The sequence below is a fragment of the Dermacentor albipictus genome, chromosome 7 (assembly GCF_038994185.2).
Source record: "Dermacentor albipictus isolate Rhodes 1998 colony chromosome 7, USDA_Dalb.pri_finalv2, whole genome shotgun sequence".
Classification (NCBI taxonomy): domain Eukaryota; kingdom Metazoa; phylum Arthropoda; class Arachnida; order Ixodida; family Ixodidae; genus Dermacentor; species Dermacentor albipictus.
This window is the reverse complement of record NC_091827.1, coordinates 108313059-108601416: the sequence shown is the minus strand read 5'-3', so window position 1 is coordinate 108601416 and position 288358 is coordinate 108313059. Positions and strand designations below refer to the sequence as shown.

The following is a 288358-nucleotide window of genomic DNA, read 5'->3' as shown; positions in this document are numbered from 1 at the left end:
AAGTTAAGCGTATCAAACTTCAGAACTGGTTTCAAGCCTTCTTCGCTGTTTTGTTTGGCATACGCCCATAATTTCTTTCGCTTATCACGGACAGTACGGGAAAAGTCTTCAGGGATAGCGACGTTCGATCCGTTGAGCTTGAGTGCTTTTGCAAGCACTGCTTGGCGGTCCTTCAAAAAATTGAAGCGAACAATGATGGGCCGCTTTTTTCCTTCGAAGAATTTACCCAGCCTGTGTGCACGTTCAATAGCTAACGAAGGCAATTCAAGCTTCGCAGTGCACTGACTTATGACGAGTTCCTCGGACTGAGCTGCCATCTCGTTGCCATTAGAATCCGCCAACCATAAAAAAGCGAATTATTGCGCCTCTCACAATTTTCCCAGCCATCCAATTTTTAAACATGTCTGCGAAAGCATCATGATCTTGTCGCTGCTGATCTTCAACGTTAGCCAAGGTTATTTCAATTGTGTCGATCATTGCTTGCTTAGGTTCCAACAAGAGAAGCCAAGCTTTCACGTCAGTAACATCTGCGGTGAGCTGCGATAACTTGAAAAGTATTGCACTACGACCATTCAACAGTTCTTGGATTTATTCAGCAGTTGGTGGACCTGGGTTACACTCAATATGTTCGCCACAAAGCAGCAAAATAAGTAGAGAAAATGCCGGGCTACGAAAAAGTGAAAAATGCCGCTTGACATGCACACGATTCGACAACCCAGAACCGCGTTGCCGACAGGAAAAAGTAAGATAAAGCCTTTGGGGTGGAACCAGCAAAATGTAGCGCGACGCTTTGAAAGGGTAAAAAGAGCCAACCTGCGTGAGCCATAGAAAACTTTTAAGGGTCACCGACATCTCGCCGGTCCCATAGCCCATCGTCACAGTGCTGCTCCGGCGGTTTTGTAGCTGACACTTGACAGCATCAACGCCCACATGGCAATGTTGGTAACTTGGAAACGCAAAATGTTCAAATTCGTCACCGGCTGGAGTGCTGAAGTGCAGTGTTCTTCAAAAATTTTGAGTTGAGTTTGAGTTTGAGTTTTGAGTTTTTCATTAAATGCAACACATCAAAAGAATCCATAAGCACAGGAAATATAGGTTGGTAGCCCTTTCTACAATACGCAGATGACACTTGGGAAACAGCTGACACTTCTGAAAAAAACATTGGGAACGTATTGTTTAATATGGATCAACATTGAGAAAGAGGAATAGGGCACCGTCATTATTGTTTAATAAGATTGTACTGTATTTAGAACCGCAAGATATGTTCCATAACTTTTTAGGATTTTCTATAATTCATGATGCGAAAGCTTTATGAAAAAAAAAACCTGTGCTTCACATGCTGCATACTTAAATGCTAAAAATGCGAGAAGGTGCTTACTCCACAACTCTGAGTTCTTCGATCGCTTAGCTTTGCGAAATGAGCACTTTTTTTAATGAGAAGGCATCTTAAGGAAGTATTGGACCACGCCGAACGATTTCGGCAAGGAATAATACGCAATGACACAAATTTATTGTTAAGGTACTTCACTTTATTTTTCAACAAAGACGAATTACACTCAATGGTTTCTTCAGAAAAAAAAATAATCATGCAGTAATCAATGAAATGTGATTATTGCTCGTTATTCGCAATGAAATCAGCTTTAGAATATTCACGTATATCTTTCCGTTTCTTTGGAACTCGCTTGATGTTGCCCTCTAGCATAACTTTTATGAAAGAAATGGTCACTCAGGTGAGGCAGCATGTCGAGAGATGTAACAGCATCGTGGAATTTAGTGAGGACAAGGTAAAGTATGTTGGAACTTGTAGACGTCTTTCAGGTTGGGTCAGTTATTAGCTGTGCAAAGTTAAAGTCATAACATAGATTCGTAACATCCTCTTCTAAACCAGAAGTAACAGACGGTATTGGCTAGATGACATACCACACTATTTTAGGGAGATTGAAATCACCCAATAAAATATCGATGAGTGAGGATACCTAAGTACAATGCTATTCAATACGTCATAAAGCTCAGAACAAAAAGATGTAGGTGCGGTTGGTGAGCGGTATCGGGCAGAAAAAAACATGTCACGGTGACTGATTCGAATACATGTGCACACTAATTTGACAGTACTAATGATAGCAATGTGGAAGAAGTGGATGTTATACGACAGAGCGATTAGGACGCCACCTCCTGCTTTATCACTGCCGCCACATCTGTAGGAATTCACACTCAATTATTGCAGCCTTGAATATTTGCAGTTTTGCTGTAAAACACCTGTAAATGGGAAATTGTTTATATACTGGCGCAACGTAACTCCTAAATATACAAAATGGCCATCCGAGTAAGCAGAACTTCTCGTCATTCTTTTGCCCGCGAAAGTTATTTATAAACTTATAGGGCTTAACAAAAGAATTTCCGTTAGTTATATTACAGGCATCATCAACGAATATGATACCAATTTGTGATGGTGAAGAAATCCTAGAAAGTATTGTGAATTGAAAAGATGTACTACGCCATGAAGCGGAGAGTGGGGAGATTATTAGCCTATTTCATGGCTTCTCAGATTTCGGACGCCGAGGTGTAGCATGCTCGAATAATCGAATGCGAGCTCTCCCATATCTGAGGTACGCAGGGCATGTGCTGCCGTTCGAGTAGGAGTCCTTGCATGAAAATCCGTGGCTGTCCCAATCCAACCGGTATGCTTCGCCGTTTAAGTGCACATTTATGGGCGGAGTTACAGCCTCATGCAACCGACGGACTGGGGTGATAATAATTTCATCATGTCAAGAATAAATTCGCTCACTTGAGGAATGAAAAATAGACAAGACTCTGAGCTGCGTACAATGGTGTTTAAATGAAGACCAATCTTGGGCACTGCTTATGCAAATATTGTTTCAGTGATATGACTGGGGTTCCTACACCGTAAATTTTCTTATCGTGATATCAACACTAGGAATCCTGTAGGAGAATTCCCACCGTCGCCGTCGGTGTCTTCTGGAGGTTCCGTATTAATTCGCGGTGGGGTGTGATCATATCGAGCCGCACACGACGTGCGAGGTGCACTGTGTGAGGAGGAACCTAGAAAGACGGTGGTTTGATGGGTGCCGTCTCCCACTCGCCTTATTGCGGCTGCGAGGGCAGGTGGCTCCTCAATGCCAGTCTCAATGCGTGTGGTCCGGCTGAAGGCATGGGTTCCTTCGCCCATTAGCTTAGAACTAGCCTTGCTTAGTAACTCAGGGGCTCAATTGCAATCCATGCTCACTGACCTGGACAGACAAAGCAGAAGGGTGGGTCTAAAAATTAATCTGCAGAAAAATAAAGTAATCTTTAACACTATCGGAAGAGAACAGCAGTTTACAATAGGTAGCGAGGCACTCTAAGTGCTAAGTGCGTCTACTCATGATAGATAGTGGCCGCGGATCCGGATCATGGGAATGGAACAATCAGAAGAATAAGTGTGGGCTGGGGTGCATCTGGCAGGCATTCTCAGACCATGAACAGCAGGTTCACATTATCCCTCAAGAGAAAAGTGTATAATAGCTGTGTCTTAGCAGTACTCACGTACGGGGCAGAAACCTAGAGGCGTACGAAAAGCGTTGGACTTCAATTGAGCAAGACCCAACGAGCTATGGGAAGAAGAATGGTGGGTGTAACGTTAAGGGAGACAAGAAGAGAGCAGATTGGGTGTGGGGACAAACATGAGCTAATGACATCTTAGTGGAAATCAAGAAAAGGAAATGGGAATTGGAAGGGCATGTAATAAGGAGCGAAGATAACCGGTGGCCATTAACGCTTCCGGACTGGATTCCAAGAGAATGGAAGCGTAACAGGGGACGGCAGAAAGTTAGGCGGACAGAAAAGATTAAGAAGTTTGCAGGGACAACGTGGCCACAATTAGCACATGACCGGGGTAGTTGGAGAAGTATGGGAAAGGCCTTTGCCCTGCAGTGGGCGTAGCCAGTCTGATGCTGATGATTATGAATATTCGGTGGGTGCAAAAGCTGGCAGAGCCGACAGGTCACGTAATCGCTAGTTTCAGAGATGCATTGGAGTTAGAGGTAGCCCGAAGCGTTTGCTCACCTCTTCCTCCTCGTTGCCACGTCAGCGTCCGGACAGCGAATTTTCGCGGTGAGAGAGTGATGTCTGTACAAGTTTGCCTGCTCGCGCGCGACAACATTCTTGTTAATGTAACTATTAGGCGAATATGTTGTGCTATAAATATGGTTGAGAAAACTAGGAACATTACTTCTTGTAGTTGCGAAATACTTTGCTATCTGTGTCAATGCTTCGTTTTGGGGGTGACACTGCAAGATTTTTTGTTTGTGTGTGTGAGAAAACGATAAAAATGGAAGAATTGTGGTCATTTAAGTAGCATACCTTTCCTGTTTTTTGATGTTTTTGTCTTTTTTGTCATGCCACCGTCATATGACGCCGTCGATGAGCTGTTGTGATAACCTTGTTACCATATCACCTTCGACATGTTTGTATCAACATCTGTACTGTGGTCACATCATTGTTATCGCGCCAATGCCATCGTCATCATCACACTGCGTTTACCAGAACACCTCGACAATAATTTGTGCAGCCATCACCGAACACTTATGTCGGAAGTATGCTTCGGCTGTACGTCCCTTTCATGTTTGCAGTCGACATAAGTTATTCACAAAAAATTCGCCTGGATCTACTGAATGTCATACCATTCGATTGGCTATCTTCCAGGCGAAATCTTTGTTGGTGAGAAAACTTGAAATTGCCCACTGAGCGTTAAAGCCGGCGTCTGTAGCAGTGAAACGACACCTAAATTTTCATTGGCTGCGACGTCACGTCACGTGTGGGCCTAGACGTCGAACGGCGGGAATAAAAGGAACATCTGCTAGGGTTCAGGCACGCCAGGAGTTGCGTGAGGGTAGAGGATACAGCCATGACGCCATGTCACCAGAGCTTTCGGAAGTCTGTCTTATACGTGCATTCCATCGTCCGCATAAGCTTACGACTTGTCAATTGCTTACGACTGTTTCTGTATGTTTAAATTGCTTGTCTGTTGAGACACCGAAGAAATCCCAGGTGCTACAGTTGAAGAAATGTTTGAGAGCCTTCAGACTCGGCAAGTAAGCATATTAGCTGAGCTAACTGGTATTCGGCAGCGTCTTGCATGAAATAAACAAGCCGTCACCACTCTTTATACACGATAATATGCAATCAGTAAGGTACTGCTAGAAATTAGCAAAAAAAAACACCAAAATTCAAACACAAGCAAACGAAACTCGGGCTTACGATCAAGTGGTTTTGGAACAAAACGAGAAACTAACTGACCTCGAAGACCGCAGTCGCCGATAAAACTTAGTTGTTTTCGGTGTCAAAGAGCAAGACAAGAAGATGATCACAAAACGTTACAAAACGCAGTCATTGATCACACACAAAAAAACTGCAGCAATCATGCAAATCTCTCGCGCGTATTCATCGTCTTGGAAGACAGCGAGGAAAAAGAATAGTTATCGTATATTTCCAGGACGTTTTTCTCAACGTGCGTAAGCTTGAGGGTAGTGGTATATCTATCCGGAGTGATTAAAAAGGAACTCTGAGAAAACGAAAACTTCTTTGGGAAACTGCCAAACGGGATGTCGACAATGGAAAACGTGCTTTTCTTATCAATGACAAACTGAGATTTGGTGGCTGCGTTTACGCTTGGGATGACAGTATATCTCAACGAGTTGTCGCGAAGGCGCGAAATTAATACTTCTAGTAATGCATAACAGAACACGTGAGCCATGTCTCATACCTTGCGAGTGCTAAATTTTAATGCCAGAAGCATAATAAATAAAATATAACAGCTGGAATGCATCCTCCTCAGATATGACCCCCATATTGCAATTATCACGAAAACTTGGCAGCATGATGGTATTAGCAACGAAATACTAGTATCATCATGACATGACATTTTCCGTCGGGACCCTGGATCCAGGGGAGGAGGTATTGCGAATATCCTAAAAAGCACGTTTTCCGCATAAATACTTCCTCAGATCGAAAACCGTGCGAGTCTGTTTTTGAAAGTTAATTGTTGAGGACATGTAGTTGTGGTATGCGCGGTTTACAGGCCACCATCATCCCCTCCCGAGTGCTTGTCCTCACAACGTGACTACATGACTGTGCTGAAACACCGGAAAATTATCATGGTGGGCGATTTCAAACTACCCGCAGTTAATTGGCTGCACAGGCCCGAGATGCAGCTGGCCGATAGCCCTGTTCGCGACCTAGTGTTTGTATGTGACATGGAGCAAGTTGTGCTTGAAAGCACACGTCACAATGCTAATACTGGTTCAATTTCGGATGTTGTATTTCTTAGACATAATATGACTGAGCTCGACGTCCGAGTTGAGGAGGGCATATCTGACCCTAAGCTTGTGCTAGTCAGTAGTAGGCTTGATATTTGTGAACAGAAGCGCGTTAAACCCTGCAAAACTCTTAAAGACTTTATTATTGCCAATGATCAATCTATCCTTGATGAACTGTGGAAGCTGGTTGAGAACTTCCCAAAAATTGATGTTACTTCTCTGTGACATGCGTTTGTGACCTGCGTTAACTACTGTATTGATGTATTCATGCCGACTAAACGTATTAAAGCACAACGAAGAAACCCATGGATTGACGGAAAATTTTACATATAAAACGCAGGTTACAACGTGCCAAAGAGCACCGGAACAAAAACGCTGAAGTTATTCGCCACCTGCAAGTCCAGCTTTCAGACGCATTGTCTTTTGCCCAACAAAAATATTTGTCGCATACTTTGCCGAATTACATAAAAACTAGTCGCGATAAATTTTTGCGATATCTTGGCAGTAGAAACACACATTTGCAAGAAATAAGGCAACGCGAGATTGTGATCACCTATTTTCCGGAAATATCTAACATAATGAACGAATATTTCCAATCTGTTTTCACCAACGCTGAAAGAGTCATCGAGGCTTCGTCTTCTCTGTGCCAAGTGTCAGACTTCATATCTTTTGAAGGCGTGTTTTCCTTATTGCTTAATGTTAAAGAAAAATCTTCTGGGGGGCAGGATGGCATGCCAAATTCTTTTCTTCGCCGTTACCCGGAGCTTGTTGCACACATCTAAAAGGGAAGCTGAAGAGTTTGACGAATTCAATAAGACGCTTATATACGGATGCGGGAACTCTATAAGCCATGCAGGTAAGTTTTCTTTTTGCTTGGGGGGGGGTTATTTTTTGCATTGGAGCGACGTAATCGTCGGTTGAAATTGCGCTGTCGCTCCGCCCCCCGTCAAATACCACGCGTTGCTGCTGAAAATGACGATGCGAGCGGAGACCGGAAACTGCGAAAAAGTGACGTCCACACTGGTGTTTCCTTCCTTCGCAGTCCCCGCGACCGTGCCTGAACGGGCTGGTTTCTGCGTGCGTTCCATCATGAGCTGCTTCGCTCGACCCTGCATCTCTTTGTTTGTGTCCATGTAGAGTGGTAGTTAACGTGCGTACCATCAAATGAAGTTTTGGGCCGACAATGCCGGCGTTCTGTGCAGCCTACGGTTGCAGGAAAACCAGCGGCCGTGACGATGTTGTCTTCCGTTACTTCCCGCAAAAAAAGAAGCTTTGAGCTAAGTGGGAGGCTGCTGTGAAGAAAAAAAAATTCAAGGGCTCAAGAACAACAGTGATGTGCTCTAACCACTTCCGTGACGATGACTACTACCCTAGTTTATCAATAATGCTTGATTTGGGTTCTCCTTCGTTTTAGCACGCTGAACAGAAGGTGTATTTTTATCTCCCACCCTTGACGCCGGTTTCGTCGCCAAGCGCCGCGAATTTTCTATTCGCACGTGTGTTGTGAAACAGCCGGCATGCAGTTACCATAACGCAGTGCAAGTGTAAAGTTTGCATGTGTTGGAAAGCCGGCTCACGCCAGGACGCTGCGCTCCCCCATCTCTCGTGCGCATAAGAAACCGACCAGCTCACGTAGCCGACGGAATTCGCCAGTTACGAGTAGCGTGGGCATGGCGCGCTGATGAAGGTTCTACACTACATGAGCTACAAGAACCAGTAAACTTTTCCCGCGTGTAAACCGCTTGTGTAGATTGCCGACAGCTTTGGGGCAGCGCACAGATGCCGAAGATCGCATCACCGCTTACGTTTTACGAGGAGGCATGCAGGAACATAACACTACAGTTGTTTGCCCGGAAACGAACTCACTGGATCGCTGAGTGCAGCTTAGAAAAAAGCATACTCTCCAAAGAACATTTCCAACACGAGGAGATGCTAACACTTCGCCTTCGTTCTCGTCGAAAGCACTGCTTGCACCAGCATTATTTTGCATCTTGGATTCGCCGGTTCTTCCAAATCGGCTCATCCATGTGGGGAGTAAAGTATAAACCGTATGATTTCTTTACTAAATATAAACCCCATGCAAGCGATCTTGCACGTGACAGCGTCAAGCGAGCCGATGGACATGGCTGTCGCGTTCACTCGTCGCCTACAAAGCGAACTGCACGCGAGCGACGGTTTTGAGCGACGACTTCCCTGTATGAGGGCACCAATATACGCGCCGAAACTAGCATGACGCGTGCTTTATTAATTTTAGTTGATGTATTTTACTGTAACAAGGAACACAAACTATTTCAGAAGGTCTTGCACTAGGTTCTTATTCTTGCACATATAAAATTCAATAGTTTGCTCATTCCGTGAGACAATCAGTCGTATTTGAGTGATGTACATCCAGTTCCGGTTTCGCGCAATTGGGTTCATTTTTGCTCATAGCACTTCCAGACGACGAGTTCTAGATTTCAAGAAACGAGCGATCGAGCGCCAACAACGAGCTATCTGTTCAATCGATGGCCCGTTTCGTCTCTCGAAGCCGTCGCCCATCGCACGCAAAATCGCCTTCATGGGGCTTGGACTTAACGCCAAACTCCTCAGAGAAACGCAAGCTCTCGAAATTTTCCATTACCGTCTGAGCAAAACAGCACCAAACTACCTTGCACCGTGCTTCATGTGTAGCGGCAGCAGTGGGTCCTGACGAACACCATTGTTGACATCACGAGGTGCCCGACCAATCTCAGGCAGAAGCGAAGCGCGTCAGCTGTCCCGAGTCTGCTCCTGGACTTTTTGTCGAAACAAAATCTGTTTGCGCTTTCTCTCGCTCAATTTCGATGCGATATTCGAATGCGGAGGGTCGAAAACCATGACGTACAGCTCTTCACTCAGTTTTTTGTGAAAACCTTCCAGCTTCCTTTAACAGCTGTCTTTTCTTTATCTATGAGCACAGCAACATTACCTGATGACTGGCGTGTGGCTCGTGTCATTGTAGTCTACAAGAAGGGTGATCGCCTAAGCACTGAAAACTATCGTCCCATTTTGTTGACATCCACGTGCTGTAAAACAGTAGAACACATAATCGCTCAATACATAACTAATTTTCTTCACAGTAACAACTTGCTCTGTCCATATCAGCATGGCTTTCGGAAGAAACACCCACCGTGGTTGCTCAGTGGCTATGGTGTTAGGCTGCTGCGTATGAGGTCGCGGGATCGAATCCCGGCCTCGGCGGCCGCATTTCGATGGGGGCGAAATGCGAAAACACCCGTGTACTTAGATTTAGGTGCACGTTAATGAACCCCAGGTGGTCGAAATTTCCGGAGTCCCCCACTACGGCGTGCCTCATAATCAGAAAGTGGTTTTGGCACGTAAAACCCCATAATTTAATTTTTTTTAATTTTTTCGGAAGAAACTCTTGACATGTACGCAACCTTTAAAAACTGCTTACAAAATTTGATTGATTCTTCCGGAGAAGTTGATGTTATCTTCCTTGATTTCAGTAAAGTGTTTGATCGCGTCCCTCATAGGAAATTTATTGGGAAACTTACTAAGCTCGGCCTTCCTACATTTTTCATAAACTGGATAAGAGCCTACCTTTCAAACCATAGTTAGTTCGTAGACTTGAAGGTCTATGATTCTACTGCATAACCAGTTCCATCCGGAATACCTCAAGGAAGTGTACTCGGCCCGATTCTTTTCCTAATCTATGGTAATGATATAACTAGCACCATTCATCCCCACATTAAAATCAGATTGTTCGCAGATGATTGTCTTGTCTTTAAAGAGATTACTTGCCGTGACGATCAAGTTAAGCACTAGCTTAGCCAGACCTAATGAATGGTGCATCACCTGGTCTATGATCCTAAATATTGTCAAAACTGTCTTACTTCGGGCCACGAACAAAAAGCAACCTAGGGCATTTACATATTGCATCAATAGCACATAAATAAAGAAAGTCTCCGAATATAGATACCTAGGCATAACGATTACAAAGATTATATCGTGGTCGAAACACGTTGCGAATGTTTGTGCATCCGCCTCTGGAAAGCTTGGATTTCTGCGTCGTAAACTGGAAACAGCACCTTCAAATTTAACACTTCTAGCATAGAGAACTTATATATTGCCAAAACTAGAATAAGCCTGAATAGTAGGGAACCACTATTACACAAAGGATAAGCATAAGCTTGAAATGGTTCAGAGGCGAACAGTACAGTTCATTTTCAACAAGTTTAGGTCCACTGATTCGTCGTCACACTAAAGACCGAAAACCATATCCCTACCTTAGAAACACGAAGAACTGTGGCACCACTAAAATTCTTTTTCACGATGTATTACAAGTCGCTTGAATTTAATGGACGAACATACATTAAACCTTACCTGTCACGCACATCTCGACATCGTCATGTTCGCAACTTGCTCCCTTTCTGCGCACGCACTAACCTGTTTAAAAAGTCATTCCTTCCTCGTAATGTTGTTCAGTGGAATGATCTACCCTCAGAATTTTGCTCTGCTAATAATTTTGGGCTGGCACTACTCATGTATTTTGCACAGTAATATGAAATGTTGTTTGTGTCCTTCTTTCTTTTAATGTTATTTTTATTATCGCCTATGCAAGTGCATTTTGTTCTGGGTGAAGGCCAGCAGAGACCACAACTTGTTATTTTGATATGTTATTACCTATCTGAGTGCATTTTTCTGATGGTGTGAATGTCATCCTTTACAATACAAAAGGCCAACTTGTTCTTTCTTTCTTTCTTTTTCTCTCTACCCCTTTTTGTTCCATATGAGTAGCAGAAGAGCACATATTATTCTTGTCCTAAATGAGTGTTTCCAGAGATACGGCCACCTCTTTGGTCTGTATAGACTGCAGTATGTACAAATAAATAAATAAAAGCTGTCCCCGGCGTTCTATCTTTGCCTTGGTAATCACTATCAAGAAAGTAATGCATAAAAAGAGGAGAAAATTCACCAGAACAAAATCATAGCCATTCGAATATTGTGAAGGTGGTTGGTCAGCGAAGGTATAGATATGTTGCGCCTAATTTAGGGCGATTTGTCAACCACCATTCCCATGATGTGCGCTGATCACGCACATGGCTCTTCAAAGTGATACATGACCCAAAGCGAAGTGTCAATGCAGAGTAAAAAAACTTTTCTTCATTTATTACTTTGAAACGACTGCTGTGACTGCATTGTGGTCGCTATGATACACACTGATGCTTACGATTTTTGCTTGGGAAATGTTTGTTGTAGAAATGTTTGTAGTTGTAGAATAGTTTTTGTAGATTCATGACCTGCGTACGGTAGCTGGCTGACTGAGATCGTTAAGCTAACTGAGGCCAAACTCTTCCACGAAGAGTGTGAACCAGTGTTTTGTTTCCGGTTCTGAGATGTCTACGTTAACGACTCCCACAACGACCACCGGGGAGGGATTGACGGCAACGTACGTTGAGCAATGCAGACGTGCGTGCAACTCGTAGTTATTCATACGGTTTGGTGCCTTTTTTTACTTCTGCGTTTCATATTCCTATAAGCCATTCCCGTACATAGGAAAAGACGCGAGCAACGAGACCAAGACAAGGATCGAAAAATCACTCGTGTGGTTGTTCCGACATATCACCTTCGCTGTGTATATATTAGATAAATACATTTTTCCTTCGTTTTGCATAGTCTTACTCCCGTCACATATTTAGTCGAAGTGCGCGGTACCAACTCGATGCAACTTGATAGAGGAGGAACGTTTCCACTGTTCTCGCCGTAACAGTGGAAATGTCAACGGCTGTCGTTGACCAGCCAAGAGACCCATGCACGTTTTGGCGGACTGATGATGTCATCATTGAAGAGTGGTTGGCAATCCATGAGCGTGCAAGTAAGAACACCTGATGGGATGATACGGTCTTGCTAGCCAACGTCCTATTTTATCTTCAAGGGAAAGCAAGGGTGTGGTTCCAAAATCACGTTCCAAATGCAAGTAGTTCCGGCAGGCTGTTTGCGATTCCGAGCGTATTGTTAGCGATTGTCCAATCTGATAGCTCTCCGGTGCCACTAGAGCAACGGCCACTTCTTCAGCTGCGACTACCATGCAGTCTTGTGTAGCGAAATGCTGGTTCTCTGACCTAGGACCTAGTCGACCGTCGTTCATACTGCATTCTCGGTTCCCCTTTGTCTCGTGTATATGGCGGCGTCCACATACACCATTGTCTTCTGGGCAGCTTAAGCTTTCTGGAGGCATTCGACCCCTGCCTCCCTGCCACTTTAATGGAGGTTGAGGTCGATGTTCCTTGCGATTCGTGCTATTTTTACCATGATGCGGAACCATTAGCTCAAGAAGCTGCAGTTGTGCGCAGATCAGAATGCGCACAGAAGACTTAAGAGATATTAGTTATAAAATGAGTGAAATCCCTTTTTCGAGCTCAGTCCTTGAACGTTCGGGACAAAGGATGACGTTAGTGCTGTTCTGTTCAGTGTTATGACATCGTGCAAAATAATATTTCCTTCAATTGAACACACGCTAAGCCAATTTGTTGCGCGTTAATTTAACGAGAAGTATGTGAAATTGGTTATAGTGTGCACATTTCCATAAATTCGCAGAACTAGATTAAGGGCAGTATATGATTAGGTTTGTAAAGAATAGGTGTTTTGGAATCTGCAACAATTTTATGTTTAGTTAAATATGAATCACCTTAAACCGTGTGGGTGAAGCCGCACACTGACCAGAACAAAGCGGAAAGTCTCCCCGCTTTGCCCTGGTCACTGGGGTGCTTCACCCACCCGGTGTGATAATTAGTCGTCAGATCGCCCAACTTTCCTCGTTAGTAATACGTTACAATTTGGAATTTCAAATTGCCCCACAGATAGATTGGCTGCTTCCGCAGCCAATCTCCCTCCTCACCTATCTTCTGCTGCTCTGTTCCACTTCCTCTTCGTAGGGTAGGTAACCGGACGTTTTTTTATGATAACCTTAGCCTTCTTACTTTTTCCATACTTCTGTTCTACCCCAAGTCAGTTCGTGTCTCAGACTCCCACGAACAAGTTTGAAAATCTGTCGGGTAAGACATTAGATTATGGGGTTATACGGACGAAAACTACAATATCATTAGGAGGCACACCATAGTGGGGCAGTTGAAAATAATTTTAGCGCTTCGGCTTCTTTAACGTGCCACTATATCTATGTAGGGAACCTTCTTGCATTTTTGTCTCCATCGAAATTTCGCTGCTGTGGATGGAATTGAAGGCGCCACCTCGCGTTCAACAGTGCCACATTGTATCCCTTAAGGTACCGCGGTGGATTTGAGCATTTGAGTTCAGTTTAAACAAAACAGTACTCCATCAGCCCATCACTTTACATACTTCCATTCGTACCAATAGGTAACTCTCATCACACTTAAAGCTGCTGATATTACGAGCAGTGGTAGCTGAGTGGCTATGACGTTGCGCGGTGGAGCCGGAGGTCGCGGAATGAGTAAACTCCGCTATCTACGCATTGAATGCATTGTACAGAACCCCCAAGTAGTGCGTGTTAATCTAGACGATGATAAATATAGTGTTTTGTGGTGCAAGGGATTAATCCGGATTCCCGCGCTATGACGTCCCTCGTCATCAGGTTGTGGTATTGGGATGTAGAACTACTGAACTTGTTTATATTTACCAATCTATTCATAGCAAATATATTGGAAGCAGCGGCTCTGTATGCATTCTTTCCAGCCGCATTTTAAACCAATGTATACTCCCGTTATAATTACTATTTTATGCTATTATTATTAGTATTATTATTATTACTACTACTACAATTAGAACTTGATCTAACGAAACGTGAGCTTATGAAGCTCCTGATCTAACGAAGCAATTATCATTCCCCGTAAGGTTAGCCATAGGGTTCAATGTTGTCATGAACCCGAAACAGCGAAACTAGCTGGTTTGCACTGCATCTAACGAGGTCCTTCTGAAATAAATGAGTAAAAAGCCGTAATTTCATTCTAATTTTGACACACATGCGTTTTCTTGAAGCGTTCGCTCTAAAGCTATCGCGTTAAAACAACTGGGTGTCTTACGGAAGGCCCTAGCTTTGTATTGACGAGGCTGCAAGCAGCGCCCATGCTCGAAACAGCGGACTCGCCCACCGCCTCGGTAGGTTGATTTCGTTACTTCACGGTTTGCGCGACAGATGGATCGACTACCGGCAAATGCAATGCCACGGTTGCTTTCCCGCGTCGCGTCGTTAGGATAATACATTTGGAAATGCCGAAAAATTCCTTTCTTGGTTTCGAGAACTACCCCATTTAAGGAAATAATTCGGGCCTCGTCATCACTTCGTTCAATCATGTTTCAACTTTAGGCCTTCTGATTGTTTTCAAACCCCTTTATGGTATCCTCACTTGTATTATTTTCAGTGTGCCACGCAAGATCACCAGACAACATAGACGTTCCCATATTCCTGGCAGTCATCACCACCAATCAACCAACCTCACCCCCCCTCTCTTCGGCAGAGTAGATTCGTTAGATCACATATTTTCATGTCGTGAACAGTTATCATAGCTCGCTGTCATTGCTTTTTTTCTGAGCTTTGCGTTGTTGTGTTGTATCAGTGCAGATATTTCGGCTTGTTGCAGTAACAGTTTGCAGTTTTTTTGTGTAGCGTAAATAGCACAAAGACCTCTATTTTGTCTTCTACGTCCTTCGGCTATGTGCACTACATGAAAAAGAAACTGCAAAATGTGGTGTCCTAGTTTGGGTCATTTTCCAACTGCTCTTCCCCTCCTTTTTATTTTATATTGATCGTTCGCATTGCCGTGCGAGCAGTCTGCATTTTAAGCTAGTTCTTTTTAATTCGACCGCGCTAAACACCATGTGTCGCAAAAGATCCGGCGTCGATGTCGGCACCCCACGCGGCGGCGGGGACGTTGTCCGTATGAAAAAAATAATCCAGAACTACCCATACCGATTCACGCAGGCCCTCCGTGTGGCAAACAGGTATTGCTAAAATAATTGAATTTCTGGAAATAAAATGGGTAAGAAATTTTTTAAAGTACAACTTGCACACATCCTCCAGACATGATAGCATCAGAATGTAATTTGAATGCACGAGAAAGCATAATTATGTTATGCGAAAACTCAAATAAAAATACCTTTTATAGCTGCCGTTTGAAGTAGAAGCGACGCGCCGAAGAAAGTTCGGCTGCGTCCAATGCGTTCGGCACCAACGCTTCCAAGAATAGATTACTGTTACATGAGCTGCATTGGCCGGGAAGTGTGAGAATCAGGGAGGCATCTTTGAATTCTGTCGCGTTGAAATAGTAAAGGTGAAACTTAAACGTCCTCTATATTTTGATCAATGTCTTTTTACTTAAATTTGCCTGCACCTTTTCTTTTGTTTTTAAAGTAGCCGTACGCCGGTAATCAGACCTTAGGGTTGATCCTGGGTGCGATAAATAAACGAATGATTTGTTTATTCGTTCATACACATATTTTGCGGATTTGTGAAATCAAATATTGATAAAATTAAGAGATCGATAAAGATTTGTGCATCGGAACATCATGCAGGATATCTCGCGATCCCAATCGAAAAAGATAATGTTTCGTGAACCTGAATCTTTATTCATATAGTAAGTGCACGTTAAAGTATGCTGACCAGCACTGAGGAATTATCTGGCCTATTAGCGGGAAATTAGTGATCGTGAGCGTACAGCCTGACATCACTACTTTCTCGCTTCTAGTGAGCCTGTAAGATGGATATTAGCTGAGATTCATAGGCATGTTCTGAAATTGAAGGAACTACTAGCCCTTGAATAAAAACTCATCCTTGTGATTTCTGTACACTATAAATCAAAAGGTCATTGAACAGTCAGCTAGACCAAGCCATAGGTTTCTCCATTTTTACTACGCCTCTTTTAGAAACACGGTTTCAGTATCATAGGCAGTTGTCTAATAAGCAGTTCTTGAACGACAAACAATATAATAGACTTGCTAAACGTTGACGGTACAAAGAGTGAGTGCTGAGTGACCATGCACGTGGAGGAGAAATGGAGCAGCAGCACTTTGTTTTATTTGCTTCTCCTTCTTTCTGTAATTCTTTTTTGCCGCGATTCTAAAAGAAAAAAAAAGATATATTTACCCATAATGGACTTTATTGAGGGTGTTTCTTATAAAGTAAAGGACCATTCTCAGAATAAATCATGAAATACACTGCCGTAAACTATGGGAGGAGGCTTTGCGAGGCTCAATACACGAGGTATTTACTTAATTTTACTTTTTATCAGCGTATCACAGTACGTACAACGTGAGGACAATTAAAGCCGAAAAAAGCAATTGAGCAGGACGTAAATGTACAGAGCATGCTAGCCTCGATACCGTCAGCCTTTATATACACCTCGGCATCTTAAATAGGGCACTGGCACTTTTTAATATGTACACGGCAATATGATCAATCTTTACATCACAGAAAACAACAAAGATTAACGTAAGCTCTAGGACAGCCATCACTAACAATATAGCATGGTTACCGGAAATTTCAATTTTTGCGATTGCGCAGGACGCTAAACTGGTATGGTGTAGAGTGCCGCATGAATGGAGCATATTTAGATGAACCAGGGTTTGGAATACATTCCCTCGCACCTCAGCACGTACATGCCACTCCAAATAGAATACGCAAGTAATGAAATACTGTACATTACCCTCTTTGAAAAAAACTGGCTGTGGCTTAGCTAAGGTTAAGCCCAGGATGCGAAGCATACTAGCCTTTATTTTAACGCGACAGCTTTAAGGAGCTCGTGTCGCAGAAAAGCCGGTGTCGTCGGCGTCGGCTCAGGCCTGCGGCGCTTGCTCAGGCGCACATTTCGTTGTCGCGCCGAACGCTGCGTTGCTCGACGCTCACCGCGTCCGATGCGGGGCGCGTAGTCGCTGCGCCCTAGCAAAGAGAGAGTAAACGTTTATTGTAACAGAGACTGTTTGGTTATGGTGAGTGGAGCCCCTCCTCCAGGGCCCCACTGGTTACAGCGGCTCGCCGGGCCTGGTAAAGGGTCGCCAGTTGGCTTCCCAATTCCACTTCCGCGAGTCGCGGCTCCCACGACCAGTTATGTAGAGTGTTGTCTAACAGCGGCGAGCTGGCAGCCGCCGGACGTGACGCGCACTGGAATGTTATGTGTTCCAATGTCGGTGTTCCTTCGCACCACGGGCATGTGTTGCTGTATTTGTCTGGGTACATTTTGTGTAGCCTGTATAAATGTGGGAAAGTGTTTGTTTGCAGGCGGCGCCAGTCCCGTGCTTGCCTCCTGTCTAGGTCTGGGTGAGGAAGGGCTTTGGTTCGCCTACTTAGCCGTTGTAACTCGAGGATTTCTCTTGGCGCACCGGGTGTCGAGGTGTTCTCCCGGGCTGTGTGGCCCGCGGCTCAGCCTGTCATGCATCGAGCCAAGCGGTCCGCCCGTTCGTTCCCCGCTATCCCTGTGTGCGCCGGGCACCAGGTCACGCAATGATCCATGGTGAGGTTCGTTCCTAGGATGCGGAAGACGCATCCCGGTAAAACCCCCCCAAGGAAGAGGCGGCAGGCGTCCTGCGAGTCTGTCAGCACGTAGGCCGATTGGCCCTTAGCTTCCGCGGCGCGTATAGCAAGGGCTATGGCCACAGCTTCGGCCGTTGCAACCGATTTCGTCTGTATAGATGCTGCTACGGTTCTTCGTCTTTGGCTAGTCACGACTGCTGCAAATGTATTGAGGGTGCCTGTATTCTTGTGATACGAACTCGCGTCTGCAAAGTAAGTATCCGGGTCGCTTCGCCGCCTTAGTAAGGTGGCTGCCCGCGCGCGTCTCCGTGCCGCATGATGGACTGGGTGCATGTGACGGGGGATCGGCGCCACGTGGATCCGCTCTCGCATTTCAGATGGCAGTAGGATTGTTTCCTCGCCACAATATTGTGGTGTCAGTGGATAGTTAAGTCTTTGTAAAACCAAGCGCCCCTGAGGTGTCGTGTTTAGCTGTTCACGCTGCGCCATTAGAGTGGCCGCTGCATATTCCTCGAAAGTGTTCATCATTCCTAATTCGTTCAGTCGGATCGTGCTTGTGCTTTCAGGCAGGCCGAGTGCTGCTTTACAGGCAATTCTTATGAGCTTATCCGCATGTTCGATGTCGTGCCGCCGCGTGGTTTGGAAAGGCAGGGCGTACGTTAGACGACTAATGACGAAGGCGTTAACTAGTTGCATGGTGTCTGCTTCGGTCATGTCTTCTCGGCTGCGTGCAACTCTGCTAATAAGCCCAGTTACGCTCCGAACAGTGCGTCTGAGATTGGAGAGCGCTATGCTAACGCTGCCTGTTTCTTGAATGCACATTCCCAGTACGCGCAGGTGGGATGCCCTCTTGATGGGCTCTCCCTCTAAGGTGAGCTGCAGATCCGAAGCCCTGGTCGCTTGGGTATGTCTAGGTCTAATATGAATATACTCCGATTTCGCTGGAGCGCACCTCATGCCTGCTCGCCTCATATAGTTTTCAATGGTGCTGATGGCCTGTTGAAGCGTGTCTTGTCGGTTTCCGTAGGACCCTTTGCAGGCCCAGAGTGTAATGTCGTCTGCATATATGGCGCAGCCAAGGTCCCGGTTCTTCTGTAAGTCCAGGGCCATTCTACGTAAGCCGACGTTCAAAAGAAGTGGTGACAATATGGATCCTTGAGGAGTGCCCTTATCTGGTAGGCGATACAGAGCAGAACGTGCTGAACCCAGTCCTATTTTCGCGGAGCGGCTGCTCAGGAAGTCTTGAACGTAATGAAATACTCTTTCTCCACACCCGACATCTCGTAGTCCGTCTAGTATTGTAGTGTGTGAGATGTTATCAAATGCCTTATGGACGTCGAGTGCTAGCAGGATTCTGTCCATGCTGCCTGGAGGAGGATCGAGCACCTCATCTCTTAATAGAAGAAAGACGTCCTGTGCACAGATTCGCCTGCGGAAACCGAACATGGATTCAGGGAAGAGTGAGTTTCGTTCGATGTGGGCTTCGAGTCGGGTTAGAATTACTCGTTCAAAGAGCTTGCCCATGCAAGACGTGAGCGATATGGGCCTGAGATGGTTGAGCTCGCGCGGCTTGTCCGGTTTTGGTATAAGCACGATGTCTGCCTGCTTCCATTCTCGCGGTAGTCTTCCATCCGGGCGCCAGACCTGTTCATTGAAGAAGTCGACTAAGTGCTGTAGGGCTATGTCACTAAGGTTGCGCAGCATTGCGTTGGTGATTTGGTCGGGCCCAGGAGCCGTGTTCTTCTTGAAGGTTTGTGCTGCTGCGTAGAGCTCCGAGAAGGTGATGGGTGCGTCCAAGCTCGAGTTATCCTGTCCTTGGTATTCTCTCATAACGCTTGAAGATGTCTGGGCAGCGCCGGTGTAGGTGCGTTTTAGGTGCTCCAGTAGTTCTTGTTCTGAGCCCTTGTATTCTCCTAACAGCAGCCGCATGACGTTAGACGTCTCGGTGCGCGTGCTAGTTGGGTCTAACATGCGCCGAAGAATGGCCCAGGTCTTCTTGGTGCTGAGGGTGCCTCTGAGAGAGTCGCAGAAGCTGCGCCAATTTTGATTATTCAGCTCCTTCGCATAGGTGTTAGCTTCGTTTGCCAGCAGGGCTATTCGGCGCCTAAGTTTGCGATTACGCCGCTGCCGCTTCCAGCATTTGGTGAGGCTTCTGTGGGCCTCCCAGAGGTGGGCGAGATGGCTGTCTACTGCTGGTGCTTCCGTCGTGGCCTTGATCTCTCTTGTGGTGGCAGCATGGGCCTCCTTGAGGAAAGCTGTCCCACCTGCGGCCGTGGCTGGAAATGAGGAAGCAGCCTGGTGTCGTTCTCTGTACCTTTTCCAATCAGTGAGCCTGGCCACCCCTAGGGGCTGTCGAACTTTAGCTGTGTTAACATTGACACACAATAGATAGTGATCACCACCTAGCGTTTCGTCCAGGTTACACCAGGTGACCCCCGTCTCGTTGTTGACAAACGTAAGGTCTGGCGTGGTGTCCCGGGCAACGCTGTTTCCTATACTTGTAGGAGTGCCTGGCTGCGTAATCAGTACAAGTTCGTGGGACTGAGTTTCTCGGAGTAGATTGAAGCCCTTGGCGGTGTCGCGTTGATAACCCCATGCGGAGTGCCAAGCGTTAAAGTCTCCGAGAAAGATTAGTCGGTCTTTCGTTGAGAGCAAGGTAGATACGTGACTTAAAATTAATGAAAAATCGGCCCTCTTATCCCTAGGTGGGCTATATACGTTGGTTATCAGGCACTTTAGACGACCCTTCTTAACTGGCCAAATGGTGAGTATTTGGTGGTGGATTTCTACGCCAGGTGCTATGGCGACAGTGATTGTGAAGTCCTTGCGGGCCAATGCTGCCACTTCAGGGTAGTTCGAATCGCTGTAAAAACGGTACCCCCAATAGGTATCCGCATTTTCCCCACTTCCTGAAGACAAATGATGTCAGGTTGGACGAGCGCCGCCTTGATATATTGTGTAAGTGCAGCATGTTTGTTATGTAGTGATCGGCAGTTCCACTGCCAAATTATGAGATTCTCTTGGCGAGTAGGTGTGGAGTTAGCCAGAGTATGGGCTCTTGAAATGTTCTGTGTCTGTGGTTACGGTGACCTTTGGATCTCGGTTCTCCGGGCTAAGGCTGCTACGATGTTTTCGCGTTTTTTTGGCTCCTTTGAGCGAGTCGTCGACATGCCGCTTAAGATTGTGAAGCTCTGCAAAAAATAATTGCATTTGTGCGCACATATTGTCTAGTTTCCCTTCCAGATGAGTGATGGGTGTAGGCATCTGTGCTATAGGCTGCGTTTGTGATAGTGGTTTGGTCTGTGTTGGGTTCGTCTGTGTGTTGGACAGTTGTGCGGGTGCGTTTGTCTTATGGGTTCCTCCGTGCGTCATCATGCTTGCGATTTGTCGTTTAAGTGTTTCAAGTTTATTTTTCATGCTATCCAAACTTGTCTTAAGTTGTCTGTTTTCGGCAACGATTTTCTTGTATTCCTCGTTTTGTGTGATAGGTTTGGTTGTGGAGGACGCGACCGCTGCCCAGCTTACCTGTGGATTTGTCAGAACGCAGGCCACCTTCGGTGCTTCTCCGGATGATCGTTGCGTCTGTCTTGCTTCTCCTCCCTGGACGCGCTCTCATGCTCGAGAGCGGGATCTGCTCCGGTGAGGTGACGCTGATCTGGACCGAGCGTTCAGTCGGTGTGGAGATGGCGATCTCGTCCTTCCCTGTCGGTCGCGTTGGTCGCTCCTATGGCCGTTTGTGTAGTCCGATTCCTTATCCTCTGAGGCGAACCAGCGAGGTTTTTTCTGCCCTTCATTGCACTTGTCAGTGCTCTTTCTGACTTGAGGTTTTTTCGGTTGCTTGAGGCGTCGTTGGCAGCTGCGGTCCCCGGTGACGTGGGCACCCTCACACGAGGCACACTTTGGCTCACACGGGTGTCCGTCCACTGGGTTTCTGAGTCCACAAATTCGGCACACTCGCAGGTCGGGCTGTGGACAGACGTCTGTCCGATGGCCTTTACCATGGCATGTTTTGCACACCTGAACAGTAGCACGGTAAGGATGACACAGGAGTTCGCATCCGTTGTAGTACACCACCCGAGGTAGTGACGGGCCACAGAAAGTAAGGGCGGCACTCTTTGTTTCTCCGATCATTCTTGCTTGGATAAGTTCGACGCCTTGAGTCCGTATACGTATGCTTGCTATGATGGTCTCCGGTGGCGTTCGGGGTGGAAGTCCGTGTATAACTCCTCGGATAGCTTCCTCTCTGGTGGCAGCGTATACGTTAACGTCATGCGAACGTCCGTTGATAGTGAGGGAGTGGACTTGGCGTGCCTGCTCCGCGACCTCCTGACTCGATGTCGAAAGTATGGCGATATTGGAGCCGGGCTTTATACGGAGCAAAAATTGCTCACCTCTTATTTGGTAGTCGCAGGCCATGACGATCGCTTCGGCGAGGGCCGGCGTGCTGATAGTCTACAAAGGCCGTCCCTGGTGTGCTCGGATAACTATCTTGAAGTCATCCTTAGGAAGAGGAGGAAGTTTGGGTATGCCTCTTCGTCGTTTCCTTAGTTTCGCCGGGTTAGTACTGCCCGTTGAGTCCGTTTGTCGCTTGCGCTCTCGAGCTTGCTGCTTCTTTTGCCGTAGTGTCAGGACTGTCTGCCAGTCGTCGTCCGTCCGCTGGCGTTCCCCGGCGTTGTGGCGAGCGAAGCCTGTTAGGCCGTCTTCTGTTCTGTCTACATTTGTTACATCCATGTTCTCTGCTGATGTTGTCTCACCTTGCATTCTCGTCGTCGTCTGAAGTTCGCTAAGCGTTCCGGTAGCCATGCCCAGGCAGAACGGTTGCTGCCGTTCGCGTTCCTCACGCGTCGGAGCAGCACCGGCTGCTGCGCTGAGATGGCGTCGGGGTTATCGACGCTGCCCCGTAGTCCGGCTTCGTAGGATCGCTGGGCTTCACGAGCGTCACCGAGGGCCAAGTGGGTAGCACACCCGTGTCCCTTGTATCCTCACGAATCGACTGGTATCTCGGTACCGTGGGTGGAAGCACTAGTCTACCAAAAAACACATCGAAGCGCAGAGCGCGATACAAGCAGTACTGCGCTGCTCGGCGCCCCTTTGCGGCACCCGCGCCCTAGCAAAGCCACCTAGAAACAGTCTGTAGCACGCCGCAACCTTCGCTTCTCATTCCAACGAGCAGCTCTGTCTCCAGGAGGCATCTCACCTCGTGAGTGTCTAGCAGAGGCAAGCGCAGCTGGTTATATACCACCGCGACGCCGCGAGCGACGGCGCGAGTTGGAGCCCCGTTTCTCCTCTGTCGTGACGTCACGGTGTCACGTGGTATTGAAGGCGACAACGCCGCGCCTGAGGAGCTGGGTTGAGCTCTCGTAATATGCTTCGCATAAAAGGGCTCCCGAGGCTTCACTCAATGCCGTGTCAGCGAACATTCTATATATCGTCAATTGACTACCAGACATTCATGTACCAATGAAGGTAAATAAATATTGAAATGTATTTGAGACAAAGAATCGCATATGTGCGCGTAACTCCAACCGGGGATGATAGCGTGGCTAATAATAACAAAAATGCAATGTGAAAATTCTTGATGCCCCTTCTTTCAGGTGCGCAGAGGATGTCGTGGTTGGTGAATTCTTTCTACCGAAGGGCACGGTTGTTCTCCCGAATATTTGGGCGGTTCACAACGACCCAACTCTTTGGAAAGAACCTACAAAATTTTACCCGGGACGCTACCTGAATGAAGATGGGACATTGTTTTCGCATAAGCCCGAACATTTGATACCCTTTTGCATCGGTAGGTGATTTTATATTACAGTGTGATCACAGTGTGATGAGGACAAGAGAGATTGTAAAGATCAGGCGTTGATGAATGTCACATGTAAGGCAAGTTTTTCATTGCATAGTGACTTCGAAAACTCACAAAGAAAGCGTTTTCGGCATTGACTTCAATGGTAAGCACATAAATAACTAGGAATACATTTGACACTGAGTAAGCTGTTCAACTAGTCTCAATTGATAAATAGAATTGAGCCATGCAGAAAACGCTTCTCTTTCTGTTAGAGGTGTCTAACAAAGGAAGAAAATGAGCTGGATAAACTTTCAGACTTCAATTCTCCAATTCAAACCTTTCTTAAATCAGGAGATATTGAACATGTATGCTTGTGGTTACCCAATTGTTCATTGATAAACGAAGAGCCTATTGCTCCCCATACGAAGAAATAATCCAACCTGGCTTGTTGTCGAAAACGCTCAGCGTGGTATAATGCACAATTGAAGATATACACAGGTAACAACTATTTCTGCATTTGGTAGACCTGGGAAAGCATTGCAACTTAGCTCATGACTCCAAGTAAGGGATTTTCTGAGCGATACCCAACGCTGTTCCTCAGGCTTGAAAGTTCGCGAAAACACTGAAGAATACAGGTAACCGATGCACATGTCGTGAGTTCGGAAGGAAGACCTGTAGTAAGATTGCGTAAACACAATGTGCTTACATTGCGCACAAGAAAATGAAGACAAAGCATATGTGCATCAAATATGATCAATAGTTGCACACTATGAAGAAAAGAAAAAAAAACAATGTGCATTAGAAAAAATACTAAAAAAGATGCACTTTGGTCATTGTTATGCACGAAAGTCATCAACTGTGGCCGCTTGCAGGTGCCGCAGTGTATGACCTCTTTTTTAACACGAACGTATGCGACTGGGGGTCGTGCAGCCTCACTCCATATTGGAGACGATGGCTCAATGCGGCCACACACAAACCGGGATCGATACGGATGTCTATAGGTGTTCCCTGAGTGCGGAAGCAAATTGCACGTCGGAAGTCGAGCTTGAAACTTTATGCTAAACAAATGGGAACAAAGAAATATACACAATTACGAGCGCTTTTTTGTCCCTGTTTGTTTAGCGCAAAGTTTCAGAATGAATAATTTCGAACTAGGCCGGCTCAGACTGACGATTCCCTGGATGACGCGGGACATAGTGCACATAAAGAGAAAGGTTAAACGTATGAGACGACAGGTGACATAGTAGGACCCTACCAAGCAAAATTAAATGTGGCTGTCAGTGCTGCTCAACTTCGCTATTTCCAGTTAGCCCTGCCTAGTTTTGGGGCTATCTCAGTAAAAAACGTAAACCAGTTGACCATATGATGCATGAGGGTAATCCTGTCGTCGCTGAAGAAGATATCCCTGATCACTTCAATGCTCGTTTTAACAGTGTCTTTTCGAACTCGCCCGTTTATCCTCGTGTGAATGGTGTAGCACAGAGTGATGATTTTAGTTTTATATCTTTGTCTGGCGTCCTTTTTATGCTTCTGAATATAAAAACTAAATCGTTTCCAGGGCCTACCAAACGCGTTTCTTCACAGGTACGCCGAAATGCTATCTCGCTTTTTTGAAATCATCTTTCGTGCATCCCTTTCATCGGTGGTGGTTCCTAACGACTGGCTTTCTGCTCTTATTGTTCCCATACTAAAAATAGAGGATCCATCACTAGTGGCAAACTACCGCCCCATATCACTAACCTCATCTTGTTGCAAACATTTAGAATGAGGACGATGTAAAAGTATTACGCCCGTAGATAAAAAAATATTGTGGAGAGTCGTATGCAGGGATAAGCTCGGTAGATATATAGATATGTTTAGGGCTTCAGTGCCGCTTGTCCGACAGTGACAAGTATCAGTTGTGGTCTTTTCGTTCTTCACACATGGGGCCTACAACTCCGCCTTTCTATGATTAAAGCCTGCTACTGCTACCTATTCTGGAGTATTGACCAATAATAATCCCATTTGCACTGGCTTCTACCTAGTTTCGCGTAGACAAGTCGAGATAGAAACCAGCCAGCAGGCAGCACATAAAGGGCAGAAGACGTGAAGTGGAATAAAATGGCAAATAAACGGTTACTTAGGAGTACTTATTTCAAGGCAGCTTTCGCAAGATCTATGTTCGAACAAAATATAGACAATTTGGTACTCTTAGCGAAACACTAGCGTCAACAGAGAACTAATTCCTGTGTCTCCTGTTGAACCCCAGGTAAGTGTTCGAAGCCCTGTCAGTAAATGTCTTTTATGTAAATGGCTGGTACTTCTGCGCCTCCGTCAGCTGCCGCGCACTACCTGATTTCCTAGTCCCATCGGCGAAACCTGTTGTTACTGGTTTTCTAATGTCCTTGTCATGATCTTATATGGGCCTTGTATTTGGTTCGTTGTCTGTGGTTGGGTAACATCGATGATATACTTTTAACACTCTCTATAAGACAACCGCCATAAACTCAGTAGTAGCGTATAGATGTTTATTCTTATTGCAGGCCGCCGAGCTTGCCCAGGAGACATGTTCGCCACGATGGAGATCTTCCTCTTGGTGACGTTCCTGCTTCAGAAGTATCACATTGTTCCTGAGAAGCCAATTGACTGTGACTTGGACTCCCCTGACATCGAGCTTTCGCACGTCAGTCACATCAAACTGCGCTTTTTACCAAGACACACGTCGACATCCTAAAGGAGCCGTGCCGTGTTTATATGCATTTTTATCCTTAAACTCTAAGGGCTCGTTTCGGAAAGTAGCAAATTCATTTCGACACCTCTCTGAAGTATTTTCCTGCCTGTGCTTGCCGTAAAAGCGTTGCGCTAACTTGTAGTGGCTTGTTTGCTGTTTCAACTTCAAGGGAATCCGATTGCCCACAGCTCAAGGTTCCTAACCGAGGGCAATATAACGTAAAGCTATTCCAAACTTTGCTGCAGTCTGTCTATTCCAATTCTGCAGTCTGTCCTCCATGATTGGTAAAAAAAATTCCCGGCCGCCCCAGCGTCGCCTCTCGCACGCGACGTTACGAAAACCGCGAAAATGCCCCATCCAATATGATGTGCGCACACTGATTATGCATGATTAGACCAAACGAAAGAAAAATAGTTATTTTTGATTCCACGCCTTTTCCATCATTATACTCTGCCATTGATCAAACGTTTTCGGGCTACGCCAACTTCACCTGTCTGTCACGCGACATTCCAAAACCGCGATATATCACCACGTCACGAAGACGTGACGCATTAATATGCCGAACAAAACTGAATTATTTTTCTAAATAGCCGGGCAGTGTCCCTTTAAGAAAGGAATAGAAGATGGCTGCCCGCCGTTTGCTCTGGCTCTAGCTGCTCGCAGCGGTCAGGGAGCATTGGTTTATTGGCATATAATATTTTTCCATGGTAGTATAACGTTATTGAGACCTGTCGGCACGTCGAGGGTAGCGATATGGGCTTCTTGGTCGGTCATCATGTCATCCAGATATCTTGCGGTACGTATATGACATCAAGTTGCAAAATGTTATTTGCTGGGGAGCCGTTCTGGCGGCATTTTTAACGTGCCGTTGCACGCCACCGCGATTTTCTATCAGCCACCGCAAGTAGGGTAAAGGGAAGTGTGTATATCTCGGACGCCGGCACAACCTTACCTATCCTGTTCTGTATACTTTCCCCGCGCTGTCTCGGTCCTATAAAACCTCTCTCCACTTGAGCGGGCTGCTCGCCTCTTTTCAGCCAATGCTATAAGAAAATCTCCTCAATACAAGGAATACTTTTGGCACTGAAAGTAAAAAAAAGACCTCTATAAACAAGGAGCGCATTTGATTGGTCTTTTCAAACAGCCCTGTGGGTTACAGCCCGATGCTTGAGTCAGTGGTTATGTAAATTTGATCTCAGTAGATTGGAATAAAACTTATTGGAATAGCTGTACGTTACAAGGCCCCAACACAAAATCTAAAGCTTATGTGGACGGCCATGGATTACGCAGACCCTCGGGCGTCCAACGTTTGCGTACCTTTGCAGTGGTTGACATACTATCCTTCTTGCTCACTGGCCCTGTTGATATATTACGCACCGCGGCCGTCCGTCATATCCGCGGCATGTGCTCAGTTCTATAACGTGGCGACCACAGTGCTCAAGCGCACTCGGTATGATAATGAAATACCTAAATGAACTGATAAGAAGTAGCTCTCTAATGGCTACTTCCAATCTTCCTATACCAAGCAGCTGCCAAAAATGCGAAGCATGCTAGAAATACATATACAAATAAAGGCACAGTAGCTAAATTGCGGCCACATCTTTAACCGATGACACTACGCTCATGTGCAAACAAGTATGAAGACACATGCCATTCTTTTTGTTTTCAACAGTGTATGCAGGGCTCAGATTGCAGATTTGAATACACTAGATTCGAGAGACGAAAGGTGATATTTCTATAGCAAATCTCCAGACGGAACTTTTCAGGGTAAATTTTTGCTATATGCAGACAAGTGGATGCCAATGAGAAAAAACATGCCTACGGAATTCACCGATCTTTTCTTCATTTGTGGTTTCCTGTGCCCATATTGCGTACAATACTTCAAACGCACACTTTGTAGGTCCTTGACCAGCTATTTCAGGAAGCAACAAAAACACCAGTGTACACTGCATTAGTTGCATGTTAAAGAATTCCAGGGCGTGGAAATTGTATAATTGATTTGTTTGGTTTGAATGCATGAAATCAGTCACAGAGAACACGAAGAGGGCTCGCCGCAACTGCCACCTGGAGGGTCGCAACGCCGGCTGGCTCGAGAAGAGGTACTTAGAAAAAGAATGGCAAATGAAGAGTGGGAGATATATTAAAAGGGAGGGAAACTAAAAAAAAAATGGAAGAGAAGGAGATCTAACAACACCAAATTAGAACATGCATTTGTATGACAGACTTATGAGGCGGCATTCAAGATCCACTAAGTGGTGCACAAATTAATAAAAATTGAGGAAGAATACTGCGCTTTGTCAGGAGACAAGACTGGTCGCCTTGAATTTCTTAGGTGGGTTCTGCGTGCTGGATCACGTTTGGACTCACGACCATTGGGAAATATGTAGCCCACTGTAGCACACGATAAACCAAGTCACCGGAACTTTCCGTAAAGTGCGGACTACTGCGTACTCCATGAAGGACCGGCAAAAAAGTTCGGGAGCTGTAACACTCTTGTAATGCAAAAAGGCGAACACCTGCTTCAAATTTGGTAATGCATGCAGTTATCCAATCAGGGTTAGACTTCTCTGTAAGACATGCATGACGGATATACAAATTGATGAATTGACTGATATGCTTTAGTTATTATGACTTCGCTTGGGTACCACTTTAGAGGACGACCATATTATTGAAAGTGGCACAGGAGTCCATAAGTACCAAATGCAGAAAGTGCAAAGAGGAACAGCACACTGTAGCCGGATAGTTTTATGAATACCGTCGATGTCAAAGATGCTAACTTTCCTTGCTTAAAGTCAAAATGGCTAAAAAAACTTGATATCGTTCATGTAGTACCCTGAGGCAACTGACAACTAAAATTGATTCTTGAAAGTTTGACAATTAAAATGTGCTGCACTTTATTGAGCTTTTCTGCGCTCGAAATACAATACTGCCATGCTACTACGATGTTGCTAGGCTTGTATGTAAGTTATGCTTTACGAGTTCACGTGTAATTGGAATGCACTCCTCCCCTTAGAATTGCGGCTCTGAGGAGCCTCTACTTGAAAGAAAATACTGCTTACAGCGACATGTGTTTTCTGTTTCAATGAGTGTTATAGTGAGAATTCTCTGGAGTTCTCTAAGCGGGTTACATTAACACGCCCAACGTGACAGATGCGAAGAAATGCTCAGTCTTCCTAGAGACATACGCAAAGGAACTGACTTCTCTAACGCTTTCAGGTCCACTGCCGTGCATGTGTAGCGGCAACAGAAGAATTAAAAAATAAAATACGGCTTTTCAGAACAAAACATCGTCTAGCGTCACGGTGGAGGTGCTGCAACTTTCTGGAATTTCTAGAAAAAAAGCTAACTCTGCTGTGGGCTCATCCAAACTGATTTTCCTCTTGCGTTTTTGGTGGCTATCACGGCAGTATCTTAGGGATATTGCCACTTCACCTAGTTTTATATCAAAAAAGTTTTGTTAGTTTCATTACGCTTAAAACGTTAGGCTACCTTATCTTGCATACAGGAAGAAACCATTTATAAAATCATCATAATTATCATCATCTTCAACACCAGCAGCCTGGTTACGCCCACTGCAGGGCAAAGGCCTCTCCCATACTTCTCCAACTACACCGGTCGTGCACTAATCGTGGCTATATTGTCTCTGCAAACTTCTTAATCTCCTCCGCCAACCTAACTTTCTGCCGCCCCCTGCTACAATACCCTTCTCTTGGAATCCACTCCGTAACCCTTAATGACCATCGGTTATCTTCGCTCCTCATTACATGTCCTGCCCATGCCCTATTTCTTTTTCTTGATTTCAACTAAGATGTCATTCACTCGCGTTTGTTCCCTCACCCAATCTGCTCTTTTCTGATCCCTTAACGTTACACCTATCATTCTTTTTTCCATAGCTCGTTGCGTCGTCCTCAATTTGAGTAGAACCCTTTTCGTAAGCCTCCAGGTTTCTGCCCCGTAGGTGATTGTGGTAAGACAGAGCTATTACATACTTTTCTGTTTAGGAATATTGGCAACCTGCTGTTCATGATCTGAGAATGCCTGCCAAACGCACCCCAGCCCATTTGTATTCTTCTGATTATTTCCGTCTCATGATCCGGATCCGCCGTCACTACCTGCCCTAAGTAGATGTATTTATCTATACTACGCACATGCAATTATCTGTATTTTTACTAATAAATAAATAAATTGTGAAATTGAATTGTGAAATTTCCTTACGACTTCCAGTGTCTCACTGCCTATTGTAAATTGGTGTTCTCTTCCGAGACTCCTAAACATTACCTTGTTTTCTGCAGATTATTTTTAGACCCACTCTTCTGCTTTGCCTCTCCAGGTCAGTGAGCATGCATTGCAATTGGACCCCTGAGTTACTAAGCAAGGCAATATCATCAGCGAATCGCAAGTTACTAAGGTATTCTCCATTAACTTTTATCCCCAATTCTTCCCAATCCAGGTCTCTGAATACCTCTTGTAAACACGATGTGAATAGCATTGGAGAGATCCTATCTCCCTGCGTGACGCCTTTGTTTATTGGGATTTTGTTGCTTGCTTTATGGAGGACTACAGTGGCTGTGGAGGCGCTCTAGATATCCTTCAATATTTTTACTTATGGCTCGTCTACACCGTGATTCCGTTATGCCTCCATGACTGCTGAGGTTTCGACTGAATCAAACGCTTTCTCGTAATCAATAAAAGGTATATATAAGGGTTGGTTACATTCCGTACATTTCTCTATCACCTGATTAATAGTGTGAATGGGGTCTATAGTTGTGTAGCCATTACAGAATCCTGCCTGGTTCTTTGGTTGACGGAAGTCTAAGCTGCTCCTGATTCTATTTGCGATTACCTTAGTAAATAGTTTGTAGGCAACGGAGCTGATCGGTCTATAATTTTTCAAGTCTTTGGCGTCCCCTTTCTTATGGATTAGGATTTTGTTAGCGTTCTTCCAAGATTCCGGTACGCTCGATGTAATCAGGCATTGCGTATACAGGGTGGCCAGTTTCTCTAGAACAATCTGTCCACCAGCCTTCGACAAATCAGCTGTTACCTGATCCTCCCCAGCTGCCTTCCCCTTTTGCATATCTCCCATTACATGTCCCACGCATGCCCATTCCTTTTTTTATATGTATAAAATGGAGAACACTAAAAAGGTTTAATCGCTTTAATGCTGCCTAGAAATACCTATTTACCTACGTTGTCTCGAAAAGTCGTGCCAAAGAACGTAAATCTGCAATAAACATATTAGATGTGTGCGCATATTCATTTATTACACTCTGTCGGATAATGGCAGAAATGAATGAAACATTGAATAGTTTTCCAATAATGAACATCTGATATCACAAGTAATATCAAAGGAAAATCACATCCTAGTATTTTTAAACTTAGCAAGTTTCTGTCATTGCATACTACTTTACAAAGAACTCTATATTAAAAGCACTAATGAAGCAGCAAACAAGAAATTTCTTCACATGCACAGAACTCTTCGGTAAGCGTGAATGCTGCACAGCCTCTGAAGTAAAGTTGCCTAAGTGATGTATGTTCATCTACTACACAATTTCCCAAGCTTATGCCTCTAGTATGCCCTTGGATGTGAAATTTACCGTACATTTACTGCAGATTTATGTTTTATTGCTAATTTACAAGATTCAAACACTACTAGCATTTACGAATAGTGACTATTCGATTGGAAGACCGAATCAAATAAGATGCTGTTCAATTCCTTATTCGAAAGTTTCGAGTACTTACATGCCCCTAAAAAAATAGAAACCCCTAAATTGGGGAGACATATTCTCCTAAAATTTAACGCTCAAGGGGTTAAAGAAGAGCAACACGAAAATCCATTATTCTTTTCGCTAAATATAGGTCCCTAGGCTACTTAGCAATGGTTTATAATGAACCTGTTAAAAACAAGTCTTCTGTTGAAGTAAGAAAGCAGGAGAGACTTTCGGACAATTTAAGAATTGGAGTAATAGACATGTACGATGGTCTGTGAGAAGCTTTAGACAGTAGTCGCCAAGCGCCCATTCAGTGATGCTCAATTTATTTATGCATGTGGGGGAAGGTCACATAAATGTTTTTTTTCATATCTGAGAAAGAAAAGTGATAAAGGGCGTGTTAATAAATAGGTTAGGCGCTTGGAATAAATAAGCATTCACTAAACGTAGTATTGTTGACGATGATGTTCGTAACTATGTCCCTATTTTTGCTTTGATTGAAAAAACCAAACGAAAATGCCACACAACTCATGTTTGCGTACGCTAATGGTAAGTTGCTAATTTAAAACAGAAAATGTGAATGCAAAAATGCATCAAGAAAGAATTGACGGTACTTGCCAATAACAGCGCTGGCCCTCATAGGGCCACGAAGTACTTTTTGCCCCTTCTTGTTTTTTCTTTCAAAAGAGGGTGGCTCATGAGTTGCTCCTCTGTGAACATACGGTGAAGCAAGGCCCTTCAAACTTTCCTAGTCCACCGTGGCGGGCCATGGTAAGCTGCGCTACGATAAATTCCTCAGTGCGCACTCCTCCAACCTATTTGAACCGGACCGTTTAGGAACATGTTAACAAGGCAGTTTTAGGCCTTTTAAGCAGATTTAGAGAACAGTCGTACTGCAAGTAAGTCACAGCAATAGTGCCTGTTGGATGTCTACAATGCTAATCTTACTTGATTCGTTTCATAGCTTGTTATGCTGTTTGGAATCCACGTGCTTCAGAAAAACCAGGCTTTATCCAGAAAATACAAGGCAAAATAACATGTGAAATAATGTATCCAAAGCATCCACTATTACTTAACGAGATTAACCTTCTTAGGATACTTCGATTACTTTAAGGTGTCTGTCTTTAACCATTTTGCCACCCATTTGCGTCACTGTGTAGTCCATGGTTTATGCGCAGATTGTCGGGCTACTCTAGCGAGGGAACCGGGTTTATAACTAACCATCAGACCAGCTCGGTTGACTGCGTATGTGCCACTATTCCATGAACCTTTTTCCGCCATTTTGGGCAACTGGCAACTGTACTGTACTGTATACTGTTTGTATTGTTGCCCGCTTGATGTGTAACTGGCGTATTACTGTACTGTACTGTATACTGTATTCCTGTATCTTGCTCATAAATTCACTCCTGTAACAGCACCAGTGGGACTAATAGTATGTTAAATAAAACTGCTTCTTGTGTTGGGAAGCAGCACTAGGAGCTGGAAAAGGATTTTTACTTTCGATGTTAATAAGATTACCACTAACCAACATGTTCGTTTGCTATGCTGCAAAAGTAATCTCTGCTATTGTACTCTGCTGTACGAAGCGTACATAAGCCAAAGACAGTGTGCGCCAATGAACACATCATCAATTAAATGATTTCACTGGCAAAGCACTGGCTGCAGAAGATCACCGAGCAGACTCAAAAGTTTGTGGTCAAGCACAACTTTGACAATCACATATCCATTGCCGCCATCAACTTGTAGTCAGCCGATGTCCAAGTGATGGATCACGCGGGAGACTTCATTTCCCCGGCGCGCGTCATCGTGCCCTGACACACTATCACTGTACTGTCTAACTAGTTCCACCATCATAAGTATGCTCGTCACGATGAACATTAACTAAAATTATAAGTAAACACTTATATCTACCGTGTTCGTTAAAATATATCGAGAATACTTTGAGCATAGCTGTTTGCAGAGATAATTAATGCTACAGCTTAAAGAAGCACCAAATAAAACTAATATAATAAAATTCCGTGTTTTCATTTGCCAAAACTACAATCTTATTTAGAGCCGTGCCATACACAGGTAGCAGGAAACAGATACTCCTGTATCTGTTTCGTAACATTTTCGTAGCATTTATCCAAGACGATAAAAACGGGTTAAAGAAGACACGAATGAGAGAACTTCGGCGGGAAAACGTAGTATATCTCTGCTAATGACCGGTTTAATTACTTTCTTGAGACGATCTAGAACAGGTCTGCAAGACATATTCGAAAAGCTGGTCTAGAAATAGGATTGGGAAATACACAAGTAATCCCTTTGCCAAAACTATTCGAAACCAATTTCTAAACGTTTTTAGGACCTTATCAAAAAGCTGGTCTAGAAGCGGTCTTGAAAGGTTTACGATCATCTGAAGCTAATTTTCACGGGTGACGGGCGCGATCAGACATCGTTGTTCAAAACACGCGTTTAGTTTCGCCTCACGCGACTGGCCTATGCCGCGCAGACGTCGTCAGCCGCACGCGTTGGCACCGCCTAGGCCAATCGCGTGAGGTGAAACTGATCGGGTGTTTCGAACAAAGATCTCCAATCGCACCCCAGATGAGTAGAAGCGTCGGTGTTGACTGTAAGAGCCATGGCGCAGTGCCAAGCACCGTTCCCCGCATGGCCGGCGCATCCTCTACCGAGTCGCACGAAAATGAGCCTGTTAGGAATAATAAATCCTTATACCGCCTTTAGTAAGCTACGATGCTTACAATCGCAATGGGAATGACATCCTGCAAAGAACAAATGGCCACGTCTTGGCAGGTGGCCAGACCAAGCCCTTCATGCCAAGAGTGCATGAAATGAGAACATTGTGACAAATCAAAAACACGTTATTAAAATGTAATGCTTATGCAAGGTTCGAACAAACTGTGTGAGAAATGCAAATAGAAGTAAAAGTACATCAACAATGACAAAAGTCGCAGAAAGGATTCGTAATGAACTCGAAAGTGAACATTCACTAGCACATAAACAAAATTCCAAGTACACATACAAAAATGAGCAGAGAAACGTCTAAAGTGTCTAATTTAACATAGTAAAGTGCACGTGCTATTAGATGGACTAGAGTTATGCAGAAGTGACATCGGAGCGAATGGAAGAAGTAGACTGAAAAATGCAAGAGTATGAATCGGATGGTAACTGCCTCCAAGCAATGTTACCAATCAGCTAGAAGCTTGAAAAGAGCACAAAAAGAAATACCACCGCATACCATCATAATACAATCCTGTGACAGAAATAAAAAAATGGGAACAATGCAAAATTGGAAATATTGCCTTTAGGATATATCAAAGAAGGTGATGGCGAGAAAAAATAACCATACAACAAAAAAGCAATAAAGTGAAATTAGTACAGAATACTTAAACGGTGGATTCAGTGCAACAAGTGAACACTACTGTAGCACAGCGAACGATGAGACAGTAATGCTGCATCTTGGCACTGCAGAACGTGAGAAATGAATACGCAAGCCTCATATTAGAAACTTACATAAACATGTAAATAAACTGGAATGCACTGGAAGCTGCATTTGTGCAACAAAGGAAGCAATGTTCATAGTAAATAGTAAGTGTTTTATCTAAAAAGCCCTTTACAAGAGGCAAAGTTGTACCCCTCTGGCAAAACCAAAGTTGCAACGAATAATTTGCAAACCAGCAAATACATTAATTAGCGCACTGACATGTCACACTTTGCGCACATCTCCAGTCTCCTAAAGTAAACGAAAGCACTCTGAATGAGAAAAGCATTTAACACATGTAGCCCAGACCAAATTCTTTGCCAGTTCACTCACACTTTCACATCCAAGAACATTTGCCACAAAGTCGAGGCCCAGTTCCACTGATGTTTACCAATTCACCCCCACTTTCACGTCCAAAAATATTTGGCACACAGTCCAGGCAGAGCTTCATAGATAAACAGCTTGAGAGCACCCTACTGATTATTGTGCAGTCTCGCTGCTGGAAATGGAACTTCCGCACATGCTGGTAGTGGTTTCAAAGTAGACACACTTGCTGCCCTGGACAGGTATGCTCAGATATCTGCACTGGTGCTTCATTTTGTCAATGTAGACACATTGACGCACTACGCTGGTAATTGAAATGTTTTGAATGCACAAGTATTGGCTTCATCAGAAAGACTTGCCCACATACCACTACTGGCATATATATGCACTTGCTCTTCACTCAGTAGCATTGAAATTAAAGTGTTCCCTATGTGGGAGCCATGTGTAAAAGCGGTGTCACACGACCACTCTCAATCGTGATCAAGCCCGATCCGGATCGAAATTATCAATGCGACGGGCTCACTCTCGTAGCTTGCGCAGAGGAGCCAATCACGACGGAGAAATTCGATTTGTAACGGACTGGATAGCGGCTAAAAGAGCCCCGTGTGAAACCGGTATCAAATAACGCACAGACGTACGCTAAGAAAATGTGTTGCGCAAGCACAAAGAACTGCGACATGCCCTGTTGTGCGAAGCGCGTGAACAGAACACACACACACACACACACATATATTATATATATATATATATATATATATATATATATATATATATATATATATATAAACTGCGAGAGCGCTGCGCGAACCTCCATGCGCACACATGGCACCCGCACGAACTCGGCAGGCCGCCGTAAAGCGCGAAGGGCGCACAGCGTACATTCCATACATGTCCCAAACTGCAAACAATCGTACTACCTAAAGCATACAAGTTATTTTATACCAAGGGCATACTCGACTCACGTATGCAGTATCCACAAGCGAGTTATGCAGCGTACATGCTGTATCCATTCGCCAAATAGTAAAATTGATAACAAGAACAAAGCTACAAGGGACTCAATACATAACTACCATTTGAGGCGTCAAATAAAATCGAATTTGGCCGTTTCATATATTGGACACAATATACGGACACATGTGGTACCCGGTAATACCATGAAATACCCATCACGTGGGTAAAGGGGGCGAAAACACAATCGAGAACCTGAAGCGCAAACGATAAAAGCACGGTATGGTGCACGCAAAATTCTGTCAGTGCGCTGTAGCGCGAGGGAAGAAAATAGGGCGAGCACTTGACCTCAACTTTTGGGATACCGCACTAGTACTGAATAATTAAAAAAAAAGCCTGTTTGAAGCAGTTCCCTTGTCTGCAACACTCTTGCTAAACGGGAGGCTAAAATACCACGATGACGGCTCTATTGCGGAGATCGGCAAGGCAGAAATTTCGCCGCCTTTCTGTTGCTTTCTTGTTAGGATCACGCATAGCGGCCGATCCCGACGCTAGGGACACACAGGCACGATTTCGTTCCTCTAACTTTCATCCTTAACGCCTTAATTACAGCGTCAGTGAAAAGGCGCCTCACATAACATGACAATGAACATGAAGAGCTGATAAGTGCCCTCCACTCCGCGCCCTCCAATTGAAAACACTACTGATTTCCAAATTAAACCACACAAACAGATCGCACAACCCAAACTAATCATAGAACGTCGTTTTCTTGACGGCGAAACCCTGCAACACTTACATAACAAAGGGCAGCGGCAGCACATTTAGAACAGCCGCTATCATACCACAGCACAATGCAAGAGCGATAACGCTATTATGCCCTGCTCAAACAGATCGCACAACCCAAACTAATCACAGAATGTCGTTTTCTTGACAGCAAAGCACTGCAACACTCACATGACAAAGGGCAGCGGCAGCACATTCAGAACAGTCGCAAACAGACCATAGTGCCATGCGAGTGCCATGCGTCCATCCGAGACCAAGAGCCCCACTTTGCCTGATGACCGATGCTTCCGATACTGCAGTAGGAGCGGTGCTTCGCCAGTTCGTGGATAATGTCTAGCAGCCCCTTGCCTTTTTTTCTCGAAAGCAATCATGCCAGAGACCCACCACAGAATATTTGGAAAACAACTCCTCGGAATGTACATGGTTGTACGTCACATCAGACACTTTGTGGAGGGATGAGAGTTCACCAAATGGACAGACCACAAACCTTTGACCTTGGCCGTCCGGCCAAATCCTACCAAATTTTAACCAAGGTAAACAAGCCACCTTGCCTTAACTCATAACAAGAGTTTGGAAGTGCTTTTGGTTTGAAACGTAGCATTGACACCAGCAGAATATTTGTTGCAGGAGACCCTGAATACGTAACAATACTAAAGCTTACTTCTTGGACGGGACAATCTCCGTCATTGGTTTCGCCACGTAAGCGCAAATTGAAAAACCTTGTGTGCTTCGTACAGGCGCTGAGAATACGATTTTTGTGCGTAGCACTAGCAGTGTGCCGTGCCTGGTCACAGCAGAGTGCCGTGTGCCAGAGTGTCATACTACCGCTAGGCACTTTGTTGCTTCCCTCAGCAAAGAACTGCCTATTGCAGGAGAGTGCTCCCAAAAACGACAAACATAATTTGAAGATCGGATACAGGAGAGATGCACAAACGACAAAGGCATAAGCACTGAGTGTATGACCGCACGCCGCAGCCTGCGTAATAATGAAAGCAGAATGCGTGGTGACATTCGTTTTTGGTTTTATAATGTAGTGCTTTGGGGGGAGGGTAAAAATGAAGCAATATTTTTACAGAAGGAACACGAGGAGAAATCGTTCGTGTTGCTGCCTAGCTCTCCAAAATGAAGGATTATTCTGGTGATGTTTTAAGAGCAATTACTTAACTAATAGTCTTCTTGTGGATGCAAATATTCTATTTAAGCCAGTTAAATCACTCATACAAACATACGTTGACAAAAGAGCTACTCAGAAATTTTGCCACGAACTCATCTTTATGAAGCCTTGTAGTGAGGCCTTAGTAATATGTTTAAAAGCACACTATCAAAAAGCAACCAATCGACGCCGGTTTGACAATCCGTTCTTCTGTATGTTCGCTGCGCTTTTTAATCGGAGAAACATTTTTACCTACTTCAGATGTTCTATCCTATGTATCTAGTCTATTACACCTACCCAGTCGCCCAAGTTGTCGCCAGCATGGACTGGGCCATGCTCAGGGCCGTAATGCCCTCATTATCGTTGCAATCTCGTAATTGTAGCTTTGTCAACTTCATCTTTATGCATCCTAGGCATAACTCACACTACCCAATTCGGACGAAAAGTACGCGTCCCTGCGAACATTCGCACTTAGGTAGTTATCGCGCCCCTGCCTAAGAACATGCACCCTGAACACAATCAGGAGCGAAGTACTGACGAGCTCAACGTCTACGAAAGCGCTGCGACCAAGCCGCAGACGTAGCCTTCGCTGACACAGCAGAATGAATACCCCAGCAGAATACCGGTCGCGGCGAGCACCACCTCGCCGCGTCCGCATCTTTACTCACCACTCAACCCGAAGGAGAAGAAACAGCCAGCGTTTTAGCCTATTGATTGATTGATTGATTGATTGATTGATTGATTGATTGATTGATTAAAACTTTATTATTCCACCGAGCTGGGGTGCCCGTCTCTTAATCTACACGTAGGTAGGGGGGGGGGAGGAAGCAGTCCCCGCGCGTTGAGGGCGGTGAGTCTTCACGGCCTCAACGGCCAGGCGGATTGCTCGACGCTGGTCGTCTTCAGCCGGGCTCTGGATCATGGCCTCCCATGCTTCTCTACTGTCAATGTTGTCCTTGGCCCCTGGGGAGCCAGCACACTCCCATATTATATGGGCTAACGTACCTTTTTGCTTACAAATTTTGCAGAGGGCGTCGTTGTAGTATCTCGACTGTGTTAAGTAGATCCAATGTGGTGATGTATAATTGTTTGCCTGGAGGCGTCACCAAATGCGAGCGTCCTCCAGAGAGAGAGGCCGATGCGGAGGCGGAAAGATTCTTCTTTCGGCTTTGTAGTGATCGACAATTTCCCAGTACGTGATCATGCTATCTTTTATCCCTGGAACTGGCCGCTATAATGTTGCCCGGTGGTAGAGGGCTCGGGCGAGCTCATGAGCGGCTTCGTTGCTTGGGACTTCTTCATGGGCTGGTACCCAAATAAAAGTTATGTCTCTCCTGGGAGGGTTTTTGAGTAAAATGTGGAGGGCTTCTTCCGAGATTTTCCCTTTGATAAAATTTCGGATAGCTAATTTGTTATCGCCTAGTATTACTCCCGCTTTTGTACCCGCACAAGCGAGCGCTACTGCAACCTCCTCGGCTGTACAGGCGTCCCTCGTGCACATGGAGCACGCTATCTTAACGCACCTGTCGCCATCAACCACCGTCGATACCGCAGCCCGGTCTCTGCCGCAAGCGGCGTCCACGTACGCTACGTTATGCGCCAGGGTGTTTTAAGTTTATTTACTAGAGCCTTAGCATTGTAAGCTCTCCTCTCTTTGTTGTAGATAGGTATGTTTATGTAGGGGGGTGATTCGGAAGCGTTTACGCACGTCCAACGGAATGTCTTTCTTGTCAGTCGGGGCACCCCTGTCGCATTGCATTCCTACCCATTCCATGATTTTTCTCCCTGTTTTAGACTGGCCTATTCTTTCCAACTGATACACTCGTACTGCCTCAGTGAGTTCAACTAGCGTGTTGTGAACCCCCATTTTGAGGAGGAGGTCTGTCGAGGTCAAGTCAGGGAGCCCTAGGACTCTCTTAACGCTCTTCCTAATGATCGCATCTATTTTATCCTTTTCTTCTCATTTAAACATAAGATACAGTGTGGCATACGCTATACGGCTGGTATTGAAGGCTTGCATGAGTCTGAGGAGGCTGTTCAGTTTGAGGCCCCTGCCTTTGAGTGAAATTCTCCTGAAATCCCCGTGACCTGCGCCGCGTATCCTTCTAGCTTTTTGATTGTCGTAAGGTTGCATCCATTTCTCTGAATATACATGCACAGAATTCTTATTTCCTCCACCTTGGGAACCTCATTTCCGTGTACAAAAACAGGGATGGGTCTGCTGCTTCCAGCGTGTCCCCTTTGATGTTTTGGCTCAATGATTAACAGCTCCGATTTCTGAGGCGAGCACGCCAAGCCTCTGCTGGCTGCATACTCTTCCACCATATTCGCCGCTATCTGTAGCTTAAGATCGATGGCTGCGTCACTCCCACTGTTAACGCAGGTGTTGATATCATCCGCGTACACGCTAAATTTAATTGATTTAATCTTATTGAGTTCCACCGGGAGACCCCTCATCGCTATGTTGAATAGGAAGGGTGAGAGCACCGACCCTTGCGGGGTTCCCTCGCTCCCAAGTGTGATGAGAGGGGATTTTGCATCCAGAAAATTTATATTCGCCTCCCTCTGTGACAGAAAGTCTTTGACGTATGCATATAGCCTGTGTCCCACACCTACCTCTTCGAGGCCTGCCAAGATAGCCTTATGGCTAACGTTGTCAAATGCCTTGGTGAGGTCGAGACCTAGGATCACCCTGGTGTCAGTTGAGTCGTATCGGTCTGGGATATCATGCTTAAGTCTGAGCATGACATCTTGTGTACTGAGCCCTGGCCTGAATCCAACCATTTCATGCGGCCAGAGATCATTCTCCTCCATGTACCTGGTCAGTCTCGTGTGAACATGCTGCATCAATTTCCCTACGCACGAGGTGAGGGAGATTGGTCGCATGTTGTTCAAGCCCGGTACTTTGCCTGGCTTGGGAATAAAGACTAAGTCCGCCTGTTTCCATGTTTTTGGGAGTTCTCCTTTCTCCCACACCTGGTTCATAAATTTGGATAAGGCAATGATGGACTCATCGTCTAGATCCCTGAGAGCTGTGTTTGTTATCCCGTCCGGTCGGGGGGCCGATATCTTTCTGAGGGTATTAATCTCTGCTCTAACTTCTGTCGTGGTGTTGGGGGCATCGAGATCTGGATTCGGAGGTCCCTCGTAGTCCCTAAACACCTCGCTCTCTGCTTTTCCTCGATATGTCCTTTAGGGTCGATTAGATGTCTGAGAAGGCTCCATGCTTTGGGGAGACTCATATTGGCTTCCATCTCATCGCACTTGCTGTACCAACTCTGCTCGTTGAGGTTAATCGCAAACGTTTCTATTTCTTTGTTGAGTCTGGCTAGTTCGCGCCGGATATTCCTGTTCCATCTTTGTGCTTTGAGTCTTTTCTCCAGGTTACTCTTTCTGCTCCACATGTTCAGCAGTTTGCTGTCTAGTGCTGGGGGTGCGTCCTCATCCTCTATATTTTTAGTCGCTTCCCCTATATGTGTTTTAAGGAGGTGTATCCACTCGCCGATGTTGTAGATATCGTCCGGCAGTGAGGCCTGCTTTCTTATCTCTCGTAATTTATCCCACTCCGTCAATTTCGGTTGTTTAATGAGGCGTGTTTTGACGCCTTTTCCTAGCGTGAGCGAAATAATAAAGTCGTCGCTGCCTAGATTTTGTCCTATGCTTTTCCATGTTACTGTTCCCGCCATATGGCTTATCGTGAGGTTGGGTGCTGTGTCCCTTGTTATACTGTTGCCTGTGCGCATATGGAAGCATGGGCCAGTATGTAGAGTAAGCCCTAGCGTTTGTATATCTTCCCATATTGGTCTACCTTTGGGGTCCCTGTATGTATAGCCTCATCCTCGTGAGCCGCGTTGAAGTCTCCTATAATGATGAGAGGTCTCCCATCTGCGGCTTTGAGTGCTCTGCGGAATAAAGTAATCAATTAATTTTCTTTTGCTTGGCTGTGCTGTACACATTCAGCAGGAATATGCTATCTCTATTTTTCTTCCCTGTGATAATCTAAACGAGAGCAGCCTCTGCCTCACTGGGGGAGACATCATGGACAATGGTTGCAATGTTTCGCTTTGCGAAGGTGGCGACTCGGCATTTATCCCCCTTGCCGCTGTCCAAGTTTTGGTAACCCGATAATCTAGCAGGGGCCTTTCCCGTTTCCTGCACGACTATGGCTATGGGTGCTTCCTGCTGCAGCTCGATGTATTGTTGCAGCAATGCTCTTTTCCTCTGGTACCCCCTACAATTCCCCTGCCAGAATGTGGAGGCATTTTTCTTAACCGAATTTTTATCCATTTCTATTAAGAATTGCTTCTATGACGCCGATTTTCGCGCACAGCCTAGCTATTGTCGTGCCTAAGATATCCATCGACGTGCTTAGGGCGTCTATCTTGCAAGATTGTTGGTTCACTTGCGCCTCTAATAGTGCAATTGCTCCTCCATTCTGTAGCTGTCCTGCTTTCACGGTTTTGTTCTCCTTGTCCATTTTCATTAGCCACTTTCCAATTTTTTTTGCCAGCTCGCCAGCGGGTGAGTCTCCCCCGCCTTACGTTTGGAAGGGGGTTGTCTCGTAAAATCAACATCCATATCCTCTTCCTCCTGACCAGATGCAGGTGGCACAGGAGCAGGAGGAGTGATGTGGGTGTTGCATTTTTTGGGAGCCTCTGCAGGTACCTTCTCTGTTTTTATCGCACTCAGATAATTTGGGTTTCGCTCATCAATCGTTCTAACCTCATATTTGCTTTCTTCTGCTTCTCTCTTTCTTTCTTAAGTATGCTAATCTCATCTTTTTCAGCATGGGAGTCCTTGCTACCAAAGCTTACCAAGTGGGTATTTTCTTGTTTTTTCTTTTTTCCCCACGGGTCCTTGGGTTCCCTGAGCGGCAAGCCGGGTCCCTGGCCCTGGTTAGCAGGTCCCCGGCCCTGGTCAGCAGGCCACTTGGCTGGAGTCTGCTGGCGGCCTCCACCAGACCACGAATCGGACCTCCTTCCGGGTCTCGAGCTAGATCTTGCTCTCGACTGCTGCCCCGCCTAGTCTCTGGTAGCATCCCTTGCACGGCCTCGGTGCTCCTCTATAGGTGCCGAGGTGGTGGCCTGGGGCTTGCCTTGATTCGGGGCTTGCACCTGGAGCTTCTCTTGTTCTATCTTCTTCTCCCGTAATTTTTTCTTGATGATGTACGGCATGCGATATATCTCCCGGCACTTGTTGTCGCCTTGCAGGTGGGCTTCTTGAATAGGAAGCATCGAGGCTCGCCAGCTGTGATTTGGGTCGGGGTTTTCGGCTCCGCACCCCCGACATCTGACGTCGTTGGGGTTCGGGCAAACTTCCGCCCGATGTCCATGTTTTCCGCAGGTGACTTGCATCGCACTTTCCAGTCTTCAAATGGGATCAATACAGATTTGGATTTCGCCCCAAGTCTTCTGACTCTAATGATCGATGTTTTTTTTTATTTCTTCTAAGGGCATCGAGGATTTCCTCATGAGTTGCATCCAGCGGGACGTCGGGGATCACTCCTTTCCCTCCACTTTCCGGCATGACAATATACGCTTTCGTCTCGACCATCGACCCACCGATGCGGAGGGCCGTGATCACAACTTACTTGCTTGCCCGTGCCGCATCTAGCGTAGTTATCATGATCGACTGCTGCGTCAGGTTTGGTGATGCTACGTCTTCGTCTGCAGCCTCCGGGTCGACTCCGGCTGCCTGGGCCAGGTAGACGTTCATGCGCAATCTTCCAACTTCTTCCAGGATGCGAGTGATGCCTTCTTTCGGGCAAATAATTATTTTCTCAGCACCTTCCGGAACCTCCGCGTGCTGCTTCTCGACCGATCTTGCAGCCAGCTTCTTCCCCAGCCAGGGGTTCGGCCTCGTACCGCTCCCCATCGGCTCGCACACGGCGGATAGATAGATAGATAGGTAGATAGTACTTTTATTCATATCAATTCTCATACACCAAAATCAGGCCTACCAAAGCCTCACCAAGGGCTTGAGTGGCTTGAGGGCTTGAGTGGCATGCGTCGCTTTGCTCGGGCGTGAAACGGCCTTTTCTCCGAACAAACCACGTTCCCCTGCTTGAGAGCTCATCCGGGGGAGTGGCATAGTCCACGGTCTCCATTTCCAGGCTCCTGTTAGCTGGCGAGCGCCGCACGGCCTCGCCTAGGCTTCGGTTCGGCCCCTCCGCACGTGGAGCTCGGTTAGGCCTAGCGCTCAGCTGGCGCAGTTCAAATTTCAAATGTTCGTAAAAGTCGAAAAAGGGGCCTACCGCCAGAAATTTGGTATCCCCATGTTTCCTGTAGGTTCTGTCAATCGCTTGTATGAAGAATTTCCAGGAAAAGTTCGATAGTCCGCCAAAGCAGAGGAAAATAGCAGAGCCGGCACGAAGCACGTCGGCACTTCGTGGTCGCTGTAGCCTACGCATCTACCAATGCCCACTGCGTCATCAGTGGTTCCAAAACGGCCATTCGCAACTACACAAGAGGACTGATAGGACATTAAGCCCAGAAAATACTTCCTGGAAGTCCTCTCTCAATGCAGCGCCGCTACATTGAGATCATCTGCATCGCCGAGATCATCAGAGCCGCTCGTCACTCGGGTCTGGCTGGAAATGAAGCCACCCGCGATGTCGCTGTGGGCTCTGGCACACAGGGAGCATTATCCTTCTACTGCGTCTTCTGATCCTGACGAGCCCTCTAATCTGGTCGCGCGCGGGACCGAATGGTCACGTTCAGAGAAATCCTCCTCCATTACTGCAGAGAGCGGTTACGCTGCCTCCCTCCCCATTACACAAAACACTGAATAAATATGAATCCACCATTTGGTGACTACTTCAGACGGGAACTCTGCCAAACCCCGGGCTATAAAACTGCATTTACCTCGATGCTGCAAAGCATACGAGGCCCACGCTGACCTCGACCCCATTATCTTGGCATGCTCCAAAGCCTCACTCACCAACACCCGCCGCACTAACACTACATGCATTATAACTACGGTCGAGCACTGGGAGACTTTGCTGCTCAACTTGGAACCAGAAGAGCAGCTCTGAGCCGCACGGATGGCCGAAGACACCACTAGAAAGCAACGACTGGCCGCCGTCTGAAGAAGGGGGAGGGATGGGGGTTAGTATCTGTGTCCCCGTCACTCCTACTTCCAGCCATACTTCTTTCGTTCTTCCATCAACGTCAATCCTTCTTTCTCATGTTATCATAATTATACTCTCCTCATTCTATCGCGATTTTGCTGACATTGAAATGCCTTCATCGTCGCGGCGTCGCCTTCAGACAATCGCTATCACGCGTCCGTTATCGTACTCTCGTCGCCATACTGTCCTCGTCAGGCCTTCTCCTTTATTCAAACTTCGTCATTCGGTTGTCTTCATACCTTTATCGTTAGACATTCCTCGTCATGCACTCATAGCCATCCAATTTTTCTTATATCAGCATCGTCACGCTGTGGTCATTATACCAACATTTAAAGGTCTAGTAGCCTCACTGCCATGATGCTGTTGTCGTGAGAGCTAATGTCTCGTTCCACTGACGTCATTCCATATTTTTCATTCTATAAGTCGTTGGTGCACGAACATCATAATGTTGTTATCATGCCGTCATCATCAAGCATTGCTATGATAAGCGACTTTCACAGCAGCCTGGGAGGCAAGAACATTATGCCGCATATAACCAAGGCAACTGAAAGCTCTAGATGACAAGTACAGATTTTAAACGAATTCGACATCAGAAATATGGTGTGCCACTGCATTGCCCGAATGGCAGTCGCACTGCCATTGAAAGTGTTCTTCGGAAGAGTACTACAGGAAATTTTAACTCATGAGAAATGTACGAACCACAGCACGCGAGCTTGTGCTTTACAAGAGGTCTGACCGTTTTTTTTCTGGTATTACAAGCGCTTGTTCGCATAGACATACCATGTGTATTCGGGACATTTCTGTGTGCACCCAAGGGAGGAAAACCTGTCGTGCATTACGTCCTTGTCTGTTTTTGTGCTGTTTTACTGGGCTCAATATATTCTCTCGCAACGAAATGATTAGGATACCAATGAGACAAGTCTGCAACACTTCCTTTCAGCGTGAAGTAGTTGGGTACACATCGTCTCAACGCAGAGCTACCCTTCCCTAAGCATACCTACGTCAAGGCTGCGTTGATATCATTCATAGTGCATTGCCGCCGTTAAAAACATGCAACGTGCGGGAAAGGTGATGTAGTGCGCCATTTTTGTCTTAAATGACACGAGAATAATAAAAAGGAAACCGCTTTGACTCACTATAGGGCGGCAAGTGCTGAATACCTCATACCTTTATGTACGTCAGCTTTCGCTTGAGTGCTAAGGTAGTCAGATACCACATTTACGCATAAAAATAATAGTTTGTATAACATTACAAGCAACAACATTAATAATAATAATAATAATAATAATAATAATAATAATAATAATAATAATAATAATAATAATGTTTATTGCCAGACAATATACAAAACAACACAAGCAGGCCGGTCTAAGCCTTAGTTGGCTTGTAGGACCGCGTCAACAAATATGATAGACAAGGCAAAAAGATGTATGGAAAGTGATGAGACATGAAGAAAAAGAAATAAGTAAAACGAAAGGCAAAAAAATTGAAAAGAACAAGATAACATTTGGTTATCAACATATAACAAAAGTTGAAGAAGCAATTATTGCAATGCAAAACTAAATGTACAAGAGGTTAATTTTACTGTAGCTGCTTTAAGAAGTGTTTGAACGTGCTTTTTGATGTCGCGTTGAAAAGTTCATCTGGCAATTTGTTAAATATGTCAGGCACATAAGCACAGCGTCTGGCCGCGCCATACCTTGTGGCTGAACGTGGAACTACATAACGGACATGTTTTCTAAGCTTCCTTGTGGCGGCACTTTTTTGTTTGAATAGCGGTATTTCAGAAATGGTAAAAGACAACTGTTTCTATAAGTAATGAATGGAAGTTCGGTAGACCAAGTTCACGGAAGGTATTTGCAGTTGTTACTAATGGGGAATTGTATGCCACATTTTAAAGAATGTTTTTTATAATCCGGTCTACCCTGCATCTCCAACGATCCGAACAAAAGCCAAAGACTGTAATGCCATACATCAACACACTGGAACCAAGTGCATGTGGTATAATCTTTTTTACAGACAAGGGTGCAATACTTTTGATATTAAGCAACGGCCATGGTACTGACCTTAGCTTATAACGAATAAGTGATAAGTGATGTTGCCAAGACAAATTACTATCGAAATAGATTCCGAGATGTTTCACACAATCCACCTATGGAATAGGCGCACATTTACAATGAACACAGTCTGACTCATGCAAGTAGAAAGGCATGTTAATAACAGTAGTCTTAAGTGGGGAGCGAAAACAAACAAGTTTTGTTTTTTGGGCATTTACAACAATTCCATTATTAGAGAGCCTAAGCATTGCCTTGTAAACATCATTTTGCAACATTTCAGTGGACATTTTATAGGAAAGGTGTTTCGCTAATAATACAATAGAGTCTGCATACTGGAATACTGAACATTTCGAAATTGCCAAAGGGAAGTCGTTAACGAAGATATTAAACAACAATGGCGACAAAATGAACCCCTGAGGAACTCCAGCTTTTACCGACAGCTTAGAACTACATACGCGCTTATAATCGGTAGAGACCACCTGAAATCTACTGCTCAAGTAATTTTTGAGAGCTTTGTATAAAGGCCCACGAAATCCCCCAAAATGCAGTTTACTTAACAAGATTTGATGATTCAGGGAGTCAAACGGTATCACTGCATCTATAAATAGCGCACATGTGAAAAGATTCTGATCAAATGCTAAGAACAGTTCATCTGAAAATTTCTGAAGCAGTGCCACAGTACCGCGCCCTGCAACAAAGCCAAACTGTCGATTGGTCAGGATAGAAAATCTGTTAAGAAAAAAAGACATGGTCTAGAAAAGAAATTTTACTAAGACCTGTGCAATAATCGGCAATATAGAAATTGGCCGATAGTTTTCAATAATATCTTTCTTCCCTGACTTGTGTAGTAGTACAATCACTTCAGTTTTTAAGCATTCTGGAATTTCGTCGCCTTTCAAAAAACCATTCAGTATATGCAGGATAATATCTGACAGCGCATTGAAATTCCTTCTGATGGTGTGTAAAGGAATTCCATCATATCCAGTGGACTTGTTAGGACGGAAACTGAAAATAATTTCTTCCAGATCACCCTTCAAAATTCTCGGAAGAAAAGCCGACGCAGATACGGAATGCCCTAACGGCGTAGTGCTTGTACATGGAGAGACGGCCATTTGGGACGCTTTAACAAAGTGCCTGTTGAAAGGATCAGCCACTTTTGTGGGAGGTTGTTGAAAAGCACCGAAAATAGACCGGTTATTGGAACTCACTCGTCTGACATAATTTACCAAAGACCAAGTTTCGCTTACATTATTTGAAGAGTGTTGGAATTTACAAAAGAGGTAATGGCGTTTGGTGGCACGCAGAAGAGCAACAACTCTATTTCTTGCCGGCTTGTATTCTAACCGCACCCGCCATGGTTGCTCAGTGGCTATGGTGTTAGGCTGCTGAGCATGAGGTCGCGGGATCGAATCCCGGCCATGGCGGTCGCATTTAGATGGGGGCGAAATGCGAAAACCCCCGTGTACTTAGATTTAGGTGCGCGTTAAAGAAGCCCAGGTAGTCGAAATTTCCGGAGTCCTCCACTACGGCGTGTCTCATAAACAGAAAGTGGTTTCGGCACGCAAAACCCCAGAATTTAGTTTTTAAATTCTAATCGCAGTCTTTGGTTTCTGGAATTTCTTTTGCAGCGTTTCCACAAGTTGTCTCAATACGAAATGGAAGCAAGAATTTCCGTGTTAATCCAGCGCTGACTCTTTCTTATCGGCTTAGCTATCAGCCGTGTGCAACGTAATTAAAAATGTTTCATTTGCATACCGAACCTTTCATATACTTTGCCCGAAGAATCTTCTTTGGTTAACGATGCCCAGTCAAACGAAACGATAAGGTTATGTAGCTTGGATTGATTAACAGTAGGAACAAGGCATTTACGCTGCCCAGATCCAGTTTGCACCGATGACGTTCCAGACGCGTCTGGTAAATCAAGATGGCATGCTACAAAATAATGGTCCGCCATCCGTTGTAGAATAGTACATGACCTAAATGAACAGCTGGGAGCTCTGACCGCTATGTGATCTAAACACGATTGCACTAGGCTATTATTAACGAATTCCGCTCTAGTAGGAGCTGCAATTGTACATTCCAGACCATAAGCGGACAACGTAGATAAATAATCACAAACAGTCACTTTTACAGGGCATAAAATATTGATAATCAAGTCTCCGATCAAGCAAAATTGGTCCGCTGAGCTCCACTGCCGCAGAGCTTCTTCAAGCTCAACAAGAAACCGTGAAAGCTGCATGAGGGTGGTCGATAAATCGATAAGATATGGACAGAATATGACCTCTTACAAACTTCGACCATCTAAGATTTGGCATGACACGTACAAAAGAAGCATCAACAGAAGAAACTTCACAGTAATATTAATAATAAGGATAGTTATATATTATTATTATTATTATTATTATTATTATTATTATTATTATTATTATTAAATAGTAGGTACATTTTGCACACCTGTTCATAAAATATTTGCGCTATTGATTCGCATTTTAACGTCGGCATTTATTTTATTAGTTATAAAAATGGTAAATTCGGGTGAAAATCAGCTTAAACCGTTCTTCACATATTTCTTCTGTTATTTTATTTGCAGATACTGCTGTGTCAGGTTTGAGACGCAACAGGAGTGTTTACGTAAAAGAGACAAGAAAACACGCAATTATACACTTGCTTCACAAATTGTGCATGTTGAAGTTGTCGCATAGAACTGCAAGTGAATTCCAAGTGTCAACTGCGCACGGAAAAAAAGTATATTTAGGGCAATGAAGAAAAGACCGGACCTCACACTGTTAAAAGAACCGGACAGGCGGTTAGAATGACCAGTGAAATAAATAGGGGCTACAATACAAATTGATTTATGCACAATATTGTGTAACATTATAAGCCCATCGCACGTTCGTCCATGTTCTAAGCAATTCAGTAATAAGACATGGTAATGCTATGAAGGAGGAAAAGCTGATGTCGTTTGAGTTTATGTGTGTGATGTCGAAAGATGAGGTGACCACACAAATGACGCGTATTCGAGGAGTGGCCTGACTAGCGATTTAGAGGCTCTTAGCTCGCATTCTTTCGTCGAGCCCTTTAAAGTTCTTGTTAAGTAACCTATTTTTCTTAACGATCTTGCGCAAACATGGTGAATATGTTCGTGCCACTTTAAATTTGAAGAGAATACAGCAGCAAGGTACTTAAATTCATGAACACTTTCCAGTGTCCATACCGCAGGGGCCTACTAAGCTGCAAGAGTTGTTGCTTAGGCTTATTAGAGAATGCCATTATCCCCGTTTTCTTAAAGTTATTCTCCATTTACCAAGTTCTGCTCCAGTCGCATATAGATCGAGGTGCTAAGATTGGGTATTATTGGGTTAGATCGAGAAACGAAGGGCCACAATTATGAATCATATGACACAGTAGGATGGGCATGGGCGATCGTTATTTGCGTGGTGAGCAATTCTAAAATTTTGTAATTCCTTGTGGCAGCTCAATTGAAGGTTCTGCAAAATTGCACAAGAGCAATATACGTGATGGAGCGGAAAAGAACTACCGTAATTATTTGCTCACATCGGGTAAGAGTTCCTTGGCATGTGCAGTTTCCCTTCGCTGCTCAAAGCAGCCCTCTTGGTTTCGCCCCATAAGAATATTCTTAGTCATTACCCGCCTCCCCCTTAACGTTTCTGAACGGGTCACTGCGGCTTGTTTAACAATGTACCGTTTCAGATGCAACAAATGCCTTATACAGGTGGCCACTGTTTATTATTTTAACGGCACAAAAAACACCAATTTAGCTCTATGAGCTTTAGACATCTATGACATCTCCGATAAATTCAATGCACCGAAGTGCAAACTTAAATTTCAAAATTGTCTATGTGCCCTATGAAGGAACGCATATCTAATAAGGGTCTTATAGAGTTACAATATTTCACGATATAACCATAAACATGGCGGGCCATCATCACATGAGCTGGACAAGAAGCGCTTCACCCTGCTTAAGCATAAGTGGAACGATGGCTCCTGATTACGGTGGTTAGTCTGCTACACATGAGCTCGATGTGAAGCCATGTTAAGAGAACAGCGAAAGTGATTTTATCATACTTGTCTTACAGTGTCAGTACGGTCTGCTGAGTATCGAGAAGTGCATAATGAAAGATGCACACATAACGAAATTGGCTGAACTATTTACTGTAATTACATACATGGCTAAGTGGACCATGCTTCTTACCAGCAAGAACTAATATCCAGTGACGTTCTGTACATCAGCACGAGTAATAAGTGGACCCAAGACAAGCCTGAGGAGTTTGTACATTTTGAGTACTTGTTTCCGGCATTATTCACTATAAGAAAATATACACGATAGACTAGTCGGTAAGAACTACATTTATGTAAGACATAAAATTTCTTTCAGATGGGGATTTCTCTTTAACACAGAAACTTGACATGGCTAGCCGATTCGTTAGTTCATCCGTTTGTCGCCTGTACGCCGAAAACTCCGAAGCAACGCCATGCGCATGTGCGAAAAAAAAAGAGGCGCCCGATTGGCTGCGCCAGAATTGACGTCTTTGCCCTCTGTCGTAGCCCAGCATTCATGGAGCAGTTTCAACCCGGCTCCGAAATGTGTCGGCCACGCGTTATGTGTTCTCCTGAGGAGCAGGCAGCTTTCAATCAACTAAGCGAGCGGAACCGAGATCGAGCTCTTCTACGCCGTGCTGATGCTGCAGCCCGAGCACAACAGGCTCGTGCAGCCGAGCGCAAGCAGCGACTGCGTACCGATGATCCGACAGCCTGCCATGCGGTCGTTTATTGAACTGTCTTTAACCCAGTGATAAACAATGGGGGCTGCACCTTTCAGCTTCGCTGGCTAACCATCTCTAAGAAGTATTCGGGCGGTGATTTTTGTCCTAAAAAAAGGATGTCTATTCGCGGTTTAGTTACCCAGCATCTGTGGCTGCTACGTCGCACGGAATAGGCACCTCGGCAGAGTTTTGACCACCACAATTATTTTTCACGTACAGGGACCACCACTGCGTCGAGCGCCAGCGAGAAGGTAGTGGACCCATCGGCACTAGCGAAAAGAGGTGGCCCTGGTGAGCTTCTACCCGCTGCAGTGACCCACTTATGTTAAACTTTGAAAAAACTGTTGCCTTATTTATATTTCAGTTTCTGAGGGGACACCAGGAAAAACTAAGCTGTTGTTAGGGTATTGTCACAAGTACTTTCCTCAGGTTAGCCCTTTCATGAACTTTAAGAACAAGAAGATGCTTTTTAAACAGGTTTCCCAGGATCTGTCTGATTTGCTTGGATGCAACAAAACGCCACAGCAATGTGAAAATCGCAGGAAACTGGCAAGGGGGAAGAAGAAAAAGGCATGTGATAATAAAAGATTAGGTGCTCCGCACTTTCCCTGTCCGATTTGGCGATGAAATGAGAGAAATTGAAAGTATTGATGACAGGCTGGAGCCTGAAGTCCAAAGGGGAGGCCCTTTTGGAGTGACCTACAAGGCAACTTCATCAAGCTTCATCAACCTCACCTGAAAGCTCCAGTGCTCTGGCAAATGGTTCAGGCAGTGGGGAATGCACGAAAGTTCCAGCAGAGGTCAAGAAAAGGGATGTGCGCGCTTGTACTGGCCATATGCCGCAGATGCAATACTTTTTGACCAAACGCGGACTGTTATTGCAAAGCGAGTGGCACGCTGTGAAGAGCCGGAAAGCGAAAGAGACAAATTTTAGCTCATCTGCAAGACCCTGTGGTTCAAGCCATAAAGTGCACTTTTGGTGAAGATGTTTTTCAAGACTGTTTATTTCATAACTACAGAAATCTTCCATTAGATGGCCAAAAAGAGGTTCTGCTTAAGTGTTGGTTCTAGCTTACATTTCATCTTTGAGCACTGTGCTTGTATTATGACAGATTTCGTGGCTGCCTCCATTTTAGCCCAATCTTGGGCTTAGATTTTTGTCGTTTACCTTGTGCAAGTGTCCTTAAGAGGCTGTCTTCTCTAGTTGTCCTACTGCGGACTGCGGCCGCTGTAGGGTTCTGATCATTGTTAGCCTGAGAGCTCCGACGCATGTACAGACCTGGACTATCAGTTGAGTCACCGTTGTCGTTGCAAACATAGTCCTAATCCATAAGAAAGGGGGCGCCAAAGACTTGAAAAATTATAGACCGATCAGCTTACTCTCTGTTGCCTACAAAGCATTTACTAAGGTAATCGCAAATAGAATCAGGAACACCTTAGACTTCTGTCAACCAAAGGACCAGGCAGGATTCCGTAAAGGCTACTCAACAATAGATCATATTCACACTATCAATCAGGTGATAGAGAAATGTGCGGAATATAACCAACCGTTATATATAGCTTTCATTGATTATGAGAAAGCATTTGATTCTGTCGAAACCTCAGCAGTCATGGAGGCATTACGGAATCAGGGTGTAGACGAGCCATATGTAAAAATACTGAAAGATATCTATAGCGGCTCCACAGCCGCCGTAGTGGTCCATAAGGAAAGCAACAAAATCCTAATAAAGAAAGGCGTCACGCACGGAGATACGATCTCTCCAATGCTATTCACAGTGTGTTTACAGGAGGTATTCAGAGACCTGGATTTGGAAGAATTGGGGATAAGAGTTAATGGAGAATGCCTTAGTAACTTGCGATTCGCTGATGATATAGCCTTGCTTAGTAACTGAGGGGACCAATTGCAATGCATCTCACTGACCTGGAAAGAAAAATCATAGGGGTGGGTCTAAAAATTAATCTGCATAAAACTAAAGTAATGTTTAACAGTCTCGAAAGAGAACACCCGCTCACGATAGGTAGAGAGGAACTATAAGGGATAAAAGAATACGTGTACTTAGTGCAGGTTGTGACCGCGGATTCGGATCATGAGATTGAAATAATCAGAAGAATGAGAATGAGCTGGTGTGCGTTAGGCAGTTATTCTCAGATTCTGAACAACAGGTTGCCATTATCCATCAAGAGAAAAGTGCATAACGGCTGTGTCTTGCGAATACTCACGTACGGCGCAGAAACCTGCAGGCTTACGAAGACGGTTTTTCTTAAATTGAGGATGATGCAACGAGCTGTGGAAAAAAGAATGATGGGTATAACGTTAAGGAATAAGAAGAGAGCACATTGGGTGAGGGAAGAAACGCGAGGTAACGACATGTTAGTTGAAATCAAGAAAAAGAAATGGGCATGGGCAGGACATGCAATGTAGAGGAAAGATAACCGATGGTCATTAAGGGTTACGGACCGGATTCCAAGGGAAGGGAAGCGTAGCAGGGGGCGGCAAAAAGTTAGGTGGGCGGATGAGATGAAGAAGTTTGCAGGGGCAACATGGCTAGAATTATTCCATGACTGGGGTAGTTGGAGAAGTATGGGAGAGGCCTTTGTCCTGCAGTGGGCGTAATCAGGCTGCTGCTGATGATGACATGCTAGCATTATATCAAACTTATGATCGAAGCTGACGACGAAAGATGCAGGGTATCCCCACCTATGTCAGCAAGATTGAAATCTCCCATCAGCAATATTCTCGAATTTCGCAAATGTTGTTTCACGAATTCTTCAATGGCAGATACACTTTCAAGACCTGATGACGCGCTTAGATAAGCACATCCAATGAACACAGTCCCCGAATCACATGCGAGTTTACGAAAGACTGCTTCAGCTTCTAAAGTGTGTGTTAGAATGCTGAGGGAAAAACTATTTTTTATTAGCCCAGCAACGCCACCACCTCGCGTCAGACGATCCTTGCGGAACACGGAACAACTTGGTGGTTTCATCTCATGATCATATACGTCGGGTGTGAGCCATGTTTCAGTGATAGCCGCAACATCCGGTTCATATTCAAGGAATACATTTTCAAGAGCTTCAATTTTGTTTGGAACACTCCCAGCATTTATATTTATTACACTTAATTAGTTGATTACGGGTTTCGGCGAGTGGAAGGCGGACTTTTGGTGCACTCTTGTTTTTATGGAGGAGCACTGTCATTTTTTGCATCGTTCGAAATGAACGCTTGGCCTAATGTACACCTTGGCAAAAGCTATGGAAACCTCGTGTATATATATATATATATATATATATATATATATATATATATATATATATATATATATATATAGAGAGAGAGAGAGAGAGAGAGAGAGAGAGCGGCGGCATCTTGATGCTTTTCTCCAGACTTGTCGACAACATCAAAATCGTATTCTTGTAAGCGGACCACCCAGCGGCCAAGGCGTCCAGACACTTTTTTGGTTGACGACAACCAGAATAAGGCGTGGTGGTCGGTTATTTCCACTATGTGGCGTTCATAAAGATATGGTCGAAATTCCGGTTAGGTAGAAGGCGACGTGAGCATGTTTTGCAGATTTGTTCCAGTGGTTGAAGTAACTCACGCGCTCGTACAGCTCGAACCAGTCTTCAACGTCGTCCCCGGGAAGTCCAGCAATCACCAGGGGATCCTTCTGGGGGGTGGTGACCATCGAAAAAGGAGTTTGCGCAGGAGCAGGCAGGGTGGATGGCGTGCTATTGGTCTGCTGGTCTTGGGACATCGTCGAGTGCAGTTGTCAGAGGCGGCGACTCGAGCGGAGCTCCAGAGATGTGACGTAGGTGAAGCCGGAACGAGAGCGGGAGAGAGAGGACGAAGAAACCGGACAGCACACTCCACTGCTTGTGAGTCAAGGTTAAGACAGCGAATGTCCTGTTTATTCTCCCGAGCACGAGCCCCACCATCTGACTCCAAAACGGTGATGATGAGCATGTACAGGTGAGAATAGGAAGCATATGAATAATGCTTACAATATATATATATATATATATATATATATATATATATATATATATATATATATATATATATATCCAATATTTGTACAGTTCAATTGTTTAATCCCCACTTATTCTTTATATGTTGGTGAAAACGAAACTTCGAAATGTAGACAGTTGGGCGAGTCGGTTATCAATAATTTCGTAAACTAGTGTTTGCCTTGTGCAGTGCTTCTGCGTTTATGTAGTGTTTTTGTTTTGTGTGGCATGCAATAAACAGCTAATCACATCGTAGTACACGTACAGTAATTGCAATGGCACAACAGCAATGCCTTGAATTTTAGAGCGCAGCTCTTAGGTGTGCGTTCCCGTGTTGAGGGCTGGCGCGCATCGGTGTTGTAGCTCAGCGTAACAGAGGGAACGAGCACAGGGAGTGACAAAGGGTGAACGAGGAGCGTAGTGGTAGAATGAAAGACGGAGAGAGGCAAGATTGCGAGAGTAGGAAAATGGCGGAGCAGGGCTCAGCGCTAACACTAGGAGGAAAGTGCAGGAAGCCACCTTAAAGCACTAGGCACACACTTGCGCCCATCCGCGGACCTATGTAGGAAACTAACCTAGGTAGGACATTAGGCAGTATAAAAGCATAAGCTTAGCGCCACAGCCCACCGCCCCGTTCCAAAGTGGTCCCCCATAACATCAATCCATTCATCCGTCCGTCTATCCGCGGCAACATCGATGGCATAGAGTTTCATATACCTATAACTAGAGGGAAACCTGGCGCTGCGATCAGGGTATCAAGGAACTATCATAGGGATGATGGGAAGTACCGGCTACGGATTCGTATTCTCTCTACTGGTGAACTAGTGTACAGGCACTTTTTTCGCAGTTTTGGGTTCACTCCAAGCGCAATTGTTGTAATCCGCAGTGGGACTGTGCAATGCGAAGCTCTCTACCTTTGTTTCGTTGCTCGAAGTGGCGATAGCGTGCTGGGCCTGCGGCTGGGACGATGTTTGTGTCGCGTTGTGGTGTCAAAGCATTGACGAGAAAGAGACGGCATCGTAAACGTTCAAGGAACATGTCTGGACGTTTTTCCCTTGGCTTGTTAAGCGTGTTAGGGGGCGCTGTAGCATTACGTGCTTTATGAAACTTCCAAAGAGCAAAAAACTTATACAAGACATAGATAGTTGAACTTCTAGTGGCTTGACAATGAAATTGACAATAACTTTGTATGATTTACCATTGCTTTGTAACCACTCCCCTCTACAATAGATCTGCGGTTGAGGGTATTTGGAAAAAAAAATAAATAAATTCGATTGAGGTCTTCGTTACGCATTCCTCGTTTATGTGCTCATTGAAGTGTGCGCTTCAGAACATATGAAAACACAGATACTTTTGGTAGGGAAGGTTGCTGCTTCCTGGCTGTAGTCTCTTGCAAAATGGGTAAGTGCAAAGCCACACCATAACAGTTGCTGGCGCACGCTTCAGAAGCGCTACGTCAATATAAAATGTAAGGAAGCATACTCGTAGGAGGCCACAAGTGTATTAGCTAGCACTGCAGTAGATGTGATAAAAGTACTTGAAAACGTTCAGCAATCCTGACAGCCGATGCAGCCTTTCAATGTAGCGGGAGAGTTCGCAAGTGCCTGTTGCCTGCGAGAAAATTCTCGCGCTCACAGCGAGCAGGCATCCTAGCCTCTGGACGACACTTGCGGCATTCCTCTCAAAGGCGCCACACTTTCTTCCAGTTCAAAATTTTTATTTCCATAAATACTTGATGACTATATTTGTATGAGTACATGTACAGTTGTTATTTTGTTATTTCTGTTCTAAACATAAATAAATATTTAATCTCTGGCACCAAATCGGGAACGAATTTGCAGAAGGATACGTACCCTGGTGTAACCTGGTGGTAAACCGTGCTTCAATCTCAAAGTTTTTGTAATGTGTTGCGCATTATACAAGATACTGCAGAAAGAAAATTACATTTTAGGCGATAATGTTAGAGTATAGCTTCGCTTACTGCACCGCAAGCAAGAAAATTTCAGCGTTCAGCCAATCCAGGGAACGAAGGTGTTAGGTTCACCCAAACGTCAGGCCCGTTAATGTCTCATTCTTTCCTTGTTTTTCGAGTCCAGGATGTCACATCCGTCGCTGGTTTCGGTGGCTGAATGGCAAGCTCAAAGAGGAGTTACGCTCAAACAAGTGCGTAAAGATGTGGATGGTTTATTTTTTGGAGGGGTTTGTGCTACCGTAAAGCGTAAGCTATCGTAAGTACTTCACTTTTCCATTCGATGTGCTTTTGCTATGCAAACGTACGCTTTCGGCAGCGTGATACTTCATTACCACGTTCTTCGCCTGCTTATTTTCCTTGTGACGTCTCCCGTGGAGCGCCCCAGCAGCCAGCCAGTGCTACAGTGTACTAGTGCCGAGAATGCATATTAGACGAAGCTGTTTATGTAAGGTTCCTTCAGACTTCCTAAGAGCCTTTCTGAATCACTTACACGTAACATTACCTGGTTACGGTGCTGCTACATAGGAGAATTTGTAAATGGAAGATGGCCCAAGTGCGGCACGTATGCGCGCTTGCTTAGCCAACGTAAGAGTATTTATCTTTCATCTCCCAATGGAAACGCACAATCGTGTCGCATGGTTTATATTTGCTGTCCGCCGACTAAGGGTGGTAGTGAATGAAGTCGCTAAATGAGTGCTTTGCGGCCTCATTGCACGCGCGGGAAGCAGCCTTCGTTTTACAGCCAAAGTAATAACGCTGTCCGGTCGCTAGCGATTCACTGATAACCTTTTTCCGCAGCGTGACGCTCAAGTGCCCTGTGCAGGTCTAGGGATTGTTTTGTGTGCAGTCGGTATGTGATTTTCTATAAAAAGAAAGCTTCATTACAAAGTGCATGATCAGGTGGCGTGGTCGTCCGTTCTTCTCGAGCGAGACAATGAATGATACAAGCATGGACTTACACATGTTACTGCCAAGGAAACTTTAATACGGGTCCATTTAATACGCGTGATTTAATCATGGATGAAAGACTGGGATGTCCTCTTTATGTCCTTGCTTCAAAGTAGGATAGACCAAAAGTTGGCCAACCAATGTTACTAGTGTGATAAGGTCTTGTAAGAAAGAGTGTCGTGTATTGCTTCGCAACGAGTGACTTTAGGAGTGTGGCATTGTCTCCCATCACACGTATACTCCCGCGGCTTAACTCCCGCGGATGTCCATATTGTGCTCAACAATGTTAGCTGAAGGAACCCCCTGAGTGCTTACATGTTCATATTAGAGCGACTTGTGAATTTTGGTCCTAATGTAAGCGTTAAAGGGCTTTAGCACTCATTTTAATCATAGCGTGAGATATTGATCCTATAGTGTATGTCTTTGGCTAACACGAAAAGCTGGGTCTCGCAAATTTTACATATCGACATCAAGAACCTGTGGCATGACGAGTTTACGCAAAACAACAGTGCAGGTCCAATCGTATACGTTCGTTGTCCTTGCCTTGTTACGCTTTGAGTCATTAACATTACTGCCAGACCTTTTCGACCTGGTCAGAACATTAAAGGACTATGGTAACTAATGAATAAACATGGTAGCACGTATGCCTTTGTGCTACCATCAGTTAGAGACACGGGCCCGGGTTCTTGAACAGGAAGAAACTTGAATTTGGCTTGTTCGCCATCAGGTGCATACTTAATATCTGCTGAAGAATCTTCTCCGAAGCCCCGTGTGCAGACTGCTATGATAGTCTTGTCGTGCAGTGTTACTCAGTGATGTGCACAGCTGTGACCAGAATCGCTGAGGCACTTTGGCATGGTGAAGACATGGTGGCTGGTGAACAAAATAAGGTGCGCCCGATTCGTGCACAGTTTACACCGTTCACCCCAATCATGGTCTGCTACAGCATAGCCCTCAGTTGTTTGTCGCAAACGCATGCCACTACACCAAAGTTTTCAATTGTGGCATGGTGCAGGTGATGTGCCACTGCGCTGCAGAGAACCACTCCACCTGCTGGCTAGCTGGTGCTGCTGAGGTTCGCCGCACCATGCCGTTGACGCTCACAAGGATGATGTTTCCGGACACAGTGGGCACTTCCAGTGGGCGTTGAAACCTCTTTGACAATGTTTCAGCGTGCCGCCAGAAAAGTGTCCAGCACATTGAAATTTGTTGAGGGCATTATTACTTTAAAACCTCGTTATAAAGTAGTTGGCGGGAAACGTGAATCACGCATGCACAAAGCAATGTACTAAATAACCGGCAATCACAGATGAGGAGGAATAGACTTACTGGCCAAAATACATCGTAATTGTCACTCGAACACACATGCAGAGAAGTTTTATTTTCAGGCCAACAGCAAAAAACTTGTGATTTTCACTTGCCGCCGTAGCGGCTTTGTAGTGATGATGACATCCCAAAACTCAGCAAGCCAGCAAGCCAGATTCTCCACCAGTCCTCCCTTTTCTGCCAATGCCCTAATGATGGTCAACACACTAGCCATGTCGGATACGGACAGGCCATCATCCAAGTCGTCATCCATGACGACGACGTGGAAGGGGTAGAAGCAATGGCAGCAGGGAAAACGTCATAGCTACCGTGTTTTGACGTCACTATCTGTGGCAATTGCAGCACGGGAAAGGTGCACGCGCCACAATTTCGCTATCTATTGTCTGCAAGCACAGCATTCCGCCAATGTCACACTTGTACTCACCGAAATATGAAGTAAATACTACACATTATTCGTTCTGCATGCGTTAAGCAACTATGGCTTAAGTGCTCAACTAATACATCCGATTGAATGGCGACAGGGCAGGAGATTCACCACAACAAATTTAAATTTGAATTACTTATTACGCGGGTGCGTATTAACGAGGCTTCACTCTAGAATGGTATTATTATTATTATTATTATTATTATTATTATTATTATTATTATTATTATTATTATGTTATCTTTAAGTCTCCTGACCGATTTGCTTGACTATCCATAATCCAGACCGAGCAGGCAATGTTGTTTATGGTGCAACTTTGTGGAAGTGTTATAGAACTTCACACAGAGCATAAGAAGCTCGCTTTAATTCGAAAAAAACAGTGATATGCACGAGGCCACTGAGTGATCCAGCCAAGTAAATGACAGGGCCTACACCTCATCGCTTGAGCAAAAGTGCGTGCAACGTGCCGTATCAGCATCCATGGCATTGTTTATCTGCTGCACCAGCACCACTGCACCTTTTCAGCACCGGGTTTTTGTACCGCACGAGTACCTATTGCATCAATAGCGATGTCTACATTAATAGCTTTCTCAATCACCTTTCTGCAGTAAGCACAGGGTACCATTGTTTGAATGACTGCTTTTTTGAACCTTTCAATGTTGTCAAAAGTGATTAGAAAGAGCATTTCACTTCGACTTAGGTTGATCTTCATTTACCATATTTTCCTTGTGATTGTTGTTGTGCGTGTTTCATTTTGTGGGTGTTCGATTCGCCAGCACCATTTAAGATAGTTCGCATGGTGCTGAACCCTGTCATTCATTTTATCGCAGCTACAAAAGGCCACAAAAGCGCTGCTGCGATATTTGAAAGCGACCGGATTGAGTGAGCGCCTGTGATTTGGACTGAGTGACCGACTGATATCTCCAGTGGACTTTCTCCTCTTCTCATCTTTCCGTCCCCCTTTCCCTTTCCCCAGCGTAGGGTAGCCAACCGGGCTCAGTCCTGGTTACCCTCCCTGCCTTTCTTTTATCATTTTCTCTCTCTCTCTCTGTCATTCATTTCAGTGCTTCATTGATAATGCCTTGTAAACCTTGCCATTCATTTAAAAGGTGCTTGGTTGGCTAACAATTTTTCAGCAGCTTGTCTCGGTGCAGCACGTTTCATGCATTACCACCTTGGGGCAGAAAGACAGGTGGTAATCAGCATTGAAGCAGACGATGCAGCAGACAGACACCATCGCACCATCGAAAATCCACGTATACACATGTGCTGCATCTACACTACGCTTCGTGTACGGTGCTTTTGCATGCATGTACACTAGCATGTTCTGTATTTGCCATTAGCCTGCGAACTGGCTGGCTGCAATGAACATATTGAGCCTAATCCTGTTTGAGCTATGAATAGATGCCTTCATAAAGAGTTGGAGAAAGTGCACAATAGAATGTTACACATCCCCTGTAATAATTATGTTGTGATAAAATGTAGACGCTGAGCTAAATGTTTTCGACAAGCTCATGAAAGGGCTGCAGAATAGGTATGAGGGTTAGGTGACCTTATATTTTTCTCTCGTCTTAGTGAATTTAAACGCATCATTTCAGCCACACTTAGTTAAATCTGTGGGCTCGCACTTCCCATGCTTTACGGCACAGGTTTCCTTGGTGTTTCCAATATTGCTAGACAACACTAAAGCACTTATTTGTGCACGTGTTTGCTCCAAGGCTGCAGTTGCTAACTAAAATAGCACCCACACGAGATTCTGTAACTCTAGATCTAACTGCGAAAACACATGTAGTACTGCTAGCCTGGCATTGAGTCCACATACCGTGAGCACAACTTCAAATTTCGTACGCAGCAGATAACTGGTAACTGTTGGAGTAACAGAATGGATGCCAATTGAAATTCACCAAAGGACTTAGGCAGGAACATTAGGTGTTGTAATGAGATAAGTAAATAACAATCGCATTTCATCGACTGACTCAAAGCCGGCAGAGGTACTGCATTTGACATGATTGAAACGACCTGCAGCATGGCATGCTAGGTGTGGGGGACTTTACGATGTCGAACTCTCTGCATTGTACATGTATGCGCATCCATATAAAGACCGGGATATATGTTGCTCCCACCAACAGTTTTCATTCAAGAGAGCCGAGTTTGTTGTCCAGCACATTGTATGCTGGCAAAGTCATTCATGAGTCAACTTCTTCGGATCGTCCCATGGGTCTGAGTGAGCCCACCTGAGTAGTATTCTAATCAGTTCAAGTGAGCAACTAGGTCTAGCTTTGGTAAGTCTGAGTGAGTTCCGATAATTTTGCCAACATATATATGGCCCATGTACTTTTGAAATTCAGGTACTACACTTGCCCATAGGTTTAAAATTCAGCTTCTCGCCAACGGACTACGGCTGAAATACTCATAGAGCTCGAGAAGGCGGATACACTTTAATGATGCACCGTACCGCGCGGGATAGCGCAGCACGTGTGCAGCGAGCCCATAGATGGGTTCGTGTTTGAGAAATTAGGGGATTTTGGAACAATACACGGATCTTTTCCATAATACCTTTCTCTATAGTGTATTGCTGCGATAGCAATTATTTGTACACCCCAGGCATATTTTCGCCGTCGCCTTGAAGTCCGGTGAAAAGTGCAATAAAAATTATGGTGGCCCAATGCCTCCCATGTGGTGCGCGGTTAATTGCGAATGAAAGGGTGCGAGGGTGAGCCGAGAAGGATGGCAGCTTTATGCGCGCTGTCCACCTCCCGTGATCAAGCGCATGCTAGGGTAGCAGATCGCACGTCGCTTGACCGGCCGTGCTCGCGCATCGTCGTCCGCGCGGGGCTGAGGGCACACACAGCCCAAGCGGGCCATCTTTTTTGGAAGTAGTTTGCGGGCGGTGTAAAGGCGGCGAGCCAACGTAGCTGGTGATTTCGTTAGCGTTGGAAGCTGCGTTATCTAAGTTTCGGACGAAACAGCGAGTTTTTAAGGGGGCTCAAAATTTTGGGGCGCGTGCACGGCACTCACAGAAAAATGCAGCATTCCTTTGTAACAAAATTTGTTCTAACGAAATAGAGTGCTGAATGTTACGTCTTCGTAAGGTCAAGGATCAACAAAAAGCACAAAGAAAATATAGCAAATCAGACGGAGGCTTATGCGACTCGTAACTCTACACTGAAAACATTTGCAAAAACTCAAGAAATACTTTAGCCGTTTTTGTAAATCTGTACCTGCCGATATTCCCCTAGTTTAATATCATTAACGAGCTAACTTCTTTACTTACGCAGCACACGTAGCATTGCGAAATTTGCTTTTAGACAGCATTGAGTTATATTTAGGTATGTAGGGCCATCTGGGCTAAACTTATCGGCGATAAGGTAGCCTCGCCGCCTAGGGGATTATCTGACTGAGCTATGTCGAATGGTCGGTTGCCGTAGTGGCATGTTCGAATCCCTCTATAAGATTTTTATTACGATGGCGAGTTTCAAATTCACCTCCAGTGCACAACATCTTCAGGCATGGAGTGACGCCTGTCACCGGCAAAACATGCCGAGGGCGATTGGGGCTGTACTAATCCAGGTACACCAAATTAGGAAGGTATACTAAGCTTCAACAAGACACTCCCTCACCAGAACAGGAATTGGCCTCCCTGTTGGAGTATTCGGCCATATCCTAACAAATGGACCACTCAATTACCCAATGGCCCTCAGCCCCCAGCAACTGCAGAGCACCTGACCAAGGCGGCGGTCAGAGCTGTAACGCAGCAGGGAGCGCTGAGAATCTCTGCGTCCGGACAGGCCGCCAATGGAAACTGACCCTTGCACTTGAATCCTCTCGAGTGAGGCTAGCTTAGCAGGACTCTTTCAGGAACTATCAGATATGGTTTGGGATATAATCGGCCATAGTGAAATTAGAACTGGTTAGCCTTACACATTGCACAATAATGGACATCTCTGCTATAGATGTCTCCCGGATCAAAAGCAATACGGCATAGGATTCCTAATCCATAAGGACATAGCGGGCAACATTGACGAATTCCACAGCATTAATGAGAGGCTAGTTGTAGTCGTAATCAAACTAAAGAGGTATATATTAAGGTAGTACAAGCCTGCGCTCTAACATCCAGTCACGATGATGAGGAAGTAGATAAGTTTTATGAAGAAGTTAAATTAGCGCTAAGAAAAGCACAAACTCAGTATACTATAGTATTGGGCGACTTCGATGCAAATGTGGGGGAAAAGCAGGCTGCTGAACAAGCAATTGGCAACTACAGCGTCGATTCTAGGAACGCTAGAGGGGAAATGCTGGTAGAATTCGCAGAAAGGAATGAACACCTTTTTCAGGAAGCGTAGCAAGAGAAAGTCGACTTGGAAAAGGCCTAATAGCGAAACAAGAAAGGAAATTGACTTTATATTTTCTGCTGATCCCAGCATAGTGCAGGATGTAGAAGTGATGTGAAGTGCAGTGATCATAGGTTAGTGAAGGCTAGGATTCATCTCATTTTAGAGAGATAAATAGCAAAACTGGTCAAGAAGAAACAGGTTAACCTAGAGGCAGTAAGGGTAAAAGCAGACAAATTCAGGCTGCTACTTGCAAATAAATATGCAGCCTTAGAACAGAGAGATGATAATAACATAGAGCTAATGAATGAAATCGTAGCTAGGCTGGCTTCAGAAGCAGCAATTGAAGTGGGAGGCAAGGCACCAAGGCAACGAGTAAGCAAACTCTCCCAAGTAACAGATAACCTAAAAAAGAAACGTCAAGGAATGAAAGTGTCCAACTCAATAAATCAGATTTGTGGTACCGTCAAAACTGATCAGCAAGGCGAAAATATTGGAAACTATATTCGAATATGATAATTTGATTGATATGATATGATAATGAATGATTATAGTTTTGAATGATATTTGAAACTATAACGTGAGAAAGACAGGAGAAGCCGTAAAAAATCAATGCCGCCTGAAATCAGTGAAAAAGAAACTTGGCATAGGGCAAACCAAGATATATGCACTGAAAGATAAGCAGCGCATTATCATCAGCAATCTCGAATATATAGTAAAAGAAGCGGAATAATTCTATACTGACCTCCATTAGAAACAGTAAAACCAAGAATGGCGCCGAAGCGTGCACTTAGTGCCAAGAAACAAACGATTGCATAGAGCGTTCAGCGAGCATGAACAAAAACACAAGCGGTACAGGTAAAATTTCACATATGTCACGACTGTCGTATGCCGTGAATTTCACCGTCAAATAGCATCAACATCAACGAAAACATCAGAGAAAACATCACTGACATCAATTCCCACATGCACGGAATCTGCGACGTTCTAAACCGTAGATTAGGTACATTGGAAACTAAATGACACTGCTGAGTTTAGTGGCATCATCCCATCGGATATTGGCGCTTAACGTATCGTAAGACGATAGTCAGTCCTCCATATCGCATTAATCGGTTCCTCTGGAGACCACTAGAACAGATGACGAAATGACCACTGGAACAGATGAAGAGCAGATGACGAATGGAGGGGGTGTAGACGGCCGAGATGTGGACGGCGGGGGTGTTGTTGCGTCTTCAGGCATACAGGGCCGCAGCGTACGGGTACGTAGTTAAAGGCTGTTGATGTTTATTGCCCGGAACAGGCGGCTTAAGCAGTTACGTTGGGCAGTGCTCTCAACCGTAACTTCAGCTTAGTCGTCTTGCGTTAAGTGGTCATGATGCTGCTGTTGGTGGTATTCGTCACAAGGCTGTTAGAGCTGGAAAAAAAAACTTACCTATTAGGTGATATACTATTGCACGCAGACGTAGTTCCTTTCCATCATCAACAAACATTCTGGACCTCTATTTTTGTTACTTCACCGGAAACGCGAAGCGCTATGCGAGAAAGAGCCGCTGTCTTCCTCTTTCTGAGGCACCATAATGAATGTGCTAAAGTTTACTGCAAACGTAGAAAAGAACTTTTGTGGGGTCCGTCTGGGTCAGGTTAGGTGTTTCCAGTGAAGTCATGAAATGAACTTACGGAAGTCAATATTCAAACTTAGGTGCAAAGGACATAGCTCCCTTAATCAGCCGGAACTTGCCTTATTGGTGGTACAAATATTAGTTGTTGCAGTGATTAATCAGAATGACAAATGAAAAAAAATGATCGACAATTGCCATCATCTTCAACTCATTATCGTTCACAAAACCATTCCCTCTTTCTACAGCGAACGGAGCCTCAACACGGTTCACCAAGCATTACTCTGTTATCGTAGTCCCCCGCAAGTGAAGAACAAGAAATGAGAAATTATATATCACTTGTTTATTTTTGTCCAGCGAAGAAAGCGTTACTGATATAAATTGGTCTCATCAAGAGCAGAAGAGCCGCTTTATTTGCCGCAGATGGTGCTACAATAATCACCTTAACATGTCTAATAAAACCGGAAAGATTTGGCCTTCGAGAACCTAGTCAAAACATGCTGTCTATAAGAGCCAGCGGTATACAGCAGTGTTTCGCTATAGCATTGTCCACTTTATAATTAATGTTTTTAGCAACAGGGAACTTCTCGAGGCAGGAACCGCAGTTTCATATCCTTCAGGCATTGCCAAGGGAGCTCCGCTGAGTCCCGATTGTACTCTAATGGGTGTTCAGGCACAATGCGGTACTTTTGGACAAGAACTGACAGCATCAGGAAGATCTCCATTGTGGCGAACGTATCTCCTGGGCACGCTCGACGCCCTGCGTAGAACATGATGTATTGTTATTGAAGAGACCAAAATTACCTAAATTGAGAATACCAAAATAATTAGAGCTGTACTACTAAATTTCCTTCACAAAATATCAGTACATGACAATCTCAGGCTCAAAAGACGCTTAGTAAAGCGATATCAATGCGCAAACAAGAGGAGTAACGATGTCGCCTTGAAATTTCGGGGCTAACATGCCCTGATATGGCTACGTTGACAACACCTGCTCGGCTCTAGTTTGTGTTGTCAGAAGAAATAAACAAAACTATAATCTTAAATAGGTAACGATAGACTCAAGAATTTGTAAGAACACTTATACCGCCACCAGAGCTCTGATACAAAAAGAAAGACCTTTTATGTGTCAACTCATTTTGACGTAGTGGTGCCGCGGTCCTAGAGCGAATTCCAGAAAAAAAAATGCTTTTACATTTATTTCATCTCTTGTTTTTAAGCCATAGAGACGTGTTAGGATAAATCTACCGGAAATATTTCTCAAACAATAAGTCATCAGTCTCAAGTGATTGATTATTCTTCTACTGTGCCTTTTTAAAACGCCCAAGCGTGGTTGCGAAATTTCCTCGCACCGTGAAAACCAGCTTTGCTACGTTGCAAGAATCAGCTAAGGAATCTTTTGTAGGACTTGACGCAACATAAAGCTGACCATTGATTCTACTGAACATGATATATCGTCAAATTTGGTATGGCAAATAACTGCCCTGCAGTTCAGAAAAAATATTCTTGCCGAGATAACCTTACGTGAATACCTAATGACAAGAGCAAAAGCGATAAGGGTAAGGAAAAGGGCAAAACACCAATTTTCATATTAAAAAGGTAGCTTTCTATCACTTCCGCAACCTTTTCCCATTGGCGTTTTTATGTTTCTTGCTTTGTCCACTCTGATACTGCCACATCTCCCTCGACGACAATAGCTTCTGGACCAGCCTTCGGCATAAATCGAAGCCTCCTCATGAGTAAGCAACAACAGCTCGAGGGTCTTCTCCTAAGATACAAAGACTGCTTTTCGACGTCACAGAGGATTCGCCAAACACATGTTGCGAAGCATTGGATAATATCCGAAGAATCTGCTCGGCCACCCCGCGGGAGCTCCTACAGAGTGTCGACGGTAGAACGAGAAGCTATAAGGCAACAAGTCGAAAAAATGCTGCGCGACAACATCGCCCAGCCACCGAAAAGTCCGTGGGCGTCGACTGTTGTCTTAGTGAAGAAATAGTACGGAACTCAGCGCTTCCGCGTCGGTCATCGCCACTTGAACAAAAGAACAAAGAAGGACGTATATCTACTCTCATAGATAGACGACGCATTTGACCGACTTTGCAATGCTAAGTACTTTTCGTCAATGGATCTCAATGCTGGTTACTGGCCGAATAAAGTCGGCGAAAGGGATTGAGAGAAGGCCACGTTTATCACGCCAGATGTCCTCTTCGGTTTCAAGGTGATGTCATTCGAATTTTGCTATGCACCTGCAAAGCTCCAGCCCGTGATGGGCAGAGTCTTGGCAGGACTGAAGTGACAGACTTATCTCGTCGACTTGGATGACGTTGTAGCCTTTAACATGGATTTAGGAGATGACCTGAGGCTGCTTCATTTAGTACTACCGGCGACAAATTCATCTAGATTCACCATGAAGCCAAAAATTGTTGTTTTGCTTACGAAAAACTTCTGTTTCCAGACTACGTCACCAGCAAATCTGGAGTCCGTCCCCATCCGCAGAAGACATCCGCCATTGCTAACTTCCCGCGGCCCATCGACAAAAAGGCTATACGCAGATTACTTGGTTGATGTGCCTGTTACAGGTGTTTTGCCAAGCACTTCTCAAGCATTGTGGAACCCTTAACTCCTCTCACGAGAGCCGACATCGACCTTAAATGAGAAGCACCGCAAGATGAGGCAGTTAAAGAGCTGAAATGACTGCTGCAATCACCGTTGGTGATCTCACAATTCGGTGAAGACGCTGGGACGGAAATACATAATGACGCAAGTGAAATGGTTTGCGGTGCCGTGCTAGTTCAAACGAAGGACAGAGTTGACAGCGTGAACGCTCAATTACACTGGTGACTTGAGGAGGTCACGTGAACATTTGCGACTGGCGACAAAAAGGTGACTGAAAGTGAACGATGCTGACACCGGCAAGCCCGGGCAAGCGCGACCTGCAATCGCAATCTCGGTGATTGTCGTTCCCAGCGAGAACTTTACGGATCTACACAGTTCACGCGCACTTGCTGCTTTCGCTTTCAGGCAACAGCCATAGGTTTTATTCAAGCGAAGAGGCAGACGTCGTCACTGTGCTGATGTGCTGCGCTGTGCGTGGTGTCAGCTGTGGCAGCGCGTAAGCTTCCGAAGAAAAGGCGACGCGAGTGTGAGCACTCATGCTGCAATTCGCGATGAGTGGCCGGCCACGCAAGTCACCTACTGCTCGAACTTCTCGCACGTGATGATATCTAGAGTAAGTTGTAATTTCTAGTTTGTGTTGCGTGGGAATCAGAGTACATTTTTTTCCCTCCGGTTTGATAGTGTTCAGTTTCCTACGAATGCTACCGCGTACATTCGGCACGGAGCTGGAACTTCTGCACCGCTACGTCATGAGCAAGACACAAATTACGTTCCAGTAGTCGTACATGGTGGCGTGGACTTTGCGAATACACTCTTGTAGTCTGTCATGGTGGCGTGGGCATTGGCGGGACAGAAGTGGACGCCGGTAAAAAACACATGCCAACATAACTATCGGCGCGTTGCTTAATGGCTTATGAGTTTGGCGACCACGACCGCGCGACTGTCAAATCGAGTAGCGAGCGACTGGCTGAGAGTAGTAGCCTTCAGAGAAAATCCACCACTTGAGACTGATCGCTTTGCGACCACCTTAGTCGTACGACCGCTCTCAGTCGCCGGTCTTAACGAGTTTAATAGCTTACGCTGGCTGGTTACTATCAAAAGCAGAAGCGAATTATTATTCGATCGAGAAAGAGTTTCTTGCGATTATTTAGGACACGGCGAAATTTCGGCTTTCATTATAAGGCAGGCCCTTCAAAGTGGCAAGCGGGCCCCACGCCATGTGCGGACTCGCAAACTTGAAGGATCCTTCAGGTGACCATGTACGATGAAGCCCGAGACTCAAGTAATTAGACATTACTGTGCGCAGTGCGGGAGAAAGCATCCTGCCACCCACTGCCTGTCGCGAGCGTTTTGACCCGCCACCAGAAGGCGAACGAGACGGTGACGCTTTTTCATAGGAACAATAACTTTAGACGACTTCGCCGAGCAGCAACGAGGAGACGCGCAGTTACGAAGCCTTGTGGAATAATTGGAAAGCCAGACCGGCATCGTCCCTAGGGCATTTTAACGTCGACTGCATTTGTTTCGCTTGCGGAACGACGTCCTCAAACCAGAACTTCTCCCCAGTCCACGCAAACTACCTTATCGTTGTGCGAGCAGCAGTCCGGCTACAAGTCTCGCACGCCCTGCACGATGATCAGACACCCGGGTGCCCTTACTTTTTTCTTACGTTTGCAGGAATACAAGTACTACTGGCCGCGCCTGACCGCCGATGTCGACTGCTATATCAAGACGTGCTCTGATTGCCAGCGACGAAAGACACCACTGACGAGGGCAGCGGGTTTACTACAGCAGGTTCAGTCTCCTCGCCGGCGGTTTCAGCAAATCGGGATGGATTTGTTGAAACCCTTTACGATGGCAACATATGGACACGTGTGGATTGTCGTGGCCGCCGACTACTCTGCCCGCTACGCCGAAACGTAGCCCCTGCCCAAAGATAGTGCAGCTGAAAAAGCCAAATTTTTCGTCCACATCATCCTGCTACGACGTGGTGCCCCATAATTGCTCATCACTGACCGAGCAACGGCTTTTGCAGTGCAGCTCACGCAAGCGATTCTGCAATACAGCCACACAATCCACATAAGGACAACTGCCCACACTCCGCAGGCGAATAGTTTTACGGAGAGGTTAAACAAGACTTTTGCCCGTATATTCGCAATGTAGGCGATGTAGAGCAGAAGACCTAGGATGCCATCCATTCGTACGTAACCTTGGCTTTAACACTGCCGTACAAGAAACAACGCAAATCACGCTATTCAAGCTGCTTTACGGAAGGAACACGCCGACGACTCTCAACGCCATGCTGCGGTACGTCACTCTCGCAGAGAGCGTCGACGTCACCGTCTATCTCCAGCACGCCAAAGAATCGCCACAGCTCACCTGCCTGCACATCAATTATCAGCAGAGGACCTACAGGTGGCACTACTATCGCAGACGACGACACCTAGAGTAACAGACCGGCGACCGTGTTTGCACTTGGACCCCAATAAATCAACTAGGTGTCAGTGAGAACATTCTGCGACGCTACTTCGGACCGAACAAGATCATTCGACGATTGGCAGACTGGACTATGAGGTTACGCCATACGGCATTTCGGTATCACAGCGACGCCGCTCACGACCTGAAATTGTCCATGTAGTGCGGCTGAAGCCACTGTAGAAGCGCTGACGAACATTGAAACTGTTTCTTTGTTTTTTTTTGTCTAGGCGTGCTTTTCCTTTTTGCTCTCCTGTTATGTTTCTTGCATCGGAACAATGCTATTTAAGGGGGCATTGGTACTTGTTTATTGAGTGACCGGGTTTCAGCGTCTAAGATATGTTATCGCTCAGCGGAGCATGCGCCGGCATGTATCGGAAATTTCTCGAATGGTATGGACGGTTGTACCGCTCACTGTTGTCACTGAACCTTATGTCACCTGATTGCTTATATTCGCGATGCGAATTTTGTAGAACTTTCGGGCAGACAGGCGGACACCAGCGATTATTCTGAAACTTTGGATGACTCATGTATAAAAGCCGAAGCGCTTGGGCCGCAGAAGAGATTTAGACGATCTCCTATTGTGTTCGCCGCTATCTTTGTCCTTTGAGTGTAGCCTGTTTTCGTTCTGCTTTACTGCTGCTTCAAGGCAGCTGAAGCCAAAATATCACTTGGTGCTGGCTGCAAGATTCAAGTGGACTAGTGATGTGAACCTTTTTATAGAAGAAACGTCTGCTGATATTTATTGAAACATAATTTTTAGATATTTACTTTCAGGCACCAGACCTTCCTCTTTGCTGCGAAAGAATCTGCAAAAGGAACCTGTGCAACGAAAATTTGAGCGACACCAAAATGCCTCGTAAACGCTAAAACTTCGACTAGTGGGAGATGTTAGCATCTGTAATGGGAGCTTCTGCCTCATTCGCTCTGCGCTTGACATAAGCGAAAAATTGTATGGGTGTATCGATTTCGTGTACTTGGCAGCTGCGAGAAGTTGGCGCTTTCTCTGAACAAAGCTTCTTTATTTACAAGCTGGGGTCCTTGATCATTTAGCCTACGGAGTGACTAAAGCTAGCGCTGGGCAGCGCTTTCCAATTGTATGTCTCGTAGAAAACTGTGGAAACACTATGGATTCGAATGTTTGTCGGCGCGGTGTCTTCAGCCCCAACTACTAGAGGGTGCTCACTGGTCCTTTCTTGGTGGAAATTTATCATTCCGTGGAGATCTATTTACGAACTGGGATTGTCTTTTAAAATATAGTTCTTATGCTACATCTACTTTATGTACAGGAGAACGTGCCTGAAAAACATCAATCGAAAACTTTTTTTTCCCGAAAAAGCTTTGGTTCTCCTATGGCTGAAAGTTTAATCGCATGCACGGTGCAGATTGTTAGCAGAGACACTTCTTTGCATGCTTTGAATGACCCCTCAGAAGTGCATGCTCCGGTGATATACTGCACTACCTGCATGCGATGGTGCGGGCCAATGGTGAGAAACTTCCCTCTAATTCAAAGAACATCCACAGCCGTCAGCTGTATAGCCAACGCCGCGTAATGACTAATCCTGACGTGGTAACTACCAACGGGACAACTTTGGGTCATGGTCGAGCTTTTAGAAAACGTAAATTTCGGGCCTATTCTAAAGGCTTTTCCCTCGAACATTGCACATCGTATTGTCCAATGTTGGTATGTTAAATATAACTCGGTACTGTTAATCGCAACTATATATTATTTAGTGATGTTGAAGTTTAATCTATTTAGCATTTCGATTCGTGTGACAAGGCTACTGCTTGGTCACAGTAACTTTGGTCACAGTAAGGTTACTGCCTTCCCTTTACCGAGGCAGGATTTCCATAATCTGTTTTAGAATATTTGCAAGGACAGCAGTATATCTGTAAATTATGCAGTCGAAGGCTAGAGGATTAACGCATATTGCAAAGAAAACGTTCACTTCTGAATACCAGCGTCGCAGGTGACTTAAGATACGCTCTAGAATACCAAAATATGTGCTCTGAAAACACAAAAGCGCCCGACTACCATGGCATTTAATGCCTGTTTTGTGTGTTCGCTTCCTTACGATAAACTTCCTTCTGTGGGCTGCACTCGTTTACTTTGCAAAATATCAAGAATATCTTACCAATCGAAAATGGAATAAAATATTCCGGCTTGTTTAGGATTCCAGTCCCATCTTCAGCCAGGAAACGCTGCGGATCAAAATTGTTTGGATTCTTCCACAATGTGGGGTCGCGGTGCGCTGCCGAAATGTTAGGAAGAACAACTGTTCCCTTAGGGATGAAGAAGTCACCAATCACCACGTCTTCTGTGGCTCTGCGAGGAAAGAGAAGACTTGTCAGGCAGCCATTAACGTTAAAAACGAAGCTGCTAACGCCATACAGTTTCATACAATGATGTCCAGAGGGCACTCTGGCGCTGCGATTGTTCAGCCACCATGGGAATGTGGAGAAATACAGGGTTTTGTCTCACCTTCGTACCGGTAGGCTGAAACTTTCTCATAATTTTGTTCATTACACTTTATATGTCTTCAGTGTCCTAAATTTCAAATTAATTTATGTTTTCCCAAGTACAGAATACCCTGCGAACACGGACAATTGTCGCAACTCAACCTGTGGAGGCACCGAAATGGAAGCGCGCTAAGCGTCGCGACACGCTGGCTCGTCAGCAAGAAAATCATAAGGACGTTTAATTAATTAATGCCTCCGCGGCAAAGTGGTTTCAGTATCGCGCTTCTGTGTTACATGTCCTGTGTTCGATTACTGCTGTCAGACAATTTTACTGTTTATTTTATTATTGGTAACACGATGCTTTGTGGAAAATGACTGATTTACAAAGCCGCGGAACTATTTGAAGCGAGAAGGATGAAGGTTATGCAAATCCATTTACGTCCCATAATTCCCAAGTTCGCTGAACCGCCCGTATTGCAACTCCCGTAGAGACTAGTGTCATGACTTCCTCTTGTATTTGTAAACGAGATCGCTAGCAAGCCTTATATATTTTTTTAACGTTCGGAATGTTCGGGTAATGGGCAGGCAAATTTGACGTGTGTGTCAATAAGCGGTTCATTAAAGACTGCTGCACCCCTATTGTAGGAAAATTTAGAGGTACGATATGAAACGGTATATATTCTACGCTCTGGTTGAAGGAATGAAAAGAGGAGAAATTTTGTATTAGTTATTTTGTACTTTGCACACTTTATGGTGGACTGGTACAGAAAGGTTGTTATGAAAGATGTTATGAGCGAGAGTCGAATCAATGACCTGTGGTGTTAATTAGGGCGATCATAATTACATCACGCAAGCCCACGACCCAACAAAGACATATGTGCGAACTGGCTTCTCTAAGTTCGATTCCATTTAACATCCTCAATATCTAGATTCTAACCCATTAGTTCTGTGGTAATTAGGACGAGGTGAATTAAGGGCAGGTAAATAAAGATACAGTTTAATTAGGACACTCGAACCCAGTGCATTTTGTGGGAGTCAAAACCTCGACCTTCGGCGGGAGTCCAACCCACTAGGAGATTTGGGCAAGCCATCGATATCTCCAAGTTGGATTGGGAGCACTGTGAGGTGTCAGGGACAGGGGACGCGTTCCAAGTCGGCTTCCAAGTCACGTTCCAAGTCTAATCGATGTCCGGTCGCCAAAAATGCGTACTTCAACGTCCGAAACCAGTTCGATTACGTTCATGGTGTTACCAAGAACCGGTTAAAACCATTGTTATCCATGTTGGCCAAATTTCGGCAGTTCTATGGGTTCCACGGCAGTTCTATGGCGTTCGGCCACGAGAACGTCGTAAACTCGGCAGCCGCAGACGCTGCACCAGACGTGGCCTCCATGGCAGCCGCATGGGGCTGTGACGCACACAGCATGCGAGAAATGGAGCCTTCGACCGCGGAGACCGCAGTTTTTTGAAGAACCTATGGAGTGTACCATCCATAAAATTTTGAACAGTTGGAGCGAACAAGCCAAAGGGAAGTCACCACCTCGCATAATAGAGGGGCAGCATCCATATCGGAGAAGCCATGTACGCTGCCGCAGGCATTCCGCGGGCGTCGCAGGCGCTCGCTATCCGACCAGCCTGTGATCAGAATGTAATTATTATTTCATCAAGAACACCCAAGTCATTAGTCAGGTCCTTAAAATCGGACAGCTCAAACTCGGAGGGCAGACAACGAGCAGGTCAAGCCTACTTGAAGTCATCAGACAACACAATCCGTGATGTTATTCAAGTGGGTCCTACAGCTGGTGAAGTGGCTATTAGTCAGGCTAATTATTCGCCGATGGCTTCAGTAGTAGGAGTCCAAAGATTAGGAGTGACCGACATAGCACTGATTGCGTTCGAAGGCAGCAAGGTGCCTTTCAGCAGTTATTACTGGGAAGAAGTTGTGCCGGTTTGCCTCTACAGCAAGACGAGAGAGGACGCCGGCCTGTCGTTGCTGCGGCACGATCGGACATCGCGTTGATGTCTGCCCTTATCCATCGGCCTGTCGATGCGAGGCTTGCGCCGAGATAAACCGAGAAGAGGGCCACAAGTGTTAACCCTGGTGCCTCATTTGCGGAGGCCATCGTGCCACGTGGTGCATCTAGTGCACCCAAAAGCACAGGAGAGGCAGTGATGGAACTGGAGCCAGGGGTAAGCCTGTGAGTGGAAAAGCCCATCAGCAACATCACTCTAGGAACGCTGGAAGGAGTGAAGCTCACGACCTGCATGCTCGTAAGCGGGGGGAGGCCGCTTCGCCTCCACCACACGTGACAGCCTTCTGCGGGGAACCTAAGGTAAATGGTCTTCCACCAAACAAGCACGATGGGCGCCATTCAGAATGCAGATCAGGAAAAAAACGAGCAGTAACAAGGTGAGCTGGGCCGATGTAGCTGCCTCCTCTTCCCCCAGGTTGTCTAATGAGAAATTTAGAGCTGAGAACGAAGGCTCAAACAATAAATGCAAGAAATTAGATAGAAGATGGCAGCGTACGATCCAGGGTACCATTCAGTGCTTTAGAGTACTCTAAAGTACTGAATGTACTCTAGTATTCTAGAGTACATTCTCTAGAGTACTACTCTAGAGTACAGTACTATAGAGCACTTCAAGTACCCTCAGCGCAGGTGATCGAGGAGTGCAACCCTCCTCAGCCGCAGTCAGGAAGTGTGACTAACTGATCCTCTAGCATATCGGAAATCGGCTGAGGAGTGTCGGGCAATGGCGTCGGTGTTAACGGCTGCACCTTCGATAGGGCAGTGTACGGCGGGCTCAAGCGCGGACGCAATTACAATGAAATTCAATACATGGATGGAAAGCATGAAAAATGAATGCGGGAGGAAATCACAGAAATGGAATCTCATATGCTACCAAGCCTAGAGGCTAGCGTTAAAAGAACTGAAGAGATGCCAAGCAAAAAATTTAGCAGAAATTAAAAGGAATGGCAGAGCGGACATAAAATGTTCGAGCCACACCTCTCAAAACTCTATGGTTACGAGTTTAGGATTGACCGTAATTCACGAGAATTCACGGAATGATCATACAATAAGCCAACCAGATTGACAGGAAAAATGGGTACTAGGCAGATTGCATCTGATGACACAGTGCACTTCAGTAAACCGCATCAAGGACTGACCTCTTCGAGTTTCCAACATGGCTCGTCAACCTAACTTGACAATATCACTGTGGAACTGCACGGTCTTTAAACGTAAGCGGAAATTCCTGCAACAGTATGTGGACTCTAGAAGAGAAGCCGGATGTAATCGCGTTACAGGACGTTAATGTGGCAGCTGAATTCAGGTCTTACAGTAAGCATCAAACTAATACTTTGACCGGTATACTTGTACACAAGACTCTATGGCTCATTTTAATTTATTTATGTTTTTATGTTATGCAATACTGCCAGCCGCCTTTTGGTAGCCAAGGCAGGAGTGTGTATATGACGTTTAGATATTATTGGTTCATCAAGAAATCACAGTAACAACTACAAAAGAGAACCATATAGGCAAACAGTAAGGTTACTGTGTAGCAAATCAGGAACAAACAATAAAAGACACAAACGCGTTGCATTCAAGTTCGAATATAAAGCATCAAAAAATGCTAGTAAATAAACGAGGACACAGAGCTTATTAGCTAGAAGGGATTGTTGAGCAAAATGCATTGGGTGCTGATAAGGTGGCCACATCGTAAGGTAACTTGTTCCAGTCGGCTATCGTTCTTGGAAAGGACAGCTTGTATGTGTTGGTTCTGCACGGAGGCATTATGATTGTTTAATCATGTCTTTGCCAAGTCTGTCGTGTTCTGTTGTATTGCATGTAAGTATGGAATTCTATTGTGGCATGATTAACAATGATTGCAAATAGCATATTTGATCGACTATATAGCTCGGACTCAATGCTGAAATACAAGATGTGTTTATGCGTATTCTCCCTAACACTCGTTCTAGTTAGGAGCGTACGTATTTATTACATGAAGCCGTCCAAAACACAGGACAGCATTCTTTGACAAAATCTTTCGGAAAGCGGCACCGGCTGCAATATCTGTGCCATCCACTATATTAGGGATATTAATGCGCACACATTTGTCTGCTGTTACAACAACGAGAACGTAAAAGGCAAAAATATGGCCATCGAAATGTTGGATATGGCTTTTACTATTCTGATGGACCCGCAGCCGTCTACGGGAAAAGGCAATAGTGTTTCAAGGAACACATGCCCCGACTTACCACTAGTCAGAAATGTTAAAAATTGCGAGTGGCAAAATACGCACAACGCCTGAGGCATTGATCACTATATACTCTGAATTCGCCTAGACCACAAAAGGCATTGTAAACACAGGTGACAAGCCTGGCTTGTGGATTGGTCACTTCTTCGAGAGTCCAGAATCCTCAACTAAACTCGCCTATCGAAGAATATCGGAAATCAGCTGAGTCGCTACTGCCTGCCAGAAAAAGAGTCACGAGAATGCTGCACACCTCATAGGGTGTCCCGGCAGTCGACAACCACCTACTTCACCTCTGGCAGGGCAGAACAGGCGTTACCACAAGATGGAAGAAGCAAAAACGCAATCTAAAGTTTAAAATCAAGATCGCTGAAATCACACGTCGAGCAGCGGACGCATGGACCTTGGCCAAGAACAACTGGCAACCAAATGCTGAGGTGGGCTTGGCGTCGACTCCCCGTGGAGCCTCCTGCAATGCCTTATCTAGCCCAGCTAGATGACCAAAAAGCAGCATTGGAACCTCAAGAGAGCCCTCCACGGCTATGAGGATACGGATGAGCTGCTGGTGGCAGCCTTGACGACCAAATACCTCTATACGACCAAAGATGACCAGCATGTGTTGCAGTATCAAGGCAAGGATAGGCAAGAATATCCAGAACTCGACAGAGACGTCGAAGTAAAAGAAATACAGGCGGTGTTATTAACCATGAGAATAGGTACGGCATCAGGACATGACAAAATTACGGCCGCCTTGCTCGACAACAAAAACAAAACAATGCTACGTCACCTAACGAATTAAACCAATGTGTGCTGGAGCGCTTCGAAATTGGCCGTGGTATTGAAATCTGCGCACGTCACCTTTATCCCTAAGCCACGCTAAGAGGCGAGTAATAATAACCTCCATCCAATTTCGCTCATTTCATGTGCAGCATAGCTTATGAAAAAATCACTGCATGCGATATTTTCAGCTTTTTTTTTGAGGAAAATGATCACATGCCCCACCCAAGGTTTGGGTTGGAGAGCGCCTATCCACGCAAGACCCGCTACTACAGCTCAAGATGGAAGGTACTGACACAACCAGCAAACCCAATAGCAGAGCCATCTTAGCCCTAGATCTCAAGCGCCGTTCGATAAAGTGAATCACTCAAAGATCCTGGTCAACTTGAGGAATTTCAGCAACACTTCATTTGGGCCTAGTTGGTACATACTTCTGAACTAAACGTAACAGGGCAAACATATAAGACGAGCCACAAAAAGAAAGACACGACACACACTGGCGCTGACTAACAACTTCTTTTTTCCTTCCATCGTCGATGCATTTATATACCTAGGCCACATAATCGCGCAGGCGCACAGAAAGCATTACTGACGTCAGCCATCTTATCATATACGCAAACGTATGAAATCAAATTCTGATTTGTGCAGGGACAACGATGTGTCACTAATGCAATTATTTCCTTGACTTTTTATGTGATAGGCCTCTAAGGCAAGCCGCGCATGTTCATTCTTGCTTTTTCCAAGGATAATTGTCCGATCAACTTGACTTTTGTAAAAAACTCGAATTGATGCCGCTTGCAAAAAGCATAGAGAAAAGTAGAGGCAGGTGCCTATCGGTATTTTTTAAGGCTAAGACCCACAAGGCAGATTCACCATTTAGGACCATTATTAGTGAATCTGGTTGTTGGCAGAAGAATGTGAGCCAATTCCTGCAAAAAAACTTAAAGATTCTAACAGTGAAAGACCCTTTCCGAACAAAGAATTCGAATGACGTGGTGCAGTTCTTGCTTGGGAATAAGGATGTAGGTTATGGTTTTTCTGTTGATGTTGAAGATTTATTTTATTCAGTTCCACAGCGTCAACTCCTGTCTTCGGTACATGAATGTATTGAGTATAGTGGTACGATCTCGTTCCAGAATCATGTCGGACTTTCAGTGGGAAATTTTTTAAGTCTTTTAGAATATTACCTTAGAGCTACTTTTATTGTTTTTAATGACCAACCGTATTTACAACGGAATGGTATTTGTATTGGATCATGTGTTGCTCCCGTCCTTGTGGATATTTTTTTGTCTAGTGTGGATCATTCTTTAGACCATGCTTTTATTGAGCGGAAAGTTTTAAAAGTTTTTAGATATGTCGATGATTTTTTGGTATTTTTATCGCTTGACTCGTCCTACCAGGATACGATCAATAATGTTTTAGAAGATTTTAAGATACATGGACAAGGTCTTACGTTTACCCACGAGAGTCCACAAAACAGTGTATTGCAGTTCTTGGAACTGAAGCTTGAATTCTGTGAAGGCCATGTGTGTTGGGACTATCTACCCCGTGCGAAAAAGGAACTGTTGTCCTTCAGGTCTGCGCACTCGAAGATTGTGAAAAGAGGTATTGCGTCGTCATGTATAGAATTGGCACTTAAGAGGTCGTGTGTACACAAGATGCAAGAAAGTTTTGACAATCAGATCAGCCGACTTCACACTATCAATCAGGTGATAGAGAAATGTGCAGAATATAAGCAACCCTTATATATAGCTTTCATTGATTACGAGAAAGCGTTTGATTCTGTCGAAACCTCAGCAGTCATGGAGGCATTACGGAATCAGGGTGTAGACGAGCCGTATGTAAAAATACTGAAATCTATCTATAGCGGCTCCACAGCCACCGTAGTCCACCATAAAGCGAGCAAATAAATCCCAATAAAGAAAGGCGTGAAGCAGGGAGATACGATCTCTCCAATGCAATTCACAGCGTGTTTACAGGAGGTATTCAGAGACCTGGATTGGGAAGAAATGGGGATAAAGTTTAATGGAGAATACCTTAGTAACTTGCGATTCACTGATGATATTGCCTTGCTTAATAACTCAGGGGACCAATTGCAATGCATGCTCAATTAGCTGGAGAGGCAAAGCAGAAGAGTGGGTCTAAACATTAATATGCAGAAACCTAAAGTAATGTTTAGCAGTCTCGGAAGAGAACAGCAATTTACAATAGGCAGCGAGGCACTGGAAGTCGTAAGGGAATACACCTACTTAGGGCAGGTAGTGACGGCGGATCCGGATCATGAGACGGAAAAAATCAGAAGAATAAGAATGGGATGGGGTGCGTTTGGCAGGCATTCTCAGATCATGAGCAGCAGGTTGCCATTATCCCTCAAGAGAAAAGTATATAATAGCTGTGTCTTACCAGTACTCACCTACGGAGCAGAAACCTGGAGGCTTACAAAAAGAGTTCTACTCAAATTGAAGACGGCGCAACGAGATATGGAAAAGAGAATGATGGGGGTAACGTTAAGGGATAAGAAAAGAGCAGATTGGGTGAGGGAACAGACGCGAGTTAATGACATCTTAGTTGAAATCAAGAAAAAGAAATGGGCATGGGCAGGGCATGTAATGAGGAGGGTGGATAACCGATGGTCATTAAGGGTTACGGACTGGATCCCAAGGGAAGGGAAGCGTAGCAGGGGGCGGCAGAAAGTTAGGTGGGCGGATGAGATTAGGAAGTTTGCAGGGACGGCATGGCCACAATTAGTACATCGAGAGTACGGGAGAGGCCTTTGCCCGGCAGTGGGCGTAATCAGGCTGATGATGATGATGACATATCATGCGCAGACAAGAAGACGAAGCATGGTCAAAATTTCGGTGCACATCGCCGCGACCCCTGTACTGGCGACAGGGCGTATCCTAGTACTACTGGTTAACAACAATGGTGTCAACGCAGCAATGATTACTCGATTCCGTTCATCATGCGAAGAAGTGATGCAAATTGTCACTCGTGCTGCCAATAAGACCAGAGGGATGATAGAGAACGACACTCTTCCGTTGATCCGAGCCTTTATACTCAGCCGAATCGTGTACTTGGCTGCGTACATTCAGTTGAGCAGGCGCGATTTAAACAAACTCTTTGTCATGCAAATAACAGCAATAAGAAGGCTCTCGCACTGGCGGTCAAATATATACAGAGAACATAGTAGAACTGATTAGATAATTGAGGCCCATCGCGATGCGAATAATGCGCGACGCGAATAATGTAGAACTTTGTGGAAGGCACGGCGGGTCCCAGCGAATACTCTGGAACATTTGAGGACTGATGCATAAAAGCCGACGCTCTTGACGCGCTGATCAGATTTTCAACGATCGCCGACTGTGTTCGCCGCTGTCGCTGTTCTTTGAGTGTAGCCTGTTTATGAGGGCACAAGTTCGCTCAACGAAACGCGTTTCGTCTTTCTCAGCTTGGCTGCTTTCTTCACAGTCACTACCACTTGACAATATACATAAGGGCCAAACGTGCCAAGCACCAAGACCAGGGACAAGCACTCCTTTTCCGTAGCACTGCAATTGCCCTCCGCCTTGGTCCGGGCGCGGTTTGCATAAGCCACTACGCGTTCTGTCTGATCAGAATGACGCTGTGCGAGAACAGGACCGAGGCATAGGCCAATTGAGTCAGTATTTACTTCAGTAGGATCTTGATGGTCAAAATGGCTTATAGGTGGCGTCGTGAGAAGACGGCGCGATGTGGTGAACGCATGGTCGCAGGCAGGGGACTAATATGAGAGTTCTTTGACGCCCCGAAACAGTTGCGAGAGGGGTGATAGTATCGATTCAAAATTTCGAACGAACGGCTGTAAATAAAAGCATAAGCTAATAAAACTGCGAAATTCCTTCGCTGTAGTGGGCTTATGAAACGCAGAGATGGCCTGCACTCTTCCGGATCCCTACAAATTGCAGGCCATTGACTGATTGATTGATTGATTGAGTAACTTTTATTTTACAGTCCTCCAGAACGCGTATTAGCACGTCGTGAGAGCGGCCCGCGACGTGCTAATACGCGTTCTGCAGGACAAAAGTTATTCGATCAATCTATCAATCAATGGCCTGCAATTTTTAGGGATCCGGAAGAGTGCCATCTTTGGACACAACATGGCGGAGGGTTGTCAACTTACTTGCGGCAAAGCGACATTTCTTGAGATTATGCTGCAGACCAGCGTTGCTTAAGGAACTCAGCATGTGGTGAAGGCGGCGCAGGTATTTTGCGAGATCAGGGGCGAGCACCACGATGCCGTCAAAGTAACATAAACATCTGTTCCATATAAGGCCGCGCAAAACGTTTTCTACCACCCTTCGAACATAGCAAGGGCGTTGTAAAGGCTGAAAGGCATGACGGTGAACTCATATAGCCCACCTGGTCTAGCAAAAGCAGTTCAAAACATACTGAAACATGCGTTTTGCGTGTTTCGTGTGGCCGATGCACGCGGGCTTCCCGACGAAGACGACGAACGTTCCCTGGCTTTCGAGCTCTCGGCTGAACTGGCCAGCGCTGGAGTTACCCTTTGTAAGTATGCTTTGTAAATATTCTCCAGTCTTAATCCTTTGTTCGCGTAACATTTTGGTGGAGGGTGCCGTTCCCCTTCCTGGCCACGGAGCTACGCAATGTCTCCTGGTGACGACACCTCGTCTCCTTCTACTCCTGCGACCACGACAACAACGTACGTTACGCCTACGAATCCCCACGATCCTGGCATATTCTGCGGCCAACATAATGTCGACGTTGAGGACTGGCTCAACATGTATGAGCGTGTTAGCCAAAACAACCATTAGGACCCTACCATTATGCTAGCCAATGTCCTATTCTCCTTGGGCGGAACTCCTCAAGACTGGTTCTAGACACACGAGGACGAGATCTCTAGCTCGGATACGTTCAAGGAGAAGCTCCTAGACCTTTTTGGAATCCATACGGTCAGCAGCTGGCTGCTAGAAAAGAGGTCGCTACCCGTGTTCAGTCTTCTACAGAATTGCATGTCTTGTACGCACAATAGGTGCTCGCTCCTTGCCGGAAAGTCGACGAGAAAATGGCCGAGGTTGTCAAAGTCAGCCACGTACTCAAAGGGATCGCGGGCGACGCGTGCAACTTGTTGGTCTTGAAGAATGTATCCACCATTGACGTCATTGTCAGGGAATGCTGCCGCTTTGAGCTCGCCAAAAGCAGCCGCATCATTCCACAGTTCTCCCGGCTCCCTAACAAGGCTGCGACGTCCTCTTGCGTTGATCTTACCGCTTCACCACCCTCAAATGACCGCGTCACAAGTATTGTTCACCACAAAGTCGAGGCTACAAGTCCTCCGCCATTCCATTCACACCCACTTCAACCCACTATTGACCAACCAGCGCCAGCGATCTCTCTCATTCAGGCAGTTGTAAGGCAAGAATTTGCAAACCTATCTTTTCCTGCTGCCTGCTCCGTCTCCCGACCTGACGCCTGACCGATGCCGACAGCTCCGCCGCACGACAACCTGTATTGCCCTCCCATATACCGCAACCCTACCGAGTGGAGAACCCCAGACGACCATCCCATTTGATTGATTGATTTGCTTCGTCACAGTACAGTGTAACAGAAGGCGGAGGCAAAAGCCTTTCAAATGACGGCTTGACAGATCATCCGCCCCCTTTGTGAACTATGGCAGCAGCGTTTGTTGCCTCCGCATTGGCCACGTCGCTCGCCACTGCCGCACCTCCTTGATGTTGATGTATTCGAGCTCCTTTTCCCCGTCCCCTCGCCCGTAAGCCAACCCGCGCCGTTACTCGCCCCGCCGTATGCCTCCCACTCCTGACGTATCCGTCGATGTCAGTCGTCCTGCTCACTCGTCATCAGCTCAGCGTCGTCCATCGCCGTCGCCCCAGCCACGCCTCAATTCGTCGCCGACCAATTATGGACCCTCCCGGACGGAAAACTAGACCATGCAGCTCCTGGAGGTAGTGATGCATTATCTTAGTCTTGTCGAAATCCTACATTCACGCCCCTAACAAACCACAACCTACTTGATGTTCACGTCGACGGTGTTCCTTTGACGGTGGTAATGTATACTAGTGGCCCGGTGTCCTGAATGAGTTGTAATCTCCGTTGTCGACTAACGAATATTCTCATGCCTCCTACTACTCGAGCCGTATGCGTCACCGATGACAGCACTGTTGACGTCATTGGAATGTCTCATCATCATCATCATCAGCCTGGTTACGTCCACTGCAGGGCAAAGGCCTCTCCCATATTTCTCCAACAACCCCGGTCATGTACTAATTGTGGCCATGCCGTCCCTGCAAACTTCTTAATCTCATCTGCCCACCTAACTTTCTGCCGTCCCCTGCTACGCTTCCCTTCCCTTGGAATCCAGTCCGTAACCCTTAATGACCATCGGTTATCTTCCCTCCTCACTACATGTCCTGCCCATGCCCATTTCTTTTTCTTGATTTCAACTAAGATGTCATTAACTCGCGTTTGTTCCCTCACCCAATCTGCTCTTTTCTTATCCCTTAACGTTACACCTATCATTCTTCTTTCCATAGCTCGTTGCGTCGTCCTCAATTTGAGTAGAACCCTTTTCGTAAGCCTCCAGGTTTCTGCCCCGTAGGTGAGTACTGGTAAGACACAGCTATTATACACTTTTCTCTAGAGGGATAATGGCAACCTGCTGTTCATGATCTGAGAATGCCTGCCAAACGCACCCCAGCCCATTCTTATTCTTCTGATTATTTCTGTCTCATGATCCGGATCCGCAGTCACTACCTGCCCTAAGTAGATGTATTCCCTTACGACTTCCAGTGCCTCGCTGCCTATTGTAAACTGCTGTTCTCTTCCGAGACTGTTAAACATTACTTTAGTTTTCTGCAGATTAATTTTTAGACCCACTCTTCTGCTTTGCCTCTCCAGGTCAGTGAGCATGCATTGCAGTTGGTACCCTGAGTTACTAAGCAAGGCAATATCATCAGCGAATCGCAAGTTACTAAGGTATTCTCCATTAACTTTTATCCCCATTTCTTCCCAATCCAGGTCTCTGAATACCTCCTGTAAACACGCTGTGAATAGCATTGGAGAGATCGTATCTCCCTGCCTGACGCCTTTCTTTATTGGGATTTTGTTGCTTTCTTTATGGAGGACTATGGTGGCTGTGGAGCCGCTATAGATATTTTTCAGTATTTTTACATATGGCTCGTCTACACCCTGATTCCGTAATGCCTCCATGACTGCTGAGGTTTCGACAGAATCAAATGCTTTCTCATAATCAATGAAAGCTATATATAACGGTTGGTTATATTCCGCACATTTCTCTATCACCTGATTGATAGTGTGAATATGATCTATTGTTGAGTAGCCTTTACGGAATCCTGCCTGGTCCTTTGGTTGACAGAAGTCTAAGGTGTTCCTGATTCTATTTGCGATTACCTTAGTAGATAGTTTGTAGGCAACGGACAGTAAGCTGATTGGTCTATAATTCTTCAAGTCTTTGGCATCCCCTTTCTTATGAATTAGGATTATGTTAGCATTTTTCCAAGATTCCGGTACGCTCGACGTTATGAGGCATTGCGTATACAGGGTGGCCAGTTTCTCTAGAACAATCTGCCCACCATCCTTCAACAAATCTGCTGTTACCTGATCCTCCCCAGCTGCCTTCCCCCTTTGCATATCTCCCAAGGCTTTCTTAACTTCTTCCGGCGTTACCTGTGGGATTTCGAATTCCTCTAGACTATTTTCTCTTCCATTATCGTCGTGGGTGGCACTGGTACTGTACAAATCTCTATAGAACTCCTCAGCCACTTGTACTATCTCATCCATATTAGTAATGATATTGCCGGCTTTGTCTCTTAACGCATACATCTGATTCTTGCCAATTCCTAGTTTCTTCTTCACTGCTTTTAGGCTTCCTCCGTTCCTGAGAGCATGTTCAATTCTATCCATATTATACTTCCTTATGTCAGCTGTCTTACGCTTGTTGATTAACTTCGAAAGTTCTCCCAGTTCTATTCTAGCTGTAGGGTTAGAGGCTTTCATACGTTGGCGTTTCTTGGTCAGATCTTTCGTCTCCTGCGATAGTTTACTGGTATCCTGCCTAACGGAGTTACCACCGACTTCCATTGCACACTCCTTAATGATGTCCACAAGATTGTCGTTCATTGCTTCAACACTAAGGTCCTCTTCCTGAGTTAAAGCCGCATACCTGTTCTCTAGCTTGATCTGGAATTGCTCTATTTTCCCCCTAACCGCTAACTCATTGATCGGCTTCTTATGTACCAGTTTCTTCCGTTCCCTTCTCAGGTCTAGGCTAATTGGAATGTCTACTTGGAATTGGAATGTCTAATTGGAATAATTGGAATTGGAATTGGAATGTCTACTTCCCGTATAAGTATCGCCGGCCGCTAAGATTCTGTTCTTCTTACAGTGCTGACGAATTGTCCCCATGACCTAATCCTCGGACTCGACTTTCTTACGGCGCAATCAGCCTTGATCGACTGCTCTGCCGGTAACCTTTGCGTCGAATTCCTCTACTCGCGCATATTCGTGGCGCACTGCCGAACAAGTTTAGCACGGCCACCTTCGTCCGCCAGCCGCCTGCCGCCTTGATTTTCGTCGATTTGCTATCATCATTTCCCGTGCGCGATGGTGATTACGTCGTCACACCTGTTGCTGATGTCCTTTTGATGCGCACTATCACTGTGGTCCACTCGGTCATCACGGTCGCCAAGAACAGGACATGACTCCCTGTCGTTAATTTTGGCCTGACAAAGGAAGTTCTATCCAAAGGCATATCGGTTGCACGTGTCGTGCTGTCGGAGATGACCACGTCACGATGCTTTCCGTAGACGTCTGCTCAGATTCTTCACGATATCCACAGGATGCTATTTGCTCTGACGCAACATTTCGTCCCATGATCGCTGCTGACCTACTGCCTGAACAAGCCGCAGCTCTGCGTCGCCTTACGGTTTCCTACCACGACATATTTGACCTTAGCAATTGCCAATTGCGCCTGACATCAATTGTTAAGCATCACATAAATACTGTTGATACCAATCCTATTCATCATCGGGGATATCGAGTTTCTGCTTGAGAGCGTAAGTTCATTCCAGAGGAAGTGAACAAGGTGCTTGCCAAAGGCATTGGTGAACCTTCGTCTAGCCCTTGGGCGTCGCCCGTGGTGCTTGTTAAAACAAAAATGGCGCATAGCGTTTGTGCGTAGAGTATCGTCATCTAAACCGCATTACCAAGAAAGTTAACTACCCCTTCCCTCGCATTGACGACGCCCTCGATTGCCTCCATGGTGCCAAATAGTTTTCATCAACAGACCTGCGGTCTGGTTATTGGCAGATTTCTGTCGACAAAAACGACCACGAGAAGGCAACATTCGCCACTCCTGATGGTATATATCAATTCAAAGTTATGCCATTAGGTCTATCCAACGCCCCAGCAATGTTCGAAAGTGTGATCAAGTCCTTGCTTCGAGGTTTCAAATTGTCCACATGCCTATGCTACCTTGATGACGTTCTCGTATTTTCGCCTATATTTGAGACACACCTTGAGCGCTTATGAGCTGTTCTTCAAGTCTTGGGCGAGGCTGGGATCCAACTAATTTCCTCGAAGAAGAAGAACCTTTAATAAAGAATAGCCCGGCAGTTCTTGCTGTGGTGGCCTCAGGTGACGGCTTGAAGTCCTTGGACTCGAGCGGCATCTTCGGCTTGCCTAATTTCCTCGAAGTGTAACTTCGGTCGTCGGCAGATAACAGTGCTCGGGCACCTCGTCGTCACTTCCGGTATTCAACCAGACGCGTACAAGATTTGTGCTGTCACGTCTTTTCCTGCACCTCAGTCTGTAAAAGACATGCGAAGTTTTGTAGGACTCTGCTCCTACTTTCAACGATTCGTTAAAGACTGCACAGTAATTGCCTGACGTCTTACGGATCTTCTGAAGAAGGACGTGTCGTTTATGTGGGACCCCGCACAAACTGCCGCGTTTACGAACCTCAGCAACATTCTCACCACGCAACCTAAACTGGTCCACTTTGACCCGTCCTCTCCTATAGAGCTGCGTACCGATGCCAGTGGTCTCGGTATCGGAGCCGTTTTAGTGCAGGCCCAACAGCGGCAAGATCGTGTTATCGCAAAAGCTAGCCGCCTCCTCACAGCAGCGGAGCACTACTATACGATTACAGATCGTGAAAGCCTGGCTCTCGTCTGGGTGGTTTCAAAATTCCGCCCGTACTTGTAAGGCATGCACTTCTCTGTATTCACGGACCACCACTCGCTCTGCTGGCTCTCGTACTTGTAAGGCATGCACTTCTCTGTAATCACGGGCCACCACGCGCTCTGCTGGCTTTACTCACTCAAGGATCCTACCGGCCGGCTTAGTCACTGGGCTCTGCGGCTGCAAGAATACTCCTATGCAGTAGGGTACAGGTCGGGCCAATTAGACCAAGACGCAGACTGTTGATACACTATCCAGTGGGAAAACCAACCCCGATACCAACGTTTGCGTTTCCTCCCTTTCTCAGCTGCTGCACGTTACCGAAGTGCAACACCATGATGCCACTTTGCGCGCCATCCTTGACGGCTTGGAATCTCCGCCTTCTGACTCGTCCCTTCCCCTGTTTGTTTTCCGGGATGGTGTATTATACCCTCACAATGCACGCTCCGACGGTCCTGCCCTACTTCTCGTCATTCCTAAGCAACTCCGGTCAGCTGTACTCCAAGAACTTCGCGATTTATCAACGGCAGGTCACCTTAGCGTCTCCCGCACCTACAACCGGATCCGTCGGCGCTTATTTTGGCGGAGCCTTGCCAGCTTCGTCCAAAAGTACGTTGCGGCGTGCGAAAAACACCAGCGCCGAAATGCTCCATGGATGCTCCGTGCCGGGTGCCTTCAACCAATCGACATTCCTTCGGAGCCATTATTTCGCGTTGGCTTGGACTTGCATGGCCCTTTCCCGCTATCCACATCTGGCAATAAGTGGGTCGCTGCAGCCACAGATTACACCACTCGCTACGCCATCACCAGAACGCTTCCAACAAGCCGCGCCACAGATGTCACCGATTTTTTTACGGGACGTGATTCTCCAACATGGCGCTCCACACTAACAGCTCACAGACCGTGGCCGGATATTTCTTTCTCAAGTCATCGCCGACATCCTGCAGTCCTGCTCCACCAAGCACTAGCTCACTACATCGTACCATCCACAGATTAATGGTCTCACAGAGCGTCCGAATCGCACCCTAACAGACATGATTGCAAAGTATGTCTCGTCTGACCATATTGATTGGGACCTTGCCCGGCATTATGTAAATTTTTTATATAGTTCTTCGCGTCATGACACTGCCGACTGTTCCCCGTTCTTTCTGCTCCTCGGCCGAGAACCCACGTTGCCACTGGACGCATCCCTTCTATCGGCCTCAGCAGAGACCAGCGACGATGCAGTTGACGCCAGGACCAGGGCAGCCAAAGCACGCCAAAATGCCCGCGTTCGCCTCCCGATCTCTGAAGATAAGCAACGGTGCTTGTACTGTCGCCAACACAGAGCCATCCACTTTTTGTCTGGATCTCTGGTACTCCTGTGGTCCTCGACTCATCACGTTGGCCTGTCAGAAAAAATGATGTCTTGGTACACAGGCCCATATCGAGTGTTGCGGGCCATGACTCCAGTTACCTACGAATGGACCTGATATGTCCCAAATTCCACTGACGTTGTGCATGTCGCACGCCTCAAGCTATGTTACCCTCCTGTTATCACCGATATTTAGATGTGCCGGGACGGTGCTTTTGCCACCTGGATTCTTGACAGATGCATTTTGCATGTTTCTTGTGACCGATGCACGCGGGCTCCCCGACGAAGACGACAAACGCTCCCTGGCTATCGAGCTGTCGGCTAAACTGGCCAGCGCTGCAGCTACCCTCTGTAAATATACTTCGTAAGTAGCCTCCAGTCTTGATCCTTTGTTCGCGTAACAATATTTAAGCGTGGTCTTTCTGTAAGCACCGAAAATCTACGCAGAATCTAAGCCGATGCACGCGGGCACCTCGACGAAGACTGTGAACGCTCCCTGGCTCTTGAGCTGTTGACTGAACTGGCCAGCGCTGCAGCTACCCTTTGTAAATATACTTTGTAAATAGCCTGCAGGCTTCATCGTTTGTTCGCGTAACAATATTTAGGCGTGATCATTTTGGGAGTTTCGAAAATCTACACAGAAGCGTATGGTACCGTCCTTTTTTGTGACATGTACCACTGGACAAGCCGATGGCCTCTGGCAAGGTTTAATCGCGTTTAGGTGAGCATGTCGCCGACCTGGTCGGCAAGGACGCGGCGTTCCACAACGAATACGCTATACGGAGTACGGAGTTGGCGCAGCGGTGAGTGGGAGCCAGTGTTCATGAAGAGGTCGACTGTTGATGCGCGGCCTCAAAATGCTCGTGCGCCGTGAAGAGAAGCTCGGGAGGGCTGTAGAATGCTAAGAAGCGGATATCGCTGCGAGGTTTGAGATGCTCAGTGAGGAATGGACGGAACACATCTGTAAATGTTGGATCAGGAGCAGAGAGCTCACTTAGGTCTGGTACGGCCGTATGGGATGCCTTGTTGGAGACGGATACAATCTTCATAGAATCGATTGTCTCGACGTGGCCAATGCATTCGTGACGAAGCAATGTGAGCGAGGATGAAAGCGTGGTATAGACGCGCATTGTGCTGAAACCGGAAGTGACGTAAAGAGTAGCAGAAGGCAGAGAAAGGGCATTTCGGGCAATAAAGAGGTCAGATGGCGTGAGGACCGTTCAATCATCATCAAGCTATTCGTACAGCTTTTAGCCCAGGTGACCATCCAGATACTTGCTGGAAAATAAAATATGATTTGATTTGACAGATAGGACCACATGAGACTGATAGAAGCGCTGACGAGCACGGAAGTATATTGGTATGGAGATGACAGTACTCATAGAGCCCCGCGGTGGAAGAAGAATAGACTGGACTAGCGCTTTCTGGCATATAGGTTCGACGATGGTAGCCGCAACATCAACGCAGGCACCTGTTTAATAAGTACTAGTAGCAGTATTAGACTTTTTTTCAGCCCAAAACTACAGGCCGAGCATATAGACCGCCTGGGTGGCCATTAGACGCTGTTCTTCTTAACCTTCAGCGCCAAGGCAGTCGAGCCAGGTGGTGATGAAAAGGAAAAGGGCACGATAGCAGTTGAGCATCCGGAAAGTATAATAGGCTACGAGATAGGTCTGCATAAGTAGAGCGGCAGATTGGACAGGAGGGGTTGGACTGGTAGTTATGGGGAAAGAGGGGGGAAGGCGTAACCAGTGCAATTATTTCGATGTGCCGCAGAAGGCGAGCCTCCGGTACAGTGAGTGTTGGATGAGGGGTAGGCCAGAGGCGTTTTTCGAGATGGAGCTGAAGGTGACCTTCCTTGATGGTGCGGCGCAGGGAGAGTCCCACACAATCCTCCGAGGACCCCGACCGAGGCATCAACGGTACCGCGTTTAAAGCGTCATGGGCAAGCTGATGGACCAGCTCGTTGCCGTCAATCCATGAATGCCCAGGGACCCAGTGGAGGGAAACGGTGGAAGGTTGCATTGCGGAGACCTCTCGTTTGACCTCCTGTTGGAGTGAATGGGCTAGGGTGTGGTTATGTATGTGTTGGATGGCTCTTAGGAATCGGCGTATATCGTGTACTCTGGGAGTGAGGAAAGGAACGGCAATCATTTCAGGGCATGTACAATGCCAAGGACGTCGACAGAGAGTGCATCCGCAGGGTGTAGGTACGGATCGCTGGGGTGAATTTGAGTTGCTGGAAGGTGGGGATGGTAGATAGCCTGGCCACAGGAACCTCGAGGAACTATGAAAGAGGCATCTGCACAGGCTTCTCGCTGGGTACTAAAGAGGGGGAAGGATGCTGCGTGGCCGCGTGACGATGGCGGCATGCATAGCAAGGGATATATTTGGCGGAGAGGGACGATGCGAAGATTGGAAGCCGGGGTGGATTTTGGAGAGATATAGGTGGAAACGGGAATGGGAGGAATGCACGCGTGGGCCAGTAACCATTGACCCTGACGAGTAAGAGAAAGCCGGGCGAACTGGGAGTCACGGTGGAGAGAGAGAAGAGAATGGAAAGGATGGAAGAGGCCTGTGGCAAAGAGCTTAGAGCAGTAGAGCAGTAGAGGTGGTGATACGGAGGTTTAGAGCTGCCTCGTAGAGACCCACAAGAGCGTTTTCAATGCTGTTGAGTCTGGTTGAAGGAAACGTAAGGTACAAAGTATAGGAACTTGTTGAGGGCGAGCGCATGGGCAAGTGGGTACGCATGAGCCTCGTGGAGGCCCGAGTGCCGATTAACCACGCGCCGCAGGAGGTGAGTTACCGAGTGACAAGTCCTGACAGCGTGGTGGAGGGCTTGTACATGCTTGTCTGCATGCAACGGGAAGCCAAGAACTTTGCATTGGGGAACAGCAGGAATGGGAGAGCCGGAAATATTGTGGGAGATTAGGGCGTTGTGCGAGCGCTGGTATGAGGAGTAGTTAGGAAGGAGAAGCTCGGATTTCTCCGGAGCAGTGGCGAAAAGGGAGTTGAGATTGATGCCACGCTGCAGGGTGTCCTGTACATGACCGGGAGACTGAGACGACCACATGAGCGTGATGTCGTCGGCATAAAAGTTGTGGTTGAGATTAGGAAATTGGGCTAGTTGGGAGGCGAGAGGGGTCATTGCAAGATTAAAAAGGGTAGGAGAGAGAACAGCACCTTGAGGAGTGCCACGGGTGCGCGGATGGTGGTCGGAAAGATGTGTGTCCTCTCGAAAACGAGCCATTTGGTTCGAGAGGAAGGAGTGGAGATAAGAGTGCATGTGGTTGCCGCAGTGCAGGGAGGAGAGTTGAGATAGGATGTGGTCATGGCACACGCCATCGAAGGCTTTGTGGACATCAACAGTCATAAGAGCGCGGATATGGCTGGGTGTTGACGAGAGAAATGTGTGCTAAAGGATCAGCATCATGTAATGTGCATAAGCGCGATGTCCAAAGCCGATAAGAAAATGGGCGAAGAACTCTCTCGCCTCAAGAAAATCAGAGATGTGAGTCAAAGACATTCGTTCAAGGGTCTTGCCAACACACGATGTCAAGAAGATAGGGTTGGCTGCTAATGATACTCGCTGGGCTCCCAGTGAGGAAGCCATCACATACACCGCACTCCGCAACCTTTCCGATCACGCCAAGGAATTCCTCCTCCACACTTTCACACTGCCCTGGACAGTGGCTGCTTATGGAGCTCTTCGACATCCTCCCTTATTTCTATGCTTCCGTAGGCGGGCAAAAATCCCTCCCTATTTTCCCTTCGCCCTATCTTTGTTTAATAAATTGGGATTCTTTGTGGGCCTTCTGTTCCTACAAGTTGGTAACCACGGACGTGACACCACATCACAACTGTATACGTCTACCAAGTTTCTTCTCGACGCCATGGAACCAGCCCCTGAACAACAACGTCTCGAAAAAAACAGGACACCCTTCCGTCGTCACACTGAAACCTCTCGCTTTCAGGTCCTCGGATTGTGAACTCTGGCTCGTCCACATCGAGGCACAGTTTCGTCCTGAGCGAGTCACATCTCAGCGGCCAAGTACAACAACGTCGAGGGTGCGCTTAACCCGACCACTTTAGCTCAGATCCACGACATTTTGCTAGCTCCTATGCCCGACGATCAGTGCGATACCCTAAACAGGAGTTGCTATGTCGTACCACCGACTCTGAGTCCCCCACGGATTCAACCGGTCCTTTCATCGGAGGAACTTGGTAACAGAAAAGCGACTGAGCTGCTTCGCCGTACGACACAACTCCTGGCAACCAGTCCATCAATACCAGACTTGAAAATAGTTCGCGCGCTCTTATCAGTGTCTACCGAACCAGGTAGGCATGATTTTATGGGCCTCACCTACTACGACATCTGTCGAGGTCTTAGCGGCGATGGCAGAATAGATTATGGATTCTTTCGATCCTGCGATATCCACTTTTGACCATAGTAATGCACCCGTTGTGACACAGCCCCAGCAACAGCAGCACATTGATGAACCCCACAGTTCAAGCACGCAGCTTGCTGCGCAAGTACAGGAGTTAACATACCAGGCGGCTGCCTTAGGCTTTCGGGCAAATAACTATTAGCAGTGGCGTCGCTCAGAAGATGAAAACATGTCGAGCCGTCCGTCTCACTTTATTTGTCGGTATCACGCCAGATATGGCACATGGCACTCGCGTACGTCTGTGCCGTCGCCTTGCAACTTTCCGGGAAATGGTCGGGCCAGTCACTGATGATGGCTAGTGCTACTGGCTTTATATCAAGCCATCTCCTATGTCACCGAACTTGTCACGAAAGTTCGCTGTCTTGTAAATAATGGCACGGAAATGTGTCATTCTCCCTAATTTTCATGACCGCAGAAGACATCGCCAGAACACTTCTTTCCTCACTGCCGTCAACGGTTGCAACATTGAAACGTACAGCCAGAAATCTGTCACGCTTGACCTCTCTCTGCAACGCCCTCTTATATGGCTATTCACCTTCGCTGATGTGCGTGGGCCAATCATCGGCGCTGTTTTTCTGTAAACGTTTATCCTTTTTGTCGACCTTCGCAGCTGCTGCCGACTTGACTCCTCAGCAAACCTGTCCACAGAAGGTATCATCATGTCTGCACCACCTTTGCGTCTCCTACAAGCACACACCCAGGTACCGAAACCAAGCTGCACCATTCTTCTGGAATTTTCAGAGCTGTTCGAGCCACCCTCACCAGATTGTCCAATAGCGCAGAACGTCATCCACCACATAGTGATAAAAGGACCACCAGTATACACCCGACATCGCCGCTTAGCACCAGATCATCTGAAAATTGCAAGGCAACAATTCGAGCACATGATAGATTTGGGCTTCTGTTGTCATTCCGCTAGCCCTTAGTCATCTGCTTTGCCCATGGTGCCCTAGAAGACCAGTGATTTGTGACCGTGTGGTGATTGCGGGGCCTTAAAAAAAGTCACGATTCTTGATAGGTACCATATACCTCAAATCATGATTTCACCTCATCGCTTCCTGGGCGTCGCATATTTAGCAAGGTACATCTCGCAAAAGCCTACAATCACATTCCTGTAGAGCCTTCCGACATTCCTAAAACCAAAATCCTTACCCCTTCAAGCATGTTTGAATACGTGCGCATGCCATTGGGCCTCCGTAATGGCGCTGAAACATTTCGGTGGTTTGTGGATCAAGTACAACATGGCCTGAACGGTTGCTACGTCTATTGAGGCGACATTATTGTATTTAGTGGTTCTGATGTGGAACACGAATCTGGCCTACGCAAGGTGTTTCAATGCCTCCGTCAATATGGGCTGGTTGTAAACATCTCGAAGAGCGAGTTTGCAGTTGCTTCTCTCGATTTCCTGGGCCATCGAGTAGACGACCGTGGCATCCAACCCGTCTTATCCCGTGTTCAAGCCATTAAAGCTTTTCCACGACCATCTTCCACCAAGCAATTACGGGCATTCCTGGGTCTCATCACCTACTATCGCCGTTTCGTTCCTCGTTGTGCTTCGATTTTACAGCCTCTGCACATTCTAATCTCTGGTACAATACAAGCTCGAATTCCTATAGCGTGCACTAATGCTGCTGAATCTGATTTTATCTCTGCCAAGAACGTTCTTGCTACCAGTACTCTACTGGCATACCCACAACCTTGCACTGCAATGTCCGTCATGGTACATGCCTCTTACAGTACAAGGCCGAGCCGACCGGCGGCGGAGGTGAAGCAGGCGTTAAGCACTCCCCATACGAGGGCCGATCCCGAAGATAATGCAGTGCCGAGCCGGCCAGCGGCGGAGGTGAAGCAGGCGTTAAGCTCTCCTTATAAGTGAGCTGATCCCGAAGATACTGTAATGCCGGGCCGGCCGGTGGCGGAGGTGAAGCAGGCGTTAAGCACTCCCCATACGAGGGTCGATCCCGAAGATAATGCAGTGCCGGACCGACCCGCGGCAGAGGCGCCGTTCGCTATGAAGGGTCCTACATAGCATGGCTGGTCATCCTTCTCCACAGACTGGAAGGGCGTTGAGCTTTTTCACACTTCTGAACGGACACGAAGAGACAATTTCCACCGACCGCTTGAAGCCAGCTCATCTAAGCTCTGGCAGTGCCATCTCCACAACTTAAACCCCTCAACGGCAGTGCCTTCATCGATAGAGTGGGGGGGGGGGGGGAGCCATGTAGTGGACAGTACACACAGAGCCCCGCGTAGGAAGAAGAAGAAACGGGAATAGTGCTATCAGGCATGTAGGCTTGACGATGGAAGCCATGAGATTAACGTAGTCATCTGTTCAATAAATGTCAAAATGACACCTTGCGGACTTTCTGTTCCTACAGTGTCTTTCTTGACGAAAAGTTTAGCAGGAGAATGAGTATCGATGAAGGTGAGGTCACCGAGGAAGGATGAATCGATTCTCAGCGCGAGCATCATTGATTACAGCGTTGTGGAAAGCGAAAAAAATTCCATCCTAGAATAATTGTGTTGGAGAACTATCACAGCACTACAAATTCTATATTGTAGATAACGTCTTGAATCAGTACACGGACTGTAGAGGCTGTTGTTGGTTCTACGGGGAGAGCACTTGCAGTCCGAAATGACAATCCAGAAAGAAGCATCGTTACCTTACGAAGTCATCGGCAAAATCTCGCATCCATAACAAAAACAGCTGCGCCGGCATCAACAAGAGCAACTGTAGCGACACTTGAGCGCTCACTCACTCGTAGGGCACAAGCCAATCTTGAACGTCGTTGTCGTACGTCCCGCTGAAAATGGTAGGATCTCGCTGGCGAATAGAATCAGCACAGAGAACAGGTGGAGACGGGAGTGTGTGCTGGTCGGTGTCTGGCAGGGCGGAAAATAGCGTCCCAGTGGAGACTTCCAGGATGGTAGACGTGAAAGGAACACAGCACGTCGACATGAAGTTTATTACACGACGGGCTGATGATGGCGCTTCACCGAGCAGTGTCTAAGCTCGAGCATCTGCGGCACGCCATGCTGTTGGCAATCCAGCTGCCTACGTTAAGGCACTCTGCTTCACTACAATATAATGTAAATAAATACAAACAAATACCAATACATGAATAAACAACTACCAATACAGGACAAACTGAATTATGGGGTTTTACGTGCAAGAACTACCACCTGATTATTAGGCAATACAAAGTTGAACCCCGTCGGGTTCTTTAACTTATGTTTAACCTATGTTGAGCCTAAGCACACGGGTGTTTTCGCACCTGTAGAGCACAAGGCAGCTTTTACGGTTGGTTATCAGCGAGTGGCAAAAAAAAAATATACCCACCATGGTGGAATTTAGGGCCGCAACTAGGGTGGCCCCGTAAGAAATACGCGCGTTTGCTAAACATTTCCCCACATTATTATTATTATTATTATTATTATATAAATAATATAATAATAATAATAATAATAATAATAATAATATAATATAATATTATTATTATATTATAAAAAGGCAGTTAGAAAAATCCCTCATATTTATTATTACACGGCATGTATAGTCTAGGGTCTATAGTTATTGTGCTTAAACACAAATATGCGCAACAGAAACCTGTATACTTTGCTTTACACAAAAGCATGTCTATTCTCTGCTGAGTGGCTGCGATGCACCTGATGGTAAAGATGTCTTTCTTTATTTTGGTTATGCGTCATCATGTAAATTTATTTTGCTTTGTTTTTAAAGATTGCAATTTCAAAGCGTAACGCTGCTTTATTCCGTGTCTTGCCGAAATCTTATTTTATTAGAAATGTCACTAAGAACTACTACCACACATACAGGTACAAGCGATGTTATTAACAGCTTTGGATTCGACGAGATCATCGCTGTTAGAGTGCTCAAACTTCGCTGCGCGACGACACACCTCAAGTCGTCTTGGCGTACTTTTCCGATATTTCACAATTTTGTCGACATCATGATGAAACATGAATACTCGAGCATAACACCGAACAGAATATGAGGCACATTTTTGACGTTTAGGAAAAGTCGACCACGATCCCAAATGAACTTGTTTATGACGGAGCTCAAAGCTTGAATAAATTTCGCACAAAAAAAACCCGGCTTTTCAGAACTGAACAAACGGTGAAGGGCCGACAGTAGATGTGGGAAAGTTAAATTGATCTCTCATAAAAAAAAACATCCTCGCTTTTTTTTTTGAAATATCCATGAAAGACTTGACCCGCAACCCTCCTGCAATTATTTGCAAACATTCCGAAGTATAAATGTGTGCAGCTTCCTTCGGGATACCCGAAAAATGTGTTCGTGTTATTTTAATAGACAGGTGAATATACAATGCGATTGATAGTTTTTTAGTCATGTTGATCTTTCTCGTGTATATGCGCCATTTTAGTGCTGTTTAAGCGTTTAGTAGCATATTGGGGTTGCACCACAATTTCTCGGTATCGCAACCCAATATTCTGGTTGTCTCTGAAAAAAAAAAAAAAAACATAGAGTTTTTGCCAAAGGGTGAAGTTTTTGCGGGAATAGCAACGATGCCAGTCTTAACACTCCTGATGGATTTGCAAACTCGCGAGCGTACCTAATGTTAATGCGGCACAGCATGCACTGCAGTTGCTGCGGCGGAGAAGAATAACAGTGCTGCATAGTGAGGATATCCACCATTGGCTTCGGAGGCATCCCACTTGTTTGTTGCATGAGATGAAACTGACGGGAAATCATGGACGTTAATTAACATGCAGTGAATTATTCAAAATATTTTGCTTCAGGTAACCGCCACTTTTTGTAGACTAGTGCGGAAACAGCAGCTCATGTTCGATGGGCCATAAACCGCGCTAGTTGTCTTCGGCAGAGTTCACTCACTCTCTTGGCACACCGGTAACCGCTGTAGTCACCCATCGCAGGAGTTCCCAGACGCAGGCGAGAGTGAATGGCATTTGCTTCCTGTCTTCCCAGGTGGGCTGCCGATGGGGGCCTACGGCATCGTCTATTTCCCGCTGGACACGAGCTTGGATTGTGGCCACATTTTGTGAAAATTGAAACAATCCCCAGCAAATTGTTCCAGCTGTGCTAAAGGTTCCCGCTGTCAGGAAGGCGGTGATGTTGCCCACCAGGCTTTCATCTGTACAAAAGCACAGTGGCATCAGAAACATCATCATATCATGTTCTAAATATTTCCGCGATGACTCTAGATACTATCTCACTGCCTGAATGCGTGTGATATTGTTCTATTTTCTCTAGCAGTGTTAAATAAACATTTTAATTGCGCATGCATGTGTACAGTGTTTCACCTGTTTTGCACTTGCGCATTGCACACGCTGTCAAAAATTATGAGCATTGAAGAAGTTTGGCTTAATGATAGCCTGCATATCTCTCTTTGAGTCGCAATTATCATTTCGTGCATTCCACAAAGCCACACGTACACCCAGTCAAGAACATTTTCTAATTACGGATTTTTGAACATATTGCCTTTTTTAAGCACCGCGAGAGGAGTCGAATAGGCTGCGCCCTTCTTGGGCAAAAGAAACATTGATGGTTATTGAGTTCCACTCGACACCATAAGATACCGCTTGCCGTTGTCAACGGCTAATTTATATTGAACTACCCAGCTTAGTAACGTATTGCTGTGTATGTGTTCATTTTATTATCGAGGGCCTACTTTGCGATTTCACAGTCCTGTTAGTATAGTGTTTATATGTTAATTTTATGCAGTAGTGTTCTTACCGCTATTGCCTTTCTATTGGTCCAACATATCTCCCTCATGTGGAATAACAGTATGTATAACTGAATAGGATAATTTTCAAAATATCACTTAGGTACGAGCAGCTGATGGCTTTCTTAACATTTGGACGCTTTTTTTCTATTTTGGCGACACCTTCTACAATCCCTTTGCTTATTTCACATGATGATAATCTAAAATATTGACTTGCACTTACAAAAGGCAAATATTGATGCAGCTAGAGCTGATCTTCTCTGGCTCATGTGCCATTAGCTATTCCATTCTAAAAGCTTAAACAGCGCAGTGAACCGGCCCAATAAGCAAGGACATCGAACGACCCGGCGCTGTAGTTCAATTAACGTTGGTTTCATAGAGAGCAAGGAATATAAATGCAGAAGTAAATTTTATATCAAGGCCACAACCTCGTCCTTCGTATTGTTCATCTGCTTGTCCATTGTTTAGCCCTGTTTAGGTTGCGAACTTTACCAACTATACGGCATCAATATGACAGTTCATTTCAATAAGAAAGCAGAAGAATTACCGGTAAACAGGCGTTTGGATTCCTTTTTGTCATCCTCAATCTTTTGAAGGTAACCAGGAATAAAGTCTCTGCTTTCGTTTTCACAGTTGGTCTCTTTGTACTCACGCACTTGTTTCCTTGAAGTAAGAAAAAAATATTATCACACTCGATTCAGCGCTAAGTTGCTCTTGAGTTGTTCAAATACCTTTCGAATTCTCATTTGAAAAAAATTCTCGGCATAATTCTTTTTAAAATTCCTCATAGTATTCCTTTTCTTGTTCTTTTGATTGGAGGTGGTGATTACCTTGGCTTGTCGTGTTATTCGAGCATAGAGAAATATACAATATACATCGAATACATTTCCTGAATCCAAAAACGCTATTTGGTAACTGGACATTGAACAAATGCAAGACTTAGCATTCATTCAGTGAACATCATTTTCCACTGGTGTCGCACAGAAAGGTCTTAATTTTTAACTTTTTATTCAAACTTTATTTTCAATTTATAAAGTCCTTCACCTCCCTCGCAGTTGGAATTAATGAAAAAGTCACACTTAATTATGTGGATGTTCAAACTAACAGTCTGGAGGGCTAGTTGGTACTGCATAACTCTCCGTTAGCAGTGATAGCACTATGTCTTCATCTCCTACGATCGTCCTGCGTGCTGTTTTGCACTTTAATTTATTGTATTGATTGCTCCCCTCAGGTAATCGCCCCCACAAGAATAGTACATTGTACTTCCTCGTAATATGAAGCAATACACATTTTGTCCCCGGACGAGCTTTCAGATAAGATTTTTAGCATAATAAATTACTCTTCATCCATTCATTTAGCTGAGAGGCCTTTTATACTACTTTAGCTTCGCTTGTAACCAACATGCATACAGGTCAACAGTATTTTGGCATAAGCAAGGAAGATATTCTGTGGCGCGAGAATAAAACCAATGACAGAAGGAGATACTCTAACGTCAGAGTTTGCCATCGAAATAAAAAAAAAACAGCTTTAGTGGCGTATATGGCCATGGCAAAGTTGGTACCATTGTTCCCGAAAAAAGTTATAGTTACGTTTCAATTTCCGAATGCGGCTCGCGCCCAACGCACGGGTGAATTTTCTATCTGCGCAGTGCGCGTATAATGCTTTTCAAATGCTTTGATTGTGTAAGTGGGGCGGTTTTCTCAAGGCTAATATTTTATTTTCTGTGTTCTATGGGCGCTTTCCGCAAGTTTAATACGTCTTGTTAAGCTTCTGCCCCGCGATTTGTGACGTCATCGGGATCGGGGGCACATGCTCGGCCTAGCGTAGCTTAGTTCGCTGCTGAGTCCTCACTCGGCGCTCGGGCTCTCGATCACGAGACCAACCCGGCACGTCACCTGCGCACACCATGGAGATAAAGAAAGGCCAGCAGAGACCTCCATGTGATTCGGCTAACTCAGCAATCCAACCTCTGGCACCATCCCTGCCCCTCTCTGGGGCCCTGTGCGCGGTGCCTTTTCGATAATAATAGACACGCATGATTGCCAGATCATTCGAAATGCTTTGGTACATGGTAACGTTTAGCGCCTCCATGGCTGTAACGCCAGGCATGGAGGTACATAGGAAGTGGTCGTTGCCTTGAAACATGGAGAAAGACTGGGGTTTCTGACCCATGACGACAGAATCTTCAACGCGTAACATCATTTACCAGAGCCGTTAGTTTGGTTGCCAGCGTTTTTGTCTAGAAACCCATGTAGATTGTCCGAGTGTGCTCTATTGCTTCGTCATCTGTTGTGCACGCTAAACTGCGCTACGGATCTTATGCTCCTTTTTTTCACGTTATCTTTCACCTAGGAAGAGGCGACATGTTTGCGGGATATTTTATTGCGCAGCTCTGAGGCGCTCGTTTCTGTGGCGCGCGTCATCGGCGGCGTACCTGATCAAACGAGCACAGCGAAAGATGAAAGCGAACATGGAGCGCAGCGGGGGACGAAAGACGCGTGTAGGAATGCGGACAGGAAGGCGCAGCGGAACCATGAAACGGAAAGGGGAGGTGGGAGTAGCATAGTAGTAGTATAGTAATCTCCGTATTAGCGAGGCGGAAGCGCCACACTTCGCTACGCTTGCAACGTGGCGAACGAAACAGATTTTCCGTGGGGGTCAATATATCGCGAAATGAAAGGAATTATAGGGCGCCGCTAAAATTTCGCAATAGAGAGTATCGTAATCGACGGTGAATTGCTGCGTCAAGTTTTCGCTTAGCTGAAAGTTCCGCTACGCATGCTTCGCTGTGAGATAAATAAATAGCATAGGCCTTCGTTCTTGACGCCGAGGTTGTCGTCTTTCTGTCACACTTACGTGCACTGTTTTCTAAAATTGTGTGGTGCGACGTTGTTATGCTGTTGAGACGCACCTGCCGAGTTCTCGACGGTCTGCTGAAAGGCCGAACACTTCAAGGAGAGCCACAGCGTCGGCTGGGACCGCCTATCATAACGATGAGCCGACATGGCCTTAAATATGTTCGCTGTCTCCGGGAGGCCCCGGCTCGCTGGTCAACGCTTGCGCTCAAGAAAGGGCAATATTTCTTCCCCCCGAAAAACCTATCGCTGCGGACCCTGGACGAGAAACATGACCTTGAGATGCTTGCGGGGACAAAAGGCGTCCTTCTTAACCAGAAGACCTTACAAAACGCGACGAATGGCCATTGGAAAGGTAACTTTGTTGGCTGCACAAGTTTGCGGTTTGAATGTTCCCTCGTTTCCCTGAAACCACGTTGAAATGCGACCAGTCATCCTTGAGGTGGCCCTCGCGGATTTTTCGGCACACTGCCGGTTACCCGGCGCCTTCTTTCGCTACAGCCTAGAGGCATGTCTGCTGCTTAAGCGGTGAGCTGCATCAACGTAATGTGTGCGGGTTCGGTGCATTACTTGACTGACATAGCAGGAACTCGACTGCTTCAAACGCATGAATTCCTTCTCTAAACTCGGCGTAATTTTTCACGCCTGCTATGTGCCCATATTCTGAAACACACGCAATAGGCAAGCAAAACCAGCTGACTAAATCTACCGCTGCCTTAGCATGGGGCGGCCAATTTCTCCTCTAAATCTTTTAAGACTAGGCTTCAAGGTTGTCACGGGACGCTCTCTTCTAGTCTTTGCCTTTCTCCATGGCCGGCGTAGAACCCGTAGCAACTGACAAAGGAGGTTAACCAAGCATGCATCCACCTGACCTTCTTTTCCGGGGCACTTCGCCTACTTTCTATTTCCAGCCATCGCTCAGCGCTACCTAGACTTTCCTCGTGGTGGCGTTACTTTGGCATGCACTTAGCGCTCTCCTCCGTACTTTGAGCGGCGCCCTATTCTCCTCTCCACTTCCAGGCACCTTCATCCCCCGACGCTCGCTTCATCCACAGAGACACAATAACTCTCGGTGATTTCACTGACAGCCCACGTACGCTTGGGGGTAAAATGCTGTCAGTACCTAACGTGCTGAACCACGCTTGCTATTATTCGACGATATATATGGTTTCAAATAGTAGTGAACATACGCAGGAATTGCTTTGAGCTGGCCAATACACTTGATAGTTTTTACCGCTCCTTGATGTTTTTGCAGCATTCTAGAGTATAACGGGTATCCACATCAAACCTCCTTGATTTCAAAATTAAATAAAGAACTGCAATACATAAAAACGAGTCGTTTGTGGTATCATGTAAAGATGTTCAAAATTTTTCCTGGTTATTTTTTCAGACCTCCTGTGTACTTTCACGCACTGAATAAATGCCAAAAATGGCAACACCTCCAGAGGCAGTCAAATTCACTTGGACAGTCGCCCATTGCTCTCCAAGTAAACTTTTAACGTGAACTGCTTCGAAAACCGCAACATATTTTAGAGGATAAGAATGATGCCACAAACTGCTGATGTCATTGTATCACATTTTTCTTTTTCATTTTGAAATCTGGGAACTTTCATCTGGTCATGCTCTATTTGTACTAGATGCAAGAGTTCTTGCACGTGCAATTCTATCATCCTCACTTGGCAATGGTCTCCAGTTTCGTCAGGCAGTTTGAAATCCTGCCCTGTCTGGTAAAAGGAAGCATGGAAACCAGCCGGCGCACCGCTGGCTTTTGAAACTCGTAAACGCTCCCAGAATTCAGAAGTGGATTCAGCTGCACCATCGTTCCGTGCAGTTCCTTCATGGTGGGGTGATCATGCGAGAAGCGGGCACCGTAAAAGAAAGATGTAATGTTCTTCAAGCTGCTTGTAAACACGTAACCACGAACGTCCATCGATTTCCCTCCGACTTTGTCAATGACCTCCACAACACGGTTGAACTCCTCCTGTATCCGTGCGACGCAGTCAGCAGGAGGGGAAGTTCAGGCATGCGAAGTTGATAAAATATTGTCATGTGCTATCACATACCACAGGGACAATTTATATCACCACTCTTGCACTATAGGGCAAGAGAAAGCAATAAATGCACTGACTCCACTATTATGGTTCTAGTTTCAAAAGGTTGCCGAATTCCGTTCAGGTTAATATATTATTCGCGCGAACGCTTGCGCAAACTATCACACGTGCATCTTTAGCCTCTTCCACTGTGTGCGCGTGTTTACTTTTTATTAACAAAATTGGCACTAAGAACTGTGTAAATATAATTTTAAAAATATATCTACTACTCTACTAATGTAGTATTCATATTGCTTCTATAGGACACAGAAAAATATTCTTGAGGTCTAGCAGGTTATCGTGTGTACACGCTTACAGTGTGATCAACTTCGGCAGCTATAAAAGACGGCGCAACGAAACATAAGGGCAGACACAATATTTTCAGTTCAATTTTTCGTACACGCAAACTATAGCAAAATGTGTGTTTCCGTAAATAGACTAGTTTATGATAGAATCTAGATAAGTAGTGTTCGTGAAAAAAATGGCCGTCTGAATAGGAGTAGCCGCATGACGAAAACTTAGCGAAAAGAGACCTTTTTTACGCAAAACTCAACAAAGCGCCGCTTTCGTCATTTGCAGGACGAGTAGCATGACCTAAAATGCTCGACTCATACGAATAATTTCCGTTCATAATTAGGTGGTGCTTGCGGTGCGATTAATATTTGCAGGTGGGACTTGCTGGCAATTTGGTCACAGCGGCCTACCGACAAATGTAGGCGGTCGTCTGCTGAGGAGCTGTTAACGCCGCTACTGAGAAAATTATACAATCGCCATCTCCGCGTTTCTGTTTCAAGATTGCTCAAGAGGTATATTCTACTCATTTGTAAGGAATTTACCTTGCGTAAAATGTCGTCAAAGTTATCGTTTTAAAGATATGGAAGACGTCTAAGGTTCGCTACTAAGAGGAGAATACGATTGCATTCAAAGGTTTCTGACTGCATCTCACGCTTCACGGCAACTGCGCCCATCTAACCGTGATGTTTCCCGCCAAACGCTGGTGGAGAACGCTATGCGTGAAGGCGAGCTTTCGGGTAGACACACGGCCTCTTGCGTGGGTGGTAAAGCCCCTCAATTTTTCAAAAGTAGCGCCATTCTTAGATCTTTCCGCTACCCCGCTCACCCTGGCGCGTCCTCCTCCACGCTTCTTGTCGCCCCAGCCTCCTACGCTCCCCCATTGGCCAATCTGTGTCACATGGAAGCAGGCGCCACGCTTTTGTGTATTTTTTTCTTTCCAGCGCGCGCCGACCTCCATTGTTGGGCCTGGCGACCAAAGTACGGCAGGCGGACTGACGGAGTGCGTTAGCGCAATAGAATGTGCAGGGCCGAGAACTTAATTGCGATGCCATGCTGCTACGTCTTCGGTTGCCGCAATAGACACAGCGAGGGCAAAAAGCTTTTTGCTTTGTCGTCCGGCGGGCGCTACGCAAAAAGAAGTGTGGATTCGCAGGATCGGGCGGGCTGACTTCGAGGAAGTGGCAAAGAACGCACGGCTTTGTGAAGTAAGGGCCACGGCAACTCACAACCTCTTATTTTGAGCCTAGTTCACGCCTTCCGCTTCGAAAAAAGTGTGTGTTCATGCTCTGCGTGGTTTTTAGCGCGTTGTATGACTTTTTTTTCGAATGTGCTTTATTTGTTTCATGTAGTTTCGTCTTGCGGTGAAATGCACGCATCTGCAGTTGGCCTGTGGCATAAAAGCGACTTTATTCAGGGTGTGATTTGAGCTCCACCAGAAGTTAGCACATTCTCGACGCTTTTGCAAGGCTCACTATGACTTACGATGCAATCTTTTAGCTTCGAATGTACGCCCGCATGTATTGATTTGGTTTGCGGTGATTAACGTTTTTAACGTTCCGAAATGACTAAAGCTAGGATGGAGGTCGTAGTGGATGGCTCCGGACAACTTTATCTAGCTCGCCTGGGGATGTTTAACGTGCCCTTTGATCTTAGAGTCGTACGTGGGCCGGTAAATTCCTCGTTTGCGTTTCATAATACTCGCGCGCTAGCGCTGCTTCAGAAGTTGGCGCCTCGGCGCAATTGTATTCCTTCAATAAATTTTATTTACTAGTTGTAACATCTTGTCATTATTTCGTATTATTATTGACGGCGCCTCCAGGGCACCAAAGCGGCAACGGGAACACCAAAGCTAGAACCAGGGCTGGATGGGGCTCGCCGAAGCCTGTGCATGCCAAGGGGGTATAAGATCGCGGACAGCCAATTTTGTATGCGAACACTCCCTGCGACGCCTGCATTGGTGTAATGTTACGTGCTCTTCAGAGGCCTCCGTTAGCCATTACATGTGCCCTCCTGGAGCAATACTTGCAAAAAAAAAAACAATATATCGTCACGATTACCAAAGCATCCCGCAATGAAAAAAAACGGCCCTGTTGCCAGGCATTGCTGACCGCACACAGCCGGAATCTCTCACGCGCTGACCGAACAAAAGTGTCCTGAACGTACGCCTTGAATAATGGTCATTTTCTCTATTTCTTCCGCAATTCCGACACGAAATTCTAAAGACCAGTTACCGACTGCCGAAGAAAGATCTCGATTGAAAAAAACTGCTCCGCAGGGCTCGAACGAACTTTTCTGCAGATTTCCTCCCGTAGCGTCGTCTGCTACGGCAGGCCCACCAATGGGGGCGCCACCATCGAGGCCACGCCGAGCGGAGGAGGAGGGAAGTGAATGGCGCTACTTTGGGAGATTGAGCGGCTTTAGTGGGCGGTAGAGTTACTGTATATGCTACCGCAGGTAGCAGAGTTGCGCGTCTGTTTTATCACGCCGCTAGCGCCCCTATTGGCAGAGCGTCATCACGTGGTAGTCAAGCAACCGTGCATTGCGGAGAAGCAGATGCCCGGGCCAATTTTCGTATTTCCCGACGCCGCCGCTGCAGCGAACTGGATTGACACAAGTTATCGCCAGTCAAATTCAAAGCGAATCCGGTCGATCTTGGCGTTCGCTCTTCGCGTGCGCGCTAGCTGCGGAGAAACAACAAAACGGGCGCAGCGCGTCTCACAGTTGGTTCATCGCAGTGTCCGCACAGTCCCATCGGAATGATATAATGACCGGGTGCTCTGCTCCCGTCTGCACGAATCGCTCTGAAAGCGGAAAAGCTTTTTTTCGATCCCATTCAAACCCATGCACCACACTGCTTTCACAGAACTGTCAAAAAAAGCCAGCTCACATTTTCAGGATAATGCACTGCTTTGGTTGCTGTTTCTGAACATAAAAGAGGTTACACAACTAAGTAAAGATATTTCATCTACTGCTGCTTATGTGAAGCAGGATGCAAGAGGAATTAATGTCGTTATTTACCATTCGGTAAGGGCCTTTACTGTGTTTTGCATTATTACCCATATTGTAGCTATGTCAATCCTGTGAGAAAAAACTTTCACTACACTCCCACAGAAGGTTACTTTTCGAATCCCTGCAGTGAAAAGGCACATAATGTAGTGGCACTTGAAGGTGTGGCTGATATCCAGTGCCTGTTAGTAGGTGGGTACGTTTCTACAGCAAATTTAATGGGGTACCAGAGTCGAAATACTAATGGTTGGTCATTTATTCACCAGTAATATTTCAGACTGCCTACACGTTGAGAGCTTTGGCACATAAGCAGGTATGCCTATTGCAAAAGTCACTATCCAGTGTCCAGTGCAGCGCCGGATTATGGGCCCAGTGCCGCGCGCTGGATGCTGGGGTGCTGGGCAGGCGCGGCGTACTGGGAGGCACTGGGTACTGGTTCGAAAAACAGCTCTAGCGCGGTAAATACGCGGTGCCTGGACACCGTATATATATTTTTTGAGAACAGAAAGAAACAGAGAGCGTTTTGGCGCAATAAAAAAAACAAAAAAAGGCTCCGACCAGGGTTCGAACGTCGGACCTGCAAATCCCAAGCCCGGTACCTTACCACTACTTTTTTTTTTCTTTATTGCCGACTTCAACACGTCAGTTTACAAAATCAGTCCGCGCGAAGAACACAACACGTATGTTAAAAATACGTCACCCTCACTTGGGGTTACGTGATGAGATTAAAATTCACGCATGTGTAGCAAAGCTTCCATTCTTGGAAGCCACTCAGGCACTGGGTCTTGTCTCTTGTATCCTTCAATAGCTCTGCTAACAGATTCACAAAAATACTGTCTTATGGGCCTGGCATCAATGTCTGCGTGGCTGACCGCCATCCTGGATCGCCAAATACTGTGCAGGCCCAATATCATAATCATGTCAAAAGGAATCCCGTCTTCACTCTCGACGGGCAGAAATCTAATTCCGAAAGCATCAACCGGTAAGTCTTTTTTAATCGTGCGTTGGAGAATGTCCCAAAAGAAAAGGGCTTCCCAACAATCTAAGAAAACATGTTCGATAGTTTCCGGCTTCCGGCATATGAAACAATGATTTCCCCAAGGCACAAAGAAACCCTTCGCTTCCAAATACGTCTTGACTTCAAGAGTGTTCGTATGGAGCTTAAAGAAGAAACTTTTAACTCCGCCTGGTACAGTCATTCTTTTCACACGTTTTAGAACTGACTGCCATGGACCTGCACAGTACAACGACCTGTACAACGGTACCGGAAGAAAGACCTCACACAGGTCCTTATAAAGTTTCTTTCGCGACACCACTGACAAATATTCAAACGAAAATCGCACTTGCAAGACGCGACATGCCATGTACACCTCTTTAAGGAAGCCAAAAATGCTCCCTTGCATACTCTCCGAACTAACAACCAAATTTGGCAAAACCCTGCCCAACCTAACCTGACACACAGTTCGCAAAAAGGGGTCATTCGTGTCACGAAAAAACATAAATCGGTTAACCAACTGGCGCAGATATAGATGGGCCAAACCTAGTCCTCCAGAGCGGACGCGGTGAAACAGATTGGTGCGTCGTGTCCGCTCCCAAGTGCTTCCCCACACAAAAACCGCAAATACACGGTGCAGCTTCTGCACATTGACGCGAGAACAATGAATTGCTTGCAAGACATACCACAGCTTGGTTACAAAAAAAAGGTTACAAATTGTGGCACGCGCGAAAATAGACCAGCTGAAGCATTTGAGCCTGTCGGCCTTCTCACGCATTTCAGCAACTTGGCATTTCCAATATGGCTCACTGTCGCGATAATTCTCCAGCGGCACTCCTAAATATTTTACTGGGGTTGCTGTCCAAGTCATGTTTGCGAAATTCGTTGGGGTTAAGGGCCAGTCGCCGTGCCAGAACCCCAAACACTTAGCCCAGTTCACAGCACTCCCGCTCACAGAACAAAAGTTTTTCACAATTTGAACCACAACACGAACGCTTTCGTAGTCAGCACAGAATACGGCAATGTCATCAGCATACGCGAGAATGCGGACCTCCGCCGCATGCAAACGAAAACCATGAACGCTGTTGCTTTCAATAACGCTCAAACAAAAAGGTTCAATATACAAACAAAAAAGCAATGGTGACAGGGGGCAACCCTGACGCACAGAGCGTCGCACTTGGATGCGCGCTCCCACCCCCTTATTTACTAACAACCGCGTCGTGCATCCTCTGTACGCCATGGCTACGCCTTGGCAGATGACTGATCCAACATTAACGTGCTCTAAAACAGAGAACAAGAGGTCATGCGGCACCCTGTCGAAGGCTTTCTCTAAATCGAGCTGGAGCATTGCGATGCTTTCATGCAAAGCATCGCAACACTCGAGCACGGACCGGGCTGTGTGTATGTTGGTATATATGGTGCGACCTTTGATACCACAGGTCTGATGTGGTCCCACTAATTCTTGCATCACGGCTTGGAGTCTTTTAGCCAGAATTTTCATGAAGATCTTGTAGTCTACATTAGTCAGGGATATCCACTACGCCACGCCAGAAACCAAACATCGGCGCATGATTTTCTACGTCAAGGACCAAGAAGCAGTTTTAGTTTCACAGTGAGGTCTCGCTCAGTGATGGTAGATGCGCTATCGCCCAGCAACTAAAGCTCACGCCTGTACCACAAAGAAAATTTTGCTGTCCATATTCAGTAGCTTGCTCGGAAGTGCCACAACACCGATTTTCACTTGCGATTGGCATTTTAACTTCGAAAAAAGTCCGAAATGAACCACCGACCTGGGACGCTGTATGGGCTGTTACTGCCGATTTGGATAGCCGTTTGTTGTTCTTCACGCGAAGCATATGCAACATTTTCTTAGTTCAGTGGTGCCTTTCAGTCAACACGTCTGTCTATTCATATATCTTCGTCAGAGAAGCGCAGGCTAGGACTGTGATCCTTCGGCGACAGCACATATATACTTGTGTTCATGACGCGTCACATCGGCGCTCATCGCTACTTGTGTTGTTTGTGCACTCATGCTACTTGTGTTTATTTAAGGACACTGATGCGCAAGCTGAAATATGGTGATTTATCATTGTTAGACTTCTTGATTCCTGAGCCTAAAAGCGCCGAGAGCGTGCAGATGGACTCGGCGGATACGCTTGGCATAAGCTTCGGTGGGGACTGATCTCGGCGTCTTTTCTTGACGATCTTATTCAGTCAGCTGTTTCGATGCACTTTGTTTGCGATTAGGCGGAAAAGTAGTCCACAAGCGATGCAAAAGCGCCCACGGTCGATCGACTATACGGTAGGCATGTCGCCTGCAAAAACAGAGTGCGGCTTCGCCACATAGATTTGGTTGCTTGCCAGGCAAGATGGCGGACCTACGCGCAACTCTGCTACCTGTGGTAGCATATACAGTAACTCTAGTGGCGAGTTACTGTATATTCGAGTTACTGTATACTCGAGGCGAGCGCCATCTGGAGGTGTTTTAAGGAAACGGGCGCGCGGCTTTATGGCGCTTGATGGTTTTGCGCGCTCGCGCGCGCAAATCTCGGAGGTCATCATAGCTCCATGAATTGCAGAAATGCTGGAAAAAAGATGTGCGTTTTGAGCTTGCGCATAATAGAATTATGTTTTCTCGTGTGTTCAAACTACAATCCGACGCTGTCAGATGTGTCGGTTGTTTGTCAGTCGTGCTTTACAATTTTGCTGACGTATTTTACCTTGAGAAATTCACACACTTTGTTAACTTCATTGAGCTACTTGGAGGGTCTGCGTGGTCGGGCAGGCGATGGTTGAAGTCGGTACTGACAAAACGACGGTCGACGCTTGGAGTGGGACGCGAACGCGTTATATTCTGTGGCGCGGGATCCTTAACGCTATCGCGTTCATTCCATTTAAGGGGTGGTTGATTAGTTCGTACGCGCATAAGCAGAAGTAATTTATAGCAAACTTAACGAGCTAGGAGTTATATGGAGACGGAATAGAAAGGGCTCATTTACTTCAATGCGGTAATTGCAATTACTATTCATTATAACCATCTAAGGTCAAGAAACGTGTTCGTTTTTTTGTATTTAGTCAGAGGCAACAATGCACAATAAAAATTTAATAAACAATTCATGTGACCTGGTGGCAGCATCTGCTATTATCTTTGTCTGATGAGAAGTACATTCGAAATCTATTTGGGGTATTCGTTTTGGAGGTACGACTAATTCCACCTGGTATTTTAGTAATGCATAATTAGTGATTAAATCACAGGTAGCTGATAACGGTAAATGTATTGCCTGATTCCCGAATTTTATTTTTCCCACCAATCATTGCGATACAAATGCAGTTACATTGAAAATGAAGCCCAGACCCTTAGAGATAAAAATGATTGCTCATCTTGTATAAGGTACTGGTAATAAGTAGGCACCTGTTCAGTCTTTCTCATTACTAAAGCCTACCTTTCTAAAGTTGGAGTATATACATCAGTGACCGCCTTGCATGTTTACATTTAGTTTTCCATTCAAGAAGCATAGCTGATTATAAATAAGAACACACCACGCTGGCACAATCATGGGGAATAATTTATCTAGACTATATATTAACGCAGCAATTATGCAGTTAATAGATTTATCAGAAATTGCAAAATCTGTTTGGTCATCAAAGATTACTTAGTGGCGATTTTGTTGCGATATCCCATTGTGAAACACGATTCGTCCACGGAAACACCTGCAACAGGGAAAAAGCTTGAATTGAATAAATAACTGCTGCAGAATTGATGATTTCATTACTTACATATTCCGTGTTTGTGTGTTTGAAGAAAACTGCTTGCTCACCATCATGCTGGTTTCCATAGCTGTCTTTGCAAATCCCAGGTCACGAAGGATGCTCATGCAGAATCTTCTGTTTTCTGACCACGGTTTCCCCCTAAGAAGGCCAATACCTGTGCGACAAAGACAGCAGCTCGCCGTTCATGTAGCTACCTCACACAGCGCCGATGTCGTGCGTGTTGGCGATGCCACCCCATGTACATTCCATATTCCGCGTTGCATTTTCTTAGACCTGTCCAGGTAGGTTCAGAAAGCATTCGGGAGTTACAAAAGAACAATTATCTATTGAAAAGCTTACGCTTAGCCTGCCTTTCAAACTAATGCACTTTTGTTAAGCGCGACCTATTCGTTCCCCAGGTGACACTGGCAGGTGCGTCTGTTGGCACTGCATTTTAGAGCGCAGCTTCTACGTGCGCGACACTGCGGTGAGCGTTGGCATCGACGTAAACGAGGCGACGCACACAGGATGAAGGAGAGAACCCGGAGCGCAGGGGGAGATGAAAGGAGCGAGGAAAAAAGTGGAAGAGAAGAGTGCAGGGGAAGTTTGAGGCGTAAAACGGAGGACTAGCGCATTGAAAAAGCGTGCGAAGAAAAGCGTAGTGGAGCAACGATCGCTACCACATGGCGCCAGAGCACAGCGCGTCGTCTGGGAAGGTCGTCTGCAGAGGCCGCTGTGAATTGTGCCCACCCTTCGTGCACCCGCTACCTCTCGCAATCTCGACATAAGCAACAAAGTCGCCCCACTTTCCGCTTCTTCTGCAACATGCTGCAGGAGACAGGTTGTCCGCGTCAGCCAACATATCGCGAAATGAACGCACGTGTGGAGCTGTGCGCAAATTCCGTATTAGGGAGTACCATAATCGACGGTAATTTTTTCATTATCACGCTAATTACTATTGCCCTAATAAATACAGGCACACTCCAGCAAGCTTTCCTTCAGTGCTTTTCAGTCCTGCCTCGGCGCAGCATACCGATTTCATGTGTCTGACGTTGAATTACTATAAGACTATATATATATATATATATATATATCTTTTGTTTGTCTTTTTGTTAATAAAAAAGTGCGTGTACGACACTTCGATCAAAGACTATATATATATATATATATATATATATATATATATATATATATATATATATATATATATATATATATATATATATATATATATAGTCTTTGATCGAAGTGTCGTACACGCACTTTTTTATTAACAAAAAGACCGCCATTATCGCTGCAGTGCTAGATGAGCTATCGGACCACAGGGCTACGTGGCAGTCAGCTGAATCCCGCTTGCTTTAAATACATTCGCAAGTTCTTCTTAGGTTGGCTTCCAGTAGCCGTCATCAACCCTGTGCCGTCACTGTAACCATGCACCGTGGTCCGACAATAGAGTTCAGTTCCTAACCTTTTTTTTTTTTTCTCTGTGGTGAAAGATGGCGACATGAGATGCGGCACGCCGCGGCAAACACGAGGACTCGAGGGTTGGCGGCAGAGAAAAAAAAGTAAAGCATGTTCCACGTAGTGAAAGCTGTCAGATCATTAGAGCTGGCGGTTGTTTTCTCAAGTTAGAACTCATATTTACCGCTATTTTCATAAAAGCCTTTTGTCTTCATGTCGTAGTTTCGCGAGATTCAAGCTTCGGTTCCGAAGTGTGCATATTGTTCAGTTGCGTGAGGTCGTGATCAAACCACAGTTTACCACATCTTGGAGCTGTGGTCGCACTCACGGCCGTGGAATTCCCTCTTGAACGATTCCTCCGTGGTAGGATTCTCTCTGCATCGACGTCTCTGCTCGGCCTCCTGCTCTCGAAGTTGGTGGTTAGCTTGCCTCTGCTGGGGCTTGGGTTGGGTTGCCTTTTCTTGAGAGTGGGGGTTCGCTTTCTTCCACCGGGGCATAGTTTGCGGTTCCCGTTCTCGATCCTCAGCGGTAGCAGCTTCCATTCACTGGCGCTTTGCTTGGGCTTCTCGCTCTCTAAGCTCGTGATTTACGCGACGTCAGGATTTTCTACCTGGGCACCGGCAACTGCACATTCGCTGCTGGCACTACTAATCCACCCTAAACCGTCGGAAATCTTTCACCATCAGCACAAAATCGTACAACCATCGTCGGCGGCGAGCCACCAGCTTTTACTTCACACCAATATTTCCGGGCTGGACTCTTTTCTTAGCCGAAGACGGCCGTTTGAAATCCCTAAGTGGTGGTGACCGCTTTAAGCCTAAACGCGCCAACGCGACAGTGGCCCAGCGGATGTGGACGCTGCGTCAGCATCCGACGCACCCTGCAAAGCGGCTGCCAGGGCAGGGGCCCAAGCGGCGGGAATTTCCGCCAGGAATTCCCACCCCGTAGGCCAACTGGACTGCATGGATGCGTAAGACTTGGAGCCCGAGCGCGACATCGAGAGAGAGAGAGAGAAAGCAAGGACAGGAAAGGTAGGGAGGTCAACCAGAAGAGTATCCGGTTTGCTACCCTACACTGGGGTTGGGGGAAAGGGGAATAGAAAGAAGAAGAAAGGGAGAGAGTAAGCACAGAGTACGTGTGGGAGGGACACTATGCACAGGGACACTATAAACGGTCTCTTAAACCGGTGTACCTCAAGTATTGCAGTAATGCACGATTCGCTTTTCGTGCCAGTGACGGGTGTGGCCACGGTCCGAGTATCTTCGACTCGGTAAAAGGTCGTAAGTCTAGTCGGTGTAAAGTTTCCTGCAGAGAAAGGCGTAGTACATCGTAGTGGGGGCAAGTACACAATAGGTGCTCGATGGTCTCCTCGCACCCACAGTAATCGCACATCGGGCTCTCGGCCATTCCCAAACGAAAGGAATATGAGTTTGTGAATGCTACTCCCAGCCACAAGCGGTACAGCAAGGTTGCTTCACCGCGGGAAAGGCTAGATGGCACTTGTAGCCGTAGCATGGGGTCCAGTTTATATAATCGGCAGTTGAAGGCACCTGAACTCCAGAGATCTTGCGACTTTTTGCGTGCATGTAGGCGAAGTTCCCTGGCAGCGTCAGACCTCGCCAAAGGTATGGAAGGCGTCTGGGTATCTTCGTGGGCAGACCGGGCAGCCTTGTCTGCTAGGTTGTTGCCGACAATGCCACAGTGAGCAGGAATCCATTGAAATGTAATGGTGTGCCCTCTTTCCAGATCATGGTGGTGTACTTCCCTGATGTCTGATATCATCTGCTCGTATACTCTGTGACGTAATGCAGACTTGATGCTGTGAAGCGCAGCCTTAGAGTCACAAAATACGACCCATTTCTCTGTGGGCTCTTCGGTCACGTACATCATAGCGGCATGGAGAGCTGCAAGTTCTGCTGATGTCGATGTAGTCGTGTGCGACAATTTGAATTTAACTGTAACCTTCTTGGCTGGAACGACGAATGCGGCAGTTGAGCTGGCACGTGAGGTCGAACCATCGGTATATATATGTATGCGGCCATGATACGTCTGGTGTAGTAAGAGGAGCGTAAGTTGCTTCAGAGCCGGTGATGGATGATTGGACTTTTTTGTAATTCCAGGAATGTCAAAATTTACTTGAGGTTGTAGTAGGCACCACAGGGGAGATGAAGGCTTTGTCGCCGGTGTAAAAGATGACGGTATGCACTCTTGATGAGCGCTAATCACTCGTGAAAAGGTCGCTTGAGGTCTTTCGGCTGGTAGGGAGGTCAAATGATGGTCGGGGATCCTTGACAGATGGCGAATGTGCGCTCTGAGAGAGTCGACAACTACGTGTGTCTGGATCATATGGTCCCCAGCGATGGCAATTGTTGCTGCTGTTGACGTGCACCGAGGCAGCCCTAAACACGTGCGTTGGGCTTGACCTTGCATGCTCTCCAAGGCGCGAAAGTTCGTCTTGCATGCATTTGACAACACTGGTAGACTGTAACGTAGGAGTCCGAGAAACAGTACCCTGTAGAGCTGCATCATAGAACGGACTGGTGTACCCCAGTTTTTGCCGCAGAGAAATTTAAAGACCTGAGCAATGGCAAGCAATTTCTTCTTTAGATAGACACAGTGAGGGCTCCACGAGAGGTTGCGGTCAATGATTGCACCCAGAAAGCGATGTGTCTTAAAATAGGATACCGCTTGACCATTAATTGAAACAGGATACGATGACATTTGTTTGCGCGTAAAACCAACCAATGCGCACTTTTCAGTAGACAGGCTGAGGCCTTGTTCTCGTAGATAAGATGCCGTCATGGTTGCCGCCCGTTGGAGCCTGGCTCGTACCTGAGGTCGAGTCACCGCAGAAGCCCAGATGCAAATGTCGTCGGCGTATATTGAGACGTGAACTGACCGCGGTAGGTACTCCGCTAGTCCTACAAAGACGAGGTTGAACAGAATGGGGCTCAACACTCCACCCTGCGGCACACCATGCCTGATTTAATGTTCCGAAGTTGGACCGTCTTCAGTCTCTCGCGACATCGAGTTCTGCGACAACCACCCCGGCCGGAATGGAGCAGCCGACATGTCCAATGGTACACATACTCAGTCACCCGTGCCTCACACTCTATGGTACCGGGTGGCCGACGCTCGCCGACGGAGGGTTGTCGCCGAGGAGTCCTTCAAGACTCCAGCCGCCCCATCGGACTCACGCGAACTTCAACACAGACCCGACTGGCCTCGACTGCCGCGCCTCCCCACAGGGAACCACATGGTGGTTCTCCCAATAAGAGGAGGTACATTACTTCAACAAGAAGCAGTCTTACCACTGCGACACGCGATGCAAACTATACTCCGAGCCTTGCTGCATCCCGCAGCGGGCATACGAAAACGCAACGAACAGAACATCGCCCTGGTCAGCATCCCTGACCCTGACCTGGCGGAACAGCTTTGCCACATTGAGACGCACCTGCTCGGCAACAAATCGTATCAAGTCTCTGCGTATGTGGCTTCCCCGGACAACTACTGCAAGGGGATAATCACAGGCGCCCTACCTATACCTACCGAGAAAGCCCTCCTAAACGATAGGGTCACCTACCCCCATGATATCAACATAATCCAAGCCAGACCCGTTGGGACGAACGGAGCATGCCTCTACACCTTCGAGGGCAGGCGAGTTCCCAGCTACGTATACTTTCAAGGCGTAGAATTTCGATGCAGGCGTTTCCGCCTAGTCACCCAAGTGTGCCACTGCTGCCTCCGAACCGGACATCGACATGACATCTGCCCATACCCACAAGAACGGCGGTGCGGGAACTGTGGCTCGCTTAACCCAGACGAACACCACGAAGGCTGCCTTCCACGCTGTCTTACTTCCAAATCCGATGACCATCCCACCATCCACCTGGCACTGCCGGCTCGCTAGAGGGGACTCAGGCCCCGAGCTTTGAAAGAGCGGTGCCAACGCCCAAAGGGACCCAATACGACTCCACCGAGGTGGAGTACTGAGGTATCAACGACAAACTAACAACCTGACGATATTCATAAGAATGCCTGCAGCCAAGGACCTCACAGTACCGCCCCATCCAAAGAACCGAAAACATCATACCAAGCACACGTTCAACCCTGAGTACCTCCTGTCATACGGGCACCTGCGACCCCACTCACGAACCACACGCCATGCCCTCGTGTGCAGTGTGGCACGTGAAGCGATGCCACGTGGCTGGCACTCCCGCAACGAGGGCCTACCCATGCGCGTGGCTCGGCGGCAAGAGGGGATCTGAAGTTTTCATCTAGTTTGGCAACGGTTGTAGCCTCGATCCAGGCCCGCAGCTGCAGCAACGGCAGGACCCCCTGGCCGACGCTGGTAAGTCACGCATTGAGCAGGCCTACCCAATATCCCCTCACCCAGCGCCGCCCCATGCACCAGTGCTCTCAGAACAACCCTGTGCACAATATTTCCAAACCCCAGAATTCACACAAGGCCTTAGGCAACTAGTTCTAAAATTTGTAAGCGACTGCCTCGAGGCGGTTAAAACACAAATGGTTAAGCAACAAGTGCAGGATCTACAAAGAGTGAAGACCGCGTTTAATCAGCGCATCGGCAAAACAGAAGCTGCAATTTATCACCTCTTCGATTCGCATGCCCTATCATCACCCACCCGTAAGCATAAACAACCCAAACCTGCGGCCGCCGCTCACTCCCCTCTGCCCACGGGGGAGGTGACCAGCACACAGTTGTAGGTTTCGACCCCCTTAACGACTCAACATGGCCCGCTCCACTAAGCGACAGAATTCAGGCAGAGCGGGCTTAACTCCTCCACCCGGAAACCAAACTTTATCTTACCTAATCATATGGCAATGGAATTGTAGAAGCATCAAAAAGAAACTCGCCCATTGTCCGCATGCATTCAACACTTCCCGAAGCCCCCAGAAATACTGGCCCTGCAGGAAACAACGTCCGCGCCTCTATCCTTGCAGGGATATTACGTGGTATCCGTAACATCGCGTACCACTATTCTTATTAATAAAACTCTCCCCTTCATAGACGGAACCCTACGGGGGGTCCCTCAGAAGGAGAAACCGAGGACACCGCTCTCGAGATCATCCCATCCAACCCCACATCGGGAAAAGGACTGCTGTTGTCAACATATGCTGTCCACCTAAAATTAAGGGCACAAATATACTGGAAATTCTTGTTCAAACACGCTATACACATCGAATCATAGTTGGTGACTTTAACGCCTGCCCTACGGCATATGGTTATATATATAGCACGCCGAAGGGCAACCTTAAACATAACAATATGAGGCACCATGCACTTACTTTGATAACAGATCCTACTATACCAATGATAGTGGGCAACAGTACGGCAAGGGACACCACGCCAGACCTCACGATGACAAGCACGCATGTGATAGTCAAAGTACACGAGGTCCAGCCGGACACATTTGGCAGCGATCACCACGTGATACAAACAATGCTAACGCAAAATTCCAAAATTTTTCGGCACAGAATTCAGACCCTCGTTGACTGGGATAAACTCCGTTCATGCGTCGCCGTGGAGGATACAACACCACAGACATTGGAGTCTTGGACTCAAAAGATGCACCATGTCTTCGACAAAGCTGCAAGAAAGATTAAGAAGACCAATAATGCCGCCCAAGTAGACCACCACCTCCTCCATCTGCAGGAGGCTCATCGAAGCCTCTCCAAGCGATGGAAGCACCAGAAATTAAACCGCAAACTTCGCCATCGTATCGCTGCAGTCATGGAGGAGGCGGGACAATATGCCACCCAGCTTGCTCAAACAAATTGGGCCAACTTTTGCGGCACACTGAAAGGAACGCTGGGCACCAAATGCCCTTGGAACCTCCTGAGGGCTCTTTTCGATTTCACTGCCACCAAAACTCACGTGGACACTACTATTCAAAAGCGGATTTACTTAGAGGAGCAAAACAGCACCGATATTAGGGCACAGATAAAAAATCTATATATTCCACAGCCCACACCTAATTATCCGAACGCAGCCCCTTTAACGCCACCTGATCCAGACGAAAACCTGGATGAAGATGTCATACTCCCGGTGGTGAAACAGGTCCTTGGCTATATTTCCAGGGACAGCACACCAGGGCTCGACCGGATAACGTACAAAGTGCTCCGAAATTCAGATATTTGCAGGAGCTCACGGATCTCTTTAACGAACACTGGCGAAAGGGCACACTCTCTGGCGATTGGAAACACGCCCAGATTTATATTATTCCGAAACAGAGTAAATCCTTACTGCTTAAAAATTTACGATCTATCTCGCTCACGAGTTGTGTAGGCAAGCTTTTTGAGCACGTGGTTGTCCGGCGACTACAACCACAATTAGAAACAAAAAGCATTTCTTCCCCAACACTCAGTTTGGCTTCCGCCCCAACCTATCGGCGCAGGATGCCCTCTTTAATATTGAAGAGACCTTATTAAATCCCAAGAGGCGGACGGCCCGCAGCTGAGCCATCCTAGTATGAGACATACAGAGGGCCTTTGACAACGTAGGGCATGACCATATCCTCAGGACCCTTGCACCACAGGTTGCGGCCGTAGGATCTGGCGTTATGTCAAAGCTTTTTTGGAAAATCGCACAGCCGAGATAAGACTAGGTCCACTCACATCGGCCGCTTTTGCCCTCCCAAACAGGAGCACACCCCAGGGAGCAGTCCTATCACCACTATTATTTAACGTAGCCATGGCTGCACTCGCCAGAGCTCACAGATATCAAAAAATTGCATCACCCTTTTTTATGCTGATGATATGAACCTATAGGTGGCACAAGGCTCTATTGGGGAGGCCCAAGATGTCCTACAAACAGCTATCAACGTTATCGAACGGCGTGATAGCATAATGACGCTCTTCTGCTCACCATAAATGTCCGAATTGCTCATTATTAAACCCCATAGGGCGACACAGGCATACACCTGTTCAGACACGGTCAACAAGTGCTTAAGGTACATAAAATCAGGATCCTGGGTCTGCACATCCTATCTAAACTTGATGTGTGTTTTACACTGAACCTCCTCGATAAGCAAATAAAACAAATCTTAGGACTGGTTCGCCGGATTACATGACGCAATCACAGCCTGTCTGAGAAAAGGACACTACACAAATGATTGAAGGTCAGTCGCCTCGCCTACCACCTCGCGTATCACCACCTCACTTATAAATAAAGGGATCAGGCTAATCGTCTAATCAGGTGGGAGGTTAAGACCGCACTGAGGCCACCGATGCGCGCTAGCACTACCCGCCTCCTGCAGAGTGGTTTCTATCATACCGTCCAGGGAATCATAGAGGCACAGAGGAGTAACACCCACTGAGAGAAACCTACTCCGAACTCTGGGGTGTGAGCCAAGCGGCATGATCCCGATAGAAGACCCGTGGTTCCTCATTCCTGTAAGACTCGCAGCTAACATTAAACTCAAACCGATGCCATGAAAGATGAATTCGCACCACTATCTGGGCCGACGTAAGACGCGGGCTGACTACTGCACACGACGTTACCAAAATCAAGAAGACGTCCTCTATGTCGACGCCGCGGTCGGTCTGTTCAAAGGAATGGTCATGGCAGCTGCCATGACGGAGTACGGACACATTAACATCTCTGCCTCGATTAAAACACCACGGACCGATGTGGCTCAGGGAGTCATATTAGCCCTAGCAGTGGCGCATGAGGCTGCGTATTCTACCATTGCAGAAAATTGCACCGATTCCCAAAGTGTATACCATTACTGCCTTCCAGGCGTAGCACCTAAGACGGTCACACACATTTTACAAAGCATTCCTTCGCTTCCCCACCAGGTTACTGTCACCTGGGTACCTAGGCATGAGTGTGTCCCCGGGAATGGGTGCGTTAATGCGCTTGTCCGAGGTCTTTCCCCCCGGACCCTTACCATCCACTCACCCAACCCCATGGAAAAACCAGGAGAGGGGATCTGCACATACCACTAGGTTACCACGCATTACAGGGATGGAACACGAGATTTACCTCCGCCTCACCATTCCCTTACCACCCATCAGAGTTCAATCTGGCGCCAGATCTATACCAAAGCATTTATTTCTCCCTATCTGGCACATTTATTCTACCCTGGTCTCCATAGTTCACAATATACCACCTGCCGAGCGCCCCGGGTAGATATTTTCCAATGTTTGTGGAGCTGCCCCACGCCCATGGCGGTAGAGTCTATTTCCAAACCTTCCTTTTCCTCCTGGTAGGCCGATTTTCAGGCCACTTGCTCAGATGACCAGATCTGGCTGGTGGACTCTGACTGCGTCGAGATGTCGGCCAGGGGGCTGGCGGGCGTCTAGGGGCCCAAGCACATTTAAATAGATCCAATAAAGTTTCAGCCATACATCCATCCGACGCGACGTTGGCGCTGCCGCTCATGACCAGCGGAATTTATGGTGCGAAAGGGCGCGCGCCGTCGAAACAGCTGCTCCTATGCGTAATACCTATGCCTATATACCTATATCTATACCTATATAGTAGGGTGAATTAGGGTGTATTAGGGTATATTAGGATCGCGGTGAAGCCCCGCTCCTACCCTTGGCGCACCTGTGGCGGCGAGCTCCCGAACCTGCGCCCCCCCTCCCCCCTGCGTGACGTGACACCAAACGCTGGACGGCGAAGCCACAACTTGGAACAGCTGTGAAAAGAGGCAAAAGACACGAGCGAACAGGAAGCTGCCGGCACGAAGGAGGATCGAACGAGCCGAGGAGGTTCGTGCATAGAGTCCGAGAGGGCCACCCAGGATCTACTTCTTGGCAGCCTCGTTACGTGTCATCGAGCCAAGCTCCTTTCTTGTCCTCCACCTGGCTGGTTCTGGTGGTCTAAAGGCTCCTGTGGTCTCGGAGTGCTCACTGGTAAAGATCCTCAGCCACCACCCCAGCGGCTTGTCGCCGTATCACCGCCACTGCTTACGCAAACCACGAAGTCTCCGCCGCGCACGGCGTGCCAACGAAGCTAGCAACCACGCGTGAGCGAACTCAGTCGGGCCCTATGCCGCAGCGGCGGGACTTCGCGCGTTAGTGGGCGAGGGATGGGAACTCTACAGTTTGTCGCGCCGTGGGATTCGGAACATTAGAAGACTGTCTTAAATTGTGCTAAGTTTGTGGCTGTGTAAAAGTGCATTGTTGTCCGGCTGCGAGACCGGTGCGACTATCATCTTCGAGTCCTGCTGCATTGCACCTCTCGTCAACAAACGTGATGGCCCACATTATTACCCTAGATCATGTGGCGTCCGTAAAAGCACTAAACACTCATAACACATTTGAGAGTCTCACTTTGTCCACGTGCGCTAATTGAGAAACGATGCCGAAAAATTGACAGGCATCGGGAAAGAGCTGGAACTCACAAGGCTAGGCACTCCAGCAAGGCATGTGCGAAGAGCGTAGCAGAGAAAGCGAGCGCCACGCAAAAGAGCGTGACGTTGCCAAAGAGGACCATGCACGAGATTTGGAGCGGCCAGCTGGAGAACGCGATTTGTTGAAACTACGGCTATGGGTGCAATAATCGGAGCAACAGCGAAGTCAATCAGTCGTAGCCAATCCAAGCGATCGGGAAACGTAAAATCAAGGTTTGCGAAGTCCCTGAGGGTTAATTCCAGCTTTCAGTGAAGCTCGAGAAGGGCTTGACGCATATATTCAGAGGTTCGAGCGAGTGGCCGTGGAGGGAGGCCGGCATACTGATAGGTGGGCCCTGTGTCTGAGTTTGTATTACGAAGGAGTAAGAAAGACGTAAGACGTAAGAAATTTTGCAAAGCTTAAGGCAACAGCCTTCCATAAGTTCCGGTATACTGAAGATAGCTACCCTATCGAGTTTCGAGAATTCAAGCACGATAATGGCAAAACAGCTCGCCAATTTGCAGTGGGCGACGTGACTGGCCACGGCAATTTGCAGTGAATCGGTGTGACCCGAATCTTTTCATCTTTCTGAATAATTTAGGTTGGAAAGATCCTGACAGCTTGGCGCAAATAGCGGTTATCTACCTCGAAGCTAAAGGTCTGCAAATCTGGCTAGATGTTGTGAACATGGTGCGTATGTGAAAAGTGGGACGCAAGAGAGTGAGTGATCAAGCGGTCAATAAATGCCTCGTTGCTTCCTATGCATCAAGTGAGGACACAAGCCGCAAGACTGCTGTTATGGGACTAGTGGATATAAAGCTGGAAGTGGTTGGAAAGGGAAGAAGCCTGGAAATGTGCCGGAAGGCTTTGCCTAAAATACGAAGGCCCACAACGAGGCTTCGTGCTCACTTTCTGGACCTGGCCAACGAACCCAAGAAGATAGGCGGCACGAACAGTATACATAGTTTTAAACACTGAAGATCACATTTTTGAAATAATTGGTTCAGGCGGGCAAATCACCGTTTGGCCAAAACTAGGAAACGAAGGAATACCGACAGCAAAACGGCATCTCGAAGGACAAACGGTAAGTTTAGTAACCCAACCGACACGTTTACTGGCGAAACCCCCCATATTTATATATCTGCGTAACTAATACCTTCGCAGCGCCCGAGAACGGGATCACAATTTGCTCAGTGCCAAAGGTCAGCGGGCTAAACTAGGCCAGCTAATTATTTGTTGCAACCAAATTCTTTATTTGGCCCCGCCCAGTACTCAGCCTGAAAATTCCATGCGCTGAACACCCGATCCACAACGGGGCTTTGATCCTGGCACGAAGCGGGCCCGCTACGCCATGAATCTGTCGGGTGTTCGGTTTAGCGGACGCAAGGAATATACTTTTTGACACGTTGAGAATGGAGAGTCCACTTAGTTTATACAAAAGGAAAAGTAGGTTTGGCGAATGGCGGTGGTGGGGCCCATATCTGGCAGCCAGCTCAGTTGCAAAAAAAGAGCAGGGAGCTTGATGCTTGATGCTTAGGTGTCAATGGCAGAAGGAATGAATGGGTAATGTTCAAGATCGGCTATTTTCAGGCGTTGAAATGACACCGTCTTTTTTTTTGCCGCGCACGCCAATCTTGAAGATTTTCTCTGAACACGAAACAACTCGAGAGAAGTTGCACAGGAAGATCCAATGGTGGTTTGATAGAGTCTTGCCGCACAAAGACGCGCGTGGTTGCGTCCATTGTCGGGAAACTAAAGGAAGCTGCCTGCGGGCGATGCATCGGGTGTAGGCCAGAGCTCGTAGAGCCGGCGATGTAGCCTAAGTGCCGCGTGACCACCGGCAGAGTGCCTTGTTGTGTGCCGACAAACTGGCCTGCCCTGTAGAGCATCGTGGCTGTGCTCACGCCGAGGTCATCCTTGGTGGTTCTTCTGAGCCTCAGTAGTACTAGGGACGTCTCAATGACGTCTTCAGTTGTCGCTACAGACGCTCGATCATTGCGTTGCTCTATGGGCGGAAAGCAGTTGTGTTATAAAGGCGCGTGCCGAGCCGTCTCGCTAAGGCAAAGAAAAGTGAGCTTTGAGAGGATTGTAATCGGTCAGTATCTACGTGCAAAATACCACTGTACCGCGACACCCACGAAGTAACAAATCCTTCCGCCACAGTGTCGGCCGTGGTGCCTTGTAGAGGCGTCACCTAAGGCCACCTAGAGTACTGGTCGACCGGCGTGAGGAGGCACCAGCAATCACGGAAGGGTGGAAGAGGCCCCACCAAAACTAAATGCACGTGATCGATGCGGCTGTCTGGTGGTCGAAGCGGCTACACCACTGCATGCTTGTGCCGGGTCTCTTTCACGGCTTGACAATCTTGGCAGCTTCTTGCTCAGCTTCGAACATTTTTTTTTTATCCCTGGCCAGAAAAAGCGGGCTGTGTTAAGCCTTTGTGTTGCTCTGATGCGGGGGTAGCTTAGCCCGTGCGGTAAATCGAATACTGGCCGTCGCAGCTGATGGGCCACGGAAAGGCGAGGAGTTGCTTGCGATGTGTCGCACGTGACCAATGTTGTCGCGTAGGGAAGTCGAACCTCCGCAAGCTGAAGTGACGAGCCTCTTTACCGCAATTGGCGCAGCTCTGGATAGCTATCGTTTTTCTGGGCGGAGGCTAGAGCCCGGTAATAAACAGGGCCAGCAGGCGCACCGGCGATGCGTGATAGTGCGCTAGCTGCCTCATTTTCAGTGCAATAGATATGCTGGATGTCTGTTGAAACGACTCAGTTAAAGGAAAGTTGCCGAAGTACACGTTTTGAGTAGGAGCAAGTGTTCTATAAAACGAAGGTTAACGTGGTGGCTGGTCAAAAGGTAAAAGCTATAGCCTTCAAAAATCAGGGGGAAATGCTTGACAGCGCAATAGATGGCCAACATCACCTTCCCGAAGGTTCTGTGGGTGGTTTCTCTAGGTTTGAGGCACTTTGACAAGAATACCATCGGCCTGCAGTTTGCGCCATCGTGCTGCTGCAGTATTGCACCCACTGTCATGGTTGACGCGCCTACCATAAGGCGAGTTGGTGCGGCGGGCAACGGATAAATCAGGAACACGGGGGTCGCCAACCACGTTTCATTTCCTGGACGGAGTGTTCCTGCTCCGACAACCAGTGGAAGGTAGGCGTTTCTTGGGAGAGGCGACATAGCAGGTCAGGAAGCGGCTGAAGGACTTGCGCGCAGGGTGGTATGAAGGGCCTGTGAAAGTTTAGGAGCCCCAGGAAGTGCACAACATTTAGAAGGAGCTTGGAGAGGGAAAGTCCTCGATTGCCGTACCCGTGATTCGAGTGGCTTGATGCGTTGGGGTGAAATGCAATGGCTCACAAAATCCAGTGTTTCATTTCCTAGAATGTATTTACAGGTCTTTAGGGCCTGGTTGTGTTCATTCAGTTGCTCGAAAAAAGGCGAAAGTGCCCTTAGTTAATTAGGTCGGTGCGGCCTGCAGCGAGAATGTCGTCAAGGTAGACAATAACGTGAGTCTGCGCGTAACTTCGTCCATGAATGAACCTTTGAATAGTTTCCGCCGGATTGTTCAAACTGTAAGGCATACGGGCAAACTCAAATAGGCCAAATGCAGCAGCGATTGCTGTCTTCGTAATGTTGCTTGGTTCGACAAGTATTTGGTCGTACGCGCTCATCTAATCGATCTTGCTGTATATTTTGGATTCTGTTAGGCGAGCGCCGAAGTCATGTATGTCGGAAGAAAATACTTATTGGTATTAGTGACGGCATTCAAAGCTCGGTAGTCTCTACAAGGCCGCCAGTTGTCATTCCTGGGGCCCTATAACGTAAAAGTATTCAAATATGTTTTTATTGCAATCTCTTGACGTCAAATTTGCGTAACCGCCGAGGCAAGCATCGGGCGGTCACCAGCAGGGTTTGTCTCAACAGACCAATCAAACGCTCTCCTCCTTCATAGGAGGTCACTTTTGTTTGCTTGAAGAACGAATAAGATTGCCTTCACTGAGCAGCTTTCTTATCTAATTGGCTCTCAATAGGCGAGAAGCACGCTCAAGTGGAGAGGAAATCAATGGGGCCATGCCACTGCACTGAAAATCGATAACCGGATGAGGAGAGTGGTGCCGGCGTCTCAAATTAGTCCGCTTTCCCTTACTTATCATAGTGTGGCGCGTTGCGGCATACAGCGGAAGCTTAAGAATGACGCTAAAACGGGTCCTCAGCAACGAACAGTTGCAGAACGAGGTCGTAAGCGTGCCGAAAGTGCTCGAAAACGTTACGCGGCCACGCAAAAGTTTTACTACACGCAAATAAATCCATGCTCTCTGGCAGCTGCCAGTAGCCAGTTGCTGGGCGATCGGCGGCAGCCATCTCTTATTCCTTTCGGAACGGGAAAGCCTGCGGCTATTCAGAATAAAATTCACTTTTGTTCGGCATATCAGTGCGTCTTTAACGCGTACACGTCACTTTGAAGCGGCGAGTTTTTGCGGTTTTGTGACGTCGTGTGACAAGCAGGTGAAGTGGGTGCAGCTCAAAAGCTTTTGATCAATAGCCGAGGGCTAATGGCGAAAAAGGCGTGGAATCAGAAATAACTATTTTTCTTTTCTTTGTGCAAATCATGCATAATCAGTGTGTAGACATCATATCAGATGGCGAGTTATTGCGGTTTTCGCGACGTCGCGTGACAGACAGGTGAAGTGGGGGTGGTCCAAAAACGTTTTTCCACAATCGCGGAGGGCTTATTGCAGAATTGGAATAGAAACGTTTGGAGCAGTTTTACGTTATAACGCCCGTGCTTTGAACCAGATGGAGAGGTGAAGACGAACTGCTGGTGGAAGGACGAATAACGCCGAGCTTAAGCATGAGTTCAAATTCATGGCGGGCAACTTGCAAGCCCCGTCCAGCAAGCCTCCATGACCGCGCTGCGAGAGGTGGGCCAATGGTGGTTATATCATTCATCACCTTGTCTTTCACGGGCAGCACTTGGTTTCGGGGTTTCGAAAACTGTGAGTACTCTGCAAGTATCTTGTACGTTGAGACCCGCAGAAACGTACTGATGCCATGGTAAGTCTGGACTGCATGCCAAGTACTTCGAGGGATGTGACATTATCTTTTAACTGCCGAAAGCAAACACTCACCTCTCGACTCAAATGGCTGAGAAAGTCTGCTTTCCTCGTGGAAAGTCTGACGTTGGCGATCGCAAACACCCATGAAAGCGCCGAAGTTCGATGTCTAGCGTTATTGACCCTGCAACGCACTGGCCGTGTTCACGTATGGAGCGTGAGAGTGGAACTGCCGCGTTGGTGATATTCGGCCAGGATGGGTACAATAAAAAGCTCGGCTCCGGTGTCGACAAGGAGGGGGTGCTGGTGATGCAGTCAAATACGAAGAATATGCAGCTCGCTTGAAGGCCGTAGTCACGTGCCGCCGTTAGTGACTGGACGGTCCGTTTCCCGTCCAAGAACATGACTGGTTACAGAGACTTGCTTGCTCGCGAAAGCGATGGTGGCACTTGCACAACTGACGCGTCGAGTCTCTAGGCGTGCTGCGAGACTGTGAAAGCCAATGGTTGCACCGAAGTTCGTCGCCAGTGTTGCCCGCCATCACCAGCTTTTCCATTGCGCTGGTAAGGTGGTTGACTATTTCCTTCTGCCACGAGAGTCGGTCTCCTGCCTCTTATACTCGCAGTGACGAGATAGGCTGGGTTGCAGACGAGCAGTCGCATATGCGGTCAGCGATGCAGCTGCCCGATCCAGACTCACTTTATGTGTGCCCGGCAGCGCCACCTGTGCAGAGTGTAGGAGGTGTTGCAAGAACAAGACACGCAAAATTGAAAGCCGGCTATCGTTTTTGGTGTGCTCACCCAGTAACGGACTCAACCAGTGCAGAATTTGTGACGTTCGTTGGTTGCCGAGCTCCTTGAAGATGACCTATTGGAGCTCACTCTGTTGCGATGCAACAGATTGAGCTCAGTGCTCACTCTGTGAGCACTGTGCAGAAAAGCACTGGGTGACTGAACACTGAAAGCACTGAGCACTGAAAGTGACTGAGTCCAATCACGTAACCGTGATTGGTCTCAGTCGCCCACCGGAGAGCGAAGTTCCGGGTTATCACAATGTGGTTAGAATGGTTTGCAACATATGTGCAGGAGAGGACAGACAGTAAGAAACGGAATAAGGTAGTTTTTTTGAAAGACAGACGAGATAATATGTCTATGAAGCTTGTGATCATCTGTTAAAAATGCTTCGAGAATGCGAGCATACTAGAGGCGCCTAAGATTGCGAGCTTGATATCATTTCAGGAAAGGGGATACGTTAAAGGACTGCAGAATGATAGGTCCGCAAGCGCGATTTTAACTTCATACAAAATAGTCCGTTAGATAATCTTCAATAAAACATGCTAAATTTTACGACAGTAAACGTGCTGGCTTCATAAAGAGATACCAAGCAATAAACCACATCAACGTCATCAATTTGATAATTGTGAAAACTGCTTAGCACAACGAACTTTTTTCTATGGCTTCGTTAGATAAAAATTTTTTTAAAAGCTTTTGTGTCAGCTTAGATACCTTCAATAATAGTCATTACGATGTTTAGCACAGAGACATTATGAAAATAGCTTATCAAATATGTGTCTATACAATGGCAAACTTAACTGTTTCTTGATTGAAGCCATAAAACGCACTTTCACAATAAAGTCAGGCAATGAACACAACTTTTAAAGTGCTGTGCAGGGCTTTCTTAAGCACTCATTCAGGTCGTTAGATTCTGAACAATGAGTGCGAACACTGATGGTGATTACCTCAGAAAATAGACGTTGGCAGTTCACGTCTTGTCCAGCAATGCTAAAGGTGGCTTGTAGCAAATTATTCGAATTCTTCACCCACAAAGTGTAAAAGTAGGGTTGAAGTTAATTTGTAGAAGACAACGGTAAAGCGCGCTAGACAGACATGAAAATTCGCAATTGGCACTACGCCTCTAACATTTGTGCAAAAGATGTGTAGTCCGAATAGTAACAAGTGGTACAGATCCTAAGAAGGAAACTTACAGAAAAATAACGATGTGTGAAGCGCATATGGGCGTGCGTTACCACTTCATGGGCGGCAACGTACCACCACCCTTTGAAATCAGCACTCAGTGCATCGTACTGATACTAAATCATGGGCAGAAATTTCAAGGTTCACAAAGATGCTTGAGAAGTTAGCGATGACGCAATGAGCGATAAAACGTAGAAGATCTGACGTAATGGTAAAGAACATGAAGACAGCGGTAATGATTACAATGCGAACGACGGTAGCTGATCTATTTGATATTAGGATAAATCAATGCAGACGGGCCAGCCATGTTGTGCTTGTAACAGAGAGACATTGCTAAGTTACGGCGACAGAATCAATGCCAACATAACGGAAGCGCGTGCGAAGGTGGCAGAGAAGTACGGGGTGTAACGAAATTAGGAAAGCTGCCAGCATACCGTAGCTTGGTGTGACGGAAGGTAGTCCTAATAGGAATATTTCAGGCAAGGACGTCAATGTAGACTGAAAAAAAAATCAGTGATGATCGTTGGGATATAATCCTTTCTTGTAGCCCTATTTTAGCACAAAAAAGCAAAAAACATGAACAGCGCATGAAAGTATGTTTTCTGAAAGGATTTCAAGTTACCTTGGTTCCTTTCTCGAAATAGTGTAAACACCGTGGAACGGCACAATAATTCTGTCGTGTTGCAGAATCGTCTTATGCTTTCGAAGTCATTCAGCAGAACGATGGTCCTCAAGTTCTTCCTTAACCTGAAATCCATTAGATAAGATCTGACATTATTCTCACTTTGTAACGCACTGATTTTCAATGTGGCAAATGTATGTCAAAGAACAACTTTCTTTCTTTTGATTTTTTGCATTGTGAAAAAAGTTGCTTGTTTCAATACTTCAGTGAACATGAAAATTTTGCGAAATTTTGCGTTAATTCTGCTTTCGCGAAAATTTCTAATATATTTACGTTTGGACTCTTTGCAAAGACAAATACTACATTTCTATTTCCAAAAGGCGCTTCTCTTTGAAGAAGGTTCCCTATATTGAAAAAGTATTTATCGCTTGCACTTTTCGGTCTGCTACGTCATCCTGTGCATGTGGGGCGTCGTCCTGTCGGTTTAGAAATTGCCTTTGGGAATAAAAAAGTTAAAAGGCACATCTAATATTTCCGCCATAGGCGTTCATTGCAGGTTCGCGAACAAGGAATGCCATCTCAAAAAGGTTTAAAACACAAATATATAGTAGTGCGCCGGTCCCATTATGAGCAAACGCACAACACACGTTCTTCACTTTTCTATGAGGACTCTGCGTGATTTTTCGACCGTTTGAATTTGAGTTGGTACAATGTCAAAACGCTGGTTCGTCTTCTCAGTGCAGTATTTTGAACTTAGGAAATGGCATTCTTTGTGTCTAAGTCCGTGACAGTGGAGCAGCAGAAGGAAGCAGCTTTTCTTAAATATATGTTTTGGCTTTACTGCACTGTGCAAAGCACAACATCCTTCTGGAACTGCTAGGTGAATTTACTGAAATATGAAGCGCCTCTCTTATCAATAACCTCAATGTTGCACTGAGCACCAAGTACAATGTATACGTGAATTTGATTTGCTTTTATTGAAAACCGGAAAATTCCGAAAGCGCCTGCGTTTTTAAACTTTTGTACTTGTCATGCGTACCTGATGACTGGTCCATACTTCTTTGACCATTCCATGACGCTTTTGCAATGTACGCCCCGGCTATAAACTTCATTATGCCCCCACAGAGGACTCGCAGGTGGCATTGGTGGAAGCGTGGTTCCAGGCGGAGCGCGTCTCCGCTGAAGAAACTCGTCCACGAATTGAATTGCTGCCCACAAGAGAGCCGCCAACATGGATGTCAATAGGATTAGTACCATGGTAGTCGTCTTTCTCAAGCCTGCTGGGTAAATAGATGATAGAAGGGCAGGGAATCGTGGTTTTTAAGTATTTCCATTGAACCATTTATTGAGGTATTGATATTCTAGACGTTTGTCATTCAATGTGTATTTATTTCTTTTCATTACACAACACAGAAACTGTGACGTAAGCCTGGTTGCAGGATTTGCAAAACATATGATCACCTCTGATTGCATGCGAAACCTCAGTTGGGGGACGTTCTCGCATTCCACCTGGTCTGGCTGCGGCTGCCGCGGCTGTGCATGCCTGCCGCGACCGCGTCCTAAGCTTTCAGAATCTCTCTTGCGATAATAATTATCATAATGGTAGTGGCCATAATGCTTATTCTATTGCATTTACACTCAATGAAAATACAGTCCTCTCAAAGGTACACTTGACAATTATTACCAAAGCGTGGCAGGCAGCATTCAATGATTCTTGTTACAAGCTGACGAAGATGAAAATAAAAAAAATAAAATATTTTTTCGCGTGCACTTAACTGCGAAAGTATTCTTTGTTTCATTAAAAAAATAAATTACGGAGTTTCACCTGATAAAACCTCGATATTTTAATCAGTCATGCCGTAGTTCCCGTAGCTTATTTGCCGGTAACTCCTGAATAATTTTTACAAACGAGAGTTCTGTAACGCGCACCTAATGTACACTACATGGGTGTTGAATATGGTTCACGGGAGCACGGGTACCGCATTGGGTGCACTTCGTCCCCAACGGCGAGTTGGCAGCACCCAACGCACACAACGGCGATTTCCCCGCAACAGTTGCAGCGGCATGTTTCTTTTCTAAGCCCATTTGTAGAAGAGAGACAAGGCTGATCAGTTGCCTGGATTCTTGCTCGCCCTTAGTTACTGCGTCTTCTGCAGCCACCCTGGGTTAATTGCCGCGTGCGCTTGCACTCATTGCGAGTGCATTCAAGCGTGTGCGCCTTGTACTGCATGCTGCGTCTTGCTCGATCGCCGAAAATCCACAATGTGGCAACCATTAATGTATAAGATATCATTCTCGCATGGGCAAGGTGCACGCTCCAACGCTGTTTCGCCTGTTGAGCTGTTATTTTCCTCTCCCGCTAGATCACGTGGTCCCTTTTTAGCCAAGTCCAACTACGACGGCACAGGCTCCGCATAAACCGCTTCGTTTTAAAAGTTCTTACGTTGAGACAAGTGTCGAACAGGAGCGGCAGCGCGTTTATCGTACGCCGTCGCATCAGAGTGAGGAGGAAGCAAAGCTCGAATAAATGACAAGAAGTGAGAAAAGCGCGATCACCTGCTTGCACGATGACTTATCGTGCATATGTAGTTGATGCTATATCATCATCATCAGCAGCCTGGTTATGCCCACTGCAGGGCAAAGGCCTCTCCCATACTTTTCCAACAACCCCGGTCATGTGATAATTGTGGCCATGTCGTCCCTGCAAACTTCTTAATCTGATCCGCCCACCTAATTGTCTGCCGCCCCCTGCTACGCTTCCCTGCTCTTAGAATCCAGTGCGTAAGCATTAATGGACCATCGGTTATCTTCCCTCCTCATTACATGTCCTGCCCATGCTCATTTCTTTTTCTTGATTTCAACTAAGATGTCATTAACTCGCGTTTGTTCCCTCACCCAATCTGCTCTTTTTTATCCCTTAACGTTACAACCACCATTCTTCGTCTCATAGCTCGTTGCGTTGTCCTCAATTTAAGTAGAACCCTCTTCGTAAGCCTCCACGCTTCTGCCCCGTAGGTGAGTACTGGTAAGACACAGCTATTATACACTCTTCTATTGAGGGATCATCATCATCACCATCATCAGCCTGGTTACGCCTACTGCAGGGCAAAGGCCTCTCCCATATTTCTCCAACAACCCCGGTCATGTACTAATTGTGGCCATGCCGTGCCTGCAAACTTCCTAATCTCACCCGCCCACCTAACTTTCTGCCACCCTCTGCTACGCTTCCCTTCCCTTGGGATCCAGTCCGTAACCCTTAATGACCATCGGTTATCTTTCCTCCTCATTACATGTCCTGCCCATGTCCATTTCTTTTTCTTGGTTTCAACTAAGATGTCATTAACTCGCGTTTGTTCCCTCACCCAACCTGCTTTTTTATCCCTTAGCGTTACACCTAAATTGAGGGATAATGACAACCTGCTGTTCATGATCTGAGAATGCCTGAATTCTTGTTCTTCTTATTGTTTCAGTCTCTTGATCCGGATCCGCCGTCACTACCTACCCTAAGTACATGTATTCCCTTAGCACTTCCAGTGCCTCGCTACCTATTGTAAATTGCTGTTCTCTGCCGAGGCTGTTAAACATCACTTTAGTTTTCTGCAGATGCATTTTTAGACCTACCCTTCTGCTTTGCCTCTCCATGTCAGTGAGCACGCATTGCAATTGGTCCCCTGAGTTACTAAGCAAGACAATATCATCAGCGAATCGCAAGTTACTAAGGTATTCTCCATTATCTTTTATCTCCAATTCTTCCCAATCCAGGCCTCTGAATACCTCCTGTAAACACGCTGTGAATAGCATTGGAGAGATCGTATCTCCCTGCCTGGCGCGTTTCTTTATTGGGATTTTGTTGCTTTCATTATGGAGGACTACGGTGGCTGTGGAGCCGCTATAGATATCTTTCAGTATTTGTACATACGGCTCGTCTACACCCTGATTCCGTAATGCCTCCATGACTGCTGAGGTTTCGACAGAATCAATCGCTTTCGCGCAATCAATGGAAGCTATATATCAGGGTTGGTTATATTCCGCACATTTCTTTATCACCTGATTGATAGTGTGAATATGGTCTATTGTTGAATAGCCTTTACGGAATCCTGCCTTGTCTTCTTAAGGCAAGTCACTTCACACCCCTAGTCGACAGCTGCTATTTCTGGGCATCTGCTACAGCGCCCACAAGCGCAACCACACTCGCCTGTTCACCGCACTGCCGTCAAAAGAGCTGCAGCGGAAACGTTACGAATTCTGACATTTCTGATCGAGACAGGACAGATGGACACACGGTGATATATTTGATGCAGAAAGATATGCTTAGTCGGAGCCATTGCCGGCCACGTCTGCCAAGGTTACCCAACCTGTGTGCGTCACCACCACTACTACCATCTTATTACAAAGCGACAAAATCTCTTTATTTCTATACTAATAAAGGAAATAAGAAAGCTGTTTTACACATAATTTGTCTGAGATCGAGGCGAGGGGCCCAGCATACGTACACTCGCTCACAAAATATTGCGGGGTGCGCAAGCGCGTGGCGGAACGATCCTCCTCCCCTGCTAGCGGGAAACCCTGGTGTCGAGACCGACGCCTGAACGCATGCGCGTCCCTCCGAGGCGGCAAGCGTGCATGTTTCCACGCTTCTTCCCTGCGCGCCGGCGATATCCGAATGTAGCCGCGAGGTAGCTCTCTTGCGATTGGCGCTGTGGCGGCTTCGACGGGCACAACTATGTGAAGCGTGTTTAGAAGCGTGAGCTTGCGCGCGCCGCTGCGGCCGCTTTTTGTCCAGTCATAATCGCTGACGCATAGGTGTTGAACGCAACAAGTCATTTTTTTTCTACGCTGCACCTTTTCGTGGCCAATCTTCGTCGTTTATTTCTTGTTACGAACGTGGCATTCTCCTGCAGAAGAGCGTGGCACGAAAGGCGCTCCATAGGAGGAGACAGGCAAGACGAAAATGAGCTCTTCATTTCCGTTGTATAAACGAAGTTTTGCCCGTCGAAGCCGCCACAGCACCAAACGCAAGAGGGGCACCTCGCGGCTGCATTCGGATATCGCCGGCGCGCAAGGAGGAAGCGCGGAAACATGCGCGCTTGCAGTCTCGGAAGGACGCGCATGCGTGCAGGCGCCGGTCTCGACACCAGGGGTTCGGGAGGAGGGTCGTTTCGCCACGCGCTCGCTTGCCCCGGAATATTTGTGAGCGAGTGTACATTCACCTTATATGGTATGTTGTCGCGTTGCGCCTGGTTGCAAGTGCGGTTCTAATGCCACGCGCAGGCTCAATATCAGCTTCCTCAGCAGCCGATACCACCAAAGGTGTTTGTTATTGATGTCGGCGACCACCAACTGACGATGAAAGACGCGCACAGTTTGAATTGTAACACTGTTGAGGGCACGAAGAGCTTAGAAAGCAGCCGCAAAACGAAATGTAGAAATAAGCTCTGGCTAACCGCACTCCCAAATTATGACAACATACTTTTGGGCGTAACGCTGACACTTGCAAGTTTCGCTGCCTATAACACTTTGACATCCTTCATCGTTTCTTCTTCGCTTCCCCTCAGAGTGAGTGAGTGAGTGAAACAACTTTATTTTTTCCACTATAGACGTAAGCAAACGCCACGCCACCTGGCCCTTCATTTCCTCTTGAGTGAAAGAGGGACCGGCAGAGGCGCAGCCCCACAGGACATGTTCGAAATCCGCATAGTCACCACACAGAGAGCAGTCCGGGCTTGAGAACCGTTCGGGGTACATTGTGTGTAGCGCTGCGGGGCTCGGGTAAGGGCTTGTTTGCAGTAGTCTGAGAGTGACTGCCTGGGCCCTGCACAGCGAGGAGTGCGACGAAGGTAGGACTCTTCTTGACAGATAATTGTATTTGCAGATTTCGTTGTACGAGCAGAGAGGCTCGGGTCGCCCAGGAGAGGACGCGTTGCCCAGCGCATGGTCAGTCAAACCTCGTGCAGCCGAGTGCGCCTCCTCGTTGGGGTTGATCGAGGCACCCTCAATGGTTCCAAGGTGCGCAGGGAACCAGGCCAAAGAGTGATGTTTCACGTCTTTGGCACTTTGGATGATACGTAGGGCAGAAAAAACAAGGTGGTGACTTGCACCAGGTCAAGAGTTTGTTTTTGTAGGTTCAGGTGTCAGCAGTGCGGCACAGGCGCAATACACAACAGCGCGTACACATTAATTTGAATACCGGTATGAAATGAGATGTTGGTGATGTCAGGGCCTGGAAGCCCTAACTACTCTGTCTGTCATAGCCCAATCGGCACTTCATACAAGTCAAGGCCACCATGGTGCTCAGCACAATGTTGTATTATTTCACCAGCCCCATAAGAATACACACGTCGGAATACTGCACGGTAACGTACACGAAGCACATTGCGGTTTGACAATCTAGCTGGTTTCAGATCAAATCGGTTCAAGTCGTCCATCATGCGACTCTGACACACTTTGTTTAGTGTAGTCACTGCATTTATAGTACGATGACAAGATGACTTGGCAGCATCAAAGTGGCACCCTACGCCATTCATTAAAAATGCCAATGCGGCCTTGCAGTACGAAGCGAACTCCGGCTCAAAGGCAACAACCCCTAAAATTCTACACGAATTTTGGATGCTGTAAGACATCATCAGCCTACTTTTATAACTGGAGGACGAAGACCTCGCCCACCTATCCATGGTTACCTCTGACCTGCGCTAGCTGACTGCAAGTTATGCTTGCAAATTTCCCGATTTCATAACCAGCCTAATGTTCCGCGATCTTCGACAGCGCTTGCTCGCTCCTGACACGCACTCTGTATTTCTCAGGGACCACAGATTACCTGCCCTATGAATCACACGGCCTGCCCAGCTCCTATTTTTCTTGTTAATTTCAACTTCGACTACACCTGTTCGCCCTCTGACCCACATTGACCTGCTCCACTCTCTTAGTGTTAGGTCTAATACTTTTCGCTCCATCGCTTGTTTGAGCGGTCCTTAACTTACTCTCAAGTTTCATTGTTTACCTCGAAGTTGATACTTGTGCGCAAACAAACAGGGACGAAGAATAGGGGCAACACAAGGACGAGCGCTTTCTAACAACTGGTTTATTTTTGAAGAACTACTTACTTAAATACCCACAGAACTGCGCGATCTAGTTAACAGAGCACACTACAGCGCATATGTTACCCGATGATCTGCGCCATCAAGTCAAAAGAGCAACGTCAATATTACATATAACACTTGTGATAAAAAAGACGTGGACAAAAGCCACCCGGTCATACTAAAACAGCAAAGTGCATAAAAAACAACCACTTACAATAAAATGCGTTAAAGATGTGATGATAGAAGCGAATTTTCTTTATCTAACAATGAAACACAAGGATGGCTGATGCATTTTTCTTTTTTTTTCAATCCAGTATGCTTCCACGATTTCCCTAGCGGTTTGATTCCTATGCCTGTATAAAAGAAACAAAATAGGTAGTGTGTGTTCCAAGGTTAAAAAGAAGTTTGAAAGTAAGGGTGATGTACAGAAAGAATGCACTGTTAAACATCCGCGCAAGACCCAATTTGTTGCTTGCGCGAAGAACGTTGTTTACCAGATTCTTATGACGTGTGGTCATGTGTACGTAGGGCAGACTGGGAGATGCATTAACACTAGGTTAAGGGAGCACTTGTCTAGCCTTAAAGGTCGCCCTAGTACGCATTTTGCAATGCATTGCCAAGAACATGGTTGCTCCCCTTGTCTTACTAGCACAGACATTTTATAAAGGCCGTCCAGTTACTTGCAGCGAGTCACCAGGAGCATGGCGTCCTCATTTGAGGACCTGCCAAGGTTTCTAAACTGTTGCACAGGTGGCGCTTGCTGTCCATGTTTTTGAAGCGCCAGTCTCTAAAGGAGAGTAGGCTTGCTCGAGGAAGAGGAAGAGCTCAATGCAATTTGATACAACAAATCAAAGCGTGCCAAAAAGGTATAGTTAAGAAGCTTAGATCCCCTAGTTGGGTGCTGGCTTGATTGGACATTGTTGTAAGGGCGCGTTTTGACGAAGGCACAGAAATAATGCACAGAGGACAATCGGCGACTGTCCTCTCTGCATTTTTTGTCACATCCTCAAAAGGCGCAGTTACAATACTGTTGCAACAAATGTGTAAGCACACGCCATCCTACAATAGCAATTGTGGTGTCTGGCCAGTCAGCCACAAGAGCACATCCCACCGCACACCGCGTCAGCTCGACTAGCGCAGATGGAGATAATTATGTTCGCAAGACTGCTACACTGTATCTTAGAAATTTCTCGTTAGGTTGCTATTTGTATTGGCTGTTTTGGTTTTGTGAATCGACGTATGCTTGGTATTGGCGTAAATACTCAAGTTAGCGCACGTTCTACCCTTACATGTAGCGTTTTTTTTTTTGACTACACCGCTCGTATTTACAGCGGCGGGCATCACAAGCTTGCCAATCTCTACTAGCAGTTTTACCTTTTGGTGATTGCGCTTTCTACGTAAATTTATTCTAACGCCGAAAATTCTCTGTAAGTTCGCTTGCTGAATTACACCCTTCATTTTTGTTTGTGCTTATTGCTCACCGTCATCTTCCCTAAAGATTTCTTGCTTTGTCATGATGTCGTATTGTCAAAGCTAAGGTTCGAATAGGGGACAATAATATTAACTTGATCGATACTGACGCTACTTCATACACAACATACACTGATTGTAATAATGAATTTTGTTTCGAATCACTCATCGACTGTCCAACTATATTAGCCTCTCGTGGGAGCGTTACACTCATTGATCCCGCGTTATCGAGCATATGTCCATAGCTTTCTCCAGCAGCTTTAGATGCTGACATCACGGACACCGATGCGGATGCGAAAAACTTTATTGAAACAATCCTCAGAAGTGTCACCCCTTAGGACGACACCGCGGGCCACTCCTCCTTGCAGACAGCTAGGCCTAACCTAACCGCCACACCGCAGACTCTCTGGACAGCGCAAAGTTGACGACGATATTCCGAGCTCCTGATGGGCGAGTTCCACATCTTCTCAGTTATGTCCTGATCTACTAGTAACGAGGGACATCGCCAGAGGATGCGATCTAAATTGCACGTCCCCGCGCAGCTATGACACTGTGAGCTAAAAGCATCCGGGAATAAACTGTGAATCAATGCCAGACTAGGATAGGAGCTAGTCTGAAACACTCTAAGGGTTGTAGCTCAAGCTCTTGTGAGCTTTTTATGACGTGTAGTAAAGACTCTTTTCTCCGAGTATAGATGTTTTGTGAATTCATTAAAGGTGAATAGAGTGCCCCGAAACTCTTGAACATTGGACTGTGACAAGGCCCCTCCTCCCGCGCGGATAGCTAGTACGCACGCATGGGAGCGGGCAATGTCATTGAGATTGGTCAGCTACTCCAGATTTAGGCCCAGATATGCCGGAAACCAAGTAATCGTAACTGACGTGATTGCCCTGTGCTGGAGAGTACTATGGGCCTCTTTCGCGATGGAGCCCGAGGCGAACGCCCTGACTGCCGATATAGAGTTTGTATATTTGCGTTATGTGGTCGTAAAAAGGGCCAAAGCAACAGCAACCTGCTCCACTTTAGAAGAAGTGGTGCCAGTCACCGAGGCGGCAGAAACAGCATGGCCGCTGTGATCTATTGTCACTGTGGCAAAGGGAAACTAGCGGCCATATTAAGCCGCATCCACATAGCAGACCGATTGGGCTTCGTCCTTGATCTTCTTCAGGATCGCATTCGGCCTGACCTTACACCTTCCCTCATTGTGCTGCGGGTGGACATTACGAGGGATTGCCGCAACGTAAATGCTTTTTCTTTGCTCGTCAGTGATGCGATACCTTCCCTCTTCAACAAGTACTGGGTTAGGGCCCAGGATGGCCAGAATTCTTCTGCCCGCCGAGGAGCAGGACAGCTTAGCCAGTTGGGCCGGTTCCTGCATCTCGACAATCTCCTCCAATGAATTGTGTACTCGCAGTTGATATAGGCGTTCTGTGCTGGTGGTTAGGGGATGCCTAGAGCTGATGAGCACAATTTGTTTATTGCTACATTATTTTTGTTAACCCTCTCGAGTAGCGCACGTAATATAACATGCAGAAAAAAATCTAAATATCCGGACAACCTATGCGTGATGGATAGTATTTTGAAAAAAAGTTCAAGGAAGATGTCAGCCTTTCTAATACTGGACTGGCTAAACGATATAACGGGTAGTGTAAATTATTGAATGTTTTGCTTAAACAGGCGAAAAAAAGGAACTACAAAAATAGATTTGAACAGAATAGGAATAAGCCGAAAAATCTGTGGCAGCATCTGAACTCTTTCATTAACAATTATTCTGTTGATGCCTCCATTATCAAAATAAATTACAATAGTCTCACTTTCTCTGAGTCCATCAAAATTGCTAATGCTTCCTCGGTGTACTTTTCTTCCGTTTATACTAATAACAACCTTGATGCACATTTGTATAATAAATCAGGCCGAATGACACAATCATTTTTTCTCTAGGGAGATAGACGAAATGAAGTGTTTTCCACGACTGCTAATGTTAAAGCTAAAGGGCATAGCATCCATAAAATTTGTACAAAGCATTTCAAATCTGTTTGAAAATTTACTTTCCGACACACTATGTGATGTTATCTACTGTATGTTTAGAGAAGGCTCTGTCCCTTCATTAAAAAAAGAAAACGCTAACAATTTTACTGTTTTCTTTAAAAGGGCGATAAACAAACATTTAATAATTATGGACCAATTGGAATTCTTTCATGCCAAAGCGAACTCATTGAGAAAATGTTTTAGACACCCTAATATCTACCAAATGAAGCTTAAGTTGCTCAAAAATAACAATTCTGGTTCCAGCCCTGAAATTTCCACTGATGTAGCTGGGCTATTTCTAACTACATAAGATATGTATCGATTTGCGAAATGAAGTCGTATCTATTTTTTAGACCACTAACGTTTTTCACAATGTTAGCCATCAACTCCTGGTTAATAAAATTGAGTCTCATTCTAGAGCCTCTCAATTGTATAACCTCTCCAACCTGTCCAACCTCCCCATACAACCTCTCCATATTGTGCGACCTAACATTATTAAATATATTACTTACTTGACTGGCAATATACAGTATACGTTGCAAGTACTTTCTCCTGAGCATAATGTATTAACTAAGGTGTAACCCGCCGTGGTTGCTCAGTGGCTATGGTGTTAGGCTGCTGAGCACGAGGTCGCGGGATCGAATCCCGGCCACGGCGGCCGCATTTCGATGGGGGCGAAATGCGAAAACACCCGTGTACTTAGATTTAGGTGCACGTTAAAGAACTTCAGGTGGTCGAAATTTCCGGAGTCCTCCACTACGGCGTGCCTCATAATCAGAAAGTGGTTTTGGCACGTAAAACCCCATAATTTCATGAACTAAGGTGTATGAGACGACTCATTTCTAGGTCCTTTGCTTTTAGTTCTGTATCAATAATCTTCCGTGTTCTCTTAACTCCTTATCTGATTAATCCGTTACTGGTTTTACTTCAAAGTTAGATACTACATTGAATAACAATATCAAATGGTGTACCAAAATTTACTTAGTTCTTAAGGCACTGAAAACTAATGTTACGTTGCTTAAGTGTGCTCAGTGGCGTTTTACTTTTATTCCTGGGTATAGCTTGGAATTGATTCAATACCCACTTGAAACGACGTTACTTTTCTTAGCATAAATCTTGACCCTTACCTTGCATTTGGCTGTGACTTCCAAAATCTGAAGTAGAAGACCGTTTGGTATGCGCATATTAACCAAAGCTGGCCCTATCTTTTTTCTCGTGAGGCTTTGCGACAGCATACTGGCGTTATATTTTGCTTTGATTAATAGTCACATTTATTCACGCTATTGTTTCATCAGGCAACACGTGCCTTTGTCACTTATGATCCATGCAACACATGCGAGATCAGTCAATACTGATTATCACTTAAGTACTATGCAGTCCAAAGCGTCTGTCTTCGCTTATCTTGCCTGTTAATACTTTGCTCCATTTTAATATAGTCGTATTATACAAGTTTCTTCACAATAAGCTTACCTTTCCGTTCATCGCAGTAGTATTATTTCAGACTAAAAATGTTAGCAGATTTGCAACTACTACCAATTTCCTATTTATTACACATGGTCCATGTCAATTGTGCCAAGAAAGACGTTTGTACGCGCTGCAATTTCCCTTTCGCATGAATTATCAAGTATAAGATCTTGTGCTTCACTTGAAGTCGTTAAAAACTTGCTTGCCAATAATTTCCTGCGATAATATATCACAATCCTGGCGGTGCACTTTAGGCTTCACTCTCACGTGTCACGTTTCGTTTTTTATCCAGGTTGCTTTCATCCAAGCTTGTTCTCGACTGCCTTTCATGTTGTGCTTCCCTTTCTAGCTTGAATGAACATGACATTATTAATGTATTTAAACTGCCTATGGCATGTGAAAATAGCGTACATTTGCTGTGTGTAGATACTGCCATCTGCGATGTAGTATTGACCAAGAGTTTTTTCACAGTTCTATCGCTTTGAAACCATTCTCCGTAAGTGATATAACTACTTTTTCGGAACCAATAAATCTGACTTTGAATGTAAATACTACGCCTCAGCCGAGATTTCATCACGCACCCTCGTTCTTATTAGCGCCACACCAAAGCCACTATGCCACAATGGCAGGTATTGCATGCATGAGAAAATACATACCAAAAGGAGATAACTAATCAGCTTATCAATTTGAAATATTCTATTGCAAGTGACTGATCAGCAATGAAAAGAAATACGGGGTTAAACAAATAATGTGGGAATGAGGCAAAAGGTAATGTTATTCGAAGCGATGACTTGGCATCCTCGCAATGATCTGAACAGCTGTGTTTAGGCGTTTGTAAAGGCGCAGGCATTGGCACCGTTATAGCCTACATGCGACTTTAACCACCAAAAACCTATAGCAATACTCACATCTATAGCAAAGATGTGAATATTGTCTCCCGCGCTATCTTTTCAGGCGTTGATGATGAATTTGTTGTTTTATGGCGCAATGGCCAATTATGGCCAAAGAGCGCCAGGTCAGTGTTGATGTGTTTGCAGTGGGTAGATGAGTTCCCTGAGTTATTGTGACGTAGCTGTAAAGGGGCCTAAAAGCGATCTCTGTAAAGTGAATAAAAGATATATGTAATAAAATTATGTCAATGACTAGTGAGTACTACTAAGAACACAAGAGATACATTGTGATAGAGTGATCATATCTTAAAATACATGTAGGCAAACGTTTGCAAGACGCACTACTGCCTTAGAGAGCCCTTGAAACGGAAGGGCCTGAAGGCATGTGCTGTACAAAAATAAATTATCGCAGTGGCATCCTCTGGAGAGAGGATGTGCTACAAACTCGTAGGGCTAACAACATGTAAGACAACATCGTTTAAGAAGCTTAGGACTGCTCTGGTGTCAAACAACGGTTCTGCACCAAGAAACATTACAGTATGAAAGGGGATGTGCTGCCGGTATGCTAGCGGAAAGTGTTTTTTTCTCTCTGTTTCGGCTTCCCGACACTCCAGGAGGGCGTGGAGGACGGTGAGCCTTTCACCGCATCTACCGCAGGAGGGTGGCTCATTTCCAGTTAGCAGGAAACTGCGTGTGGCGTATGTGTGTCCGATTCTGAGACGACAAAATGGGACTTGTGTTCGTCCTGTTTTTGTTGCGGGGGGCCAATAACCCAGTTTTGGCTTAATCAAGTAAAGCTTATTATCTGTTTCAGCATCCCATAAGTGCTGCCAGTGGCTTCTGAGTTTCTTTCGGATGAAAGGCTTTAGGTCTAAGGCAGATAGTGCAGTGGTACAATGTATATCTTGTGAAGTTATTGATGTGGCAATTTGGTCAGCCAGCATATTACCCTCAATGCCCCTGTGTCCAGGTACCCAGCATACTATGACTTGCTGCTGAGACATGTACGATGTGCGAATAACGGAATAAAGCTCATTAAATAGAGGGTTTTGATGATTGCGGAGGAACATTAGGGCTTTTACGACGCTTAGAGAGTCGTGTATATATGATGGCTTTGTGCAACTTTCTTTTTTTGACTTCGTTAGCAGCAGATAGAATTGGATAAGCTTCCGCGGTGAATATGCTTGTTTCCGGCTGCAGTCCATCGGACTCAGAGAAGGATGGTCCGATTGCTGCATAAAACACTCCGGCATGTGACTTAGAAGCGTCGGTGTAAAACTATGCACGAGTACTTCGATTGAAGTTCCAAGAAGTGCATTAGAATATGTGCCTGTGAGGCGTGTTTCGTCACCTCTACTAATGATAAATCGCATTCTATGGGCTTCCACTGCCATGGCGGCAATGGCTTAGCTGGGGTCATCAGGTTTTGCTGTAGAATTGGGATTTGCATATTCTGAGCAAGCTTTCTAATGCGCAGAGAGAATGGTTCTGTAGTTGCAGGTCAGTTATTAAAGAGCATTGCAGATGCCACGTCGATTATGCTTACATAAGAGGGATGGTCGCGGTTTGCGTTCACTTTTAGAAAGTACATGAAACTAGAGGATGACCTCTGAAGATGAAGCGACCACTCATTAGCTTCAACGTAGAGACTCTCTACAGGACTTGTCCTGAAGGCACCGGTCGCCAAGCGGATACCTGAATGGTGAACAGGGTCAAGCATCTTCAAGGCGGTTGGACTGGCAGATTGATATACTATGGCGCCAAAGTCTAAGCGCGTGCGTATAAGACTTTTGTAAACGTTCATCAGACATTTCCTGTCGCTGCCCCATGTTTTATGTGATAAAACTTTAGGAAGGTTAATTGTTTTTAGACATTTCTCTTTTAGGTGCTTTAACTGTGGAATGAACGTCAGTTTTGAATCTAATATGATTCCTAAAAATTTGTGTTGTGTGACAACAGGTATGTGCTGTCCATGTAGCTCTAGGCTGGTGATGATGATGATTTAGGATTTTTATGGCGCAGCAGCCGTGCAGACTATAATGCGCCAAACACATGTTTTTCGGATTAGCTTATTTCTTCAAATTCTGTAAAATGGTGTAAATGGCCAAGTAAAAATATAAAACCTGAAATGTGCTATAGTTCTTGTAGAATCCCTGTGGTTTTTAAAAAGTTAAAAGTATCTTCGTATGGCACGAGTGGTTCATCACTCAATAAAAACATGGGATGGATAGGGATTCTTTTCTCGTAAAAGATCTTAAAATATATTTTCCTCCATTTTTCTAAGCCAGGACATGTTATTAAAAAGTGTAACACGGTTAAAATTTCACCGCAGTGTTGGCATGTTGGTTGTTGTTTGTTATTAATTAAGTAACTATGCGTCAGCCTTGTGTGACCAATTCTCATGCGACATAATATAACCTCATAAAATCTTTGTCTATGGCGACAACTCCGCCATTCTCTTAAAATTGGTTTAATGCAATGAAGCTTGTTGAGTTTTTCTTGATCCCACACTTTCTGCCATTGTTTCTCAACTGCTATTCTTACAGTGGCTTTATAGTCTTGCCAAGGTAGGCCAACATCATGTAGCTCCAAGTCTTTGGTACGGCCTGCCATAAAATCTGCTCTTTCATTCCCGGGAATTCCTACATGACTAGGAATCCAGCAGAAAGTGACATTTAAAGCTTTCTTGTGGCATTTTGTGTATTGGTTTTGTATTTTCTTCAGCAGATTATTTCTACAAGGTAACCTAGATGCGAGAGCTTGAAGAGAGCTCAAGGAGCCGCTAAATATAACCGATTGATTATTTCCTCTTCTCATAATGTCTTCAAGAGCTAACGAAATGGCATAAAGTTCTGCAGTAAAGACAGTAGCCTGACTTGGAAGTCTTATTTGTTTTTCAAATTGATTTGATGTCACTGCAGCGCCTACATTGTCATTGCTTTTTGATCCATCTGTAAAATATTTTGGGCAAAATTATATTCTGATTCTATTTCTAAATATTCACTTAGCAACGCCTCTCTTGGTGAAGATTGTTTTCTGTTTTTTGTTAACCTAAAGTCGAACTGCGCATGTTTCATCTCCCAAGGAGCAAAAGAAGGTTCATCTTGCAAGAATTTATTTCTTACGTCGTAACATATGTCCGCATTCAGCTTTTGGTACCTGATAAAAAAGGAAGGAATGATTGCCGGTTTGTTGCTAAAATGTATTTCAAAGCGCGGCCTTGTAAACAGTAGTCTACAAGGATGCGTTGAACAGGACAGTACTCTCATTATGTACATGTTTCCAAGAAAAAGTCTTCTGTGTTCGAAAGACAGCTGGTTGCTTTCTGCATACAAGCTTTGTACGGGGGACGTACGAAAAGCGCCGGAACACAGACGTAGTCCAAATGATGCACCGGATCAAGAACCTCTAAAGCCGACTTCCGAGCTGAGCCGTAGACAAAACATCCGTAGTCTAATTGTGACCGGACAACTGCATTGTATATTCGGAGCAGACATATTCTGTCTGAACCCCATGATCGGTGGGATAGGAGCTTTATTAAATTCATGGATTTCAGAGATTTCTGTTTTGCGTAAGCGATGTGTGCTTTGAAGTTGAGTTTCTTGTCAAAGATTATACCAAGAAATTTGTGTTCGTTCTTTACTGTGATTTGTTGTCCTTTAATATGTAATGTTGGGTCCGGTGTGAGCCTTCGGTATTGACTGAAATGTACGCATATTGTTTTTTCTGCGCAAAATTTAAAACCATTTTCGTTTGCCCATCGCACTATGGAGTTTACACCCAACTGGAGTTGGCGTTCGCAAGGAGCCATATTACAAGAGGAGAAACAAAGTTGAATGTCATCGACATATAAAGAATACATTAAGGAAGAAGGAATAACTGTAGTTATCGAATTGAGCTTCACTAAAAATAGTGTAACGCTCAATACTCCACCTTGCGGCACTCCATTCTTCTGCAGAAAACAGTTGGAGAAAGTTGGTCCAAACATCACCTGAAATGTTCGGTCCTCCAAATAGCTTTTGATTATAACAAGCATGTGCCCTTTTATTCCGTATCTGTGCAGGTCCATTAATATGCCATGTCTCCACGTCGTATCATATGCTTTTGACAAGTCAAAGAAAACGGAAACGCAATATTGCCTTTGGACGAAAGATTCACGAATTTTTGTTTCCAACCAGACTAATTGGTCGATTGTACTGCGATTGACTCTAAAGCCACACTGGTACTGATCAAGTAACCCGTTAATTTCCAAAAGGTGTACAAGCCGTTTGTTAACCATTCTTTCGAATGTTTTTCCTAAACAACTGGTTAAGGCAATTGGGCGATAACTGTTTGGGTCAGAGCGTTCCTTTCCAGGTTTTAGAAGTGGTAGAACTATCGCCTTCTTCCATGCTTTTGGAAAATAGCCTTCCGCCCACAACCTGTTGAAGAGGTGAAGGAGTGTGTCGTACGTGTTCATGTGTAGGTGTCGCAGCATTTCGTAGTGTATGTTGTCCGGACCTGCTGAACGGCTCTTTCCTAAATATATCGCATCGAAGAGTTCATTTTTTGTAAAAGGACAGTTGTATGGCTCAGTACTATTCGGTGATAGCCGAAGATCTTTCTTTTCTGCAGTGGCCTTTATCTTAAGAAACTCGGGAGTGTAATGAGCATCACTCGAAATTCCAGCAAAATGCTCGCCAAGTAGATTTGCTTGCCCTTTAAGATCCGGTTCCTCGTCAAATATGGGGAGTGCGTATTCTGTATGAACACCGTCAATTTTTCTCACTTTCTCCCAGACTAATTTACTTGTTGTGCGGCTGTTTATTGAGCTCACATATTTCGCCCATGATGTTCTTTTTGCTATCCGTCTTTCCCTTCTAGCCTCACTGCGCTTCTGTTTAAAAAGCAATAAATTTTCAAATGTTGGGTACCTGTTTAGTCGAGACCATGCACAGTTTTGTTTTCTACGAGCTTTATCACATGCATCATTCCACCACGGTTTTGGTCTACGTGGAAGCTCTCCTTGTGAAAGTGGTATGGAGTTTTCAGCTGCATCTAAAATTTGTTTCGTTATTGCTTCACATAAGTCGTCAATATTGAGTGCGATGACGTCATCAATCCTTATTTCAGAGCTCTCCAAAAAAAGAGACCAGTCTGCATTATCCAGTTTCCATCTCTGCCTTCGTGCTGGCATTGTTGGAGGCGCTTCGATCGGCTTGAGTAATATAGGGAAGTGGTCGCTGCCACGTGGGTTTTCCCTAACGTCCCAAGTAAAAAACCTAGCAAGTGATGGCGTGCCACAGGAGAGGTCAATGCTTGACGTGGATTGTGATTTTGCAATAAAATATGTTGGCTTTCCATCATTAAAAATGTACAGATTGCAGTTGTCTAAAAATTCTTCTATCATTTTCCCTCTCGCGTCAGTGTGGCTACTGCCCCAGATGTTGTTATGAGCATTAAAATCACCCAATAAAAGGAAAGGTTCCGGAAGTTCTTTCACGAGATTCTCCAATTCTTTTCTTGTGATATTCTTACCTGGTGGTAAGTACAGGGAGCATACTGTTAGTGTTTTTCCTATCTGAACCTTTACTGCAACAGCTTCTAAGTTAGTGTTAAGCTTCACTTCACGTACTGGGACCCCTTGAGCAACCACTATGGCGACTCCTCCGGATGCGAGTGAAGACTGTTCCCTATCTTTTCGAAAAATGCCATATCGACGCAGAGATTGTTCATGGCAACCTTTCAAATGAGTTTCTTGCAAACACATAACAGAAGCTTCAGCATCCTCGAAAAGATCGTAAATGTCATCAATATTAATTCTTAAACCACGGCAGTTTCACTGCACAATAGTAGCCATATTTGATTATGTGGATGATCAAGTATTTCACCAAGAGATTCTACGTAAAAGGTCACAAAGATGACATATGTAAATGAGCAAGAAACTTGCTAAAATGCTTTTTAGGTCACGTCTCCTTCGCCGGGGGAATGACCGGAAGTCTACCCCCTTTGTGTTTTGCAGGGGGGATACCCGACTTTTTGGTCTGCCTACCAGATGTAGGCTCTTTTGTTTGATTCGTGTCCGGCGGACACACTTCCATCATATCATCGCCCTTTGGGCGTTCATCGTTGATGGTGCTTGATGAAGGTGGCGACTTCTTGGAAAGAAAGCGGTCCTTCGGCACCGATGTTGAGACCTTCGTGGCCTCTACCGCGTGCTGACCGACGTCAGCCCCAGCAGAAGCTTCTGGGCTTCTTGGGAGAGGTTTGCTACGAGCGCCTGTTTTTTCACTGGGTGAGGGGGGCCGGAGTGCTGACACTTTGTCCAGCAGCTCCACCTGTGTTCCAACTGACACCATCGGCGGCGCACGCCCTCTTTGCAACGCCTCTGCGTAAGTACCTCTATCGGCAAACGCAACTCTCCTTTTGGCTTCAATGTACGATATGTTCTCCCGTACCTTCAATGCAATCACCTCTTTTTCTTTTTTCCACTGAGGACAAGATTTGGAAAACGCCGCGTGCTGACCCGCGCAGTTTGCACAGCACAGCTCGCTTGTGCACGTTTCATCACCATGGTTTGGTTGACCGCATTTACCACAGGTTGCTCTTCCGCGACATGACTGGGATCCGTGCCCATATTTCTGACACCGAAAGCACCGGCGGGGATTGGGCAAATATGGTCTTATTCTAAGGTACAGGTAAGCGGCCTTAACGGCACTTGGAAGTGTTAAGGTGTTGAAGGTCAGCACAATGTGTTTGTTCGGGGTTTCAATGTTATTTTTCCTAAATTTAATTCGTCTTGCACATAGAACACCCTGATCTCTCAAGGCTTCTTTGATTTCCTCGTCTGTGCAGTTTAGGAGTTCTGTATCTGAAATCACACCCTTCGCGTAGTTCAGTGTACGATGTGGTGAAACAGACACACTGTTCTCACCGATCTTTTCAAGTTTCTTAATCTGCCTGCTATGCTCAGCCGTCATAACTTCGAGCAAGAGGTCTCCAGAATTCATTTTCTTTGCTTTGTAGGCATCACCAATACACTCGTTGAGTGCCTTGGCAATGAGGAAAGGGGACATGTCTTGAATTTTTCGTTCAGTTTGAGACGTCACGACAAAAAAATTTTGTAAAGCTATCGCTAGGTTTACTGAAGTTCATTACTTCGGTCCGGTGCCTTTTCGGCCTCCGATCAGATTTTGCAGAAGAGGGGTTTCTATCCATGTAATTACATATACGTTCGGCAGCTAAGCTGGCCGCCCACCATGGAGCCCAACATGGGAGTGTTTTAAGAACCACTAGCCATACATAACTGCTATAACCATATAACCATGACCAAGGAAGGCCACGCCCACATGGTTAACCCTTGCCACCTTGAAATTCGGAAGTGACAAGAAGTGATAAGAAGACAGGAAAGAAGAGACAGCGAGAGGGAAAGCAAAATATTGAATAGAGGGACAGGAAAAGGCGACTGCCGATTTCCTCCAGGTGGGTCAGTCTGGAGGTGCCGTCTATGTGAAGCAGAGGCCAAAGAGGTGTGTTGCCTCCGCCGGGGGGCCTTAAAAGTCCAGACACCCAGCATCGGCTCAACTTCCAGGATCCCCCTTTCCCCAGACACGGCTAAGCCGCGCACGGCTACACGCGGGAGGATCCAACCCTCGTGTGCTCGGGTACGTGGTGTCGCAACACACCAAACGCCTGCTGACGCAGACGCCCCTGCGGGGAGCTCTAGGCTGGGCTCTGCAAATAAGCCTCTTTTTCGCGTGAAAAGTACACATGAGCTGTTAACAGGATTCAGTTTAAAGCCATTTTCCTCTGCCCATTTACACACTTTGTTGAAGCAAAGCTGGACATGTCGCTCACATACAGAAAGGTTGCATGACTTGAAACCAAGCTGCACGTCATCTACGTACACCAAATAAAACATGCTCTGCGGTATATATAGGCGTAAGGAATTCATTTTGATTATAAAAAGGGTACAGCTTAATACACCTCCTTGCGGCACGCCGGCTTCTTGTGTAAATGGCTTGGACAGAGCATTGCCCACCCTAACTCGAAATGTATGGTTTGATAGGTAACTTTCAATTACATTAAGCATATTCCCTCGAATACCCATTTCTGAGAGGTCTCGCAATAACCCATATCTCCAAGTCGTGCCATGTGCCTTTTCCATGTATAGGAAAACAGAAAGAAAGAACTGCTTATGGATAAAGGCGTCGCGAATGCCTGCCTCAATGCGCACGAGCTGGTCAGTAGTCGACCTACCCTCTCTGAAGCCGCACTGATAAGGGTCGAGCATTTTATTCAATTCAAGGAAATGTAAAAGACGACGATTTATCATTTTCTCGAACAGTTTGCATAAGCAACTTGTCAGTGCTATTGGACGGTAACTTGAAATGTCGGATGGGTCCTTGGCTTGTTTCAAGACCGGCACTACTAAAGGTTCTTTCCATGAGGATGGGAGGTATCCAGCAGCCCAAACAGTGTTAAAAAGTGCCAGAAGTGTGGTGTGTGCACCAGTGTGTAGGTAGGTGTGTATCAGTATGTAGGCAGGCATTCCTCAGACTGCAAATATAGTGGCTGTGTGTTAGAAACCCAAGTATGTGGAAAAGAAATTACAGATATAGACATGGGGGGCCCACGCACAATGAATAGCCCAGTCGAATAATCTATGGCATGGGTATTTTGAGATATGGCCCCAAACTGCTTTATGAGTTGTGACATTACACTGCTTCTTTCTATTTAAAACATAACTTGTAACGTGCAAACCACAGGACAATATGTACCCGGTGCCAGCGATTATTATCCAAGTGTTGTTTTTTGTTCAAGCACGATGTTTCTAGAGGATGAAGCGAACGTAATGATTTGACAGTAATTTGAAGGCACTTCAATTTCTTTGCTTGCTATTCATTTTTTCGTAATGAGTTATACATTTTATTTTGTTTCGAACGCAACTTGAAGCACCAGTCTTAGCTGATTGCTGCAGAATATCTCTAGCAGGTGGTTGTTCTTCAATTTGAAAGATAAGTCTACACATAAAACGAAAATCAATGATGATTTCGGGCTGCGCGCCGCAACAGCGATGATCTCAAACACGCTTATTCGGACTGGTTTCACTGGTTCCTCCATGTTAACTCAATGCTTCATCGGTGGAGTCTGATTGACTCTGGCTGTCGAAGAGGAGTAACAGTGAAACTGGTGCAGCAGGTCCAGAAGGCGCTGCCTTTGTGCCGTCGATAAGCTGACGTGCACATCAGGAACAAGTAATCATTCCGAAGTGCCTTGCTCTCCTTGTTGCAGTTGAAAAAATTCGCGGTATTCCACAATTTCGTCGATGTAAGCAACTGCTGCGCCTTAAGCAATGTGTCGCCGTTTCTTGCTGACATTTGTCCGCAGACATCCAATATGATGAATGCAGAGAAAGACAAACATCTCGGGCACTGGAGAACATACTCCGCCGGCTCAGCCACCATCGCTCTGGACTACGCAGGGATACCTTACTGATGATTTATAAAATGATTGTTTGGCCCATATTAGAATTCGGCTGTGCAATATTTTCCGGTGTGCCCACCTACAAAATTAAACCTCTCATACTTTTAGAAAGAGAAGCTGTACGGTCGTGCCTCGGGCTACCTGGGTTTGTTGCCGACGCTGTTTTATATCAAGAAGCTCATATACCCACCCTAGATTGCAGATTCTGCATGCTTACGGTTCAGACATTTTTTAATATTTATCACTTTTTAAAAAGACGTACGCAATATGCATTTATCACTAAACCGTCTGAAGTTTTTCAAGTATCCTGGTCGAGATTCCATAGTCATCAGTTATATTTGTAGAAGCACAGTTACGAAAATTGCATGTGTCAATACGCCAAGTCTGTCATTGAAATGATGCCTTACCAAAACCTCTAAATTGAGTTTGAGGACATATTTCCAAATCATTCTAAGCTATTACCAAGGCGAGGTTTCATAAAAAATTACATGGCCACCTACACCTGCTAACCACTGAAAATGTAATAGCTACTGAAGCTTCTGTGTGCAATGAGAAGGCAGGAGAGGGCTTCTCTGAATCTCTTCAGCGCTCTTACTCCCTTCGCCTTCCCAACTTAACACCTGTGTTTCAAGCAGCATTATTAGGGAATATATTAGCATTAAGAAAACTGCCCCAAAATTACCCATTAGCTGTTGTTGTGACCAACTCGCTATCTGTATGTGTAACACGAATATTTTCTTCGATGGTACCTCTGCACATACAGAAAGTTGATGTTTGCTTTGGGTACCGGGACATAATGGGTTGCACTTAAAGGAATTAACTGATTCATTCGGACGAACATCCCTCAACAGCCTTATCCTATCTATTTTGCCGAGATCAGCTTATGTCACCGCGGCTAGGTAAAGAAATTTCGCTATATCTTAAAACACTGCAATATCCATGCTAACACCTTCTTCCGAATTCCACCATCTTGGCTACCCATGGAATAATAATTGGAGTCCTTCAAGGCAATTGGAAGTTTACTGTAGAAAATTGAAATGTCGTATACCTCCTCTAAATTTTTACTTACACAGGTCTCGTCTCAATGTCCACTCTATGTTCTTTTTGCAGTGCACCTGAAACTATCGAACATTATTTTCTATTGGGCAGCTACTTTCGAACACAAAGAAAACTATTAGAATACTTATTTACCAAACTTCAGCAATCGCTAACCTCGCCAACAATTATTTCTTTCTGGGGGACTTCACTGGGATCCAGCCACAGGGATGCTTTTCTTGCAGTTTACAATTTTATTAGAGAGACAAAAAAATACCTTTCTGAATTTCTAAAAGATTGTCAATAGTTTATTTTATTTCATTTCTTTAGGTTTACATATATGATCAAAATTCTTAACAATTTTTCACTACACTTCTAAATTACAGTTCTATTGCTCCACGATCAAATATAGTTTCGCTTTACTTCTAAGCATGCGGAAAACCGTCTGCTTCTTTTACAATCCCCCATAGTGGGTACGCGCCATTGTTGAGGATACAAGACAAGACAAGACAATAAACCGATGTCCCTGCCTTATGACTTTTCCATTTGCCTACAGTGGGCCTACCGTGAGCCAAGTGTCCTACACTGTTTTCTAGTTTCGTGCTGTTTGTGCATTTTGACACCAGTCGAGGTGCTGTGTAAATGGCTGAGACGTCCACTGCCCGACATTCAGCCCAGGATGATTTCTGTGTCGAAACACATGTTCACAGCACCAGCTCTTGCCTAATAGACCTAAGCCCTGAATTTCGTTCCCTGCCAGGAAACTTTCCTGTTACCACGATTGCTCGAGCTATGGCACACTCAGGCCCTGCACAAGTGACTCTGTTAACTCCTAGATCTTTCGTGAGCTTCCATGGTATTCCCTACAGAGCAAACGTTTTTACACCCGAAAGGGAGTCAACAGGCTTGTCGCCCGACGACACCTCAAGGGCGTGAATTAGCACCATTTTTATAAGGTGCGTTTTGTATTCCCCCTACAAGAAGGGTGCCCGTGTAAAAAAACTGTAGGGTGTTGTGAAAAGAATGAAACCAAAGGGTGTTACCTACATCCTTCAAATATTTTTAATTACTTAAAGCTCACTTTGAAGGGTGCCAAGATGGGCGTAGAGCCCCTGCCCCCCCCTGTTTCAAATAGCCTTAACCGAACATAAAGTAGTACATGTTATATATGAATGAAACCTATGGCATTTTGATTGCAGTTATCTAAGCTGAAGTGTTCTTAAAGTTATATATATATATATATATATATATATATATATATATATATATATTGCTACGGCATGAGCCGGGCGAGGAGAAGAGGAAGAAGTGAGCTGGTGCAGCCCCAGGACGCCATCTTGACTTTACCATCCATCTCGTCCCTTGAATAAAGCCGGTTTAACATTAACCGTAACAGTTTTGTGGTGGAGGTGCGGGGTACTTCAACCAAGACGACGGAGCTGCTGCAGCAAGTGCCACGCCGGAGCCGACGCCTCGCTCGACTGCCTCCAACACCACTTGAGATCCCGATGTCCCACAGCAGCGACGAACAGCCTTCTCTGGCTGCTCCAGTGCGAACAACCGGCGCCTGGATGCATCAGATGGAGCCCCGCCCTTTCTCTGGAAAATTCGGCGAGGACGTGGAGAAATGGCTCACCCACTACAAGCGTGTGAGCAAGTACAACGGCTGGAACTCCACGACTCAGCTCGACAATGTGGTTCTGTTCCTCACAGACACGGCGCTAGTGTGGTTCGAGAACCATGAAGACACGTTCACAACGTGGGACAGCTTCGTTACTCACCTCACAGAGTGCTTTGGCGATTCCACCACGAAACGGAAGCGGGCGGAGCAGACATTGCTTCAGCGCGCTCAAGTCCCAGGTGAGACCTGTACTACGTACATAGAGGCGATCCTGAAGCTTTGCAAGACTGTCAATCCTCGAATGTCCGAAGAGGACAAGGTTGGACACCTTCTCAAAGGCATAGCCGAGGATGTGTACAATTATTTAATCGGCAAGGAGAGTCTCGCCTCGGTCGCCGACCCCATCAAGCATTGCCGCACATTTGAGGCCTTGAAGCTGCGCCGTATCACGCCAAAGTTTGGCAGGCTAGCCAATGTCACCACGGTGGCAAGCGTTGACGAAAACAACTACAGCTTTCAATTTGACCTTGCAGCAACTATAAGGCAAATTGTCCGTGAAGAACTTGAACGACACACCAAAGGGGCGGATGTCGAACAGCTTGGTTGCACTTCCAACCAACCTCAAGAACATGCATCTGCTGTGTCAGCATTGTCTGCCACGCCAGGCGTTGCAGACTGTCGAGTTGATCAGCTGCGACAGCACCGACGTACCTTTCCCGACGACATGACGCACGATCAACGAACTCGTCGAGCTACCACCACGAATCGCAATTCGGAAGATCGCGTTTATTATTCGCAGCGTCCCAGGGTTGACTCCGAGGCATACAACGTCGGTCGCGCATCTCCTGTATGTTACAGCTGTGGCGCCTCAGGACACATTGCTCGTTTTTGTCGCCGGCGCCGACAGACAACAACATATGGCCCACCACCAACTTGGCATAATTTTGAACGTGATAGTTACGACGACCGTTGGCCGATAGACCCTGCAAACACCACAGGCGCGCCACCTCGGAATACCTTCCGTCAGTATAGTAGAAGGAGTGGCTCGCCAGCTTCTGACCGCAGCCTGACGCCCCCAACCAGTCGCCAACGCCGTTCACCGTCACCACGGCGACGTGCTACGTCTCCACCGCCGTCGGGAAACTAGCCGGCGCGGCCGATGGAGGTAAGGTCGCCGGACAGTCTGTGTATCTGCGATATACTCCTCTGCCTATTATGATGGTGAAGAACAAAGTGCGTGTGTTAATTGATAGTATACCTGCAACGGCATTAGTGGACACTGGTGCTACCGTTTCCGTCATGAGTGTGACTTTCAAAGAGAGGCTGGGTAGGAAAGTTATGTTCCCGTGGAATGATGGTGTGATGTTTCGTGGTGTCAGCGGAGAGTGCCTAGTTCCCCTTGGTATTTGTGTTGCAAGTGTTTTATTCGGAGGAGAAGATCTTAAAACAGAATTTCTCGTACTGCCACGATGCACTCACGATGTGATTCTCGGGATTGACTTTCTTCAGGATTGTGGTGCATCCGTTAACTGTGGCACAGGCGAAATTACTTTGAATAACGCGCTTCTCGCCACCCTTGCCGACACATCCTTACCAGTGAAAAACTATTGTGTTGTTTCGAACGATTTGCTGCTACCGCCTTGGTCGCTGTCACGTATCCCTGTCAATTTCGCTGCTGCCGACCTTTCATCGTTTGACGCGCAAGTCCAGCCACTTACGTCGAGCTGCGCAAAGAAAGATGTACTTGTACCACGCTCTGTCGTGAGAGTAGTGAATGGCGCCTCCAATTTGTGGGCTTTCAATTGTTCTTGCGTCCCTGCCGTTCTCCCGCGTGATATGAAGCTTGCTGAATTTGACGAGATTACTTACAGCTCCATTACAGTGCTAAGCGAGGAGGAGCAGTCTCATGCTAGCGATCCCCAAAGAAGCATTTCTGAAGAGCAGATCCTACGAATGATCAACAAGGCACTGCCCTCACATGAGCGCCGCGCTCTCGCACAAGTTTTGTGGGCACATCTTTCTGTATTCGATTTCGCACAAGGCGACAAGCAGGCTTCACTCCCTCGTTCCCGTGCTCGCCACAGAATTGACACCGGATCTGCGCACCCTATTCGGCAAAAGCCTTACCGCGTTTCTTCAGCAGAGAGGACAGTTATTGCTGAACAGGTGAAAGACATGCTGCGGAAAAGGGTTGTCCAAGAGTCTTCTAGTCCGTGGGCAGCACCAGTAATCTCAGTAAAGAAAAAGGATGGATCGTGGCGGTTTTGCGTTGATTATCGGAAACTGAATGCGGTCACCAAAAAGGATGTGTATCCGCTTCCTAGAATTGATGATGTCATCGACTGTCTACATTCCGCTGCCTACTTCTCATCACTGGATTTGCGATCAGGGTATTGGCAGATACCCATGCACCCAGACGATAAGGAGAAAACGGCCTTCGTGACACCAGACGGTCTTTATGAATTTAACGTTATGCCGTTCGGCCTTTGTAACGCGCCAGCAACATTCGAACGATTCATGGATACTATCCTCCGAGGACTTAAATGGCAAATTTGTTTGTGCTACCTCGATGATGTGGTGATTTTTGGCAGCACATTGAGTGAACATAACAGCCGTCTCAATCTTGTTCTGGATTGTGTCAAACAAGCCGGCTTGATCCTAAATGCCAAGAAATGTCGTTTTGGAGAAACCGAGACGTTAGTGCTTGGGCATCTGGTCGACAAAAACGGTGTGAGGCCAGATCCACGGAAGATTGAGGCAGTCAGCTCCTTCGAAGCACCGAAGTCAGTGCGGGAGTTGAGGAGTTTCTTGGGCCTGTGCTCGTATTTTCGGCGCTTCGTCCCAAGATTCGCCGACGTGGTGTACCCCCTAACAAGTCTTCTCCAAAAAGCCGTCCCTTTCAACTGGACATCGGCTTGCGACGACGCGTTCCGTCAGCTAAAATTTCTCCTAACATCAGGGCCCATATTGCGTCACTTCGATGCATCCGCACCTACGGAAGTGCACGCTGATGCCAGTGGCATCGGCATCGGTGCCGTACTTGTGCAACGTCATCAAGGAGCTGAACACGTTGTGGCTTATGCTAGTCGCTCTTTGACTAAGGCGGAACGCAATTACACTGTGACCGAGCAAGAATGCTTGGCAGCTGTTTTCGCTGTCCACAAATTTCGACCTTATATCTACGGACGCCCGTTCACTATCATTACTGACCACCACGCGTTGTGCTGGTTGGTGAATCTCCGTGACCCGAGTGGACGACTGGCACGTTGGGCTCTTCGACTGCAGGAGTACGACTTCGTTATTTCCTACAAGTCCGGGCGTCGCCACGCAGATGCGGACTGTCTCTCCCGCCTTCCTCTGACGACGACGGAGTGTGACGAAGACAATTTTGATGACTGTTTTGCTCCCATTTCTTCTACATTCCCAGACTCGATGACTTTCAAAGCAGAGCAGGAAAATGATATTGGTTTGGAACCTATATTTGTAGCCGCATCGCGTCCTGGAGCCACCGGTCGATTTTGTGTCCGTGACGGCCTGCTTTACAAGACCAATTATTCTGTTAAAGGCGCACGCTTCCTTCTGGTGGTGCCGCAGAGTCTGCGAACGGACATACTGAGAGCCATGCACAACGATGTGACCTCTGGCCATCTAGGATTCATAAGAACTTTGAACCGGACACAGGAGCGTTTTTACTGGCCCAGAATGCGGGACACGGTCAAGCACTACGTCGCCAGTTGCGAACAATGTCAACGCTACAAGCGCCCTACGACCGCTCCGCCAGGTCTTCTCCAACCTCTGCCGCCGCCTCGCCTGCCATTTGAACAAGTGGGTATCGATCTTCTGGGCCCATTTCCCCGATCATCTAATGACAACCGATGGGTGATCGTATGTGTCGACCATCTGACCCGTTACGCGGAAACGGCGGCCGTGCCATCTTCAACAGCTGCGTCCGTTGCAACGTTTTTGCTTCGATTCATTATTCTTCGACATGGTCCCCCCCGTGTGATCATTAGCGATCGCGGTCGTCAGTTCGTTGCGGACGCCGTAGAAGAACTGCTTCGTCTCTGCAGTTCGCAGTTCCGTCATTCAACGCCTTATCACCCTCAGACAAATGGGCTTGTCGAACGTACGAACAGAACTTTAACTAACATGCTGGCCATGTACGTATCTTCCGATCACAAGGACTGGGATGACGTACTCCTCTTCATCACCTATGCGTATAATACTGCAAAGCATGAGACGACCGATTACAGTCCTTTTTATCTCCTTTACGCCCGTTCACCGCTAAGCTGCATTGACACTATACTACCGTTTGACTTTCACAGCGAGTACTCTGTTGCCAAGACGCTTTGTCTTGCCGAAGAAGCCCGGCGTATCGCTCGTCTTCGTACTGTGGCATCCCAAGACCGATCGAAAGAGCGCTATGACAGCCGACACCAGTCTGTCTCGTACGCCAAAGGAGACTTTATGTGGTTGTGGACTCCGCAACGTAAACGTGGCTTATGCGAAAAGTTTTTACTCCAGTACACGGGCCCATTCGTCATTGTAGATCGCTTGAGTGACTTGACGTACGTAGTGGCACGCTTGACGTCGACTGGTCGTCGGTCTAGCAGGACCCAGTTAGAGCATGTTGCCCGTCTTAAGCGGTTTCACCCTACGCCTTCCGAGTGATTTGGACTTGCCCAGCGGGCTTCGTCTGGCAACCGGGGATTGCTACGGCATGAGCCGGGCGAGGAGAAGAGGAAGAAGAAGTGAGCTGGTGCAGCCTCAGGACGCCCTCTTGACTTTACCATCCATCTCGTCCCTTGAATAAAGCCGGTTTAACATTAACCGTAACAATATATATGTATATATATATATTTATATTTATATATATATATATATAAAGTCGGGCGAGTAAGGAGGACAAGGAGATTAGAAAGGCTTCAGGCGAGCAATATGAGTCAGCTGCATTCTGCTTTATCGCCGACCTTTGCACAGGAGGCCAGGTATGACGTGAGTTTGCTCAGGCGGTCCACAGCTACAAATGGGCCTGAATATTGCGAACTATTGGCACAATCCACGCTTGCATTGCGGTGTCCAAGGAAGGACCAAGTCACCTTTTTCGAACGACACTTGTACGTGACGATCATCGTATCGCTCTTTCGAACAACTTTGCGAGGCCAGAGTACGCAGACGAACTTTTCGATGGGCTTCTTCTTCCTTCCGCCGACGCTTGCCGCGTGCGTAGATTTCCGTGTGAAGGATGCAGTGGTCGCTTCCCAGAGTTTCACCGGTGTTGGTTCAGGCGAAGTCTTGCGAGTGGACGACGAACGTTAGGTCCGGGTTAGTGTCTACCTGACCTCGGCTGCCGATTCTGCTGCGGGTGGTAGTATCGTTGATTAGCGTGAGGCCCAACTGTTGCACGGCTTCTACTCGATGTCTACCCTTGCGGGTGTCGCCCACGTATCCCCACAGAGTATGACCGACGTTGAAGTCCCCAACGATGAGCAGGGGACAGTCACGGCTGATTTTGAGGGCCGAGCGAAAAAGGGCATCGAGCTTCGAGTCTGCATTCGGGGTGACGTATACGTTGAGGATGAATAGGCTGCGATCTGACGTGCGCGTCGGGGCGATCTCCACGAAAACGTGGGAGATGCCCGAGGGGGGAGAAGTTTCGATGTCGTGGATCGTCGTCACCTGCTCTCGGCGAACGAGCGTAGTGACTTTCTTGGAGTTGTTACGGCAATGTAAAGCCCGGTAAAAGGAAAGGCCGGCTTCCATGTCAACTTCTTGTAGCGCTATGATATCAGGTTTGTAGGATTCTTGCTGTGCCGTGTTATTAATGTGCTGGTGAAGGTTGGCCTTCTTTTTGAATCCGCGGCAGCTCCACTGCCAAACGTGATAGGTGCTATTGGTTGTTACAGCCATGTTGATTGTTGGGGAGTGTGTGGACGGCCAGGTCCAGGCCGGAAGGGCGGAGGACCGCCGCTGCGCTGACGGGTGCCACCTGAGGAACGACCGCGGCGTGATAGAGAGTCTGCTCCGGCTGGGCGGGTGCTAATTTTGGGAGGTATTCTGCGATTTGTGCGACCTGTGCGGCTAGCGTGTTGTGGTTCTTTTCGAGTGCTGTCACGCGGTTCTCTAACTGCTGGAAGCATTCAGAAACCGCAGGAAGGATGGCGTCCATGGGCGCCTTGACCGCGCGTTCAACGTGTTGCTCTATGCGTTTCATTAGGTCTGCGTCCTCAATTGGGGCTGTAGTGGGAGTCCTGTGAATGAGGCTGGCTTTTCGTTGGTTCGGTGGACCCTGGGAGTCCATATCAGACTCTTCATTTTCGGTAGTTGTTGGTATGCTAATAGGCGCCGAAGTCGGTGAGGGAACTGATAGGGCACTGGTTGCCGTGCTAGGGTGTCAGTCCCTGTCTGTTGGTTGTGGGAAGCAACCCCTCTCAAAGGCGCGGATCTTTGTATCCTGTTGTGCGATCTTTGTCTGCATGTTTTGGATGGTTTGCTGTAGACTCTTAACTGTGTCAAGTGTAACTATTTCGGGATGCACCTCGCTCCCCCTCCCTGCCACTATGCTGGCCCAGTTTCTTTGGGACGTCACCTGTGATTGGGTGCCTTGTTGGTTTCGTTGCTGATGCTGCTGTTGGCCCCGACCTCCATGGTTGGCTTGGCCCCCCCGCTGCTGCCTCGGGGTGCTCCGCGATCTCGACCAGCCACAGCGGCTCCGTCTCCAACCTCGGCTCCGGCTCCGACCCCGGCTGGTTGACCGACGTCTTCCGGCCATGGCGCCGCCGTCACCGGCGACTCCCCGTCCGCGAAGGAGACTGACGACGAGCGCCTCTCCCTAGACCGGCGGTGGTGGTCATCGCCCCATGGCTGTGGTGATTGAAGCTGTTCCTCCCGCTCTCGAACCTGCCGATGGCGGTGCTGGCGTAGGCGCTGGCGGATGATGAAAGGGGTCTCAAACTTCTTCCGGCACTCCCGGCTTCCCGTGACGTGGCTCTTGCCACACAATAGGCAATGCGGCGTGCACTCGTGCCCGTCGGTCCTGTCGGGTGCTCCGCATTCTCTAGACTTCTTCGTCGTGCCTCGATTCGGACAGACGTCTTCTCGATGCCCGGTCTGGTAGCAAATCAAGCAGGCTTGTACTCTGCGCCAGAATAAATTGCATCGGTGCCATGCCCCGCCGTACATGACGTAATGAGGAACTTCCTGTCTCCTGAAGACCAGCAGGACGGTTTCCGACTCGCCTAGACGGTGGAACCCCACTATGCCGGGATCCATGCCACTCTCGGACAGATTCTCCTGAATTTGCTATTGGGTGTGGTGCGGAGGAATTCGGCGAATAATGCCTTTCCCTTGATCTTCAGTTGGGAAGTAAGCATTAATCGGATAGATTTGACTTCCCACCTTTAGCGTCGATAGTGCCGCGTAACTGTCGGCTCGGTCCCCATCCTCGGTACCCACGACAACGAAGTTGCCGACGGCGTTCAAACGTACCATGTCCTTGCCGCAAGCTTGCTTTGACAGTCTTGTGGAAACACACAATGCCTCCATGACGGCTGATGGGCGTTGTCTAGAAACATTAAGCCACTGCCGATTCGCAACACCACTTTGAAGTAGAGCAGAGGGATAGGGGGCTCCCTCGGGTGCTTGGGACGTAGCGCCGGATTAGGCCTAACAACGACTCCGGTCGTGCTTGCCTTCTCGCGGGGCGAACTTATCGCTGACTTGCATTGGGTACGTTTGTCGCACCGCAGCGTGCGCCATCCTTTATCTGCGAGGTCTTCGGGGGTGATGGGCGTCCCCTCCACGACGACTTCCATGTTATTGTGGCGTCGTGGGCCGGTCCGGCCCCGACCACTTCAGACAGGAGCTATGCCTAACGGCGGTTTTCAGGCGAGAAAGCGGTCAAAATTCGTCGTACCGAGTTGGGAGCGGCGTCTGTCGATGCCACTTGATTTGTTGAACTTGAGGATGCAATCGGTTCCTTCCTAGGACCAAGGGAACCTGGCGAAACAACACAAGATGGCAGACCTCGTTTCGCATACGTGCGCACAAAAGCGCCTTCGTCGTCTTCTTATCTGTCTGTCTGTCTGACGTCTGTCGTCTTTCTTATGCTTGTCAATCGAACACTATGACTGCAATTGACGCAGCGAACCAACTAGCCAAAAAATCTGCAATTATGGAATAAAAATTGTAGCCGGTGAGCTTGCAAAGGGTATCCATCATCATCATCAGCCTGGTTGCGCCCACTGCAGGGCAAAGGCCTCTCCCATGCTTCTCCAAGAACCCCGGTCATGTACTTATTGTGGCCATGCCGTGCCTGCAAACTTCTTAATCTCATCCGCCCACCTAACTTTCTGCCGCCCCCTGCTACGCTTCCCTTCCCTTGGGATCCAGTCCGTAACCCTTAATGACCATCGGTTATCTTCCCTCCTCATTACATGTCCTGCCCATGGCCATTTCTTTTTCTTGATTTCAACTAAGATGTCATTAACTCGCGTTTGTTCCCTCACTCAATCTGCTCTTTTCTTATCCCTTAACGTTACACCTATCATTCTTCTTTCCATAGCTCGTTGTGTCGTCCTCAATTTGAGTAGAACCCTTTTCGTAAGCCTCCAGGTTTCTGCCCCGTAGGTGAGTACTGGTAAGACACAGCTATTATATACTTTTCTCTTGAGGCATAATGGCAATGGATGGATGTGTGTTGTTTAGTGGCGCAAGGGCCAGGTATGGCCAAAGAGCGCCTTGACTGAGAATGTTGTGTTAAGCGCTGATTTGTGAGTGGCGATGGTGGATTGTAACATGGCTGTAAAGTGGCCTAAAATCAATCAGTGACATGGAAGCGTAAAATAGGATATAGCATAAAATTATGACAGTGATACATGTAGTGGTCTCTGGATATAGTACGCGTGATAAGTGATCATGGAGCTAAAATTCGAGAATATGTAAATAGCACTAATGCCTCCGGGGGCCTTTGAGTACAAAGGCTGAGAGGCAGGTGCTTTCTTTTATTGCACCTACCGCAGCAGAAACCTCTGTTAGAGGCTGTGCTACGGATTTCCTGGGGCTATAATATGGAAACTATCTACATCTTTTAAAAATCTAAACAGGGATTCATGTTTGAAGAAAGGTTCTATGCCTACAATCATTTGAGGATGAAGTGGAATTTGTTGCCGGTGAGGTAATCGAAAATGCTTTTTCCTATTTGCATCTAATTCTCTGCATTGCATCAGGATATGAAGCACGGTAAGTGGCTCACCACACTTATCACACATGGGTGGATCACCACCTGACAAGAGGTATGCGTGTGTACTGTATGTATGTCCTATTCTAAGTCTGCAAAGTATTACTTCCGTGTGGCTGTTCTTTGATACCGGCGGCCAGTTGCCAAGATATGCCTTGATAAGATGCAGTTTATTTTCTGTTTGTTTATCCCACAACCGCTGCCAGAAAGCCCTCAGCGCTTTCCTTATGGAGGGCTTAAGGTCCATTACAGGGACAGTCATGGAAATGTCTGCAGCGTTCGCGTGGATGGATGTGGCTAGCTGGTCAGCCAACACGTTTCCTTCAATCTCGCGGTGCCCCGGCACCCAGCATACCACGATTTGCTGCTTGGAAGCATAGGTGGTTAGTAATGCTGAGTAAAGAGATACAATGATAGGGTTTTTATATTTTTTGACAGTTTTCAAAGCGTTTACAACGCTCAATGAATCTGTGTATATAATTGCCTTTGGGATATTACTTTCTTTAAGGTGTTTAACGGCAGCCAATATGGCGTAGGCCTCTGCTGTAAAGATACTTGTGCTCGTGTGCAGAACACCGGTATCCGAAAAGGATGGACCGACTGCTGCGTAAGATACGCCAGAATTACACTTTGATGCGTCTGTAAAGAATTCAGGACATGAGTATTTGTGTTGTAATTCCAAGAAGTACATTCGTATATGCGCGAGAGGAGCGCGCTTTGTAACAGTTATGAAGGATGTATCACACTCTATTGGTTGCCACTGCCACGGTGGGGGCCGTATAGCAGGGGACATAAGGTGCTATTCAAGCAGGGGAACTCTTGTATCTTCAGCTAGGTCTCTGACACGCAGTGAGAAAGGCTTTGCCACTGTGGGCCGGTTGCGAAAGAGTTGACAACTGGACAGATCGTTTACGGTGTAATACGCGGGGTGCTGACTGTTTCCGTTTACTCTAAGAAAATACATGAAAGAGGAGTATGTTCTCTGCAGTTCAAGTGACTATTCATCCGATTCAACGTACAGACTTTCCACTGGGCTTGTTCTAAAGGCGCCTGTGGACAGGCGAATTCCTAAGTGGTGGACAGGGTCTAGCATCTTTAGAGCAGTTGGAGTAGCCGACTGGTAAACTATGGCTCCATATTCTAGTCGTGTGCGTATGAGGCTTTTGTATAAGTTCATGAGACATTTTTTATAACTGCGCCAGGTTGTGCGTGAGAGAACCTTTAAGATATTCATTGTTTTCATACATTAGTTCTTAAGATACTTTATGTGCTGTATAAAAGTTAATTTCGCGTCTAAAATTATCCCTAGAAATTTATGTTCCTTGTTTACAGGCAGACGCTCATCATGCAACACAATTTCAGGATCAGGATGTAGTCCTCTTTTTCTAGAGAAAACAACACAGGTGCTTTTTGTGGGTTCAGTCTGAACCCACAAAAATCATCAGCCCATTTGGAGACCTTGTTAAGACCAAGCTGGACCTGTCGCTCACAGATTGCGAGAGAACTTGATTGAAATCCTATCTGCACATCGTCAACATATGTTGAATAAAAGATGTTATGTGGTATGTGTAGACGGAGAGAATTCATTTTTACTATAAAGAGCGTGCAGCTGAGCACCCCGCCCTGCGGCACTCCAGTCTCCTGTACGAATTTCCATGACAAAACATTGCCCACTCGAACACGGAATGTCCGATTTGACAGATAACTTTCGATAACATTGAACATATTTCCGTGTATACCTAAGTGTGAGAGGTCTCTCAATATCCCGAACCGCCACGTAGTATCGTAAGCTTTCTCCATATCAAGGAATACAGATAAGAAAAACTGCTTATGGACAAAAGCTTCACGGATACGTGCCTCTATGCGTATAAGATGGTCACTGGTAGATCGACCCTCCCGAAACCCGCACTGGTATGGATCGAGCGAATTGTTTGATTCGAGGAAGTGTAGTAGGCGACAGTTAATCATTTTTTCGAAAACTTTGCAGAGGCAACTTGTTAGTGCTATGGGTCTGTAGCTTGATACAGAGGAAGGATCCTTTCCTTGCTTTAGAATTGGGATTACAATAGCCTCCTTCCAAGCAGAGGGGATCTCGCCGGAAAACCATATAATGTTGTAAAGGTAAAGGAGGGTTTTTTGTGTTTCGGGGGGTAGTTGTTTCAACATCTCATATATTATGCGGTCTGAACCTGGGGCGGATGTATTACAACAGTTCAGTGCTGCCTGCAGTTCTGCTATGGAGAATGATTCGTTGTACGCCACACGTTTAGCACATTTCCGATGCAACTTTTGCTGTTCTATTCGCGTTTTGTTCTTTAGGAAGGTTTCGGAGTAGTGCGAGGAGCTCGATATGTATTCAAAATGTGCACCAAGAGAGTTGGCTTGATCTTCCAGGCTTTCTCCGTGGCTGTTTACTAAAGGTAAGGAATACGTTTGTTGCCCGTTAACTTTCTTCACTCTATTCCAGACTTTTCTCTCATCTGTGTAAGAGTTAATACTTGAGATAAACTTTGCCCAACTCTCTCGTCTTGCTTGTCGGCACGTTCTTCTCGCCTGTGATTTAACATGCTTGAAGTTTTCCAGGTTTTCTGCTGTTGGCGAATCGCGAAGCAGCGCCCATGCTTTGTTCTGGTTCCTCCGCGCTTGCCTACATGCATCGTTCCACCAGGGAACACGCCGCTTAGAACCAGTGCCGCTCGCTTGGGTAATACACTTAGAGGCGGCATCTAGTATAAAAGCTGTAAAATATGTGAAAGCATCATCTATGGCTATACCGGACATCTCAGTCCACGTCATATGAGTAAGATCTCGGTACCGTTCCCAATCGGCTGATTCAACCTTCCACCGGGGGACCGGCGGGATAAGTTGATCTTGCTCCGTCGTACTTAAGATTATGGGAAAGTGGTCACTGCCATGTGGGTTATTAAGCACACTCCATTTTAAATAAGGTAAAAGTGTCGGCGATAAAATGCTAAGATCTATGGCAGAATATGACTTGTTAGCAAGGTTAAAATACGTAGGCTCCTTTGTATTTAAGAGACATGCTCCAGAAGAAAAAAGCAGGTGTTCAATGACGCGGCCTCGCGCATCACAGCGTGAATCGCCCCACAAACTGCTATGTGCATTAAAATCCCCAAAAATCAGATAGGGCTCCGGGAGCTCATCTATTAATGATTCTATGTCTCGTCTGTGAAGGTGATATTGTGGTGATATATACAAGGAGCAGATGGTTATGAGTTTATTTGAAAGTACGGCTCGAACGGCCACTGCCTCAAGGGCCGTTTGGAGCTTTAAATGCTGACACGCTACAGTTCTGTCAGCAATAATGGCTACACCGCCACATGATGCCACAGCATCCTCGCGGTCTTTGCGAAACGTAACATACTTTCGGAGAAAGTTTATGTGTATAGATTTTAAGTGTGTTTCCTGTAAACACAGCACTTTTGGATTGTGTTTGTGGATCAGTTCTTGCACATCATCAAGGTTTCTGAGAAGACCTCTGACGTTCCATTGGATTATTTGTGTATCCATATTGGAATTTATTAAGAGGCTGTGTGTAAAGAAACAAGTAGTGATTATGGAGATTACAGAGATTACATTACAGAGCCCTTTCGAGGCCCTGTAACGGGAGTTCTGCCCTTTCTGGAGCGTTCGAGGGAGCCTCGCCGCTCCTTAGGCGGTTGGTGCGCCTTGAGGACAGGTGTAGTGTCCATTGCCTCTTGTGAGGCGCCGGACACGTGCTCTTGCCAGCGAGAGGTTACAAGAGAGGGTCCTGCCTTGGAGGGCAAGACCCCTGCGCCCACCAGCCCAGAGGTCGGTGGGGCACCCTGCGGGATTTGGCTGCGCCGGCTGTTGCCAGCGCTGGAAGGGGCCGGGGAGGTTGGGGCAGCCTCGGCTGCGCCCACCTTCGGGGTCGATGGTCCCCTCTCCTCGGTTGACGGAGCAGCACTACCTGCAACCGCCGCGGGGGCAGATGGCGTAACTGCCGACTCACTGACTGTGGGTCGGACAGCCACTGGAAGCCTTTGTGTCGCTGCCCCCTGACGCGTCACATCGCCAAAGCTTTTCTTGGGCAGGTATGAAACCCGCCTGCGTGCCTCTTTGAAAGTGATATTTTCTTTTACTTATATGGTCACAATTTCTTTTTCTTTTTTCCAGGACGGGCAGGACCGCGAGTATGCGGCATGCTCGCCATCACAGTTGACACAATGTGGAGTGTTCTGGCATGTTTCGGAGGAGTGTTCTTTGTCACTGCACTTGGCACAAGTCAGCCGGCCTCGACAGTTCTGTGAACTGTGGCCGAACCTTTGGCACTTAAAGCATCTAAGAGGGTTGGGCACGTATGGCCTAACATGAAGTTTGATATAACCAGCCTCGATGGACTCGGGAAGGACACTTGAGCCGAATGTGAGTATCAGGTGTTTCGTTTTGATCTCTTTTCCATCTCGCCTCATCTTAATTCGTTTAACATTAATAAAATTCTGGTTACTGAAGCCCTCCAAGAGTTCAGCCTCAGTGAGCTCCATCAAGTCATCGTCAGAGACAACACCACGGGTGGTGTTCATCGTGCGGTGCGGGGTTATAAATATTTGGGTTTCCCCAAATGAAACTAGTGTTGACAATTTTTCATATTGTTTTTGATCGCGGAGCTCCAAGAGGAGATCCCCGCTTGCCATCCTCGACGCCTTATATCCAGGACCAAAAACTTCAGTCAATGACTTGGAAACAAGGAAGGGTGAGATAGTTCTTACTGGTTTATCTGGTATTTCAGAGTGGATCACGTGAAAACGAGGGAAAGATTCTTTGTGCCGTCCAAAAAACTGGAATACTTCATCGGTGCGCCCTCTTTTCTGGGGGCGATCAGGAAGCGGAGGGAAGGATGTTGCCATAGAGGAATGAAATTTTCGGCAATAACGGCAGCCACCCACCATGGAGTCCTACAAGGGGACGCTACAGGGACTGTAAGAACAGGTCCTGTAAACGCCAGCTGTACGTCAACACTATAACCAAATATGAAATAACCTAGATCGGCTAATCACACAAGGTTAACCCTTGCTGCCTGGAAAATTTGGAAGTAAGCGGAAGGAAGGAGAAGACAGGAAGGATGAAAAGTGAGAGAAAGACGAAGGCTGGAGGGAGAGAGAGACAGGAAAAGGCAACTACCGATTTCCCCCGGGTGGGTCAGTCCGGGGGTGCCGTCTATGTGAAGCAGAGGCCAAAGGGGTGTGTTGCCTCCGCCGGGGGGCCTTAAAGGTCCAGACACCCAGCATTGGCTCAACCCCCAGGATCCCCCTTTCCCCAGACACGGCTAAGCCGCGCACGGCTACACGCGGGAGGGGCCAACCCTCGTGTGCTCGGGTCCGTGGTGTCGCAACCCACCAAACGCCTGCTGACGCAGACGCCCCTGCGGGGGGGATAATGGCAAACCTGCTGTTCATGATTTGGGAATGCCTGCCAAACGCACCCCAGCCCATTCTTATTCTTCTGATTATTTCGTCTCATCATCCGGATCCGCCGTCACTACCTGCCCTAAGTAGATGTATTCCCTTACGACTTCCAGTGCCTCGCTGCCTATTGTAAATTGCTGTTCTCTCCCGAGACTGTTAAGCATTACTTTAGTTTTCTGCAGATTAATTTTTAGACCCACCATTCTGCTTTGCCACTCCAGGTCAGTGAGCATGCATTGCATTTGGTCCCCTGAGTTACTAAGCAAGGCAATATCATCAGCGAATCGCAAGTTACTAAGGTATTCTCCATTAACTTTTATCCCCGATTCTTCCCAATCCAGGTCTCTGAATACCTCCTGTAAACATGCTGTGAATAGCATTGGAGATATCGTATCTCCCTGCCTGACGCCTTTCTTTATTGGGATTTTGTTGCTTGCTTTATGGAGGACTACGGTGGCTGTGGAGCCGCTATAGATATCTTCCAGTATTTTTACATATGGCTCATCTACACCCTGATTGCGTAATGCCTCCATGACTGCTGAGGTTTCGACTGAATCAAACGCTTTCTCTTAATCAATGAAAGCTATATATAAGGGTTGGTTATATTCTGCACATTTCTCTATCACTTGATTGCTCCGATTCTGAGCAAGCATCATCTTTCTTCACAGGTTGGTTGTTTTTCAACTTGTACTCGTATGGTCTAGTGCTACCACTGCTGCCGAGTGATCGTGTTTTTTTCGACGTGACAACTAAATCATGTCGGACTGTCTTGTTTGCCACAAACCGCTTCACGACAATGAGCCATACTTATCATGCTGTGAATGTGATTTTGGTTATCATGCGGGCACTTGCTCGGGAGTAACGTTAAGCACGTACCGAAAAAAATCCGAAACCGCCTTGAAATCTTGGAAGTGCGTCACATGCAAAACAGGCAGGACCAGAAGCAGTCCGAGCACAGCAAATGACGACGAAGGACCAGAATTGAACCTAAAAAACGAAATATCAGAAATAAACCGCAAGCTTGCTGTGCTGCTTGAAATGAAAGTCAAGATAGACGCTCTGGAAGAAATAAAAGAAACGGTAACAAGCGTTGAACAGGCAATACAGGAAATGGCTACAAAATATGATGAGGTCATCCTTGAGATGAAGCAGCAAAGTTCAGACATTGCAGGCCTTCGAAAGCGTGTGGAAAAACTTGAGATCACGGTAAAAGAGCAAGAAATCGACAAACTTAGGAAAGACTTGAATGACATCGATCAGTACGGCAGACGCCTGAATTTGGAAGTGCATGGTCTGCCGCATCATGTCAACGAGAACTTGCTAGAAAAGTTGAACTGCTTAGCGGTTGATCTCGAGCTTCCAAAACTTTCGAAAGAGGACATTGAAGCCGTCCACCGCATTCCGTTGAAAGTCAGGGGTGGCTCAATTGACAATGAAAAGGAAACAATCGGTACGGAAAAATCAGAAAAAGTCCCACCTATCCTGGTTCGCTTCACATCTCGCGTGACCAGAGATGCTTGGCTCGGGAAAAAACGCAACTGAGAAAGTCAAAATCAAAAATTTTCCTGAATGAAAACCTCACAGCACAGAACAAAAAGCTTTTCTGGCATATGAAGACGCGGGCGGCTGAAAAAGAGTACAAGTTCGCCTGGCACAAGAATGGAAAATTCTTCGTGCGTCGTGGTCCTCGTGATCGAGTCATTAGGGTTATCACAATGGATGACCTTGACAGAATAAGATAATCTAGAAGTATGGCTTTTTATGCGCATTCTTCAAGATGGCGATCCCTTTTCAAGGAAGCAAGTACTACGACAAGCTTTCCTTCAGACAGAGCAGAGAGTTACGTGATAGAAACCAGATGTCTTTGTTTCATTTGAACGCCCAAAGTTTAAAAAGCAAACACGAATCTGTCTGCGTGCTTCTACATGAAATACAGCATGAATTTGATATTTTAGCGTTCTCTGAGACTTGGTTCCGCGACGAATACGACGCTGTACACTTCTCAGGCTATAAGTGTTCTTCACTGTCCCGAAAACATAAGAAAGGGGGTGGTGTCGCTATTTATGTAAAACACGATCTATGCTTTGATGTAATTTCTGAGTTCTCTGTAATACACGAGCACTATGAATCCCTCATGATCAAGTGTGCGAACACTATATTTGTGGTTATTTATAGGCCTCCATCCGGTGCTGTATCCATCTTATTAGATTTCATTGAATGTATGTTGGATTTTTGTACACAGCTTGGCACTCCCCTCATTGTAATGGGTGATTTTAATATTAACCTGCTTTCAATGGACCGATCCAAACAAGCGTTTCTGGATGTTTTTTTTTCGTTTGGCTATGAAAATGTTATTAATGTTCCAACCAGGGTAACGAACAATTCCGAAAGCCTACTTGACTTGTGTTTTACAACGCGATTAATTGGATTAGTGTCGGGTGTCCTCATCTCTGATGTAAGCGATCACATGCCTATTTTCCTGTTTTTTACACGTGAGACGAAAGTGCACCAACAGCGCAAAAATAACACACACTCACAGTACAGATTGATAACCAAGAACACGATTGCTGATTTTGAAGCGTCAGTCAGCAAAGTGGAATGGTCCGAATTATACGCATTGACGGATCCTGTCAAGGCATTCACTCACTTTCTCGGCGTAATCAAAAACCTTTATCACAAAGCTTTCCCTCTAAGAGAAGCTACAAGAAGCAAGAAATGCAGGAAACCGTGGGTTGACACCACCCTTCTAAAACGCATAAAGGAACGTGATAGACTATTCGCTACTTTTATAAAGACAAGGCAACCAGAGTACTTAATGAACTACAAGAAGATCAGGAATAAATTGGGCCGTGATATAAAGCTGGCAAGAGAGAGGTACTATGAGAATAAGTTCACTCATATTCTTAATGATCCCAAAAAACTTTGGAAAACATTGAATGATCTGCTTCCGCACAGCGACCGTAATCCTGTTTTTGAAATTATAGATAAAGGCGTATCTTTCACAGGGACTGCGCTGGCTGATAAGTTTAATCAGCATTTCTTACAATGTGGCGCGCATGATGCGTTTGATGCTCATAGCCCCGGTTACAGGTCTTATATTCCATGTAGTATGAGCAGATCGCTATTTCTTGCACCAACAGATGAAGGTGAAATAAGTAGCTTATTTCTAAAGTTGAAGAATTCCACAGCATGTGGTGTAGATGACATAAAGGCGGAACCAATAAAAGCTGTGGCGCTGCATATTTGTAAAGTGATGTCACACATATGCAATTTAATTTTGTGCACTGGCGCATTCCCCGATGAATTAAAGATTGCAAGGGTATCGGTAATTTTTAAAGGGGGAGACAGGAATGACGTGAACAACTACAGACCGATTTCTGTTCTTCCAATCTTTTCCAAAATAGTAGAGCAGGTCATTAACGAAAGAATTTTAAATTTCTGTACTCAAAATAATATTATAACAGAAAAGCAATACGGTTTCCGAAAACACCAATGTACTGAAATGGCGCTGCTAAAGATCAAAGAAAAAATAATAAGTAACTTTGAGGACAAGCTGTACACTATAGGAATATTTCTTGACTTTAAAAAGGCTTTCGATTCCATTAAACACGATATCTTGTTAAAAAAGTTAAGTGAGTACGGCATTAGGGGAACTGCTCTTAACCTAATAAAAATTATTTAACCAACCGACTACAGTACACATACATTTGTCATTCCAAATCGGCATTGGGTGAAATCAAATACGGTGTTCCGCAGGGGTCTATCCTAGGGCCACTTCTTTTTTTATTATACATTAATGACATCACAAACGTGCCTCTAACACCTGACATAATCATGTATGCTGATGACACTAATATCTTCTTTTCTGGTGGAAACTTGCTTACTCTCGAGGAAGAAGCAAATATTTGGCTCAGTAATCTTTCAGACTGGCTTAGAGCAAATAAATTGGAATTAAACACTAAAAAGACAAAATACATTATTTTTCGGCCTCGTAACAAAGGTATTGATGATAGCTTAGTCTTACAATTTCGTGATGAAGTCATTATACGCACTACGTGCCAGAGGTTCCTTGGTGTTACGTTTGAAGAAAACTTAAATTGGTCCAGTCATGTCGGCAACATTAAAACCAGCATTGCAAGATCCATCGGTGTTATTAATAAATTAAAACGTCTGTTACCTTCTAGATTAAAAAAACAATTATACTATAGCCTAGTGCATTCGCGCCTCCAATATTGCTTATCTGTGTGGTGTACCACGACGACAACTAACATCCATAGTTTACTAACCTTACAGAAACGCATGATTCGGGTAATTGAGAATGCGCCCTATAGAAGCCACTCCGCTCCTCTTTTCAAGAAGAATTGTATTTTAACATTAGAAAACCTTATTAACAAAAAAACAGCCATTGCAATATTTAAAGAGGTAAGACTCAATGAAAGCGCCTTTTTTTAAAAAATACCTTCCGAACGAACATAAATACAACACAAGGCAATTAACTTACACCAAAGGCAAGATCCGTACCAATTACGGCATGCAAAAGCAGGCATTCATAGTTGCAGATTTTCTGAATCATCACCCTGGCTTACTCACTATAATAAATGAATCACCGTCCCTAAACATTTTCAAAAAAAAAGTGAACGTGTATTTGCTGTCGCTTCAGGTATGACTGTGCATTCTTTTGTACACAAATCAAATTCAGTATTTCTGTTACATATTTCATGTACTTTTCATTTTTTTGTGTATGCATCCTCTTTGTGTACCATGCTTACCCTGCGTGCTTGAGTGTTTTCTGCTCTGGGAATAGGTCGGAGAAGGGGACTGACACTTAGTCAGGCATTCGTGCCTTTTTGTCAGCCTCTTTGACAGAGATTATTTGTATTTTATTTCTGTCAAAATAAACATTCATTCATTCATGTGATAGTGTGAATATGGTCTATTGTTGTGTAACCTTTACGGAATCCTGCCTGGTCCTTTGGTTGACAGAAGTCTAAGGTGTTCCTGATTATATTTGCAATTACCTTAGTAAATACTTTGTATGCAACGGACAGTAAGCTGATCGGTCTATAATTTTTCAAGTCTTTGGCGTCCCCTTTCTTATGGATTAGGATTATGTTAGCGTTCTTCCATGATGCCGGTACGCTCGAGGTCATGAGGCATTGCGTATACAGGGTGGCCAGTTTCTCTAGAACAATCTGTCCACCATGCTTCAACAAATCTGCTGTTACCTGATCCTTCCCAGCTGCCATCCCCCTTTGCATATCTCCTAAGGCTTTCTTTACTTCTTCCGGCGTTACCTTCGGGATTTCGAATTCCTCTAGACTATTTTTTCTTCCATTATCATCGTGGGTGCCACTGGTACTGTATAAATCTCTATAGAACTCCTCAGCCACTTGAACTATCTCATCCATATTAGTAATGATATTGCCGGCTTTGTCTCTTAACGCATACATCTGATTCTTGCCAATTCCTAGTTTCTTCTTCACTGTTTTTAGGCTTCCTCCGTTCCTAAGAGCATGTTCAATTGTATCCATATTATACTTCCTTATGTCAGCTGTCTTACGCTTGTTGATTAACTTCGAAAGTTCTGCCAGTTCTATTCTAGCTGTAGGGTTAGATGCTTTCATACATTGGCGTTTCTTGATCAGATCTTTCGTCTCCTGCGATAGTTTTCTGGTATCCTGCCTAACGGAGTTACCACCGACTTCCATTGCACACTCCTTAATGATGCCCACAAGATTGTCGTTCATTGCTTCAACACTAAGGTCCTCTTCCTGAGTTAAAGCGGAATACCTGTTATGTAGCTTGATCTGGAATTCCTCGACTTTCCCTCTTACCGCTAACTCATTAATCGGCTTCTTATGTACCAGTTTCTTCCGTTCCCTCCTGAGGTCTAGGCTAATTCGAGTTCTTACCATCCTGTGGTCACTGCAGCGCACCTTGCCGAGCACGTCCACATCTTGTATGATGCCAGGGTTAGCACAGAGTATGAGGTCTATTTCATTTCTAGTCTCGCCGTTCGGGCTCCTCCACGTCCACTTTCGGCTATCCCGCTTGCGGAAGAAGGTATTCATTATCCTCATATTATTCTGTTCCGCAAACTCTACTAATAACTCTCCCCTGCTATTCCTAGTGCCTATGCCATATTCGCCCACTGCCTTGTCTCCAGCCTGCTTCTTGCCTACCTTGGCATTAAAGTCGCCCATTAGTATGGTGTATTTAGTTTTCACTCTACCAATCGCCGATTCCACGTCTTCATAGAAGCTTTCGACTTCCTGGTCATCATGATTGGAGGTAGGGGCGTAGACCTGTACAATCTTCATTTTGTACCTCTTTTTAAGTTTCACAACAAGACCTGCCACCATCTCGTTAATGCTATAGAATTCCTGTATGTTACCAGCTATATTCTTATTAATCAGGAATCCGACGCCTAGTTCCCTTCTCTCCGCTAAGCCCCTGTAGCACAGGACGTGCCCGCTATTTAGCACTCTATATGCTTCTTTTGGCCTCCTAACTTCACAGAGCCCTATTATATCCCATTTACTGCCCTCTAATTCCTCCAATAGCACTGCTAGACTCGCCTCACTAGATAACGTTCTAGCGTTAAACGTTGCCAGGTTCATATTCCAATGGCGGCCTGTCCGGAGCTAGTGATTCTTAGCACGCTCTGCTGCGTCGCAGGTCTGACCACCGCCGTGGTCAGTTGCTTTGCAGCTGCTGGGGACTGAGGGCCGGGGTTTTATTGTTGTGTTCATAGGAGGTTGTGGCCAAGTACTGCACCAGGGTGGCCAATCCTGCTCTGGTGAGGGAGTGCATTACCGGTTCTGGTCACCGGGATCAGGCCACACTCCAGGCCTGTTTGTGCAATTTTATCAACACGCGGATTTTTTTTTAGTCCGGTGGAAAATTGCCGGCACCGGGATTCGAACCACGGACCTCTTGCACGCGAGGCGGGTGTTCTACCTCTACGCCACCGCTGCATTCCTAGGGTATCCACTTCGAGATAACGTCCAGGGAGACACCAGTTTCGAGACATTGTACCCCCAATTGTGGAATGAAATACATGCTATTTCCAGTTACCTTCCTGGTCCAACGTCTAAAAGAGCATCTCTTTAAAGAAGTAGGTGGAACAATGCGTTTATAGGGCAGGTTTGATGTGGCATATCTGCAAACTGGCGGCATTCTGGAGATTCATTACCCTTGGATACGCCTTTCAATCTCACTGGCTATAATTCATAAATTGCAATATGGGCCATAAAGTATTTAATTAAAACACTAGTTGATGCTTTTTGCTAATTATTAGAATGCTTGTTCCGATTTCTCGTGTAAGTAATGTCCGGCTCCCTCAGAAAAAATCCATTGCAAGAAAATTTTTTCTTGCAATGCAAAAAATTTCTTGCAAGAAACTTCAAACTTGTGCTTGAAATGATCGCCCTGTATAAGTGCGTATGTCAAACCCTCCTTAAGAATAGAGAAACATCTTTGACCAACGTCACCACGAGGTTAACCGTCGGTTGCCCACATTTTAATAAAATTCTTCCTATCCTATCGTTGGTTTCAAACGGAGTCTACTAACGATGTAAGCAGCATCCTGAAAGGGCGTGTTACTGCAAAATTATGGCAAACGGGTATAAGAGGGGAAAATTAGGTTCTGTAAACGTGAGTACACCCTTTTTGCACACATTTGGGTGTAAAACTTGCACTGTGTACGAGAATGCAGAAGACTGGGTCGAGAAGTACGTGTGCCTGCCCAAGTGTAATGAGTGACACTCTTAAGAGAAGGCTTAAGAGAAGCTATCTCACGAGTATTTTTCATTTAATGATGGAACCCGCACGCTGTTCTTAAATTGAGAGGTCAAGTGGCGAAGCTGTAATGAGCTTCGCCGTTAGTTTCTTGATACATTCGGGAGCACCGAACGGCGTAACCACTCACATCACGTTCTCGAAACATGGCGTCAAATGCAGAGCGAAACGGTTGCCACATTTTCCGAGAACACAGTTCGTGTTTTTCGTCGTGCAGGCCCCGATATGACCAATGCAAAAAAAAAAAGACTCAGCCATCTCTTGCGCGGTGTAAAGTACCCGCTGTTTGCTTCTCTTGTGAGGAATGTTTCGATAAATTTATGAACGAATTGACAGCTATAGAGCACGCGTTACATCTGCATGCCAAATATTGGATGTGGCAATATATGAAGCTCTTCGGCGAAGCTCTTTCATGCCGACAAGGGTAAGTGTAGATGGCGAACTCGGTAAGCACCACTGTTCAATTATTCTCTTTGAGGCTGACTGAGAGGACTGTGTATGTGCGGACTATGATGGCCTTCAGAAAAGAAATATGATGCCTACTTGGGTGATTGTACTTGTACTTAGGTGTATGAAACTTTTCAATTAGCGGCTTTGATGCCACCTAGGTTAACTAGGTATGTGTCACTCGGGATAGGCCCCTCTGCAATGACGAAAAGGAATATTTAATGTTATCTGAGGCTAGCGGAGCAATGCAAAGCACGTCCGAAAGGTTCCTCAAGAACCGCAAGCCCAGGCTGTAGCAGGCTGTGCTACAAAGGCACTGTGCCACATCCAATATTTGGCCTGTAGATGTAACGCGCGCTCCATACCTGTCAATTCGTTAATAAATTTATCGAGACTTGAGGCCGGGTTCCTCACAAGAGCAGCAAAGGCACTATGTGTGTCACGTTTTTCAGTGAACGCCTTTCACGTTATCGCTTTATTGACTTGTCCCATAAATGCACTCGGTATTTGGCGCTTTTCAGTGAACAAGCGCCATCTTTGGTCAGTGAGTATGGGGGTCTCTGAGTGTGTGGCAAACGAGGGTGCAATTCACAGCGTGCGCAATGCTTCTTATTTTGGACGCCACGCGCACACTTCACGGCAGCGGCACCAGATGACCCAGACTCCAAAAGCCCGGTTGCCGCATGACTTGCGTCTCAGCTTCCTCAGCCACGTGCCTGCCATGCACTTTGCAGACGGCATGCAGGCTTCGCAGTGGCTCCTCTAGATGGCGCTGCTACATTACTCCTTTCGGTGGCGCCAATATGTTGCTTCGCTATGTTTATGGAATGCTAACCGCATTACCGGATTATTTTCCGTTTTTTTTTCCTATCCTTTCGACCGACTGTTTCACGATTCCGCAGTGCCTACCTCGAGCTAATCGGTGCCCTATTTTGTCGTGGAACCTGCAAGTTAGATGTGTCCCACGAACTGATCGGCTCGCCCCCTTGCTCTTTCGTAAACCGTTTCGGTGTCGCAACGTTTGTTGAAACTAAGCACTGAAAAAACAGGCACACTGCGTGTTTTTGCATCTTTTGTGGCTGTAAGGTTTTCTGAAGTCAATATAGTAATTAGTCCTGCCCAAGGGTGCGATACAATTGTTTACTCCACTAATCGTACGACAAGATAGCGTCTGGCTTCTTAGCCGTTATTTAAAACCGGGCGCGAATAAGTTACTCAGGGGACAAGCCAGGACTGCGTTTTTTTTAGCTGGGTGATGTTGATTTGGAAATTTCCCGGTTGAACTTCGTAATGCGGTGAATCACTGTTTTCATTCCAAGTGCGTTCCCAGAATAGAGAATCCAAATCTTGATATGCATAGTAATTAGTGGTGAATACTCCATAACGGTCAATTGTTAGCCAGTCAGTAAATTCACACAAACTTCACGATATGTTTTGAAAAGTGTAATTGAGGCTGTATCACTTACTCTGTGGTAAGCAGTCAGCTAGAAAGAGATGCTTGCGGCCTCCGAAGAATCAGGGATGATAATGCGCCACTGCAGGTATACCGTACCTGGTACTAAAAATTATGATGAATGATACAGGATGCGCTTTTGCCCACATCCATTTTATGAGTACGAGTCAGCGCCCTCCTACAGCGCTCTTTTAACGAAACACAGCTGGCAAAAGAGTGGTTGCTGATTTACGGACGATTTTACAGGATATTCACATGTACATTGCATTTGTCATTTATTACCAAAAGGCATACCTATTCGGCTTTCCTGAAAACATTGCAGCCAGCCGGACATATTTGCTAATTATTGCGACATATCTGAAATTGCAGCCGCGGTATTGTATCTTAGCAGACGCGCTTATATATAAACGAAATTTCTGAAATCTCCGGTGTCCACCTAATTCCACCCTTTTTTCTGCATAAGTGACTGATTTGCTGGAACCTGAAAAAAAAGCAATATTTAACAAGATGCGTAATATTTGTTATATGGCACTGGCATGGTAGCGAAATGCAAATAATGCCCGTGTGCCATGTATTTGATGAAGTTAAAGGATCCCGTGTGGTTTTAATTAATCCCGTGCCACTGACTACTGCGCGCCTAATCAATAGATCGTGGTTCTGTCAGGTAGCCTAAAATAACGCGAATAAATGTTAAATTAATTGAGTACCCCGCTAGCCTAATAAGTTGGTACGTGTATTGGTCAAGCTAGATTTTTATATTTATTAGAACTATGCCATTTGTACAATGCTTCACGGTGGCACCAGCCGTCCTAGCCAGTGCTATCAAGTCTTGGCATTTGTGGATCTTCATGCCATCACTGAAACATGAGGTGCGATTATGTTGCGAAGCACCAGGCTTGCGTACTGCCACCTTCTTGATGGTTGCCAGCACACCGACACGCTGGTGCGAGCAAAACATACTGCTGCCATGGACGCCCGAATGTATGCAGAAATAATGCTAAGGCCTTTGACTCGCTGATGGAAGCGTAGGGCAACGTGCGGCGATATACCATGCGGTTACCATTCAGTCCATAGGGGGCGTGTGCCGTCGCCTCTACTTCAAGAATCCCCTCCCCCCCTTCACACTCCATTCTCAACATCTTTTGTACGAGAGAAATGCTGCTATCAGCGAGAATTGACTGGCATAGGCGTTCTCAGGGGAGCAAGACAGCGCACGTATTCCAGGTACAGCGACCGAGCCCCCCTACGCGGCTTCCCTCAATGAGAGGAAAGTGTTCTTGAAAGTAGAGAAGCACAGACCATGCACTAAGCAGTGACAGCGCTCATTCTGATATCATTGCAGCTACTCATAACGATGCGGCGGCAATTATTTGAAGGTACAGAAGCTTGTGACATGAAGTTTAGCAATGGACGGGATACGGGAAAGGGGTTCTTCGTAACAGGGCGTTCAGCTTCAGTTAAATGGCATTGGCGTAGTCGATGTTTTCAGACAAATGTCCACAGGGGCTAAAAAAAACCAGGCGCCCAGAGGCACCCTCAAGTACTCCGACAAAGCGACACCACCGCTAAAGTTGCTTGGAGGCTATTGTGTTCGGCTGCTAAACATAAGATCGGCTGATCGAATAACGGCCACGGTGGCCGCGTTTCGATGGGGGTGAAGTGCCGAAACGCCCATGTACTTAGATTAAGGTGCACGTTAAAGAACTCCAGGTGGCCCAAATTTCTGGAGTCCTCTACTGCAGTGTGCCTCATATTCGGATCGTGGTTTTGGCGGGTGGGATCATATAACTGAATTGAAAGCGAAAGTCTAAGCAGGATATATCTCATTTTTTGCATGAGAACAACGGGGTCGGGGGGGGGGGGGGCAAAAGGTCTGATGAAACAAGCGTAGTATAATCAGCCGTTAATGAAATATACATGCAATAGTGTTGAAAGAAGTACAAAATATAAACACAGTGCTGGGGGCAGGATACCGGTGGCGGGAAAAATCGACACCAACACGAATTGTTGAATAGCATGCTTTGTGTTGTAAAAAAATTAGAATCGAGATAAGCTGGTGCCATAGTGTGCTTTTATGTAGAATGTAAAAAAAAACGCTGTTATGGCACAGCTGTTAGCGCGTATACGCTGTCGCCTGCAAAATTTATTCGCAAAGGGTGTGAGCATTTCAATTTGCGTATGACATATTACTCAGCGTATTTCCTACTATGCGCTGAACGAAAATTTCTGCTAAATAAGTGTTGCCTCATCGAAGTTGTGACCTTGCTCATTAAGCTGACTGCCAACTACTTTTGGTAAACTGTAATTCCTGCCTGCTATAGGCTGTTGAGCCTTTCATGAGTTCTTTGTGCGATTGCCATTTGTTGGGCGTGTTGGTAAATTGAAAGAATATTTAGCGCCAGTAAACAAGGACGTAAGGGAGACGACAACGCGACGACGACGACGACGATAGCGCATTGTGTTGTCGTCTCCCTTACGTCCTTGTTTGCTGGCGCTAAATATGCTTTCTTTGTGCGATTTCGCCTAGGTATTGCTTGCTATAAGTGCGCAATCCAGACCTTATACTAGGTTGCTTGGCACGCACGTAGAAACTTAGTTATCTTGTGAATATATTCTGATGGGGAACTTTTTCATTCTAACAGCTGATTGTAAGTTTTTCCATCTGGAGCACAAGGGATGGCCAAAGGGATCGGATTTGCACAATACTAAATTTGAGAATTTCTCATTCACTAGAATGTCCCTGAATTCGCTGTTGCGTCGTTAGGTTAGTATGGGCTGATTAGGACGAATACTAAGGTGTTGCTAGAGGTACTTCCGACCACTCTGTTTATCTTTTTTTACAAGCAGCAGGGTCTATGAGAGCGCGCCCGACGTATTTCGTAGTTTTTTTTTGTTCCTATCGTAATTATACGTCCCCAATGACCATTAATTCCCGACATTCCAGACATCACCAGACATTCTTTGTGTGTTAGAATATTTTACTTTGAAGTTGTATAATTTTCAACGGTAATTGTACGTTTCATATCTCTATTGAAAGCTGTACCACCTGCTGCTTGGTCTTCTAACAAGCACGATGTGCTTAGATTGACCAGCAAACAAGATCTGCCAAAAAATGTATTTGAAATAAAGTATGATTTGATTCTAATATACAACTAAATACACGTTCAACAGCTAAACGCATGCTTCCCTCGCGCGTGCGCTCATTCTGTGTGTGCTGTTGTCCATCGTGCCTCAGTCGGCGCAAGCAGTGCAGATCGGAGTACTCGTCACTGCTGCAATTGCTCCACATGTGTTTCCACAGCGTTGATGCGCCTCCTTAAAACAGCAAAAGGTAATCTATTGAGTGCCCCTCGATGAGGTGCTATGACAACGTGTGCTTCTCGCAAATGAGCCAGTGATACAATCCTGCCTTGCTACCGATCACCTAAGTGAAGGGTGAAAATGCATCCCTCCTGCATGATATCGCTATGACTAAGATGTCGAAGTGCGAAGGGCGATTGACAGTTCAATAGAAACGTTAGCTAACCCTAGCAGAGAAGCGCAGCTCTTCACCGAAGAGTTATCTCCAGTAAGCTCTCTTCCAATCATTTTGACTTTGCGTTTCTTTTTCTTTGATGTGTTACTTTATTTCTTCCTTTTTATTTCAGCGAAATACATTTCAGTGACAATTCCCTCAGGCTTTCATAGTCATAATGCTTTCTTGCGTGCTGTGTCCTGCAAAGTGTTTAAAAGCAGGAAAAAGGGAGGTGGATCAGACGTATTCTAATACTGGAGCGTCAAAATTAGTTTTGGGTGCGTGTGTGAGGCTCTATGTAGAGGCTCATGTGAGCTCACCTAATCTCTTGAAACCGCCATACAATGTTTTCTTTTTTGACTAATTCCGTCTCATGGGACAAGTAATTCTGCAGCGTTATACTTCTCGGTATTTACTACGGAACATAAATACAGATGTTCTATTTCTTAGATGTAGTCATGGGTACAAATGACGTCTAGCTGCTGATATATACTTATACATTCCCAACAGAATAGCCTCTTGCTCGTTTTGTTTTCTTTTGGTCATAAATCAGGGATTTAGAGTCTTAGAGCTTTCCTAAGTATAGGTGTGTGTTATGTCCATCACAATCGATATTGCCGTTGGTGACATACGCATTCTTGCATCGGAAACAAATTTGGTCGTCTTGCAGGGGCAGATTAGTACTTCAGTAGAACTGCAAAAAATTCTTGATGGCCAGTTAGCCGGAAAATGTTTCCATGCCATTGATTGTAACTGAGCATGTGATCTGTACAAATTTCTAATGCCTTGTATAACGCGGAAAACAGTTTCCCTGAATAATCAGCATCAGAAGTGAATTTTTCTAGTACTTTGGAATGAAGTTATTGCAAGAAGGGCATACAGCAAACTTAAAGAAGGGAATTGCGCTAAAAAAAACACGGACGAGTAAGGACATGGACGGGCGCAAACTCGCGACTAATTTTATTCAGAAGGAACACAAATATATATATACCTAGATTCTTATTGCCTAATCATTGCCTAAGCGCACATGCCAAGAACGTTTTTTTCTTTTTTATACAAATTTATACTGGAATCGCTTACACAATCATCACCTGACTTATCAATGTAAAAAGCTTCTGCGAGTTCACGTGCTACCTGGTTACGACTGCGCCTTAAGATTTTGGTTCTAGCCAGCAAAGGCTGGCATGCTTTATCAGGCGTAGCCAAAGGGCATGCGCCGCAATGTAAGGGCAAATTTGACCCTTTTTTCATGTATCATGAAAAAAATAAAAATTCATGAAATCATGTGTTCACCTGGTAAATGACAGCCTCAACAATCAGATTGGCAGGTTGCAGAAGGCTGGTTTTCCCGTTTCCGTCGTGGCTGCTGTGGCAGAGAAGCTTCTGCAAAGCTTGAAACCTAGAACACCTCAACATGGTGGCGGTCAACCGAAGACCAGACCGGCGGTTCTCCCCTATATTCATAGGGTCTCCCACAACCTGAAGAATGTAGCCAATCGCTACGGTGTGCCGGTGGTATTTTCTGCCCCGCGCAAGTTGGCCTCTTTGTGCCCCCGGATTGTCTCCGGCGAGGAATGCGTGCGAGACTGCATCAAACGTCACGCCACCCAGTTTGTCAGGTGTTCGGTCGGGGTTGTGTATGAAATTCCCCTGACATGTGGAAAAGTTTACATTGGCCAGACGGGCCGTTGTATAAATGAACGACTAAGGGAACACAAGCTCTCTATGGTTAACGAAAAAGGGTCAAATTTGCCCTTACATTGCGGCGCATGCCCTTTGGCTACGCCTGATAAAGCATGCCAGCCTTTGCTGGCTAGAACCAAAATCTTAAGGCGCAGTCGTAACCAGGTAGCACGTGAACTCGCAGAAGCTTTTTACATTGATAAGTCAGGTGATGATTGTGTAAGCGATTCCAGTATAAATTTGTATAAGAAAGAAAAAACGTTCTTGGCATGTGCGCTTAGGCAATGATTAGGCAATAAGAATCTAGGTATATATATATTTGTGTTCCTTCTGAATAAAATCAGTCGCGAGTTTGCGCCCGTCCATGTCCTTACTCGTCCGTGTTTTTTTTTAGCGCAATTCCCTTCTTTAAGTATGTACGACCGACTCGCCCAACAACGTGCTCTCCTGGCATACAGCAAAATCAAGGAACTAGGAACCCTCACAAGTTGTTTCTACGATGCATGCAGTAGCATAATTTTTAACAGAGGTAAAGTTCGTGCCAGTAACAGAGAATTTGCTCTCACGTGATCACTTTATATACATTCATAATACGGCCTGGGCGCCGGTAGAGCGGAGCCGGAGAAGTGCGTTTCATACAGGCATGTTCACTTTCTAAACCCACACTTAAACGGAAACATTACATTTGCTTACATACACATGAGGCGGCCAATTTCCACAAGCATTCGGGGAAATGAAACGCTATACCTAAGTAACCATTGCGTTAGCATCAGTATGCCAAGCGTAAGGTGACAACTTGCGTGCCTATTTATTTCGTGGCCCTTTTTGAGAAACGCAGAGGTTTATTGGCTTGCGCTTTAGCGCCTTTACGCAAAATAACTTCCTCCAATGTTCCGTCCTCGTGCTTATTGCAAGTTCTTAAAATTAGTTTTAACTCGTTTATATGCAACATACCACTGCATTATGAAAATATTGCCTCCAAACTTATAATAACCGTTCTTCCGGTGGCATGACAACAAATAATCGCCGGACAAAGCTTCAAGGAAATAAACTCAAGTCGATTATGAAGCACTTCGTGTAGTTCATTGGTGGCAGTACAGTGGAGTTTGAAACGACAGCTTCATCGTTGAAATCTTTAATGCTGAATTCATGAAAAAAATAGGCATTTACTGCTTACTTTTACACATCTATTCGACCAACCAATAGATCTGCTGTTTAATGTAATCAAATCTCTGTATCTCCTTTTGTACAAAATGCGTCTTACATCCAGAAGAAGAATTTACCTCCTCGTAGGCGCTGAGCACAGCTGTAGCATATAACACACAATGAGAAATTACTTTTACCATAGTTCATTTTATTTATTCTTCAAACGCGGTCGTTCAACGGCACTCAAATGTATTTTAAAGCTTTTACGTACGTCTCAAAAAGAGCACCGGATGAGGCGCCAGCGCGACCAGTTATGGACATCCGTTTTCGCTTTAACGGAAAATGTTTTCGGTTGCCATCATAATATGAGGATGGCTGACATATCCTGAAACTTACGATGTTGGACCGGCAGAACACGAACAAAAATGCAGCGATTCTGCCAGCAAGTTTAGCAAATGTCTGCGTTTCAGAAACGATCACGGTGGAGCTGTGATAAATGTTTCTGGCCATGCAGCCATCCCTGAACACAATAACACCATTCAACAGATTTATGCTTCGATTTCAAGCCATATTCTGAGACCTCACTCTTGGTAATGTTCAAATAAGGACCATCACCGGATGGGTCCCGACTTTCTATTTGTTTCCGCGAAATGTTTCCGTGGATAATCAAATCGCTTCATTAATTGGAAATGCGCTATTATCAGCACAGACAATTGTTTAGGCCGCCGTTCAGTTGAAATGTGGGCTTGCATATGCAGATACTGCACAGTGGGTAACGAAGTTATGAGGGACATCAGAATAGGTGACGTAGGTTATGATGTATCTGAACACATAATTAACAAGCGGATTGTCTCCTACACGTCTGCTAAGAACTTCATAGCAAAGGAATTAGAAAGTTTTCGATTTCTGTTTCTACGCTGACCCTACAAATAGAAATGAGTAATACCATTGGTCACCTTTGAAATAAAGTGCTCAACCTAACAATATCTGCATCGACTATACAAAAACATTCGATACAATTTTTTACGCCGAGCTCATTCTCAAACTCGCAGAATTATTCACTGGCAATCACGATACTCCTATACAAAGGTAGATATCAGTCTACTTACGATAAGGATATCAATTAGTTAACATGATCCCTCTTAGTCGTCAGCCATTCAAATGATGTCAAATGCACCCCAATGCTGCCTATCGGGCAGCATTTGTTTCTTATATATACAAATGACATCGTTAAGGTCATAGATAACATGCGTAGATGAATGAATCCATCTATACACAGGTGACTAGATTCGGTAGTCAAATGTCACTAATGCTCACGACCAGTTTTTGCTCGATGAAATTTCTTATTTGTTCTGTGATCAGGATTGCCCATGGCGAATGAAACTAAATTTTAGGTAAGCTGTTACTGTTATTTTACAAATAAGAAATACTCACTGCACCTGTTGTATGCACACGCTGGGCGTCATCTAAATATGAGGAACATTTGATATGCTCGTGTGGCGTGACTTTTCAATTTGAAGCATTAAAAGCATGTATACCATCAATGCGGTAAGTAATTCATATTCATTAAACTGGTTTATCTAAGTCCCTTGCTTGGTAATAATTTTATTGAATTGTCCTGCAGTTTTTTGTCGACACCCCCTCAGTTATCCGACGTTAGGACGTCAAGATGTTGTCAGAGCGACACCTCGCGGGCCTGCTGGACAGCACAAAGTTGGCCACCGTGGTCGGAATTGCGCAGAGCGGCGGCCCACCTCAGCTACAGGGAGAATGAGTTTCACTCGTTTCTTTGTTGGGCTTTTCATTCTCATAACATGTGTTCGAGTGTAACTGTATTCTACTTGCATATCTTACATGTGTCTTCTTTGTGTACTTCGACGAATATCCGTTAGAAGTCAAACGCGTTCGGGAAGGTATTTGTTTGTAGTTGGGATAGGGCCGTAGCTTGTGCCCAGATTAGATCTTTGTGTGCTGGTGGGAATGGTCATCCAGCCTGTTGGCACATCTTTGCGGAGTGGTTATATCTGTTCAGTCTGTCTCATTCGACTCGGGGATCTTCCAGAGAGGCAAGGCGAACGCTGCGAATTACCCCCTTATGTGTTTTATTTATTTTTATCAAAAGTAACCTTATCTTGCTTTTTCATGTCATATTTTGAAATTTCACGAAAATAGAATTCCTTTGTGAAGCCTTTTCAAATAATTTGCTGCTTGTTTGTCATGTATTTGTCATTTCCACAATGTTATTGTTAGAAGCAAAGAAAAAATAATTATATTATCATATTTCAAAATAAACTACTCTGCGATGCAAATTTCTTCACCGATGAAAGCTTTTCGTGCACTCTTTCAAAACACTCCACATTCAGACAGGAAGGAGGACTTTCAGCATCCATGCTGCACCCTTGCCGGGCCAAGACAATGTAGTCTTCGCTGTTCGAATCGTCACAGGCGCAAGCAAAGTGGACGCAGATAAATAAAGACTTAGCTTCGTCCGAAACAGTAAACACTGATAGAAATAACAAACTATTAGAGAAACATACGAAGCATGTAGGTTTAATCGCCGTGTTAATTGCAGTAAGGATTCGCTCATTAATTGTGTTACTACCCTCATGGGTGTAGCACTCGGATGTGAACATCTGTAGACTACGTAGAATAAAACGAAACACATGTTATTCCTACTTTTCATCAATAACCATTTGTTTGTCGTAATTAATAAAAACGAGCTGCATAAAGTATTACTGTCGCTTTCCGTTTCTCCTTTTCTGCCTTTCCGGTTTCTCTGTTTGATTTTTTTGCTCCTGCTAACAGGAATAGCGTCGATGGGTTGCAGTAATTATGCGCAGCTGTTCGTAGGCAATTAGGAATTGATCTGTCAGGAGCAAATCAAGATAGTGGTGTGTTGAGGAATCTTTCGTTGCTTACATGCTATTACCAGGAAAGGCGCTGTGTAGCGTGCAACTGGTAGCGCCAGTGCAAGTGCCTCGCTGGTCGGGTGGACAAGTAACTTTTGCCAGCAACCTGGCCATTCATATCGGGTACATCAGATGCGCAAACACAACTGCGAGTACACACACTACGCAAAAACGATTATTAGTAACATTTGTAGCAGCATCGACGTTGAGGAAGATGACGTGAACGGCGGCTGGCTAGGGACAGGTCATTGCCTAGGAAGCGAAGCGGACGCGTGGCTCGGATCACGCGCGGCCGTCGTGAGGGCCTGGAGATTTATCCACCGAGGAAAGACCGTCAGCTAAGACCTTCTACTCAGTAAAAATATGCTTCTGTTTATTGTGGCTCATCGTTATCACTGCATTTACAAGCCACAAGATTGCTTACCGTGGACAACGAATATTGCAGGCGACAATCACGACGCTACCAATGGTCAACGCAGAACCACTGCCACAGATCACAGCGATCCAACAACTCCTGCATTAGAGTGCGACGTGGGTTCTTTTTCGTTGATCTTACCCCACTACAGGCCAGCGTACCCCCAACTGTGGATAGCTCAAGTAACCAGCCAGCTCGCATTCACGCGAGTCCGGTCGCAGACTCAAAGTTCGACCATCTCGTATCCGCGCTGACGCCCGAGATCGCCACCTGGCTTCGCGACCTGATCTCTCAACCCCCGGCGACAGATCCATTCGACATCCTCATGAGCCAACTCGTCAAACGCACGACAATGTCCGCACAGCGATGGCTACAACAGTTTTTTCAAACTGAAGAGCTCAGGAATTGCAAATCTCTGCAACTCGTTCGTCGTTTTTAACAGCTCCTTCGAGACAAGGCACCCACCTTCGATCAAGATTTTCTTTGAGAATCGTTCCTACATAGTTTGCCCTCCTCCGTCCGGATAGTTCTGGCGACCACTAGCAGTTTGCCTGTGTCTCAGAGAGCCCATCTTGCCGACTACGTCATCGATGCATCAGTGCCGCGGGTTCACTTGTGGTACGTTCAGCCGCATCCATTCTGCCACCCTCGCCCTGCCTGCGAAGCCTGCGTGATGAATTCCGCAAGGAGAACTGCATACTGTCAGACCTGATTACCATTATAAGTTCTCGACACCAGTGATCTTCATCGTGCGGGCTTTCTTTCTCGTGCATGCACTCGCCGTCCTCATCACGGCAAGGCGCATGCTGGTACTTTCGTACGTTCGGTAACACAGCGCCAAAATGCATGACACCCTGTAGTTGTCAGGGAACCTCCCGGCAGCACAGCTAGAAGCGCCGACTGGTGCGAGTGCCGAAGTCAGCCGCTTATTCTTGGTGACTGACAAAACTACAGGCCTGATTTTCCTCGTGGATACTGGTGTGGAGTGCAGTGTCATCCCTGCCTCATCTGTGATTCGCAATCACCGGGAAGTCGAATGAAGCCTGCAAGCTGCCAATTAACGCCCCCATTGCCACGTAGGGAGAAAAAGTACGGTCCGTCGACATACGCCTTAGGAGTTTATGCCAATGAATTTTTCTAATTGTAGATGTTTCCTGCCCCATCTTGAGTGCGGATGTCCTAGCCCACTACAACTTCGCAGTTGACATGCATCGCAAACTCTTCCTTGATGCAACGACACAGCTTTCTCTGCTTGGTATAGCCTCACGAGTGCCACTTGTGGCGTTCAGGAGCGCATTGCCGAAGTCAGTTTACATAAAACTGCTTTAGCAGTTCCCATCGTTTTTTTCTACTCGCCAACTACCTTTCCTGGTCAAACAAGACGTGGCCCACCATATCATTACCACCGGTTCAGCTATCCACGCTCCAGCTCGTCGTTTACCACCTGATTGCTGTTAGGTCGCGCAGCGAATTTGAACACATGCTCAAACTCAGGATAGTGTGGCCTTGTTCAAGCTATTACGCATTTCCACTGCATATGCTGCCCCAGGCGTCTCCTGGATATTGCCGGCCGTACGGGGATTACCGTATGCTGAGCAATGGTGCTTTGCCGGACCGTTACCCGCTTCCGCACATTGCAGATTGCGCAGTACCACTGCATAGGGCAACGATATTTACAAAGATCAAACTGGTGAAGGGTTACCATTAAAGTCCTGTGGAACAAGCGGATATTACCAAAACAGCCATCATCACACCAATTAGACTCTTCGAGTACGTGTGTATGCCTTTCGGTCTTCACAATGCTGCAAAACTCAACAATTCACCGACACCGTGACAAGTACATTGGCTTTCTCTTTCGTGTACATCGGCAATTAGATTGTCTTTAGTCGCGACGCAGAACAACACATCCAACATATGGGCGAACTCGTTCAGCGCCTTGCCGAATACGGCGTTATCATTAAGGCGAAGTGCAAATTCGGTACGCTCGAGCTGGAGTTCATTGGTCACCGTGTCGACAAGGATGGGATCCGTTACTTAAAATCCGTCCAAAATATACATCGCATCTGTCCAAAACATACAAGATTTTCCTGAGTCCCCTTTCGTCCACAAACTGTGGGAGTTTCTTGGCCTCGTGAATTTCAACAACACCTCATCCCTCACTGTAACGTTTTTCTCCGGCACCGAATGGACATGCTCCAGGGAAACAATTCCTAAACAACTGAAATAACCTCATGCACAGAAGCACTATCAGCTTTTGATACCACCACAGCCAAGCTGTGTCAGGCAAACCTTTTCGCCCATCCGAGACCAGGGGCCCCACTTTGCCTGATTACCGATGCTTCCGATACTGCAGTAGGAGCGGTGCTTTGCCAGTTCGTGGATGATGTCTAGCAGCCCCTTGCCTTCTGTTCTCGAAAGCTGTCATCCACAGAGACCCGCCACAGAACTATCGCAAAAGAACTCCTCAGAATGTACATGGTTGTACGTCAGTTCAGACACTTTGGGGAGGGATGAGAGTTCACCAAATGGACAGACCACAAACCTTTGACCTTGGCCGTCCGGTGAAATTCTACCATAGTTTAACCACGGCAAACGAGCCACTTGCCTTCAACTCATAACAGGAGTTTCGAACTGCTTTTTGCTTGCAACATAGCATCGACGCCCCAAGAATATTCGTTGCGGGAGACCCTGAATACGTAACAATACTAAAGCTTATTTCTTGGGCGAGACAATCTCTGTGATTGGTTTCGCCACGTAAGCGCAAGTTTATCAAGCCTGTGTGCTTCGTACAGGCACTGAGAATTTGACTTTTTGACACTGTGACTTTTTGTGTGCCGTGCCTGGTCATATGAGAGTGCCATGTGCCAGAGTGTCATACTACCGCTATATCATAAGAAGCCAACAAACACTGACACGAAGGACAACATTGGGGAAATTACTCGTGCTTAGTAAATGAAATAAAGAAACTATAAATTAATGGAAATTTAAGTGGATGAAAAAACAACTTGCCGCATACAACCGCTAGGCACTCTATTGCTTCTCTCAGAAAATTACTGCCTATTGCAGGTGAAACCTCTCGAAAACGACAAACGTAATTCGAAGAGCGGATACAGGAGAGATGCACAAATGACAAAAGCATAAGCACCGTGTTTATGACCGCACGCCGTAGCCTGCTGAATTATGAAAGCAGAACGCGGGCTGGCATTCGTTTTGAGGGGGAGGGTAAAAATAACCACTATTTCTACAGAAGGAACACGAAGAGAAATGGCTCGTGTTGCGGTCTGGCTGTCCAAAATAAGGACTTTTCTGGTGATGTTTAAAAGTAATTCCTTAACTAATCGTCTTCTTGTGGATGCAAATGTTCTATTTAAACGAGGAAAATCACTCATACCAACATATGTTGAAAAAGAGTTGCTCACAACTTTTGTCACAAACTTATCTTTATGACATATTGTTGTGAGGCCTTAATAATATGTATGAAAACACACTAGCCAAAAGCAACCAGTCGACGCAGGTTTGACAATCCGTTCTTCTGTATGTTCGCTGCTCTTTTTAATCCCAGAAACATTTTTATCTACTTCTGCTGTTCTATCCTATCTATCTAGCCTCTTACACCTACCGAGTGGCCCAAGTTGTCCCCAGCATGGGCTACTGGTACATGCTCAGGGCCGTAATGCCGTCATTATCGTTCCATTCTCGTAATTGTAGCTTAGTCATTTGAATCTCCATGCATCGTAGGCCTAACACACACTACCCAATTCGGACCAAAAGCACTCGTCCCACCGAACGTTCGCACTTAGCTAGTTGTCGCGCCTCTACCTAGAAATATGCACCCTGAAGACAATCAAGAGCGAAGTACAGACGAGCTAAACGACTACAAAAGCGCTACGACCAAGCCACATATGTAGCCTTCGTTTACACAGCGGATCACCACAGTGGAATACCGGTCGCGGCGAGCACCGCCTCACCGTGTCCGCATCAATACTCACCACTCAAACCGACGACGAAGAAGCAGCCATCGCTTTTGCCTACGCCTCTGCTAATACCCACTGTGTCATCAGTGATTTGAAAACGGCCATTCGACACTACCCTAGAGGACTGATAGCACAATAAGCCCAGAAAATACTTCCTGGCACTCCTCCTTCAAGGCAACGTCGCGTCGAGATCATCTGGGCTGCTCGTCACTCAGGTCTTGTTGGAAACGAAGCCACCCGCGATGTTGCCATGGGCTCTCGCACGCGCAGAGCATTATCCTTCTACTGCGTCTTCCGATCCTGACGATCCCTCTATTCTGCATCATGGTCACGCGCGGGCCCGAATGGTCACGTTCAGAGAGATCCTCCTACGCTACCGCAGAGGGCGGTTATGCTGCCCCCCTCTCCAATACACAAAACACTGAATAAATCTCAATCCACCATTTTGCAACTACATGCGAGGCTGAATCTCCCAAACCCCGGGCTATAAAACTGCATTTACCCCATGCTGCAAAGCGTACGAGGCCCGCGCTGACCTCGATCTCAGTATCTTGGCATGAACCAAAGCCTCATTCACTAACACCCACCGCACTAACACTACAAGCATTATAACTAGGTCGAGCACATGGAGAGTTTGCTGCTCAACTTGGACCCAGAAGAGCAGCTCTGGGGCTTTTCCACTTAGTCCTACCGTCAATTGAGCCAATGGAGACTGTAAAACCTGAAACCTAAACGATGGAAAAAACAACGCTAGAAAGTTTCATAGAAAGTACGAAAGGCTCTAACAATGTAGCAAGTGACGTCGTGCCTAAATTCTTCAAGCTTAAAACACAGCTCATTTTCGTATGCTTTCCTTGGCTGCTGTTCATGCACTGCACTAACGTAAATCCATTGGCATTGTTATGTGCACAATTAGGCGTGAAATGGATCGACAGTTTAAGCGATAAGTCCTTACGCGTAGTGGCTCCGAGATTGAGCATCAAATATATTCTGCAATCTTTACTATGGGGAAGTCTGAAGAAATTAGAACTATTTGAATATAAATACCTCAAAACAACGGTTTTGCGAGCTCTTCAACGTCGCCATTCAGCTTGCAGCATATATGATAAATCACTCCTTCTCCTTATCGTACTGCAGTAAACGAACTCGAAGAGTGCCCTAGTATATGCCATGTTTAGCAAAAGATACAAGCATTTCGGGAAGAAAAACACAGCTTCGAAGAGTCATACAGATGGCATGTGACTGACATGCTGTTTTGATGCAACCTACTATTAGTACGATTTGAAAATAGGACTTTTCTCACCTGCTTGAACTGATTGGCTAGTTTTTTCAAGTCGTCTTGGAACGTCACGATGCGGGGGCAATGTCAAGAAGGAAATCCATGACGTGGTAAATCATCCTGTGGTGGATGGTTTCCCCAACCTCAGACTGGCCTGCAACATCCCGTTTGCAGCATTTCTTGGCAGCATACCTGTAGAAGATGCGATAATTCTGTAATGATTAAAAGTGGCTCAACTAGCATTTTATGCTACTACCAAGCATTGCAGTGAGCTATCAAAAAATCTACAATGCCTAGCTGTCTAAACAAGCGTTACATGTGTTCCTCTTTCCTTTGGTTAAACCATGCAGTATTTTACCCTACAATGTCCTAAAACAGCACACGCCAGAACTGGACAAAAAAATATGCGCAAATAGAATTGAGTGTGATTAAACAAATTGAAATTCGCAAGGGGTAAAAAAAGCGATTATTTAAGCCTTGTGCTAACGTAAGATCATTGGCACGTAAAAGCAATTTCCAGGCAGTGTAAGCATTTAGCGAAGAATGGGTTTGTAAACCTTCAGGCAGCTTATTAGTGCAATAAAATGCAAGCGTCACACTTGGTTTGATGTGCCGTGACTTTCACTCTCTAGAGATTTCTCCAAGCACCAATCTTAACTTACATCGCAGCCTCTGTATTAACTGCTAAATAATTGCAGTACCTCACCACAGAAAGGAGAGCACATGCTTTTCAGGTGACTTGGAGGGTAGGCTTCGGTGATTAGTCTTCAACGGGTACTGCAGCGATTTTGCGAGCTCAGCAGCAAAGAAATTTGCAACCGACGGTGACAAAAAAAGCCCTTGAGTTTTTGATTACGCCTTTTAAATAGGATGCAGTGGCTCACCTTTTCATCAGAATATGCGGCAACCGTCATTTTCAGATACGACCCTACTTTCGGTAGCTTCTCGGAAGGTTAAACAGCTGCTCGAGCATAATCTCAAACAATGCCAGATCATCGTCCTCGTCACTGCCGCTGTCCGAAGAGGAGCTTGTGCTTGTAAGCCAGACGAGTAGCAGGTAACAAAAAGCACTTTATTCCGAAACGCAGCCGGGTATATAAGTAGCGCGGCGATAAGTAGGGGGCGTGTTGCACATGCGCACTGGTTGACTTCCAGGCACAATATTGCGCTCCAGTACATCTTCTCCTCCTTGGAAAAAAAAGGAAGAGAAAAAAACAAACAAAGAACATTGATGAACATTTTCATTTCCAAACAAGGATTGCTTTGCTATTTACGTTCAGGAAGTGGATAACGTTGCGGCACTTGGCGTACCCGTTCACTTCTTCGAAGTGGGGCTTGAATTGCATCTGCTGGGGTACTTGGCATAGCCTGTTTTCGTGTTTTTGCTTGTGATTCAGCAGGGTGAGCAGCATGTGTGGCCCTGAGATGCTCTCTCGTACGGCGTAACTGCTGTCCACTGTCTGTAGCCACTAAGTAGGATCGCGGTGGCCCTGCAGGACCAATTACCATGGCCGGGGCCCACGTTCTGCTTAGCGTGTCGTATACGGACACTCTGTTTCCGCTACGAAGGTCTGGCAAAGCCCGTGTCGTTCTGTTGTAGTAGGAACGCTGTTTATGTCGTATTTCTTGTAGTCGCTGACGAACTGCTTCCGTGGGTATCGTCTTGGGTTCCAGGTGACAGTTGAGAACCGGGAGTTGGCTTCTGGTGTGACGTCCCATGAGCCTTTGAGCTGGCGACTGCAACTGTTCGTCCCTCGGAGTATTCCGCCACTCCAACAACGCACTGTAAAATTCAAGGGTGGAAAACGGGCATTTGTTTAGCAGATGTTTAGCTTCCTGAACGGCACGCTCTTCCAAGCCGTTGGCGCGCGGATGGTACGGGCTAGAAGTGGTGTGGCTGATATTAAATTGACCTGTGAATGCTTGAAATGTTGCACTGTTGAAAGGAGGGCCGTTGTCAGTGCACAGTTTGACGGGAATGCCATGTGTCGCGAAGATTTCTGCACATGCGTTGATCACAGCTGCAGCGGTAGTCCGGCTAAGCTTGCGAACCTCGAAGAAAAACGAATAAGAATCTACCACTATGAGGTGATCATTGCCTTCGTGGTGAAAAAGATCGACCCCGACAACCTGCCATGGCAAACTCGGTAGTTCGTGGCTCAGCATGGGCAGCTTTGCATTTCTTTTTTGTACTTGTCGCAAACAGCGCATGACTTCGCTACATCAGAAATGTTGGCGTTCATGTTTGGCCAGTACATTACCTGTCTTGCTCTCGCCTTCATTTTGTCTTCGCCGCAAAGTGCAGCGTGGAGCAGGCCGAGAACTTCCTTGCGTTTTGATGGAGGAATTACAAGCTTGTTGCTTCTGACAAGCAGCCCATCCTCGACGTGTAGCTCATCACGGTAGCTCCAGTATGGCTTTAAGGCATCCGGGAGCTGCTGCTTGCTTTCGGGCCACTCTGTACTCGCGTAACGGCAGAGTTCGTTCATGAGGGTGTCCTTATCAGTCTCCGTTCTGATACTGAGCAGCTGTTGATCTGAAACAGATAACGAAGAAACAACATTGACTTGAAAGTGCTCTGTTTCATCCACCAGCTCTGTTTTGCAAGGAAAGCGTGAAAGTGCGTCGGCCAAAGACAGTTCCTTTCCTGGTTTGTATATCACGCTGATAGGGAATCTTTGAAGCGTGAGGCGCATGCGTTGAAGGCGAAGAGGGCAATCGCAAAGTGGTTTCTTGAAGATCGATTCCAGGGGTCGGTGGTCTGATTCTACCGTGACTAGTGGTTGACCGAGTATGTAGTCCTTGAATTTCATGCAGCCATGAACTATGGCTAGGGTTTCCTTTTCAATTTGGGCATACCGCTGTTGTGTGGCAGTTAAGGAGCGGGACGAATATGCAATGGGGTGGTCATCTTGCAAGACGACTGCTCCGACACCGTACTGGCTCGCATCCACGGACAGTTTCACTGGCTTAGACTGGTCAAAGTATGCTAGGACTGGTGCTGTGGCAAGACTAGCTCGTAACTTTTGGAAACTGTTTTCCTGTACTTCTGTCCACGTCCAAGCGACGTCCTTCTTAAGTAGCTCCCGAATAGGTGCAGATGCGACTGACAGGTTTGGGATGAACCGAGACACAAAATTTATCATTCCAAGGAACACTTGAAGCTCCTTACGGTTCTTCGGCGGTGGAACTTGCATGATGTCGTGAACTCTGTCTGGGTCCAGTGACAGTCCTTCAGCGGTGAGGAGGTGGCCCATGTAACGTACACTAGTCTGCAAAAATTGGCACTTCTTTTTATTGAGCTTTAGATTACGTTCCCTACAGCGTTCAAGCAAGGCGGTGAGGTTGCTGTAGTGCTCCTGCCTTGTCTTTCCCCAGACCAATATATCGTCCATTACGACAGCTACGCCAGCCAAGCTTCCAACGACCTCGTGCATGGCGCGTTGAAAAACCTCTGGTGCTGATGTGATGCCGAATGGCATGCGCAGAAATCTGTACCTTCCGAACGGTGTGCTCATGGTGCAAACGCGCGAACTTTCTTCGTCGAGGGTTATTTGCCAGAACCCTGACGCGGCATCGAGGGTAGAAAAATATTTGGCTCCTTGCAGCCGCGGCAGTACGTCTTCCAATGTAGGCATATGGTAATGCTCCCGCAAAATCGCCTTGTTTAAGTCGGAAGGATCCAAGCATATGCGTATCTTATCCTTTTTCAGTACTACGACCATATAGCTAGACCACGAGCAAGGCTCTGTCATCTTTGCAATGACGCCATCGCGTTCCATCTCGTCGAGCTTCGCTTTCACGGGCTCTTGGAGGGCGACAGGAATTATCCTCGCTGGTTTTATGGTTGGTCGTACATCGGGTTTCAGCTGCAGGCGATAGGCGATGCCCTCAAGTTGTCCTAGACCCTGGAAGACGTCTTCAAAGCCAGATATGGGGATCTCGGACACTTCGTTGACGGCATCTATGCGTTTTATCAGGCCCAGTTTCTCAGCGACGTGTCCGCTTAATGTAACTGGTACATCTTGGACGACAACAAAAAACGTAACCTCCGTGCTTCGAGCCTTATTAGACACGAGCAGGTTTATCTTTCCGATTGCTTGTTCTGTGTGGCCGAAAAACGTACGCAGGGTTGCGTAACAGTTCTGCGCAGGCGCCACGGACAACTTTCGAAAGACCGTTTCTGGCATAACACAACAGTTCGCCCCTGTGTCTATCTTGCATCTGGTCATGATACCAGCCACATTTAACACTGACACCCAATGCTCGTCACTCACGACCGCTTGAACTTCCAGCGCTTGAAGGAAGTATGTCTCGTCGCCAGCCCCATCTTCGTCACTAGTTATTTCCACCTGTCGCACGTGCCGTCTTTCTGGCCGTGTTTTCGAGCTTCTTGTGCGGCATACCCTAGCAAAATGGTTTCGGCCATTACAATTTTTGCAATACCTCCCTATTGCTGGGCATCTTGCCGCTTTTTGATGTTGTAAGCCACATTTCGGGCAGGTGGCAGTCTTTGCTTTTACAGCGTCAATGATGATTTCCGATTCAAAAGAAGTGCTGCCGCCCTGGCTGCCTCGGATTTCAGCGACCTGTTCTTTGCTGTTCTTTAGAACGGCAGATCTCAACCGTTCTTGCGTAGTTCGGATTTTCAGAAATAAGTCTCTGCTGCAGTTCTTTGTCTCTTATTCCAAGGATTATTCTACTGCGTAGAAGTCTATCTTCAATCTCGCCAAATTCACAGTGCGCAGCTAGAGTCTTCAGTTCTGTGAGCCATCCGTTAAATGACTCGCCCTCGCGCTGGTTCCTGGAACCAAACCGAAACTCGTTGTAGGTGAGATTTGTAACTGGTCTGTAATGTTCTTCGAACTTCTGCATTAATACTTTCCGATCATTCTTCTGCTCATCGTTTTCAAACTTGAAGGTGCGGAAAACACGCCTTGGATCTTCACCGACAGTCATGAAAAATGTAGCGGTCTGAACATCCTGGGGCTGCAGACTCAGCCTTGTCGCTGTTGCAAATAGTTCGAACTCACTTTTCCAGATGTTCCAGTTGTGGAAAATATCACCAGTAACGTCGAGCGGCTTGGGCGGTGGTAGCAGAGTCGAAGTCATCGTTGTGGCTTGTGGTTCTCGTTCCGGATGAGCCCTTGTCTCGTTCATGGGAATCAATACTGCTGTTAAGCTGGCATCCTATGGCAAAACTTGCCGCACGGGCAGGAACTAACTGCCATGCCCACTTCTGACACCATGTAAGCCAGACGAGTAGCAGGTAACAAAAAGCACTTTATTCCGAAACGCAGCCGGGTATATAAGGAGCGCGGCGATAAGTAGGGGGCGTGTTGCACATGCGCACTGGTTGACTTCCAGGCACGATATTGCGCTCCAGTACAGTGCTTGAATCTGTGCCGCGGTATTCATCCAAAAGAAGCAACAATTCCTCGTCCAGACGGCGGCGCTTAGCTACTGCCATGAGCTCAGGACGACCATCACGGTTGCTGCCTTCCGCCATTTCGTCTTCGCATCCCCAGGGTTAAACCAGAACTTATACAAGAAAGGTCATGTGACTTCCGCCACGCTCTCTATTAGTCCACCGCTGGCGACGAAGCCACGAGAACTGCTCTCGGCTGCTCTCAGGGCCGAAAAAGTGCTTCTCCTCGACCAATGAATCACGGCACGCCCACCCCGGCCCGACCACTGGAAGGTATCGGAACAAGGAAGATCACGTTGAGCGCAGTTAGAAGTGCCCCTGTTCGCGCAATCAAAAGCGGTATTAGATATATCTATGAGTTGAAAATAATGGCACCTGCTCTGGGGTCCCAGCTCCGCGACGCCGAGCCACTCGGGGGGTAAGCTCGCATGCAGCCGCGTGAACGCGGTTGTAGCCCGGCACTCAGGCATGACCACGCATCCAGACCAGGCGGAGGTAGTGCGGCGTGAGGCACGCACAACAAATCACAAAGGATACTCACGATGGGGTCTGGAAGACTCTGGTCGCACATGAAGCACGGCATGCCTACTGTGAGTCGGTGACAATATTTGTGTCGCCTTCAATTCGGAATGCGTGTTGGATAGCCAGAGTGACCCCGAGCATTTCCACGTACCCCGCAGAGGAGCTTTGGAGTGAGCCTGCCGTGATGAGGGTCTTCACTTCCAGAACGACTTGAGATACACCATTTGGAGTATGCCCCGCATCACTGGAGAGGGTGCGCTCGTCTGCCACATTCTCTAACAGGTGGCAGGGGTAACCTACTCGTACCCTATAACGCCAATGTCAAGCACAGGGTGCATATCGCGTGAGATCGGGTGTATGCGAAGTTGGCGCGCCGGGGGCGTGTGGTCTATTGGTCCCATCAGATAGTTTGGCATAGGATGACTGAACCGGCCGAGCAGTCACCTCTCTTTGGACGTTAGCAAAAGCCGCTGACTCTAGCTGTCCCATTTTGATTCCAAAAAGCATCTCAAGCGACTTATGAGTAGCCGGTGCGAGGAGGAGGTGTACAGCTGTAGACTGCGGGATGATGTGCACAATTTTATTTGCCTTTCGCAGCATGGCGTTCAGGTCCCCTTTTATTCGGAGTTACCTAGTGGGAGGGTGTATGATAGTTCACTCTACTGATGATGCACGCGTCCACCAGCCGAAGCAAGTTGCGTTCGCGTAGACCGAACCGGCGACCGGAGACAATGCGCATAATGCCCAGAATCTGGTCAGTCTTGAAGAGTAATATAGCGATATGGTATTACGGAATGTTACGCACGGCCGTCATAATTAACACACAAGCCGAGGATGTGGGCACGCTCTACCTGTGGTATAAGGTATCTATCCGCAGTTCAATGGGAGGTCGGAAAGTACCACTACTAGACTGGATGGACACCATCTCGGGCTTATGTGGGGCGCAAGCCAGATCCCAGCTCAACTCAGTGGCGTCGCTGTCTCTATTCCTCGACACGCTTCCTGGTTTCCTTTATGCAAGCCGACCTGATGGCTGCGCAAAAAGGACTTCGGAGTTCTGTTCATCCATTGCCGCAAGCAGGGAGCAGCAGCTCTCATGAATTCAAGGGGAGAAAGGGAAAAAAACAGTGACGAAACAACAACTGTTCTATCAAAAAATCACTTCTCCTTCCTACCGAAAAGGTTACAAAAGCCTAACAAAGTGTACCACTTTTTTTGGCATTCAGCAATGGTGCGCAGGTATACACGTAATCCATGTTACATGTGCCGTATGATGCTAAACGCATTACCGAAATCAATTTCAACAGATTAGTAGCCGGAGATATAAAAGGAAGACGTACTTTATATGGTAATATTACAGGCTTAATACCAATCTTTAGTTATGATTTCCCGTGACAGAGTATTAAATTACGCGGCAAACATAAATGAATTGCACCAATAAATTCCTAAGACAACCGTAGGAATGCGTTAAAAATATATCATCTATATTGCATTTCATGGTCTATAATGTGCATTTTCATATATTTCTTAGTTAATTTCTAGTAGTCACGTAAATTTTGGCAATTGATTAATTGAGGAACCTGTAATTCAAATGCTGCCTGCCATTATTTGTTCTAGCATTTGGAATTTCCCTCGTTTTTTTTCTTAGGTGACATGAATATTTTCATTATGATGATTTTGATGTACACATTTCTTAGCGTTTGTATGCTGTAATAACCTTTCATACTATATGCGGTTGGCTTTGAGCACAGTGTTCAATTAATAAAGCATGCGTATGCGTTCCCAAATCATGAAGACTACCCTGCAGTTTTACAAGTATCTAAGGACTCTTTCTTGTCAAACTATCAGTTGTTTGCAATATTGTGAATATGTTGCACTGCATAGAAGCAAACTATGCAAGTCGGGAATACAAAATAAATAAAATACTATCGCAGGTCATAAAGCACCAGAGCTTTATTGCGGCACGTCGCAATAACGCGTTGTACTCTAAAAGAACGTGCAGGAGGTGGGTCAGCACAACAGAAGGTCTTTTTCTTCTCTTTATCGCGCTCGTACTCTTGAGCGGCCCGGTCGTCGTCTTTGTCGCCGTCAGGGTGTAGCTGGCACAAATAGTTACGCGGCATTACCCTCCCACCAGAACGAGCATCGTCCCGATGCTCATCAAATGGTAGTCGCTAGACTCGATAAACAGCTTGTAGGTGGCCACTTCATTCAGACAGATATGGCTTCATGTGCACCACGTGAACAATCTCAAGCAGCTGCTGACGGCGTTTGGACCTGCGTGAACCGTCTCTCACAACCTCGTAATTCACGTCGCTAATATGGCGCAGAGCGTTGTATGGCCCGAAGTATCGGCGTCATACCGGATACCAAGAGAGGCCCCTACGTCATACCAGATAGCAAACCCAGACTCTTTCCCCCGGTGTATAAACGACGAAGTGGTCATTGAGATTATATCATCGGCCGTCACGTTCTTGCTGTGCAGTTATTATGACGCGCGCAAGCTGTCGTGCTTTCTCGGCGCGCTCAGTGAATTCTGCGGCATCTTCGTGCGAATCACTGTAGTCATGAGACAGCACAGCAACAAGCACTTTAGTGATTATCAATCATGGATAAAGCAAACAGCGTTAGTTTGGTTACTTCCTGGCATGCCGTATTATATGCGAATGTGACGTACAGCAATATTGTGTCGCAATTCTCGTGCTCCACATCGGCGTACATGCAAAGCATGTCTGCGATAGTCTTATTGAGGCATTCTATGAGCCCATTCGTTTGTGGCTGATAGGCTGTCGTCTTCCTACGCGCTGTACTGCCGAGTGTGAGCACCATTCGCAAAAGCTCAGCTGTGAATGCGGTTCCTTTTTCAGTGAAGACGACCGCCGGGGCACCATGTCTTAGGGCAATCTTCTCGATAAAGGACTGTGCTGCTTCAGCAGAAGTGCAGTTTGGAATCGCTTGGGTTTCCGCGAACGGGAGAGATAGTCCTTCGCGGCTATGACCCATTGGCGGCCACTGTCAGCTATTCGAAAAGGACCAAGAAGATCTATTCTAATTTGAGTAAACGGCATTTCCGGTACGGCAATGGGCTGCTAGGGGCCAGCAGGTTTAGTCAGTGGTACTTTGCGTCGTAGGCACATAAGGCAAGTTCGACCGTAATGTTTCACGTCTGCTGCGAGCCTTGGCCAGTAGTACCTTTCTTTTATTCGTGCCATTGTTCGCGTATAAAGAAGGTGGCTCGAGGTGGCTTCGTCATGGCAGGCTTGTAAGATTTCATGGCGCAGATTTTAGGGAACTGCGAGCAGATAGCTCTTCCCTGTTGAAGAGAAGTTCTTCCTGTAGAGAATGCCATAGCGCAAACGGAATGAAGGTAGACTCCTTGAATATATTCTCGACACATTCGTAGCTCACCCTTTCAAGAATTGTATGAGTGAGTTGAGCTCCTATACGTCTTTTTGTTTCCGAGAGATGCGGCCGCATCAACAACTCCTGAGAAGCCACCGTATTCATCCTCGTCAGCGCTCGGCGGTGCAATCGGTCATCTCGAGAGGCAGTCGGTATCTACGTGCTGCCTTCCCGACTTGTAGAATATTGTCATGTCATGTTCTTGAAGCTGTAAGCGCCAGCGTGCCAAACGTCCAGAAGAATCTTCCACCTTGGTCAATCAACAAAGGGAACGGTGGTCACTTACGACTTGAAAAGCGCGGCCGTATTAGTACGGGCGAAAGCTCGCAACTGCGCATGCGACTGCCAAGCATTCATTCTCCGTGGTTGAGTAGTTGGATTCCACAAGTCACAGTGTTCTGCTTGCATAGGCAACTACTCTCTCGGCACCGTCTTGTCAATGAGCAAGAACAGCGCCAAGGCCCATGTTTCTTAAATGTGTGGCGCGCTTTTGATGCATCCTCGTCAAAGTGAGCGAGCACCGGGGGAGTTTGTAGACGTTGCCGTAAAACGTTGAATGCCTCTTCTTGCTCCTCTCCCCATACAAACGCAACGTCTTTTCTTATAAGGCGGATGAGTGGAGAGGCAAGGTGCGCCAAATCCGCGATAAATGGCCGGTAATTCGTGCAGAGACTCAGGAACCGTCTTACTGACTTCTTATCTGTTGACCGTGGGAACTTTGCGAAGGCTGCGATTTTATCGGGGTAAAGCCTAACACCGCCTTGATGGACGACATGACCTAGGAACTGATGTTCTTCAAATCCAGTGACATATTTTTGGTCTTAGTGTAAGCCCCGCGGACGGTATGGCTTGAAGAACTGACAGCAGCCGTTTAGGTGTTCTTCAAAAGAGGCAGGAAAAATTATTACATCGTCAAGGTACATCAGGCAAGTCTTCCACTTTAGACTGGATAGGGCAGTGTACATGAACGTTTTAAACGTGGCTAGGGCCGAGCATAAGCCGAAAGGCAGATCCTTGAATTCGTAAACCCATCAGGCGTCGTAAAAGCAGTATTCCCTCGATCGCGCTCATCCACCTCTGTTTGCCAGTGTCCACTTTTAAGGTCCATAGAGGAGAAGTAACGCGCATGCCTGTCCGAACAGTCATCGATCCGTGGCAACGGATAAACATCTTTCTTTGTAACGTGATTCAACTTGCGATAATCGATACAGAACCTCAATGTACCATCTTTCTTTTTTACAAGCACTACAGCTGATGCCAAGGCGCTCTTTGATGGTGATGATGATGATGTTTGAGGTTTAATGGCGCAAGGGCCAGGTATGGCCAAAGAGCGCCATGCTAGTGGTAATGAATATGTCGTGGTCTGATGGGCTCTGTGAATTTAATGTGACTTGGCTGTAGAGGGGCCTAAAAGAGTTTGTGTAAATTGCATAAAAATTACCCGTAATAAAATTACGGCAGCGAAAAAAGACATGTACTATGATCACTAAAATACATAAAAAGGAATGATGCATTATATAAAATATGCCAGAGACTAAAATTGTCTAAGAGCACTACTGCCTCGCCAGAGCCCTTGAAACGCAAGGGCCGAGAGGCATGTGCTATACAAAATAGCTATCACAGCGGCATCCTCTCGAGAGAGGAGACGCTATGAACGTATAGGGCTAATTACATGTAACACAACATCTTTCAGGAAGTCTAGGACTGCGTTATTGTCAAGGAGTGCTTCTGGGCCGAGTAACATTACAGGATGAAGGGGAATGTGCTGCCGGTATGCTAATGGAAAAGGTTTCTTTCTGTCAGATTCGGCTTTCCGACACTCCAGGAGGACATGGAGGACGGTCAGCCTCTCCCCGCATCTACCACAGGTTGGGGCTCATTTCCAGTAAGTAAAAAGTTATGCGTGCCAAAAGTGTGTCCTATTCTTAGACGACAGAATAGGACATCTGTCCGGCGTGATTTTGTTACAGGAGGCCAGAAACCTAATTGTGGCTTTATTACATGCAGCCTATTATTTGTTTGCAGGTCCCACAAGCGTTGCCAGTAGTTTCGCAGTTTCCTTCTTAAGAAAGGCTTCAGGTCTGCGACAGGGACTGTAGCGGTAGAATTAACAGTGTGTGATGCAATTGATGTGGCCATTTGGTCCGCTAACACGTTACCCTGGATACCCCTATGTCCAGGCACCAAGCATATTATCACATGCTGGTTAGATACATATGCTTTACTTAGGACGGAATAGAGTTCAATGATAATAGGATTTTTGTGCTTGCAGAACGATATCAAAGACTTCACAACACTTACGGAGTCCGTATATATAATTGATTTTTTGAGTTTTGATTTTCTTATATGCTTCACGGTCGACAGTATTGCGTAGGCCTCAGCCATGAAGATACTAGTTTCCGGATGCAGTAAATCAGATTCCGAGAAGGATGGACTGACGGCTGCATAGGACACCCCGTCGCGTGACTTCGATTCATCTGTGTAGAACTCAGTGCAGGAGTATTTGTACTGGAGTTCGCGGAAATGCATTTAGATTTCAATCTCTGGAGCTTGCTTTGTGACTTCCACGAAAGATGTATCACATTGTATGAGCTGCCACTCCCAAGGAGGTAGCAGCTTGGCTGGATGCATTGGGGGAAGCTCGAGGAGTGGAACGTGCATTTCTTCACTAAGCTCCCTCACACGCAGCGAGAAAGGCCGTCTTACGGAGGGACGATTGCGAAAGAGTGTAGCATATGTCATGTCATTAATGGTATTAAAACAGGCATGTTGTGGATTTGAGTGGACATTCAGAAAATATGTTTGGCTGATGTATGTTCTCTGCAGATGAAGTGACCACTCATTTGATTCTACATATAAAATTTGTATGGGACTCGTTCTGAAAGCGCCAGTTGCCAGTCGGATTCCTAGATGGTGGACCGGATCTAGCATCTTTAGAGCGCTCGGGGCTGCAGAATGATAGATCACGGCACCATAGTCTAGTCGTGATCGAATGAGGCTCTTATAGATATTCATTAAACACTTTCTGTCACTACCCCATGTAGTCTGGGATAGATGTTTAATTATGTTCATTGTTTTCAGACAATTTTCTTTAAGATGTTTAATGTGGGGGACGAAAGTGAGTCTGTAGTCAAGTATGACACCTAGAAATTTGTGTTCTTTGTTTACAGGTATCTGTTGTCCACGTAGTTCTATGCAATGATCTGGGATAAGTCCTCTCTTTCTTGTAAAAAGAACACACGAGCTTTTGTTAGGATTGATCCTAAATCCATTCCTGTCTGCCCACGTTGACACTGTGTTCAGGCCATGCTGTACCTGTCTCTCGCAAACTGCGAGGTTACAACATTTGAAAGCTATTTGAATGTCGTCTACGTAGACAGAGTAAAATATGGCGGGTGGTAGTGAAGCACGAAGCGTGTTCATCTTCACGATAAAGAGCGTGTAGCTGAGCACGCCACCGTGGGGTACACCCGTTTCTTGCGTAAAAGGACGTGAGAGTGCATTGCCGACTTTTACCCGGAAGGTACGATTTGGCAGATAGCTTTCTATTATATTAAACATATTACCATGGATGCCCATTTCTGATAGGTCTCTTAAGATTCCGTAACGCCACGTTGTGTCATACGCCTTTTCCATAGCGAGAAATATCGATAGGAAGAACTGTTTATGTATAAATGCGTCCCGGATATTCCCTTCAACACATACGAGATGATCGGTTGTGGAGCGCCCTTCTCGGAAGCCGCACTGATAAGGATCAAGCATTTTGCTCTGTTCAAGGAAATGAATGAGTCGCCGATTTACCATTTTTTCACACACCTTACAAATGCAACTTGTGAGAGCTATCGGGCGGTAACTTGCCACTGAGGAAGGGTCTTTGCCTTGTTTCAAAACAGGGACCACAATGGCTTCCTTCCACGCGATTGGAAGGTACCTGCATCCCAGATGGTGTTGAAAAGTGTGAGTAGTGTAAGTTGCGTGTCATTGTGTGTGTTTTTGAGCATTTCATACATGATTCTATCAGATCCTGGTGCGGAGCTCTTGCATGCACTCAAGGCCGCTTTCAACTCGGTAGCACTAAAAGCGCAATTATACGGTTCATTCTGTCGGCATTTATTGATGAGTGGCTTGCATTCTTCTATTTGTTTATATTTCAGGAATGATTACGAATAATGATTTGAATTTGATACACTCTCAAAGTGCTCCCCAAGTGAGTCGGCCTGATCTTTCAGTGTATCGCCCTGTGTATTTACCAGAGGGAGTGAATATGTTTGTCGCCCTCTAATTCTATTTACGCGGTTCCAGACTTTCGCCTCATCTGTAAACGAGTTAATACTTGATAAAAAGTTCTGCCAACTTTCTCTTCTGGCCTGCCTGCGGGTTCTCCTGCCTTGAGATTTTACTTTCTTAAAGTTGATAAGATTCTCTGCAGTGGGGGAAGCGCGTAGCAACCCCCACGCTTTGTTCTGTTTCTTCCGAGCAATCCTACATTCGTTGTTCCACCACGGGACACGCCGTCTGCATGCCAAACCACTTCCTTCAGATATGCATTTAGACGCGGCATCTATTATGAACGCTGTAAAATACTCCACAGCGGCATCGATTTCTAGAGAAGACATATCAGCCCATGAGATGCTAGATAGATTTCGAAATTTCTCCCAGTCGGTTTTATCTATCTTCCACCTAGGAGCTTGTGGGGGAAATTCATTTTCTTTAGATGTTCTTAGCAGTACGGGGAAGTGATCGCTCCCGTAAGGATTGCTCGTAACTTCCCATTTGAGTTCGGGCAGTATAGACGCGGGAACTATACTAAGATCTATTGACGAAAAGGATCGGTTTGCAAGAGAGTAATATGTGGGTTCTTTCTTATTTAGAAGGCACGCACCAGAAGAAAAAAGGAACTGTTCAACGAGACGACCTCGCGCATCGATGCGAGAGTCTCCCCACAAGGTGCTATGCGCATTGAAATCGCCAAGAATAACATAAGGTTCTGGCAATTGATGTAAATAGGATTGAAATTCATGTTTCGTTAATTTGTAATGTGGGGGTATGTAAAGAGAGCTAATGGTGATGAGTTTGTTGAGGAGAACAGCTCGAACCGCCACTGCTTCGAGAGGCGTTTGTAGCTGTAAAAGTTGACACGCAATGCTCTTATGGATAACAATGGCGACATCGCTCAATGATGCGACAGCATCATCGCGATCTTTGCGATAAGTTATGTACTGTCGGAGAAAGTTTGTGTGTTTGGATTTTAGGTGTGTTTCCTGTAAACACAGCACTTTTGGATTGTATTTATGGATGAGTTCCTGCATATCATCTTGGTTTCTAAGAAGACCTCTGATGTTCCATTGAATTATTTGTGTATCCATATTGGATGTGAATAGGTGCTGTGTGTAAGGAAACGGATGTTATGCCTTAGATTACAGAGCTCTTTCGAGGCCCTGTAATCGGGGTTTTGCCCTGTCTGGAGCGTTCGAGGGAGCATCGCCGCTCCTTAGGCGCTTGGCGCGCCGTTAGGGCAGGTTTAGTGTCCATTGCCTCTTGTGAGGTGCCGGACACATGCTTTTGCGAGCGAGTTTTCTGTGAGGGTCCTGCCTCGGAAGGCAAGATCCCTGCGCCCACCAGCCCGGAGGTCGATGGGGCTCCCTGAGGGATCTGGCTGCGCCGGCTGCTGCCAGCGCTGGATGGGGCCGGGTAGGTGGGGGTAGCCTCGGCTGCGCCCACCTTCGGGGTCGATGGCCCCGTCTGCTGTGTTGGCGTAGCAGCGCTAGCTGCAGCCGCCGGGGGGGGCGGATGGCGTCACTGCCGCCTCACTGGGTGTGGGATGGTCAGCCGCCAGAGACCGTTGTGGCACTGCGCCCTGACGCGCCACTTCGGCAGAAGTATTTTTAGGCAGGTATGCCACCCGCCTACGTGCCTTCTTGAACGATATATTTTCTTTCACTTTGATCGTGACAATTTCTTTTTCTTTTTTCCAAGATGGGCACGACCGCGAGTACGCGGCGTGCTCGCCTTCACAGTTTACACAATGGGGAGAGTTTTCACAAGATTCAGAGGTGTGCTCATGAGCACTGCATTTCGCGCAGGTTTGGCGGCCTCGGTGTTTCTGTGAGCTGTGACCGAAACGCTGGCATTTAAAAGAACGCAGGGGATTAGGAACATACGGGCGAACACGGAGCTTGATATACCGGCCTCGATGGACTCGGGTAGAACACTTGTGCCAAAAGTAAGTATCAGATGTTTGGTCTGTATTTCCTTATTATCACGCCTCATCTTAATTCGCTTAACATTTATGACATTCTGCTCACTGAAGCCCTCCAAGAGCTCAGCCTCAGTAAGCTCCAAGAGATCATCATCAGAGACTACGCCACGGGTGGTATTCATGGTACGATGAGGAGTTACGGTTACTTTGGCGTCACCAAATGAAACTAGATTGGGTAGCTTTTCATATTGTTTCTGGTTGCAGAGTTCCAAGAGGAGATCGCCGCTTGCCATCCTGGATGCTTTATAACCAGTACCAAAAACTTGGGTAAGAGACTTGGACACGAGGAATGGTGAGATTGCTCGCACGGGTTTGTCTGGTGTTTCGGAGTGCACTACATGGAAACGAGGAAAAGTTTCTTTTTGACGGGCAAAAAATTCGAAGACATCGGTGCGCCCCCTGTTGAGGGAGCGATCAGGTAAGGGGGGGAAAGAAGAAGCCATAAGAGATTGTAATTTCAGCAGTAACGCCAGCCACCCACCATGGAGTCCTACAAGGGGACGTTTCAGGACCTGTGAAACACGGCCTGCAAACGCCAGCTGTACATTACCACTATAACCAAATATGATATTGACACGTGTACTTATCTTTATCGGGCGACCACGTTTCGCCGCTTAACAACTATAATTGCCCAGAGAGGGACGCGCCTGAATGTATCCGATGTTTCTGGAAAGTTATCGATGCTTCTACCCGGCTGTCTGTTGTTGCCGAACCTTGTGTTATCTGACTTCATCGCGTAACGCGAATGGTGTAGAACTTTGTGGAAGGCACGCGGGTCCGAACTATTAGTCTGGAACATTCGACGACTGCTCTATAAAAGCCGACGCGCTTGACCCGCTGATCAGATTTTCGACGACCGCCGAGCGTGTTCGCCGCTATCGTTGTGCTATAAGTGTAGCCTGTTTTGTGGGCACAGGTTCGCCCAATAAAAGCTAGTTTTGCTTTTCACAGTACTGCTACTGTGTTCTTTGACGTCACGTCCACGTGACATCTGGTGGAGGTGCTTCTGCGTTCAAATACCGAACGCCCCCGCGAAGCCGCGATCCAAGCCCGAAGCCCGAGGAAAAAACCGACATCGTCCAAGACCAGCATGCTAGCCGCAGACTGCAAAGACTGTGCCCAGAGCACGCACTTCTGCCTGAAACGACAAAGAAGGTAGCGGTCAAGACAACCCAAATGGCTGCCCCAGTGTCCCCCGTTATCCTACAGCAACCTCGGGACCCACCAACCTTCCATGGAGGAGCAACTGAAGACCCCTGAAGACCCAGAATCCTGGCTGGAGACGTACGAGCGAATCGCGACTTTCAACAACTGGGACTCCGACGACAAGTTGCGGCATGTATACTTCGCCCTAGAAGACGTCGCCAGATCGTGGTTCGAGAATAGGGAGTCGACATTGACGACATGGGACCTGTTCCGTACCGGCTTCCTACGCACCTTTACAAGCGTCGTGCGCAAGGAAAGGGCCGACGCTATGCTGGACGCCCGAGTACCGCTACCTAACGAGAACGTTGCCATTTTTACGGAAGAAATGAGCCGTCTCTTCCGCCACGCCGATTCGAATATGCCCGAGGAGAAGAAAGTCCGGCTACTTATGCGTGGTGTGAAGGAAGAACTTTTCGGCGCAATGATACGAACCCCACCGACGACCGTAGAAGAATTCCTTCGCGAGGCCACCAGCATCGAGAAGACACTCGAAATGCGGAACCGGCAATTCAACCGCCGCACGAGCTCTACAAACTACGCAGGAATTCAGTCACTGGCCGCCGACGACCTGCGCGAGACTATCCGAGCGGTCGTGCGGGAGGAGCTACAGAAGCTGTTCCCGTCATCACAGCCTCAAATGACTTCGATTGCCGACGCCGTGCGTGAGGAGCTCCAACAACAACTTGGAGTAGCCCCTGAATCGCCGCAACCTCAGCCGCAAACGATGACATACGCCGCTGTAGACCGCCGTCACGTTCCCCCTCCGCGCCCACGACTGGGCCCAGTGACGACACAGTTCCGTCGTCCACCACCACCCCCGCCGCCAGCACGCCAACCCGTCAAGCCACGCGGCATTCCAAGGAAGGCTGACGTTTGGCGTGCCCCCGACCACCGCCCGTTCTGCTACCACTGCGGAGAAGCCGGCCATGTGTACCGCCGATGCCCATACCGAGAGATGGGACTGCGAGGTTTCGCCGTTAATGCGCCGCGGCCACAGATTGGCGAACGACCTCGCGATATCGCCGACTACCTCGCCGCCACTCAATGGAGCCCTCGACGACCTTCCCGTTCGCCGTCACCAGGCCGCTACCTGTCACCGCAGCGCCGACCATACACTGGCCCAGCCCGGGGCCGCTCTGCGAGCCCATATCCGGATAACTAAAAGCAGCAACCGATGGAGGTGCGGTTGCTGTTCGTCGAACTGACGAAGATCCTCCGCCGCCGACGAAGACGACGAAGAGACCATCTCGACGACATAATAACGACACGCCGCCGTCCCGACGAAGTCAGGAAGCCAAGACTACACCGACGAAAGACGACTTGACGACGCGACGTTCCAGCTTCACTTCAACACGACGCAGCCGTGATCCGACGCCAAGACCTAACTGCAACGCCAGACAAAGAACCACCGACCTCGATGTGCTTCTCGACGGCCACGCAGTTACCGCCTTAGTGGACACAGGGGCTGATTACTCCGTCACGATTTGACACATCGCCGCCCAGTTGAAGAAGGTCTAGACTGCATGGGAAGGCCCTCAAATTCGCACCGCTGGAGGACACCTGATTACGCCGACTGGAATCTGCACGGCAAGGATAACCATTCATGACCGGACTTAACCTGCCACCTTCGTTATCCTCCAACAGTGTTCTCGAGACGTCATTCTCGGTATGGACTTCCTCAACCAACATGGCGTAGTCATCGACCTGAAGTCGAAGTCAATAACGCTGTCGGAAGATAAAGCGATACCGCAGGAGAGCCCTCGTAGTCACCACGCCTTGAGTGTGCTCGAAGACCAAGTGAGCATCCCGCCCCGTTCCAGCATTGTTATTTCGGTCGGCATCGAAATACCCGCTGACGTAGAAGGTGTCATCGAAGGCGACCAACGTCTCCTGCTAGACCGTGAAATTTGCGTCGCAAGAGGGATCGCTCGACTGCATGGAGGGAAAACTGAAGTGTTGCTGAAAAACTTCAGCCCGGAGTTCAAGAACATCAACAAGGGCACGACGATCGCGTACATCGAGGAAATTGTGGAAACCAGTAATGCGTTTGTCCTCTCGGATTCCGCCGCATCTACCCCGACGACCATGGTTCCCGAACCAGACTACGACATTAATCCAAGTCTCCCAGTGATTAAGCAACAGCAGCTCAGAAATCTGCTTCGACGATACAAAGGCTGCTTTTCGACGACATCGAGGATTCGACAAACACCAGTCGCCAAGCATCGCATAATCACCGAGGAGTACGCTCGACCACTCCGCCAAAACCCTTACCGAGTTTCGCCGCGAGAACGCGAAGCTATAAGAAAACAAGTCGACGACATGCTGCGCGACGACATCATCCAGCCGTCGAAAAGCCCGTGGGCATCCCCTGTTGTCCTGGTGAAGAAAAAGGATGGAACCCTACGTTTCTGCGTCGATTATCGTCGTCTGAACAAGATCACGAAGAAGGACGTATACCCCCTTCCACGATAGACGACGCATTGGATCGGCTCTGCAACGCTAAGTACTTCTCCTCGATGGACCTCAAGTCTGGCTATTGGCAAATAGAAGTCGACGAAAGAGATCGCGAAAAGACCGCCTTCATCACCCCACACGGCCTCTACGAGTTCAAGGTTATGCCATTTGGACTGTGCTCGGCGCCTGCAAAGTTCCAGCGCGTGAAGGACACGGTTTTAGTGGGATTGAAATGGCAGACATGTCTCGTTTACTTGGATGACGTCGTTGTGTTCGCCGGAAATTTCGACGATCACCTTAGGCGGCTTGCCACAGTACTAGAGGCCATCAAGTCATCAGGGCTCACTCTGCAGCCAGAAAAATGCCGCTTCACTTACGATGAGCTTCTGTTCCTAGGCCACGTCATCAGTAAATCCGGAGTACGCCCCGACCCCCAGAAAACAGCTGCCATCGCAAAGTTCCCGCAGCCCACCGACAAGAAGGCAGTGCGTAGATTTCTTGGCATGTGTGCCTACTACAGGCGCTTTGTCAAGGACTTTTCACGCATAGCCGAGCCGTTGACACGTCTAACTAAATGTGATGTTGAGTTCACGTGGGAAACGCCGCAGGCCGACGCATTTGAAGAACTCAAACGACGCATGCAGTCGCCGCCGGTACTTGCGCACTTCGACGAGTACGCCGACACAGAAATCCATACTGACGCCAGTAGCCTAGGCCTCGGTGTCGTTCTAGTCCAGAGGAAAAACGGAGTCGAACAGGTGATATCTTACGCTAGCCGGTCGCTGTCAAAAGCGGAAGGCAACTATTCTACGACCGAAAAGGAATGCCTCGCCATCGTTTGGGCTACAGCTAAATTTCGCGCTTATCTTTATGGCAGGCCATTCAAAGTCGTCAGTGACCATCACGCGTTGTGTTGGCTAGCGAGTATAAAGGATCCTTCAGGACAACTGGAGCGGTGGAGCCTCAGATTACAAGAATACGACATTACTGTAACCTACAAGTCCGGAAGAAAACACTACGATGCCGATTGCCTATCACGCGCCCCCATTGACCCGCCACCGCAAGATGACGAAGATGACGACGCCTTCCTTGGCATGATAAGAGCGGAAGACTTCGCTGAACAGCAACGGGCAGACCCGGAGCTAAAAGGCCTGGTGGAATATTTGGAAGGGCACACCGACGTTGTCCCCAAGGCATTTAAGCGCGGATTATCTTCCTTCACGCTTCAAAACAATCTCCTCGTGCAGAAGAACTTTTCACCAGTCCGCGCCAACTACCTTCTTGTTGTCCCGTCAGGACTTCGTCCAGAAGTATTGCACGCCCTACATGACGATCCGACCGCTGGACACCTCGGTTTTTCCCGGACACTCTCGAGGATACAACAAAAGTATTATTGGCCGCGCCTGACCGCCGACGTCGCCCATTATGTCAGAACATGCCGAGACTGTCAGCGACGTAAGACACCGCCGACAAGGCCAGCCGGATTACTACAGCTAATCGAGCCTCCTTGCCGACCATTCCAGCAGATCGGGATGGACTTGCTGGGACCCTTTCCGACGTCAACAACCGGAAATAAGTGGATCGTCGTGGCGACAGACTACCTCACCCGCTTCGCTGAATCTAAAGCACTGCCGAAAGGTAGCGCAGCCGAAGTGGCGAAATTTTTTGTCGAACACGTCCTGCTTCGACATGGCGCCCCAGAAGTCCTCATCACCGACAGAGGAAGGGTCTTTACAGCGGAGCTCACCCAAGCCATTCTGAAATACAGTCAGACAAGGCACAGGAGGACCACGGCCTACCACCCGCAGACGAATGGTCTTACGGAGCGGCTGAATAAGACCCTCGCCGACATGCTAGCGATGTACGTCGACGTCGAACACAAGACCTGGGATGCCGTCCTACCGTACGTAACATTCGCTTACAACACGGCGGTGCAAGAAACAACACAGATCACGCCGTTTAAGCTAGTTTACGGCAGGAACCCGACGACGACGCTCGACGCCATGCTGCCCCACGTCACTGACGAAGAGAATGTTGACGTCGCTAGCTACCTCCAGCGCACCGAAGAAACCCGACAGCTCGCCCGCCTACGGATCAAGAACCAACAGAGGACCGACAGCCGACACTACAACCTCCGACGACGCCTTGTTCAGTACCAGCCCGGAGACCGTGAGACTCAGTGAGAAACTACTCCGACGCTATTTCGGACCCTACAAGGTCATCCGACGTATTGGCGCTCTGGACTATGAGGTCGTGCCAGACGGCATTTCGCATTCACAGCGGCGCCGCGCACGATCTGAAGTGGTCCACGTGGTGCGCCTTAAACCGTTTTACGGACGCTGACGAAATTCCTTATTTTTTGTTGTTGTTTTCTTTGCTACGGGTGTTTTTATTTCGCTTGTATGTAGCATCGGGTCGATGCTTTTTAAGAGGGGGGTATTGACACGTGTACTTATCTTTATCGGGCGACCACGTTTCGCCGCTTAACAACTATAATCGCAGAGCGAGGGACGCGCCTGAATGTATCCGATGTTTCTGGAAAGTTATCGACGCTTCTACCCGGCTGTCTGTTGTTGCCGAACCTTGTGTTATCTGATTTCATCGCGTAACGCGAATGGTGTAGAACTTTGTGGAAGGCACGCGGGTCCGAACGATTAGTCTGGAACATTCGACGACTGCTCTATAAAAGCCGACGCGCTTGACCCGCTGATCAGATTTTCGACGACCGCCGAGCGTGTTCGCCGCTATCGTTGTGCTATAAGTGTAGCCTGTTTTGTGGGCACAGGTTCGCCCAATGAAAGCTAGTTTTGCTTTTCACAGTACTGCTACTGTGTTCTTTGACGTCAGGTCCACGTGACAATATAACCTAGGCTGGCTATTCACACAAGGTTAACCCTTGCTGCCTCGGAAGTAAGCGGAATCGGAAGTAAGCGAAATCGGAAGTAAGCGGAATCTAGGAGACGACAGGAAAGATGAAAAGTGGGAGAAAGACGAAGACTAGAGGAAGAGAGAGACAGGAAAAGGCAACTACCGATTTCCCCCGGGTGGGTCAGTCCGGGTGTGCCGTCTACGTGAAGCAGAGGCCAAAGAGGTGTGTTGCCTCCGCCGGGGAGCCTTAAAGGTCCGAACACCCGGCATCGGCTCAACCTCCAGGATACCCCTTTCCCCGGACACGGCTAAGCCGCGCACGGCTACACGCGGGAGGGTCCAACCCTCATGTGCTCGGGTCCGTGGTGTAGCAACGCACCAAACGCCTGCTGACACAGACGCCCCTGCGGGGCCTCTTTGATGGTTTATTACATCATCCTGTAGCGTTTTCTCGACCTGTTGCTGTGTTACCTCACGTTCTTTCTGAGCCACATGATACGGCTTTTGTCGAATGGGTGTTGCTGTCTCCTCCATGATGTTGCGGTGCTTTGTCAACGACGTTTGTCTTACGCGCAACGTACAGGAGCAGCAGTCCAACTCTTCAAGCAGTTCCATAAGATCTTGTCGTTCTTTTGGCGTTAAGCCCAGACCAATGTCAACAGTGGGTGCACATGGTGTTGTACGAGCCTTGGATTCTTCTTGCAATGCAAAACCGTCTTGAGCGCGGTCAGTATCATCTAGGTGTGCTGATGATACTGATGTTACTGATGTGCCGACGTTCGTTTGTAAAATTTGTCGAGAGCACCTCCTCCTGCCCGTGGACTAAGCTGACGATGCCACGGGCGATGACAACACCCTGGCGGAATATAAGGGCAGTCACTTGTTCCGCTACTGCGTCTTTAAAAAAATATGGGGGGTTTTTACGTGACAAAATGACTTTTTGATTTTGATGCACGCCATAGTGGAGGACTCCGGAAATTTCGACCATCCTGGGGTTCTTTGACGTGCACCTAAATCTAAATACATGGGTACTTTTGCCCCAATCAAAACGCGGCCGCCGTGGCCGCGATTCGGTCCCACGACCTCGTGCTCAGCAGCCCAACACCATAGCCACTGAACAACTATAGCGTGTGCGACTCGTTTATACTGTGCGCCGCAACTGACGGAGACAAGTCTGCATGATAGCCGCGGAATGCACACGTCGTCGTCGAGAACACGCAAGGCTCGGCGTTGGGGTTCTGTGCCATGGGTAGTGTCTTTTTCAGGGGAAGATTTTACCACGCCATCGCGTATGTTCACAACGGTACCGTATTCCCTTAAGAAATCTATTCCTAATATCTGTGATTTGCAGTCCTCTGGTAGAATCACAAATGTGGCGGCGAAAGCTACGTTCGCGATCGTAAATGTGCTTGCCTGTAGGTGTCATTATTTGGCCTCCAGCATTTTCAATGCAAGGGCCCACCCATTCCATTCTGACTTTTTTGAGTATGTCTGCCAGCGCGTCACTCTTTAAAGAAAGTCCGCGTCGGTGTCGACTAAGACCCTCACTTCGTGCCCGTCAATCGTTACAGCGAGGACGACAGTCACAGTTTTGCCGGCGTCGTCTTCTTTCGGCAGCAGTGTGGGATTTTCGCCGAGTTGAGGACTGACAACGTTTTCCCCAGAGGTCGCTGCTTTCAATTTCCCCGTCGTGGGCTGGGAGACCGACTTCTGGTGATGTCAGTGAAGCTGCTCGTCGAGGAAAAAAGCGCTGGAGGTGGTGAACGGGACCGTAGATTAGATGGGCTCACTTGCTGGCCAGCACAGCTGTTTTCGAAGAAGGCACAGTTTTCACCAAGCAAGCGGTGCGTAGCGACATGTGGGCTTCCCTGGTAGCCAACTGGGCAATGAGGTCCTTGCAGAAAATTACATTTGTAGTGGATGCATTGTAGAAAAGCGAAAGAAGAATTTCCACGCCCAAGAAGTGTAAGCAAGATGTTCTTTTAAAAACTGCAAAGCTCACTGCACCACACTCCTTGCCTTTATTATTATCTCAGGTGCTCATCTGAGGCCTCCGCGGGGAAGCATGCAGTGCACTGCAGTGAAGGGAAGTGGCAATTCGCCAGCGTACAATGTGTAAGCAACATGTTCTAATTAGAACTACAAACCTCACTGGGCCACGGTTCTCGCTTTCATTATTATCTCAGGAGCTCACGTGTGGCCTCCATCTGCCGGTCTTATATTTAGTTTCGCTTGCTTTGTGATATCACCGCAATAGATATAAGCATTAATGAGCAGCTTTTTAAAGCATTCACCATCATGATATGCATATAAAAGCCCCACACCCCTCCATCAAAAATAAAGACTGGGAGAATCCCTACTAGATCTCAAATCATAGAAAAAGTGTCCATGAAATGGAAGCAGAAACAGTAGCTTAGTCTGCAACAATCACCCGTCATCTCGTAAATATACGAACATGTCTTTTTTTACTTTGTTTAGGCACGATTGCTTCATAGAAATATTTATTCAAACACGACGTGTGATCTGAAAAAGTATGCACAGGGTTATATAATGCAGTTTGCTTATCAGCAAAAGGGGACATACTTGACTGTAAAGGATGTTGCCAAACGGCATGGACGCTGAGAGGTCATTTCCCTTCCTAGAATTGTGGGAGGTCGCCGTTCTCGGGCTTAGCTGGGAGTAAAGCCAGCCGGGCGCTTCGGTAATGAGTCGGGATACGCTCTTTGACGGTAGATAGCCGCGCCGACACGTCGGGACATTTTAACCTGTCACGCGTACGGGCTTGAGACGTAGGAAAGGGTGCGACGTTGGGGGCCCTTTGTCCCGGAAGCACGGACGAAGGCGCCCTGCCTGGGACGTACCACGAGCAAAGCGTCGTTAGGGCGTCAATGGTCATGCCGGGGGGGTACAAAGCGGCAGCTTAAAACCGGAGGGATCGGTGACCCGATGCGCGGTCCCTTGAAAGGTAGGCTGGCGCCCGAGACAGATCCTTCTGCGCATTTAGCTTTACGGGCCCGCCGGAGGAGACGAACCATGCACAAGACGGCATTGTGAATCGGCGGGTGCACTTCGGCAGGGGTGCCCTTTGTGGCACGCAGTGCGCGAAGGGTTTAGTTAAGGCGCGAAGACGGGGCGACGCATGTGGTCGTTCCCCGTAAGTGTTTTTCAAAGTGTCGGGAGGTTTTCCATATATGTCGCGGAGACGAAACGGTTGGGATGGTATTTGTTTATTTGTTGTTTGGTGGTTACTTTCTCTCCCTCTATCTCTCTGAATGTTCCGAGGAACGCAGGGAGAGGGTGGAATAGAGGGTGCCCAATGAATGACAGCCAAGTTGACCCAATCAGGTCACTGGGGTGTCGTGATTTGCCGTTAGGGGATTCGGGAGGAGCAACTGAAGGTTTAAAACCTGGCTCCCGACCTCTCACGAGGGTTCCGGGCGCAAGAAAGGTGCTCTGCACTTTCGGCTCTGCCGAGTTAAGGCGCCGGTCCCAGTGTAACCCAAGGGTCTTGACGTACGAACGGTGCTATGCACTATCGGCTACGTCGAGTTGATACGTCAGACCCACTGTAAATAGCTGTCAATGTAAATTTCGTGTACATAAAGTCTATTCTCCAAGTGCAACGTCTATGGCGCCCCATCTCTGATGGAAGAGGAGAAACGACGACAGCTGAAGAAAAGTTTCTCTACCAAGTAAGCTGGTTACGCCAGCTTGGAGGCACTCTGTGCCACGAAAGTAAGAAGAAGGTAAAGAACATTTACTGGCGCAGTCTGGACAGGATCGAAACAGTCGACGACAAGGAACGCTCTGCATTCCGACTGAAGCGTCGCAGACAGCGAGGAAGTTCGCCAGACTGCAAGAAGCAACTCGGCAACGACATCGAACTTCGGCCTGGGCAAGAAAATCCGCAGCTGAGGCGAAGCAAGCCGTCAATCCAAGGGCATGGACGGTTCCTGGCCGTCTCCACTTCGGGCAAGGTCCCGTGAGGACATTGGAACTTTGGTGCGACCAACGGTGCCGACTCCGCAACGGGCAAGGCGTGGCAGCGGCGACCAGCAGCATCTCAGCAAGTGGTGAGTCCTCTCGTTTTTACACCTCGGGGGTACCGCTGCCTGGTCGTACTGTAGCGTATGAATACGAGGTTCGCTCACTTGAACCCCGACAGGAAACATCAGCCCACGATGAGTGAATCGGGGGCCGAGAATGTCGAGGACCACTCAGAGGGGTCTGTCGCATCAGAGAGCCAGAGGGAAATGGACCTCAGAGGCCTCGCGGATCAGCGCCGAGTGCTTGAGTTGGAGGTGGAGCTTGCGCGACTTAGGCAGAACGGAAGTGGGAGCTCACGGGAAAGCGGGCACGCGTTCGGTGTGCAGGATCGCTGCAGTGAGCTGAGACGCTATGCTAAGTGTCTTGCTGGGGTGCTTCCCAAATTTCCGTCAGAGGCCGAGGCTCCGGTGTGGTTTGAGTCGGTTGAGGGCGCCCTGACGGCGTATGAAGTGCCGTGGGGGTTTTGGGGACAGATTGTTTTCCCGTTGGTGGCGGAGAAGGTCCCGTTTTTGTCCACAAGACTTAGCCCGGCGGAACACAAAGAGTATCCAAAAGTCAAGGAAACAGTACTTGATGAGCTAAAACTTTCCGCAGGGGAATACCTGAAAAGCTTCTTGGGGTCAGGAATGCGTATGAATGAAGGATGGAGACCTTATGCAACTCACCTTCAAAGCTACCTGCACTTCTACCTTGACTCGAGAGGCGTGTCGACGTTTGAGGAGCTCGTTAAACTACTGGTTGCAGACCAATTGAAGAAAAACCTGTCAGATGACGCACTTCGGTACGTCACGCTGCAGGAAGGGAAAACGTGGCTAAAAGCAGCGGACCTAGCCGCGCTACTGCGGACATTCGAGGAGGCGCAAGGCAAAAACAGCGCAGGGAAGCAGCTGAAACTAAAGATGGCAGAGTCGCAAGGCCAGAGTGTTAAGCCAGGCGTACCGCAAAGTAGTCGAAGTGGTGGGAAAGGTCAAGGCGCGGAGACAAAACCAAAGTTTAGAGGTTGCTTCGCGTGCGGCTCTAGTGGGCATATGAAATGGAATTGCCCCCTGGGCCAGCGGCAGCAAACATCGAACGTTCCGAGTGCTAAGAGTGATAACTTGGCAGCGCATGTCGCGATAGGAGAGCCAGCAGCTGGGCATAGCGACCTCATTCCCGTTGTTTTGGATTGTAAGGATAGACATATCGACGCAATTTTAGACACGGGAGCGGAAATTACAGTGTTGCGTGAGAGCGTATTGCCGCCAGAGATCGTACAGTCGCATGGAACAATCAGCCTAACCTCCGCCTTCGGAGAAAAGGTGAGGGCGAAACTCGCCGTGGTTCCGCTGACCATGTCCCGCGATTGTGGCGTTTTCGCAGACGTAAATGAGTCGGTGCCGGTGCTGTGTGCTTTAACTGACAAGCTGACAGCACGGACCGATTGCCTCCTATCGGAGGACGCATGGCAATTGCTTAAAGCCGAGCGCGATTTTGAGGGGGTAGTGAAAATCGGAGACCAAAAGGCAGATGGCGCCCAGCCAGAACTCGAGGGCGTTCCATCGGACACAGGAGCTGTGAGGGCAAACGAGAAGTTTGCGTCCGACGTAGTCCGCGAGAAGCCAGTGGCCTGCCTTTCTGAGGAGTGCGGCGCAGCCGCACAGAGTACCGTTTCAGCTTCGTTTGCGGAGGCGCAGCGGCGACAGTCGGGTGCGGCTGAGTTGTCGAGAGAGGGTGACGGGGTTAACCCCAAAGTATCACTAAGTGGCTCACCCGATGACGAGAAATACGGTCAGGAGATCGAGGAGGGAGAGCCAGGTGGATCGAGCGTCTCCGAATTCGGGGCTGATGGCTGTGTTGACAGAGAGTGCGACGGCGCTGCCGTGGCGATGCAAGCATGCACTGAGGTTGCAGAAAAGCAGCAGCCGGCAGGTACATCGTCTGTGGGCTCATCAGCGGTCGATCAGGTTCTGGCAATGGCCGACGTCACTGTGGTGAAAGTACCCAGTTGCCCCAAAAGAAAAGAAGACCCCAGGTGGAATGGTTTCCACTGATGGCGACGTTGTGGAGCGTCGTTATGAGGCGCTTGGTGGCCAGAAACGCGGTGGGATCTCGGCGAGCTCTCGGGGAGTAGAGCTAATTGTAGTCGCGCTCGAAGATCCTCAATTTATAACTGAACCAAGCGATGGTTGTGCTCCCATTCACGAGACACAAGTGACGGCCGTGCTGAAGTTAAGCGCTGACGTCAGTGTTCCCGAGGCGACAGCTGCGGTGTTGAGAAAAGCAGACGACGACACCATGTGCGAACCAACCGAGGTCTGGGCTCGATTCCCAATGCCTTCGAAAGGGCGAGCGTGCAGGGCTGGTCTGGCAGCTCCTATCGTAGCGGTGACTCAATCTGTGCTCGGCCCGAAGGGGAGCACAAGTTTTTCGAAACGGTCGTCGCGCGAAGAAAACGTCGTTTCCGAACAGACGGTTTGTCGCAGCGTGCGCCACGAGATCACCCGTACACGCTGCGGGGATCACCCATTCGACCCCGGCGGCTAAGTAGGAGCTGTGGGGGGGTTTCCACTCCACCTATGTTTCACCTTAGTTTAAGGTGTAGGATGCTTATGGTATAGTTGAAGGCATGCTTGGGTAAAGGCAGCGGTGTTTCCGAGGTAGTTAAGATGCGGGAGGACTAGGCACGTATTGAACACTCGCGCGGCAGAGAGTGATGTGTCGAACTATAGAACAGAACCGTGCGATGAAGTGTGTGTACTTCAAGTGAAATAAGCGTTTTTCTGTCGTATTATTGCATGCGTTCGGGAAGTTATTGTTGTTCTATTGTGTGTGTGTGTTTGTTTTGTGTGTGCGGTCATTATAGTGACACCGTGACTCGCGATGCTGTGCATGAGCCATGTTCGGTGTTTGTTATTGCTTTGTTCTTTTTCATTCGTTAGTGCTTGTGCATTTTATATGCCTGTACGGCCTTTCGTTCAGGTAGAGTTATTGCATGACCATTGTGCGCTTGCATTCAGTGTTAGCGCAGAGGGGCTCGGTTGTTAAGGAGCGATGCTAGTTAGGGCGTCAATGGTCCTAGTGCATAGTACATAGAAATCCTAGTGCCGAAAGCGTGACATTTGCTTTACTTTCTTTGCACCATCCTTTTTGTTTTGTTAGTATTCAGGTACCCGCATTTGAGCGCGTACATGAATCTTAGGGAGGACGTGTAAAGGATGTTGCCAAACGGCATGGACGCTGAGAGGTCATTTCCCTTCCTAGAATTGTGGGAGGTTGCCGTTATCGGGCTTAGCCGAGAGTAAAGCCAGCCGGGCGCTTCGGTAATGAGTCGGGATACGCTCTTTGACGGCAGATAGCCGCGCCGACACGTCGGGACATTTTAACCTGTCACGCGTACGGGCTTGAGACGTAGGAAAGGGTGCGACGTTGGGGGCCCTTTGTCCCGGAAGCACGGACGAAGGCGCCCTGCCTGGGACGTACCACGAGCAAAGCGTCGTTAGGGCGTCAATGGTCATGCCGGGGGGGTACAAAGCGGCAGCTTAAAACCGGAGGGATCGGTGACCCGATGCGCGGTCCCTTGAAAGGTAGGCTGGCGCCCGAGACAGATCCTTCTGCGCATTTAGCTTTACGGGCCCGCCGGAGGAGACGAACCATGCACAAGACGGCATTGTGAATCGGCGGGTGCACTTCGGCAGCGGTGCCCTTTGTGGCACGCAGTGCGCGAAGGGTTTAGTTAAGGCGCGAAGACTGGGCGACGCATATGGTCGTTCCCCGTAAGTGTTTTTCAAAGTGTCGGGAGGTTTTCCCTATATGTCGCGGAGACGAAACGGTTGGGATGTTATTTGTTTATTTGTTGTTTGGTGGTTACTTTCTCTCCCTCTATCTCTCTGAATGTTCCGAGGAACGCAGGGAGAGGGTGGGAGAGAGAGTGCCCAATGAGTGACAGCCCAGTTGACCCAATCAGGTGACTGGGGTGTCGTGATTTCGCCGTTAGGGGATTCGGGAGGAGCAACTGAAGGTTTAAAACCTGGCTCCCGACCTCTCACGAGGGTTCTGGGCGCAAGAAAGGTGCTCTGCACTTTCGGCTCTGCCGAGTTAAGGCGCCGGTCCCAGTGTAACCTAAGGGTCTTGACGTACGAACGGTGCTATGCACTATCGGCTACGTCGAGTTGATATGTCAGACTCACTGTAAATAGCTGTCAATTTAAATTTCGTGTACATAAAGTCTATTCTCCAAGTGCAACGTCTATGGCGTCCCATCTCTGATGGAAGAGGAGAAACGACGACAGCTGAAGAAAAGTTTCTCTACCAAGTAAGCTGGTTACGCCAGCTTGGAGGCACTCTGTGCCACGAAAGTAAGAAGGTAAAGAAAATTTACTTTGACCCACATCAGGTTTTCTAATAAAAGACCTGGGATAAATCACCGGACAGAACAATGCAATTGCACAGGTTATCGAATTGATAATAACATACTATCTATACTTAGTCTTAGAACTCGGATATCACTCAACTACCTAAGAAAAAACCGTGTACCATGTGGGAAGCAGTCTTTAATTTACTCCTAATTCTGAAGACAGGCTGAAATAAGCTCTGTTTCATTGTAAGTAGATGCCGAAGGTCGTAAAATGAAAATCATTTCATCCAAGAGTAGGTTGCAGAGCGTTGTTCTAACGAGCAGGACTATGCTTGCATTTTCTTAGTGTGCCATCAAAGCAGTTCTCAATTTTCGATGTAAAAAATGCGTACTATTAGAAAAGCCGGTGGTGACACGGTCATGTTTTCGTACTGCAAAACATAAGACTCTTCCACCTAGCCCAGTAGTCCATTCTCGTCGACGCTACTGTAGTGCACAGGGATCGGAGAAGCATTTTTTAGCAGAGAGAAAAGCATGTACATGAAAACAACTAGTCATTAAAAAAATGGTGCGAGACCGTTAGCTAACTTATAATGTCGGTGCATGTTCTTGATTGATTCGTAATGTATGAGTGATCCACATAAATCAGAGTGGCTGCATTTTAGCAATGACATTTTTCTTTTTCAAGTATCAAAGAAAACAATAAAATAACCTATAGGTTTCCATCTTGTCACGAAAAGACTCGGTCGAACGCAGCCTCAAAGATTCTTGAGTGATAGCAATGCAAAGTTTTTTTTCGCAAAGGCCCTATCTCATTGCGCAAGCCTTTTGTATGGATAATTACCATGTTTTGTTTTGAAGCTGTTGCGTCTGAATGCTTGGATAGGACTTGTTTTGACAGTGTGAGGCTGTCCAATACAGTAAATGACTGTTGTGCTAAAGGTCAGCCAGCAACATTAATTGCACTAGGTCAAGCTTTCCACTGCGCTGTACCTGTGGCAATCTAGGGGTAGGGAGTCACCAATAGCAAGTGTCATGCAATAGAGACTGGCTTGTGTACTGTGAATTCAGAGAGCAGGACTGTAGTGCCATTGCTGGCGATTTGACAGCAGATTAGCAAAGAGCAAACCGTTGGTACAATCTCACAAATGACTCGCAATGTATCCTAGCACATTGTACACATTAGAAAAATGTTTGATCAAGATTTTATTCCAGTGCACACATGCACGGAGGGTTTCAAAAGAAAAACGCATGAGAGGAGGGATGCTGCAATATTCCAGGATAGTGACTACACATTCACTCCACACTTGACTTCTAGCGTTTGATGCATGATTACAATGATTTGCGATGCATAGGAGAGGGATAACACTCTGCAATTTTGGCTTCCTGCTATGGAAGGGGGGAGGTCAAGATTGATCAGGGAGGTCAAGTCAGGTAAACTTGCTAGGTCTGTTGTCAAGTTTGGGCATTGTATACGAACGCAAATATGCTTCAAGGAGGATAAGAATTTCCGCATTTTGTCTCTTCAGTAGAGTACAAGGGTTAAACGCTGCATCAGAGATGCTACTTTAGCTATCCAACTGCAATCATGGAAAGGGATAAACTGTCGTATTGAACCCTTGTGGCACGCAAACACCAGAGGTGCAAAACACTCTTCTGCAACACTTTATTACAAACCAATGAAGTCGTTCGCTGACACGCAAGAATGTTTTGATGATACGCTTTGCTAATACAGCAGTGATTTCAAGGAAGGAGGGAGCAATAAAATTATTAGTGTTTTCATTTAAAGTTAACGCATCCTTTAAGCTACAAGTGTCATCAAAAATTTCCCGCTCTGAGGCAACAGCATTGTGCCACCTCTGGATCGGGGTGGCATTTACGAAGGCCTACCCGTTCTTCATACGAATGAGGGATACATCCATGTGCAACTCTTGCGGAACCATAGAAACGATTGAACACAACCTATGTATCTGTACCCAATACGACGTCGAGCGCGTAGTTATTCGGACATCACTGAACCAGCTGGACTCTAGACTATTTTCCTTAGTGAAGATCCTTGGACCCTGGCCCTTCGCATCGGTGGCACAAAAGGTCACGGAAGCGCTCTTGAAATACCTCTTCTTGGAAGCTGTGTGTAGACGCATTGCGGACCTTTCACTGTGCGTGAAGCTGTGCTCTCTCTCTCCTCTCTCTTCATCCCCATACCCCCTTCCCCCAGTGCATGGTAGGAAATGGGACGTGCGTTTGGTTAACCTCCCTGCCTTTCCTGTGCTCTATTTGCCCCGTTCTCCAGCTCTCATTCAAAGTTTCTTTCCGAGAATCCTGGCTTGGCTTACACAAAGGCAATTTTCCCTGGGAGATTTTCTACTAGCGCGGTTTACAATATAAGAAAGCACAGTGAAAAGCCATGTCACTCAATTCATGCCCCGATTCTTGCACATTGTTCCAAGACCATCTAAGAAGCCTCAATAAAATTCTGCGAAATCAACAAGGGATGCTATCTGTGGTTACTTTCCTGAGTAGACGATACTGTGCACTATAGTAAGTCAGTGGGGAGATTCTTCCTAATGCACATAGGGGAGAGCACTTTCAGAGAAACGCTTTTACTAATAAGAAGTTGGAATTCAGAGCTCTAAGCACATTTTGGGTAGTTTCACAATTTTAACAAGGAGATAGTGACCCTGGTTCAGACTGCCACATGAGGACATGAGAGCAGAACAATCGACGAGAGTCACTAACAACACTATAAACAGTCCAGTTTGTAAAGTTTTGCAATATTAGGGCTGAGAACTAGTCTCTGGCGTTTACCTACACAATAACAGGGTTACTAGCAGTCAGGAGTGGCGCTATTGAGCTACTGGCTGACGCCATAGCAATTGTCGAACCGCAGTAAATAAATGTCTTGTTGCAAGATGATCCCTTGGCTACATGAGTTACGTGACATGGGGGCAGTCGCCACTTATTCTCGTAAGTGAAAACAACCAGCCTGCAAAAGTATAAGTAACAGCAGTATGCCCCGCTCAATGAGAAACAATGCTCTTTTTCCGAACCGAAAGCGGCACTAATGCATTACCAGATATAGTTTCTTCACATGTTTGCCACTGAATTGCCAGGAAAGCTGCACTTTCGCAACCATAGTAAGGAGAAACAGTTCAATGCACAATATAGAAACAGTCCATTCCCAATTGGGATTGCTGTCAACTGGTCCCTGGTCTTTACCTACAGAAAAGCCGAAGAGAATTCCGCATTTCTGATCCGTGACATGGGGAAAAAGGCAAATGTTTTCGTATCTTTGAAACTGGTGGGCACATTCTAGAGTATCTACAGCATTGCAACGGACAAGTTTTATGAGCACTTTGTTTTCTGTACTAATGTCGTACTTAAAAAAGCAAAGTTTAACTGTTAATCAACTACGACAAAAAAGAAACATTGAGTCATTCATTACTAACCTGCACAAGGGAAGAGGGGCTTGCGAGAAGATGTGACTGTGGTTCTCTAAAAGAAAGCTTAATTTTATTCATCATCGTCAGTATAGTTAGACTTCTAGACAATATATTGAGCTACAAAGCGGCAGAGGGACCGCAAACCCACACACTGCAGCTTTGTGAGAACGTTTTCTAATACTTGGAAGTTGTGTAGAGGCAGAAAGAGCTATGGCTGACCATGTCAACTACTACAGACAATGAAGATTCACCTATGCTCAAGGGGGCACCAAGCAATTAGAAAAATATCGTGGAACTTTTGAAAGTAAAGAATCACAAACCCTAAAATTATCAGTCATGCATGCCTGTGGTGCAACAGTAGCACAACGCAATTTAATATTTGTGCTTTAAAGGTAACGTTTGTTAAAGCTGCTATACATCTGCCTTGTTTGGAATGAGTCTTGCAGTGGATGTATGGTTATCCTGTTCTATAAAAGTGCACATTTTGTTTCACTATGAATGCAAGTGAAATATATGCAAAGATTATGTTCTCTTCAGATATTTTTTTTTCATTTTCTTTGGCTGCTCTGAAAATAATCATGTGAGCCGCGGCAACCAGGCTATATACTTTTACTTTGCTTGATAAACAATTCGGTTTTTTACCGCAAAGAAGGGCAATCAATTCACTCTTGTATATTATTAACACAAAAAAGAACAATATATATTTTCCGCGTTTACAGGATAGTGGTTCTCCAGTGATATCAATAGTGGGATACTGTGATACAACTCTTGTCGAAGCAGGGAATGCAGGTACTTTTCTGAGGTATCAGTTCATAGGCGGAGTGTTGCAGTCGTCCGAAGGGGGGGGGGCGGGAAGCTGGGGCCAATATATATATATATATATATATATATATATATATGTATGGAGTGTTGCCTCGAAGATTGTGATAAACTTCGAGTGACCTCGTAGAATTGGGCGCTGAAGTGACGGTGTTATATGAGTATATACAAGAGCTCGTAGTAGGAGAGAGTTCTCTTTCACAGCCTGAGTCCTCTCAGTGGTGTAATCTTCCTTCGTGTAATTGCCGTATACTTGGCTATCACTAATACTGATTCACCTTTCCGTCAAAACCGCAGCCTCTCTCTCTCTCTTTTTTTTTTTGTCAGTGGGATTATAAGCGCTACTGCTGTGGATTCTGATTTCGAGTGAATCCAGCTTGGCCTTATTTCGGTTACTGAGTCAATTAGGCAGCGTTCCCCAGTTATCATGCACCTAGACTTCAAAAACGAGCACTTGGGTTACTTGAAGAAAACGTAGTGCACATTACTTCCAGTGCAGTGGATTAGCCGCCAGTAATTTTTCGTTATTTGAGATTTAATCAGTAATTGCAAATAAGTGTCTAAGTCTAGAAGTACTGTCCTAAGTTCCAAAGTCACAATGAGGTATATGTAGGTACCTCACGATGACTTATATATACGGTGTTTTCAGCGACGTACTAATTGCGTACAATTTCTTTTAAACTGCCCAAAAACCTCCCGAGATATGAAAAATACCACGTGAGTGTACTCCCACCATCATCATAAAGCAGCGCGCTAAAATAAGCCCACTGCAAGCAACTGCATTGCCTGTCGCAAGCCCGAAGAGAGGGCGTATCACCTTGATAATGGTATGGGAAGGAGAACCAACAGCAGGTTTCGCGGCTTCGCACCTATTCTTTCCTCCATTTCTACTGCACACTCATTTTCCGTCTCTCATATTGATAATAAAAGCCCCTAGATAACGCTGCTGAAGAGCCGCTCTGAACATAAACGAAATTGGAAAAGCAATGGAAGAGGCATGGAATGTTTCAAAACCTGTGCATTGCTCCCACCGCATCGAAAGAGTGTGGGCTAAGATATATTCTGTGCCAGAAAGTTGCTTCGGTCCAAGGCCAAATTAAAGTGACTGTTATGTTTTTCATGAAAGTGCATGCGTGCCGAAAAAAAAGCATGTTCGTGTCAAAATATAAAAGTAAAATAAACAGAACGGGAAGCAACCAACGTGTAGAAACAAGGCAAAACCAATGCATTCGAAAAAGTAGATAAACACTTCCAAATGAGCGGCATTGGCAATCAACATGTCTGCACACAAAAAAAAGAACAAACAAACAAACAAAACCCAACCGATTTCAGCGTGCCCTTATTATCAACGAATCCATAAGCTCCGTTGAACACCAACCTAAAGGACGTGTCCGAATAGGTCGCCTTTTACAGCTACGCAGTATTCTGTCCATTTTATCACAGCTTCAGTGGCTCTCTTGATGACCGACGCCGAAATTCTATAGCAGACATCCATTATCCTTGCCTTGAACTAAGCTGACGTCCGTCTCGATCATGTAAGCAAGATCTTTCACAGAACCCCAAAGAAAGAAATCGAACGGAGAGAGGTCCGGTGACCTAGCTGGCCAATTTACAGGCGCGCTCCTTCGAATATATTGCGCATGAAAAGGTGCAACTAGAAGGTTTCGTCCTCGGCTGCTGTCGAGTGCTGGCGCCCAATCTTGCTGATACCACAGAAGTGGAAGACGCGGCAGCGGGACCTCGCTGAGAAACTCATCCACTATTTGAAGGATTTATTTCACGTAACGCTGTCCAGTGAGTACGTGATCGAAGATGATCGGGCCGAATATAACAGCGGCGTACTATCCGAACCACACATCGAGCGACCACTGGTAATGTGCCGACTCCAGTGTAGATAGGAGTCCCTCCACGGGTGTGCATTATGCTAATTTACCTAGGCGTTTTTGCAAACATTTGCTTCACCTGTGCAGTTGATGGTGCTCAAAAAGTCCGGTGACTCGTCGGCTTTTCCGAGGACCAGATTCGAGAAGTCTAGACGATTCTACAGGTCCCTTCTAAGAATTGGTACTGGTTAGATAGTACGGATGACAGGCCATCATTTAAAATCATCCAACCTGATGACTTGGAAATTAGTACCTGGGCGGCCGCGTCCCGGGACGCTAGCATGAGTGTTTGAGGCCATCAATGCTAGAACATCCGTTCGTTACCTAGGACTCAAAGATGAAGTCTTCCGCCATTGTTCCTTGAAGCTGCTGGTTTGTCTTAGGTTTTCAAATTTTTTGATGATAGTCGATGCGATTGGTCTACCGCGACACTTCTGTGAGTGATACATGGATTTACGGCCTTCCTTTTCTTGCCATTTGCTGATCTCAAGGCAAGGACCATGTTTACCTTCTGCACATTACAGAAACACATCGTGACTGAGACGAAACAAGACGCACCTTTAAAGCTTTGCACCGACGTTCTCAGTTTGTTGTTGTGGGGATAGATTTTGTGAAAAAAAAAAAAAAACATCCGTGCACTTTATCTACGCTGCGACAACAGCTATCACAACTTGTTTCTGACTGACACGAAACGCGACGTGTTATTTCGGCCGAGGCGTAACAGATAAGGCACCAGCTCGATCGCGATATTTTAACGCGATAAAAATAAAATAAAACACAAATAAAAAATACCTTGCAAGATGGGCTGGGTGGGAATCGAACCAGAATCTCCGGAGTGTAAGGCGGAGACGGGACCGCTCAGCCACGAGTTTCTTTTTTTTAATGCCGGCTTTGACATACACAAAAATACACACAAAAAGAAAACATGTCAACAAGGATTTCGCTGGCACGACAAATGTAAATTTTTTCAATGCTGCAAGTTTATCTAGCATGTCAATCCATGTTGGCTGTTCAGAGAGTGCCCGATGGACATCCGTGAACCGTACTACAGATTCAATGTAGTGAACCCGTGTAGGTCAAGAATTGACATCAGCATTGTTGAACTGCGTTCTAGCTTTCCCCAAACTGTGGAGGCCCAGTAGCATTACAGCGTCATACGGAAAAGCCTCCATTTCTACCGCTAAGAATCTTATTCCATGGGGATCTACAGTAACTCTTTCTTTGTAAAAGTCCTTGTAACACATCCCAGAAAAAGATGGGATCTCAGTAATCTAGAAACCCATGCTCTATCGTTTCAGGTTTCTTGCATCAGAAGCAGTTAATGGACCACGGGACAAAAATACCCCTGTTATGCATCCATGTTTTAACTGATAATGTGTTAGTGTGTAGTTTAAAGAAAAAAAGATTTTACCGAAGGGTTTACTGGCATCCTTTTAACCCTTTTGAGGACGTCTCCGGGGCATCCACGGTTTGACATACGGTAAATCGGTACAGGGAGCATAGTGTCAATTAGGTCCTTATACAGTTTTTTTCCTCGTAATATTGGCGAGATACTGCACTGAAAACCGCACATGCAACATTCTGTACCCAAGCACTACTTCTCGCAGGTAAGCTTTAACGGAACCATGCATTGCTTCACACGAGCATACAACAAATCCTGGAAGGTGACGTAATGAAAGCACTTGCATGACTGTGCGAAGGAACACATCATTCTGATCACGAAGGTACATAAAGCGCGACACAAGTTGTCGCGCAAATAATTGTGCCAACCCAAGGCCCCCTTTATTTACTGGCAAGAACAAGCTTGTGTGGCGGGTCCTTTCCCAAGTCGATCCTCATATGAAAACGGTGAAGATACGGTGGATTTTTTGGATGTTGATCCGCGAAGCACACAGAACATTCATGACATACCATATCTTGGACGCAAGAGATACGTTACAGACCGTGGCGCGCGAGAACATTGACAGCTGTCGCCCCTGCCACGCGTTAGCCTTTTCCTTTGCTCTCGCCACTTGTTCATTCTAGTATGGCTCAGGGTTGCGATAAGAGTCGAGAGGCACGCCTAGGTAGGTTGTTGCAGTGGTTGACGACCGAAGTCGAGCGAAGCAGTCTGGCGTTTCTTCCCATTCATGCCAAATCCCATAACTCTTCTCCCAGTTTATTTGCGCCCCGGTGCACTTGCAGGAGGATTCAACTACCGCCACGGCCCCACAAAGACTATTTCTATTTGAACAGAATATGGCGATGTCATCGGCAGACAGACAGACAGACAGACAATGAACTTTATTTGATCCTGAGGAGCTTCAGCGGAGGCCCCTATCGGGGACCCGCGGAAGCCGCTGGCCGCGTCCAAGTCGGGGCAGGGACGCCGTGATGTTCCGCCCTTTCTCGGGCCCTCTGGATTGCCTCTAGTTGTGCATACGCAATTATTTTCACCTGTGTTGACTGTAACCTGAAGGCAGTTATCCGTTCATTGTTTTGGATGGCCTTGCACAAAGGCTGAAGGTAAACCAGGAATAGCAGGGTCTACAGCGGACATCCCTGCCTCACAGAAGACAGCACTTGCACGCTGTCTGTCAGGTCCCCGTTTACAATGACCCGAGCTGACCAGTTAGCATATGCCATCCTGACACCGTCCGGTATTACACTTGCTGCGTTGGAATGCTCTAATATGGCGAAGAGAACATCGTGGGAAACATGGCTGAAGGCTTTAGCGAGATCTAGTTGCATCATAGCCACTCGATCGCCAAATACATCACAACATTCTAGCTCACTTCGAGCTACGTGTATGTTCGTGGCGATGCTGCTACCCTTTATACCACAGGTCTGATGCGTGCCAACCAGCCTCGTTATCACACCCTGCAATCGTTCGGCCAACACCTTCATAAATATATTATAATCGACGTTGGTAAGGCCCATCGGGCGATAAGACCCCAACAACTGACGTTTTTCAGGTGCCTCAGTTTTTGGGATGAGAACGATGTGCGAAATTGTGAAGGACAGTGGTATATGTTTTTGCTGATACGATTCGGCGATAATTTTGAGTATAATGCCGGCTATAATTGTTTTGAATGTTTTTTTAAAATGCTACTCCTAGGCCCGGCCTTGCCAACAGGTAGTGCATCTGTTGCATCCTCTATTGCTTTCATGGAAATAGGCTGTTCCAGTCGCGTTCTTTCTTCTTCACCCAGCTTTGGCACTAACGACAGAAATTCCGCTTTAAAGTCCCCTATAATGGTGCGCGGTTGAACGAGCAATTCTTTGAAATGATCAGCGACGACGCGATTGATTACATTGAAGTCCTCCGAAACGTCATTCCCGCTTCTTATTTGCCGTATTTGCGTATTGCAAGCGTATTGTTTTTCGTCCGATAACGCATGTTTTGTGGGCGTTTCACCGGCCAACAGCTTCTCGGCCTGCGCATGAATAACCGCCGCTCTGTACTTTTCTGCACCAATTATCTCCAACTGAATTTTTATGTTTCCTAATTCGTTGGTGTAAGTACCGGAATGGGAGCATTCTATACCCTTAAGAAATTCAATTTGCTCACGAAGCAGTGTTTTGTTTCGTTCGCCTTCATAACGCAATGTGCTACTTCTTTCGATGGCTTTCATTTTTACTAATTCCTTAAGCTCCTCCCACTCTACACCAATACTTAAAGATTGCATTGCGAGTAGCTTATTTAGCTTCTCATCTACATCCTTCACGAAACCCTGATCCTCCATCAATTTCGCATTAAGTTTCCAAAGTTCCCACTTGAAGTGCTTTTTGTTTTCTTTTTTACCAAAGGTTGCAATAACTAGACAGGGGTCACTGAAAGACACTGGCTTAAGCTCGTACGATGTGCATAGTGGCACAAGTTCAAGCGACACATACAGCCTGCCCAATCGTGCATGGTTATGACCTTGAAAATGTGTGAAATGCGGAATCGTACTATTTGTGACAACACTTCCGATATCTTCTAAGTTGTGGTCGTGAACTACAACATTCAAGACCTCCGCACTCTTATCTCGCACTGGCAAACCTTTTACATATTCTACCGAACGACAAACAGAATTGAAGTCACCCAACAAAACTAGTACTTTTTTACCATCGAGATACATCTGAAACTGCTCAAAAAACTGTTTTCTCTCTTCCTCTACAATTGGAGCATAAGCACAAATGACACGGAAATTCACTCGGCCACGAGTTCGACGGTTCAAAGCAGGAAAAAAGCCCCTGTAGTGAATGCGGTGTTGCCTTAGAAACGTGCCGCAGAAAGTTATACTGCGGTGCATATAGGTAATTATTAGCATGTAAATTACAGAAGTCGCAGTTACACGAGTAGCGGAGTACGTTTCCGCTACATTTCTTCTGCGCTCTGCGCACACGCAGAGCCATCTTGCGGCAGACACAGAAGACCCCCTCCTCGCTATGTACGGCGCTGCCCCGACAGGTGGCGCGCCACTCGCCCGCGCGACGTGAGCTATCCCCTCGGCCGCAGGTGCACATCGTGGTGTGCACGGTACCGGAGGTGCCTGTGTGTGACAGTCACGTACAAAGAGCCGTAATGGCTGCTAATGAGGCAATATGGAAAATGAGCCGAGAGACAGGCTTCGAGGTTGTCGAAGTAAACAGGGAAGTGAGAAGTTGTGGTGGTTTTAAACGAGACGGGATCCACTTCAATTACAGGCTAGCACGAGAAGTGGGCTGGCGATTGGTGGTCGCGCTGTTGCTTCTTTAGGGGCCCGCGGGCGCTCAGGAGGTCAGAGTAGATAGTAATGAAGAATGTCCCCTAGGGGAACATCAGAAGAGCATCGCCGTCGATAACAGAATAAGGAGGAAATCAAGAAAAAGAGCTCGCCATGCAATAGGTTACATAAACATGCAGGGCGGCAGAAGAAAGGAAAAGTGGGCAGAGATTGAGGAGCATTTACACAGAGAACAAATAGGGGTGTATGCCGTTACAGAAACGCACCTTAGAGACTCAGAAGAGCCGCCAGTTATTGAGAATTTTGTTTGGGAAGGGTGCAACAGAACTAAGTCGGAAAGAAAGGGAGGGGGAGTCGGAACGCTCATCCGTCAGGGAGCCAAATGGAAAAGAGTAAATTCACAATGTCAAGAGCATCTTTGGCTATCAGGCACAATGAGTGGGAAAGAAACTTGTCTGGACGTTACGTATTTGTGGACCGGAAAAAATTGCACAGAGAAGAATAAAGAGTTAGTGGAATGCATAAGCGCTGATATTAAGGGTTTCGGGAGTTGTGCTGAAATTGTCCTATTAGGTGACATGACTGCCCACATACAGGATTTAGATGGCTATACAGAAAACAACAGGAAGTCAATGCTGCACCTTTGTGAGCAACATAACCTCGTGATCGTGAATACAGGGCCTAAGTGTGAAGGACAGATAACGTGGGAAGTGGGAAACCGGCAATCGACCATTGATTACTGTCTGATGGCAGAAGGAGTTCATGAGAAGTTGAGAGAAATGGTCATCGATGAGGAGGGTTTAACAGCATAGGGAGTGACCATAAACGCATCATTTTAAGAATGGGATATGCAGTTGGAAAAGAGAGCAAGGAGAGCAAAATGGCCAGTCCAAATTTGAACGCTGATCAAATAGCAAATACAGCAACTAGAGTTGAGGAAGAACTTGGCAAATGGCCAAGTAAAGCGTGGGAATATGGTGAGCTTCCAAGTGTAATAACGACAGAAATACGGAAAGAGAAACAACATGTTCGTTGGAATGGAAAAAGAAACCGAAAAGCTGGTGGAACAAGGAGATACGAAAAGCGATCGCTGAACGACAGAAAGCATCTCGAGAGCGCAGGTAGGCAAAGAAGGTGCAGTTGCCACAGGATGAAGTAACCAGTAAATGGGAAATATACCGGGAGAAAAAGTCTATGGTTCAAATACTGGTGCAAGCAAAATTAAAAGGTGAAAGTGAACGTTGGTTGTCAGAAATACGTGAGAAAAAAAAAGCCGCACCTAGAATATTTTGGAACCACATAAAATTATTAGGCAGGAAGTCAACAACAATACAACAACATATCCTAGACGAAGATGAAAACAGACTAGAAGGAGAAGCGGTAATAAATTACATCCGAAAAGCAACAGCCGAATCTTTACAAGGCAATGGTGAGGTTGTACATGATGAAAAAAAAGAGCATGAAAGAGACCCAAGTGGAAAAAGAGCTGGTGCTGACAAATTTAAACTGGAAGAAAGCGGAAGAGAAAATTCCTAAGCGCACAGCCACAGGGCTAGACGAGGTTCCCGTTAGGCTGATAAATGAACTAGTACCAAAAAGTAAGCAAGCTCTGTTGAAAACGGTAGAAGAAAGTGTAAAAGATAGACGAATACCAGACAGTTGGTGACAAAGTAGAATGAATTTAATTTATAAAGGTAAGAGGGAGAAACATAGAATTCACTCGTATAGACCGTTGACCATAACATCGGTAATATACAGGCTAGCAATGCAGGCAATCAAATTAAAGCTTCAAGCATGGGCAGAGAATAATGGCATTTTTGGAGAGCTTTAGAATGGCTTCAGAATAGGTAGGCGTTTGGGTGATAACTTGTTTTTTCTTACTCAGTGTATTGAAATATCAAAAGCAGAAAGCAGACCCTTGTATATGACCTTTTTAGACATTACAGGAGCCTACGACAACGTAGACCGTAACATATTGTGGGATATTCTGGAAGGGGAAGGCTTAGGTGACGATTGCCTACAGCTTTTGAGAGAGATTTACCTAGAAAATACCGTTTGCGTTGAATGGGAAGGGATGAGGAGCGAGGAGAAAGTTCATATCAACAAGGGACTGAGGCACGGGTGCCCTTTATCCCCGCTGCTGTTTATGATGTACATGGTGAGAATGGAGAGGGCGCTAGAAGGAAGTAATATAGGGTTTAATCTCTCATACAAACAGGCGGGTACAGTAATAGAGCAGCAACTCCCAGGTTTATTTTATGCGGACGACATTGTGTTGCTAGCTAACAAGCCAAGTGATTTGCAACGTCTGGCTAATATCTGTGGACACGAAGGCAACAATTTAGGTTTGAAATTTAGTCTGAGAAAATCCGGTGTTATAGTATTCAATGAAAACAGTGAGTAAACAGTAGAGATACAGGGCCAAGAAATACCTCGGGTAACAGAATATATATCCCTAGGTATATGGATAAACGAAGGCAATGGATATATGGAAACACAGAAAAAAACCATAACAGTAAAGGGGAAGAGAAATGCAGCCATAATGAAGCACAGAGCGCTATGGGGATACAATAGGTAGGAGGTCCTCTGAGGTATGTAGAAAGCTGTAATGGTTCCAGGACTCGCTTTTGGAAATGCGGTTGTTTGCTATAAATCAGGCGTACAATCAGGACTCGACGGGAACCAAAGGTCAGTGGGTCGCCTCGTATTAGGCGCTCGCGGGAATACTACAAATGAAGCTGTGCAGGGTGATATGGGCTGGACTAGTTTTGAAGTGATGGAAGCTCGCAGTAAAAGTGAGTATGAAGAACGGCTGAGGAATATGGAACAAAGTAAATGGGCTGGGAGAGTGTTCATGTATCTGTACAGGAAAAACATTGATTCACAGTGGAGGAAAAGAACTAGGAAGCTTACCAGCAAGTATGCGGCCTGAAGGTAGGGTGGACAACACAGCAACAAAGGTCAAGCGGAAAGTCTCGTGGGTGGCGGCAATGGAAAAGAAACGTGCCATGAATAACTACTTAAGAGGAAAAACGAAATCAGGAAAAAAAAAACATTTATGATAGCTCAAAGGGAAGCTCATTACTTTTCGAAGCGAGATCGGGGTGCCTTAGAACACGTACCTATAAAGTGAGATAAAAGAAGAAAGAAGAAGCATGTGCTTGCTGCTGTAAAGCTAGGGAAACTACGCAGCATGTTTTATTAGAACGTGAGGACGTCTACCCAGCGGTCGATTTAGGCACCACTGGCCTCCACGAAGCCCTTGGGTTCAGAAGGAGCAGTGGCAAAGCAAACATGTCCGCAATATACATTAGTAAGAGGCGACTGGAGGATTGGGGGAAGAAAAGTAGGGAAACGGCAAAAGACGGAGACGTACAAAAGCACAGTTCGCATTAGGGGAGCAGAGAATTTTGGCGCGGTAGTTGGGAATGTTTTCCTTCTTTTTTCATTGTTTAACCTATGTAGGATGTTAGGCAGTATAGTAGCAAGAGCTTGGTGGCGCAACCCACCGCCCCGTTCCAAAGGGGACGCTCATAATATCCATCCATCCATGCATCCATCCATCTGACGCGGCTCCTCTTTCCGCTCACAGCGCGATTCCTAGGTGCAGCGTTCGATGCGGGACGCCTCTGACGAGATCACTGCGCAGTAGCGCGTCTTGTGGGAAAGCGTCTCCTGCGTGGTGCTCCCAAGCGAGATAGAGGACGATCCCATCGAGGCGTCAGCCCCATGATCGCGTCTGCCTTCATGGGGCGTCGCGGCGCGGCTGTCCGTGCCGATTACGACGTTTGGCTCGCGTAGATCGTTTCTCCCTCCGAGACACCGAGATTTTTGGTTCGTTCCTCTTGCTCAGGCGCACGTTTCGTGATTGTGTGACACAAGAGCATGCCGAGGGAATGAGTGGGTGGGGCAAACGGGGTGCGATAACGCTACCGCGTTCTACACTTGAAGGCGAAGCTTAAGCGCCTCCTCCAATTTTTTCTTTATATCCATTATTTCGTTCTGGATAAGTTGGAGGGAGCCTGTTCGAGCACATTGATTTATGATGCGGGTGGGAGCGCAGTCGTGTGGTATCCTTCATATTTCGCAGGGTGTATTTATCAATCGTAAAAAATTTGCACGCAATTAGTACGTCAATGAAACTACCACAGTTACATGTCCCTTGGCTGCGCCTTCATATGCCTCATTGAAACTGTTATAGTTACGATAGCACGTCTCGAGATAGATAAGTAATTACAATGATCTAATTAAGTCTCAGTAAGAAGGATATTACTGGCAGCTACTCTGCTGTACTATAAACAATATGCACTGGATATCTTTCGAGTAACGCATTGCCCTTTTTTAAGTCTTGGTGAATGATATTTCATTGGGACACCCTAAATATATTTATGACCTCTGCATACAAGTGGCGATGTTTCCATCCCTAATGAATGTTATATATTATTAGAAATGTTTTTTTTTCCTGTACCGCTAGCACTGTTTACTGAAAAAGAAGCAATACCGAGATACATATCATTCACGTGCATTTTACCCGCCGTTCATAAAAGACTTTGCCGAAGGGGTAACTGCAGTCTATAGGCTTTTGCCAGGGTCAAAAAAGCACGCAAAACAATTTGAAATGAGGTGAACATACAGCAACAAATTTATTCTCTAAGCATAGGCTACGCATACATTTAGAAATAATTGGTCATTGGCTACCTCCTTCTCTTTCATATATATAATGATATTTGTCCTGTGTATACATTTGAACACATTGTGTATGTGCACAGTGTTTACAGTGTAAATTTAAAACAATGAAGCCAGAGAACATGGATGAGGCAGCTGCCGCTGGTGTTACCAACGCGCTGTTTCTCCTATTGTCAGGATTTGAAGAAATAAAGCGAAAGTGTGAATTAAAAGCCAAGCACATCCGCGCCAACAATATGTAGTAAGCTACTAGCCCGAATAAAATTTCAGTTAAGGATGTCGAGGCAAGTCAAAAGAAACCTCAAATGATGTTAGTGAAAAAGCTCTAGTAATTACACTTTAGGGGTTTGTGGGGTGAAGGGGGGTAGGCTTCGGCATCGTCGAGGGGGGGGGGGGGAAGAGGGATGCTAAGCCCCCCTCGGAAAACTCCGAAAGGGCTCAGGCCCTGGAGCACCACCCCCCCCCCCCACCAAAGACGGCGCATATAACAAGTAATATATACACTCAGCAACATATAAACAAGCATTAAAATAGTACATGGTGCATGATAACACGTAATTGCTGCGTAAAAGTTTCTCAAATTTGCTTAATCGGTTCGGCTAGAAATATGTGATGGCATGTTATTCCATGCATGTTCGAGGAATGAAGAAGTTAGCATAGTGAGCTAAGGGACAAGTTATGCATTCATCTTGAAGATATGGGGCGCTATAACGTAAAGATATTCTAAGCTTTTCTATTCCAATTCTGCAGTCAGCCTTTCGCGATCGGTCTAAAACTTTTGAGACCACCCATTCTTCACTTTTCTGTCACGCGACGTCACGAAAACCGCGATAGCTCCCCATCTGATATAACGTGTACACACCGATTGTGCATGATTTGACCTAGCAATACAAAAATAGTTATTGCTGATTCGATGCCTTTTCGACATTAGCCCTCGGCCATTGGTCAAAAGTTATCGGGCTGCACCCCCTTAACCTGCCTGTCACGCGACGTCTCAAAACCGCAAGTATGAACCGCGTCATAGTTATGTGTACTCGTTGAATATACATTAATATGCCGAACAAAAATGAAATTTGTTCTGAATAGCCGGATGCACTCCCGTTCTGAAAGGAATAATAGATGGCTGCCGCCGATCTCTCAGGCCCTGTGCCCTCGCACTTGCCGGAGTGCATCGGTTTATTTGCGCATAATAAAACTTTGTGCATGGCCATGTAACGTTTTCGAGCACTTTCGGTACGTTTGCGATCTCGCTCTGCCAATTCTTCTTCGCTGAAGATCCGTTTTAACCGGCAAATTTAAGCTCCCATTGCATGCTAAGGGAAAGCACTAAGGGAAACTAAGGGAAAGCAAACCAATCGCAGACGCCGGCCTTACCCTGTTCATCCGGTTATCGATTTTCGTTGCACTGGCTTGGCCCTATCTAATCCATCTCCACTTGAGCGTGCTCGTCGCCCCTTGTCACACAATTACATGAGACAAGCCGCTCAGTGTAGGCAATGTTACTCGTTTTTGAAGCAAACAAAAGTGGCCTCCTGTGAACGAGGAGAGCGTTTGATTGGTCTGTTCAGAGAACGCTGCAGGTGACTGTCCGATGATTGCGTCGGCGGTTACGCTAGTTTGAAGTAAGGAGTTTGAAATAAGAAAAACACATTTAAATAGTTTTACCTTATAGGGACCATGGTCTGTGCGAGGAAAAAGGCTCTCAGTGGTTCCAAGATCCGGTGAAGGTATCAACGATGGTAAAATTTGTGCAGCAGTGAAAGGGCGGATTATTCTGCGGTGATGAGATAAGTCGTCAAACTGAGAGCAGGCTTTTAGCATTGAAGTGCTTTTATAGGGTGAATAATCAAAAAAATAAAACTGACAGTGCGGTTTTCTAGTGATTAGATTTCCTTGGTGGATATAGCTTTGCAAGGATGCCAGATAACGTATTTATACTCGAATTTTGAGCGTATAATGTGACGTATCCTAGTCCGTGTAGTTTAGGTGGAGCTGGTTTAGGGTTGCGTTTGAGGAGGTTGTAATGAAAACAAAACGAGTGATCATTTGCTTTTTCTAGCCGACATTGCACCTCATATAGCGAAATGTTCCTTAATGATCCTTCGCATCAGTTTACATACTCAAATGGCTTCGATTATCCATGATGAAGAACACAGATGCGGAAGGCACCACAAGCAAGCAGAAAACGCCTGCACGGGTGGTAACATTCAAATGATTTATTCGCCGCAGCCCGTGCCAATATATAGAAAATTTCACATGCGCAGAACGCACCAACCAGACCACTTTTCAGCCTAGCGGATCAGCCACTTCTGAAAAAAACTGAAGCACCTAATGAAGGTATAAGTAATACAGGCTTTGCCTTTCTTTGTTATATGAAATTCCTTAACAGTTCACGTGCAGTCTGGTCCTGACTTTTGCCGAGAATCATTATCTCCTGGAAACGTTCCCTACAGGGCAGTCATTGCAGTGCGCAGGCAAGTGGGCCAATTCATCTTTCTTTAGCTTTTGTTGTTGTTCCTTCGCTCCACAGCCCTGTTTTCTGAAAGAAGGGAACCTGTGGCAAGGAGTATGAAGCCGTTTGACAAATGCTATGTAGGAGTTGTATATGAGATCCCACGGACGTGTGGCAGGTCTTACATAGGGCATGAATTATCGAGCCAGGAGTGGCACATTCCCGTAGAGTGGCACATTGCCGGTGGCACATACCTCGTTACCCAAGCCTGCGTCAAATACGTTCGTTCAAGAGCGACGCACGCCTAATGGCACTTCCCCAGTTTCCCAAGTCGTCTTGAAGGAGGACCATTAAAGTCCAGCACAAGCTGGGTGACAGAGTTAAATTAACATAGCCTCAAATAGTTTAATCGAACATCGGTACCTATCTAGTACAGCGTCTAGAGTGACTCATGTCAGTGTAAAAGACCTTGCTTTCAGAGCGCGCATATATACACATTGCCACATCTCAGTGAACCAAGTTGATGCAACGGTTGGTTTTGCACGTCAAGGCTCATTCGACCGAGAGTTCCCCAGTAACTCAGTTAGGTGGAAAAACGGGTAAATACATACACACATACACACATACACACATACATACATACATACATACATACATACATACATACATACATACATACATACATACATACATACATACATACATACATACATACATACATACACATACATACACACACACACACACACACACACACACACACACACACACTTCAGAGCGCCCATTCCCGCCGTGGTTGCTCAGTGGCTATGGTGTTGGGCTGCTGAGCACCAGGTCGCGGGATCGAATCCCGGCCACGGCGGCCGCATTTCGGTGGTGGCGAAAGGCGAGAACACCCGTGTACTCAGATTTAGGGGCGCGTTAAAGAACCCGAGGTTGTCGAAATTTCTGGAGTCCCCCACCACGGCGTGCCTCATAATCAGAAGGTGGTTTTGGCACGTAAAACCCCATAATTTTTTTTAAGAGCGCCCAGAAAGTGCGTGATGTACCCTAAAAATGCTTACGCATCAATAAATTAGACTCGTAGCAGTGTAATTACCGAGAAGGTAGGTCAACAACATACCGCCTCATCCTTGTTCAGATGAAAATTAGATACATTTCTAGACACTTTTACCACGTGGTGTTTGTAAACCTAGAAAAGACCTTTCACAATAAATTGCGCTATGGAATTCAGCAAGATTTGTCTCCGATGGTTATAAGGGCAAAATGTTCAGCAGAGTCAAGAGCTACATATGAAATGGAAATCATTGTGGAAATCATTGGAAATCATAGGAAATTATGGGAAATCATTGTGGAGACTGCAGCGCCACATAAAGAATTAGAGAATTGCATGCTGTTTGAGGTTAATATGAATTCTCTGCGCATATCATTACCGTCGACAATTGTGTCTACTTTCGTTTTAAATTGTGGAGCCTAGTAATGACACTGTAAAGATGATTTACGTACAATATAAGCTATCATTCTCGAATATTTTGTATCACCTGCTTGGAACTCGCTCCCCACAACAAGCACAATTTTAACAACGTATTGATGATGCGTCAAGAAAAATATTTCTTTGTAATCTAAGGGGCAGTGACTGGAAGAAGATAAAGAACCAAAGAAATGCTGATGCGGCTTATGTCCTAATTCTTATTTTACTGAAGAGAAAAAATAAAGCAATGCATTTCTACTACAGCAGGTATACAACAATAACTGCAAGAAGTACCGTCAGCCTCGAATAAATTCTGCAGGCCATCGACAAATTGAAGTAAAAAACACGTTACATCACATTTTTCTGCAATCACCTGACCCGAAATTTTTTGTCAAGTATGAGACACACAGAAACGCTGTGACGTCTGACCTGAAGAATGCAAAAAAATAGGGATGTGCGAATATTCGAAATTTCGAATACGAATCGAATATTTTCCTTATTCAAAGCATATTCGATTCGAGAAATGTATATTCGGAAATTCCCGAATATTCGAAGATGGCCCAATAACGGTAGAAACGGCGAATATTCTTACAGGCGGAATAATTGAACAAGTAACGAATTATATGCTTGCTCCGCATTCTCCTTAGAACATGTTTATTCAGTGAGAACTTCGCATGACCGGCTCATTATTTGTATGCTCTGTTCTGCATGACGCCCGTGAGACACGATCAGTTTCAGTTTCTTTTTACCAAGCTTTATTCTATGGCTCTTTCATAACCTTATATGATGTCCTTTAGGGCTCTGTAACTATATGCGATGAAATATGTATCCCCAAAGTGTTACCTGGACAATCTTTAGATGTTTGGAAATTAAAAATAAATAAATATGTCCGAGGAGAACGTTGCATCGCCATCGATGACTCCCGCCTTGTGTTCCCGCTTTTCTCATGTAATCGCCGGCTCTCTGCTACCTGCTGCGCTGCTTTTCTTCTTGAGACTAACGCAAAACACGCTAACTTCGCCATTGCTCTATTTGCAACTATCTCAGTGCTGACACAGCCCTCGATCAGGCGTGTTCTCCAAGAATGGCATCAACTGCAGATGACGAGCCACCGAGCTAGCAAGAAAAGGAAGCCGGAAGAAGTCTCCTTTGGCGGCACTACACAAAGCTCTCACCGTCGACAGCTCGGTGCAAGTCGTGCGAACATACTCTTGAAATACCAACGGGAATGAGCACTACTATTCAAAATCAGATGAAGTAGCACCCTTTGTTGATGGAAGAGTACAAAAAAGAGGCCACTGCAAATCCTCCGTTGAAGAATCAACCGACACTGGATGATATACTTCAGCAGTGACAGCAGTCGTTGTCTCAAAAGAAAGAAAACGCACTTCACCACAATTTTCTTCACCATTTCTGCCACATCAGTTCAAAGCACTGGTCGAAGCAGTTGTACAAGTCGTGCTACAGTCAGCCACCTCGAACAAAATTGTCGCGTGTGCTCGTGCCGCGCATGTACAACGACACAACAGCAAAGGTACGACACGAGCTGCGAAAAGTACTTGAACATGGAACAAGCACTCTCGCTATTACGAGCGATATCTGGGCGTCGCGTGCCAACGAGGGGTTTGTAAGCCTCACGTGTCATTTTCCTGCGGTGAAGTTCGACATGAAAAAGTTGACTTTGAACGCACGACATATGCCGGAGAGTCACACGGCTGTGAACATAGCTGCGTCATTGGAGCAGCTATGCACCGACTGGGAGATACCAATCGACTGCGGGAAGTACATCGTGACGAACAGCGGCCGCAATATCCAAGCGGCCGCAATATCCGAGCGGCTGCAATATCCGAGCGGCTGCCAGGCGACTGCTTCGCTCCAGCGAGCCTGCTTTGCGCACACTCTGCACCTAGTGATCAGCAATGAAATGTCGTGTCCTCCGGCAATCAACACACTCTGCAAGAAGGCTAAAGCGATTGTAGGGAACTACAAGCATAGCCCTAGTGCACACAAAAAACTGATCGATCTGCAGACGTAGCTGAACAATGACGTGCTTCTATGTTGTGTAGGATGTTGACACAAGATGGAACAGTCAGTACCTCATCCTCTCAAGGTTCCTTGAACTCTAATGAGTCCATCAGACTTGAACTCGCCTTTTCGGACACGAGCTTAGATACCTTTAACTCTGCAAAGTGAAGAGATGCAGTGGAGGTTTTGGAGGCATCGAAGACCTTATTTGACGCAACTGTGATCTTAAGTGCTGAAAAGTACCCCTCATTGTTCTGTCAAATTCCAATTATTTTTGGAATGCTGCATTGCCTCGGAGATTGCAAAGGCAACTCAGCGTTTGCTAACAATATCGCAAAATCTGTCAAGACTCGTTTCGCTGAGTGAGAATTTGACGAAGTGGTCAACCTGGCCTTGTTTCTTGATCCAAGCTTTAAGGACACAGTTCATCGGGCGTCTGGTTAGATTATCTGGCTGAAAGACATTGGAACAAGGGAGGTCCGCGCAGCTGGTGTAGAACCCAGTGAAGACACTGCCATGCCAGCGTCGAGTTCGTGTCCGCTGGTGTCCACTGTATGGAAAGCTTTTGACGGTCTATCGACGAACAAGGAGAACGCACACTTGGTATCTGCCTCTCCGAGGGAAGTTACAGACTACACGGAAAAACATCTTCTCGAAAGGGGCAAGGATCCTTGTGAGTGGTGGCAGTCCATTGGCCGCTTCACGTACCCGCTTTTAGGTACACTCGCCCACAAGTATTTCGCCATCGCTGCCACCTCAGTTCCAAGTGAAAGTCTTTTCTACCGTTTGAATTGTTGTCACAGTGCATACAGCGCGCTTACTTCCTGAACATGTTGAGCACTTAGTTTTCCTTCATGATAATCAATACAAAGTGCATTACTTGACTGAGAGCATTACCTGTCATTACCTGAGCGCATTATCTGTAATGAGTGCCTTTTTAACCTGCAGCAGCGTTGTAAAATACAATATTTTTAACAAGCGTTATAAAGCCATTGTTGCCACATTTTGCAACTTTTTAATACTACGTACGTACATATTCGATATTCGATTCGATATTCGAAGACAGGTTTTTGCCTTATTCGTATTCAATTCGTACTCGAAAATTCCAATATTCGCACACCCCTACAAAAAAAGAATAATAACAACATATCTTGTGAAAGATGTATGAGAACCACAAAAGTGCTGGAAGTGGTAACTATTTTAACATAGTTACATAAGGTGGCTCAGCAGAAAGCGCTAAGGCTATTGCAGGTGGCATAGATGACAACTTTAGGAGACCTGCAATTTACTCAACATACAGGGTGTTGCAGCTTACTTCAATCAGAGGTTGAAAATAGGGGAGTCATACGAAGCTGCACAAAACCAAGCTCGTGTTATTTGTTGTCGCTTGGCGATATTCAGGTAACTTCATACCTTTGGTCTAATTAGATAATTAGTCCTAAATATTATTCAACTTCTTAAATATTATACTTATATTGAAAAGTGTCAATGACAAAATTGTAGAGCAACATGAGACATTCCCGATACGGCTTTCTGCTGCTCAATACGTGCTACATAAAAGTTTTCTGAGCGTGAAAGAGGTCCGCGAATACACGCAAAGTGCCTCGAGTGGCCAGTCGCGCGGCAGTACCTCGGACACACTCCATATTCATACTGTAGCGAACATATTTCAGCCTTTGATGCCCAGACTTTTCACTGTCGGAGTCCCATTACCATTCAGTAGAGAAATTGAGGCCGATTTATCGCCTCTGGAATAATGCAAGAAATTGGTAGCTTTAAGAAGCAAGAGCGCCCTCAATGCAGATTCAGCGTATGCAGAGCCCTTGGCGACCACCATTGTGGCTGGCAAGGGCTCTGTTGTCCTATATTTAGCCATGGTGTTTACATTTAGGGCACGCAGATCGTCGCGCGCTGCGGGCTATGCGCAAATGAGAGGCAAAAAGTTCCCAATATACTTGAACGTCTAAGCATTCTAGAAGTATGCTAGAAGATACGCGGCATGAAAAAGCCGGCCAATGTGACCTGGTACCGCGAACGGAACTATGTAGCACGTGCACGAGGTTAACCGTTTCACTAAAACGCTTTGTATCGGCAAGATCAGTGTTTACGCCAATCGAGTTAAACTCTCCTTTGTGCTCTCCCGACGGCGCAATGTTTCATCACTATTCGGTGTGTTTGGACTCAGCTACGACATTAGTGTGTTTTTAACGGTGTATGTGCATATCGTAGGACTGTACTGTAAGGACTGAATGAAATTCACCCCCCCCCCCTTATCTAATACCCTCGCCGTCAGGGCTTTCAGGCGTTACATGAATAAATATATAGCAAAACCTTGGTGTCACAACGTTCAGCCGACAGCTGAAGAATTTTCTAATTTATGTGCAACTGTTATTGAAAAGGTCAGACACAGCGTACATGTCCTCAACTCCCCAGACTCGCTTCCACTAAACAACATTCAGCTTGCCGATGACATTGTCCTATTTAGCAGCACTTGGTACAGACTGCGACACCTGATTGAGGGCTTTAGCCGAGACAGAGTAAGAGTAGCTTGAATATTATTATCCCCAACAAAAAGGCAATATTGAATAGCCTATCTGTCGAACAAGAATTCATGATAGGTAGTCAGCCTCTAGAATCTGCGCAGGAATACGCTGATGTAGGTCAATTGCGCATAGGGGGCCTTGCTCACGAGGAGGAAATATACAGAAAAAAGAAAATAGGTCGGAGCCTACAGGGCAGGCATTACCAAATCATGAATGGTATCTTACCGCTGTCATTGAAAGGGAAAGTGTAGAATGATTGCATGCTACCATTAATAATGTACAGGTTAGACATTGGGAGTTAAGACAGAAGCTTCAAAACGTGTTAAGGAATGTGCGAGAAACCAACAGGACAAAAAACATGTTAGGAATAACGTTAGGAGAGAGGCAGGCAGCGCAATTTGGAGGTAATTCTAGCGAAACATAAAGCGTTGGTCTGTCTGAAATAGAGAATCAGTGCTATGGCAAACGAAGCTTCGTTGAGAACGGCAGGAAATTAGGTAGGGTGACCAAACAAGAAAATCTGCAGGCACGACATGGAATAAGCTAGCGCAGGTCAAGTGTAATTAGAAATCACTGGGTGCGTTCATCCTGTAGTGCACATAAAAACATTCTGATGGGTTTACATATAATTCAAAATCCGTTCGATATATTAGCGCATTGCTGCTCTTTAGCCGCAGCTAGATTCATACAGCGAGGCCGTATTCCCATGATTCCAGAATTGTGTCTGCCGAGCCTTGAGTACCACCAGCCTCACTTTATTCTCGTATTCTATGCGCAGTGATGGTTCTAAACAAAGTGCGCTGGTGTAGCAAGATCAACGGCTTGAAACAATATGGTAAAAAAAAAACTGCACAGCGACCCCTTCACATCGCGGGCGGCATGCTCGTGAAGTTCAGCTGAGGAGAAGCCAGCAATTTGTGCACAATGACATGACCTCAAAGTGTGGGAGGCAGTGAAACTTGAACGTGTGGATGTGACGTAGCGAAATGTTCTGTTGTAATTTTAGGAGCGTTGGTAGCCACGTGTTCTTTCTGCATTTTTCTTTCAGGGTTCCTTTTATAGGGATACTATGCAAAGGGAGTGCGCGTATTGCGGTCTTGCTCGGTGACGTCGTCAACTGGCACCTCATAGACAGCGTGCGCCGTGCGGAGGGAGCTGATAATGAGCCTGTGCGCGGCATTTGAAGCGATGCACTCGCGTACACAGCAATCACATGCCATACCGATGAACATATGCATGCTTGCGGCCTTGCCTTGGAGGTCATGTGAACTGTTTATTACGCAGTTTTTTTTACTGTCCCCAGTTAGCATAGAAAAATTTCCACAGCATGGTATACTCCTGTTACGCGTGAAAGCCAAAGCCTGCTGCACATTTGGCGATGCGCCGTCTCGCATCGTCGCATTGCTGCTTTCAGGGTTGGGCTTCGTAGGCTGCGGTTTCGTGCGCACGTATAGCGGGGTCAGACTCGCGCCAACGACGCTTCTCTTCGACTTTACGTTGCATCCTATCATCAAGGTACTGTAACGTATGCTGTTCTGTGCGTCGTGTTGGTGATTTGAATTAATGTATGCACTGTTCACTTCAATTTGCTGAGTGCTTGCAGCCTGTCTTACGGGGGCATGAGCCATTGCAATTTCTGTATGCTTGTGGTGGTACAAGCCATTGCTTATGGGGGTATGAGGCATTGAGAAACTGACGGGTTTTTTTTTCGTACCACTCGTTTGTACATTAAGATTCAGTATGCTGAGTGCTTGTCGCCTGTGCAATACGAGAGGTGTGAGCCATCGCATGTTTTGCTCGCTCAGCCATGGCTTATGAGCATCAGCCACTGGTGATGATGATATATTTTGTACGATTGGACCGGACGAAGCGTTTCCTTCAAGGCCATCGGTTGTATGAGCCAGTAAGGAATATTGCCTTAATAACGATATTTAGTCACTTTGTAGAACAGTGGCGGTTGTGGTAATGATATTGCCACTTTTGGCAGCGGCGGTTGCGGTCGCGAGCAAGTAGCTAATCTACTTCTACTTTTGCCACAGCATATGCGAAACAATCCACGAGCCGAAGCAAGGAAAGGCTATCACCTCTACACGTGCGGTGCCCAGCTGACCACCTCGTCACGACAGTGACTGGTCTGCTGCGTCTGCCCTCTACCGGCCAAGCTCCCACATATAAGGAGGCATCGTTGACGCTGTCGCTCACTTTTGGCAGCGGCGGTTGCGGTCGCGAGCAAGTCGCTAATCTACTTCTACTTTTGCCACAGGTTGGTCTTTTTGTTTCCTTTGCTTTCCAACTATATTTTTCTCTGTGCATACCGCTGCCGCTGCTGCCAAATTTCGTGCTGTTTACACAATGCCGACCAATGCTGAGTTGTCAAAAGAAATGGACGCTTTACGGGCTGAGGTTGCTGTGATGCGTGACAGCCTGAACATGTTTAATGAACTTTTCGAGACGGTTAAGAAGCAGAATACAGATCTTGCTGTTGAAAACAGGGCTTCGAAAGATGAAAATGTCGACTTGGCGCGCAGGGTTTCTGAACTGGAACAGTACTCCCGACTAAATAACGTAGAAATAAAAGGTGTCCCTGCAACTAAAGGTGAAAGCTGTCTTGCGGTTGTTCAGTCTATGGGTGATGCCATAGGATGCAAAATCGCTCCTGAGGATATCGACACTGCACTTCGTCTACCAGCTAAAAAGGAAACAAATATTATTGCACTCTTTTGCTCCCGAGAAAAAAAAGACTGAGTTCGTGAAAAAGGCACGCAGGGCTCGCTTGACCACTGTGAACCTTGGGTTTCCACAAAAGGATCAGAAGCCTTTATATGTAAATGAACATCTGACGCAAGAAAGAAAGCGGCTGTTTGCACAAGCTCTTGAGCTGAAAAAGGCAAGAGGCTGGAAACACCTCTGGACAGACCACTGCGTAATCAAGGCGCGAAAGACAGATGACAGCCGTGTGTACCGGATCTCTAGTGCGGGTGATCTTACTGTTTTCACCTAGCTTACTAGTGTTTGCGGCTGCATATCTTAAACCTGCGCAAGAATGTTTTCTTGTCAGGATCTTAAAAAACATTTCAGTGATGAAACTTCTAAGTTATCGCTAATACATTTCAATATTCGTAGTCTACGAAAAAACTATGACAGCCTCATAGCATTTCTTTCCATAATTAATCACAACTTCTCTTTTATCTGTCTATCTGAGACATGGTTGTCACCGGACGATAGAAATTTATATGCGCTACCAGAGTACAATGCAGAGTACTGCTATCGTGCTACGCCACGTGGCGGCGGATCTGCCATATTTATTAAATCATCATTGCCATACAAACGCCGCAATGATCTTGCCTTTTGTAATCTGATCTGCGAATCTATATGGTTAGAATTTGATCAGAGTGTTTTTTCAATTGATGGCCGGAACACAGTGTTAGCGTGCATTTTTCGTTCACCATCAGCGTCATACTCTGAGTTTTGTCTGCAGTTTGAAAAATTGTTGCACACTGTTGCGAACGAAAACAAAAATGTCATTATCTGCGGAGACATCAACATAAACATTATCGACCCTAATAGTCCATCATGTTCTGATTATCTTGCGTCTTTTCTTAGCTATGGCCTTGCTTCTCTAATCACTTCTCCAACTAGATGTGACATGACAGGATCTAATACGTTAATTGATCACCATACTAACCAACTTTACTACAGATCATACGGCAGGAGTCATCGAGCACAGCATAACCGACCACTACCCTGTATTTTTGACTTTAGCTGGAGAAAATTCTAAAGCGACTGAAAAGAAAGAGAAAGTACATTTCGACTCTCAAAAATTTATTTCTATGATACAGTCAAATGACTGGACCGCAGTACTCTGTGAATCTTCCGCGGAAGAGGCTTATCAGTTGTTCTTGGCTGAAGTTACACGCTGCATTCATGAATGCACTACTACATCTATCCTAACTCGCTTCTTCAGTTCCCCTCGAAAACCTTGGGTCACGAAAGCGCTACTTCGATGTACATTGAAGAAAAATCGGCTCCACAAAAAGGTAATTTGTCAACCATTTAACTGTGAACTTAAATCTCGTTTCAAAAAATATTCTAACACGCTTGCAGCAGCACTTAAATGTGCTAAACGAGATTACTTTCAGAACAAGATTTTGAATAATGCCAATAATACGAGGCGCAACTGGCAGGTCATTAACGAATTCTTAAATAATAAATGCCGTGAGCATGTAACAAAAATAAAAACTGAGACACATACATACTGCCACCCAGCTGATATCGCGAATGCCTTCAGCGAGTATTTTAGCAGTACTTGCGATTCTCAAACAGATCCCCCATTACCGACATTGCCTCGTCATCTTCATTCTTTTTACTTGCGACCTACGAATGCAAAGGAAGTTCTTCATGTTATATCTTCGCTTAGGTCTACTGGACCTGGCCTAGACTCTGTTCACCCATCACGTATCAAGTTAGTTTCTAATGAACTGTCTCCTATCATAGCCGATATTGTTAACAAAATGTTTAAAGCAGGCATATTTCCCAGTTCTCTGAAAGTTGGTAAAATAACACCTGTTCACAAAAAAGGCAATCGTGAACTTCTGAATAACTACAGGCCTATTTGTATTCTTTCATTTTTCAGTAAAATCATTGAACGACTAGTTCATACACGTTTATCATCCTACCTAGCAAAATTTAATCTACTATCACCTAAACAGTATGGCTTTCGGCAGGGTTGCTCAACTGAGCTTGCGCTTCTAACCTTTGCCGACAAAGTCAAGAAGGCAATCGACCAAGGCCTGCTGGTTGGAAGTGTATTCATAGATTTAACAAAAGCCTTTGACACCATAATTAAAAAATTCTAATACATAAACTTGAATCTTACGGCATAATTGGCCCAGCACTTCAGCTTATTTCTAGCTACCTAACTAATCGTACTCAAGTTGTTCAGATTGACGGCAAACTCTCATCTGCTAAGAACATATATCAAGGCGTTCCTCAGGGCTCAATCCTTGGCCCGCTGCTGTTTCTGCTATTTATCAACGACCTACCTAATGTTCTAACCACTACAGACTGTATATTATATGCAGACGACACCACTATTTTTACTTGTGCTAATGATGTCGACGAGCTACAGCAAAATGTTAACGTTGATCTGCATAACATAACTTCCTGGTGTCAAAAGAACATGTTGTGCATCAATCCTCTAAAAACGGTTTTTATGGTTTTTCATTCCTCCCCGACACTAATTTCGAACTCTATATCGGTGCGTCTTGAAAACAACTTAATACCAATATCTGTTAGCACTAAGTTTCTTGGCGTAGTTTTAGACAGGCATCTGAAATTCAATCTTCATGCGCAGTCACTTGTCCGTAAGATATCGTTTGGAATACGCGCCATAATCAAAACCCGCTCGTACTTTCAGCCACACATTATCCATTCCCTTTATCATGCACACATTCACAGCCATTTATCTTACTGCATATCAGCCTGGGGAAACACATACCTCGCTCACCTCAGCCAACTTCAACGCATGCAGAATCAGGCGATTCGCCTCATGACTTTCAGCCATTTCCTATCCAATGCAACGCCACTTTATTGCAGTTTAAACATTCATCCTCTTCATCAGCTCTTTCAGTTAAAGTTAACAATCGTGATCTATAAGTTATTTCGTAATATTGCACACATAGATGGCTTTGTTACTGAAACTTTTGTAAATACTAACACTACTAGGTTCTCTGAACTCGATAATCGTCTGTTGCCTAAAGTGCGCACAAACTATGGTAAGTTCACTACCACATTTGCGGGAATAAAACTATGGAATTCTATTCCACATACCATAAAATCATCCCCCTACAGAGCACATATTCAAGAATCAGGTTAAGAAATACTTTATGCAGCAACTCTCTTCATCCTAACCACTGCCTTTGTGATTGTAATCATAATTGACTTAGGTATTGTACTACACGTTTATTACTCATATTTTTATTGTATTTTACATTTGCATTGCTTGTTCACTACAGAAGTCTTCTTCGCAATTTTTTGCCTTACAGTTTTGAGTTCTTCTTTTTTCGCGCTGTTTCTTATTTAGTCTGTAATGCCACCGTAACCAATGTTTGATCTGTATTGTCTTTTTTTATTTTTTCATGTATGGGAGTCCCCCTGACAGTTTGTAACTTTGGGACTCCCTGTGTAGTGCTCATTTTGCATACAATTCTTGTAAATCTGACATCATTGATGAATAAACTTGAAACTTGAAACATGCAGGATCAGACTGGCGGACCTGGCTGACAATTGCTCTACCTGAGCGTTTCTTGCGGTGCCAAATATCATTCCATCAGACCTGTCTATCGCAGAAATATGAGAAAAAATCTATGGGCACTTTGGTGAGCTAAACTGCCATAGGCGAAAGTCTATCTATGGCTGCCTATCTTGCTGTTGTCTTAACTGTTCTGCGAACGGACGCCGCCATCACCGTGAACATGGGATGCAAGCGCAGTGCGCGCACTCTTCGGAGTCAACCGACGGACCCGGCTATATATATTAACGCGACAGCGTTAAGATGCTCGTGTAGCAGAAAAGCCGGTGTCGTCGGCGCCAGCGGCGGTGGCCATGAGTGATAAATACCAGACGGCACTTCATAAATAAAAAAAAACATCTTGCAGGATGGGTTCGTGGGAATCGAACCAGGGTATGCGGAGTGTGAGACGGAGACGCTACCACTCGGCAACGCGTTTTTTTTTCTTTATTGCCGCTCTTCGACGTACTCATACGGCATAAACAGATACACTTCATAATGGTAAAAGCAATGACCGTCTTGGGCCCTTGCGAATAGTTAAAAACACTTGATTACCGCTAGTTCATCCAATATATGCATCCATTCCGGTGGTTCTGTTCTCGTTTTATAAGCTTCACGCAGATATAGCACGCTTTCAATGAAATGCTCTCTCGCCGGATGAATAACAAGCCTCTCATGGCGCTCATCCATTCTCGTTTTCCACAGGCTATGTAAACATGTTGCCATAAACATGTCACATGGCATATCTGCGTTCTCAGTTGGCAAGAAGCGGATGCCATACGGTGTTAATCGGCGATTCCTTGTTCAACGTTCTTTGTAGGATGTCCCACAAGAACATTGCATCTGAACAATGAAGAAAGATATGCTCAGTCGTCTCTGGTTGCCTGCATCTTGAGCAGTTTACAGACCACGGCACAAAGATTCCCCTTTCTCTTAGCCATGGCTTCACTGGGAGCGTTCCATTGTGTAATTGGAAGAAAAAGGTTTTTGCGGATGACCATATCGGCATCCGCTTCACTCGCTTCAGCACATTTCCTCCTCTGGATTCAACGCGGTACATAGAACGATAGACAGGCACAGGCAATGATACATCAAGTAAATCTTTGTACAGTCTTTTCCGTTTAACAGATGCAAGGTAATTCAATGAAAAGCGCGTATGTAGGAAGTCAAAGGCCAATACGACTTCTCGCAGGAAGCCTCTGAGCCTAGGTCCTGTGGTGTAATCAGAGGACACAACGAATTGAGGCAACGCGTTGCTCAAACGTCTTTGAAGGACTGTGCACAAGAATGTATCTTTCTGATCAGGTAGGAACAAAAATCTCGACACGACTTGTCTTAAAATGAGATGAACAAACCCTAGGCCTCCACTTTTCGCTGTTCTGAACAAATTAGTGCGACTAGAGCGCTCCTATACGGAACCCCAAATGAAGATGGCAAACTGCCGGTGTATTCTTTGTATGCTGACTTTTGATGCGCACAATGCTTATAAAACATACCAAATTTTGACCACTAAAAACAAGTTACACACTGTTGCTCTTGTGAATATTGATAGTTCTCTCCCACCCAGCCTTGCCGTTTTCGCCTTAATTTCTGCGACCTCTCCTTGCCAATAATCTTTGGTGTCCTGGTGGTGTTGCAGAGGTACCCCAAGGTACTTGGTAGGCTTATTCGTCCGCTGCATTTTTTCAAAAAGTGAAGGCGTGTCTTCCCATTGTCCATACCATATCCCAATCGACTTACCCCAATTAATCGCACTCCCCGTCATTTTACAATACTTTGTCACAACATTAACGGTATTGCTTACACCTTGCTTGTCATCACAAAAAAGAGCGACGTCATCCGCGTGTGCTAACAATTTTACCTCACTGTAACCGACCCTAAAACCTCGGACGTGGCTCTCTTTTATTATCTTTAGACACAGTGGCTCAAGATATAGGGGAAACAGTAGAGGCGATAATCCACATCCCTGTTTTACGGAAGACCTGACGGCAATGCTGGGAGAGAGTGTTCCATTAGCGATTACCTTTGTGGAAACGCCTGCATAGCACATTCTGATCCCTTCTGTTAAGATTGTTCCCACATTCACGTGCTCCAAAACATTGAAAATAATTGTGTGTGTCACTCTATCGAACGCTTTTTCTAGGTCCAATTGTAACATGGCCACCCTACCAGAAAAGTCGTCACAGTGCTCAAGTACTGTTCTTGCTACGTGTACGTCTGTAGTTATTGACCTCCCCTTAATGCCACATGTTTGATGTGGCCCTATCAATCGTGTTATTATACTCTAGCCTTCTGCCCAAAACTTTAGTGTCTATCTTATAGTCTGAGTTTGTTAAGCTGATTGGTCGATAGGCTCGCACGGATAGGAGCGATGAGGGATCGGTAGTTTTGGGTATCAGGACAATATGACTCTCGCAAAACGATGGTGGCAGTACCCGCTTTTCATAGGCTTCTGTGATAACGTAATAAAGAGCTGCAGCTATATCTGTTTTGAAAGCTTTATAGAATGATCCATTCAGTCCATCAGGTCCTGGCGTTTTCCCAGGGCTCAGGTCATCTATAGCCTGCTCTATTTCCTTGATGCTTATTGGCATTTCTAATTTATTTCGTTGTATATCATCTAGCCTTGGCAAAAGGTGTAAGAAATCATTTTAGAACTCCTGTTCGCATTGCGTTTCATGTCCTAAGAGTTCGCTGTAATATTCTACAAAGGCAAGTTGGGTGGTTTTCTTGTCACGACGAGTTTTTTTTCTTTATTACCGGCTTGGCAAGTACATACAAATATTGTCAAATGAAACCGAATGTTAAAACGTCTAGTCGTTACTAAGACTGACGTGTCATGTTAAAATGGCTTCATCGAAGCCAAACTGTCCAACACTGAAAGCCAATTTGGCGGATCACTTAGCAGTTTGAACACTTCGCTTGTATAATTACCATTATCAGTAAAATAATACATTGCTGGCGTTGCATCAACATCAGCATTGCGTACAGCCATACGAGTTCGCCACACACTTTGCATACACAATAGCATCAACATGTCCACCGGCACACCGTCAGGTTCAGCACATGGCAAAAACCTTATTCCGAACGCAGTGATAGGAAGCTCTTTTTTTAATGTTCTTTGCAGGATGTCCCAAAGAAAGCGGGCATCGTGGCAGTCAACAAAAATATGTTCGACAGTTTCTTCCTTGTTACATATAAGACAGTTGTCTGACCATCGGACAAACAAGCCCTTGCTTATTAGCCATGGATTAACAGGCAGTGTGCCGGTATGCAGTTTGAAAAAGGATGACTTTGTGTTAGCTCGTACAGGCATATTATTGACTTGCTTGAAAACATCTCGTTCAGGCCCTAAGTAATACATAGAACGATACACTGGTGTAGGTGTAAACACTTCAACAAGATCCTTATACAATTGTTTTCGTGACACTGCAAACAAGTAGTCCTTCGAAAAACGAGCGTTTAGAAGACGTATCGCCATGGAAACTTCACGCAGATAGCCCTTTAGTGCCATCGGTTTGATTGCTTGCGACGATACAACAAAATCGGGCGAAGCGTCGCGCAATCTCACTTGGATTACCGTCCGCAGAAACCCACCGCTTTAGTCGCGGAAGAAAACAAATCTCGATACAAGTTGCTTGAAAAACAAATGCGTTAAACCAAGTCCCCCATTGCGCAATGTGTGAAACAAATTACTTCTGCTCGTGCGTTCCCACACCGAACCCCAAATAAGCTCTGCAAACACTCTGTGTATTTTTTGAATTGAAGATCGGCTCATGCATAGCACCTGCAGGACGTAGAACACTTTAGCTTCTAAAAAGATATTACATACTTTGGCCCTAGCAAACATCGAAAAGTTGTGGCCTCCCCATTTGTTAGTTTGCTCTTTCATTCCGTCTCTCTCGCTCGTCCAGTATTCGATTGGCTCACGGTAGGCACTGAGTGGAACCCCAAGATAAGTGCCGGGTAATACACTCCACTGCATTTTGCAAAAGACCTCTGGTGCATCTGGCCAATTCCCGTGCCAAAGCCCTAAACATTTTGACCAACTTATGGCACTACCGGAAGCCTTGCAAAAAGCGTGGGCTACCCTCACAGCTTCTGCAATGCTCTGTTTATCGCGACAGAACGCTGCTATGTCGTCGGCATAAGCTAAAACTTTTATTTCTCTACCAAGGAATGTGTACCCGCGAATATTATGGCTATGCAGTAACTTTAAACAGAAAGGTTCTAAATAAAGTGCAAAGAGCAAGGCCGAGGTCGGACAGCCTTGCTTTATGCTAGACATTACTGCAATCCGCCTGCTCAGTTTGTTGTTAATAATTAAGTTTGTGGTACAACCATCATACATCATTTTTACCCCGTCCAAAATGACTAATCCGACATTAACATAATCAAGAAGCATAAACAGGATTTCGTGGGACACCCTGTCAAAAGCTTTGGCCAAATCTAGTTGTAGCATAGCTACATGATCTCCCATCGTATCGCAACATTCAAGTATGCTTCGCGCTATATGTATATTTGTGAATATAGTCCTGCCTTTTATACCGCATGTCTGATGTGTACCTACTAGAGATTTGACTACATTTTGAAGGCGATGGACGAGCACCTTCATAAATACTTTATAACCAATATTTGCTAAGCTTATTGGCCGGTAGGTCCCTACGGATTGAAGTTTAATGGGGTCTGTTGATTTAGGTATCAGTACTACGTGTGTCTGTCGGAAAGAAGGAGGCGTCCATTTTTGTTCGTAACACTTGGTTATGACGCGGTGCAGAGCCTCAGTCATTTCAACCTTGAAAATTTGATATATCGCTGCCCCAAGTCCGTCCGGTCCAGGCGATTTCCTTACATTAAGGTCATCTACAGCCTTTTCAATTTCTGCTACAGAAATCGGCCTCTCAAAGGCATCCTTGAGTTTACCATCAATTTTTGGCATAAGAGGTAAATATTCACTCTTAAACGCAGAGATCTCGCTTGTCCTCTTGCTTAGCAGCGTGCTATAGTAGTCAACGAAAGCACGTTCTATCATTTCTCCGTCATTTGTAAGCTGCCCTTGAAAAACGATTTCTTTTACTTCCTTGGTCATAGCGTACGTCTTCTCTTCACTTAAAGCTCGCTTGGTGGGCGTTTCACCCGGCCATACACGTTCAGCGCGTGCTCTTAAAACCGTGCCACGATATCTCTCTTCATCAATCACTTCAAGTTTCACTTTAATTTGTTTAATATCATGTGCAAATATACCAGCCCCACCGCTTTCCATGTGCAACAGGTATGCTAACGTGCATTGCAGTTGCTTTTCTTCTTGCTTTCGTTTCTGCCGCCACATGCATGCTCTCTCTAAAGCAATTCGTTCCTTCAAAACAGGACAAAATCGCCTCTAGTGAATGCGGTGTTGCCTTAGAAACGCACCGTAGAAAGTTATTCTGCGGTGTATATCGGTAATTATGACCATGCAACTTACAGAAGTCACAGTTTCACGTAGTGAAGTACGTTTCCGCTAAATTTCTTCTGCGCTCTGCGCGCTGGCAGAGCCATCTTGCGGCAAGCACAGAAGACCCCCTCCTCGCTAAGTACGGCGCTGCCCCGACAAGTGGCGCGCCCCTCGCCTCATGACCGCGTCCGCCTTCATGGCGCGTCGGGGCCCGGCTATCTCTGCCGATCGCGACGTTTGGCTGGCGTAGCGCGTTTGAGCAGGCAGTGCGAACGGGATGCGATAACGCTATCGCGTTCCACTCTTGAAGGCGAAGCTTAAGCGTACTCCAATCTTTTCTTATTTTTGTTCATTTGTTTTCTCATTTATGTTATTTTTTTTATTGCTTCTTTTTTATCCGCAATTCAGCTACTGCCTCACTAACAAATTTTGAATATGTGGCCACCTGGAAACTTTGATGCATTACCCATTGTTATTTCGGAACCACCTGTCAAGTTTGATGGATCACCGATTGTTCACCTAAGGCCACCTGTAGCTTTGATCAACCATTGTTCACCTAGGATCATCCATTATGCGCTGTAACAGCTGTCACCGGCTGTTATTGATCGCCGCTTTCCTGCGTCTACCTCGGACTGTGCACGGACAGCCATGAACCACTAAAGGTTTACGCCTTAATATGTGTGACACATGAGATGCCGTTATTTTGACGAGGGTGCGGTGAACGGGCGCTTAGAATGACGCCCTGATCTATATGCTAAGACTTTCTGAAGATAGACGTACACTGGCCAGGTGGGACTGTGAAAAGAAAAGCAATTCACGTTCGCCGTTGCTCACAGGCCAGGATAGAAACTGCCTACAACTCTGATACAGCTAAAAAGTATTCTATAACTAGGCTAGTTCCTTGTCTCTTGCTTCTCACTGCATCATAGGTACACGGACTGAAGGCCCACTGTTCCAGCTTGGTCGCCTGAAGACCAACTCTAAATGTACCCTTGGAGCACATTTCTTGTGGCAGTGACGCCTAACTCCAAGCAGCAACTTAGCGCGTCCCTGCCTTTTTTTGGTGCAGATCGCTTTCGTGACTCTCTGCACTACGCACCCACCTCCCAATCCGACTGCGTACAACGCTCGTACACGGGCCTGTACGAGCGTTGAAATGGGGTGCCATCAGCAGCTAGTGACTGTCTGCAGCATGGGCCCTGATGTCACGTACGCAAGCTTCAAAAGGAGCTGTTTAGCGGCGAAATGCTTACTTCGTGGCAGCGACAGGTTACTGCAAGCAGCAAACTCAACGCATCTCTGCCGTTTTCTGCAGGTTACTGCCTGAGCGTCTGTACGATATTTTTTGGTTCCTTTTGTTTACCGTTGCTGCTGCCAAATGTTGATCAGCTGTTTCTGCTTGTGAGACCGGTATCGAAAATTTCTGTGCCATTTACCTGCCATTTCTGTGAGTGCCTAGTAAGATGGTTAAGGAATTCGCAAAAACTCTACAAGAAGCTGAATGTAGAAATGCATCTAATTAAATATGATTTGAGGCAAGAAATTAGGACATTAAGTGAAGGCACTGAAATAAAGCTCAGAGCTGAAATATATGATCTGAAAAATCAGTACCAAAGCACCAAAAAGAGCCTTGATTTTACACACGAGTCTTTAGATAGCTTGCGGAAAAATTTTGAGGCCAAATTTCTAAAAATGCTGCTTTACAGAAAGAGAATAAAGTACTGAAGGAAAGATGCAGATTGTTGGAAACCTGAAATAAAGAAGTTGATAGACGTGTTGTATCATTCAAGGAACTCTAGTCTAAAAATAAAGTGTGCGTTGAGAGCAGACATAAAGAACGTCAGGGACACTGTTCTTAATATAGGCAACGCTGTTGGTGAACCAATAACTGGACCTGGTATTGAGTGCTGTCATCGTGTCGCGACTCACAATACCCAGGAAACGTTCATAATTGTTCAACTCAAATCCTGTACGAAACGGGAAGTGATAATAAAGAAGGCAAGGAAGGCTCTGATTACTAATCCTAAAGTTGGGCTAGATAACACAGCATAGATACACGTAAACCAACATATCTGCCCGCCTGGTTGCAGTGTTGGCTTATTGTAATGTCGGCGAAAAACCAAGTTTTTTTTACATAATCTGGTTACGTTGTGCTGTGTGTCCTTAAACTCTGTGTTACATTTTAATGTACGTTCTGCCCAACGGAGAAACGACCCTATTACACACAAAGTGAATTCTCTTTTAAATTTGACATAGTTATGATGACAAGGACGTCATATAACGAAGTTTGAGATACCTTGTGTCTTGAAGGATACAAAAGTTTCTTTATGAAATCCACATCGGCGTGGAAGTGGCGTCGGTGTTTAGACTGGCATCTCTAAAAACTACGAAATCCTACCACAATACTCGGTAATTACCAATGACTGCTTATTTTTATGCGTACAAAATAGCTCTGAGCTAGCTACCTTCATGTATCGCCCTGTAAAGAGCAACCTACTGTTTATATGAATTATTTTCAAGCATTTCTTGGAATATGCTGGGTGGAAAAATATTACAGTAATTTGTGGTGGTGACTTCAACATAAATCTTCTTGATGACACCGCTAGTGTACGTAACCTCACTATGCGGCTGCGTGCATCAGGCTTTGTCAAATTAATCAAAGCACCTTCTCTAGTAAAGATGTCCACTTCGTCTGCTCTGTACTTGCTAATCACAGATTGCAATATTACAATTTGTGACGCTGGTACAATAGCATGGAAATTGAGCCAGCAGTGTCCAATTTCTCAGTGTGATTATGCTCCAGGGAAACGTCAGTGCGATTCAGTTCCTCCTAAATGTGACTATAATAAAGCCTGAGAGGCTTTTAAATCTAATATCTCTTCGCAAGACTGATCTTGCGTATAAGGTAAAAGACATGTGATGGCTCATATTTGAAATTTTTTGAGACATGCACGAATATTTACATGACGCATTTTTCATTTATTACTTTTAGACCACCCAGGAAAATAACAAAACCGGGGGTAAAAGTTTCCCGCGAAAGGGAAGTAAATCGCAAAAACAGGCTTTTTCGTGCTTTCTTAAAGACAAGTTGTCCTACTGCGCTGAAGAAGGTTAATGAACTTAAAAATAACCTCAATTCGGAACTACGACGAGCTAAAGCAACTTATCAGGAATATATTTTTGTCGAGAGTTTGAACAAGGACTCCTCTGCAGCATGGAAAGTAGTAAATAATGTTTTAGACCATGAAAGAAAAAAATGCGTATCAAGAAGAAATGACACACAAGAACAGAGTGGATACTGGTGAGCCAGTGGTAGAGTCTTTTAATAAGCATATCATTGGTAATAACACACCTGGTACAAACGCCCTCCTCGGCAATGATTTGGCCATTATCTGCTCCGAAAGTATGTTCCTTCATCCCACAGACGAAGTTGAAATATATAGGAATTTGAAGTCTCTAAAGAATACGAGTGCACTAGGTATCGACCACCTCCAAATTAGGCCAATCAAAACACTCCTTGAATAAATAGTGCCCGTCCTTGCACACATATCTAGTTTGTCCATAGAATTAGGTGAATTCTGAGATGTAACGAAAAGATCAAGAGTGTCTGCTGTGTATGAAAGCGGAGACAAAATTGTGCCTAAAATTACCGACCGATATACACCATACCTATCGTTGCTAAAGCATTTGAAAAAATCTTGCATAATTTGCCCAAGAATTTTTTTCACAGGATATATATATTTTTCAGAATCACCACATTGTTTTTTTAAGGGACGGTCAACCGAATCAGCATTATTAAAACTAAAAGAACATGCGCTAATCAACTTAAAAAAAAACTGATAACTCTAGCCTCGTTCATAGACTTTAGAAAGAAGTTTGATTGACTTGATCATAAAATTTTAGAACAGAAGTTATCGATCTGTGGAATACGCGGTAAACCTTTATCTTAAACTAGATCTTACCTTTCCAAGAAGAGCCAGTATGTATATATGGGAACGCACAAATCATCCTTACTAACAATAAGCCCCAATAAGCAAGGAAGCTTATTGGGGCCCCTTCTGTTCATGCTTTACATAAATAGCATATTTACATTGATTCGACAGTAGGGATCATTATACATGCAGACAATTTCGTGGTGCGTCTTTTTATTCCTGACTAGATCAAACTGGCAGTTCACTGTAATCTTATACTTAACAAGTTTATCAGCTGGTCTTCATCAAGCTCGTTGAAATTATTCCCTGAAAAACAAAAATCCCGTTTTGTTTTCGAGGGAGAAACAAGGCTATGAGGTTAGAGCACGTCATTAGATGTGCAAATGTTGACATTGAAAAGGTTGAGGAAGATACTTTACTCGGCGTAACACTATCTTCTAATCTCACATGGGACTCGCACATTTTCAGCCAACGTAAAAATGTTGCCTCCCTCAGTGGTGCGAATTCGCGTTGTCGTGCGCTTCCTATAGATATTAAAACTAAAACATATTATGCACTGTTCGTTTCTCGAAATATTTATGGTGGTTTGGCCTGGCTAACAACTAAAACGAACATTTAGAAGGTCAAATATAGCAAAAAAAGTTATACGACCGTTTGAGAACCTTGAGTATACTCATTAGTATGAACACTTTTCCAACATTCAGCATAATTCGCATGAAAACCATGTATGATAATCGTGTTCTGGTGTCTCCCTATTATTTAAATAAAATATGTAAATACTTCTTAGTAACAACGGCGAGCTTATGTGTACACAACTCTGTGTAAGCTACGCGCAGCACCGATATGCGGTTTCTGCCAAGTTTTCGCGCAGATTACCATCTAAAAATGATACAACACGATCTTCCTTTATTTCTGTAGAAATACAAAGAAACGCAATACATGTCGAAATCTCAATTGCGAGCATTTTTGCGCATCATCATCATCATCATCATGTTCATCATCATCACCATCATCATCAGCCTGGTAACGCCCACTGTAGGGCAAACGCCTCTCCCATACTCCTTCAACAACCCTGGTCATGTATTAATTGTGGCCATGTTGTTCCTGCAAACTGCTTAATCTCACCCTCCCACCTAACTTTCTGCCGCCCCCTGCTACGCTTCCCTTCCCTAGAAATCCACTACGTAACCCTTAATGACCATCGGTTACCTTCCCTCCTCATTACATGTCCTACCCAAGCCCATTTATTTTTCTTCATTTCAACTAAGATATCATTACCTCGCGTTTGTTACCTCACCAAATCTGTTCTTTTCTTATCCATTAACGTTACACCCATCATTCTTCTTTTCATAGCTCGTTGCGTCGTCCTGAATTTAAGTAGAACCCTTTTCGTAAGCCTCCAGGTTTCTGCCCCGTACGTGAGTACTGGTAAGACACAGTTGTTAAATACTTTTCTCTTGAGAGATAATGGCAACCTGCTGTTCATGATCTGAGAATGCGTGCCAAACGCCCCCCAGCCCATTCTTATTCTTCGGACTATTTCAGTCTCATTAACTGTATCCGCAGTCACTACCTGTCCTAAGTAGAGGTATTACCTTACCACTTGCAGTGCCTCGCTAGTTAATGTAAACTGCTGTTCTCTTCCGAGACTGTTAAACATTACTTTAGTTTTCTGCAGATTAACTTTTAGACCTACCCTCCGGCTTTGCCTCTCCAGGTCAGTGAGCATGCAGTGCAGTTGGTCCCATGAGTTACTAATGATATCTTCGACTGGTCGCCTGTATGCCCCGAAGCAGAGTCGGGTAGATCGGTCGTTTCCCGAGCAAGGGAGGTAGGGTACAAACGCGCAAGCCGAACGTGCGACTCGCTCTCGGAGGATGAAATTGCCGATGCGAAACCACGTGACTACTGCCAACGTCCGATGATTCGCCTATCCAAAGCTCCCGGCACTGCCAGAAAAACCGGCAGACGTGCCGGCGGGACGAGCGTTCGTCGAGACGCCAGCATGCAGTGGCCTAGGTTGCCAAGGTTATGGTGGGCCGTCGCCAACAGCAGCGACGCGGCGCTGCGGTGACGTTTCAATCTCTATGACTGCTCTGACGACAGGGCTCGGAGCGCCTCAGAGCGCTCCAAGATAGAGGAGAGCAATCGAGAAGAACCAGCCGAACGCAGGGCGCGCACCCTCTTTCAACCAGCCGAAGACAACGCCGCTCGCCAGAGCGCTCCAGAGTGCTCAGAAACGACCAGCCGAAGATAGCATAAGCAAGGCAATATCATCAGCAAATCTCAAGTTAATAAGGTATTCTTCATTAACTCTTATCTCCGATTCTTCCCAATCCAGGCCTCTGAATACCTCCTGTAAACACGCTGTGAATAGCATTGGAGAATCTGTATCTCGCTGCCTGACGCCTTTCTTTATTGGGGTTTTGTTTCTTTCCTTATAGACGACTACGGTGGCTGTGGAGCCGCTATAGATATGTTTCAGTATATTTATGTACGCCTCCTCTACACCCTGATTACGCAATGCCTCCATGACTGCTGAGGTTTCGACTGAATCAAAGGCTTTCTCATAATCAATGAAAGCTATACATAGGGGTTAGTTATATTCCATACATTTCTCTATCACCTGATTGATAGTGTGAATGTTGTCTTTTGTTGAGTAGCCTTTACGGAATCCTGCCTGGTCCTTTGGTTGGCAGAGGTCTAAGGTGTTCCTGATTCTATTTGCGATTACCATAGCAGATACTTTGTAGGCAACAGACAGTAAGCTGATCGGCCTATAATTTTTCAAATCTTTGGCGTCCCCTTTCTTATGGATTAGGATGATGTTAGCGTTCTTCCAAGATACCGGTACGCCCGAAGCCATGAGGCATTTCGTATACAGGTTGGACAGTTTTTCTAGAACAATCTCCCCACCATCCTTCAAGAGATCAGCTGTTGCCTGATCCTCCCCAGCTGCCTTCCCCCTTTGCGTAGCTCCCAAGGCTTTGTTTAGTTCTTGCGGCATTACTTGTGGGATTAAATTCCTCTGCACTGTTGCCTTTTCCATTATCGTCGTGGGTGCCACTGGTACTGTATAAGTCTATATAGAACTCCTCAGCCACTTGAACGTTCTAATCCATATACGGAACGATATCGCCCGCTTTGTCTCTTAACGCATACATCTGATTCTTGCCAATTCCTAGTTTTTTCTTCACTGCTTTTAGGCTTCCTCCATTCCTGAGAGCATGTTAAATTCTATTCAAATTATACTTCCTTTTGTCAGCTGTCTTACGCTTGTTGATTACCTTGGAATGTTCTGCCAGTTCAATTTTAGCTGTAGGGTCAGAGGCTTTCACACATTGGCGTTTCTTGTTCAGATCCTGCGATAGCTTACTGGTATTCTTTCTAACGGAATTGCCACCGACTTCTATTGCACACTCCTTAATGATGCCCACAAGATTGTCGTTCATTGCTTCAACACTAAGCTCCTCTTCCTGTGTTCAAGCCGAATACCTGTTCTGAAGATTGATCTGGAATTCCTCTGTTTTTCCTCTTACCGCTAACTCATTGATCGCCTTCTTATGTACCAGTTTCTTCCGCTCCTACCTAAAGTCTAGGCTAATTTGAGTTCGTAGCATCCTATGGTCACTGAAGCGCACCTTGCCGGACACGTCCACATCTTGTATGATGCCAGGGTTAGCGCAGAGTATAAAGTCGATTTCATTTCTAGTCTCGTCATTCGGGCTCCTCCACGTCCACTTTCGGGTATCCCGCTTGCGGGAGAAGGTATTCATTATCCGCATTTTTATTCTGTTCTGCAAAGTCTACTAAAAACTCTCCCCTGCTATTCCTAGTGCCTATGCCATATTCCCCCGCTGCCTTGTCTCCAGCCTGCTTCTTGCGTACCTTGGCATTGAAATCGCCCATAAGCACAGTGTATTTTGTTTTGACCTTACCCATCGCCGATTCCACATCTTCGTAGAAGTTTCGACTTCCTCGTCATCATGACTGGATGTAGGGGCGTACACCTGTACGACCTTCAATTTGTACCTTTTGTTAAGGTCCACAACAAGACCTGCCACCCTCTCGTTAATGCTATAGAATTCCTGTACGTTAGCAGGTGTATTCTTATTAATCAGGAATCCGACTCCTAGTTCTTGCCTTTCCACGAAGCCCCGATAGCACAGGACGTGCCCGCTTTCTAGCACTGTATACTCTTCATTTGTCCTCCTACCTTCACTGAGCCCTATTATATCCCATTTTCTGCCCTCTAATTCCTCTAACAGCACTGCTAGACTAGCCTCACTAGATAACGCTTTAGCCTTAAACGTTGCCAGGTTCAGATTCCAATGGCGACCTGTCCGGATCCAGCGATTCTTAGCACCCTCTGCTGCGTTGCAGGTCTGACCGCCGCCGTGGTCAGTTGCTTCGCTGCTGCTCGGCACAGAGGGCCGTGCTTTTATTGTTGTGTTCATATGAGAGATTGTGCCAAGTACTGCACCAAGGTGGCCAATCCTGCTCTGGGGAGGGAGTGCGTTACCGGTTTTGGTCACCGGGATGGTGCCGCACTCGAGGCCTGTTTGTGCAATTTTCTCAACGCGCGGATTTTTTTAATCCTGTGAAAAATTGCGCGGCACCGGGATTTCAACCACGGTCCTCTTGCACGCGAGGCGGATGCTCTACCTCTACGCCACCGCTGCAGATGTTTCTTGTAGCAAATAATTTATGCACACACACACACACACACGTATATATATATATATATATATATATATATATATATATATATATGTGTGTGTGTGTGTGTGTGTGTTTGTGCGGGTGTGTGTGTGCGTGCGCATAAATTATTTGATATAAGCAACATTTAGAAAACTTGAGCAAAAAATGCTCGCAACAAGCTTGGAATGCCGAATCTGGTGTGCTCACCTGTTTTGGAAGTTCGATGGTGATGTATTAATACTACTGGCATTGCTATCGAGGGCGTCATCTCGTCGGATGGTCGTGAACAACATCCACATATTCCGAAACTGAGCGGTGGCGTTAAAGTACAATGTTCCGCTTAATGAACGACCTCTATCAATATTGGGGAGTGACCGTCTTCAGTGCTCTCCCTGTCGATCTTCTTTCTTTTTTTCCATGAAGTTGGTCTGCCTCTTCCGGCCGTTACGACTAAATTTCCCACCATTTCACTAATATAGCGACACACAAGCTCGGTTTCGGGTGCAGGAGCAATACAGATGGTCGGCGCAATGCGTATGCCCTATCAAGCGACAGCACGTATGTGAGTTGTCCATCTTCTCTGGTTATATTTCATCAAGGAAATAGCAGACAGCAATAGGTTGCAGGTTTTCTCAAGCTACTTGATGAGTTCCCAACATCAAGCCACCGTGCGTGGGCAGGCATATGCGTAAGAGTCCAGCTATTTCCTGTATTTGCTGACTATTTCGACGAGTGAATCACAAACTACATTTACTGGATGTTTTTCATTTATATAAAATAAAGAAATCGTGGAGCCAAGCGTTTCCGGCCGATGTGACCGAGTGCAGCTTTCGCGACTAGTGGAAGGTTGTCGACTATGACCTAGAAAACAAAATTTGAGTGAAATGCACGAAATGCTGTTACTATTATCCTCCACGTGCCGCCCGCATTGCTTCCGTTGCTTTCGTATAATGTATATAGAAAGATTACCCTCCACCAGTTTTTACAGTCTACGCTGCCGCGACCACAACTCGCAGCTTCTGTAAGTAGACGAAATTTTGTCACGGTTGCCAAGTGCCTTATGTTTTTTTAGCCATTCGAGTGAGCCAAGATTCTTACTAATCAAAGCTGCATCATGTTATCTCGCATTTAGTAAGGCAGCTAAAAATTAATGTATTTAAAGGACCTGGTCACACCATTCAAGTCCTATTATTTTCCTGTGCAAATAAGTAGTGTATTTAGGGGGAAGGTAGAAGCCAGAACAGTAAAGAAGTAGTTTCACTCATCCCCATCCAAGAAGATGTACCAAATCATAAGAATATAGTTGAAACATTTCGAAACGTAAGCAACAACGAGGACACCAAGCAGCTAAATTAGGAGGGTATGCTCCAATGTCCAATATTGCTTGTTCTCGTTGGCATAGCCTTGACAGCTATTTATTTGAAAATTTGCTGAATTCCTAAACGGTAAAATTGACATCCAATACACAAGCTGCGATATCTCATGCAGGCAGTTTTCTCATCATCAAGGAGTCTATCTGAAGCTGTCGCAATGAATTTGTAAAGAAATTATTGAGGGTACTAAAGAAGGTAAGCTTCCCGTTATAAACAAAAATCTAAATCTGAAAGGAACAAACCCGTTATTCAATTGCCATTGCTTCAGGCAACTCTGGTGTGGATAAAAATCACCCGTTTATTACACTTCCGCTGCCTGGCCAATCTTTTTTAAAAATCTGATTTGTCTTCTTGGGAGATAATTGTTCCATATTTATGTACTGAAAGCTGTGTTCAGCGCGTGATACACCAGTGTTCCTCATATATTCAGAGATAAAGCGGACATGGATCAAAGATGGTGGAGTGTCAATCTTTTCGCTATTAAGTCCTTAAAATTAAAAAAAAAAGAAATTCACTATGCATGAGTCTATAAAGTTGAAATGCAATTGTTCATGATGTTTGTGCGTGATATATTTGATCACGATAATGCTATACAGTATATTGCTGCGCTAAATCAACATTTAGTACGACAGTGGAGAAGCCCTGGAAAGCGGGTATTTGTTGATGTGTAGGCAAGCATTTATTACTTTGTTCATGTTTAGAAAGCGAAACATAGAATTACCAGACAGCATGAACATATTTACGTAGGATTAAGCTAATTTCTGTGCCCAGAAGGCGTAAATTTCTATGCACCTGTTTCGCATGTAGGAGGACCTGTGTTTATCATGTACTCGAGATTTATGTATTGCACTACTAAACAGTTTAGGAATGTTTCGTATATACTACAAACCTCACGCAGCGCTGAGCAAACACCAGTCAACGGGACCTTCCATGCCACCTTTATCACTGTCCCGTAGTACATAAACCAGTTTTTGCGTCGCAGATGAATGCGTGCAGCTACGTTGTCTGTTTCATTCTGCGGTGAAATATTCGTAGTCGCTTATGCATATACAGATCCTGCTTATGAAGGGCGTGTACGGAGGAATTATAACGCTATGGCAGGTGCACACGGAGCATGCGAAGCCGTTCGCACAGATTCAAAGCGCTGACTCTGCCGAGAGCTTCGGAGCATCATGCAATGAAGTGTACTGATGCATATTCCTTTGCATTCCACTCTGCCAATTAGTCCTTCAACGGTGACGTTGTAAAGTGGTCTGGCTAATAAAAAGGCTTAAATCGAGAGTTGTATAGCAACCTAAACGCCACCTTCATCGACGCGTGTGTGAGCTCATGTCAGACGGCCACGCCTTTGGACGTGGCGGACGTGTCGACGCAGGCGCCATTTAAGCGGTCGGCCTTACACGTGATTCACGTGATTCGATGGCAAGTACAGAATTCCCAATGGTGACCATCGAGAAGTGGAGCTATTCATTTTCGGCATGGCGTGTGTGCTTTGAATAAAATAATTTCACAGGCTGAGAAGGTGTGAACGCAAATGTTCGTTCGCTTCGCCATACGTTTCGTCACATAAAGGCATTGAATTTAAAAATTACGGTTTAAAGATAAATAAATAAATAAATAAATAAATATTAAATAACAAAATCATATAAAAATAAATAAAGATTTATGGCGACAGCCTTGGAGCCGTAGCCGCCGGGTATAGAACTATGCTTACGTTGCCCTTTTCGTTACGCGATCGTCGCCGCCGTGGCCACCAATACCATGTTGTGTAGCCTTTATAGTGTTGTTGCTGTAGCCTAAAAACATGGCTTTACAGTGTCGTCGCAAGTGCATTTCTACATTCATTTTTTGCTTTCATCGTAGCTAAGTGTAAAACAAAACACTCTAAGTGCAACAGCCATTGCTCAACAAACCTGCGGTAGGGTGAAGTTGTGAGCCAGGTGCTGAGCTATTGCGCAAAACGCCCATTTTGTCATTTGTGCAGGTGATTTCGCGCTTGCCAGGCGCGGAGAGTGATTGAGTGCGTCCTTGTGTATTCAAGAGGGCCGTAAGGAATATTGTAGCGAACGGAAAATATATTGCGAGCATTGCATTGAAGTTATTTTAACGAAGGTACAATCATCGCCAGAAAAGCGAGCAAGCAGGACAGAAGTGGCAACTGTGACAGCCATATGCCATCGACATAAATGCGCTCAAGGATGAAAGAATAAATGTACCCTTAGGTTCATCTTTACTCACTCTTATCACACACTGTAGTTCAGAATACCGCGGTAGCTACGTTACAGTGCTTATAATGTAAGTTGCCTGTATTTCCACGCAACGCTTGTCGTTCTGCCTGCTTTCTAAGAATAGAAATGTTACTTTCACTTTACTAGCGTTCAAAACACTTTATTCCGGTACCGTAACAAAACATTAAGCAAAGATTGAAGCATACGAGCATTGAAAGAAGTATAAAAGTGATCATCCGTGGAAATTCATGCCGCAAGACAATTTAAAGCCTGAGGGCTTGTTTTATTGTGCAAGTTGACAGAGCAGTGCAAAGTATGCTGTGTCGTCCAGAGCTGAACTAGAACAATGAAAACTACTAATTTTATCTCTACACACATTCATTCAGTTGGTCGTCCTTGTTGCCTAGGCGCCGCAGAACTGTAGTTTTATTAGCTTGAATTCATTTAAGGGTAATAATAATAATAATAATAACCACCGGTAGCAGAACACGTGCATGTACATAGCAAATTAGAATGCAAAAAAAGGCGTTAATACAACTGTAAAACAAGCGGACCATAATGCCGTTTTTATTAGTGGAAGAGGAAATTGGCCAGTTCATGCGAAACACGACATGAACACAATTACAATATCGCGAGAATATAAATGGGTATCTATACTAACCGCAGTACGCTCAACGCGGAAGACAATAAAGTGTGCTGCGTACCTCACAATCATACTGCTAGCAAATCTTAAATGATTTCCCAGAAATGTAAATAACGCATGACTGATTCCAGACTAAGGCAGGTAAGGTCACTAGACGGGAATATCACTCTATGGATAGCTATTATCAGTAATCAAATATACACTCTTGCAGAGAGTGATACTTTTTGCCAACGTCCTTGCTTGCCAAGTAAGCTTGATTCAATTATTATTCGTGGCTTTGTTATCCCGTGTCTGCAGTCGCAAGATAACGCGTCGCGATAGGAGCAAAAGCGGAATTCTTGAACCTAGTAGTACTTTCCAGGAAACTAGGGCCGTCGGGTATGATGCTTCTTGCGCGCAAGTAAGTTCTAGCAGCATTAAGAATATACCTCGCCACCGAAAGCGCCTCTAGACGATTCGATGAGATGTAAAATGCGGCAAGGCACAAGCGACGCTCATTCAAATCAACAACAGCTAACGTCCTCGTTCCTATCACTGCCGCTGTGCTGAATCATAGTTAAAAAGACGGAATTTCGCCTAAGAGATTATGTCCAGTTGAATATGTTGCTGCTTTATTTCCTGTGTGCAAGTGTGCTCTGAAAGTCATGTGGAAAAATATCGATAAAGAAAGACTTCCATAGCTTAACAGTGATTGTGAGCATTGTGGTGTCCGAAGGCATGATGTAAGTAAAACTAAATTCTACCCTGTTTTCTGTCAGCACACATAAAGAATCTGTTGTTGTCACCGAACGTTGTGTAATCTGGGGCCCCATAACGTAAAACTATTGCTATATGTTTTATTGCAATATCCTGACGTTAAATTTGCGTAACCACCGAAGCAAGCTTCGGGCGGTCACCCGAAGGGTTGTCTGAACAGACCGATCAAACGCTCTCCTCATTCATAGGAGGCTACTTTTGTTTGCTTGAAAACGGAATAACGTTGCCTACACTGAGCGGCTCGTCTTATCTAATTGGCTCCAAAGGGGTGAGGAGCACCCTCAAGTAGAGAGGGATCAAAGGGGCCGAGCCACTGCACTAAATATTGATAACCGGATGAACAGCGTGGGGCCGGCACCTGCGATTGGTCCGCTTTCCCTTACTTAACTTGCGCTGACTGATCCAAAATCGCGGTGGCATGCAACGGAAGCTTAAGAATGACACTAAAAAAGATTCTCAGTAACGAACAGTTGGCAGACCGAGGTCTTAAACGTGTCGACAGTGTTCGGAATTATTGCACGGCCACGCAAAAAGTTTCATTATACGCAAATCAACCCATGCTCTCCGGCAGGTGCGAGTAGCCAGTGCCTGAGCGATCTGCGGCAGCCATTTTTTATCCCTTTCGGAATGGGGTAGCCTGCTGCTATTCTGGAGAAAATTCAGTTTTGTTCGCCATATTAATGCATCTTTAACGCCTACGCGTCACTTTGACTCGGTGACCTTTTTCGGTTTTGTGACGTAGCGTGACAGCAAGGTGAAGTGGGTGTAGCCCGAAAACTTTTCACAAATATCCGAGGGCTAATGACGAAAAGGCGTTGAATCAGAAATAACTAGTTTTTTGTTGTTCGGTTAAATCATGCATAATCAATGTGTACACGTAATATCAGATGGGGATACTGTCGCGGTTTTCGTGACGTTGCGTGAAAGACAGGAGGAGTGGAGGCGGTCCAAAAAAGCTTTTAACCAATCTCGGAGGGCTGATCGCAGAGACGGAATAGAAAAGTTTGGAATAGTTTTGCGTTATAGCGCCCCTGATTTCATCGCGCAATATGAATGGTGCAGAACTTTCTGGAAGACACGCGGGCACGAGCGATAACTCTGCAACCTTCGATGACTGATGTATAAAAGCCGACGCACTTGAGCCGCAGATCAGATTTTCGACGACTGTGTTCACCGCTATCCTTGTGCTTACAGTGTAGCGCGTTCTTGTGGGCCCAGGCTCGCGCAATAAAAGGAAATTTTGCCTTTCACAGCATTGCTACTGTGGTCTTTACCCTCACTACCACGTGGCAATATTTGTAATACATCACTTCATGAAGTCTTTAAGGTCTGAGTCATAAGGTTGCCTCGCGGGACACTGCATGACTCAAGAACCTGTTACCGAAGGCATATTTTGCCTAGTATTGGAACACCTTTTCGAACTTAAAGCTATTCCACCTGTTCCCTTCTATCGGTGTTATCGCTGGGTTCAGCACAGTTGCTGAGCTATTGGTGCAATACTTCAGTATAACATTGACGGTCCCTTTAGCATGAGCTAAATAGGCTGAAGGTGAAAGCCTGCATTCTCTAGAGGCACTCATTAGGTTACTTCAGATTCTCATTTGAATGCATTGTTACTTATTAATTGCTTACTCCCCACCAAAGTTCATGGGTTCGAATGCCTCAGTTGATGCCAGCTTAGCTGTGCCTTAAACAACTTCGTCGTAATTACCACCGATAGTCTTGTGTGGCACTCCAACCAAAGCTCGTGAGTTCCAGTCCCTAAGTAACTGTAAATTAATTAACAATGTCATATTTCGCCTTAAATCCGGACGTCGGGTGTTTGACATCCCGATAGGCTGAAGGGTGTGACTCCCACCAAATGCCTTAATCCCACCAAATGCCTTAAGCCGGGGTCCACCAAATCCCACCAAATCCACCAAATCCACCAAATCCACCAAATCCCACCAAATCCCACCAAATCCACCAAATCCACCAAATCCCACCAAATCCCACCAAATGCCTTAAGCCGGGGTCGCCAAAAAGTGGTTTGACTCTGAGTACATCGTAATATAACCTAGGGAATCTGTTTAAAAACGTTACGTCATTAGGTACTGTTGCAGAAGCCTGAATATTTTCGCACTTACATCGGATAAATGATATTTTCGATTCCCTTCGCAAGCATTTGTTTGGGTAAAGTTAATTTTACAACCATTTCCATTCATTTGCTTGAGTTAACGATAACGCGCACAAGAAAATAATGCACTGATTTACGCACAAATTAAGCACTTCCCTGTCAGCAATTGGGAAGACTGAAAAGCACAGAGGCGAAAGCTTCCTTTTTTAAAAAGTACGTGGTATTCCTGTTAATGTTTGTGCTGGTTGAGTAGTATAGTGAATAATTTCCGAGAAATTCACTCCTTTATAAACACCCCGAATGTTCACACCTTGTCATACACAGAGACGTCGCACAACTCATTTCCCGTGAGCTGCCTTGTTTTGCGACCATTGAGGACCAAGTGGTTTGATCTTTATATTTGGGGATACAACTGTTTGGCAATGCATACTGCGGAGAAAATGAAGAAAGTGGCTGCAGCCTTGTGATTAAAATTGGATAAGATGCGTTGGTTGCCCTGTCTGAAGTAGTGTCTCATTTCATAAGCTCCACCTGGTAAACACACTAGAAGTGCTCCTAGCGTCCAATACACAATGAACCATATTTGATGCTTCTGTCGCAGCAGGCGCGCTTTCGTAGTTCATTATGATTGTTCCTAGTTGATCGCTTTACACGCGCTCATTATTGTGAGCTATTTCGGGAAAACACTGAATTGTAAATTAGGAACTGATTTGTAAAGCTGTATAACCATACAGGTATGAGCCATAATCTGCTCATTCTCTAGGTATGTATTGCGGTATTGCGGTGGTTTAGCTAAAATACGCTTACCGTTATACACTAATGCAGCATGTGCAATTCATTTTTACTTTCATTTCTTCTGTCTTCAGGATTGGGTCGGGAGCAAAGGAAGAGCGCAATCTACGTCATGTCCCTAGTTGTGCTTGTGTTCACATTCGCCGTATGCATCTTGTTGAAACTATTATTACAACGCTGGCGTAAAAAGCGAAACCTCCCTGTCGGAACAATGCAACCACCCGTGCCGCCTGCGAGCACTATTCTTGGACACGAAGAACTCAACTGGCGTGGTTTCCACTGCACGAAAGCAGTTGAATGGGCCAAGGAGTTCGGGCCCGTGTATAGGTAAGAAACGCTGCCCGATGGGATCAATACGTGATCCACACACACACACACACAAAAAAAAACTGCGTACCATGGTGCCCCTTCGAACATAAATCAAATTGTTTCAGACGTCTACGTTCTAGTTGGCATAATCGACGACAACTAGATATTGCGCATGAGAGCTGGCCTTTGCAAGGCTCACGGCTACCAAGACCGCTGTTTCGAATGCTGGCTTTACCGGTTTCGCTTCGTTTATAAAAATATCCCCATGGTGTCAGCTTACTTTCCATCGATTTATTTTGGATAGCTTTAATAGGGAAATTCAACTGGTACACATTAGTAAATAAGGGCAGAGAGAAAGATCTACCAGAGAGCGCGTTATTGGCAACCATCGCTGAAACTTGGGGTGACGATAGCAAGGCCATAAGCACGAAATGAAAAAAAAAAGACAGGAGCACTGAGTGCCCTGTGCCTCACTGCATTTGACACGGTCACCTAACCTCCCAGCGGCGAAAAGTGGCCTTCACTGCACGCTTCTCTCTGAATCCATTCACCACCGGCCATCCTCGTGGCTTTCCAAGGAGTTCTTCACCATTTCTCCTTCCCTAGTTGTTGGTGAAATGTGAGCATCACATGTCAGTCAGGTGGAGAAAGAACGCGTCGCGAACCCTATAAACATATAAGTGGCCTCATTGCACACTTTTACTGTTTTCGAAGCTTGAAATGGTATCAGGGTTTTTTTTTAGTTTTTATTGCACCTTGTGAACACATTTTGAGCCTTTTCCTAAGCACAAATAGATCGTGCTTAACAAAGTCACTCATCAGAGCTCTCCTTGTGGTGATAAAGGCGATAACACGGTGCCGTTTCAACAGAGCAGGAGCGCCATTTTGGCTTTTGACGGTGCTAGCGGAGATACAGCTGTTCCTTGGTTAATCTAGGTAGGAAGCAATATGAACTATTTTGTGCTCGTAGATACCACGCTGCTATAACTTTCGCGACCATCACTTGAATAAAACTGTAGTTTTTGTAAGGGGAGTTCCAGCATAGCACGAAGAAACGCTAATGTTCCTGAGTGCCTGAGCTGAGCGTCTCACGTCTTCAAGGCACTGCTTCCACCAGTCGCCGGTAAAGGCACGTATTGTAAAGTCGCCGGTAAAGGCACGTATTGCGTGGTAAAGGCACGTAGCTGCAAATGTTAGCCTGATTGAATGAGTCTCATAATGTGTTAGCATGCTGGCTCAGTCATTGAATGACAGAGCACGAAGCATGCCGTTAGCTGCAGTTTATGAAAGAACACAAGAAAACGAAAGCAATGAAGAATGCGCAAGGCTATGCATTATATTTTCTCTACAATTAAAACACTGAGTGCCGAAAATTGTGAGACTATTGTTTAAACACAGTTGCTACAGCTTCATTTGGATTTCTTATTTACAAATTTGGAGTTCAGTAAAAAAAAAAAAAACTACCGACATGCAAAGTCGGATTGTTTAGCCGTTGTTGCTAAGTCACTGGCACTTACTGTAGTGAACGTTCATCCATTCAAAAGCAACGAAATGTCTCCAGGACTTTGGTAGGTGACACGCGGACACAGCACGCATGCAGGCCCAGCGCCACACTGTTAAAGGGACCCTGAAACGATTTTGGCGATTTTCTACAAACGTACTGAGTCGTTAGAGTAGGTCCTTCTGATCATTAATTGACACATCTAAGTGCTCTGCGTAAGGCATGTAATTTATTATAAGGTTTTAAATATGCACATCGCTGTCGATCGCAGCGCACTGCTCGGCGGAATTTTAAGCCGCCCCTACCCATATGATGCAAATAACCCATATGACGTCACATGGGCGAGCTATCTGATTGGCTGACCAGGGCGCGTGGTCGATAATTTTTCGAACTTTATGGTGAACAAATGATACTCGTAATAGCTGGAATGTTAGTTACTTTGTTTTTGTAAAAAGAAAATAACTTAAAGAGAATACACAAGAATAGTTTTTTAGTACACTTGAGCACTTCCGGCACACAGCAAGTGTCGTCTGCTTGTGTTACAACGTGCGCAGTCTTTGACGAGAGCTCCGCCGTCAGTGTCGATCAGTCTTTTCGTGAGCACGATGAATCACCCTTGTTGCGTTGTGGGCTGCAGACGTAGCGACTGGAAAGATGTGAAGTTGCGAAATCGTGTCTCTCTGCAAGGCAGCATACGAGCGAACTGGCTGCTGCGCATCGGACTGTGGCTATCCGATAGGCGAACATTGTTTAACTGCGCGAACAAACGAACCACAAAGACAGAGAGGGACAAGGACTCGAGAGCTACTCGAGGCGTACCACATCAGAAAGAAGGGGCAACAATGTGTCAGTGACACCTCAGTTTATTTACATAACAGTGAGATGAGGTTTATTGACGAGCGTAGGTAGGTCGCGTTTCGCTTATACAAGGTTTTACTTTTCTTTTACCTTTGTTTTTTTTTCGCGCACGCGCAGCGGTGCATGTCGGCTGTGTACTTATATGTGTACATTGTGGAATAAACTTTAGTTGCAAGTCTGCGCCCGTCCTTGTCCCTCTCTGTCTTTGTGGTTCGTTTGTTCGCGCAGTTAAACAATGTTCGCTAATATCTACCAACCCGCCCAACAACAAGTTCTACTAAGCTATCCGATAGGCGCCAGGATTTGCGCGTTTGTGGCCGTCACTTTACAGCGGAAGATTACTAACGCAATAGCGTTTCGCAAGTCCGGTATTAGGGCAAACACAAGCGCAAGGGGACAGGGTCTGGCCGCTTGACTGCGCCGGGATGAGCCATGAGATGAGCAGAAAGGTAAATGTGAATTGTCTGCACGGTGCAGCCACCTGGTGGCACAGAGCTCAACCATACACAGTAGCAGCAACGAAGTGCATTCTTCTTTGCTGCTGGTGTGTATTTTTCGCAGGAGTGTAATCATCAACACGTTGTTATTATAAATGTTTAAAATGTTTTACATTTGGTTAGAGCAATATTAGCGCTTCGTTTGACTGGTTAAGCGCTTCGCCAACAAGTGTCTGGACAGTGCAGACCGATCAGGCTGCTCACGTACGTCTACTCTGAAGTTCCTTCATCAGCTTGAGTTTATGCCTCCAGTCATTTGCCGAAATGGCCAGCTTTCCTGTGGTTACCGGAATACCGGCCACCTTCGGCGCTACGACAGAATGCTCGCAACGCACGCTGCTTCGATGGCTCTCGGTCGACGGCCAAGCGGCCAGCGGAGAGGTCTCGCGCGGGAGGAGGCGTGCTCCAACAACCGGAAGTGGACGATGTGACGTCGCATCGTGACGCAGGACCAGTGAAGGCGGAGCTTAGCGCCGCTCGCTCGGCGAGCGAGTTGAGGAGGAAAGGCATGGCTAGGGAGGAGGGTAACTTCTAATCGCTTGTAACTCCATTAATACGTAACGCTTCACTTAAATTGTGGTGCGAATGTTCTACTTAAGCTGTACCCTATGCGCCTACAAAATTTGTCCGAACCGTTTCAGGGGCCCTTTAAGTAATTTGCACTTTTAAAAGTAAAAACGGGTGTAAGTCTCTATAACCCACACACGTAAGGTGTGATTTGTATAACTGGCACCCTAAGGGCATCCTAAGCTGTAGACACATTTACATGCTTTTTTCACTTTTAAGGGTGTAAATTATTTTACAGTGCATGCATGCAACAGCGGAAACATCTGCATGGTTCTACAACAAGAATTTAGTGACGAAACAAAGCGCACTTTGGTTCGGTTCACGTCTCTTCACGCGTGGGATGCTGCAGGTGACGCATCTGTGTGCTACTAAGCAGTTTCCGGGCCGCAAACCTCGTTCACGTTTGCACCGGCATATGGCGTAGGCATTGGCGCCAACTATGGGCAGTTTTTCCCGTTGGGCTCCGTGTTGCATGCAAAATTGTCGCTCGGCATATACGCCGTTTGACTGACTGAATAAACTTTATTGAAACCAGCAAGATATGGTGGCTGGGCCTAGGCCTCCCACGTGGGGACGTCGAGGTGTTGCCTCTTCGCCGCCTCGCAGGCCTGCTGGGTCACCCAGAGTTGGTCGTCAAAGTTGGGGCTACGCAGGGCAGCGTGCCATCTCGTCGTGGGGTTAGTGTCGGGGTATTAGTGTGTACAGTCCCAAAGCATGTGTGGAAGTGTGGCTGGCTGTGTCTTGCAGATATGGCACGTGGGATTGAGGTAAATGTCTCGGTAGATTTTGTTGTAGAGTTGTAACGAGGGGTAAGTATTGGTTTGTAGCAGGTGGAAAGCTGTAGCCTGCGGTCGGGATAGTTTGTTGTGTGGGCCGGGGAAGGTTCTACGCTCTAAGTAGAAGGACTTCACAAGATCATTGTAGCGTGTCAGGCGATCCCTACCGGTGGGGGCAGCCTCCCCTTCTCCCGCGCGGTTAACTAGGCCTCGCGCTAGGAAGTGGGTAACCTAGTTGAGGTTGGGGAGGTGCGGGTGGACGGTGCCTACATGAGCCGGGAACCAGACTAGTGTAACCTGATGGTCGGTTGAGCGGGGCGCTTGTTGTAAGATGCGCAAGGCTTGGTGTGAAATACGGCCGTTGATATAGTTGATAACGGCGGAGCGAGAGTCAGAGATGATGGTATGGCATGTTGGGTCTAGTGTGGCTAGCGCGATGGCCACTTCTTCAGCTTCCTCAGCGTGTAGGGTTACTAGGCTGATGGCATGGTGGAGAGAGCCTTCACGCGTGGTGACGGCTGCAAAGCGGGTACCGTGGGGATACTCGGCGGCGTGGACGAAACTCACACCGTCGTGGCGAGTAAGGGATTTGGTGAGAACCGTGGCACGTCCACAACACACTGGACGAGCTCATCGAGGCCCAACGTCGCTCTCAGCTCGAGAGACTCACTCTCACAGCGACGTGTTGCCATATCCTCACCTCGCACGGTATCACCTACCACCATCAACATGGCCATAAGCACCAGATCCCCTCCACCATACGAGCTTGGATTCACACCGATCCTATCCCCAGAAATATGCACCCCGAATATGCCGTTTCGGGTAATTATTTTTGGCCTGGCATAGTATATTAAGTATTACGTGGCATCTTGTAAGTTGAAACCGTTCTGTAAGGCGTACAGAAGGGACCAGCCAACGTCGATGCCAACGGAGCACCTAGGGTGATGTGTGCGCGAGTCTCTGAGCTGATAATAAGCACCGGAGATCAAATGAGCTTTTCTGATAATTTGGTTCAGTAATCTGATCTTACTAGAACATTTTCATTGTATTTCTAAGCTGTGGTTTAGCAGCAGTCAGTACTCAAAACGCAGGACGATTTGTAACAGCGTGACCACCGTGAGCACCGTTCTGATACGGAATAAGGGGCGCTATAACATAAAACTATTCCAAACTTTTCTACTCCAAGTCTGCTATCAGCCCTCCACGATTGGTCAAAAACTTTTTTCGACCATCCCCACTTCACCTGTCTGTCATGCGACGTCACGAAAACAGCAATACAGAAAAAAGAAAAACAGTTATTTCTGATTCTACCCCTTTCCGCCATTAGCCCTTTGGTAAAAAGTTTTCGGGCTGCACCCGCTTCCCCTGCCTGTCACGCGACGTCACAAAACCGCAAGAGCTCACCGCGTCAAAGTCACGTGTACGCGATAAAGATGCATTAATATGCCGAACAAAACTGAATTTTCTTCGGAATAGCCGCAGGCTGCCCCGTTCGAAAACGAATAGAAGATGGCTGCCGCCGATCGCTCAAACGCTGGCTACTCGCACCTGCCGGAGAGCATGGGTGTATTTGCGTATAATAAAGCTTCTTGCGTCCCGTGTAACGTTTTCGAGCACTTTCGGCATGTTTACCCCCTCATTTTGCCTACTCTTCTTTGCTGAGGCTCCGTTTTAGCGTCATTCTCGAGCTTCCGTTGCATGCCGCCGCGATTTTCGACCAGCCACTGCAAGCTAAGTAAGGGAAAGCCGACCAATCGTACACGCCGGCACCACCCTCTTCATCCGGTTATCGACTTTCAGTGCAGTGGCTCGGCCCCATCGAATCCCTCTCCACTTGAGCGTTCTCCTCGCCCCTTCTCAGCCAATTAAATACGACAAGCTGATCAGTGTAGGCAATGTTATTCGTTTTTCAAGCAAACAAAAGTGACTCCGTATGAACGAGGAGGGCGTTTGATTGGTCAGTTGAGACAACACTGCGGGTGACTGCCCGGTGCTTGCATTGGTGGTTACGCAAATTTGACATCAGGAGATTGAAATAGAAACATATTGGAATAGTTGTACATTATAGGGCCCAAGGTGTGACGTTTACTTTTTTAATCGACGAAATTATCTGCGCGACCGTCTAGTTCGCTGGATGAGGTTTTCTCCCTTGAATAAAATAGCTTTGGTTAGTACTAACCCCATATCGTACAGTGGTATGCACGTTTGTCGAGTAGTCGAGTGAGTTGCTGCAGAATGTGCGAGCGCCCAACCTTTCGCACATGCTGAGTTGTAGGTCTGTTTGTTCAATGTAGCGCATGGTCGAATCGTGCATGATAACCAGGTGAAGTCTCATTGCCGCGTGATCCTGAGTTTTTATGCCCAGTAGAAAAGGATGAAAATCTATATATTTTTGTTCCGTTTTGTTCAACTCGTCCCCTACGACACACTCCTCCATCTTACGGAAATTGTTTTTTCGCCAATAGACATCAGCTTCTTCTTATGCGACACCCTTTGATTATTACTGTCCCACACTACAGAAACGCAAGGCCGAAGTTAAAAGATCGTATGTATCATGTTGGTTTAACAAATGCAGCGTTACCAGCGTCGCACACCACCATCGGCCTCCTACAGGAGGCTAACATAGGCATGGGACAGTGATTTCTATTCTACTCGACGTGAGACCTTAGACTTGAGATGCTTGAGCCCGATGACAGTAGATGACGTAAATGCTTTTTAAAGATTGACCCTTAGATGTAGCGAGGTTACATAGACTGGCCGCACCGAGCTCTTTTATGTATTGATTTATTTTACGAGCTTGCTGGCCCAACGTAACTACGTAAAGAAAGAGGACGCAAACTGAAGTTTGGCTTATCTGTTATAGTTCCCTCGCGAAATGCTTTAAATTAACACGTTCCTAAAAGAAATCAAAAGAACCAAGTAACCTCGTTCATTGTTCTGCTTTAGTTAAAGTTACCACGCCAAGGAATCTAACAGTGACAATTTCTTCCAATACACGCTGGAAATTTACAGATGCAGCTTCATTTTGTCGAGTGAAAGCCGATACAGGAAATTGTTCACGACACATTCACACAACGCTGCTGCTGATGGACTTCATATGTTTGGAAAACCAGGTGGAATTTCTGCATACTATATTCACCGCAGCGCCGAAAGGCTACATAGTGGTTGATAGACGACCTTGTATGAACTGGCATCACGTAAATTTCACGGAAAGCGAACGAAGTCGTTTTTAAATCGTTCCGCATCACGCGATCGCGAGACAATAAAGCAGCGTGGCGCCATCTCGCACAAACCAGAGAGGAGGAAAAGCTCGCCAGCACGCCTTTTCCCCCTCGCCTGAAGATGTGTATAATTTGAGCCACAAAGTAGCTGGCTCTATCAGAGATAAGTTCCAACGCCTTATCAGGGGAGCCGGTGCTACTGTTTATCTTACTTCGTGGCAGTAGCACGTTGCCTATGACGAGTTTAGGCAGCATTTATCAGATGCTAGCACCGCAAAACTGCGTCATTAAACTTTGCAGCACCTGTTGAGAATAACGCGTCCAGCTTCTTACATGACAGCGAACTTGCAAGGTGAATGTTTACCTGGCTGCAAAAGTTCCACTGAAGCCCATAGGCTGAAAGCATG

The 288358-nt window shown here is 46.1% G+C and overlaps 2 protein-coding genes across 4 annotated transcripts in view; one reads left to right on the top strand and one right to left on the bottom strand.

Annotated features, from left to right (window-relative positions):
- Positions 1-30483, top strand: part of LOC135903464 (cytochrome P450 2U1-like) — a 102470-nt gene extending 71987 nt beyond the window's left edge. The window contains exons 8-9 of the mRNA XM_070522571.1: positions 23391-23581; positions 26098-30483. Of these exons, the coding sequence (XP_070378672.1) occupies positions 23391-23581; positions 26098-26288 (382 nt within the window). The 3' untranslated portion in view covers positions 26289-30483. The remainder of the gene's footprint in view (positions 1-23390; positions 23582-26097) is intronic.
- Positions 30484-67694: 37211 nt separating this feature from the next.
- LOC135903502 (cytochrome P450 2A8-like) lies at positions 67695-202686 on the bottom strand. 3 transcript variants are annotated; one of them, XM_070522570.1, is made up of 11 exons: positions 202460-202686; positions 197451-197618; positions 134112-134349; positions 133073-133197; positions 132885-132948; positions 114668-114774; positions 106142-106446; positions 102158-102273; positions 100761-101019; positions 74510-74700; positions 67695-68040 (listed from the first exon to the last, which is right to left on the bottom strand). In XM_070522570.1, exons 6-11 carry the CDS (start codon positions 114722-114724, stop codon positions 67850-67852), a joined length of 1119 nt encoding a protein of 372 aa, XP_070378671.1. In that variant the 5' UTR covers positions 114725-114774; positions 132885-132948; positions 133073-133197; positions 134112-134349; positions 197451-197618; positions 202460-202686; the 3' UTR covers positions 67695-67849. The 3 variants fall into 3 exon arrangements, with proteins under 3 accessions (XP_070378671.1, XP_070378669.1, XP_070378670.1); XM_070522568.1 differs by lacking the exon at positions 202460-202686 and adding an exon at positions 198311-198428; XM_070522569.1 differs by lacking the exons at positions 134112-134349; positions 202460-202686 and adding an exon at positions 198311-198428.
- Between the last annotated feature and the right edge of the window lie 85672 nt (positions 202687-288358).

Excerpts from the sequence above, each read along its gene's own strand:
- LOC135903502 (XM_070522570.1), bottom strand. The coding sequence starts at position 114,724 with ATGAGCATCCTTCGTGACCTGGGATTTGCAAAGACAGCTATGGAAACC. Across the intron at positions 106,447-114,667 it reads CTATGGAAACCAGCATGATG|GAGGAGTTCAACCGTGTTGT; the intron begins GTGAGCAAGCAG and ends GCACGGATACAG. Across the intron at positions 101,020-102,157 it reads ATCCAAACGCCTGTTTACCG|ATGAAAGCCTGGTGGGCAAC; the intron begins GTAATTCTTCTG and ends GCTTTTGTACAG.